The 231,532-nt window shown below is 49.1% G+C and overlaps 11 protein-coding genes across 31 annotated transcripts; 5 read left to right on the forward strand and 6 right to left on the reverse strand.

Moving 5' to 3' along the window:
- Positions 1-37,470: 37,470 nt before the first annotated feature.
- Positions 37,471-39,850, forward strand: LOC142890772 (E3 ubiquitin-protein ligase TRIM35-like). 2 transcript variants are annotated; one of them, XM_076030025.1, is made up of 7 exons: positions 37,471-37,602; positions 37,803-38,249; positions 38,338-38,433; positions 38,512-38,742; positions 38,824-38,846; positions 38,939-39,057; positions 39,136-39,850. In XM_076030025.1, the coding sequence occupies exons 2-7, from the start codon at positions 37,827-37,829 to the stop codon at positions 39,681-39,683; spliced, it is 1,440 nt and encodes a 479-aa protein (XP_075886140.1). In that variant the 5' UTR covers positions 37,471-37,602; positions 37,803-37,826; the 3' UTR covers positions 39,684-39,850. The 2 variants fall into 2 exon arrangements, with proteins under 2 accessions (XP_075886140.1, XP_075886139.1); XM_076030024.1 differs by having other exon boundaries at positions 37,544-38,249.
- Positions 39,851-43,175: 3,325 nt separating this feature from the next.
- Positions 43,176-45,955, forward strand: LOC142890775 (protein mono-ADP-ribosyltransferase TIPARP-like). The gene is made up of 5 exons (XM_076030036.1): positions 43,176-44,047; positions 44,148-44,316; positions 44,451-44,638; positions 44,870-45,139; positions 45,239-45,955. Exons 1-5 carry the CDS (start codon positions 43,176-43,178, stop codon positions 45,684-45,686), a joined length of 1,947 nt encoding a protein of 648 aa, XP_075886151.1. The 3' UTR covers positions 45,687-45,955.
- A 989-nt stretch (positions 45,956-46,944) lies between these two features.
- On the reverse strand, positions 46,945-62,639 carry tulp3 (TUB like protein 3). 5 transcript variants are annotated; one of them, XM_076030040.1, is made up of 12 exons: positions 62,485-62,639; positions 56,012-56,053; positions 54,068-54,119; positions 51,719-51,881; positions 50,986-51,186; positions 49,668-49,798; positions 49,394-49,588; positions 48,885-48,997; positions 48,655-48,772; positions 48,471-48,569; positions 47,564-47,735; positions 46,945-47,460 (listed from the first exon to the last, which is right to left on the reverse strand). In XM_076030040.1, exons 1-12 carry the CDS (start codon positions 62,502-62,504, stop codon positions 47,327-47,329), a joined length of 1,440 nt encoding a protein of 479 aa, XP_075886155.1. In that variant the 5' UTR covers positions 62,505-62,639; the 3' UTR covers positions 46,945-47,326. The 5 variants fall into 5 exon arrangements, with proteins under 5 accessions (XP_075886155.1, XP_075886154.1, XP_075886153.1 ...); XM_076030039.1 differs by lacking the exon at positions 62,485-62,639 and adding an exon at positions 58,251-58,734 and having other exon boundaries at positions 47,564-47,729; XM_076030038.1 differs by lacking the exon at positions 62,485-62,639 and adding an exon at positions 58,251-58,722.
- Positions 62,640-63,259: 620 nt separating this feature from the next.
- Positions 63,260-143,466, reverse strand: ppfia2 (PTPRF interacting protein alpha 2). 11 transcript variants are annotated; one of them, XM_076030027.1, is made up of 32 exons: positions 143,067-143,465; positions 135,316-135,571; positions 89,690-89,791; positions 87,895-88,059; positions 86,770-86,844; positions 85,112-85,222; positions 84,084-84,305; positions 83,262-83,408; positions 82,888-83,022; positions 81,436-81,519; positions 80,722-80,853; positions 80,570-80,632; positions 80,261-80,352; positions 79,131-79,263; positions 78,536-78,753; positions 77,869-78,109; positions 76,643-76,672; positions 76,432-76,562; positions 75,428-75,609; positions 75,157-75,247; positions 70,348-70,429; positions 69,694-69,894; positions 68,171-68,233; positions 67,698-67,730; positions 67,426-67,601; positions 67,197-67,294; positions 66,931-67,106; positions 66,774-66,842; positions 66,337-66,493; positions 66,161-66,217; positions 64,922-65,016; positions 63,260-64,383 (listed from the first exon to the last, which is right to left on the reverse strand). In XM_076030027.1, exons 2-31 carry the CDS (start codon positions 135,562-135,564, stop codon positions 64,958-64,960), a joined length of 3,774 nt encoding a protein of 1,257 aa, XP_075886142.1. In that variant the 5' UTR covers positions 135,565-135,571; positions 143,067-143,465; the 3' UTR covers positions 63,260-64,383; positions 64,922-64,957. The 11 variants fall into 11 exon arrangements, 10 of the variants coding, with proteins under 10 accessions (XP_075886142.1, XP_075886143.1, XP_075886141.1 ...); XM_076030028.1 differs by having other exon boundaries at positions 64,979-65,016; positions 84,084-84,308; positions 143,067-143,464; XM_076030026.1 differs by having other exon boundaries at positions 84,084-84,308; positions 143,067-143,464.
- Positions 143,467-158,047: 14,581 nt separating this feature from the next.
- On the forward strand, positions 158,048-162,850 carry LOC142890780 (cystine/glutamate transporter). The gene is made up of 13 exons (XM_076030047.1): positions 158,048-158,171; positions 158,276-158,497; positions 159,250-159,376; positions 159,481-159,596; positions 159,680-159,805; positions 160,322-160,421; positions 160,498-160,542; positions 160,624-160,747; positions 160,850-160,953; positions 161,044-161,140; positions 161,287-161,436; positions 161,513-161,690; positions 162,315-162,850. The coding sequence occupies exons 1-13, from the start codon at positions 158,048-158,050 to the stop codon at positions 162,377-162,379; spliced, it is 1,578 nt and encodes a 525-aa protein (XP_075886162.1). The 3' UTR covers positions 162,380-162,850.
- Positions 162,851-163,779: 929 nt separating this feature from the next.
- foxm1 (forkhead box M1) lies at positions 163,780-167,952 on the reverse strand. 3 transcript variants are annotated; one of them, XM_076030046.1, is made up of 9 exons: positions 167,737-167,952; positions 166,512-166,972; positions 166,271-166,416; positions 165,992-166,183; positions 165,758-165,886; positions 165,563-165,622; positions 165,359-165,419; positions 165,092-165,261; positions 163,780-164,975 (listed from the first exon to the last, which is right to left on the reverse strand). In XM_076030046.1, the coding sequence occupies exons 2-9, from the start codon at positions 166,936-166,938 to the stop codon at positions 164,157-164,159; spliced, it is 2,004 nt and encodes a 667-aa protein (XP_075886161.1). In that variant the 5' UTR covers positions 166,939-166,972; positions 167,737-167,952; the 3' UTR covers positions 163,780-164,156. The 3 variants fall into 3 exon arrangements, with proteins under 3 accessions (XP_075886161.1, XP_075886160.1, XP_075886159.1); XM_076030045.1 differs by having other exon boundaries at positions 165,359-165,422; XM_076030044.1 differs by having other exon boundaries at positions 165,359-165,425.
- rhno1 (RAD9-HUS1-RAD1 interacting nuclear orphan 1) lies at positions 167,909-169,872 on the forward strand. 3 transcript variants are annotated; one of them, XM_076030050.1, is made up of 3 exons: positions 167,909-168,048; positions 168,288-168,475; positions 168,591-169,872. In XM_076030050.1, the coding sequence occupies exons 2-3, from the start codon at positions 168,311-168,313 to the stop codon at positions 169,329-169,331; spliced, it is 906 nt and encodes a 301-aa protein (XP_075886165.1). In that variant the 5' UTR covers positions 167,909-168,048; positions 168,288-168,310; the 3' UTR covers positions 169,332-169,872. The 3 variants fall into 3 exon arrangements, with proteins under 3 accessions (XP_075886165.1, XP_075886164.1, XP_075886163.1); XM_076030049.1 differs by having other exon boundaries at positions 167,970-168,122; XM_076030048.1 differs by having other exon boundaries at positions 167,995-168,199.
- acss3 (acyl-CoA synthetase short chain family member 3) lies at positions 169,699-188,457 on the reverse strand. Its single transcript, XM_076030043.1, has 16 exons — positions 188,055-188,457; positions 186,525-186,669; positions 186,211-186,399; positions 185,415-185,549; positions 185,128-185,268; positions 184,448-184,528; positions 183,914-184,009; positions 182,846-182,997; positions 179,934-180,037; positions 172,828-172,923; positions 172,530-172,593; positions 171,397-171,478; positions 171,080-171,202; positions 170,899-170,998; positions 170,629-170,804; positions 169,699-170,303 (listed from the first exon to the last, which is right to left on the reverse strand). Exons 1-16 carry the CDS (start codon positions 188,321-188,323, stop codon positions 170,220-170,222), a joined length of 2,037 nt encoding a protein of 678 aa, XP_075886158.1. The 5' UTR covers positions 188,324-188,457; the 3' UTR covers positions 169,699-170,219.
- Positions 188,458-192,108: 3,651 nt separating this feature from the next.
- Positions 192,109-215,717, forward strand: lin7a (lin-7 homolog A (C. elegans)). 2 transcript variants are annotated; one of them, XM_076030052.1, is made up of 6 exons: positions 192,109-192,233; positions 199,882-200,000; positions 202,951-203,022; positions 207,701-207,910; positions 208,093-208,311; positions 215,707-215,717. In XM_076030052.1, exons 1-5 carry the CDS (start codon positions 192,197-192,199, stop codon positions 208,309-208,311), a joined length of 657 nt encoding a protein of 218 aa, XP_075886167.1. In that variant the 5' UTR covers positions 192,109-192,196; the 3' UTR covers positions 215,707-215,717. The 2 variants fall into 2 exon arrangements, with proteins under 2 accessions (XP_075886167.1, XP_075886168.1); XM_076030053.1 differs by lacking the exon at positions 215,707-215,717 and adding an exon at positions 209,683-211,555.
- Positions 214,540-217,336, reverse strand: myf5 (myogenic factor 5). Its single transcript, XM_076030051.1, has 3 exons — positions 216,746-217,336; positions 215,471-215,540; positions 214,540-215,116 (listed from the first exon to the last, which is right to left on the reverse strand). The coding sequence occupies exons 1-3, from the start codon at positions 217,199-217,201 to the stop codon at positions 214,884-214,886; spliced, it is 759 nt and encodes a 252-aa protein (XP_075886166.1). The 5' UTR covers positions 217,202-217,336; the 3' UTR covers positions 214,540-214,883.
- Positions 217,337-222,316: 4,980 nt separating this feature from the next.
- myf6 (myogenic factor 6) lies at positions 222,317-224,640 on the reverse strand. The gene is made up of 3 exons (XM_076030054.1): positions 223,787-224,640; positions 222,874-222,961; positions 222,317-222,782 (listed from the first exon to the last, which is right to left on the reverse strand). Exons 1-3 carry the CDS (start codon positions 224,402-224,404, stop codon positions 222,673-222,675), a joined length of 816 nt encoding a protein of 271 aa, XP_075886169.1. The 5' UTR covers positions 224,405-224,640; the 3' UTR covers positions 222,317-222,672.
- Positions 224,641-231,532: the final 6,892 nt, after the last annotated feature.

Raw genomic sequence — 231,532 nt, forward strand, 5'->3', positions numbered from 1 at the left:
AGCAGGGGGCGCTGTGTCCAAGGCGTGGCTGCCTTTCTAATGGCTCTAAGCCAACAGCTCGTCTAAATGATTCAAAAGTCCCGTTTGTATCTAGAAAGAAACGCAGTGTTGCTTTAACACACTTTTCTTCAGGTTCAACAAATATTCTTTTTATTTTTTTTGGTTTGTTTGTTGCTGTTGTGTCTGCCGGGCAGCCGCGGAGGCATGACGCTCCGATATTAAACATTAATAATTCAGCAGGAAACATGGAGTAAAAAAAAACAACAATAAAAAAAGAAGCATCGCCCACAAAAGCAGCCGTGCAGGTAAACACACACACACGCAAACACCGATACACAATGTTTGACTTGACTCGACAGAACAGCCGCAACTGAGAGCCAAAATGGAAAGAAACTTTTTCTTTCTCTCTTTTTCATTTCCTAAATGAGAAACAAGTGATTTATTATAATCGCTGAACAGGCTGTGAACACAATATTGTGGACGCGGCCGCCTGACGAGCTCAGACATTCAGTCTTTCCTCGCTTTGTTTTGGTTATCCGCCCACTTGATGATGATGACGATGATGATGATGATGATGATGATGATGATGATGATGATGATGATGATGATGATCACCGCGAACGGTGTGGGATGATCAATCCTCTCCCAGCAAATCACTGCTGGGACACTGAAAACAAAAAAAAAATTCAAATATTGTTTAAGGGGCTCGAGTGGCAATAAATTGGGGGACGACCCGGGAGTTTAGCGGTCGGGGGGGGCCAGTCAGAGGCGGGGGGGCCAGGGGGGGCGATAGGGCGATGGGAGGGACTTTAACGGGGCTAAACGCTGATAGATGTTGTACCCGGATGGAAAATGCTGAAGCAGGGTTTTTTTTTTCAGTCAGCAGGTCATCGCAGGAGGCCATTAATCTCCATTCGCTCTTCGCCAAGTCGAGCCACAGATGAATCACCTGTTCGGCCCCTCATCTCCTCCTGCTGTCTTCCTCTCCTTCTTCCTCTCCTCCTCTTTGGAACTGGACTGTCGGACAGAGACGTTCTCCTCCAGACCGTCCGGGCGGTGGAGCGGAGTTGTGTCCTCAGCCATCGTCACGTCCTCCTCTCCACTCGTCCTCAACCCAAATTAGAAACGTCTATCTCGACTACATCTCCTCCTCCATCACTGAAAGCACCTTGAATCACTTCTTCATTAAATGAATGCCAGGCCCGGAGAAAACATTTTTTTTCCTTTTTGATTGCGCACAGCGTGGGCACACTTTCTCTCTGCCTCCTCCTTTCTCGACGTGTTTTTGTTTTTTTTTAACAGCTTTTTCGCTCTCCATGATTTTTCCGACGGCGCCTCACCTCACATCTCGCCAGCCCGTTTAATTTCGCTTGTAAACAGAGTCGATTCTCATCTTTGGGAGCCGGGAGAGTGACGGGGCGGCTCTGCGAAGACGGCAGCCGCAGGGAGAGGAGAGAAAAAAAAGAAAGAAAGAAGAAGAAATTTCTCAGCCTCTCCTTGAAAAGTGAGAAATGTGCCTAATGTGCTGTGGATTAAGGTAAAGCAAGCTCGCAGCAGACGCGCCTGCCCGTCATGACTCACCCATTAATAATACAGCACGGTCGGCCCGCATGAATATCAATTTGATTCGTGAAGTTTTCCGCGAGGTTCTCCCGCACAGGCGCCGACGCCCAGGCTCGACGCCGACCTCCCGTCTTTAGCCGTATCGTGATGCACGTTTGTGGAGCCGGCGGCACCGCGGCCGAGCAGGGAAAGGAGCTCCGGTCGTCTTGAGCTCAATAGGAACCGAATTAATATTTATTGGAGTCGGTAGCACCAACCAGCCCCTCCGGTTACTGACATTTGGCATCGATTCACGTATCGCTGGGAGGGAATTAGCGACGGCCGGCCGGCTCGCCGTCACCAGTTGGGAGAGTCAATAGCAGGAGCGTGATTGCGAGATTTGATAACGCCGCGGCCCCCCCCCCCCCGCAGCCAATTACAACCGGGGGGGAGGAGCCGGCAGTCGACGGTGACGGTTTAAAGAAAGAAAGCATGACAAAGAAAAAAAAATTGATGCATTTTCTGGAGTCGGTATTCCAAAGGCTAGTGGTCGCATGGCTCCATGTTGGGAGATCAAATAAGAGTATTGCTTCCGATTTATCGGAATTCCGGTCAGAGAGCGTTTACTGAAAATGGCCAAATTCCACCGGCTCTGGTGTTTATTTTACGCAAACAGAAGTTTAGAGTTTTACTCAATTTCGTGGAACCCAGCTTTGATACGTCCACTAACGATACGCTCTTTAAAAAAAAAAAGCAACCATCAATATTAATAATGTACATGCAGATATCGTTAATTCTCATCACGCTGACATTTGTTGTGAAAGGAAAATTCACAACCAAGTGGATAAAATCAGATTATAATTTGTGGAATTGCACTCCTGCTCAGAAGCTGAACATATTAAAAAGACGACCGGAGAGACAATTTAGGAATGAACAAAACAGCACGGCGGTCCCAGTTGTTTGTGTTTTCCCTGCGCAGGCTGCACACGGCGGCTCCGTTCGAATCGTCCAAACCGGCCGTGCGAGAGGATTACCGGCCCGACGCCACGCTGACAAACGTCACGCCGGAGACCAGATATTGTTCATCCCCCGGATTCAAACACGATCCCACTTCTTGATAACCTACATCCGGCCACCTACACGCACCCCCCGACGTTCCCCCACGGAGGCTCCGACAAACCGCCCGTCACACTGCTCGGCGGCGGCGGCGGGCGGAGAGGGAGCTCGGCCGCAGCTGCTGGCGGGAGGAGATAAAAACCCTTGGTTACCTGTAATCCCACCGCCGCACCGCGGCCACGACAGCAAATCCGGCAACGACGGCGGCATGCAGGACTGGAATTTACACCGGCAACAATAGAAAAAAAAACACACACAAAAAACACAATAAAGTGCAGCTACTAAAAATTCTTCCCTGTTAGTTATTCCCTCTTTTTCTACCTTACGAACACAGCACCAGAATCGTCTTTAGAAAATCACTGACTTGCAAGTAGGAGAACAACACCCTTGCCCTCCAAACAGCGCCCTCTGCTGGCCTGGTGGAAGAACTACATGGGCTTGGAAAGACATCTCGCTTTTGCAACGACGATTTGCACAACCGTCAACCGAAGCCTCCAACCCCGGCTGTGAGGAGCTCGCTCATGAGACACTTTACGTCTAGAAGAGCCAGAGGGCGCTAAAGAGTCCAGAGAAGATGCTGAAGGCAGGAAGGAGAAGAAGACAAAGGAGACAAATGAGGGAGTGGAGGGGTGTTTTTTTAAGTCCCATACTGTTCTACCAGGGGGCAACTGCCTCAATGACAGTGATCCCATTCTACCTGTTAGGAGGCTATAATTCAAAAGCAATGAATAGAATGACCAGTTTCTTGGGTATTTGGAGAAGAGAAGTACGTTTCCGACAAGACACATGTAGCTTCCGGACTTTGACTGACGACACTTTACACTTGACCATGGACAAAGACGAGAGAGAATTCGTCCCGGCTCGACCTTCAAAAGACTAAACTGGGACGAGCAAAAAAGGCGACCCGGTGATGCCGGCCAGATGTCTCCGTCAGCGGGACGTCGGCAGGAAGTGGAGAAGCTGTTCCTGGCCTCGGCGAGGTCGAGGTCAGAGGAAGGAAAAGCAGCCGCTGCAGCTGCTGAGACACGTAACGGACCGGAGAGCCAGCCAGCGAGCGGTAAATGTCACGGCAAAGAAAACACAACAATCCTGCCCATCTGGTCGGTGCCGAGACACGGAGTGGCGCGAGGCAGGTTGGAATGGACTGAACTCATTTAACTTGTGTACCATTTTCCTCATAAGCCAGAACTGTGCGATGTCATAAAGGGCACCGATACGAATCCCAGGGTAGTGACCGCGCCCCTAGCCAAGCGTTGCTCCGCCCACTGAGACCACCTTGTATATGTTGCCTCCCAAATCAAGCCTCACTCCACAAACAGAGGGCTAAATATGCTGTTTTCTGGATTTTACCTTATTTTCACACAGAGCCGCTGCTCACCCGCCCGCCCGCATTCCATCCATCCATCCATCCGCCTCCCCCGCTTCCCACCGCCTCTGATTCTCATCTCGTATCTGGCGAGGGTGGAGAAAGCGGTGGTGACAGCAGCGGTGGCGGTGGCATTAGCCTGCGCGGCAGCGCGCTAGGATGCGAGACGAGAAGTTCTGAGTGTCTGACGAGGCGGTGGCGGTGGCGGGGGGGTGATTCGGGGGGGAGGGGCTTGGCGGTTGGCGGACGCCGTCGTGTTTGCTCACTTTAGCAAAACAAATGGCGGTGGACAGCTCTGACAGGCTGCCATGTTGGAAGGTTGTATTTACAGTATTTGTGTTGCATTGTGGGTCCAGGCGCCGACACACACACACATGCATGCAGTACCGCGTCTATTTATGTGGCTGCTCCGTTTACATTTCCACCGGTGCTCTTCCTAAACCCACACGCCGTGAATCACACTGTGGGTTTTCTCGTTCTGCCCTCTTCAAACAGATTATTTATTTATCTATTTATGTATTATCTTTTTTTTATCCTTTTTTTTTTTTTTTAAAGGTGCAGGTCTGGAAACAACACAAGACAGGCAGGCTTTTTTATGTTTCAGCCAGGGGCGGCGCAGCCCGACGATCCCACAGCTAGCTAGCGCGGGAGGAAAAGCCTCACACTCCCCCTCCACACACACACACACACACACACACACACACACACACACACACAGTTTTAGTTCCACGCCCACGCCGACGCACAGCCCCAAACCAGCCAAACTAGCCCCGGCTAAAAAGGCAGACTGATTTGAGATTTTTTTTTTCTTTTGTTATTGTTTTCATTTTGAGGTTATTTTTTTGTTTGTTTTTATAAATCATCTGGAAGAAATTGACCTCAATCTCCCTCCACGGTGAGTTTTGGCCTTTACACCACTGACCTTTGGACTGGTAGAGACGCTCACTCGCTCGCAAATTGAAGGTGTTTACCTTGAGGCTTAAGCACTGGAGCTGGATTGCAAAAGTAAAATGAAAAAAGAAAGTTGTAAAATCTTCTTTACAGATAATGTCCCAGTGTGCAACAGGTTGAAAGGCACAACTGGCCATGGTAGTAGAGAAAATGGATGTAGGTAACAATATATTTTTTGTTGTATTTATATAAGGTCAATTAAACAATATTTCAAATAAAATAAGCATTTATATTTACATTAAGAGCAAGACTGTTTGGAAGAAGGTGACTGTGTTCCTACAGTCATCTAGTACATGGGGCGGGTCCTTTAGCCCACCAATCAGGACATAGTTTTATTAATTATACAGACGCATAAATATTTGATAGCTAAAGATTTTTTTTTATATGAAAAGCCATTATAATAAAGCTTACAGGAGAAATAAAAGGATTTTATTTTCATTAATGCAACTAGATGCTCATAAATGTCACAGCAGTAGCCTTTTACATGTATTTCAAACCTAATATGCTTCTTTTATTGATCGTAAATGGCTGGAGATGGAAATTTTTGCATACGCATGATCATCATTTTCACATGGAATACATGAACTTAAAGGCCCATGAGTCACTTTTTAAAGGGCACCATTAGCAGCAAATTTATTGAGCTATTTATTTACTTATTTATTTTTGATAGCTGAAGATGGCCGGGGAAATAACCCCAGACAGACATTGTCTTTTCAATGTGCTTCGCTCGCTCTAGCTGTGCCAATGTTGCACGCGAGGCCTTTAAATTTATTTTAAAACGTGATTTCTTTTATTACTTTTCCTCGTCGTCGAAAAACAAAAACAAAACCGTGCGCGCTCCTGATGCTCCCCCCCACACACACACACACACACACATGCAAATAGCAAACTTAATTCAAGAGCGAACAACTCGCGGGGAGGCGTCGTAAAGCTGCGGCGGCGGAGGCGGCTGAGCCCCGGCTGTTAAAATGAATCAAGGCGGCGGTGGGGGAGGAAGACTTTTGCCCCTCCCCCTCCCCCACCGACCCCTCCACCCCTCTCTCCGGCCACTACATCACCTCCTCCTACCTCCTGCCGGCCAACGGGTGGGCGCATGAAATAAGACATTAAACGCTAAATGATGATTACGACTGGTTGGGGGTGGGCGGGGGGGCGGCGGAGGGAGGCGCGGGGGGTTTCGGTGGGCAGGGCCCACTCCGGCTCTCGGCATGAAGAAGAAAAACCACCACCAACAACAACAAAAACTTGGGCTGATCTGCGATGACTCACTCCCGAGAAAATAATCACACCTATTCAGCCGAAGGTCTATTTTTCTTCTTAATGCGAGCCGGGCGACTGGCGCAGGAGAGGGATGGGGGTGGTGGGGGCGGGGCCAGCTTTTGATGGCGCTATTGGTTTCCCCTTTTGATTTAACTGACAGCAGAGGGCTCTCATGATCTATCCATTAGCGGCCCTGACCTCCCTCTCTCTCTCTCTCTCTCTCTCTCTCTCTCTCTTAACGCCGCATTCTGTTGCTGCAAAACTGTGGCGCCCACCATCAACATCCTTTTCACAGGCGTATCGAGCGGACTCTCTCTCTCTCTCTTGCTCTCCCACACACACGCACACACACACACACACACACACGTGCGCACACGTCTACGCGTACGCGAGGAAGCTCTTTTTCTTTTCACCTTTCTTCCCTCAAACAAAAGCGGACGATGTTTGCAGCCTTTTTACCCACCCGCCTCTTTTTTCCCCCGTCCTTCGCCCGGTGTCGCATCGATTCGCCTCCTTTACACCCTCGCCTCGGGTGAAAAGGTGCTCAAAGGCCGAAGAAGGAGCAAAAGGAGAGGAGGAGGTGGAGGAGGAGCGCCGGCTACACCACACTGGCCCCTACTGGAGGGAGAGGGGTATCGCCGACGGGGAAGGGGAGGACGGACGGAAGGGAGTATGGGGGTGGTGGGTGGAGGGGGTGTTGGTGGGGGAGACGGAGGGGGCGGGGCAGATAGGATCATCTCAAGCGGGCTCTGCAGATGGGAGGTGTCAGCCACATTAGGGCCTCCGGCTCGGCCATGATGGCTGCATTTGCAGGCGAGGCAACAGCGACGAAATGAGAAAACACAAAGCGGCTTCGCCACGCAACCCCCCCGGACGCTTTTTTTTATTTATTTATTTTTTTTCTTGTCGACAGGTTTCAAATTACCTGTGCTGTGCTGCGCTGTCCCGCCTCCGATTGTTCAAACACGTCCGGCTGTGTTGATCAGACAAGCAGAGCAGGTTGTTGGAGCAAGGCAGACTGGACGGAGGGGATCAGACGTGGGAACGGCCAGAGAACAAGTAAAATAAATAAATAAAAGAGTTGGGCATAAGAGAAAGCACAGGGATGTGGTGTCAAAACCATATAGTTGTGTGTGTGAAGCCTCCAAGTCAGGCTTCTCCTTCTCCTTCTCCTTCTCCTTCCACTGAAATCAATGTTTGCAGACTTCTAGCTTGTTTTCTTTAGGAACAGACTGTATCTTGTCATTTCTACCGTTGTCCACGAGTCCACAGACCAATTTCTGAGAAACTTCTTAGCTTCACAGGCGCTAACTAGCATCTTTAGCCCACCATCACATCGATTTCAATCACACACGAAACGCAGCTCCGGCGACAGGATGCAGCTCCTGTCGTAGTTTCAAAATCATTTACACAAACATCTGTTGACACATGACAAGAAGGACGTGTCTCCCAACTGAGACAGTGCCCCCTGCTGGCCTGGATGGCCTGGTAATTGGACTTTACATCTCTGGTGTCCCTGCGTTTTCGCAAAAACAAAAACAAGATTCCCCTCTGCGATTCCCCCCCCCCCCCCCCCCCATGCTCGACAGCTCTGGCCAAGCTATGAGCTGCAGATGTGTTGTTGGAGGCGGCGTCGGCTGCGAGGAGAAGCTGAGGGAGCGGCGGCGCTTCTCCCCGCTACGAGCAAATGAATCGTGAAAAGCGATTCTGAAACCGTCGTTTCAAGGTAGATAAACTGCACGGCGCCTCGCACCGCAGCCACAAAATAACCCTCCTACCCCCCCAACTCCCTCGGAGAGACGAAGGACATGTCCTGTTGGAACGGCTCTGCAGCGGCAGCAGAAGAAGAAGACTTCTATTTTTAACTTGTTTTTCTTGTTGTTGTTGCTCTTGGATTTTTTTTTTCCTTTTTCTTTTTTCGCACTGATAGTGTCACTCAGCTCCGCCGCCGCGCTCCGCCCGCGACCCCTCCATGAATCAAAAGACGGCTGGTGACGCATGATACTCAGAGACCCCGGTGACAGTCTTATTTCCAGCCATCGAGGAAGCGAGAAAAATATTTACTGAAAGTCTCGGACGAGAGGAGAGAGGCAGGAGAGGGGGTTGGGGTGGGGTATGTAGGAGGAGGGGGGGGGGGCAGCCTGGACAACCCAGATCTGTCAAAGACACAACTTTTGTTCTGGAGCAAAATTCTTTCCATTTTTTTTTTTATCGCAGCGTCTTTGGAGCGGCGGGGGAGGCGGAGGTGACGCCTCCATCCAGCCGTGAGTCCGGCCAGATTGAGTCCAATCTACCGTCCAGAACCGATCCACGAAGCGAGACGAGCGCTTGTTAAGCCGACCGGCGCCGGGAAACATTTTAGAAGTAAGAAGGAGACGTCTGCGTTCCAGCAGCTGCGCACCTGTTTACCCAAAGAGACCTTCGCAATAATAAACACCTTCGCGTGTGCCGCGCCCCCCACTTGGGAGGAGGAGAAAATAAAAGGGAGAGCAGGAAAAAACAAAACAACCAACAACAAAGAAATCAGCATGTAAGCAGCTCCGGGGGGGCGGGGGAGGGGGTGTGTGCCCGTGTTTTGCTTTTGTTTAGCAGTCAACCCAGACGCAGCACGTGCGTCCACGCGGAGATCCGCCGCCTGAGGCGCCGTGACGTCAGCGTGCACAGGGGGCTGATGGGAATTCAATACCGACATCAGCGACGACTGATTCGCTCCCAGAACGAAAGCGGGACGTCGCGTCCTGTCTGGCGAGCCGCGGCCCGCCGACCTCCGCAGCTGATGAGCGGGGGGGGGCATCGAGGGGGGGCACTTCATTTTTCCCAATTCATTTCCTTTTTGCTAAGCTAATAACGCTCATGGCAGGAGTGAGAGAAGAAGGAGGAGGAGGAGGAGACCTGGATTGGAACACAGTGCCGCTCATTTCCTGTCACGCTGGGAAATAGGACAGCAAACAATCCAATAGTCCGATAATCCACAATCGCTGAAAAAACGCCAGAGACTGAAACACGTCGAATCCTACTTTGGCAAACTATAGTAAACTACTTTGTCCCGCCTCAAACTTCCCACCAACCCCGGTGCACCTGCAGTGGAATCAACCTGGAATCAGTCCGGAAGCTGGAGCGGACACGCTTCCTGGTTTTATCTCTCCATTGCATCTACAGCTACACTGAAAGGACGGAGAGGAAAGTGAGGAAAGTCCTGGCAGACGATTCTCACCCTCTGTCCAGTCCAGCCATGGGCAAACTACAGTTTAAGGGGCCATAAGCGACCCCTTCAGCTTTTAAATCTGGCCTGCTGAACATGAAGAAATTAAATAAATAGTAAATAAGTCATAAAATAGCTTTTTTTCATCCATTTTTTCCCCCAGTGACTTCAATAAAGAGCTAAAAACCATGGGGCTTCAAAGATACTGATTCTGTTGTAACTTGACTTTCTTTTTTCTTTTTTTTTAAATTTTCGCTTGACATTAAAGCACATTTTCTACATATCCTATGATATGTGTTTTTCTCCTGTGAGGTGGGTCACCAAAACACTCCATCCATCTGCACAAATATTAGAACCCATTGTGGCCCACCTGGCCCCTGGTCCAGTCAATTGGATCTTCTGAAGTCTGGGAGGCGCCACAGAGTGCCTCTGGTTTCATGCCTAACATTAAAACACACAGACATGAACTGCTGCAACTTCTGTTTTTACTGTATTTTACTCCTAATCTATTCTGTATTTAACCTCTTAATGTGTTTGTATTTTTAGTGCTGTCCTTGTCTTTCTTGTTGTCTCCTGTGTTGGTGAACCAAAAACAATTTTCCACCCAAGTGGACAATAGAGATTTATTCTATTTTATTCTATGCTATTCTATCTCTGATGTCGCCATTGTACGCTCAAAAATGCTGACCTTATTGCTAATGATAGTGGCCAGTCAGCCAATCACGAGGCAGCTGATCAAGACGTTAAATAGGGGAAAGTAGGGGGGAAAAAAGGCAGAACTCAGTCCTGCTACTAGCACAACCTGTTAGCAGGTGAGTGCACGAGGCGTGAATGTGCACGGACGCGTGCGGTGATCCGTCCTCGTCCTCCGGTGCGACGGGGCGAGCGCAAGTTTAATGGGTGGATGGAGGAGAGAAGGAGTGGGTGTCAGGAAGGAGAAGTAGGAGAAGAAGAGCCGCTGGGCTTTGAAACGCCAACCTGTGAACTTGCCACCAAGTATCAGAGAGGCGGCGGCGGCAGCCAGAAGCGAGGCTAAGGTGCCCGGCTCGATCAGCCGCTGGTTCGTCAGGCGTGACAGGAAGTAGGGCGAGAAAAAAAAATTGCTGCAGCGAAAAGTAGAAACGTCTCTCGAAGCACCTGAGCCTCATTGGAGCGATTCAACACGATTTTTTTTAATCCCAAAAAATAAAACGCTGAGATTCAAATAAAGATTTTGGATCTCAAACCTTCATCAGTTTCCTGAGCTCCTCTCCTCCATCTGCCACTCTGGAGACAAAGCACAGGTTCCAACACTTCGTAGTAAGAAAAAAAAAAAAAAAAAGAAACAAAGCCCAGAGAAAAAAACAGAAGAAAAGTTTGCCGTCGTCGGCGCCCCCTGGCTGCGGGAACGTCGGGAGAATAAATCTCCCAGATATAAGAGGATGAATCGATGGACCCCGGAGAGCAGCCGCCAGCCTCCTCGATCGACTCGGGAGCTGCAGAGTCACTTCTCCCACTTCAGTTTGTGTCACCTCACCTGAAACGGAGGCGAAGACGCTGCGCACTGACGCACCCAGAAAAATAATGACAACAACAACAACAACAACAAGTCAACTCCTGCAGTGAAGCCAAACTAGCTCTAGTCACGACAAAAGAGACGGAAGGTGTTGGAAGCGCTGTCTGCTCATATGACCGTCCTGCCATCCAATCACAGGCCACCGTGAGCTCACATCGGTTCGCAACCCCCAAAACCGTTCAAGGAGAAGCTACAACGCAACCTCCAACTTTGACTGCTTCTAGGAAAAGAAAGAGAACCTCAATGTGTGTGTGTGTGTGTGTGTGTGTGTGTGTGTGTGTGTGTGTGTGTGTGTGTGTGTGTGTGTGTGTGTGTGTGTTCGTATGTGTGTGGACCAGCAGGGCGGTAGCATCTCTGAACCCCGACGGGTCAAAGAGCCGCAGCCCCGGGACTTGGTGTTGTTTGGCGGAAGAGTGGAATGTGAGGGTTGGGGGGGGAAATAATGAGCCCCCCCACAATCCCCGTCCCGCCCCCCTCCCCCACCCGCTGGCTGTTTGTTTGGACGGACCGGCTGTCTCGCAGCACACGCTGCGGCTGGAATACTGATGTCCGTCCCTCCTCCCCTCCGCGCAACAATTCCAAAACGTGTGAATTGGCCGCGGCGACGCTTTATTTGCCCTGCACACGCATTCCCACCCTCCCCCCTCCCTGCCTCCAGGGGGCGCCGCCCCCGGGGATGAGCACGGATACGTCGGCGAGTATCAGGAAAGTCTAAGATTAAGAAGCTGCAGAGACGCGGCCGAGGATTCAGACGTAACCCCCCGGCGGCGTAAGGAGGCTGTTTAAACTGGTTTTTATAAATTAACATACGGCTTTCGCAAGAAACCGTTTGGGAAAGAAGAACATTTTGAGAAAAAAGAAAAACGGCCGAGGCGAGAAAAAAAAAAATATTTGAAGGAGGCATTTTCAAAGAGAGCGGCTGGTCGGTTTTTTTTCTTAAAAGTTGTGCGTACCTTTCTAATGAGTGGAGTTTGCCCACCACCCCCCGCCCCCCTCCCCGTTGCTTCACTCCATCCCCCAACCCGCATCCCCCCCCTGCCCACCCATTACCATTAGCAATCCAATTAACGCTGGGATTGGAATTGAGACACTAAGTGGTGGACCCCGTTCCGCCGTGCGGCTCACAATCAATTAAACTTTCCATTCGGCATCAGTGGCCACATCACATCACAACAAAACACAACACAACACAACACAACACAAAAACGTCCCGATTCGACAGGACAGCCTGCTGTCTGGGCGCCAACCCCCTCGCCACCGCCACGGTCACACCTTCCAAGAGATTCAAACAGTCGGACAAACGACCAGAACAGGTACGATAACTCCGCCGGTCGAAGCCGCCGTGGCCGCTGCCGGTGGTGAGGGCGGAGCTACACAAAGCCAGACAGCATCGATTGAGACAACAGATTGCGGCGTTTAAGGACGAAGCTTTGGCACTGCAGCACCGTCTCTATTTAGTAGTCCCAACAGGTTTCGCTGCTGCCGCCGAGCCATTTAGCGAAGATCCTGCAATCGGGGAGGAAGTTTATTCATTCATTCATTTATTTATTTATTCATTTAGCTCTTTTCACCCCTACTGCAGCCGTTATCTCCGACGTTCAGATGTGAACGGACTGTCAATCAAAGGACACAACAACAGCAGCATACAACAATCAGAATGTATGACTGTTGGCCCAGCGCACGCCCCTCCAGATCGTGGGGGTGGCGGTGGTGGTTTTTAAAATTTCTACAAAGTACAATTGCGATTTGCAGGTGTTTCCATTGGATGACGTAAAGCGCACAAACTGTAATTCTCGTAAAATCTCGTAACATTGCTGCCTATCTTAAAAAGTATTATTATCGCTGCAGGAGGAGCTCCAACTCCAATCAGCTCTCAGCCCTTAAATTGCACATTTTTCTGTGTGCGTGTTGGATTTAATTAGATTTTTTTTCTCTTTAAACTGCTGCTTATGTTTTGCCATTTGCTCGCAAATGTCAAGGCGAAGGCGCAATGAGTCCGTCACTCTGCTTTCGAACAAAACGCACCTCTAATATTTTTCACATCACTCATCAAAGGCCTTGAAAAGCGAATTTCACCCCTACATTTCTTTTTCAAAACATTAATCCAAAACCCATCCAGTTTCCTGAAACATGCCAGCGGCCAACTCAGAAATGCAATCAGACACAAGCTATTGAAGCTAATAAAGGTTTTATTACTATCATCATTATTATTATTATTGCTTATTTCCTCCCCTCGCCCTGCTGACCTTTGCCCCCTTCTTCATTCCACCACTTCCTACTGGCAGGCCCGGGGACAATTTTTATTTGTCTTTTTTTTTTTGCATGCTTGCACGCAGTGAGCGGTTTCGTGTGGGCAGCTGTGCGTCTGAGCGTGGTGCTAATGAACCGACTGATCAGAGTCTGAAGCCTCGAGTCATCGGCTGCTCTCTCAGGATCAAACGCCGGGTGAAGCCATCTAGGAGGCTGAACGAGGAAGAGGACGTCTGGTTTTTTTTCCCTCTTTGAGCATGAGAGCGCTGTTAACCAACCCAACTGCGTTAGACGGAAACCACGGCCGGTGTCGACGCACACAGGCCGACAGCCTCAGGTGGTGCTTCCCAGAATGTTTTTAAACATCTATTCTTTGTAGTTTACGGGGGATGAATTTATTTCATTATCAACACTGACTCGCTGACCATATTTTGGCTGTTGTCTGCCGTTCGTCCCCCAGACTGAAGAGAAAACAGCCACATTGAGGTCAGACAATCTAAAAGACGACGTCTGTTTCTCTTCCACCTCAAAGCTTCATCCAATCGTCCAGCTGCGGGTTTCTTTCTCAACTTTTTCACTCGACCAGCGGCAAACACCCATCCGCGTCCGTCGAGCCGGAGGCTGTGAACGAGGCTTCTCTGACCTTCTCCTCCTCCTCTTCATCGTCCTCTTCCTCTTCTATTTTCTGTCCCACTCTTTATCCCATCCAGCCTTTTTCTCCAGAGGCCCTCGGGACCCCATCAGGGCTCATTCTGTTCATCCTCACATGTGAAGGGGTGTCGCCGACGACCTCGGCCATGAATGAACCGGGGAGCTGTGAGGACCTTTGTACGCCCCCCCGCCCACTTCTTCTTCTTCTTTTACTCCCCCTCTTTCTTGCCTTCCTCGTGCCCTATGGACCAGAATCGGCCCCATTCACGCCGTCTCCCTGCTGCGCCCCATCCCCTGCGGTGGCCCTACCGGGGGGAGGGGGGAGGGGGATTCACAGCCAAATTCTATGGCCCTACTGCGTCTAAGGACGGAGGACACGGTGGGGGGGAGACCAAGAGGCTTTGTGCTCCAGGGGTCTTGGTGGTGGTGGTGGTGGTGGTGGTGGTGGGGGGGGGGGGTTGAGTGTGTTTGTGGAGCAGGTCTAGTCTGGAATTGAAGCCTCTCTCCTCTCCGGGTCCTGGCCTCCGGCCTCGTCCCGACATTGTGCTTCCACTTCCTGTCAACCGAGCTCAAACCCCGCCCTTTCCGGCATTAATCCGGAACCCCATCCCTCCCCTCCCCTCCCCTCCCCTGCTCTCCCTTTCCGGGCTTCCCTTCATTAACGGACCACACCGCACGTTCCGACTGCCCCCCACCCCAAAACGGTGAATACAAAAAAAAAAAAAAAAGAAAGAAAGAAAAACGGGAGAATGAGCTTTTGTGTTTTCCGGCCGGAGCTCAGGAATGCCGGCGGAGACAGAGCGGAGCAGTGTTTGGCCTGAGGAGGGTTGCCGAGGGACGGCCATGGCAACGGCGGCGGCGGCGGCAGCGCTTACGTGGGTTCGGAGAGGGTGGGGGGGGGGGGGGGGGGGGGGGACCTGGTCCTGCACCAACACAATGCCGGAGGGGAGAGAGGGAGGGAGGAGGTAGAGGAGGAGGGGGAGGAGGGGGAGGAGGGGGTTGTCATTCCAGTCAGGCCTGACCCAAATTACCTCGTCCCCGGCCTGCGAAGAGGAAGAGGAGGAGGAGGAGGAGGAGAGGAGGGAGACACGCACTCGGTCACCTGACTGGGCACCGCAGGTTTTGAAGTGGAGACGGCGTGGACGGCGCCCTCTGTGGGAGGGAGGGAGGGGGCGGAGCTCCACGTGTCCGCAGGCCGCGTCTCCAGCTGCCGGGGATCTGATTTTTTTTTGGGATTTTCTTTTTTTAAAGAAAGTCTATTATGTTACCTCCTAACAGTGGCCTTGACCCAGGGTAGTGGAGGGTGGGGGTGGGAAGAGCAACCAAGAAACAGACAAACAACCGCAAAACAGCGTCTCGGTTTCTCAAAGACGACAAACGACTGACGACTGTTGTTTTCTTCCAGAAGTGAAACCGTCCGTTAAAGAAACAAAACAAAACAAAAAAAAACAACTCGACAACAGCATCAAACTCCAGCCGCCACTTCCACACTTTTGCCTCTGCCAGGGGCTCCCGCTGCATCAGGCCGGGCAGGACTCATAATAAAACAACAACAACAACAACAACAAAAACTAAACTAAACTAAACTCAACTCAACTCAACGAATGTGGTCGACTTACTTTTTGTTGCCGGAGGTCTGCGAGTTGTTTATCGGCTCTGGAGGAACTTTGTCTCTAGGCTCTTTTCATCTGCGCCGCTCGTTGCCCTGCCGCTCCACCACTGCCCTGCCGCTCTCTCTCTCTCTCTCTCTCTCGCTCTCTCTCTCTCTCTCTCTCTCTCTCTCTCTCGCTCTCACTGGGCCGAGCATAGGTTTTTTTTCCCTCCCCCTGTGGTAGTCTGTTTCACCGGGGTGGTGAGGGGCGGGATGGAGTGTGTGTGTGTGTGTGTGTGTGTGTGTGTGTGTGTGTGTGTGCGAGAGAGAGCCCGTCACCCTCCCTGTCAAGGTCACTGTGGGTGGGACGAGCACTCACCGACACCCCGCAGTGAGGAGGGGAAGGAGAAGGAGAAGAAGGAGCGAATGAAGATGTGCAGAGATGGGGGAGAGGCAGGCGGGAGGAAAGTAGGGAGGGATGGAAGAGGGGGGGGGAGCCTTGGGGTGGGGGGGATGGGGCAGAGGCTGCGGTAAAAAACAAAGCCGGTCGTTGGGCCGCAGCGTTACATAAAGTCTCCGGTCGATTGGTGGAAAAGTCAGTCGATGGAATATTGACCTTCGCCAGCTGGGCCTCCGAGCTGCTGCTGCTGCTGCTGCTGCTGCTGCTGCCGCTGCTGCTGCTGCTGGGGTTTTATTTTCTTGTATTATTATAATTATCATTATTGTATGAGCAAGCGGTGAACAACATCCCGTCTCACATTGTCGTTTTCATGTTTCTTGTTGTTGCAACTATTTTACAAGTGCCGTGATTTTGGATGAGGTTGTGCATTTGAAGTAACCAATATTCTGCTTATTTCCAGCCCCTTTTTTTTTTTTATCCCATAACTCAGCACAGTTACGCCCGGTTCACACTGGGCGCGGAAGCGCCGAGCGCTTCCATTCGGCGCCCATGTTAATCAATGTAGTGGTTCAGACCAGACGCGAACAGGCGCGCGGCTCGTGCCATTCATTTCAATGGAAGCGGAAGCGCCGCGAAGCGGAGCGCCGCGAAGCGGAGCGCCGACGAATTTCGCGAGCGAGGCTCCAACTGGTTCACACCAGACGCGAACAGCTCCGCGACGGTCGACAAGCGCTTCTGCTCAGCTGCAGTCTTTTTTTCACTCACTTCACCCACTTGAGCTTCTTTTTTTTCTTTTTTTAAAAAAAAAAATCATTTTCATCATCGCCCCCCCTCGCCCCATAGCCAGCCCGTTCTGTAGCTCACTTTCGTGTGTGTGTGTGTGTGTGTGTGTGTGTGTGTGTGTGTGTGTGTGTGTGTGTGTAAATAAATAGAAACACGCACTCAGGTGTCCATCTCAAGACCTCTTTCATAATGATCATTGACCGGCATCTCTAGGATCAAACAGACGTATTTTGATCAAGTCTTCCTCTGTGTGTGTGTGTGTGTGTGTGTTTAATCTCTCTCGCACTCTGATACAATGTACTGACAAATATAACATACAAATAGGATCGAATTTGTCATTCGGTTTTTATTTTGAAATTAGTTTATTTTGAAAATTCACCGGATTTTCTCGTTTTTATTGAGCGACTTCCTGTACTATTGACGAGGATCGCTCGCGGCTCGCGCACAAAATAGAGCAGACGCCGAAACAACAAATGCATGCCGCGAGCCGCGCGCCTGTTCGCGTCTACTGTGAACCACCACATTGATTAACGTGGGCGCCGAACGGAAGCGCTCGGCGGCGCTTCGCTTCCACGCCCAGTGAACTGACATTAAATGCATGGCGCGATCCGCGAGGGGAGCCGCGCGCCTGTTCGCGTCTGGTGTGAACTACTACATTGATTAACATGGGTGGCGAATGGAAGCGCCGCGTCCAGTGTGAACCGGGCGTTAAGTGTTGAAAAAAAGCAAACTCAAAAGCAGCATGTTTAGCCCTCTGTTTACAGCCCGCTGCTCTGTTGGACCGTTGCAACGCCTGCAAGTGGACACAGACAAGGCGAATGAGGTCAGAGGGCGAAGCCCACGAGCAGCTGGGAGTTTTGTCCGGGCCCTTTGTGACATCACAAGTGGGCTGATGTCTTAGAACAGTGTTTGGCAAAGAGGAGAAAGCAAAAAGGAAACTAAAGTCAAGTAAGTGAAACTCCTTTTTGCTGAATTCTCTTGAGAGTTTCTCAGATTGATGTTAGGAAACAGGAAAAATACATTTTCACAAAACACGGGTCTTTTCAAAAAACGGAGGAGGAAAAACATGAAGGAACTATTCATTATAATTGTGGTTAGAAGCCGATCGATCCAGCCCTGATCCCTTAAAGTGTTTTTTCTTGCAGCTCAGGGGGATTTTGGGGTCATTACTCTGGAGGGAGAATCCAGATTCCACGGGCATCCAACAACACTGGAGGAGCTGCGAGAGCCGAGGACTCGCTGCCAGCGACGGCGGAACTGTGTGAATCAGCGACGTGCAAAGAGAGAGAAAGTAAACTCCCGCCGGCGGCGAATCTCGCACTCGCTCCGAGGTGACGGCAGCCCGACGAAACATCGTCCCTCAGCCAGTCAGAACTCCTCACTTTGAGTTCTTGGCAGCAACTATCGCGCCCGTCGCCGTCGACTCGAGGAAAAGCGTCGTTACGGGATTTTGTCATCAAAGGCACCGAGTCCGATGGCGAGGGGTTGCATCACTTTTGCAGAAAACTGCCGAGCCGGAGTCGAGCTGTGTGGCCTTCGGGGGACCTCAGAAGATCGGGGACGCTAACCCGCTGGCGGTGTATTTAGTTACTTTAATTACAGTTACTTTTGATTTATATACTTTTTGATCACAGCAGATTGGTTTCAGCAAAGGACACAAAGTTATTCTTCCATCTTCAGGCTGTTTTGGTCGCCACCTGCCGATGACTTGAAAGTCGGACTCTGCCCTGTTGACCAGCTAACCAGCTGCTAAGCGTCGAGTCACCTCGTATTTCTGACAGAGCGTCACATTTGTTTTGTTCGTTTCGGGTTGTTTTGGGTCTTTTTTGGTCTTGGTGAGCTTAAGAATTTGCAAACGAGTGCAAATGAGCAGAGAGCCGGTCGAGACATGTTTGGGCGAGAGCAATCATCTGCTACCTTGTCTGCAGAAAAGGACAAAATGTTCCTATTGGAGCTGATTGTAGGAGCAGTTTCAGTTATTTTGACTAAGTCACTTTCTGCTCTGACCAAATCCCAACAATTCTACCAAGCTGCAGGTGTGAACGACAAGATTACCTCGCCGCCACAAAGTGAAACTCTTGAGGTTTCTCTGAGCAGGGCTCGTCTCCCGCTGCCCTCACGTTTCAATTTCATCTGAGCCCAAACGTCCTCTGAGTTTGAGCGTCGGACGAGCTTCGCCGGGACGCCCTCAGCATGTATGAAGACGCTGGCGAGCAGCGCGGCAGTCCTCTCACGGCCGGGATGAGGCCTCCCGGACTGACAGATTGCAGCAGGCGACGCGATCGATGCGGCGTCCCATTAGTTCTGTCTACAAAGCCCCCTGCGCACAATACTGATGTTTTGGCTGGAAACTCTGGGCAGCCGCGGCGCTGGCGGTGTGACGGCCTCATATTTCACCGGCCCCCTAGCGCTCGTCCTCCCCGGCTACAGTTATCGAGTGCCTGGCATGAATCCGCTGTTACGTGTCACACTGTGCAGTAAAAAAACTGAAAAAAAAACCCCCACAAACTCCGAAGCCACTCTTCGAGCTCATCATCATCGTCAAGGGTTGCCATTCACAGCCGTTCCCCCTGCCGGGATAATGCATCTATTTTTAAGGCTTTTTATAGCTGATATAGGTTTGGGAAAAAAAAATTAAAAAGCATACTGGAAGAACCATTAAAAAGCATAATGGAGATCCCAACATCATTAATTCAGAGAGGTACAAACATTAGCATTTATGGGCCTCGACGGACGAGTCGGTTCCTAACACAAATAACGAGTTAATGGGAGCCGTGTTCGGATTTTAAGTGAGACAAGTCAATGCTCAGATGGGAATGACCTAAAAAAAAAAAGAGAGAGAAGAAGAAGAACTTGACAGTTATTCCTTCAAAGCTCGCAACTTTGGGCACAAAAGATGTTTCACTCCAAGGACGGTCAGTCGCTTAAAAACGGGTTTGTTTTTTTTTTACCAGCAGAATCAACTGGTCCTGAGACTTAAGTGCCAATGTTTTATCAGCGTTAGTTATGAGTGTGGAACCAAGGAGTCTTCAACACAATCAACACAACGGCAACGTTAGCAACGTCATAGAGGCAAAAAAAAAAAAAAAGTTCTCAGCCTTTGAAAGCACACAAACAAGTCAACCACATTTAAATACAAGCAGCCATCAGCCATCAGCCACAATGCTGCTGTTGGGTCTGTATTGAGATGGTTCCAGGAAATACTAGACCGGTGTGCGTTTGGCTTTGTGAGTGATTTGTTCTCTTCTTTACAGTCAAACATTCGCACAACCATCGGAAATTGATCACATGGTAATGATGGAGATTAGCACGACACACATTCAGCCCAGTTAGAAGGCAGTTAGGGAAAAACAAAAACACTGACTCACTTTGAGTCTCCGAGAAGAAGAGTTCTAGGATTTTAGCGCATTTTTACATAATGAATAATAGTGACGGAAAAATAAAATTAGTTATATTAATAAAAAAAAAATCTATGTCGATGCCCGCGAGGTTGACAAGAGGTGCGAGGAGGGTGGGAGCCCACGTTCAAAGGAAGAGAGCCAGCACTCTGCCGGCGGCGCCGCTTGTTTTGAAGGCGTTGAAAGAGGCGCAACGTGTTTTTTGGCTTTTGGGCAAGAACTCCAAAAATAAAAAAAAATAAAAAAAAAAAAAGGCCAAAGGGCCGTCGGCTAAAGGGGCTCAAAACCTTAAAACACGAGGCGCGAGATATGAAAGCTGTCATTTTCTCTCTTTCGTGTAAAGGGAGAACTTGTCTCCTTTTTTTTTGTGTTGAAACACATTTCCTGTCACTGTTGCTCTGTGGACTTGTTGCTCGCCCCCCCCGGGATGCTGCCGGTGCTGCAGGAGCCGCAGCTGCAACACGCGGCCGCAGCATCGCGTTGCACCGCCAGGAGATTTTGGGCTGCAGCTCCACTGATGGCCAGTAATTAGTCTGACTCATAGCCCGGCTCCCCCGCTGATAGCCGTATACCCTTCCTCCCTCTACTCCCCCTCCTCTTCCTCCTCCGCCACTGCCGTCTCATATTCAGCTCATTAATAATAAATATCATCCATTTGCAACCAGCCCCTCTTCCTGCCCCCTCCACCACCCCTTCCTCCTACTCCTCCTCCTCCTCCCTCAGTGTGCGATATGCTTTAGTGCCTCCACAAGGAGCTTCGCCACTGATATCCCTTCCCCCCACTTTGACTGGATGAGATACGACGTGCAATTACAAAGTGGAAGCAAAACAGAAGAAGAAGAAGCAAAAATTAAAAAAAAAGAAAAATGATTTTCTGCCTTTTTTCAAAAGACATTTTTCTACAGTATGAAAAAAATAAAGCAGCAAAGGAGCAGCAGCGGCGGCAAAAGGACAGCGCATGTTTAGATCTTTCATTCCCATCAGACTCCAGTGGGGCGGCGCTGCAGGATTCATTATCCGAAAAAGAAAACTCAAAATAAAAAGTCTGTGAATCTCAGAAAACGGCACAGTTAGCCCTCTGTTTGCAGCCTCCTGCTGAAACCCACACTGTGGGACCGCCCACATTAGGAAGGCGGTCTCAGTGGGCGGAGGCAACATGTGGCCCCCGGGGGGGGAGTGGCCACTAACTTGGGGTAGGCATCAGAGAGCGTTTTGCGACATCACAAAGGTTGAATTTGAGTGGTGCATCTTGCGGAAGAGTGAGTGAAGGAAGTAAAGGGATGGAATTTTTGGTCAATTTTGCATCATAGTGGACCTTTAGTGGACGTTTTTTTTTTTTCCCACCTCATCAGCGGGTCTTGAGTTCACGGCCGGGACAGCGCTGAGCCGTGGTGAGGGAACATCGGTCGGAGGGGTTCGATACTAACGCGGCTGAAACACGATCTTCAAATCGTCGACCTCGCTGGCTCCCCTCGTTACTTCTGCTCCCTTTCAAACCGCCAGTTGTCGTCGATAATGAACAAGAGTCAGAGTCGCTGTTGGGCCACGCTGACTGCGCCCCGCCCCTCCCCCCCTCCCCCCCTCAGCCCGCCCGCCCGCCCGCCCGTCTGTCTGTCTGATGAAACCAAATGAAATCAGCTCGTCGAAGTCGGCAGCAGTAGTTTTTTTTTCTTTCCTCTCTCTCTCTCTCTCTCTCTCTCTCTCTCTCTCTCTCTCTCTCCTCCAGCAGCTCTACCTCTCCACCCCTTATCTTACCCTGACAAAAGACGGCGGCCGAGTATCTGTCGAGATGAGAGCGCCAGGAAATGGCAGAAAAGTCATTTTTCCACACCTCTCGCCGTCCTCCCACTCCCGACTCTACCCCTCCCCGCCACCCCCCTCGCGCAAGAAAAGCAAGTATTCAATTTGCGCAACATGTCCGGGAGCAAATGGAGATTGAATTTATGGTTGCGAGAGACAGAGGGGGCAGAAGGGGGAGCAAGGGGGGGAGATCTGTCGCAGAACCTCCAAATTACTCAAAAGCTGTTTAGATGTGAGGTGATTATAACGCTGCTCCCCTATAGGAGGCGATAGACTTCCTTCACTGTGAGCGGCCTTTCATTCCTCACGGTAGGAAGGCGAGGGTGGACCAAAACATTTTTTTAAAAATGTCCCAACCGTGAGATTTATGGATGAGCGGGCCGCACAAGGGGGAAGAAGAAAAAGATTTTTAAAAACCTCTGTGAGGGCCGCGGCTGAATGATGCATCCGTCTGCCGGCGTCGGCGCCAAAATGAAACCAGGCGGGTTCATTTACGTTGAGTTTTTATTGTGAGTTTTCTTTTGCCATTGGAGGGATTTCCAATTACTGGCGACGCACAGAGCCAAAGTTTATCCTCACACTTGCGAGATGAGAAAGGGAACTTCTCCTGATGACGCTGGTGAAAAAGTGAGTTTGTCGACACAAATGAGAAAATCTTTTTTTTACTGGCAATCAACATTTAGCTTTTAATTGTATTTTATTTTTTACTAGAACACTGACTGACAACAGGGAGAATAGCACCCTAGTCACTAACACAGTGCCCCCCGACTGGCTGGCCTTGCATAAAACTACATCATTTTGGTTACCCGCTGAATCAGATGGTCTAATTTGGTGTCTCGTCTAGTAGACTATTATCTACTATCAAAAACATGGAGAGAACGCTGAGCTACCTTGCTGCTGATAGCCGGGCAAGAGTGGCTGACCCCCATGAAGACAAAGTTAACTGCTAACTGTATTTTCGATGCACGTTTTGGTTAAAAACTTAAATTTTCCCTTATTCCTTCTGTTTAAATCTCGACACACTCGGATGTGTTTGCACGGCTCTGTGTTATAATTGATATATTTAGATACAATTTAACACTTACACACCGACTTTGCATCGCGTTGCCAGAAACATCTGATGGCAATTTCCCGCTTCGCCGCCTTCTTATATTACGTGAATCCAGAAACTCGAGTTGCCTTTTCATTGCGGATATCATTTTTTTTCCTTTCCTCTAAACCTGATCCGCACAAATAGTGGCAGACAAAGTCAATTAGCGGAAAGTAACTAGACATAGCACGCACGCACGCACGCACGCACGCACGCACGCACACACACACACACCAATAGGAAGTACGCCTTCAATACCCGTCAAGAATCTTTATTAAAGCGCAACCTTGATATCCTGATGCGGTTTACGGCGCTCATCTATCCGCCGTGAGGTAATGAACGCTGTCCCGTTACACCCATTTCATTTCACAAGACACTCGCTTTCATTAATAAAGCCCAAGCAGTTGCCAGAATATTAATATTGATACGGCAGCGCTCGTGCGCTCCGCTAACAGAAGTGAAAGTGTTTGATTTGAATTTTTCATTATTTTTACTTTCTTTTTTTCCCCACCACCACTTCCCGGCGTTCGTCGGCGTTCCCTGTGGAACAACGCAGGCAAGGTTTTTCCTGGTGACTGTCGTCTTTTACCCGAGCAGGAAAAAAAAGAAAAAAAAAGAGAGAACGCCCGACTGGATTTCTTCTCGGGGCTGCGGTTGCATTAATGCCGGAAACTTAATGCAGTATTTAATCTCCATTTAAAGTCCATCTGATGCTAATTCATCAGATACAATCTGGCGTCAGCAAAGCGTGCATCGACTGGCCGGAAAATAATCAGGAACAAAAATGAACCAACGGAGGAACTGCTGGATCCTAGGACTTTGGAATGGTAATAAGGCGGCTTACGACCATGACTTGGCATGGAGAAAAGTTCTGGGTATCGCACCTGTGTGATGTCACAAAGGGTTCAAATGCATCACTAATAGCTCTGCCCCCTTAGACCGCCTTGTTCCTGGGGCAACCTGAGCATCGGTTTGAGCATCTGGCTGCAAACACAGGGCTTTAATATGTCATTATTTTCTGGAGATTCACATGGATTTGTTTCTTTCTTGGATCATTAAATGTGTCCAGAATGTAACATATAATATCTGAACATAAGCAGAAGGTCAAAACCTCTGTCGTGCTTTGGCGGGAAGCCAGCACATTTGGCAGGAGGATGCAAACAGAGGGCTAAGCGTGTCATTTTGTTCTGGAGCTTCACGGGACTTTGATGCAGTAACATGGTTCATCGTTTTTCGCCCCTGGGCTCTTAAAGCGGCGGCAAAGCAGCGTTCGAGGCTCTGCCTGTTTGAACTTCATTCATGCCCGGCAATTAATCAGAAGCCGCCCAAACAGTGTGGCGGGGCCGACGGAGCGTGACGGCGTTGGCGAGAGGAGAAAACACAGCAGCCGCCGTCTCCCGGCCAACAGTCTGGCACCGTTTATCTTTCCCTCCCCCAAAAAAACTCATTAATCTCTAATGGCTTAATTCAGTCTCTCCACTACGGCCCGCGTATGTTCTCATTAATGGCTTTTTCAACCTTATTCTATACGGCAAGATTATAAAATGTCTTCTTTTTTTTCCCTCCCCCACCACTCCTCTCCCTCTTCGTCAAGGAAGGGAGAAAAAAATGGGGGTCGGGGGGAGGGGGTGGGGTCAGCTGGAAATAGAAAATGTACGTGATCCTCGGCGCCGTTATTTGATGGCGAGCGCGGCGGCGGACGATAATCGACTGTGAGATCTGGTGGGAGGGATGATGACAGGAAATGAAAGTGTGTGAGGGCTTCAAGCAAGTCACAGTTCAAACAGTCTCGTGAAAGACAGTGAAAGACAGTGAAAGACTCGCGGCCGAGCGGCCAAGTTTGCAGAGGGCAAAGGAGTCTACCCCCCCCCCCCCCCCACACACACACACACACACACACACACACACACACACACACACACACACATACACCCACCCCCCACTGTCCCAACCACTCGTCTGCTGAGGGAGTCAGAAAATATCTGCAGCCTTTTAACTTTTAGATTTGTGAAATAAGTGGACTTGACTCTCCAGCATGTGGGGATGAAAAAACAAAAACAAAACAAAACTCTGAACCGGGCGGTTTAACGAGACGGAGTTCTCTCCGTTTGCCTCTCGGCCGTTCGCTCCAGGCTCAAAGCGAAAACCGACACAAACTTATTTCCACGCTGAGCCTCGACTATATTCCACGTTTTGTTTTTGTTTGTTTTTTTCCTTTCAGTGGCCTAGAAGGAACGTCAACCCTTTTTCAGATTTCGCTGCCCAAACCCCCCCCGTCAACATCTCTAAAATAAATACAGAGAAATGCATGACAGCTTTGGGGCCAATTTGTGTTGGAATTGCAGCGAAAAGCATGCGAGAAAGAGAATAAAAGGCAGAAGGCGAGCGGCGAAGGCGACTTAAAGGCCTCCTCCCACTTGTGTTTTCTGAAGTGATTTCTATCCTGCCACTGAAATCCCCTGACAGGAGGAGCGTCCAGCCTTCTCTTTTTCTGGCAGCACTTTTCAGCATGCATTTGCGAGGAAGAAAAAAACTGTTCTGGATTTCGCCCCTATGTGACGTCACAAAGGGCACTGACCCCTCGCCAACAGCTCCAGACAGGTGGCTCCGCCCTTCGAGACCGCCATGTTTTTCCCTCATGTCCAAACGAGTGTTGCTGCCACCCGAGCATCAGTTTTCGCAGGAGGCTGAAAACACAGGGCTAATGATGCTGTTTTATCGAGATCTGTAGGGGATTTGTTTGTTTCTTTGGTGAAATCAAATGTATCCTGGAGGTAAAATAAAAGATCTGAATACAGGCAGGAGGTCAAAACCTCTCTCGCGCTTTTGCAAGGAAGCCAACAGATTTGGCAGGAGGGTGCAAACAGAGAGCTAAGTGTGCCATTTTTTTTTTTCTCTGGAGGGCGACAGACGGGCAGCTCCACCAGGAGTCTGGGAAGAAAGACGAAGCCGTGAGCTGGAACATGCGAGCGGCACCTCGGGGGACCCTTGTCCAACGGGCCAGACCTCCCGACTGCTGCCCGGAACGTCCCAGAAGTCTCGGCGTCTGAGAACAAATCAAATTGAAGAAAAAATAAAAAGCAAAAGCTGACAGGCTGGACGGTAAGACGGGGATGTCCTTCCTGCTGCTCGCCCGCTGACTGAGGATCGGCCGCCGTCGACAAATCACAGATGCGGGGGCCTCGCCGCACTCCAGCCGGTTCAAAAATAAAAAGCCAATATCCTCGGAATGAAACGCCTCCAGCTGACAAGGTTTAGCAAAAAAAAAAGGAAGAAATTGTCCCCAGTCGGCAGGGGACACAAATGGCAGCGGGGGTCGCAGCGAGGTCGAGTCGCAGCTGCGATCCAGCCGCTGGTCAGCGCCGTTCCAAAAATCTAAAGAAATAAATAAATACAAAAAGCAAGGAGATTGAGCAACAACGGTTCCGGTCACGGGGCAGCATCTGCAGACGTGACTCGACTCTGGGGGGGCGATTAGAGCAGGACAGCCAAAGTGTTCCGTGATTGGCTAGAGATTGGCAGAGAACAAACAAACAGTTTTGGATGTTGCCCCAGTGTGACATCACAAAGGGGGCACAGATGCCTCGCCGACAGCTCCAGGCAGGTGTCAGCTCCGCCCTCTGAGAACGCCTAGCGTTTCCGTCTCATGTCCAAAAGTCCCTCTTCCAGCGGTAAGCTCCGCCTCCCGGTCAGCTGCAGCAGGTGATTGGCATCAAGTCACATTTAATTCCGCGCGGTTCAAAAAAATGTTGAAGTCATAAATGGAGACGCGTGGCGGACAAGATGTCGTCTCTGTTTGAGGCGTTTGACTCGAAAAAAACGCTTTGATCGCAACGCGCTCTCGCTCTGTGATCAGCATGCGCTGCACGTGGCCTCGTGGCGGGAGATAAAGCCCGCAGGATTAGCCGCCGCATTGTGCCGCCCTGTGTTTAATGCGCGCTGATGGGCTTCCTGCTCCCCGTCGCCGAGAGGAGCGGGCGCTGACGCCGCCTGCTAATGAGGAGCCGCGCTGCCTCTCCAAGCTCGTCGCTCTCACAACCAGAAACTCGATGTTTGGGCCGCGTTCGTGGCCCAAACATCAACTGCAGCCTCACCGCGGAGAGCATTCGTGTGTCTGGGCACAAACACGTAGCGAATGTTGCAGTTTTCATGCATGCCAGAAACACGACTTCTGATTTATTATTGTTGTCTGATGTCCTTTTCATCCACAGGCCTCTAGAACTGTTGTGCTGACATGAAAATCTTTAAATTCGAGAATCTTTGCAAGTCCTTTCTTGGCAGCAATCTATTTTAAGCAGCAAAGTCAAAAAAGAAAAAAAAAACTTGCATTCTGTTGAAATGAAAAAAGTTGAATGAAGTAATTTAAAGTTCAAACTTTAAATTGAACAAAGGGAAAAAAGTAAGGAAGTAAAACGTAAGAGGAACCTAAGCTTCTGGTTCGCAGAGCACTGGTGCGCGATCTCCTGGCTCCGCCTCCGCTGGTCGAGCCAGCTGACTCCCCGCGAGACGCCTTTCATTTGCGTTTTTTTTTATTCGAGTCAATTTCATCGACGTCTGAGTCGCCGCTGGGCTTTCTGCGGCGAGACAGATGACGCTCCGCTCGCTCTCCTCTTAATGAGCCCGGAGGACGGCTCGGCCGCGGGTCTTCGAGGGAGAAGGGCTTGGGGGGCGTGGGGGTGCGCTGACCTTTTCGCGACTGCAGCCACCAGTCAGCGGCGGACGGCGGTTGAGCCAAGGACCCGCTGGACGCCCTGCCCATCGCTCAGCGTTAGGAGACTGCAGCACGTCAGCACGGATGACCGGAGTCTGACTCACTTCCTGGTGGTCGATCGCCATCAGTCACCGTTTGGGTGGACGTGGCAGTGATCTGTATCCATCTAGCGAGAGTCCCGTCAATACCGGCAGTACAGAAAATAACCACAGACACACCACTGTGTGTAATGGCTAAAAAAGTGAGGGCTAAATATTTTGACTGCCCCCCGGTGGTGGGCTGCAGAACTCTGCTCAATAAGATCCAAGAAAAAAAAAAAAACTAGGACGCCGTCCACACAATATTGTATTTTATAATATTCAGTAAGTAATTTAAAGCTTTAAAACATGTTGAACAGGAGCTAAAAAAAATATTTGAAGGTCCCATGTTATGAAAAAATGTCTTTACCCACACTTGGCAACAATGAATTTTTGTTTCCACCCAGAAGTCCGACTTTTACTTCCTTCTTCGATTGCATGAGCTGTCCTTTGTGATGTCACAAAGGGCCCTGACACCTACTACAGGTTAGCAACCACCCTCCCCCAGCCAGGTATTTGGTTCCACCTCAGTCCTGTTTCAAACATGCATAAAAGGTCATTGCATTATATTGCAGTGGGAAGCTGTAAACACGGGGCTAAACCAAATACACCGTGGTGTATCTAATTATTGTGACCACACCCCCAAACCAGGTGTTTGCTCCTCCCTTTTATACCGCCTTCTTTTATATGCCCCCCCTTTAAAACCGACAAAGCTTCAGTTCTAGAGGGAAGGCTGCAAACAGAGGGCTACATATGCAATGTTTGTAGACACTTAATAACGCCGCACTGCTCCGCAGGCACAGTGATGGATTCTTTAAGGAAAAGGGCGGCTGTTCATCACTGGACGGGATTCACTTTTGCAAGTCTCATGAAATCACCATCAACTTCGTCAACGGGAGCCAGTCTGGCCGAGACTTTCAGCTCGAAAATATTTTCTTAATTAAATCCTGCCTCCCTACATTTATCTTCCAGCGTCAGAATTACAATCAGACCTCTGGGCTGCCTGCATGTGTGTGTGTGTGTGTGCGTGTGTGAGTGAACGTGTCCATGAGCAATTGTGTGTTTGTGTGCAACATCAAGACGTTTTAAAGCGACTCCCTCACTTCGCTGTTTACGAAACGGCGGCGCTTCAGGAGGAGAGCGGCCGGTCGATATGCGCCACTTCCACGCACCTGCCCGCTCGCCGCTCGGCTGCTCAATAAGGCGCGACCTCTTCGGACCTCGGTGGTGGTGGAGGAGGGTGGCGTGGGGGGCGCCGGCAAAAACAATTATCTCAGCGGGCCGCCGTTTGCCGGCCATACATCACAGTTTTATCACGATCGAAGCGGGTCGATGGGTGCCTGATTACGGATGGAGGGAGAGAGAGAGAGAGAGCGAGAGAGCGAGAGAGACAGAGAGAGAGCGAGAGAGAGAGAGAGAGAGCCAGTCGGCCTAACAGCAGGAAGTGATGTTCAACTCACGAGAACGTCGGCGTTATTTTTTTATTTGTTTTCCGGGGGGAAGCGCAGGGAGCTCCGCCGTGACACTCAATTCCAGTTAGGCCGCTGCCAGCTTGATTAATATTTGAGCTGCAACAGCAGAGGCTGCAACAAAGACTTCAAAAACGTTGGCGGCATTGTTCCGACTCGCCCACGCTAAGAAGAAGAAGAAGAAGAAAAAAACGCAGATTTTATTTATATATTTATTTATTCATCTTCCAACCAGCCGGGCCTCGCTATCGCCAAAACGTGCCTCACTTGAAGAGTTTTGCTGCGCCCACTTGAAAGAGAAACTGGAGCGATTTGAAAAGGAGGGGGGTGGGTAGAGAGAGAGAGTGTCTTATCAGCTCCATGATGATGCACCAACCCCCCCCCACCCCAAATCCCTCCCCTCCACCCTTTCCCCCTTAACCCCTCACTTCCTGCCGTCAGGGACGCATTAAAACATGTCAAGACGTGAAAATAATTAACCCCGTTAGTCTGACATTTAAAGAGTCTTCCGCCTCGTCTGCGGAGGGAGGGGGAGAGTGGAGGGTTGGGGGGGGGTGTTTCTGACGCGTCACCCCGGTGTAGAAATGTCAGGCTAATAAGGAACAAACAATCCAGCAAACAGCCCCACAACCCCAGTATTCGCCACGCATCAAGACGGCGATCAATGTATTCAGGCCGCCGGTCTCCCGGCAACATGCCTGCCACTCTTCCTCCTCCTCATCGTCTTGAGTCTGAGGAGGAGGAGCGGGACGGGACAGGCGAGGCAAGGCCAATCCAGACAGAGTGTGTGCTCATCCGTGGCCGGCAGCCCCGTCGAAACAAGGCACCGCCATGATCAAAGAAATATCACATTCACGAGCGAAAAAAAAAAAGAAATAAAAGAAAGTGTCATTTTCCTGCCGGTCGGGGGGATATGTGGGGAGGGCGGGAGAGGGGACAGGGTGCGCAGGTGTCACCTCACCACTTCCCCCGGCGCTTTAAAAAGTGCGACGTTGGCAGCTGACGCAAGCCCGAGTGGAAACTCTCCAGTATCGGAGATCCAGTTCGGAGCTGCTTCATTATTATTACCAGTTCTTATATTTTCTTACGTTTGTCTAACCCTCTTCAGCCAAAGTCTTAATCTCCCCCTAAGGCTGTTAAAAAACATTAAAAAAAAAAAATCCAGGTGCGTCACGGCTTTCAGCTGCAGTAAAATGCATCACGACACATATTCATCCGCCGGATGGTTATCAGGCTATTGGCAAAGCCAACCAGTCAGCCTAATGTTCCTATCGGCTTTTTTTACCGTGAGGAATTGACGTCCCCTTTGCTCGCCTCCTTTGCGGTGCTGAACACACGGGAAAACAAAAAAATCCTGCACAATCACGGAGAAAGAAAGAAAAAAAAAACAAAAAAACGGCCGTTCGGACGAGCTGCATAACAGCCCAGTCAGTCACGGCGGTGGAAGATTTAATAAAGCGGAGGAATGTGTAATTGGACATTAGAGCAGATGAGATGTGGGTGGTGTTGTTGTTATTGCTGTTGTAGCCTCAACACTGGCGCTGGAGCTTTTGTATTTCTGTTTGTGTGCGTTTCATCTTGTGTGTGTGTGTGTGTGTGTGTGTGTGTGTGTGTGTGTGTGTGTGTGTGTGTGTGTGTGTGTGTGTGTGTGCGCGTGTGTGTGTGTGTGTGTTGCCCATATTGTGGCGAGGGCCGTCTGCGGCGCTGCTCACTGGCCAGATTACAGGATTACTGCCGTCTCGGACTGTTCGACACCTATAAGACAGCCCCAGAGCTCGGATTTTTATTTATTTTATTTTTTTCACATTTTTTTTGGTTGGGGATTTGCAGCATTCAAATCCTCCCTGCTGGAAAAAGATAAAGTAAATCTTAATGTGATCAGGTGGCCTAAGTCATCGTGATGACGTCTAAAGACGGCGCCGTCTCGGAGGTCGCCCGGTTGGAAGCTCCCGTTGGAAAAGAAGGGGAAGACTGGCTGGCCGAGGAGCGGGGAAATGTAAAGCAGGCCTGACGGTGCGCTTGATTTATCTACTCGGACGCGGCGCTCATGTACGTACATAGGTATGTACCGATCCTTAAAGTGGGGCTGGCTGTTCGGCCCAGGTCACGGCCACGCCGGCCATTTATCAAGGGCGCAATATGCATCACACACGCACACACACACACACTGGAGGACTTGTAGCGGTCAGCGGGGGATTTGCCGTCTATGTTACGCTTATAGAGGCGGCGGATGGACGGGGCGGGGGGAGGGCATTTGTCTCCTGGATCGGCTCTTAATGTGCGCCGTCACGTGACCGGCGAGGCCCTTTGGGTGTCGTGCCGGCAGAGCGAACACATCCATCTTGGCCCCTAAAGAGCCCCGGCAACGCCCCCCCCCCTCACCCCCCACACCCCTCCGCCCATCAGGAGCTGAAATGAAAGGAGGAGGAGGAGGAGGAGAAGGAGAAGAAGGATGTGGAGGAGGAGGAGGAGGAGGAGGAGCCTCAGGGCTGGTACGATTACGGGCAAAAAGAAGAAGAAGAAGATTTTTTGGGGGATTTTTACAACCACACTTTATCTTCTTACTAAGAAGAAGAAGAAACAACCAAGTAAGCGGCTGTTGTCCTCCTCAGAGTGGACTCTGAGATCGGACAAGATTTTGAGTGACGAACGATTAGACCTGTTTCTCATCGGGGAGCCCCGCCCCCCACCCCTCGCCAATGCCGCATCTCATCACGCCACGGCCGACTTGACACGTTGCGGACGTCAAGGGGCGGAGCCCTGGGCTGAGTCAAGTGACCCACATAGGCGCGCGTGGTCAAGGCCAGGTCCGGAAGGACCTGAGGCGCAGCTCCGACCACCGCCACCCCCCCATCTCTCATCCCTCTCTCCACCCTCTTTAAGTGAGGGAGCGCAGAAAAGATCCATGTCTTCAATTTTGAAAGCAGCCGGTCTAATTGAGATTTTTTTTTTTTTCTTTTTTCTTTTAAAGAGCCCGAGCTAGAGGGATTCTATTTAAATCCCGCTCCAGCTATTCAGGATGAAAATGTGCAAGAAGATGAGGAGGAGGTGGTGGGGAGAGTGGGGGTGGGGAGAGTGGGGAGTAGAGTGAGAGAGAGAGAGAGATAGAGATAGAAAAAAAAAGTCAATTCCAGCAGGAAATAATTGTGAGCAATTCCCAGACCCGCATCATTTCCTGTTACTCCTCTATAACGTCGTGTATGGCATCTTTTTTTTCCTTTTTTTTTTGGATGGATGGCGGAGCAGCGGGAAAGAAAGAGGGACATGAATAAAGATTTGGGTCATTGCAGATAGCACATTCATCCGGCCAAAACCAAATTGTCATCACTCTGCTTTGCTAAGCTTAAAGAGGGAAAAAAGAAAAAGAAAAAAAGAAAAAAAAAAGGCAGGAAGCCGCGGAGAGGGAAATGGGTTAGCGAGGAGGCAGAGAGAGAGCAGCTGTGTTGTGCTGGATTGCCTCGCCTCCATCAGGCCCGGCTCGCTGAACGGATGTCACGACTCCAGACTCCGGCGGCTCGGGTCGCTGCGTGCAGGTGCGTGTCTTTGACAAGAGGAAGACACAAGCGCTCCGCTTTTCCATCTCAATGTCAAGCCAATCTTTTGGGGGAATGGAAGAGGGGGAAAAAAAGCGGGAAAGGGGAAGTGGGGAGGCAGACGCAAATGTAGTGCATTTCAGAAATAAACTGCTGCCTCTGCAGGAAGACTGCGGTACTGCAAGGAGAAGATAAACGCGAAAAGCAGGGGTTGAAAACCAGAAAACTGTAAACGGCTGCCAGGAGTGAACCTTGTACATCGGCCAAGTCGCTCAGGGGCCGTTCACACGAAGACAGACTTTTTTTTTTAAACTGCGCCTTTTGGAAAACGCTCTCAAAAAAACTGCATCGCACAAAGCCATTTTGTTCACACAGAGACGCTGGAAATGACTGAAAACAATGTCGTACCTATGCCAGGTCGGGCGTGTCACCGCAAGTTTACTCCCTGAAGATGGAAGCAGAAGAACACTAGAAACACACCATGTTTAAAGAAGCAGGAGCTTGCTAACAACATTAGCACCACAAGAAAGCTCACTAGTGAAAAGACAGTGTGAATACACAACAGAGTTGAACTTCTGCTTCGAGTTACTTTAGAACACAAAGCCTTTAAAGGTCCATGCTAGGGCTGACTGGGAGTCGTGCCAGTAAAAGTTTGCTAACATTTTTGTCATTTAGGTTTGCTGCCTGCTCTGAACAACTACAGAAGAATCGACTTCAAGCTATTAGCGTTGGCTGGCGCTAAAACAATTAGCCCAGGCAAAAATAAGAACTCAACTTGGTGGACAGTGAGAGAAGCTGAAAGTGGCACAGAATGGTAGGACTCAGGAATTAGGAATGAGTTTGGCATGTTCTGAAGCCCACCACCAGGGGGCTAAAGCGATCAGAGTGTATGCAGCACAACACATCAGAAAAGGGCCGCTAATGCCAAAAAAGGATGCACTGGAACGGTTTCTTTTCTATGTTGTCACCTTTGATCACCTCCAAACACTTTCTCAGGGCTCTTTATCAGTTGGATGCATGAGATCTATAACAAAGGATTTAGGAAACATTAAACCCGACGTGCCAAAGTTATCGTCAACGATCAGCTTGGCACGTTATTTTTTTTTCGGCCATTACACCTTGGAATAAATATCTCGGCTCCCTAATTCAAATTGGTAGCTAGCAGCCATGATAGCGCATAAGAGGAAACTGGAAATTTGGCAAATTAGCTTCCATCCTCCAGTTTGCCAGTGAACTTTTTCCACACACAAGTCAGGCACCAGCTATGGGTGAAAACTTTTTGTCCATGTTAGATCCTTTATTCTCCCAAGAGTTTCCCCGTCACCCTTCACCAATGCCATACTCCAAGAATTTGGCCTCAAAAACAGGGAGAGACTCTGCATTTTTCCCCCCGTCAAGGTGGAATAGCTGGCGAGCTCCCAGAGACAGGAGAAAGAAAAAAAATACGGAGCCGGAGGCTTTCCAGAGGCCTTTCCAAAAGGATCAAATGTAGCTCACGTTCACTTGGCACTCAGGTGTGTATGTATGTGTGTGTGTCACCCCCAGACGAGCCCTCCCACACACCCTCAAACACACTTTTAAAATAGCTCACAGGGGAAAGACCTCGACTCTTTTTAACTCGGATAGGTTTTTTTTTTCTCCCACTCACTCTCTCTCTCCTACATCAAACATGCCTGCCGGTGTCCGTGTGAGTTTTTTTTTTTTTTTGTCAAAAGTTTCTAACCAAGGGGGGAAAATCGATATGGCACCCACAGAATTTTTTTTTTTTTTTTTTTTTTTTCTTAAGAGTGAGCAGAGCAAAGGGGGTAGGTAGCTCTGCGGCGGTGATGAGAGCGCCTGGCGAGCCCCGGCGAAATTGCGCATTTAATCCAATTTATATGAAGCGCTCAATTCTTGTGTGAAAAGGGGAGGGGGCTGGGATGGAGGGGGGGGCGTTAGGGAGGAGGACAAAATGAAAGCGTCCTCTCATGAAACGGAGGCCCTTCAGTGGGTCCCTTTGACGACGCCGGCGGCGGCTCTCCAGTCACGATGTGGAGAGCATGAAAATGATTTGTCAACGCGTTCGCGGGGATTTGAATTTGAAAAGATCAAATATTGGCGCGGAGGTGGTGCTTAACTCCGGGCTTCTCTCGCTCCCCCCTACACCCCCGGCCGGTCTCTTGTCTCTCGGGTACAATTACAATTATGACTAAACCGGGAGATTAATCTTATAAAGTCTTCTTCACACCGCACTCGGCTGCCGTCGACTGATTCTTATCTCTTCCTTTAATGCGTCACATTCAGCCGGAACTTATTTTCTATCAGACGCAAAACTCGTGAAGCTGAGTATCATTAAAAAAAAAAAAAAAAAAAAGAATTCTCACACCCGCACACACCGAGGCAAAAAAAAAAGAACAGTAAAAAATTCTGAAAGCTCAAAGTGGCTTTGAAGTACTTGGAGGCAAACAAAAGTGTATGATGTCATTTTCATGCAAATCATTTCAAGGCGCATTCCGTCAGCTTGACAAGAACTAATTTGAGGCGACGGAATATATTTGTATAAGAAAAATCTGCTTGCAGTGAAGCGAGTTTCTATTTGAGGAGCAGCAGCAGCAGTGACGACTGAGCTGACTATTAATCTCCTGCTGGTTCACGTTCGGATCGGATCCAGATCTCACAAGTCAGCCAGGTGAGTCAGGATATGGTAGGGAGTTCTGAATCATACCACCAGGGGGCTGTCAGTATATTTCGTTTTTTTTCGCCTGCAGGGATCGTTAGGAAAGCAGACAACGGCTCAGTTTATTCAGGTGAAGGTCACATTTTTTTTCTTTTCTTTTTTTTTTTTTTTTACTTCTTTTTCAAGTGGTAAAACGAAGTGGTGTAAATAAACACACAGGCAACGGCCAGCGATAACAACCGGGTCAGCTGGGGGGATAAATTACCTGCGCACGTCATCAGTCTTCTGCAATAGATCATTTTTATCCCACTTAATTCCTTCCTGCCCCCACGGTTTTTCACTCGGCCTTTCCATTTTCTCCCGCAAGCTAACAGAGTATTGACGAGTTTGGCCACGTGTTTGCAAACTGGCTCGTCTGGCAGTGGCGGAATAAATGCGGAAATGTTACGGCCGGCCGCTAACGTCGTCGCGGTCGGTCATTCGCCGTCTGGCGCACATATCTGTTGTGTGTCGCCCTGTGCACTAGCACTAGCCAGGTGTGACCTAAAATACTAACAAAATAAATAAATAATCACTGTTGGCTGCGGTCACAGTTGCTGAGAGCCAGTCAGTCCTCATAGTCTTGCAGGCGGTGATGTCCATCCAGGTGAATAAATTTGAGCTGCTTCCACCGAGGTGTCAGGTGTTTTTTTTTTTGTTTTTTTTTGTTTTTTTTTGTTGTTGTTTTTGTTCAAAGCGTGGAGGATAAATCGGATTACGTCTTATCTGCCGAGTTTCCGTCCTCCTGCCCGAGGTCCTCCTGATGCAAAGTAATGAGGAAGGCTTTGCAGAGGAGCGCCGCAGCCCCTTCCGGCACATGGCTGACACGACGCCACGAACGGGTACATGCTGACATCTAGTGGTGACAAGCCGCAACGGCGCCGGAGGTTTTAAATCTCGTCTTTTCGAGACAAACGAGGCAGACGCGTGCATTTGCTTCCTTCGTTTTTATTTCATAATTAACTTTCATGACTAAATCAACCCGATGCGCCACCTGCGCCTTGTTTCTGCGAATTAACCCGGAAGGACGTTTAGCGGGACACGTGGCCTGTTAAAAGAAGCAACACGGCCGCAGATGACAGCAAACATAAATTCAAAGGATCCCAGGAGCGTGACGTCACAACGGCGATAACCGCAACAACGCAAGGCGTAAATGCGCTTGTGTCTGTTGTGTGTGTTTTATCCGTTGTGTGTTGCTGCAGCTAAATTGCCTTGTAAAGGCGAGCGCATCCCGTAATGTCCCAAACGGCAGTGCATATAGGCGCTTTACTGGGCAGCTGGAGCCGATGAAGCTGAGTCGCTCTAAACAAATTACGGAAAGGGACATCTGTTGGAAACGTGAGACGTCTTAAAGGGCTGACAGAGGAGCATCTGCGCTGCCAGGCTCGTGTAGTTTAAAACAGGAAGAGCAACTTCATTTGTAAGTAACTTTGGGGCACAATACTTGTAGGGAAAAAGTTGAAGGAAAACCTTATCTTCAACACATTCTGATACAAACTAATAGGGGTACTAATTTCTCTTCTTCCGCGGCGTTCTCAGCCTCGTTGCCCTGTTTTGCCCTTTTTGTGAATGTAAATATTCGGCCAATAGGTGGAGCCATATACACAGATCTGATCAAAAACACGCAAATTGCCCTCAACCCACAACCCCAAACAAATAAAGAAATAAGACTGTTTACCAGAACCACCTGTCACATCCCGAATTAATATTTAATATTTTATGCATTTTAGGTGGACATGTATTTCAAAAAACACATTTTACATTAAAATTACTAGATTATTTTTTTATGATTATTTCGGGGGGGGGGGGGGGTTACAGTTTTATCTATATTTAATTATGGGATTATCAGTCAAAATTCACTGAACACAATGAGTTTATTTCAGTGCCGTCCTTTGACTATATTTTCCTTATTTTCCCTATTCTTAAATTTTGCATTTCCACATGTGTGTACTTTTTCATGTTTTTCATCTTTACCAATAGCTACCAGCCCATCGAATGCCAGTGTCAAACAGCAGACCTCTCCACTTTGCTGGAGAACAGGGCTCTCGGAGTGTCAGTAAAGGGTTAAAACTACTCCACTGCCTCGAGACTCCGCCTCCTCTCAATGACTCAACAAAACAGGAAGCAGGAAGCCAACAGCGTAGCTGTCACAAGACTCCCAGGTTCATTTGTTTGTTTGCTTCTTATTCTTCTCCTCCTTCATCTTCTTCTTTGCCTTGGTTTTCAGCTAGTATCGGCTCGAGACTAATTGTTATTCTTCTGTCCTGGAGGCTGCTGGGCCTGTCTGATCAAAGCATTTGTGGCTAATAATACAGACTGGGGCCTGTGCTTGCACCACCTCTCACCAACTTTCATTTTCCAGCCAGCCAGACGCACCGGTGCCACAATGGCAGTCCGGCTGTCGCTCTCCGACGTGGACCTGTCCTGCCCCATCTGCTGCGAGATCTTCAAGGAGCCCGTGGTCCTTAAGTGCAGCCACAGCTTTTGTGCCGGCTGCCTGCAGGAGTACTGGAGGCGGGGGGGCAACCGCGAGTGTCCACTGTGCCGGAGCCGCTCGACGGACGACCCGGTGCCCAGCCTCACCCTGAGGAACCTGTGCCAGTCATGTGTGGAGGAGGGCGGGGCCGAGGAGCGGGAGGCGGGCCGCGAGCTGGCCATCCCGCCGGGGGAGATGTGCCCCTTGCACGAGGAGAGGCTCAAGCTCTTCTGCACGGTGGACGACGAGCCCATCTGCGTGGTCTGCCACACTTCCCGCAGGCACAAGGCACACGACTGCTGCCCCGTGGGCGAGGCCGTCGAGGGCGTCAAGGTAAACACTGTCACAGACCGTGATGAGGATGATGATGACGGACGGCAGTGGTTTGGCTTCTGACCTTCTCCTCATGGTCCCACCTCAGGAGAGGATTAAGTCGGCCCTGAGCGTTTTGCAACAGAAGAAAGACGCCTTTGACAAGACCAAGAGAAACTACGAGGAAACTGTAACGTGCATCCAGGTGAAGTTGCAGTCCAAGCTCTCCAAGATTGACCACACTCCCTCGCTGCTCACCCCAGGGGTTCTGTCTGTGTTTCAGGCCCAGGCTCGGTTCGTGGAGCGGAGGACTCGAGAGGAATTCGAGAAGCTGCATGCCTTCCTGCGCGCCGAGGAGGAGAGCCAACTGCAGGCGCTGCAGGCAGAGGAGGAGCAGCGGAGGAGAGCCGCGGAGGAGAAGATCCAGGACATCAGCAGGGACATCCAGTCCTTGTCCGAGACCATCGCGGCCCTGGAGGAGGACCTGGCGCTGGAGGGCATGCCCATCCTGCACGTGAGTTGCGACTTTGGCGTAAATAAACAGATTAAAAACGCACTTCTTTTTTCTAACTGCCCTGTTTTTTTTCTCTCTCAGGTATGCAAGAAGGCTTTGGCAAGGTAGAGATAACACGTTTATATATTTTTAGCCGTTGTGATCTTTTGATCTTGACATACTAAAACAAAAAGCGTAAAATTTCAACCCCTTCCAGAGCAAACTGCCCGATAGAGGAGCCAGTCATGGGTCCCGATGCTCTGATAGACGTGGCCAGATATCTGGGCTCTCTGGGCTTCCACGTTTGGGAGAAGATGCAACAGATGGTCAAGTACAGTAAGTTAAAAAAAACAAAAAAAAACTTTCAGATTTGCCAAAGTTTGGATGACCCTTTTTCTTAACCCACCCATGCAGCCCCGGTGACCCTGGACCCCAACACCGCAGCACCATGGCTGGTCCTCTCGGACGACCTAAGTAGCGTCCATGACGTGGAGGAGAAGCAAAAGCTGCCAGACAATCCAGAACGCTACGACCCAGACGCCGGCGTCCTGGCCCGCGAGAGCTTTGCCTCGGGCAAGCACGCCTGGGAGGTCAGCGTTGGCGAGAACACAGCCTGGGTGGTGGGCGTGGCCAAGGCTTCGGTGCAGCGGAAGGAGAAGGTGCTGTCGGTGCAGAAGAACGGCTACCTGTGCGTCTATTTCTACCACAAGATGTACTTCGCCGGCACGTCACCGCTGACCCGCCTCAACCTGAAGAGGAGCCCGGAGTCAGTGCGCGTGCTGCTGGACTGCGGCAAGGGCCGTGTGTCCTTCTACGACGCCAGCGACAAGAGCCACATTTACACCTTCAAGCATCCCATCACCGAGAGGGTCTACCCCTACTTCTGGGTGGGTGGCAAGGAGTGTCCCCTGACGGTGGCGCCGCAGCAGGTTCACGTCCAGGCCCTGGACTACTTCAGCTGAAGGCCGTAGCACTTTAGCTCTCTTCATTGAGAAGTTCCTCCAAGCAGCAGCAGGGGGAGGGGAGTGAGAGAGCATTGCCAGATTTTCATAAGCTAACACTCCGGGGTTTTGTGCAAATGCTAATCATGTGATCGAAGTGGGTTAATAAATCATTTGTAGCAATCGTGGCAGCTCTGTGTGGTGCATCTGTATTCCAAAGCAGGCTTTGTCGAAACCGCCAGGGAGAGGCGGTGGTTTTTCAGAAGTATCGATATTGAGGTATATCGCAAAAGTGTCATTGAAAAACAGTTTTTCCGAGGGTCGAGTGACCAGTTCACGTTATGTGAAAATGCTGCGTTATGTTTGGACGGTGGAGGAGACGGAATATTTTTTTTTACAAGTAATCAAAGTGAAAAATATAACAACCATTCTTGACAGCAAACAAACATTAACAAACAAACGTAAACAAACCAAAGCAAACATAGCAAAAGTAAGTCTTAAAATTATGACTCATGTGCTTTACACCATTCAATGGAAACACCTGCAAATCGCAATTGCACTTTGTTGAAATTTTAGGAATATTTACATTCAAATATTTAATTTTGCGAAAAACTAATGGAAACGCAGCTACTGAGGGCTGGTTGCGTTTTTAATATAATGAAAGAAGAAAAGAGTGGAATTATTCCTCAAACAGGATGCAGACGCTGATTATTGCCAGAAAACAAGGAACCTTTTAACACTTTAATTGCAGCACTTATTTTATTTTATTTAATTTCTAATTTAGAAAGGCTTTCCAGTATTCAAGATAAATGAGAGTTGAGAACGCTAGCGTTGTTTGTTCTCCGCTTCTCGGTATCCGAGTTCTGATTTAGTTTTAATTGTGTTGATTCACACTGATTTTCCATCATTTTGTTTTTTTATCCAAAGCACTTTGAGATTTCCTGATGAAAAGTGCTTTATAGATCAAAATGTATTATTATTATTATTATTATTATTATTATTATTATTATTATTATTATTATTATTATATTGGTTCAGGAACCTTTTTCGATTTACTGTCACTTTTATTTCACATCTAGATCTATGACATAAAGGTGGCAATAAATCACAGTTGCAGGTTGTAGCTGTGCTGACTTGCGTTCGCTCAGAACGACTGAGCAGCAACGATAACAGTACATTCTTGATACTTTCACCACAAATCAACGCATTCCTTTGACAATGTGCTCAAATTACTATTGAGCTAAACAGAACTGAACTGATTGTGCTGGAGCAGCTTGCGACATTATTGTAAGCTGTTACAAAACGGTGTCATGATATAATTCGTCCACAAGAGGGTACTACAACATCGCTTATGCTCAAAAGTCCATTGAATTTCGATTTAAGATGCGGGTGAACCACAGGGGAATAAAGTATGAAAGGTTATTGTAACTTGTCTGCAAAGAGGAACAGAACATTTCAGTGAATATTTACTCTTTACTGGACTTTTGACTGACCACTTATCATTCTCCTTATTTTATCCCCATATCCTTTCAACCCTTTTGCACACATACCCAGAGAGCAAGATCATCTACCTGCAAAAGTACGTGGACCTTCCACAGAGCTGCCTGAGACACAGTTTGTGTTCACACACAACTGCGGATATATCTGAGCATTTTACTGTCTTTTCTGCTACACTTCTAACACTTTTAACTGAGTTTTTAAAGCGTATGTTATTTATCCTTAATCCCATAAAGCAACACATAAATGACTACACATTTTTCTCTGGCTCACAGTCATATTGTGGCCCCGGCTCCTGTTCTCTCACTAAGCATCTGCGTCTTTAATGTCAGTGATTAAAGTGTTCCTATTCTTACCTATATAATATGTGGTGGGGGCATCAAGGGACGCACCTGTGAGGGTGTTCGAAGACAAAGGAGACGCAGCAGCAGCAGCAACACCTGACGGTCACACAGGCCACGTCCTTTAAACCTGACGAGACACAAAACACATACTCTACATATGCACATGTGCATGGGTCTGTCCCAGAGACCTACAGATAGCGAACACTTGACATTCAATCAAACGTAGCTCCATTATTTAGCAAGGAAGCCTTGATGTGTCTCTAAGCACCTCAACGTACCAGTCAACAGTCCAAAGTAAGTCTGCTGCTCTGCTCCAGATGTTTGCTGGCTGTAATTGTTTCTTCTCCTCTCTATCTCTATCTCTTGTCAGACAGTTTCAGGACTTTTTAAACATTTTAGTTTGTGTTGCTCTGATGACAGCCATACGTATGTCCTATCTGTGTAGACAGGTTCTAAACCTTCAGGACACACACAAAAAAAAAAAGTAAATCTGGAGAAATGTACCTTTGTCAAACTTGATATATCAGATGATCCCATTTGGGTGTACACATGTAGGCTATTTTATTATGGTTTGTTGTCCCTCTATATTCATTTACACAGTAGCCGTACTTTGATTTCATAAGGAAGGTCATTTTACTGAGGGGGCAGAGAATTAAAAAAAAATAATTCCCCCACAGCACTTAAAACATTTGAAGTAATTCTGGACATTTTAACTTGATTTGTACACTCGCAACGTTTTCGATACACAAGTCACGCGAATTGGGCAACCGGTAGTTCTCAAACAAAAACAACGAACAAATCAGTTTGAAACACAATAATAAAAGGCAATAACCTGAATAAACGTAAATCAATCGTAATCGTTTGGAGCTTCTTTTTTTTTTTTTTCCACAAAACTTGCGCGTTTGTACATCGTCACCCCGTTCACCAGTAACACCAGTAACTAGGGGCTATACTGTCTAGTTTTACCAGCATCATGTTATGATTATAAAATAATAAAAACAAACAAGTACCTGGACTGTGTCAAAAGATGGCGGCCGACCAAAAACGTCTAGGCTGAGTAGACAACAGGAAACATCAGTCAGTGTCCAAAAGAAAAGAAAATGTGAACGACACGTTTCGGAGATTTGGAGTACTTCAGTACACTACAGTCTTTCAGTTTACAATACACGTCAGAATACGGGCGCGTTCCAAACAAACAAAGGGCCGGTAAATTCAGATTGTTACCGGAAATGTGACGGAACACGCGACAGCAGTTGCAGAAGAAAGAAAGAAAGAAAAAAAAACTCATCTCCCCGCCTCACCTGGTATCGCGGGACTCATGAGGTTAGCCAATTATAAAAAATAAAAATAAAAAGTGACGAACTCTCGTGCCACAGAAGATTGTGATCTGGGAAAATCATATAATATATAAAATATATATATGTGTGTGTGTGTGTGTGTGTGTGTGTGTGTGTGTGTGTGTGTGGTGAAGTTGTCATTAAATAACTAGTCAGTATTTAAGTTTTTGATGAATATTTTTGCAAGCATGAAATAAAATGATTTTCTAAAGCTTAGTGTATGCAGAAGGCAAGAGAAACTAAGGTTTATCAGGTCAAGCCTATGAAAAGCAATTTGCTAATTTGCCAAGCCATGTGATGACTGACTTAATTTTTTTCCCCCCAAGAGATCTAAGATGGCCACTGTCTCATCCAGCAGCGGCAAAAAACGAAAGCAGGACAGCATTGCTACCTCGGACCCTCCCGCCAAGTCTTCCCGAGTCACCCTGCTGAGCCCATCGCACCTCCTTCAGCTGGAAATACCTGCAGTCACCAACACTAGCCTCCCGGTGTGGGACGCAGCGCGGTCCCAACAGGTAGACACCACCTGGACCATCAACCCCTACTGCATCAACGTGCACCTCACACCTGCCGTGCCCAGTGAGCCGGTGGCGTCGTCATCCTCCGGCAAGGGCAACAGGAGGAGCAAACGAAAATGCAACGTGGCACAAACACCAGCGCCCACTTACAACATCCTGCAGCCCCAGACCATCATGCAGACCCTCGCACAGCAACAAGGCCCACCGCAGAACACCTCCTACGTACTGCTGACTAACCCTCAGAGCAGCACGCCGCTGCTGGCCAGCTCACAGCAGAAGATACTCGTCAACGCCCCCCTGGCTGACTCCATCAATGTCTCACTGCCCGTCATCATTGCCCAGCTGCAGCCCGCCCTGCAGGCCGGTGTCCCCGCCAAAAAGCCCGCTTTCCCTACCATCCAGACCCTGATGGTCACGCCCGTCAAGCCCAAGCCCAACGCCCCACCCAAAGTCCTTTCCTCCTTTTCGTTCCACACTAGGACCTCGGCTGTCCAGATCTGCGACGAGTTCCTCCTCAACGTGTGTCGCACGGGGCAGAACTGCGAGCTGCACCACACACCCTACCCGTTCCACTGGCAGTTGTGGTGCGTGACCAGCCAACAGTGGGTGGACTTCCCACCGCACTCTCAGGTCCTCCTGGAGAGAATGTACAGCAACGTCAACCAAAACAGCATTTGCATCAAAGACGGGTAAGACCGGAGGATTGTGACGTTGCAATTTGATGCTGTTTGCTTTTAATGGTTATCTGTCTGTTATCTATGTGACCACAACTTCTACCGCTTCCTTCAGGTCCCACCGCCTCAGTTTGACATTTGACACAATGCTTATGAGTGACACTTCCAAATATAATGGGGTGAGGCGGCTGACCAACTCCGACTGCCTCAGTCGGAATCCTTACTTTCCCAGCAAATATAAAATCTACTGGCAGAACTACCTGGAATGGCATGAGTACAACCAGGTAATTTTAGTCGTCGTATTCGTCTGCTGCTCCGCCGCCCAATGTCCGACCTCACTCGCGGAGGATTTCCTGAAGCCGCGCCTGCGGCTCCTCAATCACTCTTTGATCACACCAGCTGGCTCATCTCACTGCAGGAAGTGTCCATGCTTCTGAAGCAGAAGATGACTGATGGGCACTACGAGTGCTCCTTCACGGTGGGATCTCAGAAGTACCGGGTGAACTTTACCACCATGACCCAAACCAACATCACCACCGGTTCGCAGAGAGAAGTCCGCCTCAGGCCGGCCTACAGATCGCCCGAATCCATGCGACCTTACCTGCAGTTAGTACTTGCAATAGTTTCAATCTTATTTTGTTTTGAGGTGGAAAAACATCTAGGGTCTTTAGACAGTGTCAGCAACAAATTATCAAATAGAAATCTTATATGTGTTATTTTATATCTTATATTCAAAAGGATGTTCCTTCTTTTCTCAATTTTGGCACTTTTATAACAACTAACATCCAACAAAGAATGCATATATTAAGCTTTCATTTCCTTTGTGCGCACACACAGGACAGGAATCCAGAGCGAGTCTTTTGAGCCCATCGGTGACCCACCAGCCGCCAACTTCAGCGTGGACCCACTGAAGGAGTTCAGCTTCTGGTACCCTCCAGTGTGGTCTCCAGTGTTTGGACAAGACTACACCCTGGTGGACGTTCCGCCAGGCACGTTAGCGTTCAAGACGGTGCAGAGCTTCTTCAATGAGAGCCTGCCAGAGACCGCGGTGGACATCATCAGCATCCAGCAGGTGCAGAACCTCCTGCTGTGGGACAAGTACCAGAGGTGGGTCTGGTCAGCTGCTGGTGCAAAAATTGAGGCCCAACAATGTATCCGGAATTTTTGCAGGATTGCTGCTACGTCAAACGTGCGTTGTGATTGCAGGCAGAAGGTGTACATGCAGAAGAGGTACACCAAATCCAAGGAGCCGCTGGAGAGACACCTCTTCCACGGCACCACCAAGAAGGCAGCGGAGGACATCTGCCACAACAACTTTGACCCCCGCGTAGCCGGCGTCAATGGCACGTCGTTCGGCCGCGGCTCCTACTTTGCCACGAAGGCCTCCATCTCCAGCGTCTACTCGGTGCTGTCGTCCGGCGACGAGGTGCGCCACATGTTCATGGCCAAGGTGCTGGTGGGCCAGGTGTGTCTGGGGCGGGCCAACTACCGGCGGCCGCCACCGCTCAGCAGCCGCTCCCGGCAGTACCTGCTGTACGACACCTGCGTGGACAGGATGGACAAGCCCACTATGTTTGTGGTATTCGACAGCTGCCAGTGTTACCCGTACTATCTCATCAGGTACAAGAGCTTGCCAGAGGAAATAGAAATATGACAGGACAGTGGAGGGGCTGAATGTTCGACCATCGGCGGTTTTGAATGTCGGAAGCGGCGCCACAGACATGTATATATGTGCAGCTGCTCAGGGAGGTAAAAACGCTGTTGATAAAGTGTTTACACTCGTACGACTGTTCAAAAGAAAATATTTATTTTGGTTATTCACACAATTGAGTCCTCTCTTTCTTCAACTAGCAGTGTTCTGAACCGAGTGGACATGTTTTTTCTTTTTTTTGCTTTGTTTACAAAAATAAACCGTCGACCAAGTACATTGATCTCTGTGCGTCTGGTGCAACAACTCGCTGGTATTTTTCGACGCCAAAGTCCATCGCTGTAAAACATCCTGTTTGGGCAGGCAGCAGCGCCAGTGTGGTGAGTCCTGTCACCTCATAATGGGAAGGTCCAGGGTTCGAACCCACCTGGGGATCTTAAAAGAATGTGTAGCTTCTTCATTTGAGTGTTGGTACTTTTTTCCCCTCCAACCTCCTCCCAAAGTCTAAAGGCATGCAAGCAAGTTAAAATGAGTGATGATGGATAAAAATGTATTTATTCACAGGAATGTTGAACTTCAGAACTGTTGACTGAGCTGATCCCATTAGTTTCATTCCCAGTGTAAAGGGAATAATCTAAACCCTTTAATTGATCTTCTTTAAAAACATACCTCTGAACTACAAAACAGCAAGGGGAAGAGTTTTGAGACGACAATGTGGCTACAAATCCACATCACATTTTTCCTTAAATTTCTTTTTTTTGTTGTTGCAATAATTACGTTTATATAATCAATTATTTAAAACTACAAGGCATCTGAAGACGCGCACCCACACACACACACACAACAACAAAAAAAAGACATGATTAATAACATTTTATAATAAGAGTGCCAGAGCAGAGCTCTTTCACTTTGTGCACAAACCGCAAGTCACCTTAAATGTGCAATTAAGCGCCTTACATATCGCTGCCGAGTGTCGGACTGGAGAACAACTCCAGCAGCTCCAGTAAATTACATCACAATGGCGTGATTTATGAAAGTTACTTCACCTTTTTCATCTCCTGCCACCTTGGCAAAGACCAAGGTGGCAGGTTTTTCTTTTCTTTTTTTAAAGAAAAGAAAATAAAACTATTTCAGATTTTCCCTAATCCCTGGACACACTAAAGATAATTACTGTAAAATGTAACTATAAAACAATCCACATCAGGAACTATCAGACCAAGACGCAGGTTAGATGTAAACAGTATTGAAACTGGAGAAAGATGAACCAGCGACCAAAAAGTTCAGGTTTCTGTCCTGAGGGGGGCGCCAGACATGTGACTTGAAGCGCTTTAAGGAACTCCGACAGAGTGAAGAAGAAATTTAAAAGGCCACCAGTGCCACAGAGGGGCTCTGCAGAGTCTTGCTCCCTTTTTTTTTTTTTTTTGCACGTGAGGACACGACAACTCAACACAGACGTCCCACGTCAACCATGATAAAAACAACAGAGCATCAGAAAAAACTGAAAACAACATTGGAGCCCTCCCACCACCCCGCACACTTGTCTTTTCACACTTTGCTGCCGGCCTCCAAACGGCTCCGGGCGAGGGGGTAAACATCAGGGAAGGGCGGCAAAAAAAGGCTGGGGGAGTTGTAGCCCCGTCCACGTCTCACTCGCAGGCCAGCTTGCTGTCGAAGCTCGACAGGCCGATGGCGAAGGCCTGGAGGGCGCACATGGGGTAGTTGTAGTCCAGCGTGAAGATGTCCTCGGCCACACGGCCAAACTGCATGACAATGTAGTCGGCTGCGGGGGGGGAAGAGACCAAATCTGTTCAGTAGAACACCAGCTGGCGGTGGTGGTGGTGGTGGTGGTGAGGGGGAGGAGTGAAGGGCGGGAGGTTACTCACGGTCGTTGTCGTGCACGATCTGGAAGTTCTTGACCGACGCCTGGGTGACGCGGCCGTGGAAGTTGAGCACGTAGGACTGAGTGTCGTCGTTCCACACCGGCGCCTTGTTGTGCAGCTCGATGAGGTTGTCCAGCGAGTGACTGTGCCACCTGCTCAGCAGGCTGTCCTGCTCCTGCAGCCACGCGCGTGCACACACACACACACACACACACACACACACACACACACACACACACACACACACACACACAAACACTTAGCAGTAAATTCGGCAAACTTGTTGCATGCCTGGGCCATGCGTCCAACCTCAATGCGTTTGTAACGCATGCAAACGGCAAAAAAATGTAATTTAGAGTCCCAACTGCGCCACCTAATGGCTGAACTCCATGACTGTGTGTGATTATTCCAGAACCATCATCATCTTCCGGTCATTCATTCATTCATTCATTCATTCATTTTCTATACCCGCTTCTTCCTGAGCTCAGGGTCACGGGAGTCTGCTGGAGCCTCTCCCAGCTGTCATAGGGCGAAGGCAGGGTGACACCCTGGACAAGTCGCCAGTTCATCTCAGGGCCACATAGAGACAAACAACCATTCACACTCACATGCACATCTACGGACAATTTAGAGTGTTCAATTGACCTTACATGCATGTTTTTGGAGTGTGGGAGGAAGCCGGAGAACCCGGAGAGGACCCACGCAGACACAGGGAGAACATGCAAACTCCACACAGAAAAGTCCCAGGCCCGGAACCTAACCCACGACCTTCTTGCTGTGAGGCGGCAGCGCGAACCACTGCGCCACTCAGTGATGACTCAGTCAAATGTGGTGGCACTGATATTTTTAGCAGCCAGTTCAGCAGGATAGGTGACAAGAAAACACGCACACGCAAAGACTCCAAACTCACGTTCTGAGGCCTGACGGCAACCCGTTCAAAATTCATGTTCATGCCCGGGATGATGACGGTCATCTTGCGCGGCCCTTTAAATCCGAGCACATTGGTCTCCTGTCAAAAAAGAGCGTTCCAATTTAAAAAAAAAATTTTTTGTCGTTTTATTCATTCACCGCATTTTTGCGCCGCAGACACTCACGTAGCAGACAGCGGCCAGCTCCTGCCTGGTGTTGCTCTCCTCCAGCAGCGCCCCGGGAGTCTTGGACGGGTTGCTGCCGTTGTCATACACCGTGAACTTGGTGCCCATGAGGTTGGACCTGAATGGAGGAAGACAACGGGCGTTGAAAATGCAGACGACCACGCAAGTTGTGCTGTAAGCAACAGCGACCCCAGCTAAAGACGTTGGGGATCTTTCATGTGACCTCTGACCTCAGTTTACCGACGAAGCTCTCCCCTTCTCGCGACAGGTCGGTGGCGTCCACCGAGATCAAGTAGTTGGACGTCTTGCTCTTCTTCCTCTTCCTCCCTGCCAACAAAAAAACCTGGGGAGGAGAACAGAGAGAGAAAAAAATCATTCCCCTGCATATGAAGTTACTGCATGTTTAAAATTTTTTTCAGCACGTTCAAAAAAAAACCTTCAGCAGCACTCGCAAAAAACACAGCAAAATTAGTAATAAATTTAAGCGCCATTTATAACCAATCAGCTTTGTTCACGGGGAAAGAAACAGGAAGTAGGAAGGCGGTGCTTAAGAACAATAGTCGCTGCTGCAGCTAAAGTGATTAGCGCAGCTCTCTTCATCTCTTGCACTTTTTATCTGGCCTCCTCGGCACGCAGGATCCATGAGATAAATGGAGATTAAGACTGGAGGAAACACGGTCTGGGCTCAGGGTTTGCAGGCCACTCTCCGTTTGAGCACGACCACTTCCTGCCCTCCTACCCGCTTGCCGTCCTCCCTCTCCATGTGCATGAAGTAGGTGGGGTAGAGGCCACGGTCCATGCCCTTCTTGTCTCTGGTGATCCGGCATTTGACGGTGACGCCGCGTGGAGCCGGCCGCACCACAAACTCCTCCAGGTTGGCCAAGTCCACGAGGGCGCCGTCGACGGCGGAGGGGGTTCCCGGACTCACCAGCTCCTGGCGGATGACAAAAACCTCTTGTCAACTTTTTCACAGCTTTTTTTTTTTTTTTTTTCTCCAGGCCGCAGCAGCTCACCGGGACGTCCTTCCCGCTGGCGGCCGAAGCGGGCCTGGTGGCGTCGGCGTTCGGGGACAGCGAGCGCGGGCCGTCCTCCACCTCGTCCTCATTCTCGCTGGCCTCGTCGAAGTTCATGCTGCCCGACAGACCTGCGTGGGTGGGGAGAGAGAGCGAGAGAGGTTCGGTACTGCGCATCCTAGAGGTGGGAGTGTTTGAGCGGAGGCTCGTCTCCATTCTTTGATCTCCCGCGGCGGGGTGATGAAAAGCCCAAGCAACGTTTGAAGCGCTGAGAGTTGGAGTGGCAGGCGCAGCAGGTACCTGCTCACAGTGGTTACACGGCCTGTCTAAAGACAGAAGCCCTGTTTAGCATTTCTTTGAAACGATCGTTCGGGCGCAGAGAGGCTCTTCAAGGCCGGTAAACTGGGACGAGTGCCGACGAAGAGACGCGGCTTTTTCATCTAATTCAAAACTCGGCAATCGGCCGTTCGGATCCATCTGTGTGTAGCAGAACCCGCCTGACAGCACTCATCCAACATGATATCGTTTGATGATGGCAGCTTGATTTGGCAGCGGTGATTCACCCCCGCCATCCTTTGTGACCTCACAACTGAGTGTTTCAGCACACGGTTTCTGTAAAAGTTTGCACAGAAAAACAAAAAGAAGAATGTCTGGAGAGTTCACTGACAGGATTGAGACATACTGTTGCTGGAAAGCTGCTGTTGGAATTTTTAATTTCTCTATTTTTCTTTTTTAGAACGTTGGACTGTTAAGCTATCAGCGAGGCCAAGAAAGACACTATTAATCATGATAATGTCTCAATAAATTGGAACTGCAGGGGGAGGTGTTGGGAGAACGGGGGCCTGGAAGGCACCAAACAGGAATGTTTGGCACGGCTGGACGTAATATTTATCCTGCTGTCAGTTACAAGAAGGCCGAGGATGTGCCCATTCAAACATTGGCTCGCATCAACAACAGGGCCTCGCGTCAGTGAGAGGGGAAGTGAGATTTGGTGCGACAGTTGCATCCTGGGAACTCTACCCTCCACTCCGTGCATCGCGGACTCCCACGGACCTCTTGCAGCCCTGCCAGCTGGACCTGCGAGTGAAAAGGGGCCGTAAACGCTGCAGGAGACCTGGCAAGTGATTTAAAGAGCCAATCTGCACACCCCACCTCAATATTTAACCTGCCCGCAGCAGAGCGCTGAACATTCCTCATAAACGCGGTTGCCCCGATTATTTTACCGGGAGATTTAAATTCATCCAAAGCCGTTGCCAAACGAGCAGCGCGTCGAACTTCTGCACAGAGACTTTCACCTTCGAATCTCGCCTGCACTCACCTTGTTTCTGCAGTAACTGGTGGATGTCCGTCTTGGTCTCCTGCAGCAGCGTCTCGGTGTCGCCGTCCCGCTCGGGCTCCACGCCAGTAGGCGACTGCGACGGGGACTGGGACCGCTGCGGCCGGTTCTGTGACTGAGGCTGGCTGTTCGTGGCCGGGTCGGGGGCCTCTGAGGCCAGGAAGGCCGCTGGACCGTCGATGCCTGCAGCGACAGCGTCGGTGTTGATGGTTGTCGGGTATGTTGATGACAGGTCGCCGAGTCACTTTGCCTCGGAAGACCCAGTCAGCGGCTGCGTTTCTATTATCCCTAGAATTGCGCAAAACCTAAATATCGCAATGAAAAACCTCTCAAATATGGCTGAAAGGTTTTGACGCTCCCATGAGGTGGTTTCTCAGACGTATCCATATTGAGGTATATCGCAAAAGTGTCATTGAAAACACTTTTTCGCATTTACAGGTCACGTGACCAGTTCACTTCAAGTGAAAATAACGCGTTATGGTTGGACGGAGGAGGAGACTTTTTCAGTAATCAAGTTAAGTAATCAAAGAGAAAAATATAACAACCATTCTTGACGTTCTTCTTCTTCTTCAAAAAAACAATTTTTAGAATTGTGGTTTATGCGCTTCACACCGTTCAATGGAAACACCTGCAACTGTACCGTGTCAAAATTAAAGAAATATCGCTTTTATTTTGCGAAAAACTGTCATGGAAACGCAGCTAGGGTCGTCCTCACCGTCCATGATGACGTCGTTGGAGTTTCCCAGGTGCGACTCCACCAATGGGGCCTGCTCCTCGCCGCGCCGCGCCCTGGAGCGCCGGGGCCGGGCCTCCGTGTTGGGCTGCACCATCAGGGGCTCCTGCCGCTTCCTCCGCTGCTTCTGCTCCAGCAGCGCCCTCTGTGGTGCAAAGGAGAGAGGGGGAAAAAAAGCCTCAGTTAGCTCCGTTAGCTCGCCAAAAAAACCGGCCGGGATACGAGACCTCGGATGCAGCTTTTGCCTGCTGACCGAACAGAATCAGCGGCTCCAGGATGCTTGGCTTCACTTCAAATGTTCTGCAATTTCTTTCTTTAAAAAAAAAAAAAAAAAAGGATCAGAGAACAAATTCTTCCCTGTGCCGTGCCTACTTTCCAGGCCCCCCCGCCCGCCTGCTTCAGCCCACCGCTTACGCAAGCGCATTAATTGGCACGTCGTTGGACACACAGCGAGTCCTGTTTGGCGATGCAGCTTAGTGAGGCGGAAGAAACCAGGAGGCCTCGTCTCGTATGCCGAAAGACTCTCATAATTGCTCATCGGCCGTCCAATGAGAACTTTTCTGGCCGTGAACAATGGACCGCCGTCACGGCTGGAAGTTTTCTAACACAACGCAAGAGAAACTCTGCACAGAGTTCAGACTCTTGTTCGGAGTTGGAGGTGAGAAGAAATCAGTGTAAAAAAAAAAAAAATGATACTGAATAAGAAGAAAGATTGAATGAGATCATCCTTCAAAAACCTCTACTGAGGGGAAACTTTTTACACATATTCTGGCCTTAGATCATCATGATGATGATAACAGGAAGATTCGCATGAGATGACGTCAGCCTTCCTATAGTGGAGCAACATGCAAAAGGAACTATTTTTTTTGTCAGTCAGGTCAAAATAGCAACTTCAAACAAAGTTTGAAACAGTTTCTAACAAAGTTAGAAACTTTTTTTTTCTTTTTGAAAGCAGCACACCAGTCTTCTTCCTGAAAGACCCTCTAAGCAGAGCTGCGACCCCCCCTCCCCCTCTGCTACCTACAGCTGCTATTTCAGGACCGTCTATTGTTACACCCCCGTTCTTCCGCTGAGCCCGGGCACCCACAGCCAGGGCTTGAAGGTGGGAGCGAGGGGAAGAGGGGGGGTCCTGCTTCCTGCCCACCACCACCAAAATATGATAAGTTTAAACAAACAATTTTCTAATTGCGTCCTGGCAAAAGAGCGAAAGAGGTTTTCAAAATGCTTGCCAATTTCACTGAATGACGAGGATGTTTGAGAAAGAGGTGCTTGTCAGAAGTGACTCACCCGCTCCATGGGAATCAGTCAATCCAGCAACCCGACAGCCTTCTTAAACTCAATCAACACTCAGAAAGTTAAAAATAAATAAATAAATAAAAATCTGTTAAAGTGTCAGTGCGTCGCAGGTGTTGACGGCCGGACGAGGCTGGAGACGAGCGCTGCTGTCGGCCGATGCTGCGGCTCCTCGCCCCTGATCTGCTCAACCTGGCAATCTGAAAACCAACAGCCTCTGGGGCCCCTTTGTCTCGGGGAAGGAGAGGGAGAGAGAGAGAGAGAGAGAGAGAGAGAGAGAGAGAGAGAGAGAGAGAGAGAAAAGGTCCGTCTCTCAGGAAGTGAGCCGCAGCGTGTCGTGTGTGTGCGCGCACAGTCAGTGTCGAAATGAATCGGCGGTCATTAGCGCTGGGCAGAGAGAGAAGAGGGTGGGGGGGGGGGGAGAGAGAGAGAGAGAGAGAGAGAGAGAGAGAGAGAGAGAGAGAGAGAGACGGGCGCTGCAGGTATTGTTTGAATGGAGCCCCGCAGCAGCACCACCAGCCCAGAGAAGAGCAGAGAAGAGCTTTGATTTGCCCATTTTGCAAAAGCGACACGCCCCCCTATCCATCCCTGAACACGCCCCCCTCCCGGTGCATCCGCGGGCGAGTTGCGGGGTTACGTGAGAGCACGACGAGGCTGGATGGACAGACGATGGGGAGGAGGATCGCGGGGCGATAACAGAGACGGTCGACACAATGCGTTCCGTACTCCCGGTGCTTCCTGTCCCCGATAGTGGAGGACGGAGGCGGGGCTTTAACAATCAAGAGTCCCGGCACCACAGCCGCTGCAAATCAAAGGAGGGAAGGAAGTGGATGGCAAACCAAAAAAACAACCCGATGGAGACAGCTGAGAGGAAGAAAACACACACACACAAAAAAAAAATTCCAGATGGCTTCCTTCAAAAACATGGACAAAATCCGGAGAGAGAAAAATAAAGCACAGCATTGATTTCACAAGGAAACTCCTACAACTGGGGTGGCACATCTGTGGACACACGTGACAAAGGTAGTACATTCTCACCTGCCGCTCCAGCTTCTGCTGCATGAGATTGGAACCGTCATTGTCGATGCCGCTGCAGAGAAGGCAAAAAAAAACAAACAAAAAAAACAAAACAGAGATAGGTTTTAGATTCCGGTCAGTTTCCAGATCCAGAGGACGGTGAACGGTAACCGGTGGTGCTGCTTTTCAAAAAGGTCAGAATGAGGAATGGGACCGTTAGCGGGAAGGTGCAGGTTGAGGCAGCAGCAGGCTGCGCTCAAACAGCAGGGGGCGCTGTCAGAAGATGTTCACGATGAACTACACTAGCAGTCAAAAGTTTGGACACAACCTTTGAACTGAACGTCTTTTCTTTAATTCTCACAGTGACATTGCACTCTGTCACTGAAGGCATCAAAACTACGTATGACCACACAGGGAATTATGTAGGAAACAAAACAAGTGCAGAATAACTCAAACACGTTTTATAGTTCAATTCTTCAAAATAGCCGCCTGTCATCAACACCATATTTAGAGTTATTGAACGTGTTTTCGTTGCTACATAATGACAGATATCTTGCTCATACATTCCATGTCTTCAGTATCCATCTGCAGTGGAGAAAGTTGGGTGAGCCAAGAATAAAGATCCACCCTTCTTTTGCTTACATCACAAATCCATCATTGTTTCCTGCAGGAGGCTATAAGCAAAAGGCCACGGATGCTCTACCCTGGTGAAAAATAACAATAAAGAACAGGGATCTTTAAGTACATGACTCATTCTGCGGGGCTAGAATGCCGAGGATTACAAGTTTTCCAAGGACCCTCAGACTGGATCATTAGCAGCCCCTCAATGAGCGAGAGATGACTCACAGACAGCGAACCCAGCGCCGGCTAAAACCGTTGCCCATCTCAAAGGTCACCGAGTGCCAACAAGCGCCGCCTTCCCAATCCGGATTCACATCTTAACCCAACGTGTTTGACGAAGGAAGACTTCTCAGCCTCCAATTAAAGCCCGACGGGTTGCAATCATTCCACGGCCGACGCGGGACTGAGTCACGCTCTTGCGTCACGCTCGTGGCATTTCGCAGCTGCAGCGGCTCCTTGGGGAGGCCACCTGAGAACAGGTGGAGGGCGGGGGAACCAATCAACTTCTAAGTATAGCACCGCTTGTCGCCATGGGTCAGGGGAGCAGCGACAGGAGCTCAGAGTTCTGCAGGTGTTCCAGACCTGCAGACCGGGAGTCATTCTGGCCTGACGGCTGCTTTGTTTCCCCGGTGGCCATTGCACTGACAAAACACAAAACACTGACACTTGACTTTCATGTTGGTTAAATGATGTTGCTGAATTGTGATTTTGTGTATGTTTTCAGCGATGGACGCTGCCGCCCCTGTGGGACAGTGAAGTGTAGCTCACCTAAGAAGAAGGTGGCCGCTTAGCACCATCTAGTGGACTAAAACCTAATGGGCCTTGTTATTGTTGTGAATGCGAACTAATTAGTGTGTGCGAAGCGGTTCATGTTTTTTTTGTGGATAGACAAACAGCCAATCAGAGGAGCGAAGCATATGACATAACAGGTGCGACCAGTCAAAAGCATGGGCGGCCCTGTCATGACTGCGATTGGCTTGGGTAGTTTTGGTCAGTGCGGCCCGGTCAAGCGGTCAGCCAAGAAACTGAATCGCTTGTGTTGCTGCGCTCGATTAATTCAAGTGCCCAAAAAAGAGACCTTTGTGAAGACATTCGCGAGCAAAATGACACCACATGGCATTATAAAAACACACAATACTACCGAACGTTACTGTGATACTGCAGGATACTTATTTTTGTGATGTAAGAACTTCCACTGTGGGGATTTTGGTATCGTTTTCATTGTTTTTCATGAAATTATTGGGATCTTTTTTCCTCAATTTTAGAATTGATTTCCAGTAAATAGCCCTCCTGTGAACCTGGTGAGTCTGGTCTAGAGGGAGTGTGAATGGTGCAGCAGCCCACCTCGTCATGGAGCTGGAGGAGAAGCTGGTGGAGCTGGAGGGTCTTCAGGGAAAACAGAGGACACATGTGGAGACACAGAGAACAGATTCAAAGACAAGATTCAAAACCACAGGGCGTCCGACCTGCTTGGTGAGGACAGGGAGTGGGCACCTACTGCACAGGTGCAGCTACAAAAAAGACCCTCAAGTGTCCACAAATCTTCCTGGAAAACATCAGAACAAACGCAACAGCAACACACACCGTGTGTTTCACTGGAGCTGTGAATGATCAATTCTTCATTAGTCCATCGCAGCTTGGGTGACAGGAGAAGGACACGGCGCGGTCGTCCCGTCCTTTGTGTGTCGGACCGGGTAACCATGGCGACATCGACGCGTCGGCACGTCCGCCTCCAGCAGCATTGATTAAAAAAAAAAAGAGAGAGACAACGACCGCGCGGCCACTTCTCGGTCCTGGCTGCAACCGGAGACGTTTGCATTGTGCGCCAAAGATTTAGAGAGCGGTGGAAGGAGGTGCGCGACGTGCGACAGCGCAGAGGATTCACTCGTGAAACAAGGAAGCGTCGTTCGGATGTCGTGTCAAGATCCGCCGCATTTCACACTTGGCACGTTTAATATTTGTGTCTCGACACCGCCGCGTAAACCGGCCGATTGTCCTTCGGAGTCGCCGACCTCGCAGAGGAGCCCATTACCACCGACTTAATGAAACAACTTCCCCTCTGACACTCCAAAAAAAATGAATTTAGAATTTGAAGGAGCAAAAGTTAATGACGAGCGCCACGGGCAAGCCAGCCTCCGACGTGCGCAGGTGACTGAATGAAGGGAGCCGCTGATACGATTAGCCGCCTGATTTCCCCCGAGTGCGAGCGAAGAACCGGAGAGAGAAATTCAACCGAAACGCACGTCGACGCGAATAATGAAGCGCGTTTAATCACACGAATAATTGGCTTTTAATAGCGCCGGCGAACAGGGGCAGGCAGTGCAAAGTAGGTGAAGATTGCTTCCTGCCATAAATGTGGGGGAAATAATACAAGAGCGCTCAATATGAGTGCTCAACTAGGAGTTATCCACTTGACTCGAAGGTTCATCTGCGTCCAACTCCGATTGCCACACAAACTATGGCGCGAGTGGAATTTGTTGAACCAGGAAGTGCAGCACGAGAAACCTCTGCAACTGCAGATCGTATGAGAATGCCAGTAAAAATCCTGGAAACCCGAAAACTGCACCATGCACCTTTTAACAGGCGCATTCTATCGCAGGACAGTTACGGAATCAGACTGTTCACATGTGCGGCCCAACGACTCCAATTACAGCCTGATGGCCCAAATACGGGAACGACAAGGCGTCGGAAACCTGAGCGAGCAGCGATCCTCTCCTGGACGTTACCCAGGGATGCGTCAAGGTCGTGACCTCAGCCCTAAGTCCTCAAACCTGAACAGAGTTCCTACAGGTTTCTTCAAATTAAATTCAAGTCTTTTTTAAGACCTTTTTCAGACCATGTATATCAAAAATTAATACCTGTTTCTCGGTCTATTTCACAGTAAAGAAAGGCAAAGAAAAATGAAATTCTTGAATTTCAGAACATTAATTTATTCAACGAACGAAACAGCTAGCTGGCTAGCGTCTGCTGCTTCGGGCGCATAAGCAGCTAGCTGGCTAGCTGGTGGGAACCCGGCGGCGATGGAAGGAGTTTGTTCCTTTCCTCGGACATACTTCATGTGCTTCGTCGATTTGGCATGAGAGTCCAACGCCTTCGCCCCCATTGTTCCGAGTTGAATGCTCTTCTTGCACACAGTGCAGCCAGCCTCAAAAACGTTGTCCGACATTGGTTTTAACCAATGCCGAAAAGACATTTTATCCATCCACGCTGCGTTAAACTTACATTTCCCCATGTCCCAGCATGAATTAGCTAGCTGCTTGCCTCGTTGTCTGTGTCCGTGTTGTGAAGTTGTAGCGTGCTTCTTTTTTTTTTTTGGTTGGCATCCAGCGTATTGGTGCATTGACGAGAAATGCGATACGGAGAAGTTACATACAGCACAATTTTTAAGACCCAGATATCAAAATTCAAGACTTTTCCACAAATTCAATGCTTTTAAGACTTTTTTAAGACCCCGCGGGAACCCTGCTGAATCAGAGACTCTGATATCATGGCTGCTTCTTGCAAAAATCTACCCATCTATTAAAAGAAATCTATCACATATAGATCTATTATAGGAAGTGGGCCCGTCAAGTCTGGCGGCTACCTGTAGGACCAGCGGCTGTAGACGGGCTGCGATCCCACGTTCCGGACCGAATCCATGAATGGAAGCTCCTCCGAACTTTCTCCCTCAGTGTACACCGGCGCTCTCTGTACACTCCCGTCAACTCTCTGCTTTTATAGGAGCAAAACGGCAAGTCGTCCCCACCTGGAGGAGCATTAGCTACCTGCGCCAGGGGGGCCACAGGCCGTTGCCATGACCTCACAGCGCAGGCGACGCCCTGGGATCCAGCCAGCAGCAAGTGTATGAAAGAAATCAAACCTTCAGTATTGGTATGCCACGTCATTCAGATTCCTCATGTTAAAAAGGAAAAAAAAAATAAATACGTCAGTCGACTCATCGAATCCGAGTTCCCCTATTTAGTTACACTGAACCGCTTCTTTCCAGTAACTTTGTGAGAAACTCAGCAAACCGCTCGCAGCTCGTTTCCTCTGAGTCATGAAGGAGGCTCGACACTGCTCAGAAACCGCAGAAACCCGTCTGGCAACGGTCGGAATTTAATGTATTTTAAATAGCAGGAATACTAAAGACCGGCCCTCAGTCACACTATGCCACATTACGGTTGTGAAATATTCCACCTTGTTCCTCATGATGACGGTATAAATAATAAAAAAAAAAGAGCTTGTGCTGCGTTTCGTAAAAACGATAACTCGGGAGAAACTCAACACACTTTGAGAACAGACATGGTGCCGATACCGCCATCTTGTTGCTAGGAGACAAGAGTCACCCATCCTTTTATTTTTTTTCCTTTTCCCTGTGCATATATTTGCGAAAGAAAAAGAAATGCAGATGGAAAACGAGCAGCGTGTTTGCCCTGAGAGAGCAGCAGTAAAACGGCGCAGTGAAGACGACCGGTGATAAGCAGGGGGAATCATTCACCTGGGGGAGTAATTATTGAGCTCCAAACAAATGATGGAAATGAGCTACATGAGTTGATAATAATAGCGGCTCCCTGAGGAGTGCTGTCCCCAAACCCCTGGGGGGACAACACTTGGAACATACGACTCGGCGATGCTTTACGCTGTCCGGAGCCGCTGTGAGTGGAACCTCAAGAAGCCACAGGGAACGTATTCAGCCTCGTCAATGCCGGATCATACTGGGAATGGTACTTCAGGGTCATTTCTGCAACTCTGTGTCGCAACAAAGCAAAAGAAAATAAATAAATAAATAAAAATGAAATCACTGCTCTGCTACAGAGAGCAGAGCAGATTGTTTTGGTGTTAAGTGGGTCAAAGGTTTGAAATCCACTCGACTCTTTAACTGGGGGAAACGTTTCCACGAAAAGACTGGACATGACCTGAACTGGATTTCATTACATTTTGGTCTCTGGTGCCAAAAAGGGGATGTGAAAAAATGAGAACAACCTCTCAGCTTTACCACAAAACAGAAACCAAATAATAGTAATAAAGCGCTTTAATTTTGATTGCTCAGAGACTCTTTTCAATATCGGCAATAACATCATGCAGTCAATTCCTGATAATGAGGTGACTTGAAGACGAAGGTAATCATCTCGTGGTGAAGTCAATGAACACGCGAACCTCTGCAACATTCTAATCTTTGCCCGATAATGACAGCAAAGTACGAGCATAGAGTGGGAAAACTCTCCAGCCTCCCCATTTTAGTGCTACGCTACGGTCAGGTTGTGTGATTTGCCAACGTGTGTCATCTCTGCTGAACAACTCGCTGCCTCTTTACAGTCAGCAGGGCTTCTCTGAACGGCAACAACAAAAATCTTTAGAAGCACAGAATTCAAAAGCAGCAGCATCGGGGGGGTAAGAAGGGAAAAAGTCTCTGAAAACAGTTCATTATAAATGCTGAGTCAGCCATCTGTGATCACAAACTGGGTCGGCGTAACCCTCAGAGCTGTGTGCATCGCAGCTGGTGTGCAGGTCAGGAATGAGACCATAGCCGTCTCATGTTACTGAAGTGCAACGGCTGCGGAGGAAACCGTTTTTTTTCTGTTGAGCGAAAGCAGCGTTTTTGGGCGATAGAACCGCACGGCTCGTGGCAGAACTCATCCGTTCTGACTGCAGTTTGGGACTTTCCTTTGCACAGACAATTGCGTAAATGTAAAACGGAGACGACGCACCACGGGCAGACTCATGGGTGGTGCAAAATTCAACCATGATAGCCCAAGATCCAGCACGACTTTGAAGCACGGTTTCGTCCCTCGGGGTGGCCACAAACTAAACAGCAGAGAGCCAAAGATCGCACGAGGGGACGTGGAACAGGAAAAGGGCGGGCTCTGATTCCATCTCCCAGGAAAGTGTTTGGCAAGTGCGCGCGCGCGTGCACACAAACACATACGTGCTGCGTCTCAATTCAGGGTCTGCATCCTTGAAGTACGCATTTTGAAAGGAAGTTGTGTCATAGCACTGCGCGAAGGCAGGCAATTCCCAAGGGTGCTTAGGCCGCTCAAAATGCGTACTCGGAAATACGCACTCATTTTAGCCGATTCCAAGGATGCACCGCTACTATCCTTCGCGTACTTGTGTATCCCATGATGCTTTGCGTGCTGCTGCAAAGCATCACATAAAGTATCCAGTTTTTAAACGTAGGATTTTACTTATTTGATCATCCAACGGCATCGTTAGATGGCTAACCAATGGTTAGCTTGATACTATAAAAACGTCACTTCCGGGGTTGGCCAGCCGGAGGGAACGGCGGTGACGAAACGAGGAAATACGCCGAAGGCTAGACCGTCCCGAGTGGTTACCGGGGAGGCGGGGTTTGGTCCGTCCTTCTAGGCTGGGTACTGGAAGAACGCTTCCTTCAGACGGAGGACACTCGGTCTGAAGGGTGCAGACCCTGAATTCACACACACACACACACACACACACACACACACACACACACACACACACACACACACACACACACACACACACACACACACACACGGATGCATTGTGATCCTCTTTGTCAAAGTCATCATCTTCTCAGTACTGCAGCGTGGATATGCTTGCACTTACCCTCCAACTGCATCCGTTGCTCGGAAATGTATGTGTTTATTTACAGCTTGAGCTTCAATGAGCCACTCAGTCGGAAACAACCTAGAGTACAGGAATGCTGTGGAGGGGAGGACATGCTCGGACAAGACAAGCAAGCGTTTCCCTTTTTTTTTCTTTTTTCTTTTTTTTTTTTTAATTATCCACACCGACATCCTCACACGAAGCTACAAGTGGCTGCGAGTGAGTAACAATCCCCCATGTGTGAGATCGCATATGTTGGGTTGTGATTTAAAAAAAATCCCCCCCCCCGTGGCACCATGTGACACTCTGACGAGGGCGATAACCAACATGTCAGGTAAAATAACCGGCTAACGAAACCACAGAAGATCTAAGGAAGGAAGGAGATAATGAACTTACTCAAAAAAAAAAAAAAAAAATGTTTTTAACTAAAAATTTAACTTACGCTGTTCACCATCCATAAGTGGACGTTTCCGTTTGCTTACTTGTTTGTTTGTTTGTTTGTTTGGTGAACCGAAAGTCAAGCGATGGAAATCAGGCAACAACGTGGCGAGTAAACAAATAAAACAACAACAACAACAACAACAACAACAACAAAACGAACAAACGTTCGTGACGCCTGCGCGAAAAATACGTTGTTTTTTTTGTTGTTACGCAGTCAACTTTGCTCTAGCTTGCTTTATTATCACATAGGTCCGAGGTTTCATGCTCCACATCCAAGCTTCACAGACGTAAACCACTCTGACGCCAATAAAGTACGTCACAGTCGTTTTGTGGGGGGCACGAAACGACCCCCGTCTCCCGAGTTCTTACGCAAAAACACACACACACACACACACACACACACACACACACACACACACACACACACACACACACACACACACACACACACACAGCACTGGTGTCGTGACCAGAGGCACACCGTTAGCTACATTCGCTCACATAAACAGTTTGAGGGGGGGGCAACACATACCAGCCGCGAATACTTTCTCTAACAACTGATGGTTGTGTTATAGCGGGCTAACCACTATTTCGTAGTTCGCTTTAGCTTTATCGCCGAGTCTCGCAGGGTTGTTTTTTCAAACCCCCCAAAACTTGTGGGCGACGTTCAAGTTTTTTTCTTCGTGGCGGCATAACAACGTCGCAGACACCGGTTCGCTTCTCATTCCAAACGCGACCAACGGTAACGTGGATTTTAAAGAGAAAGGTTTCACATGTAAAGTGGTGAAGTCGAGCGTTGTTTTTACCTCACACTGTAGTAATTCATGTTTGTCCGCCGTTGATAAAGATGATTACTCGTGCCGCAGTCCGCTTTTCGTGGGCGCTGCTGCAGTGCTGCTGCTGCTGCTGGGGAGAAGTAGTGTGTAACTTGGTCCTTGGATACCGAGCGAACCAAGAAGCCGCCTTCCTATTGGTCCACCCGATCACTTAAGTAGAATTTCATTGGCGAGCGTTCAGACGACGGCTGTACGCTCGTCCCATTGACTTAATTTTCACAACTTGGGCCAAACCTTCGGAGTGTGTTTCTTCAAAATAGCCTCAAAGCTTTTGCGAAGTAGGAATAGTACCGTTTTAAAATATTTAATTCTGACACTGCTACCTGCGAGTCTGCTGCTGGATACTATTTCCTACGCTGCATAAAAATGTAGGTAGACTACAAATGCCCTCTGCTGGCCTCAATGCATAATTACTCATTCTATTAAAGCAAGTCTCTGTCTCTTCGTGGACACGATGAAAACACAAAAGCAGTTGTTTATTTCAAGAGAACTACTAGGGAATTGTAATACACAAATAAATAAAAGACGGCAAATGTTGTCGATGTTATCAAATAAAATTAACCAATTGTGGTGGCACAAATAAATCAAAAATGGATTTTTTATTTTTTATTTTTTTAAATAAACTTCCCGTTGTTATGACTTCACAATGCTTCACACAGTTTTGTTTAAATACTTTCTGTATTTGGGGTCTTGAACATTTTTCACAATAAATGCAAAAAAAAAAAAAAAAAAAAATGAAAACAGATAATTCACCAACAGTGTTTTTATTGACAATGACCACTTATGACCAAAAAACAAAAACAGACACAAATTCGTTGTTCGTGCAAATAGATGTAAAAACAAATGAAAAGTGTAAGACTTGTTTGTGTCGCCCATCTGAAAATAACCAAAACATAGACAGATGACTGGGCTGTCCAAGAGGCTAGCCCTGGAAATGCCAACAGTTACACAACAAGCAAACAGGGTATTTATTTATTTTCTTCTGTCTTTTAAAGTCAACATAGTCATTTACACTCTACTTAGTCTGAGCTGAAGCAATCACTGTCAACTATTTTTTCCTCCATTTTGGTCACTGTGGGGTGAAGGCCAGCTTGGCAATGAATTACCTGACAGAGAAAAATGAAAAACAAACAAACAAACAAACAAAAAACATACAGTACAACATGTGAAAGCTTTTTTTTTTAAATGTATGATGTCCTGTTGTTTTTGTGCAACGGCATCTCTTTGTTCGTCCTTGGCTACTGAATAGTCCTCAGGTGAGTCCATGTGGTTTAATCAAAGTGCTTGTCATGTCTCTCTCTTTATTTTTTTTGTTGATGTCCATCAGAAAGCGTCACAGAGAACTTGCCAGAACTCGATGTAGGGAGAGGCGGGGGGAGGGAGGGGGGCCTTCAAATGGAGACGGTTTAAAGAGCAGCATATATTAATCTATGGTCCACTAAATGAGGTGGCGAGGACATTTCGTTTTTGCACAAACTTTGAATATCTTTCATTATACATAGACACGTTTATTATATATTTATTCATATTTTTTTTTTAAAAAATGGTGTGTTTATGTACAGGTACCCTACACATCTCCAGTAGAAGAAATACACAGTAAGTTATGCTTTGACAAGTTACTGTACATGTAAAAGGTAGAAATGGGGGTCGACTGCGGGGAGGAGGGTTTGGGTAGGTGGGGGGGTTGCAGCAGCCTGCAGGACAGTTTAGCACCGGCAACTGGTGGCCACAACGCGAGGGTGGGGGGCGGGCGTGGAGTGGAGAGAGGTGGGCGGGGCTTAAGAGGGTCAGAGGGATTCTTGGCAGTGCGTCTCGTCAGCGTGGTTTGTCCCTTGGCAGCTTGGCCCTCATCTCCACTCAGAACTGCACCTGTGGGTCATCACAAACGGCAGATTTGAACCTTTTCTCTCCGTGATTCCCGTTGGCAGCTTTTCAGGAGAAGAAGAAGAAGAAGAAGAAGAAGAAGAAGAAGAAGAAGAAGAAGAAGAAGAAGAAGCAGTAGGAGAAGAAGAAGGAGAAGACGATGCACTTGCACATGCTGCTTTACATCAACTCCAACTGTCTTTAAGTCTTTCCGGTGCATATTGAGCTCGAAAAATTAAATGTTGTCACACAGATTTTTCCAGACTGTCAACAGTAACCATGTCACTCTGGAGATGCTGCTCAGGTTCGTCCCTGGAAGGAGAAACAGCTCAGGGTGTTTTTTTTATTTATTTTTTATTTTGCTCTACCATGTCACGACTCTTAGCCGGCTCCTCCGTCCCAAGACGAGCCCGGCAAGCATCCAAATATACTCACTGAAAAAGACAAGTATCTCACAAAACCCCCCGGAAAAGACCCCCGCCAGCGGCCTCGGATGGAAGCCGTGCAAATTCGACTGAGCAAGAATCGGTGTCGAGTTACATACAGCGTACAGTTTAAGGTCCCCTCTCTTCCTCCTCTCTCAGCAGGAGTAGGTTCTCACCGTGGAGCCGTCCAGCCGCTGCACTGCAGAGGGTCCGACTGCAGGGGGAGACAGTGAGACAGCGGGAGGAGACTTTGTTAGGAAGCCCACCGCTACCATTGAACAGAAGCATTTGAAAGAAAACGTTCTGAAGAGTATGAGAGTGACAGCACAAGCACAACAGAGGTTATTTGGAGGGTTTTTTTTCAACCACTATGCACACTCAAAGGGAGTTATTTTTTTTAGTTTTCAGTGGGGACATTTGAGTAGATTAGTGAAATCATGGATGAGGGAAGAGAAGAGTGTTAACAGGGAAATCTTGTTAAAAGAGAACACTGGCTCACAACAAGAAGTTTTATACCAGCCACTCAGAAAAGGCAGCTGCTGTTACACACGGCCTCAGTTGCAAATGGCCTGGAATGAAACAGAATTTTCTCCTTCCTTTTCTGCAGTTTCATTAGTCAGTGCAGAAAAAAAACGCTGTAGTACAGCACACTTTCACTCCATTTCTTCTATCAAATCAGTTGAATTGTACATTTAGGCATGTAAAAATATTGACTGAAGTTTAAAAATACAATTATAAACTGACTTGATGTGATTGTACAACGTAAATGTTAAGCAAAAAATATATACATATATTTCTAAATATATATATAGTGTATACATGTATACATGTATATGTACACGCACATATAAATATATGTGTGCATGTGTACATATATATGTATATATACATATATATATATATGTATGTATGTATATTTCTATAAATATTTTGATCGTTGGAATAGATTATTCAAAGACATAAGACCATCATTTAGTAGAAGCATTGAGCCAATGTTCTCTTGTAACAGCAGGCAGATGGAGAGCAATGAGACAAACTCCCACTTCCAACACTCACTACTGCCACACCTCCTGATTCAGGCCAGCTAACAGCACACAGCAACACCCCCCCCCCCAAAACCCCTCCACCTCTTAAACAGCAAGCATGGCTCCTAATCCATAACTTGACCCCTTTAGCTTTGACCACCTGGGCATTTTTATTACTTATTTAACACAACTCAGCAAAAAAACGCCACCCTTTGGAGTCAGGACAGTGTGAGGAGACCACAGAAATCAAGGGGCGAATACGGGACAGGACAGTGGTTTGCAGGAGGGCCCACAAGCCCGGGGTGGGGACCCTCATGGGAGGGGAGAGCTGACCTTGAAACCAATCCAAATACATGTCGTCGGAACTGTCATCCAGCGCCTCATAGAGGACTGCACGGCAGCCGCCAGAGAGAACAAGAGACATGGTCACACAACACGGCAAGAGTGCAGCGACTGCGGCCGCGCTGTGGGGAGTCCAAGACGGAGGTGCGCAGTGGCGGCCAACTCACCCTCGGGGGGCAGCCTTCTGGAGTGGCCGGACGTGGCGGTGAGACGGAAGCCGGCCGGGAGCGTCTCGGCCGAGCCGGGCATCATGCTGATCCCATGGACGTCCCGAGGTGGAAACTGTCTCCTCCACGACGGACCCCGGAAGTCCTTGTCGTCGCACTGGCAGATTGACAGACATGTCAACAACTGGAAGAGGCTCAGAAAAGCGTTGCATCATTTGGGCGCACTTCTTGTTAAGCAGATGTGATACTTTAGGCATAAATGGTGCAAAAAAACTATGATAAGAAAATAGATAGCTAGCTTGCTAGCTAACTAGATAGATAGATAGATAGATAGATAGATAGATAGATAGATAGATAGATAGACAGTCGAGCAGTCAGAGCAGCAATCTGATTGGCTGGCTGGATGACCCCGTCCTGCAGATAAGCAGGTGACCCACCTCGTCAAATCGCCTGTCGGTGCCCAGCGCCAGCAGATTGTTGTACTCTCGCTCCAGAATCTGACGTGCCTGGAGAAAAAAAAACCAACAACAACAACAACACATTTATATTGAGCCTACTTTTTATCAGAGCTGCAGCTCCGCTGTCGGAGGCTACCTGAGTGTTCTGGTTGGGGATCTGGAGGAGCAGCGCCAGGCTGGTGTAGTCAAAGTTGTCGTCGAGGGCGACCAGAGCGCCGTGGACGCCGCTCTCCAGCAGGATGTTGGCGTAGTCCCTCAGGCCGATGCTCTGCACCCAGCGGATAACGCGCTCGTTGCTCCACACCAGCACGTCTGAAGGAAACAGGGGCCACCAAGACAATTTGCTATTTTGTTGTTGTTTTTTGAGTGTGTGTCAGGATGCATCTCGGGGGTCTCGCTTGCCTCTTATTTCGTGCTGGCTGTGCTCCCTGCGTCTCTCCAGCTCCTTCCTGTCGTAGTTGAGCTTCTTCAGACACATGATTCCGTACTGTAAACTTGTTCTAGCATTCGGAAACAAGAAACAAACGAAAAAAGCTGAGCACAGTGGTGCTTTTTAACATCTCGACATTCAAAAACAAATTTGTGGGCGGGTATGTTTTTGTTTTTTTGGGGGGGTTTCGGACAAACACACCTGTGGAAGCTGTCCACCATCTTCAGGTGCACCCTCAGGTCTTTCTTGGTGAGGTGGTCGAGCATGCGTGCGTCCACCAGGCACTCCATGAAGTAGCTGCGGTACTGAGGTAGTCCTAAACTTGGCAGCCACTCGTTGCCTATCCACTCGTGGTTCATGTCGCCGTAAGCTAGAGTCTGATTTGGAGAGAAATGTAACCAGCGTCCTAAATAAATAGATAAATAAATAAATGAATAAATCAGGTAGCATCAACGGGGCGTTTGCCCTCCTACCTGAGCCCAGCTGCCTTCTTCAGACTGTGACTTCTGGATGGAACACAGAGAGATTTAACAGACAGGTGGGTGCGAGTTTGCAAGGAATCCTGACAGGGTCCATGAAATTTTAAACGTTTTTCATCTACAATGTGTAAAAACCCGGCATTGGTACTGGTACTGTGGGCTGCAGGTCGAGCGAGCCTGACTTTACACCCGCTGCAAATCTGATTTTCAGCCCACTCGAACGCCAGTACCACTATCTGCCGCATGTTAAGGTTAGGAAAAAAGTTAAGGTTCAGAAAAAAAACAAATAAACTTAGGAATCATCAAATCATCTGCAAATGTTGGAAAGATGCATGCCAGAGGAGTGGGAGAGGGTCTTGGAGAGGACGCATGCCTTAAGATCAGCCACCGCCTGGCCGCCACATATCCGGCATCAACAACACCCGCACACACTCAGGGGGATGGGGAGGGGCAGGAGGGGGACTGACCGTCTTGGAAGGGGCCGCCATGGTTTCCATCTCCTCATGGGTCACCCACACGTTGCCTGACGGCTACAGGGCGGGGGGTGCGGGGCCCAAGAGGCAGAGTAGCGGGGTTTGGTAGTAGGAGGTCCGGTAGGAGGGGCAAGCAGTGTTAAAGAAGAAGAGCAGCACCACTGTAAGCCAACGGTGTTATAGCATCACAGTCAGATCATGAACTGGCTCCCCCCAGAGCCACCAGGGGGCGCTACGGGGGAAAATACACAGGCAGACGATGACAACAACGCAAACAAAGACATGACAACAACGTGGCAACAACCACACGGACGACATGGAGACGGACGGCGGCATGCACAGGGTCGACCTCGGGTTAGTATCGCCTCAAGCTGCTGTGTGTATTTCCCGGAGTTGAACAGAGGTACCAGTCAAAAGTTTGGCATTGCAGTTTCTCACTGAAGGCATCAAAACTACGTATGAACACACGTTGAATTATGTAGGAAACAATAGAAGTGTAAAAAAAAAACTTGTTTTATAATATCCACCTTTCATAAAGAGCATATTTAGAGTTATTGAACCTGTTTTTCTTTGCTGCATCATTACATATATCTTGCTCATATATATGATGTCTTCAGTGTCTATCTGCAGTGGAGAAAGTTAAAGATAAGATAAAAAAAAAAAAAATGCATGAGATGTGCGTCCAAACCTTTGACTGGTAGTGTACGAACGTTTTGCTGAAAAATGCACCATGTCACGAATGTGCAATCCTGTCTGTTTGGGGTGTTTATCGGCTCGGATTGCAAACTTTCACAGAGGCTCTGCTACTGCGTCACCCTGCACCAGCTTCAGTCCTCAAAGGCTGAACAACGTCTCGCTCCTGCCAACTCCGCTGGAGGATTTCAAACATTTTTTTTTTTTAGATTTATTTATTTACTTTTAAAGTGCCGGGTGCCACTGCAAAGGCTGTGTTTGCAAACCGCCACCGACACGCATCACCACCGCCGCCACCTCAACCACCACCACCCCCACCGAGGTCTGGAGGTGTGCGCGCCGAGAGTACATGCACTTATTCAAACGATTGTCAAACGCTGCCGGGGAGGACGGAGGAGGTGCAACAAGTGGGCTGCAAAAATAAACAAACAATAAAAACAACAAAGTGAATTTCACCTCTAGAGGCACTGCAGTCAGACAAAATCTGCAGAATCTGGATTTATCCTTCACTTTTATCTCAGAAGGAGATTCAACTGTTCAGAATTTAGAAAATCTGCCCATTTGGGTTCCTGTCTGGTGCAGGTAAGGGATCCTCACCCTCACTGGATGAGAGATGGGAAACTGGCTGCCTGCTGCTTGAAAACAGTCCGCCAAGTTTTCAGAAAGAGACTTTTTTTTGCTCGGGATAAACGATGTGGAACATTTTTCCAAGTTCCCCCTCATCCTCCTGATCAGCTGACAAAAGTTTGCATACTTTAAGAAAACAAACAAACAAACAAACAAACAAACAAAAATCATCCCAGCGTCTCTCCGGCCCAACTCACGGTTCTGGAGGTGGGCGGGGCCGAGGGGCTGGTGAGGGAGACCATTTCCTGGATGGCTAGGCGGAGCTTGAGGCGGTGCAGCGGGTTGCTGATGCCGATCTCCCGCTGGATCTCCGTGTCGGACAGGGCCGACATGATGGCGCCGCTCTTCACGTTGGCTCGGCACGCCGCCACGTACCAGGCCGGCATGCCCAGCCACAGCTGGCGAGCACAAACACACACACAGACACACACACACATACACACACACGTCTTTAGTTTCTCAGCCAGTTTGGTTTCTCTTTTCACCCTCAGCAGTGGAAAATATGCATCTCAAGGTAAAAATACAGAAACACTCTGAAAGGAAATCAGAGCCGGCTGTCACACACACCCTTCAGAAATCAGCTTCAAGTTGTAGGACATTCGCCAGACACTAGAGGGCATTGTTGGTTCTTGGAACCGCTCTCCAAACCTTTTCTGCCAATTTGCAAAGCTCAATGCAAATGTAATAACAATAATAATAATTGTAATAATAATAATAATAATAATGATAATACCCCCCAAAATTAGGTCAAACATTAAGCAGCATAAACATTTGACCTTGTTTTTTCAAAAACATTCCAGACATCATTTCAAGACATGCGTGGCAAGAACAGTTTGACAACACGGTCGTACCTCCAGCCAGGCCACCACCGTGGGGCCGTCCCACTGGGCGAAGGGTAAGCCCTTCCTCCTGGCCTCCTCCAATAGCTCGTGTCTGAGAGGAGGGGAGGCGGGAATACAGGACACGACCCGTGTGAGCACGGTGGACGTAACAATTGTGAGAAAAGCACACAAAGACACACAAACCCACACACGCATCAAGCCACAAGTGACATCCGGTTTGAGACGCTCTCACACCCTGCATTGGTGAGTGTGTGCGTGTGTGTGTGTGTGTGTGTGTGTGTATGTATGTATGTGTGCGTGCGCGTGTGAGTGTGTGTTGCTTGCTGCATCCTTCACACTAAAGGTGTACGTTTGTTTTTTTTTTATCATTTATTCCACACTCGGGTTTTTTAAAAGTGAATTTATGAAAAGGGCAACTTCTCGCACCGTCGGCTCCTAAACCCCTGCCGCTGACATTTACAGACACAGAGCTTCACCATTCCCCCCCCCAGTCTTAGATTTTAAAGCTGCTACACTTGAACCTGCGTGACTGGAACAATGTGGTGGCATCTACAGGTGTTATTAAAGTGAAACATGTTTATTTGGATGTTTGTTTTGATTTTTTAGGACTTTTTTTTTTTTTTTTGCTTTTTAGATTATTCAGGAGCCTGAAGCTTCTGCGCAGCAACTGTTGCGTTTCAATGCAAATTTAAATATGAAAAGATTCCAGCAGCACTTCAGGTTTTAGATGCAAAATAGCAGTTCACATGAAAAATGTTTGACTGGATCCAGCTGGGAGGCAACCAGGTCAATCAAGAGTTAATTGCCTATTGATGCCAATTGACCTGCTCGTCCTGGAGAAGCATCTCATAATGTGTCCTCTCACGAGCAGCAGCAGCAGCAGCAGTGCCCAAATTGATTTTTTTTTTTTTGTCTTTTAATAAAACACATTTCTGGCCTGACAGTCTTTTTTTTTTTTTTTGACAAAGTCTATTTTGTGCCGGATCCTCTTTCACCCGGCTCGGAGGAGAGGATGGAAACAATCTAAAGAGTGCTGGAGAATCCAGAGCCGGTGATTCAGAGGACACACTCACGCTTTCAGAAAGAAAAAAATAATAAGAATAACAATGAAATAAAAAAATAAAAAATCATACTGTCAAGACATTTCAAATCAGAATCGACATTCCTCAAATAAGCTGTCCAAAAAAAAACAAAATCGACAGACACACAAAAACAAATTAAAAAAAACTTGACAAATGGAGAGAGTGAGCTCGGCAATCAAGATGATGCATGTGACGCTCGCAGCGTTGAAGGCCTCAGTACAGAGAAAGGGCACTTGAACACAGCATACGTGGCAAACGGAAAGCCTGCAGGGACAGAGGAGATGTGCTCATCCACCACACAAGCCGGGTCAGTGCGCTCGCTCACTCGCTCGCTCGCTCGCCGTCTGAGCAATCCAGCACATGGGGGGGTTCAGAGAGAGACAGAGAGAGAGTGCCCATGTTTTCTATGCTCAGGCCGGTACAAAAAAAGGGGAAGCGAGGAATAAAGAGAGACAGACAGAGAGAGAGAGAAAGAAAGAGAAAGACACATCTGAAAGCCCCATAACCAGGTTGTGCAGCTGGTTATTCCACACAGACAGACAGACAGACAGACAGACAGACAGGCAGAGAGAGAGAAACAGGTGTAAGAAGGGAGGGAGGATGACATTCCCAGGAAGAGGTGGGGAGGTCGACTAACACATTCTCTGCCCAGCCATGGATGCAGCTGCCACTGGACTGTAAAAAGTGGAGAGGAGGAGGAGGAGGACAGAAGAAAAGGCCTTCGGATGGCAGAAACAGGTGGAGGGAGAGAGGCAATGGCGTCCTTAACAAACATGAAAGACAGAAAGAGAGAGAGAGAGAGAGAGAGAGAGAGAGAGAGAGAGAGAGAGAGAGAAAGAGCGAGAAGGAGAAAGAGAGAAAACAGCAGGGATGTGACGCCATCGTTCGTCTCGCGGTAAATAAACATTTTTTGCAAAATAAAAAAAAACTGAGCAAAGTGAGAAAGACGTGCAAGTTACCCATCATCCTTTGCACTCTTTGCCCACTTGTGCAGATTCTGCGGCGGAGCAAGAGAACATTTACACACATCTGCTGGCACCGAATGCACCACAAATACTGTCTAAAAAGAGTTTCAATCAGATAAAGTCCCACCAAAGAAATTGGGTCGCAACACATGCAGCACTTTTTGTGCTCGTATTGTGACAAAGTCAGTTGTTTGTATAAACAAAACACCGACTGCATCTTTGCAAAGGTGTTTTTTTCTACAGAAATCAGGGATGTATATATATATACATACATATACATATATATATATTATTGCACTAAATATTTTACTGTGATCTGATAGCGTCACATCCCTGATAAACAGAGAGAATCAAGAGATGTCAGGCTTTGGCACCGTTTGCTTTTCAGAGGTGGCAGGAGGACAGACAGGAGAGGAGAGATGGAGAGACGGGGCGACATGGCTGAGAGACAAAAAGAAAAAAAGTGAAAAAAAAAGAAAGTCATATCCAGTAGGTCAGTTATACGTCCTCGCAACTTACCCGCTTTATTTTTATTTGTTAGAGTCAGAGGATGATGAGAGGGGAGGGAGAAGGGGAGGAGTGAGTCAGAGAGGAAGAGATAGAGTGAGAGAGAGAGCGGAGAAGAGAGAGCGGAGAAGAGAGAGAGAGAGAGAGAGAGAGAGAGAGAGAGAGAGCGACGGGGGAGACAAAAGTACACAAAATGTTAATGAGATCATCTGCAATTAAAAAAAAGAAGAATAAATAAATCAATACAAATCAAAAACCGTCTCCAGAGACACACACGACGCACAAACCAACACAGGATGGAGGACATTCAGCCACGGGAGCATCTGTACAAACCACTCCAGTTCAGTCCACACAGTGGAAAACAAAGAAATTCAAAAAGAAACCAAAGAAAAAAGGCACACACACACACACACAGACATCAACGCCAACGTGTGGTCTTCTACAATGCACTCCTACACCAACACCTCGTGCAGCAGAGTGGGGGAGGGAGGAGGCGAGAAAACTCCCCCGTGGATGGTATGACATTCAGATGCATCGGTTAGACATTCAGAGGGGTTTGTCGTTAGCACTTGGAAGAAGAGGAAGGAAGAGAAGTAGAAGGAGGAGTAGCACAAGAAGAAGAAGGAGAAGGAGGAGGAGAAGAAGAAGGAACAGAGAGACAGTGGAGAGAGAAGAAGAGAAAAACTCCACACACACCCAAACAACGAAGCTGTAACCGATCAGTCAAGATGCTGGAATGGAGGAGAAGAAAAAAAAAGAGCGCAAGCAACTCGATGACATGCAAGTGTGGAAGAGGAAGAGGAAGAGGAGGAAGAGGAGGAGGAGGAGGAGGCGCCAAGATGCAAGGTGGCAGTGGTGGGCGTGGCCTCTCATCCCCCGGGGCGGCGCTACGGAGAGGTCGGTGCAGTGCGAAGGAAGGAAGGAAAGTACAAACACGTCCATCCCAAAACAAACAATCAGACAGACAGACAGACAGACAGAGTCAAGGACCAACAATGCTCTCTATCGGGCCGACTATGAGGGAGGCAACGTTATTGGTCACCACAACAACCACGACCACAACGACAACATCAGCAAAACTCCATGTGCAACTGTTGTCTTCTTCGAGCAAATGACATTTATCATTTGGCACCAGGGAGGTTTGGGGGTCAGGAGGGAGGCATGGCAGATGCACACACACACACACACACACACACACACACACACACACACACACACGCACACACGCACACACACACGCACACACACACACACACACACACACACGCGCGCACACACATACACACACACACACACACACACACACAGAACGTCCTACTGGGAGGTTACAGTGAGGGTGTTTCCCCTTTGATCTGAGTGGATCATGTGTCGACTTAATTAAAGCGTGTGTCGTTAACTGTAAGTGTTTCTTTTTATAGCCTGGATCGATGGTCTGAATATTTGACTGTGTGTGTGTGTGTTTGTGTGTGTGTATGTGTGTGTGTGTGTGTGTGTGTGTGTGTGTGTGTGTGTGTGTGTGTGAACAGCGAGGCCGATCCAGTTTCAGCCTCACATCGATCTCCCGCTCTATACGTGTGTGTTTGTGTGTATTTGTTTGTGTGCGCGTGCGTGTGTATGCTGCTGTTGTTGCTACATTCAGGCTGTCTCTGCTTGTCCTGCATGATACTGCTTTGTTTGAGGTTTTTCTGTCTACTGTGACGCAGCGCTTGCTGTTATGTAAAAATATCGCCGTGGAACTCTCAAAGCTGCACTGTGGAAGTTGGGGAAAGGGCGCCCTCTCTGGCAGGGCGGCATTTTGCAACTGCACAATAAAACGATTTATAGCCTTTCTTTACTTCTTTGTTTGCACCGTTTTTTTTAGTTTTTTTTTTTTATCAGCCCTTTGTGATATCACAAAGGGGACCAATAGACCTCATGGATGCCTCTCCAAGGTTGGTGATCGACACCCGCCACCCAGTCAGTTTTAGCAGGAGGGAGGCTGTAAACAGAGTGTTTTTCAAATCATGGCACTGTGCCCAGTGTGAAAACAAACACAACGTGGGACCTTTAAAACGACTGGCCTGATAAATAAAGCGCAGGAAGCTGCATCTATATCAGAATCTGAACGTACATTTAGAACACTTTGACTCAGACAGGAAGTTAATCCTGCAGCAAAAGCAGTTCCCAGAGAAGCTTCCACGGTGCAGCTTTCATTGTGGCACTTCCTTTCCTTCCTTTGTGTGTGTGCGATGTTGCGGACGTGCACCGCTTTGGATGAGGCTTACTTCTTCTTCAACCTGCGGTCCTTCTCAGCCTGGGTGCCCAGCTTGCTCACGCCCATGTCCTGGCCCGCCATGTCCGCGTCCATCATGGTCGCTACGGTGACGGGAGGGGGAAAGAAAAAGACGAAACAAAAACAAAAGGAGATCAACAAGAGGATCAGGTCGGCGAAAAGTCCTTCAGCACTACAGATTGGATTGTTTTGCTTTCACACACACACACACACACACACACACACACACACACACACACACACACACACACAAGCACACACACCTTGTGGGTCCACCATGACCTGTCTGTGAGCCAGGTGGGCCAGTCGTCCCTTCTCCTTCTTGCCGAAGAGCCGGCCGATGGAAGACTTGATGCCTTTCTTTTTGGGCTGCTTGTGCAGGGAGTCCTGGCTGCTGGCGACGCTGCTGAGGGCGCTGGCCTCGGCCTCCAGGGAGGCCACGATCCTGGGGAAGACAAACATCAGGCTCCTTTAATCAGCACAAAGGAAACTTTTCTTTTCCTAGAAAATTCATGAAGAAAATTTTGAATTAGCACTCCCATTATTCAGTTCTCAAATAAATGCTCACTCTTGGGTCCACCCCATCATGAGCCAATCACCTCCATCAGAAATCAGCCAATTAGAAAGCATCGAATCCTCTGATTCGTCGCTTGTGGATGGATTCTCAGTTTTAAACAATAAACTGGTTGTGCCATCGAAAGACTTGTAAACCTGTTTTAAAGTTAAGACTAAACTATTTATTGCTGGTCCTGCACAAAAACAATGAGCAAAACATGAGTTATGTGCGACAATAAACAAGAAAAAAAAAAAAATTAAGGTTTGCCCTTTTTTGGGCTTTCTGCAGATTATGAGACACAGATTGTAGAGTTTTATTTATGACTTCACGTGAGTGTGTTGGACATTTTTTAATAAACCTGTGCAAAAAAAAAAGGAAACCCTCATCCTGATAAATGTCAGGAGGAAGTTTTAATCCGGTTTTACCAGAGTGCTCACTTCCAAGGACCTAAATTATCCCTGTGAGGCAAAAAAGAAATAAATAAATAAAAAATCAAGGCATAATTGTGAGCTTGATGGAGGCGGTAAATCAGTTTTTTACCCTGAGAATTCAAGTGAAGAAAAAAAAAAAAGCGGGGCAGAGCTGAAGATAATGATGCTTTTAAAAACCAGAGAGGCGACAAAAACACAACTAAATAAAAAAATAAAGAAATGAAAGAACGAGAGAGAGAAAGCTCTTGTTGGCGGGGAGTGCGGGCGGCCCGACACTCACCCACGTGCGTCGTTGTGCGAGGAGGCTGGCAGTGTGTGCGTCATGCGGACGGTGCGCGGCGTCGCCGGTGGCGACGTCTCGCACTTGATGGTGGCCTTGTCCTCCCGGCCGTCCTCGTCCACCGCCGCTATCTGGAAGTTAACGGATGGTGGTTAACAGACGGCTCTGGAGGCGGGGACATGATGTTTAGGATCGGTGGGCGAGTCGGTACCTTTCTCCTGTGTTTCCTCAGATCGCTGGGCTGCCGAGGCACAAAGGACAGCGTTAGCGTGTCGCTAGCAAATGAAAGACTATTGGCTCGCCCGTAAAGGATTTCATAGACCATTAGATTACTTTTTTTGGCTCGATATTTGAGAATCAATCCCCAGATCAATAACTGCGGACAGAGGCGGGGCCTTAAAACGCCTCGCTTGGTCGATTAAATCCAGCCAATGGAGGCGACTGGAAGAGTCAGAACCTTCTCGTGTTCCGCCCAAGCGGATCCCCAGATACCTACCTTCCCTCCCTCCCTCCCTCCCTCCCTCCCTCCTGCCCGCCGCACCCCTCCCAACCTCAGCTTGAAAAGCCACAAAACTTATTATCACCCGTTCGCCGGGGGGCGGACGTCTGTGTTTAAAACCACCAGATTTATGTCACGACGTCCGTCTGAGGCCATGCAGGAGGAGGAGCAGGAGGTGGAGGGGGACTGAGTGGGAGGAGGAGGAGGAGGACGAGGAGGAAGAGGAGGGGGAATTAGGGGGTGGGGGGTGGAGGGGTTTGCAGGGGAGATAAATGACTCGGTGGTTGTTGGCTGTGCACGAGCCGCAGCATGGAATGGCGCCCTTTGTACAGAGGATGTGTCTCCCAAAAGTATCTCTAAAAATAGCTCCAAAATCCCTGGATGGAGGCACAGACACACAGACACACAGACACACAGACACACACACGCACACGCACACGCACACGCACACACACACACACACACACACACTGGTGTCCGCAGTAATCAAATGCAGCTCAGGATGCGTGGACAGTAAATCCATCTCCACCATCAATCACCGGCCTGCGGCCTCCAGGCCGGAAAGACGAGTTACAGCAATTTGTTTCGTCACTAAAACCCACATTAATAATGATGTCTTTCAACGGAGGGGATTTCTCTGAAGCAGATGAATACATATATAGATATATATAGAGATATACACAGTATATATATATTTTTAAGAGGATACTTGTAAAGATTTTATTCCAATGGCTTCCCTGTTATGTGACCCGGCGATTTAACTTCAATATCAATATCGGACGATGCTGAAATAAATAATAAATGACATCTGGCATCATGTTTAAGGACACGTAGGCGTGCTTTTAAAAAAAAACAAAAATCAGTCGAGCAAATCCACAGTTGAGCAAATCTGCTCACTTTCAACCCAGAAAGCTAAGAAAGAAAAAAAAAATACACACCAGCGTCATCACCCCCATGCGCTCCATGTCGCGGGAGGGGCTCCGAGGGTCCAGCTTGGGGGTGGAGTGGCCACTAGGGGGCGAGGAGGAGGCCAGGGAGGAGGCGGTGGCCGAGGCGGTGATGGAGGCTCCGTGGTGGTGCATGCGGGCCAGGTTGAGGCCCTCCAGGCTGACGCTGGCCACCCGGTTCTCGATCTCCTCGGCCCGCAGCTCCGTCGACTCCTTCTCTTCCTGGATGAGCCTGCGGACGGAGGAGGACGGAGGAGGATGGAGGCTGCTTTAAATTTCCAGGCACGCCCCGCGTCAGCGTTATCTGCAGAGGACGCCGGGATACCTGCTGGATGCTGCGGCAAGCTAATCAAAGGGCTTAACAAGCAGATAAAAAAAGGCTAAAAGTCAGATCATTAGCCGCTGTAACCCCCACACCCGATCCCCACTGTGTAATTAGCCGGCAGCGCCGCTTCTCACATTCCACGATGAATATCTGCCGGCTCGGAGACATGTTGCGCCTTCTATTGATAGCAATGCAAATAAGCACGAAAAAAACAGCCCCAGAAATAGTCAGAAAGTGCTCAGGGTCACAGAAGCTTTGTAGCACAAGAATTAATAAGCAAAAGGTCAATCCGACCGGAGCCCACTTTTCCGGGATTATTTTGCTCATTTTTACCGGATCTCTTTGTTGATGGCGTCCAGCTGCTCCTGCAGCATCATGGCCAGGGTCTGGGCGTCCGAGTGGCCGCCGGGCGACAGCAGGTCCATGGAGCTGAACAGCGTCTCCCGGTCATCGTCATCGATATCCGACATTTCCGTGTCGCTCTCGAAGTGGTGGCCGCCGAGGACGCCCAGCTGCTGTGAGCGCCATTCGTGCTCCCCCAGCGACTTGGCCTGCGGGCCGGCGGGAGGAGGGTTTGGATGAAACAGCAGGAAGCGTAAAAGCTTTGTGAATTTCAAATGCCTTCCATTATACCTAGGGTATCTAATCCTGAAAAAAATCCCACTAAAGGCAAATTAAGCAAAACTTGAAAGCTGATTGGACAATACTTCTGCCTCTTACATTTAAGCAGGCCAATGAAATGTGCTAAAACATCTGTTTCCAGCAGGGGGTGTTTAGTTGTCGTTCTTTTAATGTGAAAGATACATAAAGTGGTGCGTCCATGCTAACTTCCCTAGCAGTAGCTAGACTTGCGGTTACTTCCTGTCCGGCTGAGAGGGCAGCTTGCAGCAGCCACTTCCTGCAAACGAAACAAAAGCCACGCAGTCACCTTGGTCTCCCGCAGTCCCAGACGACCTCTCCTGGGCCGGCGGATGACCTTGGCCGAGCGGTAGTGGTCCGACTGGGTTTCAGCCAGGGATCCCAGGGAGAAGCGCAGCTCGGTCGACGTGTCCAGGTGAGACCTGAGAAACAACAACAGTGCAGATTTCTTCCATTCTTATTCTACAAATAGTTAATTTTATTACTGGTTTGCTTTTGAATTCTTTTTTTTCCTCCCTTTTCTACTGCACTACATGTTGCTGTAATTATGTACATTTCCCCATGTGGGATAAATGAAGGCATTCTATTCTATTCTATTCCATTTCACATTGCACAAAAACTCATTCTGGCTGATCGGGAGCCGAGAGGCGGATTACAGAAGACAAACTGTCAGAAATCTCTGTCACAGTCACTCATGGTGCATCACAAGGAGGCGTTTTTCTTTCTTTTCCAATTTTCTCCCCCCCCCCCCTTCCTCCCCGCCTGCCTTTGTGGTTTGTTTGCTCACAAACTTGTCAACGTGTCGGAGCTGCTATATCAGGACGGCGAGCCGGCGAGGACGAGGAGCCAGAAAGCGTCCTGGAATAGATCATCTGAAGAAGTCGAACGTTTCCTAAGAATAGCGCCGAGCCGAACGCTGGATCACAGGCGGATGAAATAACAGAGACGGTGTCTGTGTCCCCGCGTTTCACTTTCGTCACGTTCGCATCGATGATCTCTCGACAGGCTACACGAGGACTCTACATCTCGGTCCTTCTTTTCATTTAAATCAATATCATCCAGAGACGGAGCATCGGGCTGATATCAATGTCAAGATGCTGGCTGCTTCAGGGAGGCGGAGCCTGTGCCAAAAACAACTACGAAACAACAACACGTTTTGGTGCGTTTCAGGAGCATACTGAGGTGGCACCTGATATAACAGGTCACTCTGTTCATGTGCATGCCACAACAAAGCATCAGCTTTACCAGGGAGCTGAATTCAAGAGCCTTCTGTTTAACAGGAGGCTGCAAACACAGGGCTAAATGTGCTGTTTTGCTGTTGTTGGTTTTTTCTTTTAAGATGAATTGTGCAAGGCAGAAGAAAATGGGAACGAGACAGAACCTTTACAGGAAATATTTCAGTAAAAACAAATCACCTACCGAGACAGGGTGGGTTCTGTGAGGGATCCTGCCCTCAGCCGGAACTGGTCCAGCTCCGACCGAAGCTTGTCCATCTCGTCGGCCAGCTGGCTCTGCACGGAACAGAACGGAGGAGAATTATTTGCACCAGAAGAAGAATGACGGTCGCAGCGGCCAGACATGACCGAGGTGACCAGCTGGTCATTGTTTATCGTGCATGAAGACAAGACAAGAAGACAAAAGATCATCATCATCATCATCATCATCATCATCATCATCATCATCATCATCATCATCATCATCGTCATCGTCGTCATCTCAGTGACCTACTTTTTCTTGTATGGACTCCTCGTACTGCTTCCTATAGCTCTCAGAGTCCTGGATTAATAGATTCTGCAAAAGAAGAAGCAAATGTCAAGGGATGAAAGGAAAAAAAGAAGCAACCATTCCACTCCTGTCTGTCAATCATCATATTCTGGGACCTTCTCCTCCAGAGCCGACATCCTCTCCTTCAGGTGCAGCTGCAGCCGCTCGTTGGACTCGGTGAGGAGTCGGTCCACCGTGTCCGAGAGACGCTTGTTGTGCTCTTCGTTCATCTTTTCCCTCTGCCGGGCCTGCAGCCATCAGACACACACGGGTCAGAGAGTCGCTAAAGACCTGTGAAGTGACTCCAGATCAAAAAGTGTCGTCAGCCACCACTGAACTCAACAACAGTCAAAAGTGGACTTTCCAAAGTCAATTTGCACATATTCCTGCAGACTGATTCCCCAGGCTGCAGGAATCACTGAGCTGTAAAACAGAAAGCCCTGACAATTCACTGCAACCCCTCTACACCAGCTGACAGTACTGCCCCCTGGAGGACCGGGGGTCGAAAAAGGACAACCCTTGAGGGAAGTTTGAAAAACCGTTGATTCCTGCTATATTGTATAATATAGTTAAAATGGAGTTTTAGAAGTTTTAGAAGTCACAGAGGGAGAAAAGCATCTGTACCTGAACAATTTAAGTAAAAAGGAAATCTTATGCAAGACAGTAGTAAATTGCTTTACAACTCCTAAACCAGATTCATCCTGCAGAAAAAAAAACATATTTAAAAATAAATAGTTATGTTTTTGCTGTGTCATGTTCATGGATTAAAAATAGATGCTTTCAACAGGAGGGGGCGGAGCCTGTGTCATTTGCGGTGTCTGTCGACTCACCCGGAGCAGCTCCTGGTTCTTCTCCTCCAGCTGGCACTCCAAGTGCCTCATCCGCTCCTCGATGCTGCCGTGACGCTCCTCCGCCTACACAGCAGAGGCACAAAGAGAGCGGAGAGACAGAGAGAGAGGCCGCTGCCGTTTGTTTCCACAGCCTGAGTGCCAACCACCACCAAAAAAAAAAAAAAAAACCCAAAAAAAGGAGGGAAAAAAACAAGCACAAGCACAAAGCCTCGATCCCAAAACTGAAAGATGGAGATCTACTGTGAAGGGAAGAGCAGAAAGAGGGGAAGGAGGAGGAGGACAACGACAAGGGGGAGGAGAAAGAAGAGGAAGAGAAGGGGGAAAAGGAAGAAGAACAGGAGGAGGAGGAAGATGAAGAGGAGGAAGAGGAGGAATAAGAGGAGGAGGAAGAGAAGGAAGAACAGGAGGAGAAAGCAGAGGGCAAGGAGGAGGAGGAGAATGAGAGGGACTGAGTGGGAAAAGTAGAAGGAGGAGGAGGAGGGGCAAGAGGAGGAAGAGGATGAAAAAGAGGATGAGGAGGAGAAAGAGAGGAAGAAGGAGGACGACGACAGGAAGGAGGAGAAAGAAGCAGAGGAAGAGAAGGAGGAGAAGGAAGAGAGGGGCAAGGAGGAGGAGGAGAAGGAAGAGGATGAAAAAGAGGACGAGGAGGAGAAAGAGAGGAAGGAGGAGGAGGAGGACGATGGAGGAGGAGAAGGAAGAAGAGGAAGAGGAGGAGGAGAAGGAAGAAGAACAGGAGAAGGAGGAGGAGAAAGAAGAGGAAAAAGAGAAGGGGGAGGAGGAGGTGAAGGAGGAGGGAGACGGGGCGCGACCAGGAAGTGGCGAGCTCCTGCAGCGCTCCAGCCAATCACTGCCATGCAGCTGTCCCACGGCAGCAGAACAGCCAGAGCCACAAACAAACTTCAGGAGGAACCGAACAAACAGACCAAAGGGAGACAGAAAGACAGAAAGAAAGGACGGGAGGGAGAGCAGAGGAGGAGGAGGAGGAAGAGGAGGGTGATGGGCTCTCTACTGGCGTCGCCCTGCGGGACTACCTTCCTAAGAATGGAGCTCATGTCGTGGAGTTTAGCCTCCAAGACAAAGTGAAAATCATCGGGGGAGGAAGAGGAGCTGGAGTCGCACTAGGGCGGCCGAGGGAGAGGAGAGGGACACGGTGAGAAGGCCACACAAACACACACACACACACACACACACACACACACACACACACACACACACACATTGAGGCACGCACACACACATGCATACGTACAGTAAACACAGACACACACACACATATACACAGACACACACAGGTAAAGAAGAGTGTTGAGGTGAGGACAACTGAACAGTGGGGGTGTTTGCTCGCTCGGTGTGTGTGTGAATTTGTGTGTATGTGTGTGTGTGTGTGTGTGTGTGTGTGTGTGTTTGTGTGTGTGTTTTGTGTGTGTGTACCTTGGTGAGCGCCGCTATCCTCTGCGCCAGCTCCGCCTCCACCTCCGGCAGCGTCTCCGCCTTCCTCATGGTCTGCTGCAGCTTCTGCTCGGCCAGTTCCAGCCTCTCCTGCAGCTGCCGATTCTTCTCCTCCATCTGCACACACAGAAGCAGCCAGCGGCGCCACCAGCAGGCCGTCGTCAGGTAAGGTCGCTCACTTAAATTTCTCGTTCGCGCATCCGATTTCGACGGTCGCGAAGTCGCTGCGGCTGCGCGAGTGCTCCGTTCAGATGTTTGGTTTTTCCGAAACTGAAAGCTCAAGGCGCGGTAGGTTCTGTTTCAGCGTGCAGCTGGACCGTCGCGGTCCCAGTGAACCGGACCCGGGAGGCACCCACCTGTCGGAGGAAGGCCTCCTTGTTGGCCAGCTCGTTCTCCAGCTTGTCGTTGATGTCGTGCACCGAGGTGGACTCCCGCTGGGCGCTCAGGTAGCGCTTCTCCAGCGTCACGATCCGCTCCTCCATGTCCTCCTTCTGGCACATGGCCTGTGCACGAGAGCGCGCACACGCACACACAGGGAAAAAACACTTCTCTGTCAATTACAGCTTCAAAATGTGGTATCCAGAGGTGCACAAATGTGTTTTTGTCTCCATAAATGCAAACTGTTGGAGCCAAAGAAACAAAGTGTTGGGCCAGTTTGACAGTTTGACAGAATACGATTGAAATTCTCGTTAGAGCGGCACTTTCAAAGTGCAACCTGCAGGGGACTGGACACAAATGCGCACATGCACGTTCACGAGCGGTACCGATGTGTGACACTATTATGTTTTTCCTTCCAGGATTAGGAAGTAGCCACAGCCTTGACACTCTGAACAACTGGACCAAACTTTTCCGAAGTGTTTGAATTACATTTAAATGTGAAAATACATCTATATAAAAAAGGCCCATGGGGCTCAATGCCCTATTTTAAGAGGCAACAGGCCGTTGGGATGTGTGTGAGTGTGTGTGTGAGTGTGTGTGTGTGTGTGTGTGTGTGTGTGTGAGTGTGAGAGAGACATACAGTAAGACCAAGAGAGGCTGGGGGAGTGTATGCTAATAGATGCTTTTTATAGGCCGCTGGCAGCTTTTCTTTGATGTCTCTCTCAGAACGCTTGTTTCCTCACTGTGTGTGTGTGTGTGTGTGTGTGTGTGTCTGTGTGAGTGTGTGTGTGCGCGCGCACCTCTTTGATGTCCCTCTGGTACCGGTTGTTCATCTCCTCTGACTTGATGAGGTCCTTACGGGCCGTCTCCAGCTCCTGCTCCACCTCGGAGACCCGTGACGACAGCGACGACATGCGCTCCTTCATCTGGGCCAGCTCGTAGTTCTGCTTCTCCAGCAGGTCCTGCAGCTCCACCACCTGGCTGGCCTCGTGGCTCGGCTCCAGGGCGCCGTTGGACAGGCGCTGCTTGGGGTGGGAAAGATGGACGAGATGTTACAAGATGATGGAAGAAGAAAAACCTTAAAACCTCCTCCTGGGTTCTTTATGCTAAGCTAGGCTAGTAGCTGCTGGAGAGTAATCATAAGAAAGACAGAACTGATAAAAAATGAATAACTATTAAAATATGTAAAGTGCTTTTATTATAATTTTCTTTGATTGTTGAAATTGCCTGTGCTCATTTCTGGTCAACCGCCGAAACTCCGGCTCTCTCCCCGCTTTTTCTCGAGGACTCAAACAGAAAAATTCATGGGAGACAAGGTTTTGCATTTTGATTATTTCCAGGCGTCCTCCCTCAGAGCGGCTGCCACTTCAGATGCAGCACTTTGATTCTGAGAGCAGCAGCAGATGTATTAGCGAGCCAGTAAATTTCCAGTTTAGGAGCTTTGAGGCGTCTTTTTATTTATTTCTTCCTCCGCTGTTGTGAGATTTGGAGAGTCACTCCACCGTCTATTGGACAAATTGCCGGGACACTTGCATGAGAATTATTATTCTGTTTGGGACTCGCGCGCATGGCTCCTCGCCGCTCAGTCTCTTTTGAATGAGATTTTATCAGGCTGTGAATTGAGCGTCTCTATCAGGCCCTCGGTCCGGGAGGGCGCAGCCTCACTGGGCCGAGTCGTCGATCAAGCAACTGCTGAGTCTTTATGGAATGTGTACAAGCAAAGAAAACCAACTGATGGATCATATTCTTCATTCGTTTTCATTTTCCACTTCCATGATCTCGGAAGAAGCAGAGCAACTCTTCCGAGAAAACAGGAGGAGAGACTCACCTTGCTGTGGAGCTTCTGCTGGGAGTCTCCGCCCTCCAGCAGGTCGTCGCCGCCCTCTCCTGACGCCACTTTCCTCTGGATGTGGGCATTTTGTTCCCGTAAGGCCACGATCTGCCGGAGGGGAAACACAGGAATGAAGTCACACGCTGTGAATTCCTCAACGATGGCGGCGGCGGCGACGACGGGGAAATTACAGCTTCTTCTTCCCGTCGCAGGAATTTACGGGACGAGACTCGACGGGAGCCGATCACTGTAATCACAAGCGCCTCCGTCCCTCCACCTGAAGCTTCTGCTGTCAACTCATAATCCTGTGAGCCGGCTGACCGGCCACGGCCGTAATTAAGTTTTCACTCGCAGACACCGTGTGATTATCGGACAGGAAGTGACACGACGGCGAGGATGACGCAGCCGCTGCCTGCGGAAAGCAACTTCCCTGCTCGTTTCCCTTCATTCTTCACTTAAAATCAAAAGAAGATAATGCACAAAGTTTAAAAAAAACACAGGAAACTCAGAAAATTGTTTTGGAAAATTGAAAAAAAAAAAAAAATTCTCCTTGCTGGTGCTGCAAGATTTCATTCAGAATTTATACACTAAAGGTGATGCCGCATATAGCCTAGCCTAGCCTAGCCTAGCCCAGCCCAGCCCAGCCTAGCTGAGACAAAGTCCTGGTTACAAATCTGTAAAAAATGTATACATATACTGAACAAGAAAACAACAATAAATGGTGCCAAAGAGCACCAAAAAGCAAAAAAAAAAAAAAAAAAAAAAATTCATTCATTTCCATAAATTTGCTTCATAAAGTTGTCTTTAAAATATAAAAATGTTTTAGGAAAAGAACTAATAAAAAATCATCAATCTAAAGTGGATGGTTTTATTAGAAGCTGTCTCTGTCTAGAAATCTGAGTAACCTCATTCCGAACTTTGGCTACACATGCGTAACAAGCTCAGTGACCAGAGGGGGGCGACATTGAGGGCTACGGCTTGCAGCCTGGGCACTCCAGGCCAGGTAAATAAAAAATAAAATAAAAACACGTCTGCTCCATGAGAATGTGCAATGTTTGCTGTGAATGACACAGCAACAGAACTGGACAAACAGGAAGAGAGGCTCTGCAAAGCTCCGCCTCCTCTTGCTCGCTCGCTCGCTGCACAGTGTCTCTCGCCATGTGGGCATCGACAGGCTTCTCTCGTATTGTTCCAGAACAAACCTCCGTCACCGGAGATCAAACTGCGCCGCATGAAGGCGCAGCGTGTGACGAAGGCAGGGGGGCACCGCCGCCCCAGCTGGCAGGCAAGGGTGAGGAAGGGGGGCGGAGTGGGGGAGGGGGCGGCGTCTGCTAGGGCAGGTCGCCGTTGACGGCCCGACGCAGGGCGACGTCTGACAGATTTAGCGGGCTGTTTGCGTTTCCTTATCTGCCTTCAACATGCCGGCTCACAGTCGTGGTGGAGGAGGAGTGTCAGAGGTCATGTGACAAAAGGGGGCAGGGTGGTGCACAGGTGGGATTGAGGGGTGACAGCAGCGATGCTTTCCAGTCACATGATTGATTTGCCGTCTCGTTTTTTTTTTTCTTCTCTGGAGTCAATATTAATTGAGACATTTGCTCTCGTCTCTTTCCTGCTCGTACAATCTGAACCTCAGTCGTCAGAAAAGCAGCTCCTACCTCCTGATTGGCTGCCGTCAGCTCCTCCTCCAAGGCGGAAACCCTCTCCAGCGACACCCGTAGTCTCTCTCTGACCTGAGAAAAAACACAAAAGAAAACAAAACAAAATGCATCACAACTGATGAAGAGTTTCCTGTGCTGTGAAGAAGGAGAGGAAGAAGAAGAAGAAGAAGAAAAATGAAGCTGTGAACTCTGGGAGTTGCTCTTTCTCTGAAGGCTGCTGGTGGAAAAACCACGGGGCAATTACTGGCACTGTGTGGCAGCAGGACGCTGAACTTCCGCTCTGGAAGGGACGAGCGGCCGACCGCGACGGCTTCCCCTCCCCTGGCAGAGCGGCACCGTCGGGCCGCCTTTAGAAGTGAAGGCTTTCAGAGCCGAGGATGAATGGCTTCGCATGAGGGCGGCGGCCAAATCGCCCAAGGGCACTAAAGGTCACAGAACAGCAGCAGGCTGTGAGGAGGCGGGGCAAGACGTGGCTAAAATCAGCGGACGGTGACGGAACAAAAGTGCCATTAGATGAGGACGGATCATGTGACTTCTGCTTCCTGAAGGAAAAAAAAAAATCCAGATCTCCAGAAAACTGCACGCTTAGCCCTGTGTTTCCAGCCTGTTGGTGAATCTGCTCTGTTGGACCTTTGTTTGAATGTTTACATTGTTTTTCTATCTTGATTTTTGTATTATTAAGTGGACAAGGGGTAGGATTTAATAAGAAAATACTTCTTCCTATTCCTTTTCAAACATATTAACGTTTTGTTTTTTTTGTTCTGGACTGATTTAAGAAATTTGATTTGTTTTTGCTGCTTATTTGTTTATTTCTCACATGTTTGAAATGAAACCTTCATTCATTCATTTATTATTCATACATTTTTGCTTTTAGACACAATTCCATCCTAACCCTTTTTCCTCATACTCAGAAAGGAACAAAAACCAGCCAGTCCAAGAGGCTGGGGCCAACACCTGGCTGTGGGTGAGGCCACTAACTTGGGAGCGACATCAGAACCCTTTGTGATGTCACAGAGATGCCGGGACTACCAGAAGGGCATGCTTTTTTTTTATCAGTGAAAGGAGGAGCAAAGGAAGTGAAGGGCGGCCCCCTGACAGGGCTAGCGGCGCTAGCGGTCGTACCTTCTCATCGAGGGCCTTGTGGTGCTCGAACAGCGACTTGAGCGCCTTGAGGACCTCGACCTCGCTGGACACCCCCGACGGAGACTGAGCCTGTCGCTTGACCACCGTCATCCGCAGCGAGCGCTCGTGTCGGGACACCAGGCACTCCAGGTGCTCGAGCAGCAGCTGGGGGAGGACACGCAGAGCGGGTTAGAAAAAACGAAAAAGACGAACAAACATTCAGATTTACACAGAAGTAATTGTAATCCTCCCAGCGGCGCTCAAAAAAGAGGATTATGCTAATCTGGACTGAGGCAGGTAGTGGTGGGATGCCAGCGAGGTGATGAGCAGAGCTTCATGGTCCACTTCAGGTGATGCACACACACACGGATGGAGGTAAACAAACAAAAAAGTTTAGGAGATATAAGACTATCGAGATGAAAAGTTTTTCCAGTACCTTACAGAAAAAGTCAACAGTCTGTACGACCATCCGCCACCTGGGGTCGATCTATATTCTTGAGTTTTGCACCAACATTTCCCTTTTTCCCTCCACAATCGATGGATTTCCCCCTTGCGCATGAACTAAGCAAAGATTATAAAAGCCAACCGTAGCTTTTCGTTATCGTGATCATAGCTTGGTTTCGAACTTGTGCGATCTGGAACTTAGAAATATAAAGAAATTCAGCACATTCCTCTTTGCTAAGCTACATGCTGGCACATTTTTAGTCAGTGCCATCGCTGGTACAAAAGCAGGAAGCGGCTGTCGCGAGCTTAGCTGTCGGGAAAGAGATTAGCACTGCGGTAGCGGCTATTTTATCAGAGCCATACGGCACTTTCTCAGCTAAAAGAAGAAAAAAGAAGGTTTAGCTCCAAAAATGTACTGTAATGTGTTACAAAATGTGTGTGCATTTTGCGAGGGCAGAGCTGCCAGAGGGGCGGCGGAACGCTGTGTCACTGTCCTTCCTGTCAGCCATCACATCCTTCGCACGCGCTCAATAACATTTCCCAGGGCAAAAACAACACAGTTTGTTGGCTAAATATTTTCGTCCCTGATCTCGGTTCCAACCCGACTGTCGTGTCGCGAGTGCCCGTTGGTGACAAACAAACCCGGCTTAATTAAAGTTTGCCGTCTAATTGCCCGTCAGAAGACTGGAGGTGATAATAAAGTGAAAATGACTTCTTTTTCCTCCCCGTTTCTTCTTCTCAACCCCCCAAAAAGCTCCACCCCGTCTTCTGCAGCTGCTTGTCAAGCTAATATATTCTGCCTCCGCCCCGCAGAGACAGATTGTGCACGGCGGTGAATCCACACCTAATCAGCGGTGGGATGGAAAGCAGTCTTATCAGTCAGAAACAGAGTGAGCACGCTCCTTTTTACAAAAAAACGGAGGGAAAATGTTCTTGGAGTGAAGTTGTGCGACTAAAACGAAGCCGGTGATGTCTGCGTTCGTTGACCGGGACGCTGCAGGGGTGAGGCGGGGACTCAGGGTTTTCACTCCTGAGTTAGCCGTCGGTGAGACGCGCAACCAAAACGCATTGAGCAAAGTTGAGCAAGCGAACGAGGCGGGTCGTGGAAGCGGCTGCTTCACCTCACGGCTCCTGCGGCGTTAAAACCCTGCGGGTTGCCATAGTTTTTATTTTGGCTGTCACAGCAGGCGGTCGTTGTTGAAGCCTATGTGAAATTTGAATGAAAAACATCCAAACAAGCTTCCCTGTGCAGGCACTAAGCACCTCAATGCCTCTGAGAATCAGCACCTGGTCAACGCTGTGTTGTGTTGTGCTGTGCTGTGTTAGGAATGCGTGGAGGTGCCGCCCTCACCCTGGTGTTGTTCCTCTCGGCTTTGAGCTCGGAGATCTCCTCCTCCTTCTCCAGCAGCTGCTCCCGGCAGGCGTTCAGCTCCTTGGTCAGCGCTGCAAACTCCTGAATGGGACAGGGGAGAGAGGGAGGGACAAAATGAGAAGTGAGATTTGAAATTTATTTGGAATCGAGGAGCCGCTCTTAAATTTCACTCATCCATCTTGCCAATTTCCTAAAATTTCATTGGACAATCGATAATCAGTTATCCTTTCTTTCCCTTCCAAATTGAAAGCCACCAGCTGCCACTAAAAAGATCCTCAAAACAAGACAACAGCTGAAAACAGGACATGGCAGACAGCTTAGCTACTGCAAAACACATTAGCACGGAGACTACAGTGACTGACTGAGTTCAGTCAGAGATGGAATATAAAAAAATCTGCAACAAATGATTTTTCCTGGTGGAAGTGTCAAAGTTCAAAGCAGCTAGCATTGTCGCAGCTAGCCACCCAGCGGTGATGCACAGCGACCAGGAAGTGCGTCAACACGTTTTCCATTCTGATCTGTGGATGCAGAGACTTGGAGACGCGCTGGAGTCCACAACCAAGCAAGCTCGGCACGGAGTCGCACCGCAAACAGGAAGCAGCTGAGGCAACAGGCAGCGCGTGATGGAGCAGCAGGCCCGGGGGGTGGAGAGGTGGTTGTCTTTCAGGACCACAGATCAGCGGTTGATGCAGAAAGATGCAGACTAGTGCAACAACGGCTGGATGGGGCAAGGCAGGACGGGGAAAAAGGCAAAAGGTGAGCCGCGCTGACGGGGAGACGGCTCTGGTGATGAGGAGGTTGTGGATTTAGACGGAGGAAAGCAGGCGTCTGTTAAATGGAAGAGCAAAAACGCAAAGCGCCGACGCTCTTGTTTTGAAATGCTAATCAGCGCCGACGCAGAGTGTTTGCACAGGCGCCTCTCGAATAATCGTGAAGAATAAGCAAACAGAGGGAAGGGAACCGCAGCAGCCTCATCAGAGGGCTGGTGGTCCTCAATCAAAACCAGTATTTATATCAGTTTATTTTCAAGATTAAGTAGGAAATATATACACATATATATATATATATTTTATTTTTATTTTTTTTAAGCTTTTTTTTTAAGCTTTTTTAGTACTAGGAGAAGACCAACGACCATCAAAACTGCAGAAATATTTACTTCATAAAATAAAGCATACTGATTCAAGCTCACTTTCTTAACAGGAATTTCCTTTTTTTTTATTAGTTGACGGCAGCAGATTGCAGCAGAATTTAGTGTGTGAGATTTTTTTCCCACGAAAACATCACAATTCTCTATAGGTGTCATCCGTCTCTTGGAGCATCCATCCTCATTCAGATGGCGCACGCCAGAAGATGAGGGCTATAAGTCATTGTTACAGCCGAGCTCCTGGGATGGTTGTGTTCAGTGTCTCATGGCTGAATCGCGGAACCCTAAGCAAACTTTTGGAGCGACACAAAAAAGGCCTTTTAAAGCCTTGATTTTAGTCTCCAACACACAATTACTTCAGCTTGTAGTGTTATTAAATTGACGCATATCACAGGCTCCGAATTATCTGACACCATGGTCTTCATCCTCATCTTCAAAAAGAAGCTCCTGCTTCATGGTTGCGTGTAAAACTTGGTTCTGCACAATTGAAAAAGAAAAAAGAAAAGAAGAAGAAGCAGCTCGGGGCTCATTAATCCGGCTCCCTGCAGGAAGGCGGCTAATCTAAGTCACCTCCTCTGAAAGAGGGAAAGCAAATCCCTTGAGCAGCAGAATTGCATCATTTGCTTTAATGCACCGGGATCCCCCAAATCCCCAAACCGTTGCTGTTGCCCCCTAGAGGCTACAGAAAAACTAAAAACTGAACAAAATGTTCTCCGCTGTGTTAAAAACACCAAAGAGTTCACAGTCTCTTTCTTGAAGGCCCCTCAGATAGGACAGCTCCAGGGCTCTGTTGGATAAAAAAAGACTTCAGATGCGGCTTTAGATACACCTAAAAGAAAGGCGCTGCAGCCGTTTGCAAGAAAACAATAACAGGATTATTAAAAGAAACAAAAAGAGCAGTGGCGCCTCCTCAAAGCCCATTAAATATTGAGCGGGACACACGTGCAGTTAGCCGATTTTGTTGCATTTAGATCACTCTGCAGTACCTACAAATACCCTGGGGGCGAGCTCGGCAGGGAGGAATCGCCACGGAGTGCATCCGTGTGAAAAGTGCATTAGGTGTGAGGAGCCGCGCTGCATTATTTAGAGACTGGAAATGGAAGCAAATGGAGTTTAGCTTTCCGTTCACCTGCTATTTGTTTTGCTCCATCTCTCGAGGAGAAAGAAAACAACAAAAAAAACAACAACTTGGCGACTCTTCATCCCCAGGAGGCGCTGCGCTCCAGGCGCTGAGCTCATAAATAACCAGAGGACGGGGAGGCGGTGGCAGGGAGGCACGAACGCAGAGCGGCGGAGAGATGGTTTGCGTGACATGACATCCTGCTGTTACCGCGGCTGATGTTTCAAGAGCAACAGCCAGGTGGAGCTGCACGGACGGCAGAGAGAAGGGCTGCAGGTGGAGGACGTCCGGTAAAAATGCCTCGGGGTGGGAGACGGTGACAGTTTCACCGAAGCCGAGGCTGGTTTTGACTGTGGGCTCGAGCATCTAGATGGGTAACGGTGCACCAGAAACGGCCTATCAGCTTCCATTTGGAAAAGAGAAACAGGAAGCGATTGTTTGGGTGCTAACCTATGGCTGAGTCGTGCGCAGCGGCAGTTTCATTTTTTTTTATTTTAATCAAAATGACCCGGATGCACAAAATCCGGCATGGCTGAAACTTTTGCTCCACATTAGCACGATTTTACCTGCAAACAGCACCAACACGAACTGAGTGGAGAACCCTTAAAATGGAAAGAACTGGGCTTGACTTTCCTCCCTGAGTGAGTTTGGACTGACAGCAAGAATTAAACCAGCTGTCAAACTTCCACTCTGAAAAAAAAAAAAGCAAAAAAACCCTGACAAAAAAAAAAAAAAAGGGTATATGGCTTTCTGGAGAGAAGCAGTTAGATAGGCAGCCTGCCGATTTGCCGAGTGCAGGGCAGCGAGCTGGCTCTGATTGGCTGACACACCTCCTCAGCTCTTGCAAGACAAGTCAACGGAAAAATCTGGGGGGGTGGGGAATTATAAGCAAATTCAGGCGGCGGGCGGAATGAAGTCGGTGTAGCCGAGCGTTGGAGTGGCGGCGGCGACAAACAAGATTGAAAATAAGTCAATTAGAGCGCAGAGTAAACTTCAGACAACCAGGCAGCAGAAAACAAATCTGAGTCCAATGACTTGGAAGAGGCTTTGGAAAAATTTGAAAAATGAGCACTTTCTTTCTCCAGCAAACAGACTTTGATTCAGTGTTCCAGAAAAAAACAAAAAAACCAGAGGAAGAGCAACAGCGGGTAACAGGCAATAAGCACAAAACAGACGCCTGGTTGTGTTCTCTCAATTACAGGAGGGGGTGAACTCATGTTAAAAAAAAGAAGAAGAGCCCTACAAGACGGCAGGTCTTTAATATTTGATAAACAGTGCGATATTTACGGTGTAAGGCTGAAGGACGGAGGGCGGCAATGAATAAATGATGAGACGAGGCTCCGCTGGCGACGGGTAACAAATATCCACGGATGCAAGAGAGCCGAGGCGCTTTCAACGGATCTCAAATCAGATTTAAGCGTTCAAGCAAAGCTGAAAAAAAAACAAGACACGCGGGTTAACTCGCTGACTTTTCCTGGAATCTTTGACATTTATCTCACGCTCTCACAAACTCGGATCGTCCTGAGCCTGCGTCAACCCGGCAACAAGTTCTCCAGCAGGAAAGTGTTTTCTTCCATCGAAAAAAAAAAAAAGTGGCACCAAGGACACCTTCGCTTGCACCTGCACCACTGACGAGAGAACCTCGGCGACATGAATATTGAGCAGGTGCGCCAGAGCTCCGTCGTACCCTTTTTCTTTCTTTTTTGAATTTCCAGCAAAGAAAGTGGCGGCCTGGCGAGACGTCCGTCGCCACTTCAAAGAGCCAAAAAACCAGGAACCGCAGGAGCGCAGACAGCAGAGTGATTTAATAAGAAGTCCAGGAGAATCTGTACAAGGCGTCATCATCAAAGCACCGGAGCTTGAGCATATGTGTGTGTGTGTGTGTGTGTGTGTGTGTGTGTGTGTGTGTGTGTGTGTGTGTGTGTGTGTGTGTCAGTGTGTGTCAGTGTGTGTGTTTCGTTGCTTTACTGATACAGGAGAACACGGAGAATTCCTTTATCCGTGTCCTCCACCAGGGAATCAAACGGCTCCACGGACGCAGAAGCTTTTCGAATCAAAGGGAATCCGTCGGAAGAAAGAGGAACAGCCGGATCAATGCGGCTCCGTAAACACTTGATTTCATTCCGCTTCAGTGTCTGTGACTTTTTTTGCGGAGCGGAGCGCCACTTCATGACAAGGGCTGAAAAAAAGATGCAGGAGTTGCAAAAGATTAGCTTATAAGACTTTGAGTGGGCAAAAATCAGGGAAGGTTGGTGTGTGTGTGTGTGTGCGTGTGTGTGCAAGATGTAGCAGCTGATTTACGCTAACCTTTAGCCGCGCCGTGAGAGGAGGCGGTCCCTACTCTCACAGAGGCCCCTTGAGGCCGAGTCGTAAATCGCAGCACGCTGGAAATTACAGCCGCACTGATTTACAGCCCTTCCGTCGCCTAATAACTAATTTGGGCTCTTTGGAATTCTCGAACAGGGAGCAGCGTTGACCGCGGCCATGAAGCCCTAACACCCAAATGTTCTTACAAAATAAAATAACTTTGAATATTGTTTAATTGATTAATTACTTATTAATGATTATCCTCCGAGCGATGGCTCCGACTGAACTGGAATTCTCCATATTTGCGTCTTTTCCAGCGCAAATGCGTCGAGTTTCCAGCACTAGCAGATGCAGAAAGGATCAGAGTGAAGTGAACCTCGTAGAAGTGCCGAGCGTGACCTTGCAGCTCATGATCCACCTGGAGGACTGGAGACCAACCGACTGGAGGTGAGGGGAAGCTGATGCGTTTCAGGTCGGTAGGGGAAAAAAAAAAATCTCCTCATCTAACGCATCCGCACGTACTCCCCCTCCGACCTCCACCCACCCCACTCCCCACCCCCATCACCGCCACCTGCTCTTGTCTCCTCCCAACATCTGAGCCTTTGTCTCGGTCGGCGGGCGCCGTTATCTCTCTCCTCCAGCCCTCCCCCTCCTGCCACTCGCCGCATCACAAAAGTCGTGGAATGCAATGCAGCGCCGCCACTGCCGCCGCCTCTCGATGAGACGCGGGAGCAAGTTCAGAAAGATGCGGCCGGCCTCAAACTGAGCAGAGCTCACTCGGGCTTGTTTTTTTGTTTTCTTTAAAGGTTACGCTACTGAGGTTTCAGGTTTTTAATGCCACATTCTGCAAGCTTGATTTCAGATTTCCGCCCAGAAATTACTCTGGTCCAGGTTTGACGTGTGTAGTTCTCTGTCTGGCCACAAGGTGTCTTGGTCGGGAGGAAAACATGTTGTCAGGTGTTGCGTTTTGGAACGACTGTGTTGCTGTTTGGAGGTCGTGGAATTTGGACACCATTACTATAGTTCACACGCACTCTCTCTCACACACACACACACACACACACACACACACACACACACACACACACACACACACACACATGTGGTCGTTACATGAGAGTGACGTCTAGCCCGTGGAACAAGCCACACCGGGGTTAGCATCTTGATGGCTAGTAGCCATTAGTCGAGCTTCTATAGTAACCAACCACGGAAGTCCTCTGTTTCCATTCAGGGTTTTACAGGATCTTAACAGCAATATGAATTCAAAGAATTCCGTAAAACTTCGAGGTCAAGTCCCGACTTGCCTCGCAACATCTGCAGGGGGGAGACGCGGCGCCGCTACAAACGAAACGCAACAACCGTAACCTCCGGCGCTCCCGACGAAACGTCCTCTGGCGCCGCTCAAAATCATTAGCGGCTGTGAGCATGTGGCATTTGGAGAAAGTCCGGCGGCAAGCACGCTGACCCTAACAATGCACATCGGGCACCACTGTTGTTGTTGTTGTTGTTGTTGTTGTTGTTGTTGTTGTTGTTGTCATTGTCGACACAGTGTGGGAGGAGAGAGCGGCGGCGGCAGCTAGTCAGGAGGAATTCAAACACTGGCACAGCGAAGAAGGACGAGGATGCTGATGATGCTGATGATGCTGATGATGCCATCCGGAGTCCGGAGATGAGTGATTCACTGACTTCAGAGTTTGACAGACAACAGGAAGTGGGCAGCAGAGGCTGCACGTGCACACACGGGATGATTTCCTCGTGAAATATTCTGCAAACGCGAAGCGGCGTAAGCAATTTTTTCTACCCCGCCACCTGTTTTTTTTTTTTTCATTAAATCCGTGCACACTATATGAATGTAAACTCCATATGCACCCGAACGGGTCGATAAATCTTTCATTGGCCAGGACGACCTGCGAGTTACAGCCGCGTCTCCCGCACTCGGGTCAGTCACTTCGACCTGCGAGGCTTCGCTGTTATGTAGGCCGGGGGTGTGTGTGTGTATGTGTGGGTGTGTGTGTGTGTGTGCGCGGGGGGGATGGAGGGGATGACGGAGTGCCGGGACATCCACGGCAACACAACACAGACGCACAAACGCATCACGCGGGTCTCCCAGAGCGCCGTCTTAGCGCCGAGATGAGGTCACGCCAAGGGTAAAGGAGGAGAAGCGAGAGGAGCTGTCGAGGAAAAGAAACGCACCTTTCTCAATAATACATCAGCAGGGTGGGAGGGAGGGAGGGGAGGCGGGGTGGGAGGTTCTATAAAAAAGTGCGTCTCGTCTCCTGACATTGAGAAGCCGTGAGGATGATGCAAAGCGACGCGAGCGTCTGAGCCCCGAGACTCGACTCGACTCGCCAGAGGTACAAAACAGCAGGAGGCTGCCGGGGTTTTTTTCCTCCTCAGAAACGTCGAATGCAAGGCTGGATTTCACCGCAACGACACGTCCGACCTGCCTGTCGGCCGTCTTCTGGGGCTCGTTAGGTGATTACAGGCCGCGTTAATTCGGCAATTAGACCGTTGTTAAACCCCGCCTCCACCCGAAGGTCGGTCGCTTCCCACCCACGCAGGAGTTCAACTTCGCCTGACGTCTGATCGTTGCACCGCTAGTTGCCGTCGTTTTGCACGGCCTGCTACACCGAAACAAACCGGCTCCCCGCAGTGAAGAGGGAGGTCCCCAATACTGCAGCCAGAGGGGGGCGCTCACGCTTAGGCTGTAAATACCTGGAAATATTTATCCAGCTTAGGCGTCGTCAGCATAATGTTGTGAGCACAACCTGAAGGAGAACCACGCACGCGCGGGAGGCCTTGTGAGACGAACGACGGTAAAGAAAAAAGATAAAGGAAAACCAGAATATTTGTGGGTTAATTCGCTTTTTGTTTCATACCGTTTTTCTACCATAGTTTGCCAGTTTGACGTCGTATTTACAATCCTTGACAGGTTTAACCAGGTTTTCAATGCTGAAGATGCAGGAACTTAAGAGCTCACCACTCACACACACGCACACCCACACACACACACACACACACAGACACGCACACGCACACGCACACACACACACACACACACACCCACACACACACACACACACACACACACACAGACAGACACAGAGGATGCTGGTGACAGTAACACATCAGGAAATGAGGAAGAAGACTAAAATGAAAAAAAAAAACTACATTACTGCTGTGACTGACTTTGCGGCGGGCCGGGCCGACCTTGAAAGCGCGCGTGTTTTCCTTCCACTCCGACTGCAAACTGTGCAGCGGCGGGAGGGATTTACAAAGCGTAGCTCGCCTATTGATAAAAAAAAAAAAATAAAAAAAAAAACATCACACCTGAGAAGCTCTCCTCGCCATCTTAAAACGGCGGATAACTCGACCTCTCGGCGCCCCGGAATCCCTGCAACTCCGGCCGTCCGCTCACAACCATATTAATATCCCGCATCCCGGAGCTTCCCTCGGGCGTGTGACAAATAGCGCCACAGAGCCCACTGGCTCAATAAAACAGAGAGGCGGGAAAAACGGTGATAAATGTCGCCAGGCCTCGGAATGTTATTTAATCCGCCGAACGGATTCGGCGCCGCCGCGGCACAACAAGGGTAATCTGGCCGCCGGAGTCGTCATCGGATCGCAACCCGTCAACCGCGCCGTCGCAAACGATGATGGATCGAGTGCGATCGTGTCGAACCGCTTCCCGTCCCCTGGCAACAGGGGGCGGATTTCTGCAGAAACGCCTGGAGGAGTCGGGATCCTGGAGAACCGATCGTGCGGTAGATTTGTTGAGGAACAGGAGACGTTTTTTTTTTTTATCCCCCCACCCCGTGTGATGCCTCCTCGGGGTTGTAAAACTCACCAATCAGCGTGTTTTTGTGTGCTTTACGTGCGTGTGTGTGTGTGTGTGTATCAGTGCCCGCATCACAGCACAGCTGCACGTGCAGCCGAGGGAGCGACTCCATGCTAATCAGTTTGCAAACCCCAACAGGGAATCCCCGCCCACAAACCCAAGGCTATTTATATCCAGCACCTGACTTCCTGCCACGACCTGCCACTTCCTGTTCCTTCTCAGCGGGAGTTGGATCCCCCCCCCCCCCGGCAGAAAAATCTCCCTGGAAGTTGGGGAACCATGCATATTTAGCCCTCTGTTTACAGCCTCCTGCCGTGCTTTGTTGGACCGCGCAGAAGAGGCCAAAAAAAAAGAAGGTGGCCTCAGAGGGCGGAGCCAAGAGCCGCCCCTCCCCCCGTGACATCACAGAGGGCTGGACAAACTCTAAAAGAAATTGAAAAACCTCAAAACTACTACCGCCAACGCGGCTGAAGAGACTGAGGGGGAAGTTCTGAGGGGTCAAAAGGTCACAAAGTCCCGTCTCCTCCCGCCTCGACCCTCGTCACCTTGGAAACAAGCGCTCTTCTGCTTCTCCTCCTCCTCCTCCTCCTCCTCCTCCTCCACCTCTCCCTCCTCCGAGCATCGTTGCCATAGTGAGACGCTGCAGCTGTTTGCTCTCCCGCTGCCGGCGGAAATCCCAGACGTCGGCGCTGTTTAACAAATCCTTCGTTTGAAAAAAAAATAAAAATCACACCCCTGCAGCACCGACGCCCGTCCGGCAAAAACGCACCGAGCGTGAGATGCGTTTGTTTCCTTGGAAACTGTTTCTGTCTTTCTTTCTTTTTCTCTTTCGCTCTCTCAAACGTGTCCGCCCACTTGTACGACCACAATCACCGTGAGATGAGAAAAATCAGCCTGCTGAAAAAAAAAAGTCGTTAATTTATCTCTACACATCCGTTCAGGCCTGATGAGGGGAAAAAAATGACCTTGGAATTTTTTTTTCTCTCAGAGACGACCAGAACTACGAGTGTTATACATGGTATCAACAAATTAAATAAAGGGAGGGTTGAGGTGGGCAGGCTGGTTCTCACTTCCTATCTTAATAATGCATGCTGGTATTACCGCTCTTCTAAAAATGGATCTGCTCCGGTCAGGGCAGGAAGTTCCGATGCTCCGGGAGCGGCCAGAAGATTTTCCCTCCGGAATGTCGAAAAGTTTCCCCGTCGTTTCTTTCTTTCTTTTGGCCTTTTTATCAATTATTTTCAATAATTCCACCTCGTCGAGTCCAGACCCACCCCTCCTCTTTCCTCCCTCCTCCCTCTGCGGCTTGTTGCTACCGCTGCACTCTCACCTCTCCTCTGTAGTTTAAAAGCTGGAAACAGCTGTCATTAAACTACAGAGCGGCGTCATCGGGACGCTTTTCCTGTAAATTGGCTGGTTATCATTCTGCCCCTTCCTGCAGCCGCTCAGGTCGCTCCAGATGTTTGCGTGCCCCCTAACTAAGAGCCAAAAGGAAAAAATAACACAACAACACACACGCACGCACACGCCGGGAGTGTAAAAGGCCCCCGAGGCCAACGCCGCTTCATGATAACGATGTCGTGGCTCTTAATCTGCTGTCCGTGTTGTCTCAGCGCCTTCAGATAATAGAGAATTTTAAAATCAATGTTGGGCAAAACATTAAATCTATATAACACACACACACAAGACGGAGTGAATAGCAATCACACCGTCCTCCCCCTCCCTCGCTCCCTCCCTCCCTCCTCCAGCAAGGAGGGCCAAACAGCCAGAACGACAAAACTGCGCTCCCCGTCCTCCGTCCCCAGCAAACGAAAGGTCATCGGCTCTGGGGCGCCGGCGCTGCTGCTGCTGCAGGACGAAGAGGGGGAGGAGGAGGAGGAGGAGGAGTCGTGCATCACCTTGATGTTTCCATCCACGGCTGCCGCCAGTCGCAAAACACCGGCTTGCAACCAGCGATCAGGAGTATTCATTTATCGCAGCAACCGCGTCAAACTGCAGGTTCATGAAAACTGATGCTTAGCTGGATATTTGACATGTTTCAAAGGAAAACAAAGGATCAAACAAAGTGTCAGAGAGCGGGGCCAACACCCGGCCGTCTCGTGATCCCTGCCACTGAGATTGATTTTTCTTTTTTCTATTTTCTTTTTGGAAAGTGTCATGAGTCATGAGTCAGCTCTAAATTTGGCAGCCAAAAGTAGCAAAAGTAGTTTAGTCTGAAGCAGCAGCAGCAGTTCATTCATGCACAGCCACGTTAAGCCTCTAAATCCAATATTCCAATAAGAGCGTTCCTCCCTCCCTCCTTTCCCTCCTTCCTTATCTACTTCTTTCTGTCTTTCCTTCCTTTCTTTACTTCCTTGCATGACAGCAGGCGACGCTACAGAGAGCGGCTGCCAGGGTTCAGAGTTTGCGGCAACTTTGTGGAGGGGAGTACGTTGCAGAAAAAAAACAAGGACACAACTACTCATGGGAAGCACGAGAGGCAGAGAGAGAGAGAGAGAGGGAGAGAGAGAGGGGGAGAGAGTGAAAAGCCGCCATGACTCACAGATGCTGCATTATGGAAATCTGATGCGCTGATTGAAATTCAAATGGGCCTCGCTTTTCTATTTTAAACAGTTTTTTTATGCTTTTTTTTTTTTTTTTTTTAACTTGCAGTTTGCACGATGCGCCATCTGATGCAAACAGAAGCTCTGGGTATCATCTGGAACCTTGTTTGCAATTCAAGGTGGACGCTCCGCCAGATTTTTACTCCTGCACACGCAAGACGACCAAACTTGAAATCAAAAATCTAGGGAGGCGAGGGAGGGGATAGGAGGGAGGCGATGGGACGGCGGGGGGGGAGGGAGGTGCCCCTGTTTGAACTTTGGCCGCCGTGTTAATTAGCGCTCAGGGCGAGAAGTCGAGTCCGCACGTTGTTGCATATCGAGTTCAGCTTCCCCACCGAGCTGCAGCTGCAGGACGAGTCTCGTGCATTCAATGCATTCAATTGAGCGACAGACAAAACAACCTTCAGCATGAGATTAAAGTGCAAAAGCGCTGGCGGAACCTTGACTGTGGGAAGGAGAGAGGCCAAGTGTGCACGAGAAAAATTGGAAACAGGGAGCAGACGGAGGTGTTTGCATCCTTCCATCCTTCCATCAGGCCGGACCTTCCACGCCATCCACCCCACTCATTGCATCACATGGTCTGAGTGGAATCACAGCAGGGATGCAGGAGAGAGAGCAGCACAGGTCGGGAGGGGGAGGGAGAGAGAGGGGAGGACAAGGGCGTTCACAGGGTGAGCGATTTCTTCTGGGGTGATCGGCTTCCCTGACTGGGATCCAATGAGGCGGAAGGAAGAAAAAAAATCAGTGCCTGCAGCATCGACACTTTAAGGCTTGAGGGAGTCACATGAAATGGAGTTGATTCGAGCAGAAACCCACCAAAAACCACCTGTTCAGCAGCACTGCTGAGGGCGAACAGAGCGGGAGACGGTAGGGAGAATCTGGGGGTGGGCGGGTCCGGGCGGGTGATACCGAAATGTCATTTCCTGTGTTCTGGATAGCATCACTGGGGGCTGACAGGAAGTGGATCTGCTCCAGGCGCCGCGGAGGAAATGAACGACCGGCCCGGAGCGCCGCCACGATAACCGACTCCCGGGAATGTAAGATCTTTGACCAACAAGATGGATGAGCTAGCGGCGCTGACCCGGCACCAGAGGGAATTTCGGGAGAGTAGCATCATGCTGTTTACAGAGACATGGCTAACGGAGCTAACACCGGACACGAACGTCACGCTGGACGGATTTCATCTTCTACGGACGGACAGGACAAAGGAGAGCGGAAAAAGGAAAGGAGGTGGGCTGGCAGTGTTTGTCAACGATAGATGGTGTAACCCTGGGCACATCACTGTTAAGAAGAAACTCTGCAGTAAGGACATTGAGCTGTTAGCGGTTAGCATGAGGCCATACTATCTGCCAAGGGAATTCTCGCATGTTATCGCGATAGCTGCGTATGTTCCCCCCTCTGCTACCGCTGAAGCGGCCTGTGACGTCATCCACTCCACCGTGAGCAGGCTGCAGACACAGCACCCTGATGCCCTTCTTCTCATCTCTGGGGACTTTAACCATGTCTCTCTGTCCTCCACTCTGCCCACATTTACCCAGTATGTCACATGCTGCACCAGGGACAATAAAACACTGGATTTACTGTATGCTAACACCAAGGGGGCATACAGCTCATCACCTCTCCCCCCCCTGGGAAGATCTGACCACAACCTGGTACGTCTCCTGCCTGTGTACAAACCTCTTGTCCGCAGACAGCCAGTGGTCACACGCACTGTTAAGAGATGGTCTGAGGAGTCTGTGGAGGCTCTGAAAGACTGTTTTGACACAACGGTGTGGGAAGAACTCAGTGACTCTCATGGGGAGGACATTGACAGCCTCACTGACTGCATTACGGACTATATTAACTTCTGTGTGGATAACATCGTACACACCAAGACTGTACGGTGTTTCCCAAACAACAAACCCTGGATTACACCCGACATAAAGGCTCTGCTTAAGGAGAAGAAGAGGGCCTTTTTGTCGGGCAACAAAGAGGAGCTAAAGACTGTGCAGAGGGAGCTGAGGAGGAAGATCAGGGAGGGCAAAAACAGATACAAGATGAAGATGGAGGAACAGCTGCAGCAGAACAACGTCTGCGGAGTCTGGAAGGGCCTGAAATCCATCACTGGTTACAAGGAACCTGCCACCCAGTCTGAGGGGGATCTAAAGTGGGTGAACGACCTGAACACTTTCTTTAACAGATTTGACCAGTCACCCACCCCACCCCCTGTCCAGTTACCACTGCTGCAACCCCCACTACCTACTGTAACTGTGACTGGCCCTCCCCCCACCTCAACTGACCCCTGTTCAACAACACTCTGCATCCAGACCCCCTGTGCTCCCCTGTTCCTCTCAACTAGCCAGGTGAGGACACAGCTGAGAAGGTGCAAGGCAAGGAAGGCTGCAGGTCCAGATGGCATAAGCTCAAGGCTCCTCAAATCCTGTGCAGAGGAACTGTGCGGGATAGTGGGACACATCTTCAACTTGAGCCTGAGACTGGGGAAGGTACCAGAGCTGTGGAAGACATCCTGCTTGGTACCAGTGCCAAAGACCCCTCACCCAAAGGACTTCAACAGCTATAGGCCGGTGGCGCTGACATCGCAGCTGATGAAGACCCTGGAGAGGCTGGTTCTTGGTCATTTGAGACCCCTGGTAAGACCATCGATGGATCCACTGCAGTTCGCCTACCAACCTGGCATCGGGGTGGATGACGCTGTCATCTACCTCCTTCAGAGAGCCCTCTCTCACCTGGACACGGCTGGGGCTACTGTGAGGATCATGTTCTTTGATTTCTCCAGCGCCTTCAACACCATCCAGCCGCTGCTTCTGAGGGGCAAGTTGGAGCACTCTGGAGTGGACGACCTCCTCACGGCCTGGATCCTGGACTATCTCACTGATCGTCCGCAGTACGTGAGGGCTCAGAGGTGTCAGTCGGACACTATCATCTGCAGCACGGGGGTCCCTCAGGGTACGGTTCTGGCCCCGTTCCTGTTCACTCTCTACACTGCAGACTTCACCCACAACTCAGCGAAGTGCCATCTGCAAAAGTTCTCTGACGACTCTGCCATTGTTGGCCTCATCACCCATGGGGACGACACGGAGTACAGAGAACTGACCCAGGATTTTGCAGTCTGGTGTCAGAGAAACCACCTCCAGCTCAACGCAGGAAAGACCAAGGAGCTGGTGGTGGATTTCAAAAGACGCAAGCTCCCCCCCCCCACACCGGTAAACATCCAGGGAGTGGACATTGAGATTGTGGAATCTTACAAGTACCTGGGTATCCACTTGAACAATAAACTGGACTGGTCACTCAACTCTACTGCACTCTACAAGAAGGGACAAAGCAGACTCTTTCTGCTCAGGAGACTCAGGTCTTTTGGAGTGGAGGGGGCTCTTCTTAAGTCCTTCTTTGACTCTGTGGTGGCATCAGCCATCTTCTTTGGAGTAGTCTGCTGGGGAAGCAGCATCTCTGCTGCTGACAGGAAGAGACTGAACAAGCTGGTGAAGAAGGCCAGCTCTGTCCTGGGCTGCCCGCTGGACCCTGTGGAGGTGGTGGCTGACAGGAGGATGATAGCTAAACTATCTTCTCTGATGGACAACACGTCCCACCCCCTGCAGGGGACCCTAACAACACTGGAAAGCTCGTTCAGTGACAGACTTCTTCACCCGCGGTGCCTCACGGAGAGATACCGCAGGTCCTTTCTTCCGGCAGTGGTCAGACTCTATAATCAACACCAATAACCTCCCCAAACCGGACTAAATGCAATAACCCTCCATCTATTTATAACGTGCAATAATTACTCAGCTGCGCATATTTTTCACTGTTTTTCTCTGTACAGGCTCTTGTTTATTTACTTTTTTACTTTATACTGTTTTGCACTATTTTAGGTTATTAGGTTATTTTTATACGCTCTGTTCACTTTATTCTTGTTTGCCCTATCTTCTGGCTGTTGTAACACCTAAATTTCCCCGTCGTGGGACGAATAAAGGTTTATCTTATCTTATCTTCACATGACCACACCCCCGAGTCACCCCCAGAGAGAGCCCACCAACGGACAAACCCCGCCCACTCGTCGTGGACGCGTGTAGAACGCAGGACGAGACAGGAAGGCGGATGATGGTGACGTCATGATGCACAAATTAGCAATTACCAAGGAGACACAATGGCAGTTGGCAAAACTCTAAGTATATTTTTGTCCATCACGGTCAATGTCCACAGTTTAAATCACTTGTAGATGTTTTCATTTATAATAAGAATGACATTGTTTTGTACCAGCCTATTTATCGCCTAAAATATATTAATTCAATAGACGTTTCTTGAACTTTACTATAACTTGCGCTTAATGGCAGGAAAAAATAGACTTTTAAAACTGTAAAATAACAACAGCACGCTCATAAAAAAAAAAAGCTGCTGCTAATTTATCCCACTGGAGGAGAATCAAAGCTCCGTCCCCGGCTGATCACCAACCGAAAACCACCTCAGTGGCTAAACACTAAAAGTGACCCGGTGGCGACGAGGGGGCGGGGCCAACAGAGCCTCCAGAGTCCACATGTGCAGCGGTGGCAGTGGCGGTGGCAGCGGCGGCGGCGGCGGCGGGATGAACGGAGCGTCTGTGGACCAGGCTAACGCGGTTAGGACCAATAAAGCTCCTCGTGTTTGTCCTTAGAGAGCGGCGGCAGCTGCTGCAGCTCACCCCGCTTCTCGTCTCCAGTGTTTCATCAGGAGGTCGTCTGCTTTTTGTTTTGTGCACGTTTCTTAACTTTCGAGCGCCTTCGATCTCGATCGCCATCGCCACAGCGCAGAGCCAGGACGCAGAGGAGAAAGAAAGAGGAAGACGACCACAAAGTGACATGACCAGAAAGATAGCCATACGAGCCAGCGAGGCTAAAAAAAATAAAGACGTTTGCCTGAAATCAGAGTGATTTGTGTGCGTCGTGCCGTGAAATCACACTCGCGGCAGAACAAAGCTCTGAGAAACCTGGATAATAATCACTTCCAACTCGCCCAGCAGGAGGCGGTGGAGCACAGCAGGCTGTAAACAGAGGGCTAAATGTGCTAAATGTCGTGTACAGAGCTGCTTCACTGACGTGCGGGATGAGAAATAAAAAGAGCTGAAATTGTTCGGGGGAATGAAACCATTTCAGAGTGAATAAAGACACGGATGAAAAGCCTGTGAACACGATTTTTTCCGGAGATTCACAGAATGACTTTCACCAGAATGCTCTCCCGGAGTTCGGAATATGAATTGTGCAAATCTGTATTCGCTTGCAGCGTTGAAACAGAGGTCATCAGGCCACAAACAACCACATTTCTTCAGACGTATCCAAACGAGTACAAGAGTTTCTCTCTATTTTTCTTTAAAGATACTCTTTAGATCAGTGACTCTTTCACTTGCACTTCACCAGCAGCATCAGCAGCATCAGCAGCATCAGCAGCATCGGCAGCATCAGCAGCAGTGTAAGATTCACTCTATTCAGCTTTTAAACAGCGCCACTTGGTACAAAACGCGACCAAGAAGAATGCAACAGAGCCAAATGACCATGATTGAGGTGGAATCCCACTGAAAACACGCCAGCGTCTAGAGCCTCATCTGAATCCAGGGAGAGTGGAGGGGGCGGAGCATCACAGAGCCGCAGCGTCTCCCTGTGCAAACTTCCTGATCGGCTCCATCTGTTTATATTTACTGCTGGGCCTGCGTCTATTTCAGGCGCAGCCTCTGACCCTGCTGGACTGACGAACGCAAGCGCAGAGAATTTTTAGCCCTCTAACTTCTTTTTTTACAACAAATCTGCACCAACCAAGGAACATTTCGTCATTTGTGCAGCGACAAATCAGAGCTATTCCAGTCCCGGTGAAACGCTGCACACACCAGTTCAGATTACAGCCACGTGAAACGTGTTAGCGCGTTGATGAGCCACCTCGCCGTCTCTTCCCCGACGCCTCTATTTTTACAGACAGCCGTCGCACGCGGGCAGCCGACACGCAGAAGCAGCGAGTTTAAACAGCCGAAAACCTACAACACGGTCGGAAACGAAAGCAAATGATATCAGAATCACCACCTCAACTTTTGCAGTTATGGAACGAAATTTGTATAAAGAGTATATAAAAAAAAATATAATAATAATAAAATCAAAATCGTAAACGTAATCATAAGCTGCAATAAGCTCTGGTACATACTAAATTGTGTGTGTGTGTGTGTGTGTGTGTGTGTATAGCTGTCAAAAAAACACTAATTAGACTGAACACGTTTGTTTTGCAGCTGTGAGGTCGCGACCTGCCAGGTGTTGCCTTTTCCCCTCCCTCTAAAGAAAACAAAACCGTTCGCAGGTTCGTGCGAACCACCAACGCTGACATGCCACCTGAGCGCCAGCGACGGTTCGTCCGTGAGTCACTCTGCATCTTTTTAAATGAACACAACGCAACATCAGCAGCAGCAGCAGCAGCAGCAGCAGCAGCAGCAGCAGCGGCAGCAGCAGCAGCAGCAGCGGCAGCAGCCTCGGCCTGCTGAATTATTCAGGCCTTCTGCCACAAACGCATGGCTCGGAAATCACCTCGGAACGCTGCCCGTATCCGACCTAATCCCGGATGCGTATCAGCAGACTGGCTGCACGATATTTGTTATTTGTCTCCAATTTGCGTCTAATCCTGCCGTCTAAGTGCAAATCGGAGCAGATCCACCGCTGGGCGAGCAGGCAGGCAGGCATGCAGGCGCTGCGCGGTGAATAATGAGCCGCTAAGAAATCCCAGCTGCAATCATTGACAGTGATAACGTGCTCAGTCAGTTGCCTCATCGCATCACCGAACCCCGGAGTGGCGTTCTTTTTCTTCTTCTTCCCCTCCTCCTACTTCTCCTTTATCCGTTGGCGTCGACGGGATCAAATTGAACCCGATGCATCTCCGTCTCCCAGCCGTCGGCGAGGATCTGCGGCGGAGAGCCTCGGCTAAACTTCCTCAGTGATACTTTGATTGTGTGAGTGAAATATTGAATTATGTTAGAGAATTCGTTCTGGGGTTTCATCCCCGATGGGATGAAGGAACGGCTGCTCTCTGGCTGCGTCGAGATTCAAGTTTGTCGGGTGTCAGCTGCGGCGGCATGCACATTTTTGCCTGCAGCGTCGCGGCGGTGGAGAAATAAATAAACACGCACACCAACAAGGAGAAGCACAACAGTCGCATGTTGAAACAACCTGAGCTTCCGCTTCCTCCCCAGCGGTCGCTGTGGTTTGTTTTTTAATCCTCCAAGAGATAAATTAAGTAGAACAGCGTTTTGGCCCTGACAATAAAAACAATTACAATTGAAAACGAATTAACAGGTGAAAAATTCCCGGCCGGCTGGAAGAGAATCACAAGACATCTTGAATCACGATTCTGGGAGGCGATGACAGAAACAGAAGAATCGCTGGAGCGAAGCCTCTTCTTCCTCCTCCTAGTCCTCCTTCACAACGACGGGCGTGGCAACGCCAATCCTAATGCCGACACGAGAGGCAGTCGCCGTTTCCACGGCAACAGAGATCCTCCGATCTGCCGATGTCGCCAGTTCAAAGGCGGCGGCGGTGGCAGCGGCCTGCGGGGGCCAAACGGGGGTCCTGGCCGGAGCCGCGTCACGCCAGGCCCCGGCTGTCAGCTCGCGTTAGCGACAGATCGGGTGCGTGGAGGTGGGGGGCAGCGCTGTGTTAGAATCTTCAAGGTACAGTGTGTAAAACTCTGCCATTTGGTGGCCAGATTTTAGAATGCAGCACTTATTCGTTCACCCTCCCTCTCCCAAGCAAGCCAGTGGACTGCAGTGGACTGCAAACACAAATCTGGATACCTTGTCCACCGACTTCTTTGTTGGTTTTTATGCAAGATGTATAAAAGATGGCAGATCTGTGTATATTCTTGTATAGAAATAAGAACCGTTGAATAGGGAGAAAGGCCAAATTACTTAGGCAGAATATCAAGCTTTTACCAAGATAAAAATCATAAATGAGGTCAAATTTTACACACTGGACCTTTAAAACTGGGCACTGAGGGCAGCGGGGGAGGGGCGGGCTTACGTGGGCACTTGCTCTCATGACTCTGGGTCACCAGAGGACGAGAGCTACTCGACCGAGCGACTTCACCTCTGGAGTGAGGGAGGCAGTGCGACTGCGAGGGGTGCGGGTGGGGGTGGGGGGGTGTAGGGTGGGAGTGGGGGGGTGGGTTCAGCAGCTCGCCGTCAGACATTTCGAGGGCGGCTCACCTGCCAGAGCCGATGGAGCTCAACAGCTAAGCCATCAGGATCAGAAAACACAAAGCGAGAGGGGGGAAAAAAGAGGCGGGGTTGGGGGTGGGTATCTCGAAAAGGCCAACGACAAGAAGGGTGAACGTGCACGGCCTAAACAACGCACGTTTCCTTCCAAATGGACACGGCGGACGCGTTCAAAACAGCAGAAATCTGTGTGACGCTTTTTTTGCCTTTTTTTTTTTTTTTTTACAGCACCTCACCTCACCTCCATGACACACACACACACACACACACACACACACACACACGTACTTTGCATGCAAATGTATTTTCCAAAAGCCTGTGAGTGAGGCGTCAGCGCCGACGAGATGATCTGGGGTTGAAAACCGGAGGAAGCAGCTGAAGCTCCGGCTGCTTCCGCAGGTGAAACCCAGCAGAGACGCCCTCCAGAGGGTCATTAAAAAGGTTTAAAACAGAAAAAAAACAGAGGGAGCAAATTGAGTCGGTCCTCCAATATCTGCTGAAGTTTAATTACAGCGCCCCCTGGTGCCCCTCGACTCCCGCCAGCTGCCGCGTTTCACACCTTCATTTACACCTCTGAGCCACTTGGCCCAAATAACCTCCTCCGAAAGGAGGCGGGGGCTGGTGGCTGTGGGGTGAGTGGTCTCGCTTTCCTGCAACAGACGAGGACAAGCAGGCATGACAGCGGATCGGAATGCTCAGAGGATCGTGGGTAATTAGGCCGGCGGTCGGCGGGGGGGATTTTCTGTGCGCAGGTGCCGCGAACACGTCCTGGTGGGCGCTGTGGTTGTTGCGAGCCAGCCGGGAGGCTGTATTGATTTTTAGCTTGTGGAGGGGTGGCGGGTGGTGCACGTGTCAACCCCTCCCCCCCGAAACACATACCCCTATTGACACCATGTAAACTTTACAGCCCGGTTGTTCGAATGAAGCAGCGGGACTCCACTTCACAGTCTAATCCATGTAAACAGCTGTTAACCTGCGCTGTTAACCTGCGCTGTTAACCTGCGCTGTTAACCCCCCCTGCAGCATTCACGGCCACACGAAGGGTGAGGGGGAGAGATAGAGAGAGAGAGCGAGAGAGAGAGAGAGAGAAATCCCATTAACCTGTACCCACTTGGTTACGGCTTCCATGGTTACAGGTCAGAGGCCGGGGGATGAGGGGTTGGGGGCGGGCGAGCTGTAATAACGCCGCATCGACTTGTTTGTTCTCGTGCAGGTTTCACTTTCAGTGCCGTGTTTCCCGCTAATGAAGCGTTTGCTCGGCCCGTCCTTTAGCTCCCGTCCACCGGGAGGGGCCGCGCCTGCTTCCTGGAGTCTACAACAAAAGGTCGCACGAAAAATTGCAGAAGAAGAAAAGGCACCAGGGTTGAGGATTCGGGCGGGGAAAAGCGGGGATCAGCGTAAAATGCGAAAATTATTAATTTTTTTTTGTCAACAGCTGGCGCTGAATCTGACACAGCAGGCCTTTAAGTTGAAGGAAGAAGAAATAAAATGTAAAAAAAACAACAAAAAAAAACAAAAAAAAAACAAGCAGTTGAAACCAGCACAAAAGGAGAGAGGAATGGAGCAGCCGAGAGACACCAAGTTGGTAGCTGCGATGACCCCTAGAATTGCGCAAAACCTAAATAATATAAATTTAAAACTGGTAATGGAAACACCTGAACTTTGAAAAACCTCTCAAATGCCACTAAAAGGTCTCACGAGGTGGTTTTTCAGACGTATCAGTGGCGGTATATCGCAAAAGTTCCTGGAAACATTTCTTTTCGCATTTACACGTCATCGGATGTGACGCATTATGTTTGGGCGGAGGAGGAGACGGAATATATATATTTTTTTACAAGTAATCAAAAAGAAAAATATATCTACCACTCTTGACAGCAAACAACAAAAAGCAGATTTATAAAAGAAATTCTGTACACTGTAACTGTAACTGTAACACTTTGGGTCTCACGGGACGACATTTTACGAGAATTACGGCTTATGTACTTCACACCATTCAGTGGAAACACCTGCAAAGCGCAATTGTACTTTGTCGAAACTTTTGAAACATCACTTTTATTTTGCGATAAACTGTAACGTAAACGCGGCTAGAGTCAGCAAACACAGCAAGTGTTGCACCATTAACAGAATCAAATCACTGCCAAGTGCCTGAACAGGTGAGCTAATGAACCCGGCAGCCTCCAAAGGCTCTCCGTTACTCAGCTTCACTCAAAACACAAGGTTGGGATCAGGAAGTAGAGCCAGCAGAGAAGAAAGAAGAAACCTTCGGCACCACGGACAGCGAACAAAATTCTATTTTATTCGCAGTGATAAAGACGTAAAACACCAACACAGTGTCTCCCAAGGATCTCCAGCCTTCAGATTAATAATTCAGAATCAGGTTTCTGCTACTGACCTCACTGACAATGAAGCCACATAAACGACTGAATGAAACAAACTTGGCCCAAATTAAAAAGAACAGACGTCTGGGACAACAAACACAGGCAGCTGGCAAGCATGCACGTGGGAGGCTTTGACCCTGGAACCGACACACTAGTGAACGCTACCAAGGATTTAAGGGGGCGCCAGAGAGCCTCCAGCGAGGTGCTCAGCGCTGAGCTAGCGCCGCTTTTATTAGCCGTCATAACTCACAGCTCGCAGCTCTAAAAAGCTACCTGAGCTGTTTTACCAACCGGGACCTTCCCCTCCCTTCTTGGAAGGAGGTCAAACATCTCAAAGTAGCTCCATCCATTCCTTCATAAAATGCACCAATCCCAGCTTTGAATTTATTCTGGGAGAAAAAGGGGAGAAATTCCCAATCCCCAATTGTGTTTTTCCTCATAAACGACAAGCAGCTGCAAAGTGAGGCAGAGGATTGCAGCACCGTTGCATCAATGCAGAGGTCGTCAAACCCCCGGCTGAAGAGGCTTTTGTTTTCCTTATGTGAGCATGTGAGTGTGTTGGTGTGTGTGTGTGTGTGTCCAGATTCTCTCTGGAAGGTCTCAGCGGGACGTGCAGCACCCGCGCTTGCACCGTCAGGAGCGACTCCAGCAGATAAAAGGACAATGTCTGACAACGAGAAGAAGGAAGTCGGTGGGAGCTCTGCCTGATCCAGCACATCCAGTTACTGCAACCTGGCTGTGTTTTTTTTTTTTTTTTTTTTTAAAACTCTTTTCAGAGTAAAAAAAAAATGGGGCTCCTTCAGACTGGTAATGCAAACATGAGCCTGATGGTGATTAACAGGCTGAACGTCGGCCCCAGAACAACCACTCACCCCCCCGGCCCCCCCCCAGTAGGAGTTGATGGTTCCATTATTGAGACAATTTTTTTCCCCCTGCTGTCAATATTTATTAGCCAATAGCCTCAACAATGTGCAGGTCACATGACCCACTGCCTCCAAACCAGTGTCCACTTTGATACAACAAATACCGACAAATAGTAAATGATTTGCATGAATTTTCTCCCCTCCGTATAAAGCGAACGTCTTTTTTGACTTTTTATTCAGGTTCCAAAATGTGCTTATTGATCAGCACACGCACACACACACGCACACACACACGTACACACACACACACACACACACACACACACACACACACACACACACACACACACCAATATAAGCACACATGCACACACGCACGTACGTAAACAGGCGTGCACGTGGGGAGGGGCGGGGCGGCTCTTGCTTTCGAATGCTCACTCATCCTTTTAATCGGTGTTGGAATCCATCAAAGTGGGTCAAACGCAGTTCCCCATCTGCCCGGGACAGATTTTAAATGCACGAGGGCTGATTAGAAAAAAAAAAAAAAAAACAAGCACAAAAATAGGCCAAATGAAACCGACAGACACACACACGCGCACACACACACACACACACACACACACACACACACACACACACACACACACACACACACACACACAGCAGCAGCAGCAGCAGATAGATTCCGAGGGGGAACGACTGTGCGTTTGTCATTTCTGGGTGTCGCCGGCGCCGTTTTTCAGCAAATTACCGTCTGACGGCGCAACAAAGGAAAAGGTCAAGCACGTCCATCCCAATCGGTCCGCGGCCGCCGCCACACATCACCGTGTTCAGTTCATGGGTCATTTGCATTTTGCGCATCACATGACACACGGGGGAGGGCGTGGCATATGGCAAGAAAAAAAAAAAACAAGTGCAAGGCGACGCGCCCCCCCCCACCCCCAAAAAAAAAGACCCTATAAATGTTTCTGTCCGCAGCTCTGTTGTCAGGTCACACACACACACACACACACACACACACACACAATCCTGAAGTAGCGGGCGGGACCGGCGCTCTTTAGCCAATGGGCACGCGGCAAATGCAGGGATTTCCAAGATTAAGCGCTGACACGCGACAGGCGGACAGAAAGGTCACTCGCACAGCGGCTCCGTGGTCGTCTCGTCTGAATCACATCCCAGCAATGAAGCTGCTCGCCGCAAGAGTCTCGAGAGGAGCCGATGCCTTGGATAAATAAATAAATGAACTGCTGCTTTCCGAAGATAACCTGCGAATGCAGTGATTAATGAGTGGGAAAGAAGAAAATAATGGACTCTGCTGCAGTTTTTCGTGCAAGCTCAGTGAATCGCACAGCGTTTTTCACACGGCTCTCTTCAAGGTCCTGCTGCTGGTCTTGACTGAGCAACTTTTATGTCACAGCAACAAAAAAACACAGCTTCAAGGACTCAGGCGTGCACTGGAAAAAGACTCTCCCGTCGCGATGACTCTCATTGGCTGCGTTTCCAGTACAGTTTTTCGCAGGATAAAAGCGATATTTTCCTAAAATAGCTGCGTTTCCATTGCTCCTAGAATTGCGCAAAACCTAAATATCGCAATAAGAAAAATGATCATGGAAACACCTAAATTTCGGAAAACCTCTCAAACATGTTTTTTTTTCCGCATTTACACGTCAGCGGTTCACTTCAAGTGAAAATGGCACGTTACGTTTGGACGGAGGAGGAGACGGAATAATTTTTACAAGTGATCAAAGAGAAAAATATAACAACCACTCTTGACAGCAAACAAACGTAAACAAACAAAAGCAAACGTAATTCTCGAGCGGGACGAGATTTTCCGAGAATTCACACCATTCAATGTAAACACCTGCAAACTGCAATTGAACTGTAGTGCAAGTGCAGCTAATTTCGACAAAGTACATTTGCGATTTGCAGGCGTTTCCATTGAATGGTGCGAAGCGCATAAGACGAATGTCTCTTTTTGCGATATTTGAGAGGTTTTTCCAAGTGCAGGGGTTTCCATGACCAGTTTTTGGGTTTTGCACAATTCAAGGGACAATAGAAACGCAGCTACTGTCCCACCTGCCGTCGCAGCAGTCGCAGGTGAGGAGCGTCTGCGGCTCCGATTGGCCGGAGGAACAGAGCTTCCTCTCGACGCCTCTGTGACGCAGGTTCCTCCGTCGGACTCAGCCGGCCGCCGCCGGGTGTTGGTTTCGCTGACAAACAGAACACGGAAGGAACGCGACCCTGCGGCTGCAGCTGCTCAGCCCAGTTCCCCCGGGGGGGAACTCAGGGCTCCTGAAGCTCAGCAGCGTCGGCTCACTGGGAAGGAGAGGACGGCTCTGACAGGAAGCAGCGAGTCTGTCAGAGCCTGTCTGACCGTCATGTCTCACCTGAGCAGCCGATCACATGGGCCACACGTGCACACGTCCGTCATGCATGGCCTGTGAGCCCGACAGAAGCCACGCAGACACGTGCACAACGTGGAAAACTCTACCCACACACACACATCACAAAAGCCCAGGAGTCAAACCCTCAACCTTGTTTTGCTTCTGCTACCAGCTACAATTTGTTTTCTTGTTTCATCAGGCGGGAAAAAGTCCCACTGCAGGGAAAAGAAGCGAGCCCAGAACAACCGCAGTGCAGCATTTTTCTGAAAATGTTCAGAGCTTTCACCAGTTTCAGCGACCGAACGAGCCGGATTGGACGCCAGCAAAAAGAAACAAAAGTCTTGCAAGTGTTTTTTTTTTTCCCCAGCGATCCTGCAGCCACCGTGTCCTGCAGGAGCAGCGTGAGGAGCTGGAGGCCACCAGGTGACATCATTTCAAGAGGAAGGAAAAGACGAATAACATGCAGCGGCAGTTTTATTTATTTATTTATTTTTGCCAGGTTGCTCATCCATGACGAACGGTTCAGAGGACACAGAGCCGCACGCTCACTCAGCTACAGCCGGGGACACAGAAAAAGCGAGAGACCAGCTCGCTAACGCCACACCAACTTTTCTCCGTCTCGAGGCCCCAAAACGGCGAAGACGACCCTGACGTTAATTTGCGCGATGGTGAAGGAACCAGCAGCTGTGCCAAGCAAAAAAAAAAACCTCTGAGACTCCTCCTATGGGTCTGCCCAACGACTTCCAGGCACCTGCTTTGCAATTTAATCCAATTCCCCTCCAGCAGGCTGATTTTATAACCGCGAGCAGCGAAGGGCGGGCTGATGAGGTGAATACGATCAGGGGGGCGTGTAAACAATCTGAGGCCGCAGCTTTTTTTTTATTTTTTAACTCACGGTCCACAAACCACCTCAAAGGGTGGAAGAAAGAGATTTGAGCTGTTTTGAAGCACACTTTTCCTCCTGCGTCTCCCCTTTTTCTTTTACAAGGGGGGATTTCCAGGGACTGGAAGACACGAGCCGCGACGTCTTTGATTCCTGAGCTTCCCCAACACGTCGCGGCCTTCAGGAAACACGTCCGCTCTGATGATTCCACTCACGACAAACAAACAGCGCGGCAGCCCACACTACACAGTCAGCCAAAAAAAAAAAAAAATGTATACACGCATCAGGAAAAGAAAACCTTGCATAAATACACTACCAGTCAAAAGTTTGGACACACCTGTTTCTTCTTTATCTTTACTACTTTCTACACTGTAGATGCAGACTGAAGACATGAAATATATGACCAAGACATGTGGATTAATGTGGCAAAAGAAAAAAATTGTTCAACACCTAAATATCTTATGTTCTATATATTTCATTCTGAAGGGTAGCTATTCTAGAGCATCTAAAATATAAAACTTGTTTGAGTTATTTCACACTTTTTGTTTAATACATATTCCATATGTGTTCACTCATAGTTGTGATGCCTTGAGTGACAATCTACAATGTTAATAGTCACGAAAATGAAAGAAAAACATTAAATCAGAAGTATGTTTCCAAACTTTTGACTGGTAGTGTATTTCAACACTAAACTTATTCAACCACCATGATATTCATACAAGTTACATTTGACCTCTACAAGTATCCATAAAAGTACTTTACAATTTACATATTTACGCAGGTAGTTCTTTTCCTGATGTATGTATACGTGATTTTAGGTCTTTATTGAGTGCAATGAGACTGACGAGGCAGGTGTTTTTTCTGCCATCAGCAACAAGGCAGAAAACACTTGAGGCTCATCGGCTGCACCTGCCAGTCACGAGTCAGTGGACAATAAAGAGAAAAGTTTCACAGACGGAAACACTTTATTTTTTTTCCTGTTCTGTGCGGAGCGCCCACGCTTAAAAAAACAAATCAATCCAAGACAGTCGACTCCTGTTGCACTGGCTGCTGCACTGTGAAACCATCAGTGTGTAGTGAGTTTGCTACACAATCGTTTCATTTGAAAAAAAAAAAGAAAAGAAAAGAAAAGAATAAATAAAAGAAAAGAAGCAGAAGAGGGGAAATACAGTAGAAGTTGAGTTCAGTCCAAATATAGACACTAGGCTGCCAGAGCCACAGTGTGGCAGGCATGAATAATTGAGCGTCATTATACAGTAGCTGCACGAGGAGCAACTCCTCACTCCTGCTCCTCTCACGACTTCACATGATTTATTCAGCCGGGCGTGAAAGACCTCTCGGACGTTCACATTCTGCCGTCCCCGCTGCTCAACATTCTTCACCTTCAGACTCTCAAACGCCTCCTCAAAATGTCCAACTTCACATCACACCCTCCTTTGTTTTGATTTTTTTTTTTTTCTTCTTCTTCCACAGAATCCCACCCACCGGTCACGTTCACACACTGCACGCAGCCAGTCGGACTCTTGCATGAACGCAGGAAGCATCATTTCATTTCATTTTTTTTTCTCGCCCGCAGCAGCAGCAGCAGCAGCATACTGACCTGGAACGTGTAGAACCTGGTTCCGTTCGGAGGGTGCACCTTCGGGGAGTTGGTCCCCGCGCTCATGTCGGAGAAAATCATAATCCCTTTTGCAGGCAGGCAATCCAGAGCTGCTTCTGTTGTGTGTCTGCTATATAAATATGTATATGTATATATTTATTTGTTCTTCTTCTTCTCCGAAGAGGAAACGATCCGGGTCTCCGCGGTTCAGCCCGTGACCCGCTGCTGCTCCCGCGGCATCAGCTGCCGGAGACGCTCCGACGCGTAAAAAAAAAAAAAAATCACAGAAGTGGTTGTTTTGATGAAATTGATTATTTTTTCTCTCTCTCAAAATCTATTTCCTCCTTCACGCGCGACCATGTTTGCATGCAGACGCCAAATCCGCGCGTCCACGCAGCGATTTCCCCGCACGGGCAGAGCTCGCCAGCTACTCCATGGCGTCCCGCAGCCGCCGCGACTCCTCCGAGTGTGATGAGCCGGTGGCGCCGCGGTCGGCTCCTGCCTGCCTTGCTTGCCTCCGTGCGTGCGTGCGTGCGTGCGTGCGAGCGATTGTGTGTGCGCGCGGATTACCGCCTCCCCCCGCCTGCTCCGGCTATAGAGCGTCACACACGTAAACACACACGCCGGGCGCCGACTACCGGCAGTTCGGCGAGGCGACAGGCGGGATGCGAAGCAGGGGCGGAACTGGGAAGTGAGGCTGAGGGCGCAGAGCAGAGCGGGGGTGGAGGTGGTGGGGTCCCAACAGTCCGGTTCACTCATTCTGAATGATTGAATGACTGTTTGAACGCGGCTCTTCAATTTGCTGTTCATCACATAATTCCTCATGAAATGATGTATTTGATGTGCATCTGTCACTGTTTTAATTCATTGAATTATTTTTTTTTTTTTAGCCAGGACTGTTTTTTAAATGTAGTAAAGATTCAACTTGCACATTTTTCATCTCGGCATGTGAGTTGACAACACTGTGCTAAAGAATTCCAATGAGCCACACAGTGAGCTCGCTCGCTCGCTCTCGCTCTCGCTCTCGCTCTCTCTCTCTCTCTCTCTCTCTCTCTCGCTCTCTCTCTCTCTCTCTCCCTCTCTCCTCAGTGTGCAGATACACATTGATTGGAGGAGGGAGGAGACTAACGGCAGGATTCCTGCACCGTGGCCATTGTCTCTGTGGAGACTAAAGAGGAAGAGGCTTCAAGTCTCGCAATGCGGCGCAGGAGGTGAGGGAGATAGCGGCGTTATTAACGATTCCATTCATGCAGAAAGAAGAAAGAAAAAAAAAAACGAGGCCTGTGGTCTAACGGGGCGGGACCAGCACCTGGCTGTGGGCGTGGCTTGCCAAATCGCTCATTCCTTATTTATTTATTTTTTAGCACGCACTTCTCTCCATTCCCGTCTCTCGGAGCAAACCAAAGCCGTTTCCACTTATTATTTTTTCTTCCATGTGCTCTCCTCTTAGTGGTGGAGCGAGATTGAGGGTGTATGTGTGCGTGTGTGTGTGTGTGTGTGTGTGTGTGTGTGTGGGCAGGGAAGGGGAGGAGGAGGGGCTCATCTCCAGCTCCATTATCAAGTCGCCTCTGGAACATCTACGGCTCCTCGCTGCAAGAGAAGCACTTTCTGCCCCTCTTCCCCTGCACTAAACCTATATTGATCCCACACACACACACACACACACACACACACACACACACACACACACACACACACACACACACACACACACACACACACACACACACACACCGCTCCGCGTCCCCTCATTTCGAGCATTAAGGTCTTTTTTTCCTTCTAAAGACCAGATGGACGATTCACAGCCACCTAATGGCTTCCTTCATCAGCAATCTCACAAGAAAAAAAACAAAAAAACACATTTGACTTTTCAACTCATTTCCTGCCTTCTGGGCCGCTTTCATCAATCGGAGCGGCGGTCGGCATTTATTGAATAGATTCTCTGCCGAGGAACATTCGGATGGGGGGGGGGGGCACATTGGACAGCCAAGGAAAAACAACAACAACAAAGACTATTATGGTTATTAAATCGAGTTGTGTTTCATCGGGCTGCAGGTTTTATCAGCTGATCTCATGTTCGCCCTGGTAAGTAACAGCTTAATGAGCTTTATTAGCTGGGCGCGGGTCAGGTGCACCGCAAGTCCAATTAACTTTAATGTCATTTATTGTTTACAGTGCTTTTCACTACTGTACAGTTCACTATTTACTTTGCACTGATGTGCACTTCCTTCCTTAATATTTACTATTTTTATATTTGCTATTTTGTGTTTTTATACTACTTTTAATACTATTTTTCTTTGTTTTTATTATTGGTACTTTGAGTGGACAGCAAAGTAAGAATATCATTGTACAGGGAAACGTGTTTCTTTACTGTGCAAATGACAATAAATATACTTATACTTATACTTATTAGCCCGAACCTCCCATTAGTCCGACAAATTGCGCACTGGTCCGACCTGCCGTTAGGGTCAGGGTTCGGGTTAGGGGAAGTCAGACCAATGTGCAATTTGGGAGGTCGGACTAATGGGAGGTCGGACTAATGCCATGCTCCCGCTCTCGATATGTCAGTGTTTCTCCTGCAGTGAAGCAGCGCAATAAACCACCTTAAAGGAAATTGAGCGTTTGACGATGCATTCAGGTGCAACCCAGCAGAGCGAGTTGCCCGGATGTTTTAGCGGCTCATTTAAAAACACAGACACACAGACACAGTCCCATCCCACACAAACTCTCCCAGATCCAGAGGCCACACACACACACACACACACACACACACACACACACACACACACACACACACACACACACACACACACACAGCTGCAGGGTCCCTGACAGCAGGTTAAGCCTCTCTGCAACACAGAGTCACATGACCACAGCGTACAGATGTGCAGTGGGCCGGACGAGCAGCTTCTCAGCTCCTATTGGCTGCAGCCTCCCATCATCACCCTCCGTTCCCTCACTCCTCCCCCCATGAGTGTCCTCCAGCTCAGGCGTCACAGATGACACACACACATACACGCACAAGAAATTACAAATGCATTGCGTGAACGCTGCTCAAAAATTGCTAGCGACTGGTTATTGTTGCATGAATTAAGCAGAGCGATTAATTTTTGATCAAAGAAAGGGGCCGATATTGTAATATTTCTTATCAATATTTCATCAAAGGAGCTTAATTCTGATTGCACAGCGCCGGCAAGGCGCTCCGTGCAAAACCCACGCGCGCGCACACACACACACACACACACACACACACACACACACACACGGGCAGCTTCCACTCTGATCAGCACCTGTGCAAAGGGCAGACAACTGCTGTGCGTCGCACTACGAATGCAATATTTTTTTTTCTATCTGTGCTCGAACAAATTGATTTTTAGTTACGGAGTCTGTCGTCAGAATTGATGTCAGAATCCAGTAGCGCAATCGTATCACCGGGTTTCTTTTGGTATTAAGCTACAAAAATGAAATAAATAAATGAATGAAGAAATAATGGTACTACTACTACTACAACTACTACTACTACTAATAATAATAATAATAATAATAATGAACTACTTTTATACAAACAGTCCTACAAAACATCAGTTTTAGCAGAAAGGTTGTGAACAGAGGGCTAAATATAATTTAAATGAATTTAAATAAATTTATTATTCATTCCAGATTTTCCTTGTAGCCTTCGTGCCTGACAGCCAAGACGTCTTGGCCTGTTGGACTGACTGGCCGGCAACAATCCCAGCAGATCTGCGGGTTCTGCTAAAGGTCGTGACCTCCTCCCCCTCCAACTCCCTCAACCCTCCCCCTCCCCACTCAATCCCCCCTCCACCTCTCTGTATGAAGGTTTGGTCTGAGACACATTGATCGTGTCATGTGTGGGCAGACAGCCTTAATGGACGCTGGCCCGGCCCTGTCACTGCTCGAAGCACAGGGAGCTATTGTCCAGGGTACGGCGCGCATGCACGTGTGTGTGTGTGTGTGTGTGTGTGTGTGTGTGTGTGTGTGTGTGCGCGCGCTAAACCTCGAGCGGCCAGCCTGCTGCGGCTTTAAGGAGAGAAAACGCTGCAGGAGAAAAAGCACAAAAGAGTAAAAGGTCTGAAAGAGTTTTTTTTTTTTCCTTCAGTACAAAAACGTGGTCGATTCATCTTAAAAAGTTAAAGGTACATCACAAACGTCTTTCCATTCCTGCTGTGTCTGCAGATCTACATAATGCGCTGTGCTAAATGTTAAGCACTGGTTGCCTTTGTTATACCGTGCAAAAGCAAGCAAAACCCATGTTTATGTAACCAAAAAAAGCAGAGGTGGTACTATTCTGGTGAACTCGACGTCCGAGCGCATCGCAAGGATGCTACATATGCAGGCGCGAGCTTCTTGGAAGAACGCTCTGCCCTTCAACCCCGCGGAGAAAATGCATTTCTGGAAACAATGTGAAGAGGCGTGAGGAGGAGTATGAAAATTAGACGGATAAAAATCCCATTTCATTGCTTCAAATGGGAAAGAGGACTGTAACGACTACCGCTAACCAAGCTGCAATGTCATTTTGGAGCCTACACGTGCGTTGCTTTTTCCATGAGCTAATGTAGCATCAAAACTGGCGCTAAGCTAACAGTAGCTTTGTTTCCATGACCCCTAGAGTGGCGCAAAACCTAAATATCGCAATAAAGAAACTGGTAATGGCCTAAACTTCCAAATCCCTCTCAAATATGGCTGAAAGGTTTTTGCGCTCTCATGAGGCGGTTTTTCAGACATACCAATACATAAGGATATCGCAAAAGTGTCACGGAAACACTTTTTTCGCATTTACACGTCATCGGTTCACTGCAAGTGAAAATGGCGTCTTTTGTTTGGACGGAGGAGGAGATGGAATATTCTTTACAAGTAGTCGTAAGTAGTAGTAACAATCATTTTTGATAGCAAACAAGCGTAAACAAACAAAAGCAAAGGTAAGTTTCGAGCATTATGGCTTCTGCGCTTCAGACCATTCAATGTAAACACCTGCAAATCGCAATTGCACTTTGTCGAAATTTTTAGAAATATTGCTATTATTTTGCGGAAAACGGTCATGGAAATGCAGCTTGTGAAGGACCTCACCCCTTGCAACAAGCTAGTGCGTTCACTCCTGAGACTGTTATAGACTTGCAGAGTTCTTTGTTCAACAACTTTAGCAGGGAACTTTTTTTACAACGTGCCCTGCGGTTACAAAAATAAAATCATTTAAAAAATTCCGCCGCCTCCGGTGTACAGTAGGCTCTCTTTCCGAGCGCTTTATGACTCAGCGTTTGTCCCGCCCACCTGCTGCGTTTGTTTGGGTAACTCTGCTCCCAAATAGACACGCATCTGCACAGCGCAAACTTTCTGCCGTTGTCAGGTTTTACAGCCGGGCCAAACTGGCGCCCCCGCCTGGCAGCCCTGGAGGACACGGCAGGACAAGCTGCGATTGCAACTGGGGTGCAACACAAAGCTGGGGACGACGGCCTCGGCCCGATAAAAATTAAACGGCGAAGCGCGCAGGAAGTTTCCCTCCACCTCCGCCGCAGCCGGCCGGCGGTTTAACAGGAGTCGCCGGGACGCTTTAACGAGCTGCTTGCAAGTGGGCGGCTGATGCCTTCTGAATGAGTACTCCTGAGGCGTCGGTTTGAAGAAGTGGCGTCAAGGGCGCTCTGGGCCACCAGCAGCCAATGAGGACGGGGGCCACGACGAGACGTGTCACGCTCGCTTTCTGAGTCCGTGTCAGAGTAAAAAACAGACAGGAAGGTAGTATAACAGGAGGCAAGGAGGGAAGGAAGAAAAGTCGTTGTAGATAGATAGATAGATAGATAGATAGATAGATAGACAGATAGACAGATAGACAGATAGATTTTACTTGGGCGTCCTTACTGCCTGGGTGCCTCATGCACGTGCAACCCGATTGTCTTTTATTTCATTTGCAAGTTCTCCAGCGCCCCTGTAGGGCTGTCGAAGGAGCCTCTCATAACTTTCTCATTAAACCCCAACCCCTCCCACCCCCGACCACTAACCTCACTTTTGGGACACCAAACACCTTCCCTTGCAGGTTTTTCTTTTTCTTTTTCTTTCCCTTTTTTTAATTTTTATTTTGTGACACTGAAACTCGTTAAGCCGTCCAATAAACGCAGCAAAGACATAATGGTGTAAGATCTTGGGATGACGCCACCGAGGCTAAAACGAAGCACGCAGAATATTTGGGATCAACGGGCCAATTGGACGGCGCAGAGGGGAGGCCAGACTTTCCCCGAGTCCCTTAAAAGCTAAGGTGGAAAGTGGAAACATGTTTTTCTTTTTGAAACGCCTTCAGAGATCTTCCTTGTTCCTCGTTTCTTCTTTGGCAGCATTTGTGGGCAGCTTGCTGTGTCCGCTTCCTGCTTTCGTCCCAATTAAACGGGCCCCCGATTGGCTCCTTGGCACTAAACTCCATCGGAAACTTTTTTAGGGTCAGAGCTTTCAGGTTGGAATAGGACTTAAAAAAAAGAAAATCACACAAATATCCACATGTTTGCGAGCTTTGAGGTGTGCAGTCCAGCGTCTATCAGAACTTTTAAAGCTCTAACCGCCACAAAAGCAACTGGAAGTCCCAAAATGTCATCAATGCTTCGCCCGTGTGACTGCACGAGGACGCTTCCCTGTCGTCTGTTGCTGATAGTTCTCTCCGGCTCTGGACCCTCTTGGAAAGTGAGCATCTCGTGGCGAATTTTGCCCAGTTTTTCACGTTTTCATGCCGCGGCTCACCGTTTCGTCGGTGTTTGCCAACGCCGGCTTCAAAGGCTGCGAAGCGTCTGCAGCGTGAAGATAAAGCAGTGACCCGGGAGCAGCGGCCGCGATAATAGCGGCTGCTGCTGCTGCTGCTGCTCCTCGCCAGCCTGATAAAGAACATTATGGAGTCTGAAGGCGCCCCCGCCAACACAAACGACTCCTGATTTATCGCTCCGATTCACCAGAAAGCCAATTCATATTCTGGATGGAGCTGCTTCGGGCGTGTGGCAGGGTGTTGCGTAGGACGCGCGAGCGCAGGGCCGGACGCTGTGCGCACGGCCACTGAGTGACTACTGACCTTCCTGTCTGTCTGCACGAGGCGCCAGAACGGTGTCGTTCGGTATACTCCTTTGTATTTGTCGCCCTCTGCTGGGAAAAGATAGGCGTTACACGAAAAGCGTTTTGGGACTTGATGTTTTTTTCGCAGCTGTTTTACAAGATGCAGTTAAATATCGACTTGTTAGATATTGTAAGATTTATCAATATAGACTTGTTGATATGACGTCAGGACTTACAACTAAGCTTGGCATCTTACATTACGGAACTCAACATGATTACACATTTTAAAGCCCCTTTTTTGGGGGGGGGGGGGGGGGGGGGGCAGAACCAAATAAGAATGTGCTACCCGGCTCGGCCACAAGATGGCACCATCCACACAAGAAAAGAAAGACTGAATAGACTGCGGAGGGTCGCCACATGAATATGGGTCAGCTTTTGTCATTCACGTGTAGAAGATATTTCTAAATAACGTGAAAAAAAATACCTGCACCAAAGGGCTCAATTTGCTTTGATAAACGAGACATTAAGATATTTTTTCTTTTTAGTATAAAAAACGTATTCTTCTGACCTACATTATCGCATGAAGTATAATAATTACGACGTGGGGGGTAAAAAAAAAAACAACCCGAAACACCCAAACCCTTACATAACACCGCAAGCCTCGGCCGTCAATCACTTCCTGCTTCCTGCACTTTCATTCAGGAAGCACCGACGTCTGCAAGGATCTACTGTAAATCCTCGCCGGTCGATAGACACTATTGGCACGGCAAGGCCACGTCAGCCAGCCAGCCAGCCAGCCAGCCAGCAGAGCGAAGCATCCTCCCACACACACACACACACACACACACACACACACACACACACACACACACACACACACAATCCATATGAGTCACTCTTGAGGAAGCAGCTTCCTCTCAGTGCAGCAAACACTGCAGCAGCTACTATCAACCCCGGCAGCTGCAGAAGGCTCCGCCGTCCTTGCCCGATGATTTATTAATATTACACGTTTACATCTGCAATCAGTATCGCCTGGTGCCACGTCCTCATCTTGACATTGTCACTGTGGAGCTACAAAACACCAAAAGGCGGCAGACGCAACGCGAGACGTCTGGAAACGTCTTTTTTTTCCTCTCCTGATTTAGACGACCGTTTGACTGATGGCTTGTAAATGAGGTGATAAACAAGTGGGCGTGAACTCCCTTCGCTGCTCATCCCAGTGGAGCAGCATCACGTGATCAATTACCAAGGGAAAAAAAAATCAGTAGATGCCTCGCGTATTTAGCCCTCTGTTCGCAGCCAGTCACATGCTAAAACTCAAAAAATCAAGCTTTTGTTTGAATATTTCTACATGAAGGGGACAAAAAAAAAATTATGTGGTCTGAGTGGGCGGGGCCAATGCCTGACCTCCCTTTGTGATGTCACACAGGGCTAGTTCCCTGCATTTTTAGCGCACACTTCTCTGCACAGCAGGAGGAGCCAAGGAGCGACTCTGCTCGTCTCTGACAGGACGGAAACACAATTTTGCACAATTACGCAACTCGTCCTCCCAGCGCGGCCTGAAGCTCTCGGCCGATGAATTCGGACAGATGAGCGGATTGAATCTGAAAACTTCTCCTCCTCCGCGGTGTTCCACCGATCCCTCCTCTTCATCCTTTCTCCCCCCCCTCTCTCCTCCGCCGTCGCTCCTTTCGCTCTCAGGCGGCTTAAACTGCACTTGACAACGGACGACGTTCCCGCCCCGACCCGCTACGAGCTAAGACGGTAATGAGATTCCGAGGCGGCCACACTCCATTTTCCAAATTAAAGTGTCTCCACGGGGCTTCGGCGGGTCGGCAGGAAGACGGACGGTACGACTGACTGACTGACTGACTGACTGACTGACTGACTGACTGACTGAGCGAACAGGTGCAGCTTCATCCTTGATGACAACTGAGGAAATTGTGAGAGTGTGTGTTTGCAAAAACAGGTTGTATGTTGTGTATGTATGTTTATTTTAAGCACAAGCAGAGCTGCAGGCCCAGGCTGAAGCATCTCTTCATTTCCCATCATACATCTACCCCCCCCCCCCCCTGCCAGGGATCATGTGATTTAGGCCGACGGGAATCCATTTTTTTCACCACGATCAGCTGACGGAAAACAACAAGGCCTTCGAGTCACTTTTCCACTTTTTATTTTTTTTTCCCGTTTTTCCCCTCCCGCTTGCCTTTGTCTCAGCTTGAGTCTCCAGCGACAGGAAACTTTGCACTCAGAAGCTCCTCCCCTCCTGCCTTAAGTGCTCAGGCTTGATGGCGTCCGCAGGGGGTGGCGGTGTCGCAAATGGACGGCGAGAGGGCCGGAGTCGCCCAGATGCACGCACGTGGCTCTCAGTCATGCAACGACAACGGCCGGCCACCAACCGGTCGACTGGTTTTTGAAAGTGTTTGGAAGAAGATGCTGGGATGTGATTGGATGGAGTGGACCAATCACATCCATCGGTCTCCTCATGCGATGCTGCGCGAGCTAAGGAGCCGCAGGTCGAAAATGTTTCAGCGCAGAAAAATGTGTGGAGATAAAAAAAAAAAACACTCACTCTCACTCTCACTCTCTCTCTCACACACACACACACGTAAAACAACCAACAACAAACAGCTTCCTGTTTGTGTTGAATCGCATGACTGTCATGAAGAAATGCACAACTGTGTCACATGCTAACTACTGCAGATGCATGAAAATGCAGCTGGCTGCTGCTGCTGGCCTTTTCTTTCCCAGCATGCATCCATGTGTCAGGCCCCTCCCCCTTTCCTCAAAACCCCACCTCCATCCTCAAAAACGCCTCCACCGCATGCCCGCAAAGTCGCTGGACAAGAAAACACAGCTTACCCATTGGTCCGATGACGTCTCGGCAGCTGAATGCTAACTACTACTAGTCGCTAACAAAGATGCATGCAAATGAGTCCGCAGCCACGTTTGTATATTCTAAGTTAGTTGGTTGAATGCAGCGGTGACAGATTTCAGACTGAAGCACGGAGAAAAACATTCAGTGACCACTTAAAGGCGCATCAGATTCATAAGATGGAGCGAGAGAGAGCAGTGAGTCCGCGTGTGTGAGTGTGTGTGTGTGTGTGTGTGTGTGTGTGTGTTTGTGTGTGCGTGCGTGCATGCGTGTGTGTGTGCGAGCGTTGCAGCGCTGGCGGTAAGGTGAAAAGGATAAAGACAAAGCAGGAGGGGGAATAAAAGCGAGAGGGGAAGCTGGGTCGCGCTGCCTTTACGCAATTTGTAGGTCAATGCCGCCGAGCCCATTGCCACCGCCGCCGCCGCTACACACACTCTTCCTCGCCGTGTTTCTAGAAACGTCCGTGTTGACGACATCCTCGCCCCCGCGGCCGATCACGATCTTGCGCCTGCAAAACTCGCCGGCGCCCTGGAAGTGTTGAAAAGCATTTTTTTTTTTTTTTTTTAATTGTGACTCATCTCCGTGAGACCAGCGGATTAAAAAAAAAAAAAAAAGAAGGAGAAGAAGAAATCGCTGAGTCCAACTGAACTGACGAAGCCCAACGCGGCAACCTGGATCCAAGAAAAACATCCGGCAGGAACAACGCTGAACTGACTTGATCATAGACACCGTTCATCTATTCACAGCACTTTGTTGGACAGCCGTTTTTCAAAAAAAAAAAAACAACCTGCAGTAGACAACAGGAGACGGTTGCTGTGACGCCAGCCCTTTCAGACCTGACCCCTGAACATTAGATTCTCCTCATTTAGGCGGAACCTGCACGGTTTGCAGGCAGCGCTGAACAAACAGAGCCTCCGAGTCGGAGGACCTCAGCAGGTTCAGGAGACAAATCCCGAAAAGTCACTGCAGGATTTGTTCAGCTCCGACTCAAAGAGCGGCGAGAGCCGGCAGAAACTCTTCCTGTTTCAAAAAAATAAAAAATGTTTTAAACAGCAAACCCCCCCCCCCCAAAAAAAATTTAAAAAAACTGTGCGTGACGGGCAGCGAGTGTTTCCAGCCTTAGAGTTTTTATTTTGGTGTGTTTTGGTGTGTGTGTGTGTGTGTGTGTGTGTGTGTGTGTGTGGGAACGGGCTATTTTTAGCCCCGTCCACTCAAGGCGCGTTAGACGAGACGAGAGCGGGCGAACAAACGAGCCAGCGAGGGAGGGAGCGAGCGCTATTTAACGGTGGCGTGATTTCACCGTTTTTACAGTCACCTGGAGAAAACATTTATCTCCTCCGAGCACCGTCTGACCGCAGAGTCAAACATGCATCATGCTGCACCGAGACGCGCTCCCCTGCCACGGGACTGCAACACGCGTGCGTTTGTGAGCTCGCGATAGAAATCGGCTCCCTGTGATGTCAGAAATGTCACAGTCTTGTGGCATCGTCTCCACACCTCCATCTACACTCAGGCCGTTCAACAAAATGTTATTGATTAGCTCTCGCATAATTCTCCAACCCTAAATTGGCATAGAAAAAAGGTCACATCCAGATCCGGTCCGAGCTGCTTGAAATGGAAAGAAAAAAAAGAAAAAAGTGTCCAAATCCAGCTGAAAATATCTTTTGCCTGTCAGTCGGTCACTCTTTGTCTACCTGCAGAGGAAAAACGTTGACGATTTATTTATAACTCCAGACAAACTAACAAACTAACAAAATAGAAACTACAAAGAGGGCAGAATCTCTGCTGCAGGAAGTCTTTTTCAGCACTTTATCAGTGGGAGGCTTTCAAACCGGAGGCTCTGCAGGGCAGCAAAACAGCTTTTAAGCCAACTTTTAAAATGCCAGAGTGCCAAAGTAGTGGATCATAAAGTGCATTTCTGCTTTTCTGATCAGGTGGAAAGCTGCTACTTCCTGAAGGAAGAAGAAGAAGAAGAAGAGGAAGAAGAAGAAGAAGAAGAAGAAGAAGAAGAAGAAGAAGAAGAATCGCCTCCATCTCACCAAACTCCCACAAAACGGGAGGGAAGACGAAATCGTCAATTAGCGCCGCCAACACGTCTGACGGGCCAAATATAGACGGACGCAGACGTGTGTCACAACAACTGCGCGTCAACGACGCAGCCCGCCTGAGAACGCAGTTAGTCACCGCGAAGAGAGGGAGGAGTTGGAGGAGGAGGAGTAGGAGGAGGAGGGGAAGGAGGAGAGGGGGCGGGGCATAGCGTATTGTCCCGGTCAAGGATGAATAATACACGCGCACACGCAGAGGGGCTGCAAACTTCAAGACTTCGCAGACAGGATTGTGATGATCTCGCCACTTCCTGACTCGCAAGGCTAAACGCAGCGTCGTCAAATATAGATGTGAATAATTAGCTCAGTGTGCACACACTGTACGTCCTGCTGTGATTTATTCATCACCCACGCACACACGGCCGCGCATAAACACACACACACACACACACACACACACACACACACACACACACACACACACACACACACACACACAGCCCTCCTGCTGCCCGCCAGACCTTTGAAATATAGATTCCATGGCTGCGGGCGAAGCAAACGCACGCTTCGTGTCGGTAACGTGCCCTCGCTGTGGACGGACCGTCGGCACGTGGTGGTGGTGGTAGTAGAGGGGCAATTTTCCAAAAAAGATCGGTTTCGACATTTACATGGAACCAGGAAGGCGACGTTTTCAACAGCAAAACTTGTCCAACCCGAGGAGTGTTTCAGTAAAAACGCCGGCTTCGTGTAAACGCAAGGCTGAACCGAATAAACGTTTCTGCGTTTTCAGAGAAACCTCGTCTTTGTGTAAAAGTGGGGCCGCAGTGGCTGGGCAGTTTTCCCGACACAGTGGATTTTCACACTGGGTTTCATCGGTGAGAAGAAGCGGGAATAAACAATTGGGACGCTAATTAGCCTGGCATGCTACCTAGTAACAGCGGGGTCTTTGCGGCGCCAGCATTCAGAGACCTGTGATCCTCACACGCTGCACGCGGCAGCCGCTGCCTGCTACAGGAAAACCCAGACGGGCTGCGGCCTCGGCGGCTTCAGTCAAACGGCTCTCTGTCGGAAACAATAGGAACATTTTTCTCTGTGTCTCTCCTTCTTTTTTTTGGCGAACTCTGGGTGATTCAGTTAGCGCAGCGCTGTATGAATAGCCAAATCTTTTTTTGTGTGTGCATCCGTACGCCTGTGTGCCTGTGTGTGCACGTGCGTGCGTGCGTGCGCGTGTGTTCCGCGGCGCTGCGGCACAATGCGCGATAAGGCACTTCAGAGGACACCGCAGCTTTTCCTGCGCCCGCCTCTAATGTGACATTCACACACGCGGCGCACTAACAGGGGGAAAATCGCCTTTGATTGGGCGCACATCTGCTCCTTTTCCCCCCACCGCCCCCCACCCCTCCCCCCGGTTCCCCCCCACGCGAAGCAACACAGATTACAGAGCGGTAATTGTCGGAGTCGACTAGCCGGAACGTCAAAACAAGTACTTAAGTCGGCGGGGACGGCTGTGTAATGTGCGTGTTTATTTATTTATTTCCCTCCGTTTTGCAGGGTTTTTTTCAGCCCAGCGTGCAGATGTAGGGCCAAAACAGGTTCCATGGTGTATTTTAACTCAGAGTTTCTGAAAGGTGGAGCAGCGACTTGATTTTTAAGAAGATAGAAAGCAACCCTACAAAACTGAATTCAACAACAATAGTGTTTACTATAGGCCACACAAGGGTCTCGGTTTCAGGGTCTTGGTTCTCTCTAGTCTTGATAATGTCTTGGTTGGTGCGGTCTTGACTACAACACCAAACAACATGCAACGCTTCCTACTTGGACATTTAAAAAAAATACATTAAGTGAGCCGACACCAGCTAGCAATACTCAGCCGATCAGCTGCAACACTGTGTGACTGATCACTGGAACAGGCCCCACAGTGGATCAGCGGCGCTGGGCTGTAATTATCTCGGCAGCGCCAGCAAGCCTGCTAGCTCGCTAGCACTGGATGCTAATTAACCATCTCCGGCTAACGACCTATTAGCAACCCGGGGGCCATCACTCAGGTTTAATGATACACTTTAGACACCAAGTGGAGAGTTTCATGACGGTGGTTGAAGCAGCAGCGCAGGCGGGGGGGAGCCGTCGGTTTCCTACATTAGACGACTTTGAAACTGAAGTAGAATAAACAGCTTACACGTTTGCTTGCATTATTCTGCATTATTCAAGACAACAGCAGCAAAAAACACAGCTGACATTTTTGATATGGGCTTATTACAGGAATTTTGTTTTTTAGCTTCTTAGTAAAGTTTAATTCAAAAGCCAAACAGGATGATACGGTTCAAGATCCTTTTGACGCCGCTGTTATTAATTTGATCAGGTATCAGCAAAATTTTGCATTTTGGGTTTGCTTGTTGGACATATATAAATGAAATTATTTTAAGAATGTATCTTTTCCCAAATTTCTTGATTTTATTTTGGAAAAGCAGAAGACACCCAGGTTACTATGAATAATTATTTAGATTTTAAAAAAGAAACAAAAAGAAAAAAAAAAGCCGAAACAGATCAAAACAACGCCCAGAGAAACCTTTTTTTCCCTGCCCTGCCCTCAGCCATTTTGACGCTGAAGTTGAAAAAAAAAAAAAAAAAAAAAAAAAGGAAGAAGAAGAGAAAAAAGGAGCTCGTCAGCATTCGGCGCTCGGCTGCGCTCCTGCGTGCCGACGCTGCCGTCAGTGGGGGGAGTGGAAATCTCTGCTGCCTCTGATGATGTTCCTCAACACGCCCCGATGAGAGAGCGACGCCTCGCATCCTCAAACAGCCTCGACTCTTTGAGCCTCCAAGAGGCCGACGCCGGAATGACGCCGCCTCGACTTATCAGAACAGACGCTCCGTTTTGTTTCTGTTTTATGAGCGTCGACACACCCTGCATATAAATGTATATTTAATGCATTTTTGTTCTTGTTCTTTCGTTAGCGTAGCCTTGTTTTTTCCCCCCCCCCAGACACAGAAAAACAAATATACAAAAGCTGCGTTGGAGCGAAAGTGGAGTGGAGTGAAACATCACAAGGCGACGCACAAAGGCAACACACTATCTGATGTCAACCCGCCAGGCACCGTTCACGACGGGGAGACAGCAACTGTAAAGAAAGACAAAAAGGACCAAGACCCTGGGGGAGCGCAGTGCAGTCGTTACATTTGACCTTCAGGAAGGTCGTTCCGCCCTCCGTCCTCATCAAACTGCTGCCACCGTCGCCGCCTCGGCCGCTGCTGGAAGGACGAGGACGAACAGGTCAGAGGTAAAAAAACGTAGCCTTTGTCACGTCTCCATTTCTCATCTCGGAATCCAGAGTGTTTAGCCCTTTGTTTGCAGCCTCCTGCTGAAAATCTGATGCTTTGGGGACCTTCTGCGCAGTTTGGGTTATCCAGGAGTGAGGCAGTCAGAGTCGGCAGAGCTAAAAACCTGACTGAGGGTGTGGTCACTCGGGAAAATAACTTGCCATATTTCCAGAGAACGGTGTATTTAGCCCTCTGTTTGCAGCCTCCTGCTGATAAAAAAATGGCGTTTCTGTGAGCTTCTGCGTGTTTGGAAGGGGAGAGTAAGAAAACTGTTATAGTGGGCAGAGGCAAAAATCTTCCCTGCGGTTTGGTCACTTAAAAAAAAAAAAAAAAAGCAAAGCATATTTAGCCTGTTGTTTGCAGCCTCCAGCTAAAATTGAAGCTGTGTCGGAGCTTCCGCATGTGTAAAACAAGACAGGAACGAGGCAGTCAAAGCGGGCAGAGCCAAAAAAAACCTGGCCAGAAGTTCTGGTCACCAACTCCGGAGAGGTGCCCCAGTGCCCTTTGTGACATCACTCCGACATGTCTCGAAGGGATCGGCCGGAAGGACGGGTTCTCAGGCCCTCGCCGGCGGAATAAGCGATCCGATGTCTGATTCCGAGGCGGGAGGAGCGATTTTCAGGCCGGCGCTAAATATTGGTCATAACCTCGTTTCACTCGCGCTCACTTAAGTGGCTCCCCAGGGAGCGGCGCTCCAATTCATTCAGGAGCGGTGCAGTGAGGTGTGTTGTGTGTGTGTGTGTGTGTGTGTGTGTACATGCGCGTTTGAGGGAAGATTTTGAAAAAAGGAAAAGAGAAAGCTCAGCTCTTGGTGCCGCGGGGGATGACTCATGCAAGTTCTACCCACAGTGATGTAAACTGTAACACACACACACACACACACACACACACAAAATACAAAATAAACATGAGAGGATGATGCAAAGTCGCATTGCTGCGTCCTCGACTGACCGCATCGAAACCAAACACTGGAGAAATGTTCCACGCAGACGGCTGGGGGTGGCTGCCCCCAGTGACATCACAAGGGGGAAGTCTGTTTCATCCTTTCCGAGCTCTTCCTGTTCCTCTCAGAGCTGGGAGGGAGGCGACCGCTTGTCGTAAGAGTGACTGAAATTGGAAGCGATTCAGCCGCTCAGGGGATTAATGAACGGCGGAGGGGGAGGAGCCCCGAGTCTCCGACCGAAAGCACCAACCACGGTTTTAACAGCGAGCGCCGTCGCTCTCCTCGTCTTGGCTGCGACGACGACAATCGCGTCCCCGCTGGGCCTCGCCTCGCCGCCACCTCCGAGCTATCGACCCGCCCGAGGCCCCGCCCCCTTTTTCTCCCGGGGGAGGGGGGAGGGGAAACGTAGGCGAGGGAAGAAGGCGACGGGTCTCGGTTGGCAAATTGCAGCCTGCGAGACGGGAAAATTGTAAAGGATGCGCCGGCCGTCGATCAGAGAGTTCATCACACACTCAGCCCACACTCAGGATTCTTTTTTTTCTTTTTTTCCTTTTTTACGCTTACAAGTTTTATCAAATCAGACGTAAAGGTGTCGTTTCTCAGAGTTTCTCCGCTCTCCCTCCCTCGACGACGCAGCTGCTGTACATGCAGCCTGAAGGCGGCCGCAACTGGGGCACAAACAACAACAGCAATCCAGTGGGAAAAAAAAGGGAAATCACGCGGCGCTCCGGCGGTGGAGACCAGCTGACTGGCCGACCGCTGGAAACCCCGGGGGGGGCTCGCCGCCACTCGTGCACGGAGGGATGACGGAGGGGAAGGGGGTGAGGGGAAGGGAGGAAAGGGAAGGGGGGAAGGAAGAAGCGACGCTGAAGATTCCTGGAGGAGCCTGAACATCACACTGCTGCATTTTATTTCGGGGAAAACCACCTCGAGCTGACGAAACAAAATTCTTAGGAAGTCGAAGTCGTCCTCCCCGGAAAAAAAAAAAGAAAAAAAAAAGCGGGTGTTGGGGCAACAAGACGGTGACCCCGCCCTTACGGCGGAGAGGCCACGCCCACTCCCGTCAGCGCTTCGAATATCTGCGACGTTGAGCGAAGACGCACGAAATGAGGCCACTTCACCGTCTCCTCGGCAGCCACACACACACACACACACACACAGACCTGGCAGCTATCCGTTGCCCTCTTTAAGAATCCACACAAGACAAAACAGGCTCCCACCCCGCTGGCCCTGCCGCAGCCACACCGAGGTGCAGAGAGTTCTGCCCGTAACAACGGGATGGGTCACATGATCATGAAGTCACACAGGCCCCATCGCCTAACAGGGGTCCAGCATGTTGACACGTGCTAACCGGGCAGACAAAACAATGAAAATAGGAGAACCAGCCTGCATCCCTTATGTTTCACCACCAGTCTTCATCCTTCTCCTCCTCCTCCTCCTCCTCCTCCTCCTCTGCTTTGTCTCCTTATTGAAGCTGCATCAAGCCGGAGCCCTAGGCTAAAAGCTGCTGACGTAGAGTTCAAACCGTCAGTTTGACATCCAGTCGGAGAGATGATGCTTTTTTTAATTTTTAATTTTTTTTTTATTTTCACCTCCGATTTCAAACTGATCTCTTGCAGTGCAGGTCAGAGTCAGAGAGCGGAACAAGAGCTGCGAGTGGGTTAATTCAAACCACAGCAGAGGCCACAACAGAGGCTGAATGGATCACTCCAAAACAGGAAGTAACTCTTTTTTTTTCTTAAAGGGCTTCAAACAATTTGTTCCCCTCTCTCCATGCGATGAGCGCGCGATCAGACTGTGGCGAGGAAAAAAAAAAGAAAAAGCAGGCGGATTACGGCGTTATCGGCGGTGAACAAAGCCCCGTCCACCCGTCGCCTCCCTCGGCGGAGGGCGTGTGACTGGAATTACTGGCAAACTTTCATAGCACGCTAATCTGCAGAAACAGTGATGAGAGAGTTTTTGTCTAACTGCACTTTTTCACACTTCACAAATAATTTTTATCCAAATTCCTGAAGTGTCACATCGAAATTCCGTTTTTTTCCCCCCCGACGGCTCACCTGCGGCAGGGCGGAGCTGAGCTGGCGCTGCAGCGAGTCACGGTCGTAGATGACGTCCTGCAGGTGCTGCTGCGCCATGCCCAGGCTCTCCTGCGTCTCTCGCAGCGTGTCCAGCAGCCGGTCGCGCTCATCCAGCATGTTGACCATCAGCTGCTCGAAGTGCGAGTCCGGGTCGGAGGCGCTGCTCTGGGAGCCGCGCTGGCTCAGCGCCGTGTCCTCGCTGATGGTGGGCATCACCTCACACATCATCTTGGCGCTGCGGGAGGAAACATAGAACAGGGGAGGGGGGTCACGAGTCGGCTCATCATCAGCATAGTCATCATCATCATCATCATCATCATCATCAGCATCAGCATCACTATCATCCTCTTCATCATCCTCATCATCATCCTCATCATCATCCTCATCGTTGCCATCATTATCCTCATCTTCATCACTATCATCCAATTCATCACCACCATCATCACTATCAACATCAAAAACACCAAAATCTTCATTACCATCATCATCATCATCATCATCATCATCACCCAATTCATCATCATTATTATCAATACTATCATCGTCATCATCGTCGTCATTATTATCATCACTGTCACCCAATTCATCATCATCATCATTATCATCATTATTATCAACATCATCATCATCACCATTATCATCATCATCACTATCATCCAATTCATCACCACCATCATCACTATCAACATCAAAAACACCAAAATCTTCATTACCATCATCATCATCACTATCATCCAATTCATCGTCATCATCATCCTCATGATTGTTACCATCATCACCATCAATATCATCATCATCATCATCATCATCATCATCATCATCATCATCATCATCCAATTCATCGTCATCATCATCCTCATGATTGTTACCATCATCACCATCAATATCATCATCATCATCATCATCACTATCATCCAATTCATCATCACCACCATCACTATCAGCATCAACACCACCACAATCTTCATTACCATCATCATCATCATCCTCATCGTCGTCCTCAGCATCATCCTCAACACCATCACCATCATTATCAGAACCAAAATCCTCATCACCACCACCACCATCATCTGCAGCATCATCTTCATCACCACCATTGCCATCATCTTTAGAATGAGAATTACCATCACCACCATCATTACCATCATCATCATCACTACTCACTACCACTACCATCATCACCATGATCATTACATCATCATCATCATCATCATCATCATCATCATCATCATCACCCAATTCATCATCATCATTATCATTACTATCATCATCATCATCGTCGTCATTATTATCATCCCTATCACCCAATTCATCATCATCATCATCACCATTATCATCATCATCAACATCATCATCATCATCATCATCATTGTCATCTTCAGCATCATCCTCAACACCATCACCATCATTATCAGAACCAAAATCCCCATCACCACCACCATTGCCATCATCTTTAGAATGAGAATTACCATCACCACCATCATTACCATCATCATCATCACTACTCACCACCACCACTACCATCATCACCATGATCATTACATCATCATCATCACCAAAAAGAGGGATGTATCAGGAAGAGGTTAGACGGAAAACAGTCTAACCACTGCAGCCTGAGGTCCACAAGGCGGTGTATATATGTACGTGTTTATGTGTGTGTGTGTGTGTGTGTGTGTGTGTGTGTGTGTGTGTGTCTGCGTGCGCGTGCACCTCAGCGAGAGCATGGCACTTTAAAGCTGCGGCGACGTCTTGGGAGGCCGAACGCTCTGGCCCACATTTCACGCTTGTGCTGCTTAATGGGCCAAAGCAGATCAGGTTGCATAACACGCCGTGTCTATGCTATGGAGGATACGCGAAGCCGCCATCCAGCCCGCCACCGGCCTCGGGGACCACAGAAGAAGAAAAAGAAGGAGAATAGAAGAAGAAGGAGCCTGGCGAGCGGTCCTGGGGGCAGGCCGGTACCGCTAAAACTTAGCCGGGTTGAGTCCGTGTGGTGACATGAAGACGCAGCTCTGCAGGATGAGTCAGGATCACCCTGCATTTAAAGGGACTCTGACTTTCTTTTTTTTTTGGGGTGGGGGGGTGGGGTTAATATTTAATGAGCCTGATGGAAAAAGATTTCAAGACTTTTTTCTGCAGAATTCAGCTTCAAAAAGCTGGAGAATAATCTCGCGTGCAAGTGTTTTGAAAGAGTTTCCTTCAGTTCGGCTATAATTAGAACAATAGAGTCAGTGTGTTAATGACGCTTTGAAATTGTCCGTTAAGATACCTGCAGCTTTTTTTGCCCATTCATGTATACATACCCATATAAATGTCTGGATATGTATATTTACATATCTCAGTGTGGACTTTTGCAGTGCCACCCGCCTGCTTATAATGCCGGTTCTGTGTCCTGGTGTGTTCTGGCAGAGCGGCCCGGTCTCTCGCGGCTCAGGAACCCGGCCAGGTTCCCACCGGCTTTCTTTTTTTCGCCCATTCAGCGACCCCGCTGGCCGCCGCCGGGGGCCTGGGAGGTCGGCGCCTGCCTGGGGCTCGGCTGCCAAGCCTTCGCTTGACGGGCAGGACGGGGTGCATTTCAAGTGGAGAAGGGAGGGACTCACGCATAAAGGCTCCTCTTATTGGAAAGACGGCGAAAGTCGAAAGTGCTTCGCGGAAACGGGTCGTAATCATAATCACCCAAAATGGTGATAGAGCCACATTATTCACTCTTCCAGATACATTCTGACACAATTTGCACTGTAAGGAAAGGTCTAAATCTTGCATTTTGTCAAACCAACAGATTTGGCAGTCACACTGGCAGCTGCAGAAATGAGTCCTAGATGTAAATCAATAAAAGGCAAATGTACTCGGTGGCTTTGCAGGAATCACGGTCAGGTTTGACTCGCTTAGCGCTGAATGTCGCCGTGCTCCCTTTTCAAATTCTCTTTGCTACATGAGACTTGTCCCCCACCCCCCCTTCCCCCCCGGCTCATTAGCCGTCCGTCAGCGCAGCATTTCGCAGCAAAGCTGATTAAATATACTTAACTGTAAAAACACACAAAAGCCGAGGGAGGGAAGCAGGTTTACCAACTGGTGCTGATGTAAATTTGGCCGCTTCTGCTGAAAGTGACAAGACGCGGCTGATTTCTCTCAAATTAATCTCATTAACGGGAACAATTGCTCCTGAGTGCGAATGTATATCCGAGCGGGAACGATTCACCACCTGGTACGCGTCATAAAGGAAGCAGAGGAGGAGGGAGCGGAGTGCGAGGAACAAGCGCAGGGACAAAAAAAAATAAAAATCCACGACTTTCTGTGGCTTGGGAGATAAGCTGCTGGCTCCGAGTCGACAAAATACAACCTGTTCTATTTAAAACTGTCTTTGAAGTAATCGGCCTGCAGCTTTTTCGAAAAGCAGCGTCGGTATCCTGCTGCTTGGCATCATGCTGCACAAGCCAAGTGCTCAAAATAACTGGCTAAACAAAGAATGTTAAATACACAAATTCCAATCAACTGGAAGGTTAAAGAATCACCTCTGTGTTGTATTCTGTCCCGGCTCCTGGATAAGTAGCTGCTCGCAAATGATTTAATCAACAGTGGGGGTTGTTTACAGTATTCTGCAAACAGCTTCCTGCTGAAGTTTCGTTTGGGTGGGGATGAGAGCAAAACACCTGAATGTTGGTGTAAGGTGGTGGGTGAGGTACTGGTGCCCTTTTGTGACCTCACAAAGTGCTGATTTGAAGAACTCAATGCATTTAAAGGTGCAGTTTCCGAAAAACCTTTTCTCATTTCTGGCAAGTTCTGGCTACCGAACTCGGTGGCTGCGTTTCCATTACAGTTTTTCACAAAATAAAAGCGATATTTCCAAAATTTCAACAGTCCTGTACAATGGCGACTTACAGGTGTTCCCATTGATGGTGTGAGGCGCATTCAATGGAATGATTGTAAAATCTTGTCCCACGAGATTTTACGAGAATTACGTTTGCTTTTGTTTGCTTACGTTTGTTTGCTGTCAAGAATGGTTGTTATATTTTTCTCTTTGATTACTTGTAAAAAAAATATTCCATATATTCCTCCGTCCAAACATAAGGCGCCACTTTCACTTGAAGTGAACTGGTCACGTGACCCCGTACGTCATATCCTCTTGACGTGTAAATGTGAAAAAAGTGTTTCCATGACACTTTTGGGACATACTGTACCTCTATATGGATACGTCTGGAAAAACCACCTCATGAAAGCATCAAAACCTTTTAGCCATAGTTGAGAGGTTTTTCCAAGTTGAGGTGTTTCCATGACCATTTTTTTTATTGCAATATTTAGGTTTTGCGCAATTCCAGAGGTCATGGAAACGCTGTTCGGAAAACATGGGCAAAGCGAACGTCTCACACCGGGGGACCTTTAAAGCCGGAGCGCCGGCACGAAGTTCAAAAGTGACGCCTCTCTGAGCACGGCTGGTGTTACACAACATAAGCGGCTCTCAAAATGGCCATTTGCGCGCCGTGCTGCAGCGAGGTTGAGTTTTAAAACGTTACAAGCGACACCCTGCTGGTCCCCGCAGTGCCACGCCGGCGACAAGTTTGGTTGTTTTTTTTGCCTCTGAATTGTGGGGCTGAAATAACACTCACTGGGAAGAACCGGGAGCTGTGGGGGAGGGGGGGGCTGGTGATTATCACACACGACTTGGCTGGGAATTCTACTTTTAAATCACGTCTGCGTTTGATTCCCTGGCTGGCACGCTTTCCCACAGATGAAAACACGGGCTAATGGAGGCGGGAGGGGGTGGGGGGGGTGGGGGGGTGGGGAGTAAATAAATAAAAACCTGTTGCATCATCATGGCGCTCCAACCGGCGTTGGCATCCGAATCAGTCGCAGCAGGTGGACCAACAGCGATGCGGCGGGTTTGTTTGTTTATTTTTTTTCCTTTTCTTTTCTTTCCCTGAATGAAACGCACAGATTGCGCTCGCACACACTCCTAGTGGTGAGAGATCCCATTCATATGGCTCCCGGCGCCGCCGAGACTTGTGACAGCGTGCAGACGGTGCACCAGGACCACGACCACGACGACAACAATTCAAGTGTATCCAATTTAATTGCCGCCACGGCAAACACAAACACGCACACAAACACAAAAAGACAAACCAATCGCGACGGGGCTCACCGAGTTGGGTGCAGTCGACTTTTTTTTTTTTTTTTTCGAGGACTGCACAGAGCCGATCTTGCAAGCCGCGGCGAGGACACTTGCAGGTGCCCTGAACCCGCTGGACTAATTAAAAGGCTGTTTGATTCATTAAAGCAGTGAATTACACCTGAGTGGACCTGTGACGCTGCACCACAGGGCCCAGCATGCAGTGCGGAAAAAAGGGGTGAAACCACGAGATCAAGTGTGACACACAAGCTCGAATCCTGATGCTGCAGCCGACCAAAGAGAATCTTTGTCAACCAAAATCTTAATCACATAAACTCCTGTGATATTTCACCCACTGAAACGCCTCATTGTGGCGATGACAATGGCAGGACTGAGCCTCCGCCCTGCAGAAACCACAGAAGAAGACCTCACGCTGGCCTTGCCGCTGCTGAAGGGATCAGCGTAGAAGAGCAACACCGGAGGCGAACACAGAGGGGCGCTGTGATGGCTTCTCCTCAAGAAGTTCCAGGAGTTAAGCTGAACGTCGCAAAGCTCAAACTTTGGCCGACCGTTTGTGCCAAATTCTCCCAAATCCCACCGCTCTCGGGTCGCGTAACTCCGATAACCTCCTCAGAGAGCTATCGCCTCGCTCCGTCTCGGCCCCACGAATCAGCTTTAAAAGCTGAGTCCCGCTCGTTCGCTCGCTCGCCTGCTCGGCTCCTCTGGGTGAATCGGCTCAGCTGAACCCTCCCGGAGACATCGACCGGGCAGGCAGGCAGGCAGGTAGACAGACAGACAGACAGACAGAGAGCAGGAGAAAGATGCATTTAGCAGCCAAGACGGTATGATGATATTTCCAGATATTCTGAGGCCGTTCTTACTTTTTTGACGCCGGTTGTTTTTTTTTACAACATGAAGACAGACGTTATATATGGGTTTAGAATCCCAATTGTCATTTATTTTGGTAAAGGAGGCAGGTAATTTTGTTGAACATATCCCAGTGATCGCATGCAGACTCATTGAATGTTTCAAGAAAATGTTTTAACTTTTATCCAAATCATCATCATTATTTTTTTTTTTTACAGCCGCCTCGCCGAGGACGAGGACATCCTGTTTCCCTTCCACGCGGTCACTGCATTTTTTCACGCATCCTGTTGTGAATGACATCACTGAGTGCCGGCTGAGGAGGAAAAAAAAAAAAATGAATGAGACAGAGACGAGTAGGAAGGTGTAGAGTTACACCCAGACGGCTGCCATTCAGAGCCTGTGCGTGTGCGTGTGCGTGTGCGTGTGCGTGTGCGTGTGCATGTGCATGTGCATGTGCTTGTGAGAGAGACAGCGTGAGTGCTACTCACTCTCTGCGTGAAACCACTGAAAAAGACGTGCATGGGCAGCCTTGAACGTAACCCCCCCCCCCCCCCCCCCCCCACCTCCCACCCCTCTCACACACTCACACACATACATACACACACTAACACACACACACACTCCCCCACCCAACACCAGCACCCACCCACCCACACGCCGCCGCCGCCGCCATGCAGCAAGGTCATCAAACAGCCAATCGATTTAGGGAGACAACGGCAACGGAAAAAACTGATTCCGGCGCGGAGGAAACGTTGGATTTCAGCCACCGCGCTGAGGCCGCACGGAAACGCGCGTCACAGGTAGCTCCTCCTCTTCCTCCTCCACCTCCTCCTCCGGGCAGGGGAAGCTTTCTGCACGGCAGGCAGACGGACGGACGGACGGACAGACGAGACAGCGGAGGAGGAAAAAAAAAAAAAAAGGCCTGAAACGCCACAGAAATCGTCCCCAGCTGCAAACGTCGGGGCAGAGAAGCTGCGAGCGAGGCCGCTGACGTCACGGCACGGCAGCAGCTGCATGTGCATTGCGTGTATGTGTCTGTGTGTGTTTGTGCGTGTCCTCTTGCACTCATTCATTCCCTCAGCAGCAAAGTGCACCACTGTCTATGTGTGTGTGTGTGTGTGTGTGTGTGTGCGTGTGCGTGTGTGTGACAGCCTCTTCCTTCCTCGCATCCCTCAAACGGCCTCGAGATGATAACCGTCTCCTCAAAGGAGGGGCAGCTGCTCCACCTCCTTTAAAGTGTTACCAACACACACACACACACACACACACACACACCGATTGCAGGGGGATCAAAAAAAAAACAACTGGACCCCCCCCCCCGCACCACCGTCATTCTGTGAAATGATAATGAGGGGAGGGAGAATCCTTGGCTATTGTCTCAAGTGCATTACATCATGCCAGCCCCTCAGTCAGCACCCCCACCACCTCGCCACGGTGACAGCCAGCTGGACCCCCACCCCCTCCCACACCTCCACAAACACACACACACACATCCGCGTCCTCCCTCCATCCTTCCCTCCACCACAATGTCAAACCACACCATGCAGCGCTGCATCTGGCATGGATGGATGGATGAGGAGGAGGAGGAGGAGGAGGAGCGTTGGAGCTCCAGTGGCGGTGATAGTGATGATGGTTAGGGGGTGTGGGGGGGGTCGGAGTGGGGTAATTCACCTTGCGGGAGGGAAGGGAAGGGAAAGGAGGGTGGGGGGGGTAATGTAGGTCATGGCAACACCGGCGGGCGCGCGACCAATATACTCACAGTGCGTCCGTGCGTCTCCTATCCGTGCAAGAGCTGCGGCTGCGGTTCCACTGACGAGTGCGGCGGCGGCGGGCGACTCAGCATCAATCCAACTCCGGGGCTCCTTCAGCGGGGAGACGAGGCGGCAGAGGCAGCGCCGACGATCCGCTGGTGGAGCTGCGGCCGAGCCGCGTCGCTGGCATTATTGTCGCGCAACAAAAGAGCAGCAGGGACCGCAAAATTAGCCGCCGATGACATTTGATTTCCGGGTTGATGTGCTCTTGCGCTCCCCCCTCTCTCTCTCTCTCTCTCGCGCTCTCTCACTCGCTGTGTGTGTGTGTGTGTGTGTGTGTGTGTGTGTGTGTGTGTGTGTGTGTGTGTGTGTGTGTGTGTGTGTGTGTTGGGAGGAGGGGGTGAATGAGGTGGCGGTGGGGGATGGAGGGGGGGGAGGAGGAGGAGGTTGGTTGGCACACGCGCGCACACACACTCACGCACACACAGCACGCGCCACGGCACCGGCGTAGAAATGATGGCACGCCGCGCGGTGGTGCCGTGATGAGCCGAGCTGGGAAAGACCACTGAGGGCGCAGCGCGGGGGAGGAGAGAGGGCGCGAGCGCCTCTTAAAGTTGCAGCTCCGACTTTCTCCCCGAGTCACAACGACAATAGTGTTTGCGGTGATGGTGTTGGGGGGGGGGGGTTCCTCCATCCTCAGTGCTTCTGCAAGTTTCGGCGTTTGATATGAAGAAATTTTGTTAATTTTTTTTTAAATCTGTAAGTTTTTAAAGAACATTATTATTATTATTATTATTATTATTATTATTATTATTATTATTATTATTATTATTATTATTATTATTATTCGCTAATTTCTTCTCCACTTCAATGATTTTAGGCAGACATTTATTGTTTCCCACAGTCTTTGAAGCGACCACCTGAAGCGTCGCGCGCACCTCCTCCCCCAGTTGGTCTGTGCCGAGTTCCAAGCGCCTTCAATTAGCGTCCCTTTGAGTTACACGTCTTCTTCCTCCCCTTCAGCATCTTCTCCTCCTTCATCTTCCTCGTTCGTCTCGTACATCCTCATGCTTTTTTTTTCCCCCCCTTGAATTTTTCCGCTCACTTTCCGCTTTCATTCTGTTGCAGTCAGAAAGAAGGCCAACATGGTTTTTTTACGCTTTACTGTGGCGACAGAAGATTCTGCCTTTGAGTTCTTCCTCCTGCTACCTTACAGGTGTCCAAAAGACTCCGGCTTGAAGACGCAGCATTTCCTCCCAGGAAGTGAGAACTGGCCGCGTGACTCACCGAAAAGGTCGACGCCCCCCTCCCCCCATCCCCCAGCCCACCGGTGATTGATGCCGCTGTCCGTGGTGCTGAATGCCGTCTTCGCTTCTCCTCCTCCTCCGCCTCGACCAGACGCCCTTGACACTCCCTGTTCCACCTGTTCCAGACTGATGATCCCGAAGAGGACTCCAGCAGTTGTGACCGGGACCTACCGCAACGCGTTCACTTAGCCCTGTGTTTACATCCTCCGTGCGAAAGCCGACGCATTGCTGGACCTTCCACATGTTTGGAAGGAGAATAAGAAACAAGATCAGAGAGGTGGCAGTGTATTGGGGGACGACGCTTGGCTGGGGGCGGGGGAAGGGGCTTGGCGTTTACCTGGGAGAGGTGTTGGCGAGGAATGGGTTCCCTTTGTGACATCACAAAGAGACAGTTTCCACTATTGCGTTTTCTTGCAGGCACTTTTTTCCCCCCGAAATAAGTCCACGATGGACTTTTCGGATCACGTACGCACACTTGGTTCTCATCCTCACCGCCGTCGTCTCCGTCTCTGTCTCGGCTGCTCGCCGTGTTTCATCCACATGCATAATGCAGCACGTTGGTGTTTTCCTGACTCATTCTTCCCTCCGGCAGGACCCGAATCCCACCTGAGGCTAAAACGCTTTCAGCTGCTCTCTTTTCCTCCGACATGCTTTACCTATTTCTCTCCCCCCCCCCCACCCCCACCTCCCAGTCTGATAGATTACCAAAGCAGCACAGCGCTAAGCAGGAAGTGGAGCGCTGGCACCCTAAAAGCTTCCGCTGACGTTGTCAGAAGTCGGCGAACACAGGCGAGCGTGACCGTCTTCCGATGCTGATACCATCATCACCACACCGCCCTGTCCCCCCGCCCCCTCCACCCATCCCACCGGTTAGATCAAAACTACCTCCACCGTCCCGCCGCGCTGACCTGCTTTATGCCACACTGTCATAAGAGGTGATCTTTGCATAATAATTTCCCAGGGGAGGGAGGGGAGGGTCAGAACGAGGCCCTGCATATGAATTGTTGCATTGCACATTACAAAAGAAAAGGGGGAAAAAAAGACAAAAAACCCGACTCGCACCTGCCCGCCTTGACGGCGAGTAGTGACATTTCAGAGAGAGACACTTTCGCACAAACAAAGCTCAGCTCTGGGATTCAGGCGGCGAGGCTCTTTTGACTGGCGCTATCGGCGGTGCTAAAACAGGCGGTTGAAAAAAGTCGGCGATCAAAGCGATAAAAGGGAATCAAGAGGAGGTTATAAAAAGAGGCCTATAAAAAGAAGAATGCTCGGTGGGTGGGCGGGGGGGTCAGATTCTCAATTCTAATATAAGCTAAGCTCATAGCTCGCCGCGCTAAGTCTGACAACGTCATTAAACCAGTCACACGTGCACACACACACACACACACACACACACACACACACACACACACACACACACATGCACGCACGTACAAAGGTATGTACCTTCATAGGCTGCTTTCATCACACAAGACCTTTTTCTCTGTTTGCAGCCTCCTGTTTAAAAGCTGGACTTCCAGATAAAACTGCCCTCTGCTTCGCAAGCAGACAAAAAGGGCGGAGCCAGCAGCTCTCTGTGGGCGTGGTTACTGACCCCTTGGAGAGGATGCACTAAAACAAGCGATGACTAGTGTGCTGCGCTAAACTGGTTTTCAACGCAACACTGTCAAAGCCGTTGATGGTTGATCAGACGCCCGACCCCTTTGTGACATCACAAAGGTCTTCCCGCAAAAAACTCTTCCACGTCACAACCTCAAAAACGCAGCCGAGATCCTTTGAAACTAGTTTGTCGAGGCCGCAACGTGTGCAGCCTCTGCTCCCTCCGACACGTGTCGGCGGCGATGGGTATCGCCAGCCGAGCAGCCAGAGGTTTCGCAATCTTCACGATTTTCTCGCTTCCTCCCTCTTCGGAGGCGCCGGCGCAGCGGGCCGGCCGCTGATAACACACGAGCCGGGCCCCGCACGGCTGCACGGCGGCGTGAGAGGCATTATGAGGCGGAACTGAGAGGGATTACAGCTGCCTGGACCGTAAATCTCTCTCCCCATCTACGGCGTCGGCGCCTCACGAGGAAGCGAAAGGTTATTGCGCCTCGACGCACGCCGCCGCTGTCTGGCAGCCAGACGGTGGTGGCAGCCACGCAGGTCATAATTTCATATTACACCGTGTTCCGCGTGAGGAATAGCTGGATTTTTTTTATTTATTATTTTTTTGAACTAACAATGCGGCTATTTCACCCAATCCGCGCACACTTGGCATTGATTGGATCGGTTTAATTTGACACGCAATATTTTACACTTCTGGGTCCTACTCCCAGGTTGAGTTGCATTGTGGGTAATCTAATAAATGCAAGGTTTGCATGGGTACTGCACTGAAGTAACAATGGAGCAATAAAAATACGCAATCTTTAACTTTTGACTTTTTTACGTTTTTTTGCTTTTTAATGTCGCAAAATCAAAATTTGCCAATGTGCCAAAACAGATTTTGTAATTGTGGATTTTTACGAACTGCACAGGCTTTTTTTTTAAACAGAAACACAACAGAAATTTACTACTGCCTCGTACCGCATCTCCTCAGTCTGGACTGTTGCACTGGGTGGAAACAGGTGAGCGTTTTTATGACAACGGCATTAAAACCTCAAATCAACAAGTGCAATTCACTGCGATTAGCGTCCGCCGCTAATGTAAACGATTGCGCAGTTACAGCCAGGTTCAGGTTAACATTGCCCGCGGTGGCCTTTCATTTTTATTTTTATTTTTTTTACGACGAGCACTCCGGGTTGCGGAAGAACGTCTCTCGTCCGTGCTGCACGAGTGCGGTAGGATGAGCGACCTGCTGACTCAGAATATTCACCCTTCAAAGAGCAGCTCGTCCAGTCAGCAAGCCGCCAGCGTGTGTGCGATGATGCCAACACGGTGTGCTGCCGTGATGATCTCAGCCGCCGTTTGAGGAGAAAGTCGCCGAGATTTCAAGACTGCGGAAGGAGCCCGACTTGGTTCGTACTTAATGGTTACGGCAGCCACGGGAATCAACCGGGGTCACGAAGGTCAACTGTGGAGGTCTGGGGCTCGACCTCTGACATGTGACTTGCGAGGAAGCCCGAGATTCATTTCCTCTGTCAAACAGGACACAGCGACACTGGACAGATGATCGTGAACGATAATAATAGGTCCCATATTCTGTCCTTTACATCCTGGGCTCCTGTATAAAAAAATCATGTCCAAAAAAAACGTCAGCACATCTCCAGGAAGGAGACAAATTAGCCCGCTGTTTGCAGCTGGGAGACAGCGTCCTGCTAAACAAACAAAACAAAACAAAACAATGCGGTCTCAGAGGGAGGAGCCAGCACCTGGCCAGGGGAGTCATCACAACCCCGGAAGATGCGTCGGCGCCCCTGATGACATCACAACAAGTCAAGTCCAAGTCCAAAGAGCCACCGGTAGAATGGAAATCATTGTTGGAAAACATTGTGGATTTTGCATGTTATGAGGCCTTTAGATGATTGACTCAACACCTGGAGAAGTGCAGAGTTTATTTCCTGAAACCCTCCCTCCTATTCTCCAAACTTTCATCCTTTTTCACCCGTTAAACCGGAACCCGATGTGACAAGACAAAGTGTGGACGGTGTCACAGGCTGCTTCGCAACGCCGCGCAACACCTGAACGTCTCTTAGCAACGCAGGTAGAACCTCTTGACAGAAAAAAAAAAATGAAGACGCATGGCCCGGCTCTGCAGGGACGAGATGTCCGCAGAAATATCGCCCGCCGCTGTGCCTGACAGAGAAAAGAGGAACAAGGAGGAAGGGGGAGGGGTTTTGTGATGGGAGGAGCAGGATCGATGAGGCGAGCGGCAGAGTGAAGATCCTCTCGCAAGGGGCGACGTGTCGAGACAGAACCATGATGCATCGCCTCCACTTCCTGTTCGCCTTCTCGCTTCCTATCAGCGGCCGCATTATCTGCGGCTAATGGCCCCAGCTGCTTCTGCGTGCACGTGAGGATGTGCACGTGAGGGTTTGAAACGTACACTTTGGAGGGACGAGCGGCGGCCGCTTCGGCTAAAAAGAAAATAAACTTAAGGTTGCAGGAACGTTCGTGAACTTCGATCCTCCGAGAAAGAAAAAAAAGAAAACACTAAAATGAATCTTGTATTAACATAAATGTGTCCATCTGACACGCACACAGACACACAAACACATCTTCCCTTCTCTACCCTTGGCCCGACGGGGTGGGCAACAAAAATCAATTGAATCGGAGGAGGAGAAGTCGGCCCCCCTTCTTTTGTGTGTCAAGGAGAGAACTCCTGTTGCATCCGGCCCTGATTGGCCGGATGATGCAGGGTCCCAGTTGCCAGGCAACCATCCAGCGGTGCACGAGGGGCCCGCAGCTGAAAAGCAGCTGCTAATGAAGCTGGAGGGGCGGGTGAGTGTGCCGCAGAAATCCCATCTCCCCCTCACCCCTTTCCTTATGCTTCACACGTAGCAGAAGGTACGGCAACACACACACACACACACAAACACACACACACACACAAACACACACACACACTAACAGCGCTCCCTAAGGGGGCCAGAGTCAGGTGCTTGAGTGCAATCATGCCTTTCGACATCAGCCATAGACTAATATTTGCACAGCAGAGGAGTCACGCACTCGGAAGGCTCAGCTCCTGAATTCCCCCCCCACCCCCCCGGTATCAGAGGCTGATTAAAACAGGGAAGAAAAAAACTAATCTGGAGGAGGACTCAGAGGTGTAAACATGTCATTGACTGATGACGCAGAGCCCACAGGTGTGCACAGGGAGCCAAATCACCAATTGGGTGTGAGAGTCACGCTGAGTGCAGGGAAACGTCTCCATGTTTAGCCCTGTGTTTACAACCTCCCGCTGAAAACTGACCAGGTCTTCTCACTTCCTGCTGAAGCTGACAACGATGATCTATATGTTTCTGGAGCTGGTTTGTGAAAAACAAACGCAAAAATTGGAGGCCTTGTTGCTAATGTGAAATGAACTCCACGGTGTTTCCGCCCAGGGGCCGCTGGTGAAAAGCTGGAAAACCAGAAAGGGCCAAGCGGGCATCAGATTGAAAGAACAAGAAAGGGAAAAAAAAAATGAATGGAGCCGTGAGTGAATCGCTCAATGAATTAACAAGCTGATAATGACTCATCGTCGCCGCAGCAGCAGCAGAGTTTCTCCCTGCGCTGCCCAGGGAGGTGGATTGTTTAGAGCTGGAGACAATGCGATGATGACTACTGTACTGTGAGATGCAGGAATCCCAGTCGTGAATGGGTCAGTGCGCCCAAAAAAATGATCTGTCAGCAAATCATTCAGCATTGACTTCACACAAGTTCCTCCACACTCTTCCATCTGCAATGATAAATGCGCGTTGTAAAATTCTATAACCATTCCCAACAAGGACTGCGCGGAATCGACCTCATCCCTCCTCCTGAACAGCAGAATAACAGGCAGGAGCAGCAAAGGTCAGCGGCTGCTCCTCAGCACCGGGCTGAATGCCAATAGGTTTACCATACCAACACACCTCCTTCCGTGTCGAATGCAGCCTTTACACGGCTCTCTTTAGGGCAGGAGTGTGGGGTGGGGCTGCACAGGGAACCGTCGGCTGATGAATCGGGAGGAATCGAATGGTCTCACCATCCACCCATCGGCCATTCTCCGTCTGGAAGACATGGAGGGCGTCAGCGGATCTGGCGATGCTTTCGACATCCTGTTTTAGAATTTTGCTTGGCCGGGCAGCCTCATTATTTATTCATGAGGTCAGGCCATCCTCGCCAAAAGAGGAAATTAACGTGAAAGCAGGAAAAGTGCCCTTTTCACTTTTCAGACAAACTTCACTTCACAACAACAGCATGTTGCTTCACCACAGCTGAACGGAAGAGATGCTCAGCGCCCTTTGAAGTGCCTGCATCATCCAGATCATTCCCTCTTGAAACATTATTTTTCCCTAAATGAGAAGACGTAAACAATGGCGGCTTTTCATCATCTGGCCAACGCGGCATTAAGTGGCTGACATTTCGGAATGAGAAGACCATCTTTCATCAGCAGCCAAATCGATTACGACGCAGACACACACGCGCAGAACTGTGGGAACGGCGGCACCCGACATCAGGATGGATTCACCCACGGACAGCACTGCCATCATTTTTTGTGGCATTTGCGACTAAAAATAGAACCGAGCTTGCAATGGGCCGCAGACGCGATGCGTCGTGAGACTGTATATCGGCTCGTCGAGCCGACACTGCAGCAGTTGAGTACCTGAGAGGCACAAAGAATCACTTTAAAAACCGAGTGTACGTTTCGTATATGAATAAAATGAGTTATTTGCTCACAGACGCCTCCTCCTCGCATCCCTCTAGAAAAGACAAAAATCACTTTTTAATTGTGGCCCCTCACAGAAACCCTAAACAACCTGTTGATTAAAGGTCCAGTGTGTAAAATTTATCCTGATTTACTATTTTCATATTGGTCAAAGCTTAATATATTGCCCATAAGCACATTAATAAAAGTTTGTACTCTCAATGCGACAAAAGCAATTTGGTTTTCTTACCCACAGAATGGTTCTCATTTATATATGATAATATACACAGATCATTGCTCCCAGTTAGCTGCCATCTTGCACCAGACCATCAGACAGCGTGCTTCGTATTAAGGGTGAACGCTAGTGTCCTCAAATAAACCAATGAAGAAGAAGGTGGATGAGGTATCCAGGTTTGTGTGCGTAGGGCCACCGTAGTTCACTGCTAAGCTCGGAAGAGGGAGGGTGAGAGGTTGAGCGCTGCAATCTAAGATCTGACCACTTGATGTCACTGTTTCTCCTCAAAATCTGAGAATATTACCCACTTTACCTTTAAAAATAAATTTTAAAAAAATCTGCCAGTGTCGGAAAATTAAGATTGAGCTCAGTCGGTTCAAAGTAAAGAAATGTCAGTCGGTCAGCATTGGGCCGGACCAATCACCGACTTTCGAGGAGGAGTAGGTGGGAGCTACTGGCTGAGAGCTGCTTAAACAGGAAGTTGTCGCAAACTTGAGAGTTGGCAGCAGCATGGAGTATAGATGCTGCAGCAGAGTCAGTGGGTGTGAGGCTGCCTGAAGCCCGACGTGATCTGTCTAGCACAGCTTGGCCACTGGCGCCGCGATTTTAATCTCCTGTTATGAAGAGCGGGCTCGATAACGCCGCCACTGCTCTCTTTCTTTATGAGCAGCAGGCCTCAAATCTCACAAACACAACTCATAAACATCTCTGCTGCATCTGCTGGCTATCGGTGAAATCAAGCCAATTTTTGTTTGTCTTTTATGTAGCGAAAAAATAAATACGACCTTTACAATGTGGCCGTGGCTGTGGGCACTTTAAATGGGATCTGTCAGACATACATTTCAGTGCAGCCGGCTGGCTTTTAAATTTCCTGGTGTCACATGTTTTAGTCACAAGAAACCAGGAAGAAGACGGTTAAACTTCAGCCTGTCTGTCGCATTGAAAGAGAGAATTTAAAGGGCTGAGCGGAGAGAGAGTCACATGAATCGCCACCCACCAACCCTCACAGATGCAAGATTTCTACAAAAATAAAAACAAATACAGCATATTTAGCCCTGTTCACAGCCTCCTGCTAAAATTATGATTTATTGGACCCTTTGTGTATTGCAGAGGGTTTTCTTGTGTTTTAGCACACAATGTCTGCAAAGCAAAGCAGGAAAAAGGACGGATTAAGCACACAGACCTTTGCATGAAAACATTGATGAGGTGAATGATTGGACCTTTCAAATAAAAAGTTGTTGCTAATCTGCAAAAAACCCATGTATTTATGGGAGAAAACTGACTTCTACATATATGACTATATTTGACAGCAGTACTGTATATGACAAATATGTCCGCTTCCTATTGGTGGATTGGTACTGAAGTCTGATGATGAGCCACCCCAACCAACCCCAAGCGCCTTTCACATCATCTCTTGTGTTTGTGATACTTTGGCAACGGAAAGGCTTCCAAGAGACGCTGTGAAGCATCAGAGCCGCAAGCGGGACAAAAATCTCACCCAGCTCAGTCAGCTGATTCCCAGCTGATCGCCGTTCCTTCGCCAGACACAGCTTTCACTGTTTTCAGGCTTTCTACTTCCACCTGAGGAAAATCTTTTTTTCTTTTTGGCCACTGAATCTGATCTCAGATTGAACTCACAGTAACATTTCCCTTTTTTTGCAGTGGGCAGGCCAGACATCTGCAGGGGCTGAGGGTGGGGGTGGGGGGACAGAGGGCGAGGGGTGTCTCCTAGCAACTGGTTTTCTGCTCAAGTATTTGTTGAGTCAGATTTTCTTATTCCCCTCCACCACCCTCCTTTAGAGCTCTAGCGCACCACGGTGGCGAATGACAGTAACAAGACATGGATCTGGGTAAATTCATTCATTTCATGATGAAAAACGTTTCCTGCAAGGATAGAAAAATAACACAGATCCGGCAGAAAGCTGTGGTCACTCACACTTCACACTTAGCCCACTGGCTCGCTTGGTGTCGGCTCGCCTGGCCTCTGCTCAGTTTGTAGGCGTTTCCACTGGCCCCTACACGGTTCCAACCATTACCATTTTGGTCCCTGCTTCCTTTGGGTTCCAAGCCTGCTGACCATGGTCCATAGTGGTGACGTAACACAGAGCAGGGAATCTTTCACAAAAACGTCAACCGCCATTTTTAAATGTCCCACGTGTGGATTTTTACATTTTCACGTATCAAAAACTGAGATGCTTATGAAACTATACCATGGGCGAATCAAGAGCTTCAGTCATTTTTGTTCTTGGTGGCCGAAGAAAAACCCGAAAGAGGGCTGGACGGTCAGAGCGACACGCAATGAAAAAGTCTTCCTGGTTTCCCAGCTCGTGGCCGCAGTTCAGCAAAACAGTGTCGGGGAGAAATCTTTAAAAAATGCAGAGACTGCCAAGCGACTACCGATGCACCAAGGACCACAACAGTCGGAGTGGAATGTCCAGGAAAAATGTTGGAGGTTTGTTCAGCCTCATGGATGCCATGGACCACCGGCCCAGTGGGCAACAGGGGGGAGACCGCCTCGACTCAGCCGGTGGACGACAACAGAATTGTTGGCCACGGCAGTATTTGAAAACATGGATTAGGACTGTGAGTGTATTGTGACCTCAAGCAACTTAAGTTTTAAGGCTATTTGCAAAGGACAACTGCTGAATCGTGTCGATAAACTGTTAGCCTCCAACGCTAACTCCGTGCTCTGCTTGTGTGTTGTGTTCGCTGGCACTACTTATAGCGATTTTAACCCTGCTGGCGCATTAACACTGGTTGAATGAAGCTCTTGCTGTTTTAATAATAATAATGATAATAATAATAAATGACTTTCAGACCTCCAAGTCCCAAGTATCAACGGGAATGCCCGCTGATGTCACATTTTCTACTAGGAAAGTTGAGACGAGCTACATTGCAGAGCTGTACCCTAAACCGTGCAATGCACCACACAAAAAAAGCGCAACCAGGTGAACGGGGCAATTTAAGGAACTTCTTTAATGTCATGTGACAACGCCGCAACACTCTGATCACAATCAACGCTTTGATGTCGTCACGACCGCCTTTAGAGATCAAAGGTGCATAAGGTTTAGAGGTTGTGGTAAAAGTGTTCACTTCACGGCAACTCCAGTAATGCAACGCTTTGGATGTGAGCTGCAGATAAGCGCAGAGAAGAAGAGAAAGAAGAAGAGGAAGAAGACGATGATCGCTGTGCTGATAACACACTCTTCGAGAAAGTCAGCCCAGTTAAGTTGCAGCATTCCCTGCTCTTTTTGATCCCCTCTTCGGCATCTCAGCCCTCTCCTGCGCTGGAGGCGGTGTTGACCTCACAGGGAGCCACATGCTCATCAGAATCCCATCCTTATCTTGCTCGAGGACACTTCAGCTTGTACGCCGCAGAGGCCGGGGATCAAAGCGGCGAGCTCGCCCTCACTGGATGACCGTCCTGCTGCCGGAGCCGCCCTAATCTGCATCACCGCTTCATGTAGAGCGCGGCCGCAGCGCTCACCAAACCTGCAAGACTTGGAGTGTTGTTGCTGAGCACACAGCGCATGCGAACATGACGACCTTCAGCGATTTGTTGAATCAGACCATCGCGGGGTGGAACTTCAACTCGGCCGCCCTGCGCAGCCTGCTCCAGGCCCTCCTCAAGTACCTGAAGGTACTCGATGTGGACATCGACGCTATGCAAGGCAAAGATGAGGCGCCGGCCGGCAGCAACGAGAAGGTGGACGAGATTCTGCTTCAGAATGACAACCTTAAGAACGAGATCGAGGAGCTTCGGCAAAAGAACAAGGCCATGGAGAAGGAACTCCAGGACCTCCACCGCCAGACCAACCTCATACAGGAGGAAGTGACGGACCTCTCAGATCAGGTCAAAACCATGAAGGACGAGATGTCTGGCTTTTCCAATCAGCTGATGGAGCTCAAGGGGGACATGGTGGATGTCTGCGAACAGGGCAAGATGATCAAGACGTTCATGGAGGAGTTCCGCCACATCAATGAAAGGGTCCAGGACGACCTGAAGAAGCTTAACCAGGTGGGAGGCTCGCTGGTCGAGTCTGATCGTGCGGTGATCGATGAGCTAATGGAGGAAGTGAACGACCTGAAGGCTCTGGTGGAGAATTTCCTGCAGACGCAGCCAAACACGGGCGACCTTGAAGAGAAGCTGCAGCGGCTGGAGGCCGCCAACAAGAAGATGGGCGCGGACCTGGAGAACAAGGACATGAGGAGCTGGATGCAGAAGCTGGAAGAGGATATGGAGCAGCTAAAGGCGGCGCACACTGTCGTGCCCGAGGACGATAAGGTGACGGATCACCTGCAGAGCCAACTGGATGACCTGCGGGGCCTGTTAGAGGACATTATCATGTCGCTGACCTGCGGCGTGCACGGCGACCACGAGGACGTGGCCGACGATGACGACGACGTGGAGGACTTCTCCCGCAGCAACGACCGAACGGTGCTCACCTCCAGGACCACCAAGGTGGGCCTCAAGCTCAAGATGGTGTTCGAACACTTTGACCTGCTGCAGGACAAGCTGGGCAACGTGCCGACGCAGACAGAGCTGCCACAGGTTCAGCTGCAGGCGCCCAGGGAGCGGTCAGACAAGGAAGTGGACCTGAGCTTCATGAGCGACGTGCAAGGGGCCTTCAAGCAGCTGGAGGTGCAGTGCGGGAAGCTGAGCGAGAGCACGCGGTCCCTGCAGGAGGACAACAAGCAGAAGCAGAACCACATCGACGTGCTGTACAACACCACCGCCATGCTGGAGAAGAAGTCCAACCAGCAGGAGGCCGAGGCCAAGACCAAGGTCAATCGGCAGGAGTTTGACACTTTGACGGAGCAGCTCCACTCGCTGCTCAATGGCCTGCTGGAGAAGATGACGGTGCATGAGCAGGACTGGCTCAAGTTTGTGGCCGACGTGCACAGGCAGATGGAGAACAAGCTGGACCGCATGGAGCTGGACAAGCTGCTGAAGAAGAAACTGAAAGCGCGCTGGAAGGAGATGTTTGCCAAGCTGCAGGCGGAGGGCGGTGACGAGCGCGACGCTGCCTGCGTCAAGAAGAAGCTGCTGGAGACGTTCCGCTGCCTGTCATGCGACCGGCCCAGCATGATGTCGCCGCACTGGCAGAAGATGCCCTGCTACACGCCATGGACGCCCATCAAGACGTCACGGCCCCTCTCGACGTGGGACGCCGAGCAGCTGCACGAGGCCGTCATGGCGGGCCAGCCCAAGGCGGCGGTGGCGGCGGCAGGCGACAAGGAGGTGATGGGTAAGCAGCACTCCTGCCACCACGGCGGGAAGCGGGGCACAGCGCACGAGGCCAAGCATGGCCATGCCGACGGAAAGATCCCGCCCAAGCTGGACGGCGTCAAGGTGGACGGCTACGGCGTGCCGGGCGGCTGGGGTGCGCATGACTCCAACCCGCCCGGCGAGGGCAAAGCTCCGGCGGCGGGCACCAGGAGCAGGCGCGGCGCCCACAAGGCCTCTGCCAAGGTGTACAATAAGTATGAGCTGCCGGTCAGGACTACCAAAATCAATATTAAGACTAAAGACCCGCCCGCCTCCAAGGTGCCGTGCGCCAGATGCTTCGCGTGCTCCGTCAAGGACGAGCCCGCCGTCACCACCGAGTGAGGCTGTCGACGTTGGGGGGAGTGTGTGGCGAATCTGCCGTGACAGCTAGTCTTGTCCCTGTCTACCCGGGAGGTGTGCTCCGTGGTTGTCCCGCCCCGCCGGTCGTAGTCCCTCGGGACTCAACCGACGCCACTCGCTAGCACGCTAGCTCACTCGCACGCAAGCATTAGCCGTGGGTGTTGGTAGTGCAATATAGCGTCCACTAGCCCGTTAGCTCGCTTCCGAGGCTCGTTTTTGTGACGTGGCCGGACACAGGTAATGGAGGTGTAGCTGAGAATGTCTGAGTCTCGCAATCCGGGCAGTGCGACACGTGCCGAAGGTCGGACGTGAGGAAAGAACTCTAGAAGGCACAGAGTCTCTGCCCGCTGGAAGGGCTTTTGTTTTGGAAGTAACGTCTTGGATCAAATGTTGACGTTAAGTTGTGCAGTATGCATTTTTTTGTTATTGTTTTTACTCTTTTTTTCAGACTTGAGCAGTGCCTATAAAAACTGTATTATTTTATGTAAAGAATATCATTTTTTACATTTATTTTAGAATTATAAAAAGTCTTTTTACAGGGTCAGTCTCTTTTTTAATGTCTTTTAGCTTCCTCCATGCCATACATCCTTCTATATTCCTGGCTGATTGCTGACATAATCAATTGGAATAGAAAATATTATTTGAAGTGTTTTAAAGTAGTTGAATATTCACAATCACATCGCTGTGGCATTAAAGTTACCTCATTTTTACCCCCTCACACTTTGTGTACAAAGCACAAGTGGAAAAATAGACACAAAACAAACAAAAGGGCGGGGCTATGCCTTAGAAGAAGGCACAAATGAAAAAAAACTAAATTTATCACAAAATTTATCACAATACTTTATTGCTAATTTAATTTTTCCCCAATGTGTAAGATGAGCGCAGGTGTACCCAGGACCGGGGCCTACTTTTTTAAACATAGCATTTTGGACAAATAACCTTTTTTTGGAAAATAAACTTTGATGAGAAAAGTCAGAGCACACCACAGTGAAGAATTGCCCGGCACGATGCCCCAAATCTGACTCCCAAGTTGCAACCAACACACGCTGCGTGAGGCCGACTTTTAACGAGCTGAGTCCACCTGCTGACAAAGTGGAGCTGACGTCCCTAGAGCGGCCGGTCAAGTGCAGAAAAAAAAAAGTATTAGGTTGCGTCGGATTCCTCTCCAGAACTTCTGGTCGAATCTCAGAATACAGAAACAAGCAAAGTTGCTGCATCACAAAGTAACAAAGACAGAGCTGCAGAGTTCTGTTTTTGTTTTGTTTTTTCAGGACAGGACTGTCCAGTCCCTTTCCTTGCAACCTTCAGTTTGTGCAGCTGCCTCCGCAGCCCAGTCGCCCTGACCTGAAGGGCCAAGCTGTACACACAGACACACACACACACACACACACATGTCACAATGCAGGAGAGAGTTGGGGGCTTTGAAAAATGGCCCGTGATTGTGCGACAAGCCTGAGAAAGAGTGCTGCCTTTGTTACCCGCCGGGAAGCCGGGGGCCGGGGTTGCGTGAGCCAATGAGGGACGGAGAAAAACATGCTGGACAAGTAGGGGGGGAGAGAAAGTCACCATGTTGTTGCTGTGCACCAAGTGCCATTCGTGCACCAAGCGACGGGAGGATCCTGATGCAGGCAAAACCTGGTGAGAAGCAAGACTTTTTTTTTCCATTCACATTTTCCACGGAGACCAGCAAAAAGCTTTTATTTTTGTTGTTGTTGTTGGGGGGGGGGGCGTCGGGGAGGCAGAGATGGCCGAGGGAGCAAAAGTGAGCAAGGTGGATGGAGACAAGAAAGAGGAGGCGGTGCACCTACGCAGGGAGATCGGCCTGCTCCCCGCCGTGTGCTTCATCATCGGCACCGTGGTGGGCAGCGGCATCTTCATCGCGCCCAAGGGGGTCCTGATGAACAGCGGCAGCGTGGGGCTCTCGCTGCTGGTGTGGGCGCTCTGCGGAGTTCTGTCCCTGTTTGGTGAGGCGCCGGCAATGACCTTCTTGATTGTAAAGTTGCTTCCGTGCCAGTTTAGTGAGGTTGCACCGATGCATTTTCATTTTTTTTTGGGAGTGGAGGAACGAGGGCGGGGGGGTTGTCAGAGCTCAAGCCTGTTTGGGTACGACAAGGGTCTTAAAGCTCTGTGTCTTGCCCGAACTGAGCAGATTGCAGACTTTCACAAGGGGCGATCACGTGATCATGTGACCGTAGCAATGTTCAATGTTTAAAACGTGTGCAAAGTGAAAATAATTTGCAAGGTTAAATTGTTTTTTTTTGTTTGTTTGTTGTTGCAATGAGAAAGCGGGAAGAACCACATTCACGCCGCTTGCCAAGAGGGGGCGTGTCCCGTCCCCTACTGCTTGTGTTGCATCTCAGGATCTTAAACAGTTGGGATTCCCAGTTCAAAAAACAAATTAAAAACTAAAAAGGAAAATATAATTATTCAGAAATGTGTGCCTTACAACTTTAAAATTCATGAGGTAATGCAGAAACATTTTGCATGCTAACAAAACTAATGTGCACAGGGTATTCCCCCCCCACTATTTTAGCAGAGTGTGTGAGCATGCACTGAACTGTTTTGCCCAATAAGCAAAAATACGACATCAGTTAAAACGACAGCAGCTCCAAGAATTTATCCTAACCGATAATCTGCAACACCACATAAACGACAAACAATAGCATCAGTCCCCGCTGTGCAGTTCTCCACGACTAAACTCCAAGACCTCCACTAGGAGCCCTGTGTTACGCCGAACTGGGAACCAGCTTCTCCAAATCTGGCGGCCACTACACGTACCTGCTGGAGACACTGGGACCTCTGCCGGCATTCCTGCGCCTCTGGGCTGAATTCCTCTTCATCAGGTTGTTTGCTCTCGCCGCAGCATGTTTACCGTTACCCCCCTTCCCCACCGGGGTCAACTTCCAGCTTCTTTCCAGCAATGCTTTCTTTTCTGTCTGTTTTGCAGGCCAGCTGTGGCCTCTTACGTGTGCCTGGCCTTCGGCCGATATGTGGTGGAGCCTTTCTTCACGCCGTGCCCTGCCCCCATGGTGCTCATCCGGCTGGTCAGCATCCTCGGAGTGAGTGAGTGACTCTGAATCCCAGATGGGTTCTGTGCGTCTGCACCATTGCACGACTGACATGCTGCAACTCTTTTTCTTTTGCAGCGTTTGTGGTGGCGGTCAACTGCTGGAGCGTGACCTTGGCCTCCCGCACTCAGGTCACCTTGACCTTCATCAAGATGTTTGCTCTTGTCCTCATTATCGTCCCCGGTGTCATCGCTCTGGCCAAAGGTCAGAAGCTGCAGACAGTGGCACGGCTCGGATATTACCTTTCATTTTGCACCAACTCTGCTTGCACTGTGTGACTTCCTGCTTCCTGTTTGTTCTTCTTCTTTGCCTCAGAAGCAGTGGTTACTTCCTGTTTTCATTATAAATTATAGGAAAGCTAACTGGTTAGGGAAACCTCGATACGATTGAAAATACAGATTGGCATGCTAGAGGAGCGATGAAGTTACCAGTTTATCAATTCATTTTGAGTTAGCTTAGCTTTGCTCGCTTTCATGAATCCCCCGCTTGTTTGGAGATAAAACAGCAACATAACAAAAGCAGCATGTCAGAGTTAATTGTCAATAATCATTGTTTCCACACCTGATCTTATTTGTAATAAAAAAAAGAATCAAGGATGAAAAAAAATAGCATCTTAGCTTCTGCATAGAGCTAAATGGCCTTCTTTGTGCATGTTTACACTGGTGGGATTGGACAGTTTAGATCAATGAGGTGTACATCTTGTCCTTGTGGACCATCCAGGAAAAACAGAGAACTTCCAGAATGGTTTCGAGGTGGACGCACTGACGCTGGACAAGTTGCCGCTGGCCTTCTACAACGGCCTCTACGCGTACGGCGGATGGTAAGAAAACAATCTATCGCCGCTTGCGTCTTTCGGTTGTCTTCAAAACTCCTTGACGTCTCTCCTCTTCCATCAGGTTTTATCTGAACTACATCACTGAAGAGGTCATCAACCCAAAACGGTACTTGTCATCCGCCCCCAACCCACTCCTTTAATTGGCTCCTTGTGCTCAAAAGCGCTCATGGTCGGGTTGTGTTTTTAGCACCATCCCACTGGCAATCATCTGCTCCATGGTAACAGTGACCATCTTTTACGTGCTCACCAACGTTGCCTACTACACCATGATGAGTCCCGTGGAGCTGCTGCAATCCGAGGCCGTGGCTGTGGTCTGTACGGCGCAAATACAACTCGGGGGATAAATGAAAAATACACAACAAATTGTGCGTCTAAAATCTAGATTTGTGCTGTTTGTTTGTTTTTTTTGTCAGACCTTTGCCGACCGCGCCCTCCAGGGATTAGCTTCTGTAGTTCCCATTCTGGTGGCCATGTCGTGCCTCGGGGCGCTCAACGGTGGATTCTTCGGGGTGCCCAGGTACTGCAGATCTCAAATGATTCTTTTGTTTGTCGTGTTGACATGCCCACCCACCAGATTGAGTGAGGATCTTGGCTTTTGTCGCGGCAGGATGCTGTTTGTGGGAGCCAGAGAGGGACACTGGCCTCCCATTTTCTCCATGATCCACATCCGGAGGCAAACGCCTCTGCCCGCCGTCCTCTTAATGGTATCAGCTGGCGGGATTGCGTGAAAATTGTTTGGACGGGAGGCCACGAGCCAGCGCAGAATCCTCAGAATTAAAAAAAGAGAAGCACACACTGGCAGTCATTCCAGTGATGAATTGCGGTAACTTGCTGCGTTTCCTGCCTGCAGTATCCCCTGGTGGTGCTGACGGTGATGACCGGGGAGATCTACCAGCTCATCAGCTTTGCCTCCTTCAGCCGCTGGTTCTTCATTGCCCTGGCAACCTTGGGGATGCTCATCCACCGCTATCGCTTCCCGCTCCACCCCAGACCTTTCAAGGTGGGTCTGGTGGAACCTGCGTTGACTCGCAGGGTCACGCTGACTGTTTTGCTGACCGCCGACCGTCTTGCCTCAGGTGCCGCTGGTCATCGCCGTCACCTTCACCGTGGTCTGCTTCTTCATCGTGGGCCTGTCTCTGTACTCAGACCCCTGGTACACAGGTGGGAGCTGTGCTCTCACGCTGACGGGGGTCCCTGTCTACTACCTGACAGTGCACAGCTACCGCCTGCCCCGTCGTTGGAAACGCGTCTACAGTGAGTGAACGCACCACACGCTGCGTTTCCATGACCTCTATAATTGTGCAAAACCTAAATATCACAATTAAAAACTGGTAATGGAAACACCTGAACTTCCAAAACCCTTTCAAATATTGATAACAGGTTTTGATGTTCTCACGAGTGGATTTTTCAGACGCGTCCATATAGAGAGAGGTATATCGCAAAAGTGTTGTGGAAACACTTTTTTCGCATTTAGACGTCACCATGCACGGGGGTCACGTGACCAGTTCACTTCAAGTGAAAATGGTGCATTATGTTTGGACAGAAAATTTTTACAAGTAATCAAAGAGAAAAATATAACAACCATTCTTGAACAGCAAACGGCATCAGAATGGAGATTTATCTCAAAAATGTTTTGGAACTCCGTCCTCCTCAAAGTGGGGTCTCGCGGGACGATATTTTACAAGAATCACGGCTTTTGCGCTTCACACCATTCAAAGGAAATAAATCGCAATTGTACTTTATCAAAATTTTTTAGAAATATTGCTTTTATTTTGTGAAAAACTGTAATGGAAACACAGCCGCTGTTGTTTGCAGTCAAGAATGAAAAGCCGCCTGGGCTCTTGCGATAATCCAGACTCCTTCCCACATTCCCACCAGACTACCTCAGCAAGCAGCTACAGATCCTTCTGGAAGTGGCCCAGCAGGAAGTCAAGACGTACTGAGGAGGCCGGAGGAGTCCTGCCGCTGGCGTCGTCTTCTGGTTCATCATCTTCAAGCTTTCCGCTTCTTTCGTGGCGCCGCATTGTGCGACTGTCACGAGTCGTGGTTTTCTGACAACCATGCCCAGAAGTCCGTCCTCCACTTCTTTTGCCTTGCCAAGCAAGCTTCATGTGCTAAAAAAAAAAAATGTTTTAGCAGGAAGCTTAAGCCCAGCATTTTAGTAGGAGGCTGTAAACAGAAGTCTAAATGTGCTGTGTTCTAGATAGCTGGAGATTCTTTTTTAAATTATAATCTAGTGGGGCTGCCACACTGGAACAAGGGTTAACGATGACACTGTGAAGATGTGGGGCATTTAAAGCAAGATTCACCGCTGTGGTAGAATTTGCGTCATTTTCATTACCATTTGGTAAAGATAGGTTGTTTTTATATCAGTCAGTCTGTAAATGCCTGCAACTCTCAACCAATCATCAATAAAGACAACCTGTTAATGTTCCAACTGACGTCATGCTGCTGCTGTGACAGGAAACCTGCTGCGGGTGCTGGAGTCAAAGAGCTGTGAGGCGTTTCTGCTACGTGAGACATTGACACATTTATTGGACAGGAAACAAAACAACACAACACAACACAACACAAAACACAACGCTGGGAAAAGTGATGGCACACAACCCCTTTTCTCTGACAAATGTCCAACGAGACAAAATACAGACCCTCTCACACACGAAAAACAAAAGTAAAGACTAATATTGTGGCATGTTTCACCTCTAACTCCGCCCCTTCCCCAATTTTATAGCAAGCTTCTATCTGTGAGAAGTTAAAAGTAGAGGCGGGGTGATAATAAAAAAAGAGGCGAGTTTCTTTTTTTTTTTTTACAGTATTGATGTGAGGAGTCACTGCATGCAGACTGTCTCCCTCTGCTGGTTCAAAGTGCTTCCAGCTGACGCTGGTGTCCGTCCTAAAAGTTCACACATTTCCACTACCTAACTAACACACAACATACAACACAAACCTACCGCTGCTGGCTTTTTTTCTTTTCTAATTTTTTTATTTATTTATTTATTGCTAACAAGAATCCTGCATCACAATGCGGACGTCTAACAGTCACTTCCTAGAGGCCAGCACGGTCAAGGCCACATATCTTCTTTACATTGGCTGAAATTATATATTAAATTGTGCAAAATCAACATACATATACGCTTATGGAAAACAAAGATTTCCTCCTTCAAGAGGACAGACAAGACGAAGTGTCTAAATGAGGATATGCAAAGGTGTCACATCTCAGCGGAGGGACAAAAGGAGATATTAAAGTGAGAGGAGGAAAAGACAACAAGAGGGCAGCTGATCAGGTTGACCTAGTAGTGGAGGACGAGTTCCAAGGGAAACATTAGTTTAGTTTTAGGGAAACAGTAGTTTTCTGCTCTTCCCCGGTGGCAGTGTGGAGGATCCAGAGGTGAAAAAGGATGTCAAGAGAATAAAAACTGGCAGCTCGTCCTGCGTCGTCGGACGATCAGGCAGTGGACGTATTGGCCCAATATTTGTCATTAAAAATATCCAAAATGTTTGCATAAAGCTTTGTATTCTCTGGAAGTCCCTCCATAAATATTCAATTAAAAAAAATCAAACCAGCCTCAAATGGCTGTTCACTTGAATGCTGAATTTCTCTGCTGGTTTTACCTTTTATCATTGTGGTGTGCTTTTGCTCTGTAGTGTTTCAGAAAAACTGACGTCACCTTCTGGCAAACTGAAGGAACTGCAAGTCCCCCCCCTCTCCCCTGGTCGGGCCTACTTGAACTGATAGGTGAGCTCCGACCAGCTGATGTTGGCCGTGCCCAGGTCATCGTCGTCCAGGCACGAGAAGCTGATGTCCACCAGGATGTTGCTCAGGCTGTCGTTCATCGTGTCCAGCATGAGGCCCTCGGTCAGCGAGTGGCCCGGCTGCCGCGGTGGCGACCGTGCCGAGGAGCCCGTCGGCGTGGCGGTGGCGGGCGTGGCCGACGCCAGCAGCTCCCCGGGGGAGTTGAACAGCGGCCAGTCCTTGAAGGGCGTTCCGCCCAGGCTGTAGGTGGTGTAGTCCTGGCGCGGCGTCACAGTGGGGCCACCCGGCGTGCGGATGGGGCTGAAGTCCAGGACGTCCTGGGCGCCCTTGCCCAGGGGCGTGACCTTCCAAGCCTCGTCGGGGAGGCCGCAGGGCGGCTTGCTGGGCGTGGAGGAGGTCAGGTGGCTGCTGCTGTTGCCGCAGCCGCCGCCTCCACCACCGCCGCCGCCGCTCTTAATGGGCGTCTTGAAGGAGAACTCCCGGTCGGGGCTCTGGGTGGCGTCCGCCTCGGCGCCCTGGACGCTCTGCAGGGTGGAGGCGTCTGAGGCCAGGCCCGAGTCGAACAGAGTGTTGTGGGAGCAGAGGAGGACGGGCTCCTCCTGCCGCGAGTGCACCAGGTGCTGCTTGCGCCGTGAGCGCCTGGACGCCCTCTTCGGCGTGGATCTGGGCGTCTCGCACTTGAGCGGGACGGACAGCGGCTCCGCCTTGACGTCCACCGGCTCCTCCTTGACGTCCATGCCCTCCGAAGGCCAGACGGCAAAGGCTGGGCTCTCCTCCTGCTTCACCTGTTCATCGTGAAGCGGGCAAAGTTTCGCAGTTACTGTCACGAATATCTGTGTTGCAGCAGCATATTTTTCCATCTCATTTTATAGCAACGCAACGGGTTATTTTAGAATCTAACCTTGGGAGCGATGCGCACTCTCTTGGCCCCGCGGCAGGCGCTCTGCTTCTGGGAGGAGCAGGGAGGAAGCTGGCTGGAAGGGGATGGCAGGAAGAGGGAGGAGACAATGGGAAGCTGGATGGGAAGCAGATAGGAGTCGGTCCGAGGCAGAAGAGGCTTCATTCTTCGCTCTGTCCCGCGGAAGACAACAGTAATGAGATTTCTGTGCATTTGATCCACGCACGGCTTATTGTTTTTAGCTGTGAACTCTATTCTATTCTAACTCACCGCAGCCTGCTGGTGTTTTTCTGGTGTCGGTCTGAGACCTCCTCTGCTGCTGCTGCTGCTGCTGCTGCTGCTGCTGAGAAAGAAACAACAAAACATCAGTTTCAAATCAGGCCACCGTTTTATTTCCCCGTGTCGGCTCAGCCTGACTGCAGATTGTGCCCCGCACAAACGGAAGAGAAGGATGAAGGGTAAAAGTCATCTCACCTGCTGGTGAATGAAAAGCAGCGGCACTGGGGCAGGAGCAACCACTGGGTCGGAGGCAGGCTGTTGAAAAAGGTGGAACAAGAGGGAAGGAATCGATGAGTGGTTATCTAACAAACACACAATGTGCCTGCCCCCCCGCCAGAACAGCTGGACTAGTTGACATGGAGACACTGGTGGCGTCAGGGATCAGCTCACCTTGTACACCTGTTCCAGCGTGAGGCGGCGGTTGGCCTCAGGCCGTATGGTCCAGTAGGAAATCTTGCCGTCCGGCGACGTCTCTCGAAGGAACATGTCGTGTAAGGAGAGGTTGTGGCGGATGGAATTCTGCAGCAGGTAAATCACAAAGGGAAAGGTTAATAAAATAAAAATAAAACTGGGCAACTTTCCTCTCAACATGCAAAAAATCCTGCGGTTGGGCCCTCCGAGCACCTTCCATCCCGGCTTGGCCACCTCTCGGAAGTACGGGAAGTTGTCCTCGAACCAGGTGTAAATCTCTTTCAGCGTCATGCGCCTGTTTTTCCGGCTGTTGATGGCAAACTGGATCATGGCCATGTAGGAGAACGGCGGCCGCTCGGAGTTAGGACGCTTTTCCGCTTCCTCATCCGTCTGTGCCTTCGGAGTCTGCTCGGAAAATTAAGAAAAAGAAAAAGAACAAATTAATTACTGGTCGTCGTATAAATGTTTCACCTCAGGGGAGGAGCAGCCGACCTGAGTTTGCGAGTTTGGCTCCTGGTTCTCTTGGCTGGACGTCCCCTTGGCCGAGCCTGACTCCAGGGTGGATGAGCTCATTTTGCCCAGCCACTGGATGTTGGTGAGGCTGTCGTCCAAACGCCCACCGTCCACATCCTTATTCACTGAGGAGGAAAGGCAGACATGAGAAAACAGAGGGATTCTCGATAAATCAGCGTGGAGGAAACATTTACATTTGAACCGCTAGTGAAAAACGTACACGTTTTAATATCAGCGAGAGACTTCGGCTCTGTTTTCACTTGCAGCTCGGCTGCACTCAAAGCGGAGGTGTTGCCGCCGCCGCCTGCTGCTGCTGCGGCCGGACGAGGAAATCCGCCGTCGTTGGCGCCAAGAAGGATGAACTTGTTTGGTCCCTGGGCTCCGCACTCTTTGCCTTTGACTTTGAGGGCCCCGATGACGCTTTGGAGGTCGGCCGTTTTGAGCATGACGACCACCTGCGTGTCCGACCTGGACGGGTGATCCAGAACGCGGATGCCATCGGGGAGGGCCGTGCTGGCCACCGGCTCCGGAGGTCCAGCGGTGCCGGATGCGGCAGACGGACTTTGGGTTTTGCTGGCTGCAGGCTCATTCTGGTGAAAAGGCAGCTTCCTTCTGAGGATCAGGGGTCTCCTGGGGCTGCGTCTCATTGCTGTCCAATCACTGAAAACAGTCACTGGTTTTCTGTTAAAAAAAAAAAAGAAGCAAAAAAGCAAAGACATTTTAAAGCTACCCAGAGTGGCAAAATTAATGATCACATCTCATTTAAAAGGCAATCTTCAACTTATAAACTAACAGATGCTATAACATCATTACTAGTTAATCAGCTGGCAACAGTTGATGGAAACTCAGTCATCTACACATATTTGAATAATATTTTGAGTAAAAATATTAGTGATTGATGTCAGTATTCATCATCAATTTGCTTTCTCTCTTTACTTTTACTTTTTATTTCCCTCCGTGCGATCACATAATCCAGCAGACAAAAACCCCTTTGTGTTCCAGTTCAGCGTCCGTTATTTAGAGTTGGCAGCCGATTGTTCACTCATCTAACGCAACCGGTGCCACAATGTACGATAGGTTAAACGGTTAAACATCGAGACCAACCGATCTTGTTTAAGGAAAATTAAATGTACGCGACACAACGCGTTGTTTCACGCATCAAGATCAGCCTGTCAGCCTCGCCTGACCAGCTCTGGCCTGCCTGAGGTTACGTTGCGGTTCGTACCCCGGCGGAGGCGGTTCTCCGAAATAAAAACCCCAACATTACCCGAGAACAGCTCGACGAACCGTACGCCCGCCAAACGTCCCCCATACCTCCCACTGATTTTAAACTAGAAGAAAATCGCTTCGGATCACAATAAAGTCGGCAGCGAGCGTTAGCTGCTAAGTGGCTAGTTCAGTTGGGCACCTGCCTCACAACGGACTTTAAAGCAAGAGAGTCAAACCTTCATAACTGTTGATATGACCGACAGTCCCGCGTCGCTAAACTCCCGACTGTGGAGACGGAATTTTCATGTCCGGCGTTGAAAAAGAGCGATGCACGATGAAATCCTGTTTCGGTTTTTATTTACATGACGCCTGGTCGACTGGGGAATGATTTTGAATTTTGGCGCTGTGGCCGAGGCGGACGTCTACGTATCCACGTCACCTGCAAGGAACCAATAGCAGCGGGGCGAGAGATCACGATGGCCACCGAGTCGACGGCGACACAGGAAGCGAAGCAGAATAATGAGTAGCGAGACGAAAATACAGAAAAAGTTGTGTGTTTGACTGACTCTCGGTCTTGCTGTTAGTTGCAGCGGCAATGTCACTGACAATGTACCGCAGGAAGGTGAGTATAAAATCGGGGGTGTGCTCAAGAGGAAACGATTGTTCAAAGTGTAAAAGCTAGCGCAGCTATGCTAAACGGTAACATGTAGGATCAGGTTGCGATTAAACTCTGAATGTAAAATACATAATTAAATAAATAAATAAATGCACGCCTGCTCTCCAACAGGTCTTCGGCAATGTTTTCTCTTAATGCCCCGGAAAGCTGCTAAGACAGAAAAACCTCCCCTGCTGTTCCATGAGCGGACGTTGGGTGGAGGTAGAATTCAAAATGTACCCGAAGTCAGAGCCGCACTCAACCCCAGAGAGTTCTTCACGGAGAACCAGGAGCACAGCGGCTCAGCATTACACTCTTGGGTAAGGTTTTATTTCATTTCACACTCCAATCTGAGGCGTTGAAGAGTTTTCAGTCATCGCATGTGTTTTTATATCTAGTTGTACTGCAGTTTTGTTACTCGTGTTTGTCCCTCAGGTGAGCCCACAGTTTGACGCCTCAGCCATCACTGCCCTTCCAGTGAAACGAGGGAGGAGAGGCCAGGCGAGCGCCACAAGCATCCTCGGCGGTTACTCTCACGTTTCGGCCAGGAAGAGCAGCGTGTGTAAATTCCCTCCGTTAACATTTGAGACGAGGAACCAGACCCAGCCAAAGCGAACTCTGAGGAAGAGGGCTCCAGAGTGCCCCGGTGTGTCTGATAAAGGGAAACAACCCCATGGGCGCCAGCCGAAGAAGACGTCCAGTGCGAATGATGAGGAAACACCGTCAAGGAAGGTGCATTCTGTCAGGAAAAGAAATGTGGCGAGGTGTTCGGACGGTGAGGCATCCTCCAGCAGGTCTTTGAACCAACCAGGGGCTCCAGCGACTCAGGTGACAGAGAGACCAGCAGAGGGCGCCGTTACACCTCCCCCCAGAGAGTTGAGCAATTCAAAGATCACCAGTTTTGGTCCTCCGCCAGATGTGGACACCCCAAATGTTCTGCAGGAGAGCTCCAGCGATCCCGTCCCTGCCTTTCTCCACGTGTTTCTCCCTCAGCCAGTGACACCGCCAGGTCATCAGCAGCCGGATATGTTGGTACCCGACACCCCAGAGAGGGATTATGGACTGAAGGTGACATGGAGGAGGAGGACGAGTCTTATGCTCTCGCTGAAAGAGAGCGGCCGCCTCTCCAACTCACAGGTGTCTATTCGGAACTGGTGCAGAGGGCAGGTGGGATAAGAACAAGCTGAACATGACAATATTGATTGAAGCACTGTGGCGGCTCAGGACATTCAACACTTATGATTACTGTTTGTTTTTTTTTTAAATTGATTAGTTAATACTTGTCATGAAATAACTTTTTAAATCATTTCTAGTCACATCCCAATACTGTGCTAATACCAGTTATTATGCTGCATCATCAAAGGCAGGTGTGGTCTTCAATTTATATTGTGACCCTTTCACAGCACAGTCTGAGGCCAGAAAAAGGACTGAGATCTTATGTAACTCAATTATCCAAATCAGATTTGGCTTAAAATCACAGGGATGACTTCATCATACCAGGAATCAACAAAGAGTCATAGAAATGCACTTGGAAACCACAGGATGAACAAAGAAGCTACAAGAAGCAGAATGTTTATTTATTTTTTCTGTTTGGAAAGTCATTGGACAATTTGCAATGGCAATGTTGATTTAAATCTGTTTTTCCATTCGCAAGATCAATAATTCTGTGTCAGTTTTGGTCATAAGTAGTCAGAGTCAATAAAAAGTGAGTGAATTATTAGTTTTCATTATTTAGCATGTTGGTTGAAAATGTTTAGGACTCAACACACATTGACTAATTAAAAAAAAAAAAAAAAACTACCTTCACAGCTTGTACAAGATTTTTACTTTTGTGGCATTCATAGACAATGTGTAAACAGACAACATGATTCAAAATAGGAAAGCTGAAAACAAAGAATAAAACAAGTCAAGGCCTCCAATGAATAAAAATTGACCCTGTTATTCAAATCAGGACAATTTATTTAAAAAAAATAAAAATAGAAAATACTAAAAACAGTTCAGGTTAAAACTGATTGCTCTGTAATTCTTGCTCTACATCCCATCCTGGTGTTGACTCAGGGAGGCTCAGCCTGCACGAGGCCGTAGCGCCGCCTCCACCTGTCGCTCAATCTCCTTGAACACATCTGGGTCCTCGATGGTTGGAGTGATCTGTCAAGTTTCACATAGGAAGAGGGGGAATTGAAGGGATTCAAATAAAGCCAAAAACTGAAACGTAATGCAAAGACACCATAAATGTGAATGAAGACTTCATGAAGAATAAAAAAAGGTTAGCAGAAATTTAAATTAGGTGCTATAAATAGATTAAATAATCCCTTCAAACATCCAATTTTGCAGGGATTTTGGACGAACAAACAGAGCATATTGCGGAAGGAGCAACCAATAAAGGAACCGTTTCTCAAACCTAGGTTAACAAAACAAACCCTGGAATCCTGAAGGCAACCCGTCAAGGGAAGGTGTTAAAACTGTGCCAGACCTTGTAGGGTTTTCCGTTGACCAGGTTGGACAGGGAGGAGCGTGGGATCTTCCCGGAGCGCGTCTTCGGCAGTCCTCGCACAAAGAGGACCTTCCTGAAGGCAGCCACGGGCCCGACGTTTTCCCTCACCAGCTTCACAATTTCCGATGCAATTTCATCCTCGGTTTTCTGCAGACCTGGAACGTACAAAGTCCCGAAAAGAAAGTGATGCACGCCTCCCGTCGGCAGAAGTCGCAGTTCCAGGTTTGCGCGCAACTTGGTGCAACTTACCGTTTCTGAGCACGCATAGGGCCAGCGGGACGACGCCCTTCAGACTGTCATCCAGTCCCACTACGGCGCAGTCTCCCACGGCAGAGTGTTGCAGCACCACCTGCAAAACACAATCGGGCACAACATAAAACACGGAGAAAAAAAACGCAGGGAAAAATACACATTCAGAATTGCCTCTGACCTCCTCTAAGGCTCCAGAGGACAGCCTGTGGCCTGCCACGTTGATGACATCATCAGACCGAGACATAATGTAGAGGAAGTTCTCTTCATCCACGAAACCGGCATCCATGGTGTCGTAGTAGCCCTGGGAGAGGGACGAACCAAGAGACAGCGCTTCTTCAGGTGAAAGGAAAACGTGGCTCTGCAGTTAAAATATTTCAACACTAGAGGGCGACATCGTACCACCTCTTTCACTGACAGGCTAAACGGCCCCCCCAAAAAAAGGAGTTCTCAGAACTAATAAAGATCAAAGCGTCACACACAGGCAGCACGTCTTACCGGGAACTTGGTGCAGTAGAGCTTCTTGAAGAGCTTGTGGTTCTGCCACAGCGACAGCGCTGCGCCCGGCGGTAAAGGCAGTCTGCAGGGGAAAAGAAAAAGACTTACTAATGACTTATTCTTATTCTTTAAAGTTTTTTTTTTTTTAATAATGCAGAAATCAATGCACTTTGACACAAATGGACCCTGGGCCCATCGCTGATCTTCGACTCCGAGCTTCAAACACACACAAGAGACGAGGAGTGAGTCTTTGTTTGCCCAGAGGTCACTATTAATCCCCCCTGGTCTTGACCAGGGACTTAACCCTGCTGACCTCATTTCCCAGGTATGAACCTTGAAAAACATGCAACCCAGCCGACGTGTTTTGACTCAAAACTCAACATCTGACCGACTGCAGGGGGACAAAAAAAAAACTCTTTCCCAAGATTATTATGATTACAAATGAAATATTTTATGCCGCCGCGCCGAAGCTCCGAGGCGCCACTGGTCCTGGCACCCCCCTCCCCCCGCACTCCTCACCGCCAGGCACATTTGGCACTTGTATTCCTCGTAAAACCATAACAAATAACTTCTATAAACACTGAATCTGGGTTTTGGAAGCGGCGCATATATACACTGCGATCAAACAAAGGGGCTCGCACTGGCTCCAGGCGGCTGCACCAGCTGTTGCCGTCTGTTCCCGGCCCTACCTGTCATCGTCTCCCAACACGCCGCTGCACATGTAAATTCCTTGGAAATCCCACCCCCCGACTCCCCCACCACCCGTTCCCCCTCCAAGCCTGGCAGCGAGTCAACGCACGCAGCTACAAGGGATGAAGGGGAAGTGGAGCCGGGGAGTGATAACAGGTCGTCTGTGGCTGCTGGAGCCTTTTATCGAGTCGACCTCGCACATTAAAAAGAAAGAAAGAAAGACAGACAGAGCGGGGGTTTTATTCTCCAGACGCGGCAGGTCGGGGCTCTCGCTGGCCTCCGGACTTCATCCAGCCGCCGGCTGGTGAAACATCAAGATTGATGGGCAAAATGTGAAGAGCGCAAATTTCATGAGAGCGTGCAAAAATTCCTTTTGTGCAACATTTTGTGAAGCAATAGGAGAGAGGGAAGGAAGGAAAGAAGGTGAAGACGGCACCGCCTACCTCACCACGATATTTCCCAGGGTTCTCGGCTTCACCTCCTGCATGTCGTCATCGATCACTGTGACTGGTGGGGATTTAAGGAGTGGAAGAATAAAGATCTTATACACACATACAGGCTGTTCATCAGCCACGCACAGCAAAAATATGAAATCCTCTCAAAAACAAACTTGCAACTTCCTTGTTTTCATTGCGTGACTTTATAGCTGCGTTTTCCCCTCAAAACATTTTCTCCAATTACAGCATACAGAAGTACAACTACAACAAAACACCAGCAAATTTTTTTTTTTTTTTTTCATACCATTGTAACCTGGAACGGGTTTGCCAGCCTGGCCTGCAGGTGGCGTGAGAGAGTTTCCAAGCCCGATGCACGTGGAGGTGATGGCAGAGCCGGTTTCTAATGGGAAAGACACACACACGCACAAGATGCATTAGATTTGAGGAGGACACACACACACACACACACACACACACACACACACACACACACACACACACACACACACACACACACACACACACACACACACACTGCAGGTTCCTTTTATGCTCTCGACTGGAACCGTCAGCCCTCCCTCGTCCTCAGCAGCGGATTGCTGGGATTTGGCGGAGAAGCATTAACCTACATTTATTTGGTGCCGGAAAACTGTGACGGCTCCTCTGGGTCTGCTCATCAACGCTACATTTACATGTCGGGGTGGATCAGGGTTCGTCTCAGCTCAGATTACACCAGAAACTAGAGAGCCCGCGATGAGCAGGACGAGCGGCATCAGGATGCAGCTCAAAGATTCCATCAGACCCCTGCTGCTGCTGCTGCTGCTGCTGCTGCTGCTGCTGCTGCTGGGGGTCTACACATAAAACCGACTATAGCCAATTAATCTTAAGCTTTGGCCTGCAACATCAAACACTCTGCACTGGAGGGTTTGATGTTGGCATCCCAGACACTCGGGGATGTGTCTGGGATGCCAGACATATTGGATGCCCACAAATAATCTTAACTGAAATAAAAAATGATCTGTCTCAAAAAACTGATCTGTACGGGAGCACATTGTTGCCACACTACAAAAAAAAAAAAAAAAAACAGGGTACGAGATCATTTTCTGATAGTGACGTTTTTCGTGGTAATTTTCACATGAAATAGTTACAACATGAAGTTATTATGTAATTTTGTGATAATTTTCATGTTATATCGTGAAACCATCATGTTTTTTGTGATCACTTTCACGTTATAACGTAATACTGAGCCCTGTTTTTTTTTCTAGTGTGGCGGCAATGCGCTTCCGTACTGCTCAGACTGGATAAACAAAGCAAAAAATCAGCTTGAAGGAGCTGCAGTCCGGCAGGGACGGAGGTCGGGAAGGGTGGATGAAGAGAGTGCAAGATTCATTCATTCATCAACGTCAGGGCAGTCAATCAATCCCAGCAGGGTTCTGAAGGCTGATAAAAAAAAAATAATGATTAAAATTTTAAAAAAAGGTGGGGAAGGAGGTATTTTCTTATCAAAATTCCAATGAGTTGGTCCCCGCCCTGCTGGTCAGAGAGGGCAGAGCCCTCCTCAGGTGAGTATCACCTAAACGTTTCACAGCGTCTGACTGGATGACAACAGTCGCAGGACGACCCGCAAACTTGCAAAAGTGCATCTGACTGTTGAACCGCGGACGCTGCAGGAAAGTGTGAACAAAGCGCCTGTCCATCGATCTGATTGCTTATGATAATCAGGAGGCGTTTCCATAAAGAAAAGGTAGCTGCATTTCATCATCATCACTTCCGCATTAAATACCAGGAGGACGGCATCAATACAGCTCAGCCCGACGCCAGGAGGGTCCTTTAAAAGCCCCCACGCAGAGCCCATCGATTACAATTCAGCACAAGCACTCAACCGAGCCGCCGACACTCCAGTCTGTAAAAATCGGCGGTGTTTCTTTCCCTCCCTCCTTCCCTCCCTCTCTCTCCCAATCTCTTCCCCAGGTGCAGTTCAAGGCCACAAAGCGACTCCGACGACGGTGGCAGACGCGGTGGACCTTGACATTTTCTGAAGGAATGCAGCCGCGTGAGGACGTTTCCAAGAGGAAAAAAAGAAGACGCTGCCGATCGCTGCACCGTGTCGCCTGCAGTCGGCAGGAAAACAGACAGACTTTCAGTCATTCATAAAAACAGAGAAAAAGTTTATAAAAGTACACAAAAATATTACAGCCCCATGGTTTTTATTATAAACAGAAAAATATGAGAACTGAAAACTTTATCAGTCAAAGTGAACACCTTGTCCGTGAGCACGTCCTACGGCTCACCTGACTGACTGACTGACTGACTGGCTGGCTGCTGTAAACACACCTTGCCCTCAGCCATCCTCCACTTCACACCTTTGCTTTCCTCTCGCTCTCTCGCTCTACCTGCTTGCTGACTCTCTCTGCAAACACGTACAAACAGATCAATCTGTGGTCGAACCGACGAGGTCGAGCTCGGCCGGGAAGGGGGAAGGGGGGAGGGGGGGGGGGCGCTCTTAATGTGACGGATGAGCCTGGAGGGAAGGACTCGGCGTTGCGAGTCTTCCCAGCTGCTTTCCAAGCAGCCCAGCTCATTCCCAGGGGATCAGCTGGGAATTGCTGCAGAGGGGGAAAACAACAACAACAAGGCAATAACAAAGTGCACTCTGTCTGATCCCTTCATTCCCAGGCCTCCAGACTCCAAGATGGCGGCGCATTCATTTCAATGAAGTTGCTCACCCAGCGCATACGCCGAAAAAGTTTTTGGCTTCCGCATTAATGAGCCCATAGAGCATGTGCAGTAGTGTCACTTCCCATCATGCCTCTGTAACTCACAGGATCTATTTGGCCAATCAGAACGATTCTGTAACATCACTTACAGACACGTTACAGAATCAGAACGAGCTGAGACACAGCAGCACGTACGACGTCGTGACATAACGCTAGGAATAAACTCTATTCTGGTGATTTTCTGGACTTTCAATGACTAAAAGACCATAAGGGAAAAATCTACAGTAGGTTTACAGCCATTTTAAAGGGGTTTGCTTTTTGGGCCCATGGGATTTTTTTGCTGCAGTACCTCGCGTGGCCACTGGGTGAACAAAACCCGCCATATTTCCAGCCCGGTATCCAGTTCAGTCGACAGACGTCAGTCTTCCAATTAACTGCAAAGATATCTGACTGGCTGTCATCAAATTAACCCCGCCCACTGCTGCGTGAATGAGCGCCTCGAGTGAACCTTTTTTTTTTTTTGAGTTTGAGTTTGAGTTTGAACATGTGGAGCAAGATTCCGACCTGTCGCCACTGGTGTGAGTGACCGCTCGGCAGAAACAAAGATCATATCTAAATATATAACAGGATCTCTCCAAACAACGCCTCTGACACAGTGAACGCCGAGCCAGACGCAAATGCGTCCAAAAGGAGTGTTTTAAATGGAAACCAGGAAACCGAAGGCAATTTGAACTTCAGTTGGTGACGAGCAGGTGAATTCATGTTGCATTCCTCCCATTCCGACCAGCTGACCAACCGACTCTGCTCCTCATGTTTAGTTGCTACGGTAACCTGGAGGTGGTGGTGGTGATACGTGTGTGTGTGTGTGTGTGTGTGTGTGGTGGTTGGCGGGGGGGGGGGTGACAAAACAAGGTCAAAACAAAGTTGAGCAACAGGAAGAGAACAAACTGCTGCACGCTTGCTGAAAAAACCGAGAAGAACGGTCAAATGTTGTTGTTTTGTCCAAAATTCTCCATCAAAAACCCAACAACCTGAGAAACGGTAGGAAGATTCATTCTCTAAATCATGAGGCAGCAGCCGGACGCTCCACCAAACCGCCGTCACATTTCCTGGAATGTGAAGAGGAGCCCGTGGGATTAGTTCCGCCCGCAGTCCGTGTCAGACAACAGCAGCATTTGGAAATAAATGGAGTTGAGGGGGGAGGGGGGGGGGAGAGAGAGCGCTAATTGCACTCTGCTATGAAGGCGAACACAAAGCCGAGGGGCCGGCCTGCCGGGCCACTCTGATTAGGCTGAATGTTAGAAAAGAAAGTGCTGGGGGGGGGGCAGGAAAGCTGGAGTGACTGCAAGCAGCAGACATTAAAAAGGGGAAGAAGTGCAGCTACACTCGCAAAAACCACTCAACAACTCCACAGTTTGGGCTAAAGCAAAATCAGCAGCTCCCAGCCTGTTCTCTGCATACCAATGTGCTGCTTAACTTGCTAATGAGAGAGCGCCGCCCCCTGGCGAGGAGCTGGGGGGTGGGAGGGGTTCAGTGAGACAACTCCAAGGAAAAGTCCACGGCACATTTTGTCTCAGGGGTACGTTTTGCTGCCTTGGCAAGCAGGAAGTGCTGCAGTTCCATGCGAGTCAAGAGGAACCTGACAGAACCTGCTGCAGCTCCACTCCTCAAAGTGGAGCTGCAGAGCAACTCACTGGAAAAGTGGGAGATTCGAGACAGGCGGCTGGAAATGTTGTTGGCCACCCCCCCCTCCTCCCCCTCAGTGCCAGAGAAGTTTCTTAAACTGCCAACCTGGACCAATTCTACAGAACAAGTCGCATTCTCACACTACTGGTGAAGCCGTCAACCATCGGTTCTCCAATTTATCCGAGGTGACTGGCGGCAGGAGGTCGCCTCGGTGGAGCTGCGTCTCCGTCCTCCCGGTTCGCGGCGAACCAGCTGGAAACGTTGCCCGGCAACGCTGGTGACATCAGCGGGCTTCATCATCGCACAACCTCCCCTCCCGCAAACCCACTACCTCCCTCAACGGCACTCGGCGCTCAAAATAGCGCTCGGATTATTACCAGACAGACACTTCTCCAACGGGAGCATCAAAAAATAAGCAGCTGGAAGACGACGGTGTGACGGCCGTTTGCACAGGATAATAATCAGACACAGGTTTCAGAATGGTAATAAAAAGTGTATGTGTGTGTGTGTGTGTGTCGGACGTGGAAAGACAGACACATCGATCCCAGCAAAGACCAATCAGAGAGCCCCGCTGGCCTATCAGGAAAGGAAAAAAAAATATGAATGAAAAAAACTCAACTCTGTGAGCTTGTTGGCAAAATTAAGGATTTCACCACCAGTGTTTTATGTTCATAATATGCTTTCAAAAAAAAACAAAACAAAAAAAAAAAAAAGCTACACAGCTGGCAGAGGAATCCAAAACCTGCCACGTCTTAATTTTTTGCCACGCTCCACTCTGTTTCCCGCCGTGAAATTGGCCGATTTGTTGGCAGAATTGGCTTTCACTCTCCCTGCTCCGGCCCGCCGCGCTCTGTGATGCAGGTGTTAGCAGGAGCCGAGGGAGAGCAGCACGGGAAAACACTTGGAATGATTTCAGAGGACTCGTATTGAAACAGGAGGAGGAGGAGGAGGAGGAGGGAAACACTGAATCTGACTCACGTCGTCTTGCGGATCGGGGAGGCAGCGGGAATATCTGAGGGCAGGAGGGTGAAAGTGATTTAAGGCGGAACTTTAAATCACTGTGATTTGGGGGCGAAGACGAACTGGATGTTTCACAGTGATTCACAACACGCTGGCCCACACGTTGTTTAAGAAGAAGCTGCGCAGCATCGCCAAGGACAGTCTCCCTCCACGCCTCAATCAATGAAATACAAACGGCCTCGCCTCCCATTATTTATCGCACTCCGGGTCAAAAACGTTGCTTCCGTCTGCTTCTCGCTCGCTCTCGGGGCGCCTTTTCACCGAGCGAGACATCGATTACGGCTTCTGGCTGCAGGATTTTCACATTCCAGGATTACGGGGCAGCAGCCGCAAAAGAGATTTACCAGCAAACAGAGGCCCGATTGATGTTCCTCAATTTCTGTGCAGAGCAAAAAGCCGACGAGTGAGGAGGGACAGAAGGATCAATATTTATAGAGGCAAATCTTTCTTGTGTGAGGACAATAGCCTGCAGCTTAACGTGGAAAAGACCGAGGAGATGGCGATTGACTTCAGGAGAAAGGGAAAAACTCCGAAACCCCGGCGCGTCCTGGACAGGGATGTGGAGATGGTTGAGGAGTACAAGTACCTGGGAGTGACCATCGACAACCAACTGAACTGGAGGGCCAACAGCACGGCGGTGTACAAGAAGGGTTGCAGCAGACTCCATTTCCTGAGGAAACTGAGATCCTTCAATGTGTGCAGCAAGATGCTGGAGATCTTTTACCAGTGTGTTGTGGCCAGCAATCTCTTCTCCTCTGTGGTCTGCTGGGGTGGCAGCATCTCAGCCAGTGACACCGGCAGACTGAACAAACTGATCAAGAAAGCCGGCTCTGTCGTTGGCTGCAGTCAGGAGACCATTGAGACCATTGGTGGAGAGGAGGACGCTGAACAAGCTGTTGTCCACCATGGACAACCAGGACCACCCTCTCCACCACACTCTTGACAGACAGCCGAGTGTCCTCTCCAAAAGACTGAGGCAGCTGCGTTGTCTGAAGGATCGCTTCGGAAGATCCTTCCTGCCGAGAGACATCACTCTGCAACTCTTCCCCCCTTTGTGACACATAGCATTCTGGACTTTTGAACTGGACTCAGGCAAATAATGCACACATGGTTTATAAAGCCTTGCTTGTCCCTGCCTTTGCACATCTGCCCCTGGTTTGTTGTAAATAGTTTGTTGTAAAATAGATTGATTGGATTTTTTTATTTTTTTATTGTATATCTTGTAACTACTGTATAGTTGCACCAGCCTTTAACTGTAACTGCTTTTTGACTGCTGCAACAGTCTAGTTTCCCAATTTGGGATCAATAAAGTTCAATCTAATCTAATCTAATCTAATCTAAAAGCGCCCGACCCGAGTCCTTCGCTGAACCCAGAGAGAGATAAGACGCTCAATACACTTCAACTTTGTCATGTTCTGTTGTCGCTGTTGCAAAAAGAAAAAAAATGGAATAAAATGAAAAAGTCAGAGTCGCAGCCCGGCATTCCCTCAGCCTCCTTTGAAGCTGCTATCATCATCATCACAGTCACCCCGCGGTGTTGCGGGACACCAACGGGAAGAAGTGGAGAGGTTGACTTTGGTCCGGTGAGATAAGACCTTTTTTTAAGCAGCAATTCCTGAAGGGATTATACTTGTACAACGATAAGCAAATCTATTATGACACCGACGACGCGGCACTTTGGTCAATCAGTGCAATTATATCAGCATTAACTCCGCCGGCTGGGCCTCAGATCTGCTTCATAAAACACCGAGCGGATTCATCGACCGGGGACCTGCGCTAAAAGCCGGCCTGCGCCCGCGAGAGCCGCCTTGATTGCGAGTTATTCCCTCCGAGCGACGGGCTGATAAAAGAGCGGAGGACTCGCTTCCTCGGCTCCGTTCGCAGAGTCCTTCAAACATTTCTTCAGCGCGGCGGCGTGAAGCGCGAGACGAGGCAGCGAGCGCTCTGGGACCTCGCGAGCGCGGCCAGCAGGGAGCACGAGTCCTACCCGTCTGCCACCAGTGGTCCAGGATGGGAACGCCAAAGTTCTTCTTGGCCCACTCCAGCGTCTCCACGTCACACCGCTCGCCGGCCAGGAACATAGAGCGCAACCTGCCACAACAGACAGAAGACATAAACAAATAAACAAACCCATACATTCAACTGTCCATAAGATGGAAATATCTTGTTCTTCTTTTCCATTTATACCTACAAATATCTTATTTTTTATTTTTGCCTTATTTCTTTGAATTAATATAATTCTTGATATTTTTTGCACTATCCAGTTTGCTGCTGTAATTATGCAAATTTCCCCACTGTGGGATCAATAAAGGTCTTCTATTGTATATAGTCAGTCAATTGTATCATAGACTAGTCCGGGTGTGTAATTAAACCAATAAAATATAGAAAGAACTGAAATGAACCAGAGCATGAAAATGTAAAAAAAAAAACAAAAAAAAAACACCCTTTTTGTTCAATCCAGCTGTGTGTAACAGAATAGAGGACACAGAGAACTCAGATACAGCTGATGTGAACAAAAAAAACACACCATATTTGGAATATTGTCTCATCAAGACCTCCAGACGCCCCTGTCTCTCCTACGACACGGCCGTAGTCTCTTCATTCCCTCTTTTCCCCACAGAGACGAGTGGGATTTTCTCTTCCGCTCTCCAACATCCATCACTGACACGGACCCAAACAGACAACCACCAATATCACTTTTTTGCCTCTCCTCCCCATTCCCCTCCGCCTTCTCCCAACTTTTCATCTCCCGCTCTCTCCGTGTAATAAATCACTTTTCCCCGCGGCGCCGCAGCGTGACGAAGGCTTGTGTCTGTGTTGTATCATAGCGTCACTGTGGTTGTACAACACCGGACCGCGAAAAGAAAAAGAAGGAAAGATGAACTCTAAAATAGAGGTCGGAGGTCGGACTAATGGGCAGTTCCCAATGGGCAGTTCCCAGATTGAAGTCTACGCTCTCTGAATGAAACAGTGGTGAAATATATTGGAAAGAAAGATTCGGGATCCAAAATACTCTTAATATTTACATTCAAGCGAGTGAGCTGACAAATCAATAAATGTCTGAGCCGGTCGTCTCTTTAGAAAAAAAAAAAAAAACCCTGACAGCTAAGCTAATGTAGCATAACATCTTCGCTGAAACGTCAAATCAAATCAGAGCGAAGTGAAATGTTGCCGCCGCTTTGACACATGGACGTCTGTTTAAAAATTGTCACACTGAGATGCATTGGAGCGAATTTTCCCAGTCGATGCTTCGTCTTGTTGCCACTAATCAGGCAGAAACCTGTCATTTGCACAGCTTTCTGCCTTTTTTTGCCAAATACTTTCACGCAAGTTTGGTCAACGATGGTTGTTTTAAAAGAGCCCTGAACTCTCAAACAGTTCAGTTTGGTCCTTTTTTTTGTCATTAGCAGGGCTGCTTGAGATCACAGCAGCAGCAGCAGCAGCAGCTTTGTTTTTCCTTATGAACAAACATAGGCACTGGTTGGCTGGAGCGTATCTGGGTGTGTAAAGCAGCTCATCTTGCAGCCTCCATTCAGCCGTCTGATAGATTTTGCCCTGCACTGCAGGAACAGAGCTAAATAGAAAGTGGAGTGAACGATTGACTCGCTGACCCGGCAGTGAACCTGCTCCGCGCTGCAACTACGAGCAGGGGTGCGCTGTCGGTTTGAGTTGTACCCAAAGCCTCCAAACCGGAGGCGGGGAGGAAAATGCTTCTGGCTGCTGCGCAAAGAAACAGAACTCTAGGCAGTGACTCAGTGAACCGTCGGCTCCCGGTTTCAAACGGGGAGAAAAATACCCAAGAAGCCCGATCGCATCCATCCCTCGCATCCCCTGGTGCCGAGATCGATGGCAGGGGTCTTAACGTAGTAAATACTATGATAGTCACATTAAACATTTGTTCCGAAAAACAAACCGTTTTTCGAGCGCCGGCCTCTTTAGTCATATACTCATTTATTATTTATTCAATGATTACAATGAATGTTCCCTTTAAAATTTCATGCTGCCAGCAAGAAAAATCCCTATTTTGCAACTTTTAACACACCATTGCCCAGAAAGGCTTTTTTTTTTTTTTTCTAAAGTGCAGTGCACTGGAAAAAAAAATAATAAAGAAAATCCTTGTTTTGCTGCCTCCTCCGAGGAGAAGAGACACATTTGAAGCAAAACGAGGCTGCAGTGGAAGCAGCGTGTCGACTTAAACGTGTGCGACGGGCTGGACAGTGAGGGGTTTGATGCTGACAGTGGCGGCGGCAGCGACGGCGGCGGCGTTCTGAGCCCAGACGACGGCGGAAGGCGGCTGTTCTCCACCCCTCGAACCATCCAGGATTCTGCGGAGCGAAGCCGACGGGAGGCTGAGAGGATTCGGCGAACACCGCCGGCATTACTGAATGATTCAGCGAGGCCAAAGGTCGCCCGTGCTCACAATTGCTTTATGATTGTGGGGCTCAGAGGCGTTTTTGATACTGCCGCCGCCGCCGCCGCCGCAGGGGTCAGGTTCCTCGGCGTCGCACAATTAATCATTGACTCCCTTGGCGAGAGCAATATCGTGAAATCGCAAAAACCCGAGCGGTGCACACGGCCTTCGACTTTGCCTCGAAAAAACTGCTTTGGTTTGGGTCTGACGCCTGATGTCTGATGCGCTGATTCTTCTCAGAGCTTCCCGAGTCAGTGAGTGAATCTTCCAAAATAAAAATAAAAAATTGTTGTTGAACCCTGTGAATAACTTTTGAAGAACATTCCACAGAAACTAAACTCGGTGGTGCCTTCTGCCTTCCGACCCTGGAAATTCTGCTCACTTTCTTATCTACCAACACACTTGACGTCTGTGGGAGCCGAGGACCATCTGCAGAAAACACCAGCACTGAAACACAGTCGTTCCTCTCACGCCGGCCGCCGTCCTACCTGCTGAGGGGGAACTTCCTGCCGATGGAGGCGTCGGGGTCCTGCTGGCGGATGGCCCTGATGGCAGTGGGCGTCGTGAACATGGAGGAGGCGCCGTGTTCAGACAAGACACGGAAGAAGGCCCCGGCGTCCGGCGTCCCCACAGGCTTGCCCTGAAAGAAAAAAAAAGAGATAAAAATTAAATAAATAAACAAACGGAGGAAACAGAGAAACGCAAAACGATGGATTTCAGCCGTCGAGTTTTTGGCAACAAACGAGGAATATTCATCAGCAGCTGTTCAGTAGCCGCCTCCCGAACAGATGGCTGCAAGAATCCGCGGATTACCAAAAAACAAAAACAGAAACACACACAATAGGTGGATTATTTGCCCGGAAAAAGAAAAGACAAACAAAACCAAGCAGCGGGGAAAGTTCATCCAGCAGTGTTGAGGATCTCCGAGGGGGAAAAAAGGAGACAGACGAGTCGGGAAGAGTTTGAACAGTAAACAGCATGCCAGCTTTTTTTGATATTTTTTCGTGTTTTCTCCGGCCGAGAAAATGCAGAAGCGAAAGGTTGAGCGGCATCAAGCGTGAGAGCAGACTGACGGATCACGGAGTCAAACGCTGCTAAAGGGGAAAAAGACGTTTAGAGTTGGACGGTAACTAAAGCGGAGCCTGAAGTGAACACGAGAACCTGAAGGCAACACGACAGGCAGCGGCAGACAGGCAGACAGTCCCAAGTCTTTGTTGTGATGCAAACAACTCTGCAAATTTAAGCCTGCACAGCCAGCGAGTGATGGACAGAGAGGGAGAGAGAAAGAGAGAGAGAGAGAAGTCTAAAGTGCAAAAATAATGATGCATCCACATGCAAAAGCAAAGCAAACAGCACGGCAGCCAGTTGCGAAATTTCTGCGAGCGAGTGTTGATGACTCACTAGACTTCAACGAAAGCCTCATTAGTCAACACTGAATAAACAAGCTGAGTTTTCAAAGTGAGCGATTGTCATTGCATTCAGTTGTACGCGCAAACAACAGCCAGCGCAGCGGCGCAGCTCCGCTTCTGGTTGAGGAGGTACCGAGCGTGACCAACCTCGTAGAGAATGGTGCTGTTGCCGTGCAGCAGAGGGCCGTAGCAGATGTAGGAGTGGCCGACCACCCAGCCCAGGTCGGACGCTGCCCACCACACCTGCAACACACACACACACACACACACACACACACACACACACACACACACACACACACACACACACACACACACACACACACACACACACACACACACACACACACACACACACACACACACACAGAAAAGCAATCAATCCATCGAGTGTTTTGTGTGAAATTCCTTTGCTCAGTAACCAAGAAAACTGCTGCAGCAGGACTTTATAGGAGTTAGTTTAGAGGAGTGAAAACTCTCTTTGCAGTGTCAAAAACTGACAAGACCTCCAACATATATATATATATATATATACATACATATAAAAATCACAACCATAAATAAATCAATAAACAGCGCTTTCTTTAAAAAAAAAAAAAAGAAAAAAAGTCTTTGACTGCCGCCTGCCGCCTCTGCTGTGTCTCACGCAGGGCTGAAGTTTGTCGTGCTGTGCTGCCTTACATCTCCGGGGCTGAGGCCATAAATATTTGACATGGTCCACTTCAGCATCACGGCATAGCCCGCCGAGTCTCGCACAACACCCTGGGTGAGAGATAGATAGATAGATAGATGGAGAGAGAGAGAGAGAGAGAGAGATCAGAGCTGCTGCAAGAAAAGATTTGGATCAATTCGAATCGACTCCCTTTTTCAGAACGTTATCTTAAAAAAAAAAAATGTCATTCAAGCAGATTCCCTTTTCAGTTTTCTGTCGGCGGCGTGCAATTTCTTCTTTCTTTTTTTTTTGCCCCCATCTAGGTAACCGTCTCGGACAGGTTTCACAGCTTTAATCTCCCCTACAGCAATTTGTGAGTGAGGTAGCAGTGAGTTCCAGAGGGGAAGGGGAGTGAAAAGGAGAGGGGGGGGGAGTGGGAAAATAAAAAAATATAAACTGGCAATAACAGAACCGTTATTGAGAATCCAGCAGGTGGATATAATCCATGGACTGTTGCTCAAAGGAGTGAAGAAATTCTCCTCTTGAAAAGGGGAGGGGGGTGGGGAGGTGTGAGACTTTTTCTTATGTGTTTATTTTCTGAATTCCCCTGCTGGGTGCAGCTGCTGCAGACAACACTTCCTGCCTGGCGGTGACCGGGCTGCGGCCGGCGTTGCCAATCAGGTTTCAGAGCCTCTCAGCTCTCCGGTACCTTGGGCGTCCCGGTGGTCCCCGACGTGTAGAGGACGTAGAGCGGGTGGTTGGAGGGGAGGGGCACGCAGTCGTGGGGTTGAGCCTTGGCCATCTCCTCATCCCAGTCCAGACTCAAGTCGGTGCCCAGCGACACCTTCTCCTGAAGAAGAGGAAGAAGAGCGCCAACACGAAGACGAAGAACATATTGATTAAGAAGAAATAAAGAAATAAAATAAAATGAAATGCTTCGATGCGCAAAAATCCATCCCGCCACCGCGTCTGAGCCGCCGCCGCCTCCCCTCTCACCATGTCGGGCCTGTTGTAGATGAGGACCTTGGAGGGCCGGTGAGAGCTCATCTGCAGGGCCTTCTCCACCAGCAGGATGTACTCCACCCGGCGGCCGGGCTCGATGCCAAACGAGGCCGTGACGATCATCTTTGGCTGCGTAACGACACAAAAAGACAAAAACACAGAGATGGAAAAATCACTCCAACTCTGCAGACTTGAACCGCGTGGCTCACAATCCGACGTGCACATCCCATTTTTGGATTTTCAGCATTTTCAACACGTCACTCGAGTCAAGTGAACTCTGCAGGGCGCTAATCAACATTCACATCTCAGTGATTGTGCGGCAGCCTCGAAGGAGACACACGTCTTCATCGGAATCGGACTCATTTCCTCCGAGTTGTGCCGAGCTGTGAGGCCAACGCACAACTCAAGAGGACACACACATCGTTTCTGTGCACGTGAAGAGAAGAACAGAGTGAAACATTATCATTCGGGGGAGGCAGGGGGAGGGCAAGTCAATGGCGAGATACAAGAGAAGCGATAAGGGCCGCAGCATGTCCTTGGCTTTTAATGAGTGACTGAGGTTACTTTGACACATCAGCTGCTTTTCAGGGTTGAGATCTGCTCACTTCTTCTCACAGAGGGGAAAAACATAAAGAGGTCACGCCCGTTACTGCTGGAACTGGGAAGTGACATGAGTCAAGAGGACGAGGAGAAAATCCGTGACTCCAAACAAGCTCAATGTTATTCAGAAAGCCAACCCCAGTGACCTCTGACACCCCCCCATCGCCCCGGTTGAGCCCCATGAGCCCACCTTGGCGTGGTCAATGCGGACGGAGAGCTCGCGGGAGGCGAAGCCCCCGAAGATGAGGCTGTGTGGAGCGCCGATGCGGGCACAGGCCAGCATGGTGAACATGGCCTGAGGCACCATGGGCATGTAGATGACCACCAGGTCGCCCTTCTGCACACCGTTCTTCACCAGCACGCCCGCCAGCCTGGACACCTGGATCGTATCGGTCAAGGGAAGGGAAGAAAAGAATTAAAGTCACATTTCAGCCAAGAAAACTCCCTGCAAAACACTCAAATTTGGCCGACTGAGGGAATCACGCCATGGCGACCAGAGCTCACCTGCTCCTGCAGCTGCCTGAAGGTCACGACCTCCTTGCGTCCGGTCACGGGGCTGTCGTAAAGGATGGCCGCCTGCTCCCCGCGACCGCTCTCCACGTGACGGTCCACCGCATTGTGGCACACGTTGAGCTTCCCGCCGACGAACCTGCCGGAGAGGATCGCCGGTCAGGAACCCTGGAGCAGCGAGCGGCTTCGCTCTGGCCTCAGATACACCTTCTGATGCAAGATTCTTTTCTCATAATAATCATATATTTTTATCATCATTATCTACAGTTGTCAACCACCCCTTCAAATACAGAATTGTTTCATATTTGACAATGAAATGTTGCATCCCGTTTTGAATCGATAGGGGAACGTATCGTACCGTGCTTGCTTGGGTTGCGCAAGCAATACCATTGCGCAACCCATTCACAAAAACTGCGTACTGGCTGCACAGCGTAGGCTATGAATCAGGATCACTTGTTCTATTCAACTTTATTTTTTCCTTCCTTTGTAAAAAAGCCATCCATCCTGCACTTTATTGTTGTGTGGAAATATGGTCAATTGAAAGATTTCAACACAATTTAAACAGTCAGCTTATTTCTATTGTCTATTGGGAACAAAGCAGTTCAAACTATGGCCGTGTTTTCATTGCCTCGCCTCGGTACGATTGTGTTTTCATTGGCTCTGTGATCAGCCATCTTCACAACTAAAAACGCTCGCCACCAACTAGAACCGTTACAAAAAAAGAAATGGCGGTTGAGTTTTCGCGGAGAGTCGCTCTCACCTTTCGTCAGAAAATCTGAGCCAATCAGTGCCCTGCTCGTCGCTACGTCACCACTAAACTAGCTTCGTCTCGCTTGGCCCCTCAACGATGGAGGTACCAGAACAGCACCCCCTACAACCGTGTAGCGGCCAGTGCAAACACCCCAAAACCGTACCGTGGAGAGGCGAGGCAATGAAAACACGCCCGTATGTGAACCATTGGCTTTTTTGCAACCCTATTTTAACTTGTGATTTAACTGCCACTGGCCTGTGATGGTTATGGCTCCGAGCACGAATGAAAGTTGGCAACATTGTTATTAACTGAGTGTTGCACAAGGGGGAAACAACTTATTAAATAAATAAATAAATAAATACAATTTAAAAAAACAAAGTTGCAGGAAAGTGCTGCTAACCGAGCAGGATTAGACAATAACTTATGATAAGTAGTAACATAACTATCTATATCTGTATATCTATCTAGTAGTATAATCATTAAACACGTGCCGTTCTTGTCTGTGTGCATCATGTGTGTGTCTTGTGCGCTGCATGTGGCCACAGCAAAGATGGCGGAGGCGGATCCTGCCATGCAAATGAGGAAAACTCAGGTGCAACTGTTGTGTTGCCAAGTCAGTCAGCTTTCTCTTCAAAAAAATTTTTTTTTTTTTTGCCAACAACAGCAACTTTCTCTGTTGCCGTTTCAAACTGTATCAAAGTTACATAACCACAGCCGAAGCAAACGAGACAACGCCCCCCCCAGGGTGGAAACTATGACACTCGTTCACCCACCAGTTCGGGAACACCGGATCCTGGACGTGCAGCGTCTGACTCCACGGCCGGAACCAGTGGACGTCCTGGGCGGCCTCGGCCCAGAAGTGTTCCGGCTGGTCCCGGGCCGCGGCGAAGGCTCGGCCGTACGCAGTCTCCGGGGACCCGTAGCTCCTGCACGACGTGTGCGCCGCCGAAGGCGCCCACGTTGTTTTCCTGCATGGTGCCCTCTTCCGCTGCAGCGTGGCGCACGCGTTCAAGCGCACGGCGAGTCTGAAGTTTGTGTGCATGTTGTTGTTGTTGTTGTTGTTGCTGCTGCTGCTGCTATTGTGTTTTTCCTTCCTGCAGCCTTACAGCCGCTGAGTAGTGCACGAGCAGACTGGAACCTTCCCCTTTTTTCGCCTCCTCCTGCTGAGGAGGGAACACCCCCACAACTCCCCTCAGGCCCCCCTCCCCTCTCACCTACTTAACACTGGCCACGTCTTCAGAGGCGACGACGTAAATTATGTGTATATAACTTTGCATGCCTCACCTCTCCTCCCATCCCCTCTCACCTCTCCCGCAGTCCCGCAGTCCCGAGTGAGGAAAAGTTGCGTGCAACACGTTCCGAACACGACACGGGCGGCATGTCTGTCAAGACTGTTGCAGACAAAAAAAAAAAACACACACACACACACACACACACACACACACACACACACACACATTCTGCACGCGAAATTTGAAGGAATTCTAGATTTTCTAGAATTCTACGTTTTTTATCTATTTTTTCTGTTTAATGTGGAAATATAATGGACATGCATCCAGAAGGACGTCTGTTCAGGACACAGTAGGACTTTACTAGAAGGAATTTGTTGCATTTTGCATTTTAAAACCCCTTTCAGTTCCCAAGTCTCTCTTTTCTTAATTAACGCATACGTTTTATGACCTCTGTCTCCAAACCATTCCTCCGTCATGAAATATTCAGAATATTAAGACTATAAACTGATGTAAATCCCCCCCCCCCCATTCCTATTATGCAGTTGGATGGCTGAGAATTCCAGCAGGATTTGGGAGACGGTTAGATCTGATGCATCAGGTTCCTGCCATTCTGAAAACCCCAACTCCTTTTCTCAGAATTCTCCCAGTGAAATCAAGTCCGAAATACGTTCCCCCAAATTATTCCTAATCCGCTTCGACACTGCTGCAAATTCCCGAGCTCTGGTTAAGCTGCCGCAGCATAAGTGCTGCTGGAAGATGCAGAATAAAAAGGTGCAGGCGGGTTCAAACTGCAGGAGCAGTTCATGACTCCTCGTTTGTATGAGTTCAAGGTCCAAAATGTGTAAAAATGTGTAAAGATTTCCACCTCAGCTGCAACTATGCGACTCACTGCTGCCACCACCAGAGCTGCTGGTAACTGCCACCGTCCGTCAGATGCTCCAGCGTTTGACCCCCTTCACGTTGCTGCCCCTGGTTGAGTAACTCGGCCTTCTGACATTTTCGCTCATCTGTTTCTATTTATAAGCACGGCGCAGTGTTTACCATTACACAGCCCCTGGAGGCATTGGAGCGTTCCTGGAAATGCTTTCGTTCTCTTGCTCTGGCCTCATTTTCTGCTTCTTGAAGAAAAAAAGAAAGAAAGAAAGAAAGAGACCAAGAAAGATAAAAAAAAAATAAATAAAAGTACACACTTGTTTTTTTATAGGTTTGGAACTTCTTAAAGCCCTCCTGTGTGAGAATGAGAATGCTATTCACAGGCTAGTCAGTGTATCACAACGCAATTTTCTTTTTGTCACTTTTATTGATGTCATCTGTGATAAAAGAAGGACAAAGATCACAAGTAGCCGAGACACACATTTGCATTTCAAGATACAGGAACCTATCAGTCACATGCTACTACATGCTACTATAAATGTTTGTTTTACTCTATTTACCCACTCAGACATACACATACACACATTTTCTATTCCATTTCATCTCAACAACTATATCTTTAAATGTAACCCGCTGGGCCTTGATGCACAAAATTTCTCAACTATTTTAAAAAGTGAAAGTATTCCCTCCCTGTACACACATTTGCTGTGTCAGCTCTTCTCGGAGGGAGTAAAGATTCTCCCTTTCACACTCCAAGTGCTCTCATTACCCACCAGCAGCTGGGTGGGATGTAAACAGCAGGTCAGCGGGAGGAGAGAGGGGAGGGGTCAGCCACTCATCCCACCTTACTGTAAACTACTGCAAATATATATATTTTTAAATACATATTCTCTTTCAAATTTTATCACAACAAAGAATTTCTATCCATTTGTGAAGAAATAAATTCCCTTTCATTTAAATTCTGCCCATATTTTCATTTTATCAGATGGGTGTCATTCTGTGCACCTCGTACGAATTAAAGCTGCATGACAGTCAGCTGTAGACTCATGCAAAAATGAAAACCTGCTCTGTGTAATGTTCCTGTTGCAGGTCAGTGGGGCCTCCATCACTGTGTGAACTCCACTGGAGAGAATCACCTTGCTGCCTCGCAGGTTAAACGCCTCTTAATTCCAAAATCCCCCGGTGGAGTCGGATGACTGGAGCCACCTCTGACAAGGAAATTATGATTTATCGAGGCCATTTACCTCCCTCTAGTTCCCAAATTGATTCTTGCACCATCCAAAGCGTGCGTTATTCCCGACAGGCTGATGGGAATCGCTGTTCCGACGCTGACAAACATTGTGAGTTTTCATTTGAAAGGCTAACTTGCCTTTGCGGTGTGGGCGAGGAGAAAAAAAAATCAATCCAATCGCTGTTCCAGAGCTTTGCGAGCACTGCTGCATAATCCCAATTCCGTCTTTAAAAAAAAAAAAAAACCTGTATTCCAGCACATGTGGATGGGAGGCTGTAATCTCTCCATGCCCTCCTTCCGTGCACTCTCTAAGCCCCCGCCCTGCCCCGCCCCACCCATCCGCTTAACACATCTGCTTGCAGCTGGACCTGATGCGGACAGAAGTCACAGGCGCACGTGGAGCTGGTGATTACAATCATCTACGAAATCACCATCGGATGCGTCCAATTGAATTCAAGCAGTTCAGGAAAGAAATGCACGACGACCTTTATGCACTCGTGCATGAGCCCAGTCGCCAGGAGGGGGTCAGCCAATCAGAACCGTGTTCGGTGTGACAATATTGCAGGCGCTCCCACAGCGATGCACGTGCAAGTGTTCTTTTTATTTCCTCTTTTTCCCTGCCTCTGCCCACCCGGTCACGGCCGGTCGTGCACGGTGCAGCAACAGGCGCAGTTTAGGCCGCACGTGCCTGCACGACATATTAACCCGCGGATTAATCTGTAAAGCCCCACCACGACGGCCCACCACTCACAGCGGTCCGTCCAGTCCACAGAGCCTGTGTGGTGGAGGTGGTGGTGGTGGTGGTGGTGGTGGTGGAGGGGAGGCAGGGGAGGGGGAGTAACAGGCTGCACGGCTCAGCGCCTCACAATAAACTTTAGTGACAACAGTTGCAGTCAGCTGATCTCTGAGGTGGATCACACACACACACACACACACACACACACACACACACACACACACACACACACACACACACACACACACACACACACACACACACACACACACACAGGAAGAGGGCCAGAGTCTCGACAGCAACTACTGCCAGTTTCCTCAGGACAGTCAAAGGCACAAGAATTCACTGGGAGGATTCAGTAACAGTACAGTGCTGTGCTGAAATAATTCCTTCATAACATAGTTAAAAATGTAAACGTAATGCATCATCACAGTCCTTTTTTCACGTCTTGACTTCACCGGCCAGAATCTCTGCATTCCAGCAGCAGAATACAGCTCATTTGGCCACTTTTTACTCATTTGGAGCTTTTGGAGTCCATTGCAATCACAGTAAATTCATATTTTTTAAATATAAATTAATGTCATTTTTCTGGTTTAAAAAAAAAAAAAAGACTGATGACGTCTCTTCTCTGTTTACATTATCATTGCGTAACATGTTGCCGTCATAATAAAGTGTATATGGAGGTGAATAAACCACTCCCAAAGCCCCCCTTCTCTCTCTCTCCTCTCTCGCGCTCCCTCTCCCTCCTCTCTCTCTCTCCCTCCCCTCTCGCTCTCTCTCTCTCTCTCTCGCTGTGTGATGCTGCAGCTCCAGTTGTCTCTCAGTCTCCAGTAAGCGGCAGTCATGGCGACAGTGGTCCAACCGCTCTCCCTGGATCGAGGTAAGCCGCTCGCAGCTTTTATTTATCATTTCCTCCCGCGTGCTTTCTCGTTTTTTTTTTTCTTTCTTTCCTTTTTCCCCCCTTAAATTATGACCTGTCTCCCGGACCCTTCCCTCCTTTGTCTTCTGCCGTTCGGGTAACCTCGGCAAGGTTCGGTTTGACCCGGCTCGGATCTGTCGGAGATTTCGCTTGCTTCCGAGCTCAGGATGAAGTGAGAGAGAAAGAGCGAGAGAGAGAGAGAGAGACAGAGACAGAGAGAGAGAGAGAGAGAGACGCCTCGTCTGTGCGCGACCTCGGAGCTCTTGTTTATTTTATGCATTCATCCTAATTTTGATGCCGCTCTCCGTGACATTATTCTGGCTCCTCCCCGTCCCGTTCCTCCTCCACCGCCACCACCGATGGATATTTGATGGAGAAAACACCCTCGCAGGCAGCGCTTCCACGCCGCTTACTCCTCATCCCCTATTACGTAACCCCGCCCCGGTCGTCATGTGATCCTCTCACATCTCCGCCGTTTGCTCATCCCGTGAACCGCACAAAAAAACAAAAACCGGAGTCTCATCATGTGGGCTCCTCGTCAGCAGACAGGAGGCGGCACGCTCGCCTGTGGCTGCTGCTGCTGCTGCTGCTGCTGTTCTGGAGACGGCGTTGGTGCGTGCAAATTGCAATTAAAGGCTCTAATGACGGTTCCAGGTCGCGTGAAGCGGCCCTGCCGACTCACCACAGGTTGTGTTTACCCGGAGCCGAGGCAGCACCGCCGTGTAATTGTAGAGTTTGTGGCCTTAGTGCGTGCAACCTCCTGACCTGGTTTGCAGAAAATCGGACAGGGAGATGCCTCCGGGGACGGAACTTGTGCACAATTAGTGCGTCATGTCCTCCAGTTGATGATAAAGGTCCTCTGAGAGCAGCGGCGTCTCTGTGTTTTCTCAGTCTCAACAGTTGAGATAAAGAGCACGAGACCCAAGTGGATGATGTCAAATATTGCATACATTGAGGAGGGATTGAGACGCTTTGGACAGTGTAGGGGGGGACAGAAATACACTGTATTTGGTTGCAAACACAGAATAGAATAGAATAGAGATTCATTGCCATTTGTACAAGTTAAAAACAGGTTGAAACAGGTACATTGGAATTCTTTTGCATTTCCCTGAGTCAGTGTAAAGATACTAATTGTAAAGATACTACAAAATGCCTGTACAGCAAAGGTGCAAACGCTGCAGAAGGCTACACTCCTGAATACACTATGCGTGGACACCAACTTGGACTTGCAGATGGATCAGTACGTGTACAAGAGGAAAAGCGACGGTATTTACATCATGAACTTGAAGGAGACTTGGCAAACGTGAAGCCTGATGCAGGGACCGACCCGGTTCTCAGTCGTGTGCGGTACAGTTTGCAGCCGGCTGAGGATTCTTTTTTTTTTTTTTTTCTTTATCTTTCCAAGCACAATTAGTTGTCCTCTGGCTCCGTGTCACTTCCCTCGTACACCTGGTGTGTGGGTGCAGACTCAGGAGTGACTCAGGTGCCCTTTGCCGGAGTCAAGCCGATCCATATCTAAATGCAGCGCCGTGAAGAAGAGCCGGCAGTCAGCAGCAGTAATGACAGCCTCCAAACGTAAGAGGAAGGGCGTGAAAGGCTGTTTTTATGGCTCCCCTTCACCTTTTTTTTTTCAACTTTTTCTCTCTCTCTCTCTCTCTCTTTTTTTTTTTTAGGAAACTCTATAGCAGAAAATGAAAAAGGTGCCTTGGCCTCGAGTGGCTGCGTGACTGCGTCGGTCGCCGGCTGTGTCGAACAAACGGGCTGCGAGTGTTCATCTCCATGGCTGCTGCTCGGCTCCCAGCCGGGTCGCAGCGGGATGAGAAAGCTCTTACATCAGCGGCCTTTCCTGTTATTGTCGCAGGAAATGACTGTGATTAGCCAGCGCCCTATTAAGAACAATGGACTTCAGCCTCCCTGAACGATTTATTTGCAAATGGTCTCCTTTCAGTGTGGAGATGAAGGCCGGATAGAAAAATAAGAGATAGAGAGAGAGGTGAGGAGGGGGGGTTTGCGGAGAGGTTGCGGGGGGGGGGGGGGGGGGGGCGCTTGATGTGACAGGCTTTCTTTATATGTCACAATAATGAGAGTGGAGGTCAACGTGGGTTCCTTCAGCTGTTTGTGATGCCGTGGTTTCGTGCAAAAACAGATGTCAGAACGTTTTTTTTTCTACTATTCCTCCCGCAGGTGGGATGGCAATCAGAGGTTGAAATCGACTTGTTTTCTTTCTGGGATGTCCAATAAAGAATTCGTTTTGGTGGGTGGCTGCAAACACAGGGCTAAATTTTGAATTTCAGACAAGATATGTATAGTTTTTTTTAATTGGCTAATTAATAATGTCAGGCTAATCCACAGGATTTGGGTTGGGTAGAATATGGAGCCTCATGTCCCTGCAGTAGTTTCTCCAGAACTCCAGCGCTGCACATCCTCTCTGTTTTCCCTCGGAGTCTGACAGAGGTGGTGGTGAGCTCACTAATGAGCTGCCAGACATTATTCCCATTGAATGATCTCAGTCACACAGAGCGATTTGAGGGATTAAGAAGGCAGGTTACAGGCTAACGTTACCGATAGCTGGTGTTGTATAGAAAAGCACGCTTCTTGTTTGTTTGCCTTCTTTTAAGTATCATGCCTGGAGGTAAACACAACCAACGATAACGGCACCGTTGAATGTGCGACGAGTGGCTCCTGGCGGAGTCATTAACCCTCATCCGAGTGATTTATTTCTTCTATCTGCGGCTTATTCTCTTGGCGCTCATTCAGGCCCGAGCTTGGCAAAGAGTTGTTTGGCCTCTTTCGCAAGAATTGCATCCAAGGTTCCATATTCCATCAATTTTCAGATCTTTATTCTTCATCCGTGACTCTGGTATGGCAGCAGCGCACAGTTCATCATCCAAAATAAGCCCAACAAGTCTGCAAGGAATGCTGAAGTGCAGAAAACACCATATTTGGCCCTTTGTTTACAGCCTGCAGCTAAAAAAAAATGTTGTGTTAGCTTCCTGCTAACACTGCTGTTGGACCTTCCGCATGTTCGGAAGGAGACGTAAACGAAGTCCCAGAGGGCGGAGCCAACACCTGGCTGAAGATGTAGTCACTAACCTGGGAGAGGTGTGAGTGCCTTTTATGACATCACAAGGGGCAAGTTTCCAGCTCAGATTATTGTCTGAAAACAGCGACAAAGTGAATTTTGCACAACAAGACCTTTCAGTTCCTATAGTCGAAATTTGCAGCCGCGTTCCCGAGCAACAAGGTCAGAACAGCCTTTGACGGATGCCGCCGTCATTGCCGGGGGGTTGTTTTGGGTACAAAGGAAGGCTGGGAATCAGAGAAAGGTCACTCAAGAGTTTTTTTTGTGCCGGCTGCTCAGGTGGGAAGTGACATTTTCATCAATAAACCCCAAGAGCCGGAATTTTAAAAGAGCTTCTACATGTTGAGTACATTCAATCAAATGAGCTCAGCCTTCAGAAAGGATGTGTGTGTCTGTTTACATTGGTTCGGTTCTGTCAGAGCGACACCTACAAGTGTTGGAAATGAACGAGACCCCGCCCAGCCCGCCATTGCTGTTATAGATGGACCAATCTGGCTCTACAGCCTCGGCTTCTTTAATCAGCGAGCGATGAGGCCGACCTTTAGTAGCCGCCGGCTGGCCGGTGTGGAACGAGCCCCGGTGGGAAATGAGTAGCCGGGCCGCAGCGCCGCGCAGATAATCAGAGTATGTCATCGGCGGGGCGGTCGCTGGGGCGACTAATGCGGAGTGAGAGTCTGTTTGTTTCGCTCGATATGTGACGCGTTGCCCCAGAAATAATGGCCACCGGAGGCTCGTCCTGCCATCAGACCATGGTTCCCGCCATCGTTCACTTCCTCCCCCGTTGTCTGCTGCAGGCTTTAATCTGTCTGCATTGAGATCTCTCTGGAAAAGCCTCGAAAACTGTATTTCAGCCCCTAACGTCAGCATCCGGAGCAGGAACAGGGGCTCAGCTGATCCCCGGTGCGCCCCCCTCAGACAGGAATCAGCTGAGCCATCAGCTGATGTGGACCGGCTTTGAGATCAGCTGATTTCGCCGAGATTAGGCGGCCGAGGGAAATTAAAGTCTGACAGGATTCTTTCTTATTCTTTCTTTTTTTTTCCTTTTGCGGCTCAGCGATGTTCAACAACATCAGCTCGTTTTGACGCAAGTAAAGACTGTAATCGCGACTCACGATCCCTCGCCACGTTCCCACACCTGCTGCCAGAGGATCCTCGTCTGGCTCTGACACCCAGAGACTCTCCGCTTGCTGTTTTGCAACACATCTTCACGGGAAACGTCGGCTCTCTTTGACTTTTTGCAAAAATTGAAAAAAAACAACAACAATCTGTCAAACTCACGATAAGAGCGACCTAGTTGCTCACACAGGCTGCCAGCCGCAGACATCTTCTAGAGCGGGCCCATCTTTTAAGACGCCACCCGGGAGGCCGAGCGTGCGGGTCGTGTTTTTTTGAGCACGGCGGTCCGCGAAAAGCATCTGCAGCCAATGAGCTCCTATAACCCTCTGCTGCGCTGGAGACGGAGGCAATACGGTGAAATAAAGCACTTGATCACGCTCCACCGCGCCGCTCCTCCGGTCGCAGAGCAGGGCAGGGTGACCGAGAGCTTTCTGAGATGGTTTCTGATATTTTGGCAGCCCTGTAAGTCAAGTGAACCCGGGCAGCCGAGGAGAGAGGTCTGCAGTGGCCAGTGGACATTTAACAAAATTGGAAAAGAAATATGAAAAGAAATAGCAGGTTCACAGCGTTGAAGAGCAAATGTGCAAAAGGAGTCTGAAAAAGGCAGAGAGCTGAAAGAGCAGGGCAGAGGAAGGCTGAGATACATGCGGAGCGAGGACGCAGCTGCCAGAGTCTGGCAGAAAGACTGAAAAAAAATAGAGAGAATCATCGATTCAACCAGGAGCGGAAAGGAGGTGACAGGTGCACGATGGCTTTAATATCGAAGTGTTCAAGTTCTGAGGAAAAACAAAACACCTCTGCAGGAAGACTTAAAGGCCCAGCGTGCAGGACTTAGCAGCATCTGGTGGCCAGAAGAAAGAACTGCACACAAATAAACACATGCGCACCCTCATACCCATTGCTATGCTAGCTGCTCTCTTGGCTGTCAGATTAAAATCCGACTGACTGGAGCTGAATTACGACTTTTTAAAAGCAAACATCACGGATTTCTCCTGTACAGGCCTCAAACGGGACTTTAATAAGTTGAGTATTTAGCCTGCGGCGCCGCCTTGGGATCAACTCCTGCTGCTGAGCCGTCAGTGGCGCTGGTATTTCAACATCGCAATGTTTATTCAACACAGTAACATCACGGACGCGTCCAGCCCGATCGGGACAACGTGATATTGCTGCACGCCGCAGCCGCTGCCTCTTTATTTAAAACCCTGATCGCCCTGCGGCTGCATGGATTCACAGACAGTGCACACGATGAGCACAGCGTGTGGGCCTGGAGTGCACGCATGCACACACACACAGGAGCCATTATCTGGCTCCATTTGTTGTTCTCGGCGCCAGTGACTGTGCGTTATCAGCCCTCTTGTGTTTAGCCCCGCCCCCCTCACTACCCTCCTCTGCCAAACTATTAGGTAATAATGTATTATGTCATGTTGCTTCACGACGGATGTGGGAGTCGTTGTTCTGCCCTTAATATGCAGTGGGATATGCACATCTGACCAGCCAGATTTCCACAGCAGCTTCACACACATCAATCTGCATAAGAGCCCGCAAGTTCCATTTTTTTTCTCTGTTTCCTGTTCCTGCCATGGCTAAAAACTGGCAGTAGCTCCCGCCTTTTCCTACTTAATGTTTCTGTTTGATTGCACTCTGGGGCAAAAAGAAAAATTGCAAATTGGTAGCCTTTCAAGACAGGCATTGTGTATTCAAGCGGGATACTTTTTTTTTTTTTTTTTTACGCTAGAAATAATCCAGCAGCTGCATGAATGTCAAACAAGCGTGGCAGGAAGGGGACGTGTTTTCAGTTCCACTGCTTCTGAGCAGCTCGGTGTGAGCCACAGACCTGTTTGATTCACGGCTCCTTTATTATGTTTTTCACACCCCACAAACACAACGTCTCCGGCTGTCAGCTCTGGAACGGCTCAGTGACAGGAGGGAGGGTGGCAGTGTAGTCAGTGGGAAAGCTCCAATGCTCTTGAAATGTCTAATCGAATTTGGGGGGAAAAAACAAAATAATTTTTTTTTTTTTAAATCTGTCTGGGAAGATGGCGCCAGGAAACAGACAGCGTTCCTAGACGCCTCCTCAAACTCCTGCATGCGGATGAGGAAAACGTTGCTAACCAGCACGTAGGAAGAGGGTTGGAAAAAAGACATCTTCCCCTGATGGCTCTTGACTCTGCGTTTAATGAGAAAGAAATGCTCATAAAAGCGCTCGACAGGATGGGAGAGCTCATTAGGACTCACTCCTTAACAAGGCAGAGCGGCATAGTGACCCACTCACCCGCTCGGAGATATTTGCTGAGCAAAAATCAGCCCATCAAAGCTCCTTGTTTAGGTGGAAAACGCCCACAGTGCTAATTAATCTGCTGCTTTCTACAAGAGCAGTTCCAAACTCCCTGAAAGGCTCCAGCGACCCCCTCCAGCGGCCTCGCATTGATAATTATCCTAAAAATCCAACAGATCCTCCAGCAAGGAGCGCATTTAGCCCTCTGTTTACAGCCTCTTGACGAAACGCTGGATGTTAGCTCTAAGCTAAAGCTAAAACGTTTTGTTGAACCTTCCACACATTCGAAAGGAGGGCGAGACAATAAAAGGAAAAGAAAAAACCTTTTGCTGTTTTCTGTATTTTTTAGGTTTTGGTCTCATTGTGTTTTTCTTGCAATCATTGATTGACATGCATGAACAACAAAAGACGCTCACGGCGGTAAATTGGAGATGTTGGCACCTGTTGTTGACGGCCAACAACTCGCAGAGCTTTAACAAGCAAAACATGAAAAGACGAGTGACGAGTGAAAAAGTCAAGCTGGCCGGGAGGACAAAGAGAAGGATAAAAACAACAAAATTTGCTGGTAAAATATGAAAAGGGAGCACCCATTCCAAGAATCTTTGGCTGAAGCGCCGAACCGACGAGGAATAAAACATGATGCGCTGATGAGAAAAAAAAAGAAGGAAGCTCAACGATCAACTCGCTTCCGTCCTGCTTCTGTATGCGGCCCGTCGGTTCTCAAATGGCGGGATGTTAATGAGCCGACTGCGGTCGGATTCGGAGCTCAGACTAATTACGGGTCGAGCGACTCAGCGGACGAGTCAGCAGCAGAGAGTCACGGCTTCAGGGCCTCCGGACTCCACGTTGGGACTCGGGTGTAAATGTCTGGCGGCGCCCACGGCTGGTCGGCCTCCTACGCAAGAAGCGTCGCGTCCGTATGCAAATGAGCTGGCAGCTCATCCCCAGCGTGTTTGAATCTAAAGAGCCGAGCTCCACGGCCACGCCGCTCCACTTCCCAGAATCCATTTCCGCTGAAACCTCCCCATCGATTCGCTCCTTCTTGCACCATTAAAGCAGTTTGAGGTCGTTCGTCTGAGCCCTCATTTCCCCTTGCACACATTTCTCATGTGTTCCCCCCCCCCCCACCCTGCCAGATGTTGCCAGGGCGATAGAGCTGCTGGAGAAGCTGCAGGAGTCGGGCGACGTCCCCGGCCACAAGCTCCAGTCTCTGAAGAAGGTCCTCCAGAGCGAGTTCTGCACCGCCATCAGAGAGGTGAGCCCGTCAAGCCCGTCAAGGCTTTGTCTCATTTTTTTTTTGCTCTTGTTCTTCTTTCTTGTTTTTGTTTTGCTTCCCCTTGACCTTTGCAGCTCCACGCCGCCGCGCTCTTTTGCGGCGCACTTCCCCATCAATCATCGAGGCTCGTGGTCGCGATGTTTCCCCCAAATGAAGCTGTTGCTCTTTCGTCCTGTCAGTTGCGCTCGCCGTGATGTCCATATCAAGTCCCAGGCAGGGTTTTTTTTCCCTCTGAAGGAAGTTTTTACATATAAATGTGAAGAAACTGAAGGGAAATAAGTGCCGTTTATGTATAATTGAAGTTTTCCTATGAGTACATCAGGTTAGGCTCTGATGACTCCTGGCTCAAAGGTCTTTAAAGGAGTCCTGTGACAAGTAGAAAGTGATTGTCTTGTGAAATCAATGCAAACCTTCAGGAGTTCCCGTTGCTCCTGTTCAAAAAAAAATCCATTACACCTTTGTTTACGGAGCAGAAGTTGGTGGAGGACGTGCAGGGAGCCGCTTTGTTTTTGCTCCATACGCAGTGCAAAACTACGACATCTGGTGGTGAAAGACCATCGCCTTACCCCCATGAGTAACTGATGCAGCCAATAGTGAGATGTTTCCTCCAGCGGGATGATCAATGCATAGAGCATTATACATTCATAATGGCTTCATCTCTAAACACTGTTTAAGATTCTGCCCATATTAAATCTGCACCTGTTTCAGCTGCACCGTGAGTGAACCCGTTGCCAGAAAGTTAATTTTCCCAGAGTTTCCCAGCGAGAGCAATATATATATATATATATATATATATATATATATATATATACATATATATATATATATATATATATATATATATATATATATATATATATATTACCTCTGTTTTTATGCTAATGTGTCATGTCTGTTCAGTATTCTGTTGTGTGCTTGTGTCATAGTGCCTTTTATGAACAAAACAATGGCCCGAAATGTTTCCAGCCTGGAACCACGCAGCAGAGCAGCAACAACGCTCGCGCAATCAAATTTGAGATGGCGGATTTTTACGATACCAGCGTAATAAAAACATCAGAGGACGTGATTGTATTAGTGCCTCGCTGCGGGAAACAGGCCAGATTCAATAGAGGAGGGGGGGAGGAGGGGCAGGGGGCATGGGGGGGGGGGGATTGCATGAAAAAGTCACACAGGACGAGAGAAAAAAACAAACAAACAAATAAACACATCCAGATTTAATTCATCTGGCAGCCTGACACTTCTCGTCATTATGCAGAATACAACACCAGCAGCAACTGGATTTAATCCCATTATCTGCTGAATAATAAGCAAGAGTTTTGGTTCTTTCAACCCCATTCTTCAACCCAAACCGCCTCCCGCTGATCGTCCCGCTGCACCGGCTGATAAACTGGGATCTTGGAGTGAATTCAATGTCCTATCTGCTCCGCTGCACCGCAGCGGCGCCGTTATACACAAATGTAATTGTCGCACAGGCGGAGGAGCAAAAAAAAGCGACGAGGCCACAGAAAGATGAGAGCGCAGCTCTGTGTCGGCGGCGCGGCGTGTAAACGATTAGCTGAGTCCTTCTAAGAGAAGCTCTCGACTGTTGGCGGGGCAGTGAGGTTATTACATCAATAGGCGTCAAATAAAAGAGATTTTACTCCCTTATTTTGAAAGAATGACTCATAACCTCAATACTCTTTGTCGAGGCTGCGTGTTTTCCTGAAGAATTCTGATAACTATCATCTGCAACTGGCTGTTAGTTCGCTGTTACTCTGATTTTTTTGGCCTTGCATCTTTAGTTCAGAGGGAAACACGTCAGTAATTGGATGAAATATAAATTATTTTGCGGCTGCATTCACCCCAACAACCAAAACCTCGACGGTAAACTGGGATATTTCAACTCCTCTGTCATGTCCTTGCCTGATTGACTGGTGGAGCCTCTTGAAAACGGGGGCTGCCAAGTTGCGGGCACGCTGAATGGCAACCGGTAGAGATGCTGAGGTGATTAACAGGTCTGTGACTGGAATAGCGGCTACTGCTGCCTCATTACAGTCATCACACCGAGCAGTAAAAAGGAATTGCTGCGCTGCTAAAACTGTCCTTAGCAGCCCATCAGAGAACTGCTGGGAGGAAACGGAGCCACAGTTTATGGGGAAAATCATCACAGAGGTGCTGAAGTTCAGTTTAATGGCTCTGCGTCGGGGAAATTACGGCGTTACGTGCAAAGTTGTACAACAGTTTCGACTCAAAGCGTCTTGAAAAGTATCGTTTCACGTCCTGACTGAACTTGAGGCCCGTTGAAAAGAAGAAGAAGAAGAAGAAGAAGAAGAAGAAGAAGAAGAAGAAGAAGAAGGGGATTGGATGAACTTTCCGTCTCTCACGTTCACATTTCAATGATGTCTCGTGTTGTCGCCTGCTGAAGTCAAACTACGACTGGCTGAAAACATCCCGGAGTTGAGTTTGTCACAATGGATGTGCAAAGAATTCCCACCACTGGTTGTCCCGCCTCAGTCTGTATCTGTCGGGTCTCCTTTTCAGACAAAGAGCTGAAGATATGGAGGATTGATTTTTTCAGACTTTCTGGCTGTGACCTCCTGTGACCTCACATCGTCCCCTGCTCATTAACGCCAGGATCCAGATGCTCCGGGGAGAGCTTCGGATTGTGACTCCGCAGAGAGTTGTTGCTTTTCACTCCGTACCCAGATTTTTAAAAGTCTGTTTGCTACAGCACGATTTCCAAACCCAGCAGGCTGCTGCTCCCGGTTTGAGGTGAAAGAAAGAGAAGCTGAAACTCAACAATTCACAGCAAAAAAAGTGCATCAGGGCCTCTGGAAAGAACCTGTTGAATTCGGAATGCTGATTTTCTTTTCTTTTCCTGTCTTTTTTTTTTACAGAGGTGAAGCATGATTTTGACCTTTGTCTTTTTTTGCTTGTTACCCCCCCCCAGGTCTACCAATACATGCATGAAACCATCACAGTGAATGGCTGCCCAGAGTACCAGGCCAGGGCCACGGCCAAGGTGAGACCTGCTCAGCTGACGCTGCAACACACCCACCAATCAGCCAATCACAATGACAATTAGCACTGAAAGAAAGTCAGAATTCTCCCTTCAGAGAGCATCGAGTTGGGGGCATTTTATCAGAACCAGAGTGTTTCATCAAAGACTTGATGAATCATAATGAACTTTCATTGCCTGGCAGGCAGTTGAAACCAACTCAATTATCCAACTGCAGAGGGGAATCAAGCCCAATGAATTTGCCCTCAATCTAATTTGCTTGAAACTCATCATGCCAACTGCGCCGCACAACACACACAGGAGAGAGAGAGAAAGAGAGAGAGAGAGAGGGAAAGATTGAGAGAGAGAGAGAAAGAGAGAGAAAGGGAGAGAGAGACAGAGAGAGAGAGAGAAAGGGAGAGATTGAGAGAGAGAGAGAGAGAGAGAGGGAGCGAGAGATTGAGAGAGAGAGAGAGAGAGAGAGAGAGAGAGAGAGAGAGAGAGGGAGCGAGAGATTGAGAGAGAGAGAGAAAGGGAGAGATTGAGAGAGATTGAGAGAGAGAGAGGGAGCGAGAGATTGAGAGAGAGAGAGAGAGAGAGAGAGAGAGAGAGAGGGAGAGATGTTTAGAGAACCTCAGATTTCCTGTTTAGAACGTGACACAAGCTACCAAATCTCCAGACGAGCTGCCGCGAGATTCCCATCTTTAATCTGCTTCACTCACATATCTATAAAAATAAATAAATAAATAAATAAATAAACTTTATCTTGCCACCAGCCTTTTTCATCATCTGGAAACTGAGCCCAGAAAAACAAATATGACAGCTCGATAAATTTTTTTTTTTTTTCGCTCTCTGCATCAGATGGATTTTCTTTCGTCTTTCATCCTTTTCTGACCCGACCTGCCGACGTCAAATCAAGTCAAACCGCCATAAAACAACAACGTTCCAATTGGCAGTGAAATCCAGTCCTGGTGACAGCCCTGAGATTTTTGTTTTATTATTAGCGGCGCCTGCTTAGACTCCACCCGTCGAAGACAGAGAGAGACAGAGAATCGGGCAGATGTTTTTTTTTTTTTCCTTTTTTTGTTTTGCCGTCACAAGTGAAGGCGTCAGGAGGGAGATGTTTCCATTTGCAGAGGCAGCTCATCTGTTTTCTTTTGGGTTATTTTCCTTCTTGCTATGCTAGGAGAAGCTCGACACGTCGCACCTCAGCAGGGTTTTTATTTTTTTCCACTAGCGCCTCCACCCGCGACAGATGCTGGCCCCTTTGTGCAGGGGGGGGGGGGGGAGAAGGAAAGAACAAGAATAGAGAGATGTGTTGATGGTGTGAGAATAATGAGATGGAGAGAGGAGGATGAGAGGAGGTGTGGAGGAGAGGATGAGAGGTGAAGAGGAGGAGCGCCGCTGCTTTGTCTCGGGGGCGTCCAGCTGGGTTCAGGCAGGTTGCGGCAGGACGTTTTCTGTAGAGTTGTGCGACAGAAGCAGCGGGGGAGTGCGTGCGTGCGTCTCCGTCTGTGCGTGCGCCCGTGTTAATTAGGTTTGTGGAAGCGCAGACTCCTCCGTCCGTCCATCCGTCACGCTGCCCAGAGCGGGACGAGCGCGCTGCATAGCAATGAAGGCCAACGCTCGGCTGGGCTCCGCGGGAGCGAAGACGTGCACGAGTGCAGTGCAAAAGGCCAGAAGTCTCCCGTCAGACGGTCGTCTTTCCCGGGGATGGTGGAGCTTTGCGAGCTTCCCAACAGGACAAGAGGATCCAGATGTCGACTTCCACTTTGGCGTTCCATGAATCAAGCAACTTCTTTCCCGTCTAAGTGACTAAGCGATGCCGAGAGCAGCAGCAGCAGCAGCAGCAGCAGCGTCGACACATTTTCTTGCTGAGGACTGATGAGATCAGCGGTTACGCCACCGGAGTGCAAAGTATCGTTTGAGTGCAAAGTATCACATTGAGAATCAAATTCTGCAGTGTTGCACAGCTTCAATTCCTTTTAATTTTTTATTTAGTCTTTTGCCCAGCTCCCTGCTGCATCTTTTCAGATTCTCCTCTCAAACCACCTGCAGTCACTCTCCTAGGTACTCTCCTGTAGGCTAAGCTAAAATGCTAAAGCTTCCTCTGCGCCGCGAGCCTCAAGCTACCAAGCAAACTTTCCATTTGGTTTTTCATTTGGTAGCAGTTTAAATCTTCCACACCCACTTCTTCTTAAAGGAAGCCGCTGCTCATCGTAGTAAGCGAGTGTAGTTTCTGTGTTTTTTTTTCTCCTCCCTTTTAAAGCTTATTTGCAAAGCCTCTGCAGTTTAAAGCGAGTATCGAATTCTCCGTCTGAAAGATTCATCCTCTTGCGTTTGCATCGACTGTTTTAAGTCCAGAAGCCGCTGCTGCAACAGTGATGAAACAGGAGAAACGAGCGGGAAAAGGCCTCGGCAGTAGTCCTGGCGAAGAGGTTTTCGTTTTGCGCCTGAAAACTCATCAATGACTCAATTAATCTGATCGGTTTTGGCCCTGAAAACCAGCAGGGAGCACCAGGCGCTGTGCAGGGAGGAAGAGGTGGAGGAGGAGGAGGAGGGGAGGGGGGGAGGGAGGGCTGTTCACCGTCATCCTCACGCAAATAACTTTTATCTCCCACGAGCTTTTGAAATGCCTCCTGTGTGGAAGAGGCCGTGTTGTGTTTCTTTCTTTCTTTTTTTTCTTGTTTCCTCCTCTTCCGTCTTCCCAGACAGCCCGATAAAGTTGTGAAGGTCGACGCGCTGTGTGGCCCGGCAGGCGGCGTCCTGAATGTTGACGAGCAGCCCAACACCCCTCCACTCCCTCCTCCCCTGCCCACTTTATTATTTTTTTTCAGCTTTTACAATAAGCCGGTCGGGGAGGAAAAAGAAAAAGAGCAGGACGGAGAAAAACGAGGGAGCAGACGAGGAAGTGGGAAAAATCGGAGATGGGGGAGGGAGGGGGGCAGATGGGTGGGGTTTGTGGGTGGGTGGGGGGCTGCGGTAGAGAGAGACGGCGGGAGGAGGGAATGTAAATATTGTAAAGGTCGAATATTAAAGCCCATTTTCCACCTCATTATTCTTCCAGCCCAGACTCCAGTGTTGTGGCCTCGCATGACTAATTATCCCAAAACGCTGCCGTCTCGTCCTCCAAGAAAACCTAAGCATAGTTAGCCCTCTGTTTGCTGCTCGCCACTAATGCGTGATGCTTTGATGGACCGCCCGCGTGTTCGCAGGGAGACAAGAAAACAAAACAAAAAAAATTGAGGATGAGGATGAATCTTTCAGACGGAGAATTCGATACTCGCTTTAAACTGCCGAGGCTTTGCAAATAAGCTTTAAAAGGGAGGAGAAAAAAAAACACAGAAACTACACTCGCTTAATGTATTGGGGCCCTTTGTGACATCACGAGGTGGCTGACACGCTCTCTAGAAAAGGAAGCGAGCAGAGAAAATCTTCATTTTCTCGGTAAGTTTGTTCTTGGAATGTGTGAACAGGTGAATCCTGCAGAGTAACAGGGGACCTGGAAGGTTTATCCAGACAAACCAGCCATGCAAAACAACCAGCCGCCCTTTCTTTTCAGACTCTGTTTTTCTCTGCCACCTACTTGTCATGCTACAGAAGAGCCTCGACAGCGAGGCACCTGTGGCATCGCGTCTGCACATTTTCCTTTTTTTTTTTTTTTTAAGGCGGCGGCGGGGTGGGGGTGGGGTCGGGGTGGGGGTGGGGGGGGCATTGTCTGGCTCCCTTTGTTCCCCTGCCATCAGCTTCCCTCAGCCCTCGGCTAACGAGCGCGAGGGTCCCGGGAAGTTCTCTTGGCCCAGGGTTCAAAAGGAGCCCCTGGGCACCGGCGAGCAGCTGGCCAGGGGCTGCGGGGGAGGGGGGGGTGGGGGGGGGGGGGCGAGAGCTGACGAGCTGATCCTGCTGTGTGTGTGAGAACTCGCATGTGCTAATCCGACTTCTCATGTGAAGCGAAAACCCTCCGTCCGGGTGGATGAATCGTCAAGACTTTGACGTTGCAATTTATCTTCACAGAATTTTTTAGAATTTTTTTTTTTTTCTATGAATTTGTGAAAAACAGATGTTTCCGATTTCAGCCGCCCGAGTGCCGCCGTGCGATGCTGCTTTCACCTGCGCTCTGTTTTATAAAATGGCTTTGCAAGACATTTTGTGGCTCTTCTGCCCACTAAAGTCGTGCTGTAGTCCTCCAGATTGGTCTTGGTCTCTAGGCCGCTTTTTAAGGGTCTTGATCTCGTCTCAGGCTCTGAGGCATTTTAACTCGGCCTTGTCTCGGTCTTGGACTGGACGGACTCGGGATTTTTACGCTCTGTTTGTGACACCCAGAGTGACACAAACATTGACACAGACCCTTATTCCAGGTTAAATTATTTTTCAATTTTATGAAACAGAGTTGTTTTTTTGAAAAATTTTCAAAATAGTTGGCAAAGCAGCAAAATGTTAAAGAAAATTATTAAAAAATACCTTGCTGAAAATAGATGTTGCGGTTCCATTTAGAAGCAAACTTTAAACTAGACACTGCTCATTTTCTTCCGTTTTGTTGTTGTTTTTCTTTGATGTATGAAGTCTTGGTCTTGTCTCCAACTTGATCGTCTCTAGTCTTGATCGTGTCTCGGTCTCGGTCGGCGCGCTCTTGAGTACAACACTGCACTAAAGTGGACTTTGTGCGTTCATGCCCTCCTCCTCCTCCTCCCATCCCCCACAGGCCACAGTTGCAGCCTTTGCGGCCAGCGAAGGCCACTCCCACCCGCGGGTGGTGGAGCTGCCCAAGACGGAGGAGGGCCTGGGCTTCAACGTGATGGGCGGCAAGGAGCAGAACTCGCCCATCTACATCTCCCGCATCATCCCGGGGGGCGTGGCCGAGCGGCACGGCGGCCTGAAGCGAGGCGATCAGCTCCTGTCTGTCAACGGCGTGGTAGGCGGGGCCAGTCTGCTCTGGTCCATCGTCTCTGCCCTCCTTCTGTTGTCCACCATGTCCATCATTTGTTTCACCATCACTTCTCCTCCTCCTGCCTCTATTCTTCCACCCCCTTCGTCACCTCCTTCTCTTGATCCTCCTCCTCCTCTTTCTCCTCCTCCCCGCTACCCCTCCCGCAGAGCGTGGAGGGCGAGCACCACGAGAAGGCGGTGGAGCTGCTGAAGGCGGCCAAGGACAGCGTCAAGCTGGTGGTCCGCTACACCCCCAAGGTGCTGGAGGAGATGGAGGCGCGCTTCGAGAAGCTGCGCACGGCCCGCCGGCGCCAGCAGCAGCAGCTGCTCATGCAGCAGCAGCAGCAGCAGCAGAACCTCTCGCCGCAGCAGAACCACATGTCGTAGGTGAGGCGCATCATTGCTTTAAGGGTCAAAGGGGAGATGCGGGGGGGGGGTATTAGCTGTTAGCTTAGCATGTCAACAGCGTCCAGCAACAGAAAACTGGATCTTCCTGTTTTCAGTTCTCATGCCAAGTCTGTCCTCACACATTTATAACACTCAGATATAAAAAAAAGGTTTTAAGAGTTGCAATTTTTTTTTGCCACAGCATTAAAAAAAGGAAAATATTCCCACAGTTCTTGCTGAGTGAATCTCTTGAAGCCGGTTTGCGTTAGCAGGTGTTAAATGATACTGAACATTTTGCATGCACGTTGCAGCACATTTTGCCAAAAATAAAAACATTTGGCCGTCAAAGTCTTTGCCAGGAGCGGCTCGTTGCCTCATCGTGCCATGCGTCGTTGCCGACTTAATAAACGAAGCCTGGTTGGACCCGAGTCAAGTCAGGATGAGCTTCCAGGTTGTCTTTTAACATCCTGGCGTGAGTTTCTACGGTACGTGCCGTTAAAAAAACAAATGAATCGCAGATCGGGAGAATCTAAATGTTGTTGTTTGGCTCTTCGCTCCTCTTCCCACGTCGCCGCTTTCGACGGCTCGTGAAAGCGTGAGCCGCCCATGTGCCGACGCGAGGCTCTGCGAGAGATTCACGAGGAGAGAGCCCGAAAAATATTCAAGCTGAGCGTCGACCCCCTGGCTCCTTCCGCTCCGCCTCCCGTACCTGGAGCCGCGAGTTTGAACGCTGCAGTCGGTCGGGGCGCTCGGCGTTTTCTTCAACATCCAAATTTAGAACAAAAGCTGCTCCAAGTCGAGCCTTCACCGTGTGGGAACATCCGGAAGAAGGGGATAGATGAAAAGTTTTGAGACACTAATGCGGCTAATTCCGCCTAGCCTGGAAGCCCTTCCTGACAGACGGGTGGTGGGTGGGGGGGCAACGTCTCGGTGAAAACGGCCCTGTTTGACGCTAAATCCCGACCCAGCGCAGAGTCTCTTGTCTGGCATTCGGCAGCGTGGCAGCTTGGGGTGTGTGCCCGGGGCGTGGGTCGGTGGGGGTCAGGGAGCTTGAAGCACGCAGCTACAGGCCAGGAGCTGGTCACAGCAGGTGTCACCAACAGACGGGTTTGTTATCGTCTCTGTGTCGTAGCCTGACATTTGGAACAGAAACCAAACCTTCAAATGGGGCTTTTTTTTTTTTTGCTCCTCACTGGACTCAGTCGCCACTAGATTTACATTACGATTCTCCTCTGAGGAACATTCCAGATCCGGTACCTGATCTGGAACCTCCTGGTTTTGATTGAAAGCGGGCAGATGCGCTTTGTCGAATCTGCAACAATCTTCGAGGAGTCGTTCCCATTCTTTTTTTTGTGTGCTTGTTTTCCGCAGGATGATCCAGAAGAAGAAGAAGTAGCTGTGGGGAAGCGGAGGAGAAGAATTGGAAGCTTAGACGGATGGTGGATCTCAGAGGTCTCAGATCTCTCTCTGTGGAGCGCAGGATCCTAAAAAGGGAATCTCTCAGTTGTCGTGGAAACCAACAAAGAAAAAGAAAAAGAGGAAGACTGGTTTTGCCTATGTTTAGTCCTTCCGAGGTCCCACCAGGTTGGAGCCCAGCCGTTCAAGGAGCCCGAAGAAGAGGGAGGCCAACGCTGAAAATTTGCCCAATTTAAATTTGTATTTTTCCCTTCATTGCGTTGTTCTGCTCGAGGTTGTCGACTCTTTGCGGAAAACCTTCTCTTGTGTTTTCTTGTTCCGCTTACAGTACTTTTTTTTCGACCGTCATCCTTCACTACGTGGCTCCGCCCTGCCATCTTTTTTGTACAGTGGTGTTTTTTTATTTAAAAACAAACCCCCCCCAAAAAAACTAATCGACTCCTCGACTGGTGCTCGTGTCTCCAATCGTTTTCTCTTCTCGTGTCCTGGTTTTTTGGATGATGTGAACTCTTTTTTACCTAATGTAACTGTAGCAGGAGATATTTTTTTGTATTTTGTAGGTTTAGCAATAACACCGGCTTTCTCTTTTTTTGTTTTTTTGGTTTTTTTTGGCGTTTCTTTCTCTTTCGGCTTTTCGGTATAAAATAAAATAAAAAAAATTGGTGTACAGAGAGTTTATAGCGGAGAGGCGCATGGGGAGCCGGGTCCCGCTGTAAGGCGGCTTCCTTGTCCAAACCTGCGTCGCTCCAGGAGATTATCCGCTCAAAATGGTGGCGCGGATAAATATCGTGCAATAACTGCCACAGTTTTCAAGCTGAGATTCACCCAGAAGATATATGAGACGTTGAACTCTAATGGAATGTCGCCAAAAACAAGAGACGGAATCACAATTAAGATAATTATAATCATAAAAAAAGTCAGATTTATGTTTATATTTATAGTTTATCAGAGATTTAACATAGAGTTCTATCGTTTCATTAGAGAGTGTCATGTCTCGTTTCTATTTAAGACTTTTATTGTACACATATGAATATCATAGCACAGACTCCCGTGTTTCTCTTTTGAAAGTTGTTTTCTGTCTCGATGGATTGGAAGGAAACTTATTTGTACGTTTTGTCACGAGCGAAACGTGCAAGGTTGAATTCTTAATCATCAACATCTTCGGTGCTACGACGTTCCTTCTTGCCTCGTGTTGCTTAGTTTGCTTGTGGATTGATTCCTTACTGTGGTTTTAGTTGTTCTAGGTTTTGTCAGTAGGTGGCGCTTTTTGTGTTTGTTTTTTTTGTTTTTTTTAGTTTTTGGTCTGACAGTGAATTTATTCTCCTCCTGAACGAAGCGGCCAGTCAGTTAGCTGCATGACAAAAACAGCGGATGCCAAAAGTGACGTGAAAATACTAAAGCTGCGTTCCCCCCAAAAATGGTATTTTAAAAATACAAAACAGAATTACATTGTGGATTTTATGAAGAGAAAGAGCCAATTCCATTTTGACCTGTAGCACATTTCCTGCGCGGCACATTTCTCCTGTGTGCTGCAAGCTGTTAGCTTGTAGGCTAGCTGCCAACAAAGGCAAACTCGATGTGATGCGAAAGGCGTGTCTGATTCATTGTTTGACTCACATTTTTTGCAGAACATCTTAACAAACTTTTTGAACATTTAGGGGTTGGAAAAAAAAATAAACATGACAGGTTCTCTTTCTTAATTGACTTACAGTTTTGAAGCTGACGGTCTGACCACAAAGATGTGACACACGCACACAAAAAGAGACTGTTGATATGCAATTGTGATACTATATTTGTATAAATAAATCTATGTGCTTGTGTACAGTGACCGCTTTGTCTTTGTTTGTTTTCTCTCTGTCAGTCAACTCCCCAGAAATAACTGAAAGGCCATCGTTCAATTCCTCCGCATGGTCCCCTTCTCACAAAAGACGTGCTAAAATCACTTAGCTTAGGAAAGGGCAGAGACACAAGAAGGATGTTTCAGATTGCTTGGAGGAAGGTCCAAGAGAATGACAGTTTTCTAGGGAGGCTGCAAACAGAGTTCTAAATAAGATATTTTTTGAGGGTGGGTCCAGTATTAGCGGCCAGATGACAAGATGCTACGGCTACGGTGATAGCAACAGCGTTTGAGATGAAAGCATTTGCATCGTTGCGATAAAAAAAAAAAAAACAACACTTGCCAGCGTCCGGAGTGCAGAGCCAGAGCGGAATCGATGCAGAACCAAGGCGCTCCTTTTAGGCTTGTCTGTTCGCAAAAACAGAAAACAGAAAGTCAATGTCCTCTTTGTCAGCTCTACACGGCCAACAGAGATGCTTTTGTAAATGGCGGCTATTAAACAGGAAGGCTGATGTCATTTGTCACCCACCTCTTACAGCTTCGACCCCCTCTGACAGGCCTGAGGCGACTTGAAACGCTCCCAACTGTAACGTCAGAAATAATAATAAAAAAAATAAAATAAAAAAAAAATACTCACACAGCGAATACACAAAAGTAATCGTTGTCACAAGCCAAACTGTTTGTCTTTGGAGGGAGAAGAGGTGTCAACTGATTTCTGCACAGCGTTATGAGATTTTTCCACTTCAATAGTTGGGAAATGGTGACTGACCCTTACAAAGTGGATCTGCTCTTTATGTAAACACAAAACGCTCATGACGGTCAATGGAATCTCTAACAGTTAGCAGAGCCCTTCATTCAGTATGAAGCCTTGCAAAGTGGGGCCTTTAAGACCTCCAGCTTGTTGGTTGTCAGGTGCTGTTTAAAAGCGTTTTTGGGGGCATCAATGTGCAGAGTTTGGCCAAAGTGCCTGACTAAAATAAGAAATGCAGCAAAATCACAACAGAGACACCAAAACAATGATGACATGAGGGCAGGAAGTTAAGAGTGAAACAAACGGATGAGGAGATGGTGGCAGCTGGTGAGTCTGGAAGAAGCAGCACAGGTGACAGGAATCAGGTCATTAAAAAAAATTATGAAACTAAAGCAGATTGGCTGGGAGGTGGAAGTGGGACCAATGAGGCAGTTGACCATAGAAGAGTGGGAGGACACTGACGACAACTCATGCATTTAACAACAACAAAAAAAAATTACATTCATATTTTTTTTTTCATTTGTTTGCATCTTTAGTTGTTCATAGCTAACACTAAATAAAATATGTCTTCAAATAAACTGTTACGCAAAAGTGTAATTTCCCAGTGTGATGTCCTCCCAGCTCCTTCCTTTGACAAGTGCAGCCACGAACTGCTTTTAATCCCACTCTCATTAAACACCGAATGAGGAAATTTAACAGGAAGCTGCTTATTTTGCAGGTCAAATTCCTCAGCAATTTCGAGAGACCACACCCCCCCGTGGCTTGTCTCGGTTACTGCAGCGGGGCCTGAGCTTTGACTCCGAGACACACAGGAACATAAACAAATCTGAAAATTCAGCCGGGATGAGGAAGTAGAATGAATCCGATGACAAACCTCTGGCAGTCTGTCTGACGTGAGCAGCCGACGCGGGCGACCGCTCGGCTCCGTGGGCGACTGGCGACACGTGAATCACCGCCGTGCAGCCGAGTGGCACGGCTGACATTTGGAGTGCGGCACTCGGGCGAGGAGGTTTGTAGTGAAACGCAAGCCGCCGTCTGAAAATCCACAGTGAGTCGGCCTGCAGCCTGCGACTGAGCTGCAGCGGTGCTGCCGAAAAGCGCCGTGACCGGCGAGACCGTGCGACCCTCACCTCTGAAGGTCAAACACGTTGTCTTCTGCAGGCCAGGCGCTTCCAACATGAAGGTTTCAGACAAGATTTTTGTTTTCATGACTGTGTGAAAAACGATGCAAAAAAAAAAAAGGAAAATATTGAAAATGGATTTTTTTTTTTTTAGGAGAAAAAGAGAAACCTGAAGTACATTGACTTTAGTTTTTTTTAAATTCAACAGCAGAGCAATTTTACACCAATGAAAAAACTTGAGATTGAGTAAAAAAATAAATAAACACACATACATAAAAAATAAACCTCGACTCTGTCTACGTGTTCTCAGCTACACCCAGGAAAGGACAAAGATGAGTCATAAAACGCACAATTCATCACTTTTGAATTGTGCGTTTTATGCCACACTGACTCATGCATTTTAGGAATGCATGAGTCAGTGTGGCAGCATTAAACCTTCCACTGCCTCCACCACCTACTCCCCTCCCCCTCCCCGACATCCTCCTCCTCCCCCTCATCAAGCACCATTAGAGGCCATTTGTTCTCCGCTCCGGTGTTGATAGCGCAATTTCAGAGTGTCGTCCACGACTCGCACTTGGCAAAAACCAACAGGTACAAACTCAAAGTGCCGAGTTACCAAAATGCAACGCGACATGGCTTGGTTTTATTTTTCAAGCGACGCTTCGCTGATACTGAGCTGGTTTTCTCTACACTTCATTTGCTGTGACTGCAGCCTGAAAATGAAACCAAACCAAACAAAATCCAGCGGCAGGCGAGCACGCAAGTGGCATCATGGAACCTCTTTTGAGTTTCTAATGAGATCTCAGCGCCTTGTTAGTCCTGCAGGAAGCCCAGGTGCGACTTTGTCTCGCTGCTTCGTTGGGATCAGAAGAGCTTTGCTCTCATTTTGATGCCATTTGATGTCGTTGCCGTCGAGACTCCGCACTCGGGAGCGACGCAAAACAACCCACTTATTTTCCCGTGGTGTGTCTTAACCGGCTGGCGTTTTGAGCACAGAGGCGGCGGAGAAAACAGTGAGGAGGAGGAGGAGGAGGAGGAGGAAGAGGAGGAGGAGAAGGAGGAGAGAGCAGGAACCAGACAGCAGTGACTTTTATGCAAGGAAAAAAGTGAAATATTTAATGGGAGAAAAAAAAAAACAACACAGACAAAATAAAACAGACATTAAACAGGCTTAAATACCACTTCAAAGAGCAACAACGATCACTTTAACTGCATTTAACTGTCATCATTTAAATACGTCTCACTGGGTAAATATAGCATGTATAGAATAAATGGCCATTTACATTATTTACATTCTCATGTACAGGACAAAAAGGCCGCCGCCTGCTCCTCAGGTCGCACGCAGCCTCAGCTTTTGGAACAAAATCTACTTCTCATTGTGTTGGTTCATCTAACAAAGTAGCTGGTCTGTTTTTGCTTTTTTTTGTTTTTTGCCGGGTTGGCCCCCTCACAGGACGTGGTAGACGGGCCTGGAGGCGGGGCTGTCCGGCGTGCACGGCTGCGAGTCGGAGCTGCTGGGCGAGAAAGTGCCTGTGGCGGCGGCGGCGGCGGCGGCGGCGGCGGCGGCGGCGTCCCTCAGTGCGGCCGGAGGGCAGCCGGACTCCACCGAGGACAGACGGTCCACAATGCTGGAGAGACACTCCAGGCTGGAGGCTCCGCCCGGCCTGTCGCCAAATGTGTCTGTGAGGGAGGAGCACAAGGTCATGGATCAGACTGCAGAGGTCGACATGTTTCATCTGGTTTTTAGGGCCCTCGATTGCTGATTGCTGTTTATGTTTTGCTATTTAAGTACTCGATTTTTTATTTCATCTTCATTTTGATACTTATTTTTGGCTTCTAAAACTGGACCTGGGTACTAATTCCATACCATCACTGTAAAGGTGAGCTGGTATGACAATAATAATTCTTTGACTTCTCGAACACTTTAACTGAGGCTGTAGGAGCTGAGGTAACTAACTATCTATTTAAAGGGAACCGCCACTGAATTAGTATTTTTCAGAAGATGTAGATAAATATAATTCACTTTTTTCTTACCATTTTTTGCGTACGAGAAGCTGCTGTAGTTTGCGTTCATCTGCTGCCACAATGGACTGTTGCTGTCCGCCTGCAAAGACATCAGACACACAAAAAAAGGTTTAATTAAAGCCTCCAAACGCAGTGAAAAACCCCTTTAAATGGAAAAATGATGAGAATTCTGAGCCATAACGCCGTGCACGAGCCCTTTGCAAGAGAGGTACGGATGGGGGCAAAAAATAAATAAATAAGTAAAGGATGTTCCAGACAGGCTAATAAATCCTGAATTCCAAAGTTATGGAGGGCTTCTTCATTTCACATCCGCCTTCAAGGGCGGCGGCGGCGGAGGCAGCAGCAGCAGCGTCCCTTCCCCCTGGGCTGCGCTGCGAGCGTGGCCAATCGATTCCACCAGTGGAAGCAACACCAGTTTGTGCAAGATGACACTTTTCTGCGAGCAAATCCGCGGAGAAATCCTGGCAGCGGCCGCAGAACATGCACCCGGACTGGAATGCAACAAAAGCACCAAGGACTTTTTTTTTCTCTCTCCTCCCTCCCTTTGCCAGACTCTCACTGAGGCGGATTTAGTTGGTTTATAGAGGCTATAAAGTGTCCGGTGTTGGTGTTGGTGGTGGTGGGAAAAGCTATTAGCCTGTTCCACGGTTTTCATTTTATTCCTTTATTCCCTCCAGCATTTGCTGAGAGGTTTTTCCACTGCGGCCGAGAACGACGAGTTCATCCCGACTCGCAAATAACGACCTTCAGCGGCCATTTAGCTCTGCCGGGGAGATATCTGCGGTGAAAGAATGAGAGCGTGGAAGACGCGCGGAGGAGCAGCATGGTAATTGAGGTGCAGGGAGCCCCGGACAAGATCCTTCGTTAATGGGTTCTGAGAATGGAGGCGGTGGAGAGGAGGGGGGGAAAACTCTGCACAGCAACAATGATAAACAAATAAATGAATGGGATTCACTGTGTCTTCATTATATATATACGACCGTGAGTGCCGTTCGTCGACAGCAGGCACGGAAATGTTTTAGATGTTATCTTCGTACCTTTACATCTTCCTCAGAAGGTCACGCGTAAAGCTATGAAGGTAACATTGCAAATATTTGTGTGTCTGTTATAGAAGAGAAAAATACCACTGAAAAGCAAAGTCTAAGTGATGCTGCAGGGACGGCCTTCTGCCAGCGTGTTTCTGAGTTTTCCTGCGTGCAGCTCTGATTCTCCCTCCGCCGAGCGACTTTCGCCTCGCTACACACCACCGTTTATAATTCGGGCCCCGGTCATGCAGGTTCTTACCGCGCCGTCGGAGCAGTTGGACAGTGGGCTGCCGGGCTCGGAGCCGCTCTCGGCCGGCAGACCGTAGTAGCTCTCCACCTGCTCCCGCAGCAGCTCCTGCAGGCTCTCGATGTAGTGGATGGCGTTGCGCAGGATCTCCACCTTGGGCAGCCGCTGGCTGGGGTTGGCCGAGGTGCAGCGGCGCAGGGCCTCGAAGGCGCTGTTGACCTTCTTCAGGCGCCGGCGCTCGCGCATGGTGGCGGCCCGCCGGCGGTCCACGAAGTTGGACTTGCGCTTGCAGGCCTTGCAGGCCCACTGCAGGCAGTGGCCCGGCTGGTGGGGGGCGCCGGGGACACGGACGTGCTCGTCCTCCTCGGAGCCTGCGGCCAACTCCAGGCCCGGGCCGAACTCCAGGCTGTCCGGGGACGAGGCGCACGCCCGATCGTAGTAGAGCTGCGAGGGCGAGAAGACGTCCATGGCCGGAGGAGTTCAGACGGACGGACGGACGTAGGGAGAGAGAGAGAAAGAGAAATGGGTGCCAGGGACAGAGAAGAGGGCGAGAGAGGAGAGGGCCGAGCCGGAGGAGACCTCTGAGTGATATGAGGGGTCTGTTGCCCTCGGCCCCCTTTTATGCCCCCGGGGGCCGGAGCCCAGGGCCCACATTGGCCAGATCTAATTACCATGGCCCACTGGCCCCAGCAGAAGGCAGGCTGGGGGTGAAGCCGACTCCCCCCCCCAACCCCACCACCCACCACCACCTCTCTATTGCCCCCCCCCCCCCCCCCCGCCCCTCCTGCCGAGCTTCCCACATCTGCACTCGGCTCATCATCAGCACTCATCAAGCTCCTCCGCAGCCAGGGCCTTTTTCCGCCGAGCGGAGGCCACGGGCGCGACGCCGGGGGGAAAGTTTTCAAGTATTTTCAACGGATTCTCCCAAGATGTGTCACTTTTCTTAAGCCCCCCAACAACCCTGCTTCTTTTTCTTTTCTTTTTTTCCAAGGCCCCTGTCGGGAACGAGGGGTCACTCGGCTACAAAGACGTAAAATATGAAAGAGGGAGGCTTTTCGTGTGAAAAAAAAAAATCATAAAAATTGAAATGAATGAGAAGGTGGGTCGACCGCTTGTGAGGAGTATGCGGGCCGGATTTTACGGTGGAGGCGTCGGCGGCAGCGTTGCAGATGCGGCCCAGCTGCAAACGGGAGGTGTAACATTTCAAGCCTCGCGAATTTACATCGCAGTGGCGGCGGCAGCAGCAACAGCGGCGGCAGCAGCCATCCTCCCTGTTTGCCGGCACTCATTTGAAACAGTAATGACACAATTAGCACCAGGGTGTAACCCCCCCCCCCACACACACACACACACACACACACGTCACCCTCCCGCACCGTTCAGAGGCCAAACTTTGAGCGTTAGGAGCCGGTGACAAGTCCGGGGCCTGGGCTATTTTTGCGGCGCAAACAGATGGCCGTGACGGCTCTGCGTGTTTTTATTTGAGCCGAGTGGAACAAGAGTGTCGCTCTCGCATGCAGGAGTTTCATCATGATGTTCCGTCGCCTCGCAGGGATTTCAGAGGATAAAACAAACAACTTGGCACGTGGGTGTTTTTGTGTGCATGTGTTGCGTGATAATTTGCTGCAGTCGCTGCTAATGTTGTGATTTGTGTATTTTCAACCCCTCGTGCTTATTAAAATAAGAACAATACATACACTACCAGTCAAAAGTCTGGACACACCTGTTTCTTCTTTATCTTTACTACTTTCTACACTGTAGACACAGACATTGAATACACGACTGAGACATGTTATATATATATATATTTATATGAAGGGTGGCTTTTCTAGATAATGTAAAATATAACACTTGTTTGAGTTATTTCATACTTTTTAGTTGTTTGTAGTATTGATGCCTTGAGTGACAATCTACAATGTGAAGAGTCATGAAAATAAAAGAAAAACCATTAAATCGGAAGTATGTGTCCAAACTTCTGACTGGTAGTCTATATGGGGGGGGAGCTTCTTCTATTGCTATAACAACGAAACGTTTTTTGCAGCGCAAATCGCGCAAAAATCAATCAATCAATAAATCACTGGCCACCAGTCGGCGGCTGATGACGTCGCCGGCAGCTCGCGCTGCGAATACAATGCGGATATTTCTCACAATGTGTCGAAGCGTTTGGCCCGTGCATGGGAACGAGGCGCACCTAAGAAAACAGCAGCGGCTCCTACCTGCTCCCACCCACCACCACCACCCGGCGCTCCGGATCAGGCCACAGCTGAAGAAGGCATCGCGCGCTGGCCGCTGGGAGGATCAAAGGGGCGCGCGCGGACGCGGCCAGCGCGCGATGAGAAAACCTGCGATCGAACCGATTGATGATCGAGCAAGCCGGGGGTTGGGAAATCGGCGCGGCCACATGGCGCGAGCCGAAGGGGGGGGGGGGGGCATTTTGCGCGCGCGGCCTCGCTCGGCGCCGCGCTCCCTCCCCTGGGAGCGCTCCCGCTTTGCTTTCTTGTTGTTCTCAAGGGTCAGAGGCAGAGTTAAGTGCGGGCCACGGGGTGACCCCCTTTATGTCCGCGAGCCTCACGTCTGAAAACCTTATTTCTTCTCAAGTGCCTCGTGCTTCGGCTGTATTTGGGAGCAAGTGAAGAAGCCCCAGGGGCAATTTATCAACGCAACAGAAGCCGTTTCCATCACAGATGTTTGCAAAATAAAAGCGACAAAGTACAATTGTGATTTGCAGGTGTTTCCACTGAATGGTGTGAAGCACATAAGGCATAACTGCAGTTAAATCCCGTCCCACGAGACCACACTGTGAGGAGGATGGAGGACAAAACAATTTGCGATAAATCTGCATTTTGTTGTTGTTTGCTGTCAAGAATGATTGTATCATTTTTCTCTCTGATTACTTATAAAAAATATTCCATCTCCTCCTCTGTCCAAACACAACGCGTCATTTTCACTTGAAGCGAACTGGGTCACGTGGCCCCGTACGTCACATCCGCAGACGTGTAAATGCGAAAAAAAAAAGTGTTTCCATGACACCTTTTTTGATATACCTCAATATGGATACGTCTGAAAAACCACCTCATGAGAGCATCAAAACCTTTTAGCCATATTAGAGAGCTTTTTCTAAATTTAGGCGTTTCCATGAGCAGTTTTTGATTGCGATATTTAGGTTTTACGCAATTCTAGAGGTATGGAAATGCAGCTAGCGACCCTTCTGCGCCCACAAACAGGCCTCTCCTGCATCTGTCCCATATCATTTTATTTAGAGAATCATAAGGAAAACGGAGTAAACAGGAAGCAGCCTTGGAATCCTGCTTTGTCTTTTTCTTTTCTTCCTCCCCAAGCTCGTCCTCTCCTCCCTAGCCCTCTCCCCTCGCCAAAAAAAAAAAAAAAGAATTAGTGAAACAAGCCCCATTTTGATTGGCAAGGCCATTTGTTTGGCAGCGAGGTGCACATCAGGCGGGCTGAGCCCAGTCCTCCTGCTCTCCTCGCAGGGTATTCAGTGGGGAAAAGTCTGGAGAAGTGGAGGGATTGAGGGGGGCAGTGGGGAGGGGTGGGGGTCCAGACTTGTATCCCAGCAGCGCCCGGCTCGCCTTTCACCAGCTCCGACTCTTAAGAGCGCCGTCTTAACTGCCAAATTACTATTATATGGTGTCATCGGTAACGCCGAAATCCCCCCGTTAAAGTCAAAAAGACAAAAGCCAGGATTCCGTTTCTCTGGCCAGAAAACAGTTGATTTTTTTTGTTCACAGAAAGCACATGAACAAAATCGAAGTCCCCAAAAACCCACCGGTGAACGGCCAACAAACGGAAGCGTTGCAAATGACATTGAAATGAAGTCAGGGCTGCACCGAGTCCTCAGTTGAAGGGTGTAAACTCCTGCATCTGCAGTGCGAAGTGAAGTGACTGCGCTATCAGATTGGAGGAAAGTGAGCAAGCAGCCCATTAAAACCACATTATGGTTTAAAGGATATCGCCTTTCTGTCTGGGTCCTGCAAGACGGGGGAAAAAAAGAAAAGGAAAGAGAAGGAAAAAAATTGGAGATTTGGTTAATGAAATGGATCGTTATGCTGAAAAGAACCTCGTAAGACTCGTGGATATTCAGCGGCGTTTAATTGGGCAAAGTGGCGCAACATAAGACAGTCGCTTTGGGCACAGCAACGTTACTGTGTCGACATGCAGCTGGATGACCCCACTGTCTTGGTGGTCAAGTTGGACTCAAACTCCTTGACAAAGGGCCTGACGTGATTCTAATACAGGCACTCACTGATAGACACAGATGTGGTGGAATGCGACTTCATTCTTTTCTGTGACATCCACAACCAACCAGGAGGCCTTTCAGAGTCTTTTGGCTTCAGACGGGGAGAAAAAAAGAAAACTGATGTTAGGTAGACGCCTCCCACTCCAGCACCGCAGCGCCTTGACATCTTTGACTGCTCACTCAACGCCGCTTTTTGAAAGGAGAAAAACATTCTCCTGAAAGGGGGGGGCGACACATTACCCACTTTTCCTCACGGGTTTTCTAAAAAGAAGGTGTATCGCCTTTTAAAAAAAAAAAAAAAGTGAACTATTAACTGAAACAAATGTTTTCACCAGAGGGCTAAAAGAGTAGTAAAAGCAAGAAAAATAATTCTCATATGCATACATATGGACTTTTAACGTCATTGTTTTTTTGTGGACAATATTGCTGCTGCTTTCATCTATTTCCTCTCACCTTGTTGTTTAATCTGTGTTTTTAGAAAAGCTGCCATGTGCTGAAAACACAAAAGCAAATCATCGGATCTGTCCACTGCGACATGTGTGTGTTAATATACTTGTGATGACCATGTCAAATAAAACACGCATAAAAATATGAAATGCATCTGTCCCAGTGTTCCGGCAGGGCCTACGGCTCATTTCAGCGCATTTTCATGTTCACGTCTTTCCTTCAGCGGCGTTTGCGTCGTTCCCAGATCTGAGGGAGGAGAAGCAGGGCCGACCCGACGCTGTCAACAAACGCACCCAGGAACCCACCCCACCTGCCCACCCACCCACCCACTCACTGTTTGTGGAGTAAACACCACTAGGCGGGACGTCCGCGCCAGCGGCCTCGTGTTACGGCCTTCTCGAGCTCGTACGTACGCGTCGTTATTCCAACAGCAGCGACTTCTACTCCTCTCTTCCATCCCCCCCCCGAGCACATGACAGCGAGAGGAGCGGAGAGGCGTTTGGAGTGGGACTCGGGTTACTTGCTGTGGGATCAGTCCCGCTGGAGAGCCCTCGGAACAAAGAGCAGCAGTCTGGCAGGGAAACCATTCCAGGGCAGATTTTATGGACCTCTAACAGCCGTGAACGCTGGCAGCACTGCCAGATCTCCGACCGGACGGAGGCTGCGTGTTTGTTTTGTTTTGGGGTGTGTTTTTTTTTCTCGCCCTCCCCCCCCCCGCCGTCCCCCACAACCCGCTCCCCCTTCTCCCCCTCCAACTCTTTATAGGAGCAATTGATACACCGAGAGGATTTAAACCTTAATGTGTTTTTTGGCAGAGAAGAGAAACGTGATAAAATAATATTAATTCCACCGCCATCAAAGAGCCCCGGACGTGCAGATTACTGGAAAAAAAGTGGCTTTTTATTGTCTCGGTCAGTTATGTACACATTGCAAAATACAATACAAGCTTCTATTTCTTAGGAGTTTTTCCACTTCTCAATATAAAATAAATACATTTTAACACAGCGCTCTTACAAAAAAATAGATGTACAAAAAAATGTATCACTCATGCTGTAAAATGGCTCCGAATAAACAAACCAGTGGCTGCAGTAGATTGGAAATAATTTAGGGATTGAACATTGGAAACGATAGAAAAAAACAAACAAAAAAACTACATATACTGTATATATATATATATATAAATATATATATATATATATATATATATATATATATATATATATAAAACCGCTTTGTTTCAGTTTTGCGAGACGTCCTCGCCAAAGTTGACCTTCTGGTCGTTGGTGATGCTGTTCACGATGGAGGACAGTCGCAGGAGGCTGGAGGACGCCGACGACTCGCTGCTTCCTGGAGGCAAAAAAAAAAGGGAAAAACTCGACGTTACTGACCCGTCATCTCCCCGTTGGCAAGCATCAAGTGGGGCTTTCCCACAATGCACCTTCTCTCTGGTTCATCATGGCCGCGGTGGAATGCTCAGGCCACGCCTCCGTGGCTTTTTTCCAGTGGCAGTCATCATGTGTGGCCTTCTGCACAAAACACACAAACACACACACACACACACAGACACAAGCACACAAATCACAACGTATCCGAAACACATTTTACTGGGCTCGTCCAGAAAAGGGCCCATATGACAAAGCTGCCAGGCACAAAAATAAAACAAAGGGGGGATATTATTAGAGGAGCACAGGTGTGTCCTAATGGAGAACATTTTAGTGAGGACTAAAATAGGATCGCTCGCATTCCCGCCGCCTCCAAGTGCCGTAAACACATCATAATGGCCCCCGAGAGCACCCGTGGGGACGTCACTCCCTAAAGGTTTTCAATGTTCTTTCTCTTTTATCACAACACAGAGAAAAATAAACAGGCATAAAATGAAATTCCTCTGACCGAGATGCATTCGTCTGTGAGGAAGAAAAGCAGAGAAACCACCTGTAGAAGCCACGGCCCTGATGAAAGCTAAGTCACTATGAGTCAAACTTTAGAGATTAAATTTTGAGTCACAATTGTGACATGAAAAGTCAACATGTTGAGATAGAATTGGAATTACAATTACAATCAAGTACAATCATGCCAAATTGTAATAAATATGACTTTTTAGACCTGATGACGGCTCTTAGTTGGTTCGTTAGTTATTTTCATAATTATGATGTGTGGTTCTAATTTTGACCTCTCATCATCACAACCATGACCTACTCTGGCTGACCGGCAACCCAGGCCGACTTTTCAACCCTCCGCCACCTCTTTGCCTTCCTCCCCCACAGCCTGCACAAGGGGCTCTCGCACACGCGTCCAGCTGTCGCCGACGCCGCAACGCTCCCGCCGGCTCCCATTCATTCGGCACTGCTTACGCCGGCGTGCGCGCCGCCCGGCTGCTCCTCCTCCGCCTTGTCCTGCTCGTCCAGCGTGTGCAGCAGCTCCTGCAGCCGCTCGATGTAGCCGATGGCGCTGCGCAGGATCTCCACCTTGGGCAGCCGCTGGCTGGGGTTGGCCACCGTCTTGCGCTTGAGCGCCTCGAAGGCCTCGTTGATCTTCTTGAGCCGCCGGCGCTCCCTCAGCGTGGCCGCCTTGCGCCGGTCGGTGGGCGCCGACTTGCGCTTGCACACCTTGCACGCCCACGCCAGGCACTGGCCCTCGCAGTGGGCGCGCAGGCCCGGCGGCGCCAGCACGTGCTCCTCGCTGCCGCTGCTCTCGCCCTCTCCTTCGGCCTCGCCGGCCTCCGACGGCACGTTGTTGTTGTCGCCGTGGCCGGGCGACAGCGGGCTCTCGTTGCCGCTGTAGAGCGGCGACACGCCGGGCATGTCCAGGTGCTGCAGGGCGCCATGCTCGCCCTCCTCCAAGTAGCGCAGCTCGTTGAAAAGGTAAGGGTTGGTCTCGAAAAGGTCCATCATGTTGCTGCTGCTCCTGCGGCCGCCTGCTCTCCCTCTCTCGCCCCTCGCGCTGTTGCGACAGCGGGGGGACTGTGGCATTTAAAACGCCGCAGCAGTGCCACAAGTCACCGGGACTTAAATATAGAACATGAAACTCTATCCAGCCGAGCTCCAAAGCATCTCTCTCTTTTCCTGCCCCCCACCCTCTGCCAAAACCACCTTGTCTTTCCAAGCCACTGGGAAATAAGAGCACCAAATTAAAGGTAACATATCGTTAGCCTAATAGCATAGTCGCCTGAGTCATATTTGAATGTTTTCGGAAAACAAGAAAAAACATTTTTTAGCAAGCACATTGCTATTTTTATTCAGTCAAAAATGACTTAGGCAATTATGCTTTTAGGCTAACGATATGTTAAAGCGTAACATACTGCCAATTAATAAGTTCATAAAAGTGTTTACTTGCTGGACAATAAAATCATTTGGTTTTCCTACCCTTAGAGTGGTTCTCATATAAACATACAGTGAGCATTGAGGATCTTGCTCCTAGTTAGCTGCCATCTTGCGCCGCCATTTTTTAAGGAAGCCTGCCTGACGGTGCCCTAAATACAAAACACACTGTCAGGCAAGATTCCTCAAACACCGGGCTTCCCCCATGAAATTTCACACTGTACTTTTAAGATGAGCAGTGGCAGCAGCAGGCATCGAAAACGTCACCTCAGGATTTGCAACAGGTAGCCAAAGTTTGCATTTGGTGGAAAACGGCCTCATGATTTGTTTGATTTGACTGCTGCATTTTCCAGTAGAGTTGGTTGAAATTTCGGAGAGTGTGGGGTTTAAAACATTCTACGACTGAAATCTGTATTCAAAGCCTCCAAAAAAAGTCGACTGAATTAGTTACTCTTTTAAATCAAATTCAAACGGCCCTCGAAACTCGAAATATTTGGTTGTTTTGTGTGTGTGTGTGTGTGTGTTTCTTTTTGTGATGCCCCTAGCCACAACCAACTCCACCACCACCACCCCTTTTAATTATGACCCAGCCGGGTTATGGGAAATTAAAACGGCACAGGCATCGCTGTTTTCATTTTTAAATCGCCGCCCATGTGTGAAAAGGGGCCATTTAGGGGGGGAGCGAGAAGGTTATCAGCAGGCGCTGGCTCTCCCTGATGTCGCTGGGGTTGGCCGGTGTGTTAATAACTCCGCTGCTGTGAGCCTGGAGGGCTGCATTTCTGCGCTTAAAGGTCCTATATTAAATTGTTTCTCTCAGTGTTTCCTAACAGCTCCATGAACTCTATTCTGAAAGTCAGTTCTTTGTCACTAGGTAAAAAAAAAAACATTTCCTACATGCATCCACCCACTCAGACGCACTTCAGTATTCATTAAAATCCAAACGGAGTGTTAAGCAGGAATAAGGAACAGCAAAGAAGAATCAGCGTCTCTGCAAGTTTACACACACACACACACACACACACACACACACACACACACACACACACAACGCGGCCGCTTTAAACTGTAATTAAGAATGAGCCGCGATCCGTGTACTGAAGCCACATGATCCCTCACACACTCCAGATATGCGTTGCCCGTTTTAGCCCGGAGGGCCGAGCGGCGCGGCTCATTGTACCTCGTGGAGAACCCCAGCGCGGAATGTGCAGCGTCAAAGCAGCTCGCAGGAGACACATGTGTGCAGAGATGAGAGAGGGTTAAAAATAGGCACACTTGGAGGCGTCTTCGCGGCACACATTCATGCGAGCAATAAAAAGCCTGTGATGATGATGTGATGTACAGCCGGAGGCGCCTTTCTTTTTTTTTTTTCCGTTCTTCCTGCTCCTTTTCTTGAAAGATCTACAATCGGAAAAACTTCAGCGGAGGGAATGCGAGGAATTCCTATTTTTTTGCATGGCTGCAGTTCAGTTCTAGAAGGGTTTTCTGCTCTTAGCCCAGTGCTTCACCCTTACCCCCCCCCCCCACACCCCCCACCCCAACCACACACACACACACACACACACACTCTGTATGGCCAAGAGTCGTGGGTGTGCGTTACAGTTTTTCATCAGCCTTTACGACACGACAACCAGTCGACACCACGCTGCCCGGAATGCACGCACCAAATTGAAAAGGACATAATTGGGTAATATGTATAATAATATACTGGGAGCCCGTCATAAGATTACACACAACCTTATTAAGAGCAGCCAAGTGAGATGGAAGAATTATTCACAGCAGCCTCCTGCCGACGCATCCTATTAAAGATATTAGAAAGTTCCGACTGTTGCAGAATTATAATTGTTTCATTATCCAAACTTGCAAAGTCGAATTTGATCAGCTGAAGAGTCACGCACCTCGTTTCGTGTGGAGTTGCTTGGCAAACTTTCACTCTGTTGAACTGTTCATTTGGGCTTGATTTGCTCTTAACATTGTACAAGTTAAGAAAAAGGGCAACACTCTTTTGTAAGCACCCATGAATAATACAAAGACCAGAGAAAAAAATCTTGAAGGGGCCTGGAAACCCAGTGGATTTTCCCAGAGCTCTCTCCTCAATGAATCTGGTGATTTAATGACAGTGGATTGGATTTCTTTTTGTTGTTTTTGTTTTTTTGCAGGAACTGCAGCGGATTGAAAGTGCAGCAGTGTGAGTAAACCCGATGCTCTGCACTGCTCCACAGACACAGAGCTTTACTGTGCAAAGGTCCAGAGCCAAACAGACACAAAGAGTTCTACAACCGTGCATGATTCAGCACTCAAGGATGCACAAATGTGCCATTCTGTGAAGATGTGCGAGTGTCTGCAACCTTGTGCAGAAATGTTTCACATATCGTGGATCATTTTCCAGGCAGAACTTTAGCATAACATTGATCCTGTTTGTACTGTGACATTTTTAGACTTTTTTTAGGCTTTTTTCCTTTTTCATCGTCCCGCCTGTAGCGCCAGGAGTGAGGCGTCCTCGGGCGCAGCCACTCGTGGCGAACAATGAGGGCTTTTCATAACGCCGTCCCCTTTGTTGCGAGCCCTGTCACGCGGCGGCGAGTGATAAGCGAGCGAGCGTGCGCTTTGGTGCGTGGCGAATTGTGTCGCCCGGAGTGGGTGGCACCGGTTCCCGAGAGCGTTCTGTGGAGCGTGAGATAGATTTTTGCATCCCACTGTTGTCATATAAAAAACAAAAAAAACAAAAAAGAAAACAGCTCTGGCAGCACTGACAGCGACAGTTGAAGGGGACGCGGCCGGCCAGACGGAACGTGTCCTGAATTCATCCCACCATCCACCTGGTGTGTAGGCCAGAGCCGCACCGACTGACGCAATGCAAACGCAGTGAATAAATCAATAAAATACAGTAGATATGAAAAACAGACACGCAACTGGCCACCTGGCAGGCTGCTGCAGGCTGCTGAAGTGAACTCTGCTTCTTCCCGGGGCTACAGCACATCCTGAACCGGACCGTAAATCCCTGTCAGCGTCTGTCAGTGTTGAGGACGGCGGTGGGGGGCGGGGAGAGTTGGAGTCGGGCGGGGGGGGGGCTTCAGCTGTCAGGGAGAATCAGCCCCGTCTGGAGGATGTTGAGCTCCTCCCAAGCAGAGACGGGCAGAAGATACTCGTCTCGAGAGGCCTGAGCATGCGGCTCGATAGTCAAATCCCGAATCAGATGGGAAACATGCTCAGTGGCCTCCACCTCCAAAAACTCTTTTTTTCTGTTGAAAAACTTTAAACCAATTTACGCTACACAGTTGGAGGCTGTTCGCCTCGCTTTTTGCCGCCAGAGGAAAAGAGGCAGCTTACGTCTTGGAGACAACCCTGTGGCTATAGTTCATAAATGCGTTAGTTGGACTGTGAAAGGGGGGAAACATTGCAACATCAATCAGGTAACATTGAGCCACAGTTAAAAGAGTCAAGAGGAAGAGAAAAAAAACAGCATCCTGCCTTTGAATTCCACTCGGCAGGAAGAGTCGCCGCCTTCTGCCTTTAAACTTGTTGTTCTTGAATGAATAATTGAAGAGAAGCCGGAGGAGAGCAGCGCAGCGAAGGGAAGGATGTGCAACAGCGTGAGCGTGGACACCGAAACATCAAGGGCTCCATTAAAAAAAAAAAAGAAGATCTACGATCTTAAAAATAATCACAAGGCTTTGATAAATCATTAAAAGCACTATTAATAGTACTGGAAATCAACTCTTTGTGATGTCACAAAGGGCACTGACACATCTCCCGGGTTAGTGACCTGAGCTGAGACCGCCTAGTCAGATTGTCACAGCAGGCTGTCAACAGAAACTTTTTTTTAGAAAAAAAAGTTTCGGTCACAGTGCCATCCAGACGTCGCGACCGACCACACACTGCGCGCTGCCCATTGTCATGTGACCTCCACCCCCCACGCACCCCTCCCAGTGTCAGGAGGGGGATCCAGTTAGGAGCGGCGCTGACACGCCGGGGTCACCGCCACTGCTGATAATGAACATGAACTGCAGGACCTCTCCTTCCTCCCTCCTTCTCTCCCCTCCCCTCGACCCCCGTCCTTCCAGGGCTTCTCTCACCCCTTCACCCCCACCCCCACCCCCATCCCCCTCCCTTCCTTAATGGGACCCCCTGCCGCAGACGGGCCGCTCACTCACTGGGCTGTTGAGGCTCGAGAGCCTGATGAGCGTGACTGGCTCGCCGCATGTAGGGCAGCTCCACACCTGGGATATGAATTAGCCTATCAAGGGTTAAGTACCCTGGTCATGGGCCCGATGACAATCCCTCACCTGGGGATCACGGCCCCTCGACCCCGCCGGGGGGTTTCCGCTCCATTGACTCGGCCGAGAGAGAGAGAGAGAGAGGGAGGTGCCGCCGGGCGAGTTGGGAACGGGCACTCATATCTCAATAAAGCCTCTGCGGTGGGAGGGGCCAGACGTTTAGACACGGGTGTCTGCTGAAAACTTTGGGCAAGGTGAAAAAAAAAATGTATCGACCGTCTCTTTTTTTTTTTTTTGAAGCATGAAAAAATCTCCTTTTTATATTTTCTGGGATGTTTTTTATAACTATTGAGTTTCAAGCGTCGCTTCTCATTTATTGATTTTGAAGCAAACACTCAGACCCGTGCAGCTATTACCTGTGTGCGCCGCCGCTCCTGCATAATAAGAGCTGCTGTGCTCATGCCCCCCCCCCTTAGTTACTCCCAAAACAACTTAGCTGTCACGCAGGTCACATTCCCACTCTATATGATCTGAACGCTTTATCGACATCATTCCTTGCTCTCTATCTCTCTTTCGTTTTTCTTTTTCTGTCTTGCACTGTTGCTGCTCTGCTCTGTGTTTGTGCTCAGCTCAGCCATCCCAGCATGCACCTGTCTCTCTCTGCACGCCTCTCTGGGCTCCCTCTGTTTCATTCGCTGTAAAGAAAAATAATAATAAATTTGGCACATCACTTCTTAATTGAAAGAGATGCTTCTTGGGAATGAGGAAATTGAGACGTGTCGCAAATTAAACACATTTACCTCCTGGCGGAATTTTTTGTTTTTTATTCCTTTTAAGCAGAAAACAGCAACAGATGCCGAAACAAAACTGAATCCCTCCAGAGGGCCCAGCCAAGGTTAAATTCCAGCATCGAGCCGAAACAGTCGGGGATGGGTGGTGGTGGCGGCGGTGGGGTGCTCACACAGTGGCTAACATCCCGATAGCATCTGAGGCCGGAAAAACAGAGCTAATCTCTCCTGGCCACCGCACTCCCCCTGGACTCTGTCTGTCTGTCTGTCTCCCGCTGGAGCTGCGAGCTAACAGGCGGCTCCTCTCACTCGTGCCCTGAGCCTGAGCTGCGGGTTCTGGACTTTTTTCGGGGGGGGAGGGTGGTTTATTCGAGGGGCGGCTTGAGTTTCAAAGGCCGGGCTGAACGCTGATGGCATCTGCCTTCCCTCGGCCAGGAAGACGCAGGGATTCAGTTCAAAGAGGGCCGGGCGGCTGAAGTACATCAATTAGCAGGGCGATGTGGTGGTGGTGGTGCTGGTGGTGGTGGTGCCTGCCCGGCTAACTCCCCATGACCTCCCACCAATGCATTATGGGCCAGGATGGGACAATATCAATAGCTACCCCACCCCAAAGCCCATAAAAGGGCCAACGACCCTTTTTGTAAATGGACTCGCACTGACTGACAGAGCGGCTTAAAGAGTCGCTCCTGCAAACGGAGGCAAAGAACAATAATAAGTTGAACGGAGGGGGGAAAAGGCGTTTCGGAGACGAGGAGCAGCTGCTGCTCGCATAACGAATCGTGTCAACAGGTCCACGATGTAGCGCACACTGACTACATGACTCACCCCCCCCCCCCACCCCCCAAACCCTGCCCCCATAACTCCCACCCATCCTGCACCTTGTCACCTGACAGCCAGCGATGATTTAGCCGGCAGCGTTCTGATTGATTCTGTCCTCGTTCGGGAGAGTGATGGATGAAAGAGGCCGACTTGCTGTCGGGTATCCATGTGTCGGGGGTGGGTCCACTGACTGGAGACTTAGCAAGGCCGCTGGCCTTGACCCGGCGGCAGGAGATAGGAGACCTCTGGTCTGGCCCGGCGAGGTGAATCATTGACCCCGAGCAGCCCAGTCAGTCTGGCTCTCTGGGATTCACTCCCACTGCTCGCTTTAAAAAAAAAAAAAATAACAGCGTCAAGTTGTCGGGAGGGGAATCATTTTTGATGGAAACTGAATCCCACTGAGGATTATTAGAAAAAAAAAAAAAAGAATCCCCCATCCTCACACACACACCAATACGTGCGCTCTTTGATGTGGCAGCCTGTAACAGATACGGGCGTCACTATCATTAACATCACGCCGCCTCTGGGACTCGAGGATGAATCCAGCGATAACACCGAGGGTGGTGGCGGCGGTGGTGGTGGTGGTGGGGGGGTCTGATTGTCGGTGAGTGCGACTGTGGCCATGGCAACGACGGCCGCCGATAATAAGCCCGCCGGAGCCCAGAACAAAGCGCATTTGGTTACAAGCAAAATTGGAGCCTTTGACAACGTAAACAGCAGATTATTTTTTTTCTTCACTGAGGGGCAGAAGGAGTCGGGGGGGGGCAGGTGGTGGTGGTGGTGGTGGGGGGGGGGTTAAACTGTCTGGCTCCAAGAGAAACTAATAGGATATTGATGAATGCCGGCGTTGACGAGCGAGAAGAGGGGCGCCGCTGCGCTGTATAATCGGTAAATGCGGGGACTTTCACTGAAACAACAGATAGCGGCGGACGGCCGAGGACGATGGAGGCGATGACATG

The sequence above is a fragment of the Nelusetta ayraudi genome, unplaced genomic scaffold (genome assembly GCF_046127955.1).
Source record: "Nelusetta ayraudi isolate G7.1 ecotype Tasmania unplaced genomic scaffold, CSIRO-AGI_Nayr_v1 ptg000027l, whole genome shotgun sequence".
NCBI lineage: Eukaryota > Metazoa > Chordata > Actinopteri > Tetraodontiformes > Monacanthidae > Nelusetta > Nelusetta ayraudi.

What these genes read in the sequence shown, in the direction of transcription:
- LOC142890780 (XM_076030047.1), top strand. Translation starts at nt 158,048, where the DNA reads ATGAGGGACGGAGAAAAACATGCTGGACAAGTAGGGGGGGAGAGAAAG. An exon ending in AATCCGAGGCCGTGGCTGTG is followed by an intron (nt 160,748 to 160,849) that starts GTCTGTACGGCG and finishes TTTTTTTGTCAG; the next exon opens with ACCTTTGCCGACCGCGCCCT. An exon ending in TGCCCGCCGTCCTCTTAATG is followed by an intron (nt 161,141 to 161,286) that starts GTATCAGCTGGC and finishes TCCTGCCTGCAG; the next exon opens with TATCCCCTGGTGGTGCTGAC.
- LOC142890772 (XM_076030025.1), top strand. Translation starts at nt 37,827, where the DNA reads ATGGCAGTCCGGCTGTCGCTCTCCGACGTGGACCTGTCCTGCCCCATC. An exon ending in TGCAAGAAGGCTTTGGCAAG is followed by an intron (nt 38,847 to 38,938) that starts GTAGAGATAACA and finishes AACCCCTTCCAG; the next exon opens with AGCAAACTGCCCGATAGAGG. An exon ending in GCAACAGATGGTCAAGTACA is followed by an intron (nt 39,058 to 39,135) that starts GTAAGTTAAAAA and finishes CCACCCATGCAG; the next exon opens with CCCCGGTGACCCTGGACCCC.
- ppfia2 (XM_076030026.1), bottom strand. Translation starts at nt 135,564, where the DNA reads ATGATGTGTGAGGTGATGCCCACCATCAGCGAGGACACGGCGCTGAGC. An exon ending in AGCAGAAGCTCCACAGCAAG is followed by an intron (nt 84,309 to 85,111) that starts GTGAGTCTCTCC and finishes TCCCACCCCAAG; the next exon opens with CAGCGCCTGTCCAACGGCGC. An exon ending in TGAGGAAACACAGGAGAAAG is followed by an intron (nt 76,563 to 76,642) that starts GTACCGACTCGC and finishes GTTAACTTCCAG; the next exon opens with ATAGCGGCGGTGGACGAGGA.
- LOC142890775 (XM_076030036.1), top strand. Translation starts at nt 43,176, where the DNA reads ATGGCCACTGTCTCATCCAGCAGCGGCAAAAAACGAAAGCAGGACAGC. An exon ending in AGCATTTGCATCAAAGACGG is followed by an intron (nt 44,048 to 44,147) that starts GTAAGACCGGAG and finishes CGCTTCCTTCAG; the next exon opens with GTCCCACCGCCTCAGTTTGA. An exon ending in CTGTGGGACAAGTACCAGAG is followed by an intron (nt 45,140 to 45,238) that starts GTGGGTCTGGTC and finishes TTGTGATTGCAG; the next exon opens with GCAGAAGGTGTACATGCAGA.
- tulp3 (XM_076030038.1), bottom strand. Translation starts at nt 58,306, where the DNA reads ATGGATTCGGTCCGGAACGTGGGATCGCAGCCCGTCTACAGCCGCTGG. An exon ending in AGCAGAAGCTGGAGCGGCAG is followed by an intron (nt 51,882 to 54,067) that starts GTGAGAATGTAC and finishes TTTGCACCACAG; the next exon opens with AGGGCGCTGCTGGAGCAGAA. An exon ending in TTGCCGTCAGGCCTCAGAAC is followed by an intron (nt 47,736 to 48,470) that starts GTGAGTTTGGAG and finishes GCGTGGCTGCAG; the next exon opens with GAGCAGGACAGCCTGCTGAG.
- myf5 (XM_076030051.1), bottom strand. Translation starts at nt 217,201, where the DNA reads ATGGACGTCTTCTCGCCCTCGCAGCTCTACTACGATCGGGCGTGCGCC. An exon ending in CCAACTGCTCCGACGGCGCG is followed by an intron (nt 215,541 to 216,745) that starts GTAAGAACCTGC and finishes ATGTCTTTGCAG; the next exon opens with GCGGACAGCAACAGTCCATT. An exon ending in CTTCTCGTACGCAAAAAATG is followed by an intron (nt 215,117 to 215,470) that starts GTAAGAAAAAAG and finishes CCTCCCTCACAG; the next exon opens with ACACATTTGGCGACAGGCCG.
- foxm1 (XM_076030044.1), bottom strand. Translation starts at nt 166,938, where the DNA reads ATGAGACGCAGCCCCAGGAGACCCCTGATCCTCAGAAGGAAGCTGCCT. An exon ending in TGGCCAAGCCGGGATGGAAG is followed by an intron (nt 165,887 to 165,991) that starts GTGCTCGGAGGG and finishes TACCTGCTGCAG; the next exon opens with AATTCCATCCGCCACAACCT. An exon ending in GAGTGCGCATCGCTCCCAAG is followed by an intron (nt 164,976 to 165,091) that starts GTTAGATTCTAA and finishes CACGATGAACAG; the next exon opens with GTGAAGCAGGAGGAGAGCCC.
- myf6 (XM_076030054.1), bottom strand. Translation starts at nt 224,404, where the DNA reads ATGCCACAGTCCCCCCGCTGTCGCAACAGCGCGAGGGGCGAGAGAGGG. An exon ending in CGGGCGGCGCGCACGCCGGC is followed by an intron (nt 222,962 to 223,786) that starts GTAAGCAGTGCC and finishes TGTTTTGTGCAG; the next exon opens with AAGGCCACACATGATGACTG. An exon ending in CATGATGAACCAGAGAGAAG is followed by an intron (nt 222,783 to 222,873) that starts GTGCATTGTGGG and finishes TTTTGCCTCCAG; the next exon opens with GAAGCAGCGAGTCGTCGGCG.
- rhno1 (XM_076030048.1), top strand. An exon ending in GCTCAGCATTACACTCTTGG is followed by an intron (nt 168,476 to 168,590) that starts GTAAGGTTTTAT and finishes TTTGTCCCTCAG; the next exon opens with GTGAGCCCACAGTTTGACGC.
- acss3 (XM_076030043.1), bottom strand. Translation starts at nt 188,323, where the DNA reads ATGCACACAAACTTCAGACTCGCCGTGCGCTTGAACGCGTGCGCCACG. An exon ending in GGACCACCGGGACGCCCAAG is followed by an intron (nt 184,529 to 185,127) that starts GTACCGGAGAGC and finishes TCTCTCACCCAG; the next exon opens with GGTGTTGTGCGAGACTCGGC. An exon ending in ACAGCACCATTCTCTACGAG is followed by an intron (nt 182,998 to 183,913) that starts GTTGGTCACGCT and finishes TTTTTCTTTCAG; the next exon opens with GGCAAGCCTGTGGGGACGCC.
- lin7a (XM_076030052.1), top strand. Translation starts at nt 192,197, where the DNA reads ATGGCGACAGTGGTCCAACCGCTCTCCCTGGATCGAG. An exon ending in ACCGCTCTCCCTGGATCGAG is followed by an intron (nt 192,234 to 199,881) that starts GTAAGCCGCTCG and finishes CCACCCTGCCAG; the next exon opens with ATGTTGCCAGGGCGATAGAG. An exon ending in AGGCCAGGGCCACGGCCAAG is followed by an intron (nt 203,023 to 207,700) that starts GTGAGACCTGCT and finishes CATCCCCCACAG; the next exon opens with GCCACAGTTGCAGCCTTTGC.